The sequence below is a fragment of the Dufourea novaeangliae genome, unplaced genomic scaffold (genome assembly GCF_001272555.1).
Source record: "Dufourea novaeangliae isolate 0120121106 unplaced genomic scaffold, ASM127255v1 scaffold48, whole genome shotgun sequence".
NCBI lineage: Eukaryota > Metazoa > Arthropoda > Insecta > Hymenoptera > Halictidae > Dufourea > Dufourea novaeangliae.
In genome coordinates this window covers 277,313-557,971 of record NW_015373938.1, presented here as the reverse complement: position 1 = coordinate 557,971, position 280,659 = coordinate 277,313, and the positions used below count along the sequence as shown (strand labels likewise).

The 280,659-nt window shown below is 35.4% G+C and overlaps 27 protein-coding genes and 1 non-coding gene across 41 annotated transcripts in view; 14 read left to right on the top strand and 14 right to left on the bottom strand.

Moving 5' to 3' along the window:
- Nucleotides 1–23,376: 23,376 nt before the first annotated feature.
- LOC107185499 (rhomboid-related protein 3-like) lies at nt 23,377–25,053 on the bottom strand. The gene is made up of 4 exons (XM_015573192.1): nt 24,871–25,053; nt 23,902–23,925; nt 23,671–23,835; nt 23,377–23,427 (listed from the first exon to the last, which is right to left on the bottom strand). The coding sequence occupies exons 1-4, from the start codon at nt 25,051–25,053 to the stop codon at nt 23,377–23,379; spliced, it is 423 nt and encodes a 140-aa protein (XP_015428678.1).
- A 12,094-nt stretch (nt 25,054–37,147) lies between these two features.
- Nucleotides 37,148–41,165, top strand: LOC107185577. The gene is made up of 4 exons (XM_015573287.1): nt 37,148–37,634; nt 37,801–37,935; nt 38,124–39,079; nt 39,189–41,165. The coding sequence occupies exons 1-4, from the start codon at nt 37,301–37,303 to the stop codon at nt 40,953–40,955; spliced, it is 3,192 nt and encodes a 1,063-aa protein (XP_015428773.1). The 5' UTR covers nt 37,148–37,300; the 3' UTR covers nt 40,956–41,165.
- Nucleotides 41,166–42,708: 1,543 nt separating this feature from the next.
- Nucleotides 42,709–62,139, bottom strand: LOC107185536 (leukocyte elastase inhibitor-like). Of its 6 annotated transcripts, none has more exons than XM_015573234.1 (8): nt 59,018–59,066; nt 54,014–54,138; nt 53,724–53,906; nt 53,428–53,638; nt 52,994–53,208; nt 52,731–52,916; nt 52,521–52,656; nt 42,709–42,950 (listed from the first exon to the last, which is right to left on the bottom strand). In XM_015573234.1, exons 1-8 carry the CDS (start codon nt 59,025–59,027, stop codon nt 42,793–42,795), a joined length of 1,224 nt encoding a protein of 407 aa, XP_015428720.1. In that variant the 5' UTR covers nt 59,028–59,066; the 3' UTR covers nt 42,709–42,792. The 6 variants fall into 6 exon arrangements, with proteins under 6 accessions (XP_015428720.1, XP_015428719.1, XP_015428721.1 ...); XM_015573233.1 differs by lacking the exon at nt 42,709–42,950 and adding an exon at nt 45,057–45,419; XM_015573235.1 differs by lacking the exon at nt 42,709–42,950 and adding an exon at nt 46,174–46,419.
- Nucleotides 62,140–63,299: 1,160 nt separating this feature from the next.
- On the bottom strand, nt 63,300–64,697 carry LOC107185498. The gene is made up of 3 exons (XM_015573191.1): nt 64,646–64,697; nt 64,332–64,564; nt 63,300–63,497 (listed from the first exon to the last, which is right to left on the bottom strand). The coding sequence occupies exons 1-3, from the start codon at nt 64,695–64,697 to the stop codon at nt 63,300–63,302; spliced, it is 483 nt and encodes a 160-aa protein (XP_015428677.1).
- Nucleotides 64,698–65,287: 590 nt separating this feature from the next.
- LOC107185602 (EKC/KEOPS complex subunit TPRKB-like) lies at nt 65,288–66,007 on the top strand. The gene has a single exon (XM_015573321.1). It carries the CDS (start codon nt 65,465–65,467, stop codon nt 66,005–66,007), a length of 543 nt encoding a protein of 180 aa, XP_015428807.1. The 5' UTR covers nt 65,288–65,464.
- A 597-nt stretch (nt 66,008–66,604) lies between these two features.
- Nucleotides 66,605–78,426, bottom strand: LOC107185606 (nuclear protein localization protein 4 homolog). The gene is made up of 12 exons (XM_015573330.1): nt 78,353–78,426; nt 77,659–77,739; nt 77,380–77,584; nt 77,161–77,302; nt 76,854–76,991; nt 76,491–76,794; nt 76,149–76,286; nt 75,912–76,059; nt 75,679–75,839; nt 67,312–67,463; nt 67,096–67,234; nt 66,605–67,017 (listed from the first exon to the last, which is right to left on the bottom strand). The coding sequence occupies exons 1-12, from the start codon at nt 78,371–78,373 to the stop codon at nt 66,679–66,681; spliced, it is 1,968 nt and encodes a 655-aa protein (XP_015428816.1). The 5' UTR covers nt 78,374–78,426; the 3' UTR covers nt 66,605–66,678.
- LOC107185604 lies at nt 67,798–72,689 on the top strand. The gene is made up of 4 exons (XM_015573323.1): nt 67,798–68,539; nt 70,111–70,428; nt 70,713–70,862; nt 71,135–72,689. Exons 2-4 carry the CDS (start codon nt 70,111–70,113, stop codon nt 72,464–72,466), a joined length of 1,800 nt encoding a protein of 599 aa, XP_015428809.1. The 5' UTR covers nt 67,798–68,539; the 3' UTR covers nt 72,467–72,689.
- A 248-nt stretch (nt 78,427–78,674) lies between the features above and the next one.
- On the top strand, nt 78,675–107,893 carry LOC107185605. Of its 5 annotated transcripts, none has more exons than XM_015573325.1 (12): nt 78,675–78,747; nt 86,101–86,203; nt 93,263–93,354; nt 100,145–100,254; nt 101,962–102,084; nt 102,345–102,503; nt 102,626–102,804; nt 103,017–103,259; nt 103,354–103,544; nt 105,242–105,430; nt 106,355–106,411; nt 107,546–107,893. In XM_015573325.1, the coding sequence occupies exons 2-12, from the start codon at nt 86,110–86,112 to the stop codon at nt 107,777–107,779; spliced, it is 1,671 nt and encodes a 556-aa protein (XP_015428811.1). In that variant the 5' UTR covers nt 78,675–78,747; nt 86,101–86,109; the 3' UTR covers nt 107,780–107,893. The 5 variants fall into 5 exon arrangements, with proteins under 5 accessions (XP_015428811.1, XP_015428815.1, XP_015428814.1 ...); XM_015573327.1 differs by lacking the exon at nt 78,675–78,747 and adding an exon at nt 82,207–82,222; XM_015573326.1 differs by lacking the exon at nt 78,675–78,747 and adding an exon at nt 84,915–85,026.
- A 3,055-nt stretch (nt 107,894–110,948) lies between these two features.
- Nucleotides 110,949–117,768, top strand: LOC107185497 (sodium-independent sulfate anion transporter-like). The gene is made up of 11 exons (XM_015573190.1): nt 110,949–111,167; nt 111,791–111,986; nt 112,560–112,780; nt 113,228–113,408; nt 113,927–114,091; nt 114,205–114,366; nt 115,100–115,240; nt 115,837–115,982; nt 116,250–116,423; nt 116,697–116,853; nt 117,581–117,768. Exons 1-11 carry the CDS (start codon nt 110,949–110,951, stop codon nt 117,766–117,768), a joined length of 1,950 nt encoding a protein of 649 aa, XP_015428676.1.
- Nucleotides 117,769–126,040: 8,272 nt separating this feature from the next.
- Nucleotides 126,041–153,368, bottom strand: LOC107185563 (caskin-1). The gene is made up of 7 exons (XM_015573269.1): nt 153,037–153,368; nt 130,983–131,261; nt 129,754–130,077; nt 128,087–128,424; nt 127,226–127,612; nt 126,647–127,093; nt 126,041–126,437 (listed from the first exon to the last, which is right to left on the bottom strand). The coding sequence occupies exons 1-7, from the start codon at nt 153,050–153,052 to the stop codon at nt 126,180–126,182; spliced, it is 2,049 nt and encodes a 682-aa protein (XP_015428755.1). The 5' UTR covers nt 153,053–153,368; the 3' UTR covers nt 126,041–126,179.
- A 5,894-nt stretch (nt 153,369–159,262) lies between these two features.
- LOC107185572 (NAD-dependent protein deacetylase sirtuin-7) lies at nt 159,263–161,395 on the bottom strand. Its single transcript, XM_015573281.1, has 4 exons — nt 161,297–161,395; nt 161,053–161,150; nt 160,624–160,839; nt 159,263–160,525 (listed from the first exon to the last, which is right to left on the bottom strand). Exons 1-4 carry the CDS (start codon nt 161,393–161,395, stop codon nt 159,364–159,366), a joined length of 1,575 nt encoding a protein of 524 aa, XP_015428767.1. The 3' UTR covers nt 159,263–159,363.
- Nucleotides 161,396–162,281: 886 nt separating this feature from the next.
- Nucleotides 162,282–163,406, top strand: LOC107185566 (methyltransferase-like protein 23). Its single transcript, XM_015573274.1, has 2 exons — nt 162,282–162,446; nt 162,749–163,406. Exons 1-2 carry the CDS (start codon nt 162,282–162,284, stop codon nt 163,331–163,333), a joined length of 750 nt encoding a protein of 249 aa, XP_015428760.1. The 3' UTR covers nt 163,334–163,406.
- A 140-nt stretch (nt 163,407–163,546) lies between these two features.
- On the top strand, nt 163,547–164,707 carry LOC107185567 (acyl-CoA-binding domain-containing protein 6-like). Its single transcript, XM_015573275.1, has one exon. The coding sequence runs from the start codon at nt 163,617–163,619 to the stop codon at nt 164,310–164,312; it is 696 nt and encodes a 231-aa protein (XP_015428761.1). The 5' UTR covers nt 163,547–163,616; the 3' UTR covers nt 164,313–164,707.
- A 2,514-nt stretch (nt 164,708–167,221) lies between these two features.
- LOC107185558 (rho GTPase-activating protein 44-like) lies at nt 167,222–172,451 on the bottom strand. Of its 3 annotated transcripts, XM_015573265.1 has the most exons (10): nt 172,382–172,451; nt 171,539–171,692; nt 170,994–171,279; nt 170,691–170,915; nt 170,308–170,605; nt 169,965–170,204; nt 168,327–169,126; nt 168,083–168,258; nt 167,673–167,720; nt 167,222–167,588 (listed from the first exon to the last, which is right to left on the bottom strand). In XM_015573265.1, exons 1-10 carry the CDS (start codon nt 172,432–172,434, stop codon nt 167,295–167,297), a joined length of 2,574 nt encoding a protein of 857 aa, XP_015428751.1. In that variant the 5' UTR covers nt 172,435–172,451; the 3' UTR covers nt 167,222–167,294. The 3 variants fall into 3 exon arrangements, with proteins under 3 accessions (XP_015428751.1, XP_015428749.1, XP_015428750.1); XM_015573263.1 differs by having other exon boundaries at nt 167,222–167,720; XM_015573264.1 differs by lacking the exon at nt 167,673–167,720 and having other exon boundaries at nt 167,222–167,672.
- Nucleotides 172,452–174,253: 1,802 nt separating this feature from the next.
- LOC107185496 (UNC93-like protein MFSD11) lies at nt 174,254–179,379 on the top strand. The gene is made up of 2 exons (XM_015573189.1): nt 174,254–174,346; nt 178,102–179,379. Exons 1-2 carry the CDS (start codon nt 174,254–174,256, stop codon nt 179,377–179,379), a joined length of 1,371 nt encoding a protein of 456 aa, XP_015428675.1.
- A 1,723-nt stretch (nt 179,380–181,102) lies between these two features.
- Nucleotides 181,103–200,556, bottom strand: LOC107185495 (dynein heavy chain 3, axonemal). The gene is made up of 12 exons (XM_015573187.1): nt 200,038–200,556; nt 196,754–196,980; nt 196,413–196,682; nt 194,866–195,228; nt 194,583–194,793; nt 193,967–194,194; nt 190,088–193,912; nt 188,801–189,106; nt 183,621–188,657; nt 182,879–183,036; nt 181,573–182,341; nt 181,103–181,399 (listed from the first exon to the last, which is right to left on the bottom strand). Exons 1-12 carry the CDS (start codon nt 200,554–200,556, stop codon nt 181,103–181,105), a joined length of 12,210 nt encoding a protein of 4,069 aa, XP_015428673.1.
- Nucleotides 198,856–198,927, top strand: Trnad-guc. The gene has a single exon. It is a non-coding gene; the product is annotated as a tRNA-Asp (tRNA).
- Nucleotides 200,557–203,054: 2,498 nt separating the features above from the next.
- Nucleotides 203,055–209,020, top strand: LOC107185494 (bipolar kinesin KRP-130-like). The gene is made up of 17 exons (XM_015573186.1): nt 203,055–203,235; nt 203,429–203,576; nt 203,655–203,804; nt 204,066–204,226; nt 204,500–204,649; nt 204,763–204,999; nt 205,080–205,455; nt 205,522–205,793; nt 206,181–206,320; nt 206,405–206,520; nt 206,603–206,944; nt 207,505–207,732; nt 207,825–208,004; nt 208,073–208,295; nt 208,379–208,500; nt 208,570–208,828; nt 208,917–209,020. Exons 1-17 carry the CDS (start codon nt 203,171–203,173, stop codon nt 209,012–209,014), a joined length of 3,267 nt encoding a protein of 1,088 aa, XP_015428672.1. The 5' UTR covers nt 203,055–203,170; the 3' UTR covers nt 209,015–209,020.
- Nucleotides 209,021–213,342: 4,322 nt separating this feature from the next.
- Nucleotides 213,343–227,419, top strand: LOC107185612 (E3 ubiquitin-protein ligase RBBP6-like). Its single transcript, XM_015573338.1, is given in 16 exon segments — nt 213,343–213,508; nt 213,596–213,830; nt 213,952–214,191; nt 214,274–214,440; nt 214,527–214,886; nt 215,781–216,042; nt 216,119–216,362; nt 216,511–216,820; nt 217,285–217,354; nt 217,491–217,778; nt 217,888–218,058; nt 218,644–218,937; nt 223,323–223,565; nt 224,211–224,444; nt 224,915–225,956; nt 225,958–227,419. Coding segments are annotated over 16 exon segments (5,628 nt in total). The 3' UTR covers nt 227,260–227,419.
- Nucleotides 227,420–228,039: 620 nt separating this feature from the next.
- Nucleotides 228,040–229,108, bottom strand: LOC107185574 (lisH domain-containing protein FOPNL-like). The gene is made up of 4 exons (XM_015573284.1): nt 229,085–229,108; nt 228,613–228,671; nt 228,265–228,474; nt 228,040–228,173 (listed from the first exon to the last, which is right to left on the bottom strand). The coding sequence occupies exons 1-4, from the start codon at nt 229,090–229,092 to the stop codon at nt 228,040–228,042; spliced, it is 411 nt and encodes a 136-aa protein (XP_015428770.1). The 5' UTR covers nt 229,093–229,108.
- Nucleotides 229,109–229,180: 72 nt separating this feature from the next.
- LOC107185573 (blood vessel epicardial substance-like) lies at nt 229,181–234,930 on the top strand. Of its 2 annotated transcripts, none has more exons than XM_015573283.1 (9): nt 229,181–229,241; nt 229,879–230,053; nt 230,437–230,698; nt 230,801–231,168; nt 232,057–232,214; nt 232,350–232,452; nt 232,527–232,667; nt 232,738–232,903; nt 234,601–234,930. In XM_015573283.1, exons 3-9 carry the CDS (start codon nt 230,476–230,478, stop codon nt 234,723–234,725), a joined length of 1,284 nt encoding a protein of 427 aa, XP_015428769.1. In that variant the 5' UTR covers nt 229,181–229,241; nt 229,879–230,053; nt 230,437–230,475; the 3' UTR covers nt 234,726–234,930. The 2 variants fall into 2 exon arrangements, with proteins under 2 accessions (XP_015428769.1, XP_015428768.1); XM_015573282.1 differs by lacking the exon at nt 229,181–229,241 and adding an exon at nt 229,292–229,547.
- A 3,547-nt stretch (nt 234,931–238,477) lies between these two features.
- LOC107185597 (WASH complex subunit 7) lies at nt 238,478–241,735 on the top strand. Its single transcript, XM_015573317.1, has one exon. The coding sequence runs from the start codon at nt 238,478–238,480 to the stop codon at nt 241,733–241,735; it is 3,258 nt and encodes a 1,085-aa protein (XP_015428803.1).
- A 1,196-nt stretch (nt 241,736–242,931) lies between these two features.
- Nucleotides 242,932–244,625, bottom strand: LOC107185589 (CUE domain-containing protein 1). 2 transcript variants are annotated; one of them, XM_015573307.1, is made up of 5 exons: nt 244,487–244,625; nt 244,255–244,404; nt 243,737–244,109; nt 243,490–243,585; nt 242,932–243,260 (listed from the first exon to the last, which is right to left on the bottom strand). In XM_015573307.1, exons 2-5 carry the CDS (start codon nt 244,372–244,374, stop codon nt 243,124–243,126), a joined length of 726 nt encoding a protein of 241 aa, XP_015428793.1. In that variant the 5' UTR covers nt 244,375–244,404; nt 244,487–244,625; the 3' UTR covers nt 242,932–243,123. The 2 variants fall into 2 exon arrangements, with proteins under 2 accessions (XP_015428793.1, XP_015428794.1); XM_015573308.1 differs by having other exon boundaries at nt 244,255–244,364.
- Nucleotides 244,626–245,630: 1,005 nt separating this feature from the next.
- LOC107185493 (protein-lysine N-methyltransferase EEF2KMT) lies at nt 245,631–246,965 on the top strand. The gene is made up of 5 exons (XM_015573185.1): nt 245,631–245,738; nt 245,810–245,947; nt 246,011–246,196; nt 246,279–246,780; nt 246,859–246,965. The coding sequence occupies exons 1-5, from the start codon at nt 245,631–245,633 to the stop codon at nt 246,963–246,965; spliced, it is 1,041 nt and encodes a 346-aa protein (XP_015428671.1).
- A 161-nt stretch (nt 246,966–247,126) lies between these two features.
- Nucleotides 247,127–249,217, bottom strand: LOC107185555 (geranylgeranyl transferase type-2 subunit beta). The gene is made up of 6 exons (XM_015573257.1): nt 249,137–249,217; nt 248,725–248,829; nt 248,061–248,417; nt 247,853–247,997; nt 247,599–247,774; nt 247,127–247,498 (listed from the first exon to the last, which is right to left on the bottom strand). The coding sequence occupies exons 1-6, from the start codon at nt 249,137–249,139 to the stop codon at nt 247,280–247,282; spliced, it is 1,005 nt and encodes a 334-aa protein (XP_015428743.1). The 5' UTR covers nt 249,140–249,217; the 3' UTR covers nt 247,127–247,279.
- Nucleotides 249,218–250,229: 1,012 nt separating this feature from the next.
- Nucleotides 250,230–253,618, bottom strand: LOC107185576 (WD repeat-containing protein 43). Its single transcript, XM_015573286.1, has 7 exons — nt 253,419–253,618; nt 252,275–252,769; nt 251,719–252,160; nt 251,277–251,583; nt 250,769–251,013; nt 250,464–250,651; nt 250,230–250,391 (listed from the first exon to the last, which is right to left on the bottom strand). Exons 1-6 carry the CDS (start codon nt 253,614–253,616, stop codon nt 250,476–250,478), a joined length of 1,863 nt encoding a protein of 620 aa, XP_015428772.1. The 5' UTR covers nt 253,617–253,618; the 3' UTR covers nt 250,230–250,391; nt 250,464–250,475.
- Nucleotides 253,619–255,599: 1,981 nt separating this feature from the next.
- Nucleotides 255,600–261,922, bottom strand: LOC107185540 (arylphorin subunit alpha). The gene is made up of 6 exons (XM_015573241.1): nt 261,707–261,922; nt 260,519–260,855; nt 258,980–259,389; nt 257,050–257,366; nt 256,354–256,706; nt 255,600–255,976 (listed from the first exon to the last, which is right to left on the bottom strand). Exons 1-6 carry the CDS (start codon nt 261,920–261,922, stop codon nt 255,657–255,659), a joined length of 1,953 nt encoding a protein of 650 aa, XP_015428727.1. The 3' UTR covers nt 255,600–255,656.
- A 4,346-nt stretch (nt 261,923–266,268) lies between these two features.
- The window catches only part of LOC107185492 (hexamerin-like), a 16,887-nt gene continuing 2,496 nt past the window's right edge, over nt 266,269–280,659 (bottom strand). Inside the window, 11 exon segments of the mRNA XM_015573184.1 lie at nt 266,269–266,678; nt 267,351–267,703; nt 268,379–268,695; nt 269,462–269,630; nt 270,437–270,680; nt 271,281–271,638; nt 272,164–272,428; nt 276,887–277,280; nt 278,310–278,665; nt 279,175–279,491; nt 280,551–280,659. The exon segment at nt 280,551–280,659 is cut by the window's right edge and continues 310 nt beyond it. Of these exon segments, the coding sequence (XP_015428670.1) occupies nt 266,269–266,678; nt 267,351–267,703; nt 268,379–268,695; nt 269,462–269,630; nt 270,437–270,680; nt 271,281–271,638; nt 272,164–272,428; nt 276,887–277,280; nt 278,310–278,665; nt 279,175–279,491; nt 280,551–280,659 (3,292 nt within the window).

Here is a 280,659-nt window from a genome sequence, read left to right as displayed (position 1 = left end):
GGAATTTCATCGTTTTTAGTTAGTTTCCCAGAGTGACGCGGGACGCTCTTGAATTTTGTATGGGGAACGCGAACACATGTGCCCCCCTCCCTCACCCTCTGAACGGCGGATATCGATTTTATATAGGGACCAGGGAAAATAGCGACGTTCAACGGGAACAATTACGCGTACGGAGATTAATAACGACAGTGTTGCGCGACGAGGGACGAATAATATTGGAAAACAGGTTAAAATTAATGTTTTCATATAGGGTAAATTCACTGGAGGGATGCTTAACTTTTATTTTTGATTTGTAATATTTCTTCGAACAATACAAACTGAACTTATCTGCCGAGAATTTTTCTTGTAAACGCTATAATTTTTCTATGTGTTCATACTTTTCGGTAAATATTGTAAACAAGGCAGCCACCTCTGATTTCGATGATTTTTCAATTTGTTGTCGAGGTCTACGCCCTGAGTAGTGTTGTGAAGGCTTTAGTTGGGGGTCGTTGTTGGAAAAAAATTATTATTAAAATAAGTTTAGTAGGTATCCTACTTTAGTAGTGTTGATAAGTAAAATAATCGATTATCGTGACCTTGACATATATTGTCAAGGTCATCCTACTGAGTGACCTTCAGAAAATTTCAGTTATCAAATGTTGTTTTGCTTAAATTATTCTACTATAGGTTGTCAAAGTCCTTCCCTGACCCCCTTACTTCATGTCAAATGACATTCCATTACATGTTGCTCAAATTATTCTACTATAGGTTCGACAAATCATTCTATTCTAGGTTGCTCAAATTATTCTACTCTAAATTGCTTGAATCATTCTACAATAGATTGTAAAAATCCTTCCTTTATCCCTTTATTTTGGGTCCAATGACATTCTACTATATGTTACTCAAATTATTCTACTGTAGATTATAACAATCATTCTACCCTAGGTTGCTGAAATCATTCTACTATAAATTGCTTGAATCATTCTACTATCGGTTATAAAAATCCTTTCTTTATCCCTTATTCATGTCGAATGACATTCTACTATATGTTACTGAAATTATTATACTGTAGGTTACACAAATCTCACAATACTCTAGTTTGATCAAATCATTCTACCATAAATTGCTCAAATTATTCTACTACAGTTTTCTCAAATCATTCTACTCTAGGTTGCTCAATTAATTCAACTATAAACTGCTCAAATGATTCTACTAGAGCGTAAAAATCCTTCACTTACCCCTTTATTTCATGTCAAATGACATTCAACTATAGCTCGCTCAAACATCCACTATCGCATCAAGGATCAAAATCGTACAGCATACCATTTAAAAGTAAAATCCCCTTGACACCACTCGACACTCGTCGAACCAAATATCTTGGTATTTACCTGCTGCAGAAATTTCAAACGCATTCCAGGTGGACAAAGCTATATCGCCCCGCCTTGTCCACCGTCCCGCGAAGGGTTAAAAGACGCGGTCTATGGCGGATTCATTCGCGAAACAGCTGCCCGGGACAGGAAACACGAGTGGTCGTCGCAGATCTAAAGCAGCGTCTACACGTTTATAACAAGTTCGTATAACATTTCGCGTCTCATTATTAATAATTGCGTCACACTAGGTGCATAACATGTAACTTGCTATCTAACACGAACAATATTATGTTTACATCACGTTATATAACATTTCTCTTTCTGTTTTTCTAACAAGTTTTATAACTTTGCTATATAACATGTTAATGTTATACAGGGTGAACCACGAATCGTGATCAGTAGAAATTACTCTGTTATTAGCAGTCCGATCGAAAATGTTTTTATCAGGTACAGCATGGTTTCAAGAGATCTTCAACGTGATTATAGCAAATTCTTCGTCAACTCTTTATTTTCATGATTTTTCAAGGTCACCTTCAATTTTTTGCAAATATACCTATAATCTTTTTACGCCTATCTGTTAGAGGATTTCAAGACGAATTCGGTAAGTATCATAACATAACATGTGTTACTTTTTTTTCACCTGGGTCGAGAAAAGATTAAAGAAATATTCGAACTGTAATATTACAAAGAGTATCGTATGCTACGCCATTGTACGCGTTCCGATGTTGAGCTCTTGCCTTGTAAACATTTCGTTCTGTACATTGGAATACAGCTAATTATATCTACTGATCACGATTCGTGGTTCACCCTGTATAGTGTAGACGCAGCTTAAGCGAAGCCGGAGTGGAGCCGTGAAACGAGGGAAAAATTTATTCTTCGAGCAGGGTTTTTGCGAGAACGGTGCGCGGCTGCTGGATCAAAGGGGACGCCCGGGACCAAAACCAAAAATCCTATCTGACCGTCTTGGCTTTTTGTTATTGAAATGGCGCTCGCAGCTGTTTACAGCGTCGCGCGTATGCAGCGTCGACAAAAGGGTTTTTCCGGCCCCGACGATTTCCACGAAAGAGAACGAAAGGGGATGAAAGGTGAACGGAGTTCTTTCCTTCCAAGCTTTCGAAACGCGATGAACTATTTCCCCAGGAAAAATCCAATAAATGCGGGGAACATATTCAAATTCTAAACGAATGCTTCTATGAAAAATTTCTCTAGACGTCAGAGAACATTTGAAAACTATTTTCTAATGGGAACAAATTATTTTCATCGACCTCGAAAATAGGAGAAGGTTGCCAGATTTGAACCATTGCCTAGGTTGAACAAATTACAGTAGTGGTCTAACCTAGGTGACAATCCCAATTCGGCAACCTTCCCGTAAATACTTGGGTTTGCGTACCCTAACTGTTAAGAAAAAGTGTTTATTATCGTGGATTTTAGTTTAAAATTTTTGTTGATTGGTTCGATAGAATGTTTCACTGGATAATTATTTTGTCGAATTTTCGACGTGTTTTTTTGGTATTTTTTACCCAGTGTGGGTACCACGTGAACGTCCCTACGATTTCATTGATTGAAAGGAACGCTTTGTTCGATGTTAGAGCATGGAAAATCTAGGTGGAGACGATATTTTTTTTTAATCTATTTATTCTTTTTAATACCACGTTGTTGCCAATACAAGAACGAATTAAACGACCTATAGCACGATGGTATTTAAAAAAAAGATGCATTGACCTTGAGAAGGCTCAAAAATTAGATGTAATGAAATCAAATTATATGCATCCTTATATAATTCATTAAAACGTTTTTTAGTACAATTAATAACTCAAATAGCACATGACGCCCAATGACGTCTTGAAGATGGCAGACACCTTAGACCTAGAATAGCCGTAAAATAGACGTCTTCAAGGCGTCATGTGCTATCTGGGAAGTAATGAGTTATTTTAGATAGTAGTTATTATTGACACACCCTATATATTTCTAGTCGAAAAGGTGTAAACATGTTTTTAGCAATTTCGACAAAATTGCCATAATCCATCGCCTTATAACTAGACTAGAGAATCATTCGAAATCGACTCGTTTTCCTTCTCCTTTTTATTATTATGTAGCACTGGTGAATAAAGAAAATACAATAAAAAATATATACTCTCGAGGTCTCTATGTGAAAACGGCGCGATTGGACCGAGAAACGAAAAAGAAGGATAACAAATGATTTTCATGGCAATGAAAGTTTTATCGCCGACCGATAATTACGGGTTAACGAGGCGGCAGTAAGTGCTCACTCGTTCCAACGATAATTGGTCGGTGATCGATTTGTACCGCGAAACAACCCGTAGACAGGTTCGCACAGAAACGCGACAATCTATCTACAGTGTTTCCAGTAACAATTTCAAACGTAGTCTCGTCTTTTGTCTTTATAATTATTCTCGAAATTGTAAAAGATTTTCTAAAAACTTTCTGAAAATGTTTATTATTGCTCATTAAGTTTTATTGTTGTCTGTAAGTTCCTGAAATTGAGATCTTAATTTATTGAACATATTTATGAAATATCGAAATTGTGATGCAATTGAGATATATTTGTTAAACATTAAAATAATACTCAATGATATTTAATAAATACTTAATATTTAATAAAAATATTACTAATCTATCAATATTAATATTGTAAACGCGGTATTTACGAAATATCGAAATTATGATTTTTATGAAATATTTAAATAATATTAGTTTTGTGGTCTTTAACATTTTGAAGTACTGAATTTGTGATTTAAAGTACTAAAAGTGTGATTTACATATTTGATGTATTTATGTATATTAAGGGAACATTAAGTTTGTCATCTATACCAAATATTTTTGTGAAATATCAAATTTGTAAACTATATAAAATATTTAAGGTATATGAACTCTGTGATCTGTATAAAATATAAGTTTCCGATCTGTGCAAGATATTCCAGAAATATGAATATTCTTGTCAAACATCAAAATTCTAATCTATAAAAATTAAAAATTCTTCCATATCAGGATTCTGATTCATACAAAACATTTCTCAATTATATAAAGACTATGTGACCATGATCTACATAAGCATGTCTTAACTTCTATTTATCGTAAATAAATATTCACTAGAAAATTCATCAACAAAAACAAGAAGATATCCTAACAATTAAGTGGCATTAATATTAATAAATATATTTCAAATAAGTATAATTGAAAAGTAAAAAAAAAAAAAGAGTATTTTTTTCGGTCCTAATAAATTCGTCCCTGAGGAGGTTAAACATTCATTTCACGATCTCCACAGTACACGTACACGCAATATTCAAATATCCCATTATCCCATACTCCGAAAACCGCCGCAAAATACGCCCCAGAAGACACCAAGAACCACCCCAAAGAAGATTTACTACCCTAACAAGCCTGACAATAGAGGCACCAGCAAGTCCCCATTCTATCACCTTTCGAGCTGCTTGTTGTTAAACCATCCCCTTGCACAAAAACCGTCCTACACCTGGAAAATCAGTTTAACTTATTTCCAATCACGTATCGGCCATTATACGTTTATAGTCTACCCCGAGAGCCAGCTGGGAGGACAATCGTATTTGCGGGGGTTAAGTTTGTAAATTTATGTTTTTACCCGATCCATTGAATGGAGGGCTAAGAAGAACCATAGAGGGCCTCCATTCATGGGGTCTCGTTTGACCCTGAAAGTACACCTCTACCTAGACTGGAACGTGCAAGACCAGTCGAAATGCACCTGAGCCCCCCAAGGTATATACAGGGTGGTCTAGTAAGAATTAGCACTCGAATATTTCCGTTGTTTATGGAGATATGAGAAAACATTAATAACAAAAGTTGTTCAGTATAAAGGGTGCTATAATGTGACAGTAATAATTTTTTTTCAGGTGTAGGAATTTCGAAGATTTCAAGGTCACCTTCATTTTTTTAAACGAAATCATATACTTTTTTATGGGGTAACTGATGCAGTTCGACATTCTCTATAAAAAAGTATTAACTCATGTACGTCGAGAAATGATTAGTTTAAGAGATAAGTTATGGAAATACGTATAGTCGTCTAGTAGATACTAATATTACAATGTTATTTTGTACACAATGACTTACTACGATTCTCATCATAATTCGAATAGTAAAGGCATTCAAGAGCAAATCAACATTCGCTATGCCCTTTGCGAATCTAACGTTCCAGATTAAACGCCCCACATCTTGACGTGCTTGCTCGCAAGTTCATAATATATAATCGCCTTTCTATGGCCTATCTCCTAAACTAATTATTTATCAACGTACATATGTTAATACTTTTTTATAAAGAATCTCGAGATGCATCAACCGATGCATAAAAAACATGCGATTTCATTTAAAAAAGTGAAGGTGACCTTGAAATCTCCGAAACTCCCATAGCTGCAAAAAAAATCATCACTGCTATATTATAGCCCCTTCTATATTGTGCAACTTTTGTTAACAAATTTTTTTCATAACTCCGAAAATAACGAAGATATTCGAGTGTTAATATTTTTTTTGGACTACCCTGTATACTGGGCGAACCACTATCCAGGCCTGCGGAATGGGGATAGGATCCATCCCCAAGAATGGAGAGCCCCAGGTCGACCGAATCGTGAGAATATCCACGGTAGAATGCGGTGCGTGCTCGTCGCCAGGTTTCAGGGATTACTCGGGATACGACACGCTGCGGGGTATCCCGCAATCTATGTACTCGAGGGGGTGGGGGGTAGGTGTATTGAGACGTCCCGGGTGGTTACCTGTTCCTCGGTGTGTCCTGGAGGACCTGGCCGTTTTTAAGGTGTTTGTGCCACGCCTCTGGGGGCTTTATCGTGCCGTTTGCTATCATCGCGATAACGACGAAGATTTCAGCACTGGAACTACCAAACCCGTCAAAATGACAGATTGCGGGTTTCTTATTTTGGGATTATTGACATTATAATAGTGTTTTAGGCGAAATTTAGATTGGCTTCCAATTTACTAGACCTTTTCTGTTACACTATATTACGTTAAATTGTACTATATATTTGGACCCCAGAGCCAGAGTGTATTAAGTCACTTCAAGGTCACATCAATAACATCTTCGAATAAGTTTTAACGTTAACTGGAATATGTAAAGGAAAACTTTTATATGCAAAATAACTATTGGCACGAAAATATTCTTTGTAGCGTATTCGTCCTTTGACGCACCATTCAAATTGCATGCAACATATTTCTTATACAGGGTGTACCACGAATTGTGATCAGTAGAGATTACTCTGTTATTAGCAGTACGATCGAAAATTTTTTTATCAGGTATAGCATGGTTTCAAGAGAGGTTCAACGTGATTATAACAAATACTTTGTCAACTCTTTTTTTTTCGTGATTTTTCAAGGTCACCTTCAATTTCTTTGCAAATACACCTATAATTTTTTTACGCCTATCTGTTAGAGAATTTCAAGACGAATTCGGTAAGTATCATAACATAACATGTGTTACTTTTTTTTTAATTGAATTTTTGAAAGAAAATTACAATAACTTTCAATCTGTAGTATATTTTCAAATGAAAAAAATTAAGCTTATCCTATTAGTGCATACGAATTCATAGAAAAAAAGTTTAACCCTCATCCGTCCTCCGTGTCAATTTGACCCATTTTCCCCTTAAGAAATGATATAATTCTGTCATGTATAGGTAAACTTAGCTGAAACTCCGTGACTTTTATTTTATAGAAATTGCAAATTTAATTGTTTATCTCTTCGTTACATTCAGTTCTTACCACTGTGTCAATTTAACACCGAGGGACAAATTAAATTGGGAACACCAAGGACGGATGGGGGTTAACATTGATATACTTTATAGTTTTTTCTAAAAAATTTCTTAAATTTCGCCTAATTTTTGACTCGTCACAGTGGGGAGGCCCCTTAATAAAGGGGGTTCTTACTGTACTTTCACTTGTTACTTCGTCCAGGCCAATTCCAAGCCTCGTCGAGGAGGTCGCCTCGTTCCGCGGTGGCAACAAAAGAGGCCAACGAGTAGCCGGGTGAAAGGGCGTAAATAGAGACACTAAATGAGGGTAGAATAGGAAAGTGGTAGCCCACGGGGACCCATCTCGTCGCGGGCCTTAACGACGTTGGGCGTGGACGGGCGCGGAGGGCCTGCCTTTGTCCTACGTGCCGCTCGAAATTATGTCCGACCGGGCCCAAAATCACTCCGTAATTGGCGAGCTGTTTGTTTTGTCGCGGGGCCGCCGACAACAGATGGCTGCGGTCTTGCCCGCCACGGGCCTTATTACGACGATTCCCTGTTACCAGTCGACCGGCTAAAATCGATTCGACCGTGTACACACCACCATACAAACTATTGGGTCGAACGGAAAGTTTTTGCATTTTTTTCTTGTTGTTTCTTTTTTTTTTTTCGTTAGAGTGTTTCAACAATATACAGGGTGTCCAACGTAACACTTGCTACGATTTTTCAAGCACTTCCGGTGTGATCGGACGAAAAAGTGTTTCAAACGAGAGTCGATCAATTTTTAATCGGATACATATGTTACAAAAAAAATTTCAGATTTGTTTTTTAAAGTTTATATGACGATTCTTTGAAATGGCATTGCGTATTTTGACTTGGTAGTATTGTGGCTCCTGGCAAGACGAGTGCAACCACCTAATACACTGTGACCTTGAAATGACATTGAATTAATAACCGTAACTTGGAAACTACAATAAAATGAAAATTTTTATGTGGAACAGTAATGTGGTCTAGTGTAAAATTGAAAATTCTGTCCCACTTTAATATTTAGATACTAGTATCAGAGATTTTGAATTTGCATCAAATTTCACAGTTTAATTATGAAGAGACTCATCGGATGGACGCAATTTAATTTTTTAATATCTTGTATTTTCTCAGATATCGAGGTAACTTTGAGTGTCTTCAAGATCAATGAACTATTTTTAATATTGCGTTGTAACCGATAGAGAGACGAAACCAACAATGTATTACAAGGTGACCTTAATGTGACCTTGAACCTCAAAATCAAACAAAATATAGGGTGTAATTTTATCACTTATTTGTTCATTCCTTTTTGGCTATGCAAAATGTAATATAGCATTGATAGAGTGAACAGCTCAACGTGATCACCTCAAAGTCACCTTCAATTTTCTATGAATATACCTATAATCTGTTTAAACAAATTATTCTGTTGCTAGTGGACTGATTGAAATTTCTTTTTCTGTCGCATAATATAGTTCAAAGAGACCCCTAAGATGATTATAGTACCTTTTTATCACTCTATTTCTTTTCGAAATATTCAAGGTCACCTTCAATTTTCCACGAATGTACCTGTAATTTTTTAAACAGATTATTCTGTTAGTGAACCGATTAAAATTTTGTTCGTGTTACATAATATAGTTTAAAGAAACCTTTACCATCACTATAATACATTTTTTATTAGTCCATTTTTTTGTCAAAGTATTCAAGGTCACCTTTAATATTCGATAAATAAACTCATAATATTTGTTACAACCTTTTCAAAGTCCCAGTTCGGAAAGCTGCATAAAATAATAGTTTTCTAAAAAAAAAAGTATCCTTTAGTAAGTTAAAATTCTTTAGTGAAGTGTAACGTCCTCGAAGAGACAATAATGGAACAGGACAACTGTTATGTTCGGCGGTGTACCTGTCCAGTGCGCTCCGAAAGGTGGAGAGGGCCCTCTTTGCTGCGGCTGCAGAATGTGTCGTAAGGAAACGGAATAGAAGCGTAACACGTTGAATGGAGACATTATTCGCTTACGAAATGCAGTGCCCTCTAATCTTGGAGGTTTGCGGCACCGTATTGGGAGTTGAAGATTTGGTTATGCGTAAATGAGGCAGAACACAATGGAATAACATTTGTAATTCTTCGACAACGGATGACTGAATAATCGTAGGACTGTCCCAGGGACAGTTCTGACCAGTAATAAAAATAGAATGGTCAGTTTATATGGACGCTTCGACTCAAATTTTTTTTGGCGTTCATCAATGACTCCAGTGGCGTTTGATAGATCGTCACTTACTGAACAGAAGAATTATTATAAACATAATAAATTATATTTATGTATTTATATAAATGTATATAAATTTATACAAACATAAAGAACCCTGATCTAATTTTCGATACGTAAGAAACTTCTAAGTACTTCTGCTGTGAATTATGTTAATTGTTGCATATTAAAATAAAAATAATTACACTTGTTTACTTTTACGTCGCCATGGTTTTGTTGATAATTCGTAATACATGTTTACAAAATTGTATGCTGCATGTTGAAAAGGGGAAAATGGGTTATATGTTAACAGCACGACAATAAGAGGTGCTTCAATCGACATTAGAAGATGGAGTGAAAAACTTTCAAATTTGTAGTTTTTAATTTTTGTGTTTTATTTGTTGGGGAACTGAAGAATTGGATAAGTTCGATTATTATAGGTGCTAGGGTCAGTATCTAATATGGAACCCAGACAATGGGGTAAAAACGTAAAAACAAATGAACATTAAATATGTAGTATTATTTAAAAAATAGTTTATTCCAATGAATCCTATTTGTGATTTCTTTTTTATGTTAATAATGTCAAAGCTATGCGATTTTATCCGTAGCGTCCCGATTTTCACCCGATATCCCCTATTAAGTTTGTAGAAATTCAGATGGCAATTAAAAAATATTTTTCAAATAAACGATACCTCAATATTAACAAAATTACAAAAAAAAACTATTATTATTAGTTAAACAAAATTTCATTAACAGACATAAATATACAGTTAAATTTGATAGATAAATTAAACAGGACTATATTGCAGAATACGATAAAACAAGTTTGCTTACTCTATGAATTTTAATAAACATTAGATGTGTTCAAGTGGGCAGTTTTATTACCAAGAAGTGTAACGACCGAACATCTGTGAAGGTTATAAAACAAACGATGGTAGGACTTAAGGTCGAGGGTAAGTAGAAACTAATGAGAAAAAATAAAGTGGTAGAGGCTCGTGAAGAAAGTTTCGTAACTTTCGTCAGCTGGCGACACGATGCAACAGCATTTCCCTGATGTTCTTTCGAGCAACCACCCGCGAGGTGGCAGCACCTACCGAAGCCCGTCACACGGGAAGAATATGGTGCGAATTTCAAATCGAAACTAGCACGCTGTTGAATTCGCGGGAGTTTTAAATTCAAATTACAGCACAGTTACAAATTTTAACTGAAAATAATAGTGCTGTTATGTTAGCACGTATTTTAAATTGGAACACGACAGTTGTTACATTGGCGTAAATTTTAATTTGAACCTAAAGCATTATTATGTTTCCGCGAATTTTAAATTGAAACTTGTGCAGTGTTGCATTCATGGGAATTTTGAATTCAAATTATAGCACAGCTACAAATTTTACTAAAAATAATAGTGTTATTATGTTCCCGCGAATGTTAGATTGAAATTTGCGCGCCGTTGAATTCGCGGGCATTTTAAGTTCAAAGTATAGCACAGGTTACGTTGATTCGAATTTTAATTGAAAACAATAGTGATATTATGTTTGCGTGAATTTTGAATTGAAATGTGAGTGCTGTTACGTTAGCACGAATTTTCAATTGAAACTGGCCCGCCATTACGTACGCGCGAATTTTAAATTGAAACTAATGCGTTATTAAACTCTGGCCAATGTTAAATTTAAGCTAGCGCGCCATTATGTTCGCACAGAGATTTTAATTGAAACTGGGTTTTTTTAAAAATTAATATAAATCAAGTATCAACTCACAAACATCACGGGTCACCACAGACCCAACCACCGGCATCGACGGCCTATGAAAAAAAAAACACCGAGTGTTAACGACCAACGTAATAAACGAGGAAGAAGTAAGACATCAAGGAATAGAGGGCGGCGCCTAATCATTCCATATTCCTAGAACTGTTATGCGCCAAGGATCGATGTCGCTCCCAGTTTCTCAAACGGTTCCCGAAATTGGACACGTCGTGTTTCGGCTGTCCCCTAATTAGAAGTCGGCCTGGCCCTCTTAGGGCCCTAAACGAGGCTTGACCGAAGCCGATCGAGCGAACGATAAGGTGACGGTCCCCGATGGCCAAGATACCGATTTCACGTTTCACGGTCCGTTTCGACCACTGGGACACCAACGAAACGTTTCAATCTTCACGCGGGGACCTAGGGGCCTGTCGAAGGTGTTTTGGTGCAGCAAAGGATCGGTCGATGGACATCGTACTTTCGATCCGACGAGATAATGTCGCGTATTTAAGAATGCTCTTAAGTGGACTACGAGAGTCAATTGTGCTTAATAGGGGAACCTTGTTCTTGTTGGAACGATGACAGTCGATTCCCCTAACTTGGCTTGTTTTTTTTTTTCTTTTGGTAACTTTAGGAATGACTCCTTGAGAGATGGGCTAGTGGAATCATTTTCATAAACTATGCTTCAGTGACATATACATATACCGAACTGTAGAAAATGAAATTAAAATTCTAGGATTCCATTTACATAGTTGCAAGTAAAATAAATATTTTATTAAACTGTATTTGACTTTTCACTATATTGAATTTTCTAGAACATAACCTATAATTAACCTAACTGTTAGTAGACTATGGGTGTTCTTGCAAATATAAATTCTTACATATCAATCTCTAAAAAATGGAGTCAAACGTCTGTTAGGTTTCAAATAAAATAAAAATCACATTGAACTTTTGAAGTCAAAGAATGAGAAATAAGAACATTAAGATAAGATTTTCCTTACTAGATTGTTCACTATAATAAATTAATACAAACAATTAAATTTAAATAATTTATGAACAATTATTTAACCTATTTATATACATTTTATCCAGTATTTCAAATTTGAGGCGATAATTAATTGCACAATTAATATTTCACTACAATGTTTTAATTTACAAATTAGAAAATTGTATTTTTTTTTACATTTTAAATATTTTCTAACTATAAATTTCGCGACTTTCCGTTCTCTCCACGGAAAATATCGTCGGAACTTTGTCCGTCCACTAAATAACTTCGGCGACATATTTAGTGGACCCGCTTTGATATTCGCTACGAAGTGGGAATTACGTACAATGAAAATTTTCACTTGCAAATTTCTTCACGAATTCACCAGACCAGCTTCCCTCCATAACAGCCACCAGATTTCCATTTCCGCCATTTCCCGGATAAAATACATTTTCGCCGAGCTTTACGGATTACTCAACCCTTTCGAACCGTATCTCCGAATAATGTAATTCGACCGCGTAATTTTTTCCAAAAAGTGATCGTAGCAAAAGTTCTTCTGGTTGTTGTGACCATTTCTTTTATTTTTTGAAAACCACGCGATTTAAGTATCTTTAATCACTATATTTTTACTACAGTGTATTTAACAGAACCAAACCTATATAATAAAACATAACCTAATTATATCAGTAGACTGTAGGTGTTTATGCAAATATGAATTTCTGTATACCAATTTATAGAGAATTAAGTAAAAAATCTAGGGTTTTATGTAATTGCAAGTAAAAGAAATCCTTCGTTAAACTGTATTTAAGTTTTGGCTATACTGAATTTACTAGAACCTAACCTATACATAACATAATTATTAGTATACTAGGGATAACCCTTGTCAGTATTTCGACGCTCAGTTTAGAAATTTTCAAGCATACAAAGTTGCAATTATATATAAATACTTATTGCAATGATTTTTCTCCAAATTCACGCAGGACTATTCATCCAACGCAAAATTACCCTTTGCAAATACTCTAATATTCAAAACAAGAAGTTTAGTATCACAAATATGATTGTTCTATTATCGGAACATCAATGTCTCCCTATTAATTCGGATATGAGAGGTTCTACTGACCTGAAATAGTAAAAGTACGCCATCGAACTAGTGAATAGGGTCCAAAGATTGTGATCTCTATCAAAATAAATGAAACCTAGTGACTGTTCTACTATCCGAACATCTATGTCTCCCTATTAGTTCGGATACAAGAGGTTCTCCTGGCCTAATACCATAAAAACTAGTAAGCACAGAACAAAGATCTTGATCTCTACTAAAATAAAGGAAGTTCAGTATCAAAAAACCGATCGATCTACTATCCGAACTCTAATGCCTCCCTACCAGTTCGGATACAAAAGGCCCTACAGAACTAAAACCGTAAGACTCCGTGATCAAGTTCCTAAGCAGGGGACAAAGATCTTGATATCTACCTGAATGAATCAAATCTAGTGACTGCTCCATTATCCGAACACCAATATCTCCCTATCACTTCGGATACGAGAAGCTCGTACCCACAAACTGACTAAAACTCTACCTATAACTATTCGATCCATCGCAGAATCCACCCCTCACTGCAACAATAACAATACAACAGCTCCGCAAGCGGAACCAGTCCCATTCCATACAACCGCAAACAAAGCTCCTCCCCCACCAGATCGACCGGTCCACGGAGATATTTCACGAAAAAGAAAAAAAAGAACGAAAAAAACCCAGCGATTCGTTAATAATGCACACGGTCCGTTCGTCCGGGCACGGCCCGGAACAGACAAAGGCTCATAAATGAGGCGAAAGCGTTCTCGCGGCTTAAATCACTGGTGGATAGAGAACGCGTGTCCGCGTGGACACACGCTTGGAGACGACGGTATCCTACGGGTCCACGACGAAAAGACAGAGAGAGAGAGAAGAGTCAAAGGGATCGAGGCGCGGCCGGGAATGGAGATTTAAGGGACCGACGTGGGTGTGGGTGGCTGCGGGGCTTTTCTGCCGATGGCGTCGTCTCCTCCCCCCTCCACGCCTCAAATCCCGTGTGTGCCCCGTATATACGACCCTTCTACGCGCGGCATTTACATTATTCGGCCCTGACTCGAATCTAATATTATGAATCACACAGGGCCCTGTCCAGGCCGTGCATAATGGGGTCGTAGGTCGGCACCGCCTCGCGCGGAATTCTTCTCCGCCGTTCTGTTCTTCCAACGGAGGAACAGGACAAAGGCATCCACGGTGTCCTTTTCAACACGGCGGATTCGCGTAATGGGTAATAACGGTTACTGGTAATTTATCGAGGTGGGTGGGAATTTTAGTGCACGATCTTGTGATGGTGGGTTAGTTGGGAATTTTTGGGACGTTTTTTAGAGGTTAGGTGTCGTATCGGTCATTGATGGTGTATAGTAATACCAACGGTATTTAGTATTATGTCTGACAAGAATCGATATTACAGTACCAAGGGTAATAGATTCCTGTATAACACGGATTTGTATACAGTAAATGCTCGATGAGTGTTCAACGGCTCCTCGGCACTGAACATTAAATATTGTACAAACTAATGGCCATATGCGGCTGAAACAAGTATCACTGGCTTTAGAATTCCAGGCTCTATAACTGTACTGAACCTGCATTAAGGGGACTTTCCCATTCAAAATTGAAAAAAAGACACTTTTTTAATATTTCTTTATAAAAAAAACTATTATATTTAGAAACATAATTCCTTTTGGACGCTATTATATATATTATTAAGAAAATAAAGAAATTTTTTCTAGCACTTTTAGTTCACCACGACCGCTGTAGAGGGCGTCTTCCAAAAAGCCACGTTTTAATCGGTGCGACACTTTACAGACGTCCTCTAAAAAATTAAGTAAAAATTCAAACGGGATTCTATTCGTGAGACTTGAAACTAGACAATAGACCTCTAAAATATTTTATTTTTTGTATTTTTTATCGTTTTATACGTATTTTTCCGAAAAATTCGAAAAATCACTCTTTTTTGGGGGCAATTCACCCCTGTATAAAAAAGGGGGGGGGGTAGTTTTATGAACTTTTAGAGGTTTATTGTCTAGTTTTAAGTCTCACGAATAGAATCCCGTTTGAATTTTTACTTAATTTTTTACAGGACGTCTGCAAAGTGTCGCACCGATTAAAACGTGGCTTTTTGGAAGACGCCCTCTACAGCGGTCGTGGTGAACTAAAAGTGCTAGAAAACATTTCTTTATGTTCTTAATAATATATATAATAGCGTCCAAAAGGAATTATGTTTCTAAATATAATAGTTTTTTTATAAAGAAATATTAAAAAAGTGTCTTTTTTCAATTTTGAATGGGAAAGTCCCCTTAAGAAGTCAGTGTTACACCTGGAGACTTCACCGTGTCTATGCCGAGGAGTCGAACACTCATCGAGTATTTACTGTAGCACGTATTTGTATAGCATGGATTCGTAGAACACCGATTTGTATACTATGGATTCGTATAGGACGGATTCGTACAACACGGATTCCTATAACAGGGCCTCATAGAACACGAATTCCTATAACACGGAATCGTAGGGCACGGATTCGTATAACAGGGCGGAATAATCGTGGCAATACTCATATAACACGGTATAATAGGCTCCTACAACACAACAGATAACTTTAAATCTCCCCATTCTAATAAACTATTATACGAAATACCCTTAATATTCATTAAAACATTTTCATAATAAATAATTTATAATAAATGTTGACTCCAAAAAAATCACCCTTTCCAAGGACTTAGTTTAGTTTACTTTAGCTTTTGGTCTCCCCTTTCCAAGGACTTACACCAATGTTGGGACACCCTGTATATTATCGCTCTGTGATAGGTAGGGGATGCCTGTGGGCCTTAGTAAGGGATCAATAACTAGAAATTCGGACTTTAGGAAAACTACAGATGACTAACTTATTTGGAACAGAGTTATTCACAGAGTGAATCAGAGTAAATAGGTTGATCATACAACACTAGTAACCAGAGTCCAAAAAAGTCCTGAACAACCCAACAAATCACCATTTTCCCAGGTAAATGCTTCCAACGTCCAAAGCAGCTGCCATTCTCGCAGTGTCCAAGAGGACCAGGTCCTCCGGTGAAGTGAACAGAGCAAAGAAAGAAGCGAAAAATTCAGGTGGAGCTTCGGGTAAATAAAGAGTCCTCGTGGAAGAGCGACAGTAGTACGATTTATTGTCGGATGCCTCACGAATAAGTGAAGGGCCACCACGCACCGTGGCGAAGGCAATAACGAGAGGAAACAGACGTGGCCAGGCCACCGAACGTCGAGGAGGCGAAACGACACGACGATGGGGGAGAGAAATTTTCTTAAATTGCACTTTGTAGCTCCTGGGAGACCTTACACAGGGATTTCGACGCCCACGGCGAGGGATAACGAGGCCCCTTGGTTTGGCCCCCATCGCGGAGGTGAGACACACATCTCAGTGGGTCTTTCGTGGCGACGCGCGCACAGCCCACTGGGACATAATTGATATCCGGAAAGAGGAAAGGAGAGAAGAATGAGTGGATAGGTTCTCTCGATGGAGAGAAAGAAGGGAAAAAATTACCTTATACGGGGAGGCCCTCGAAACGAAGAAAGACGGGGGTAGGACCACCGAGATCGTGTCCAGAAAATCGTCGAGTTGCTGGAACTCTGCCAAAGCTCACCTAAGCGAGACTATGGCCTTTCCTCTACTTCTTCTTGTCTTTTAGAGATACCACCAGCTCTACTACTTCTTTTAGTGACTATAAAAAGTGACTCTAAATAGTGACCATAAATGGTGACTCTAAATGGTGATTCTATATAGTGATTTTAAATGACTCTAAATGGTGATTCTACATAGTGATTCTAAATGACTCTGAATGACTCTAAATGGTGATTCTATTTAGAGATTCTAAATGACTCTAAATGGTGATTCTATATAGTGATTCTAAATGACTTTAAATGGTGATTCTATATAGTGATTCTAAATGACTCTAAATGACTCTAAATGACTCTAAATGACTCTAAATGACTCTAAATAGTGATTCTATTTAGAGATTTTAAATGACTCTAAATGGTGATTATCAAATAGTTACTATAAGTAGTTACTATAAAAAGTGACTCTAAATAGTGACCATAAATGGTTACTCTAAACGATGATTCTATATAGTGATTCTAAAAGACTCTATATTGTGACTATAAAATAGTGACTATAAATAATTACTATAAGTAGTTACTATAAGTAGTTACTTTAAAAAGTGACTCTAAATAGTGACCATAAATGGTTACTTTTAATGATGATTCCAAATTATGTTTTTATATGGTGATTCTAAATGACTCTAAATGGTAACATTAAATGGTGACTATAAAATAGTGACTATACGTAGTTACTATAAGTAGTTACTTGAAAAGGTTACTCTAAATAGTGTGTATAAGTAGTTACTATAAGTAGTTACTTGAAAAAGTTACTCTAAATAGTGACTATAAGTAGTGACTATAAAGTGAGAGAAGAATCAGTGGGTAGGTTCTTTCGATGGGGAGAAAGAAAGGAAAAAATCACCTTATAGGGGGGCCCTCGAAACGAAGAAGGACGGAGATTGGACCACCGAGATCGTGTCAAGAAAATCGCCGAGTCGCCGAAACTCTGGAAAAGGCCATTTAAGCAAGGCTATGACCTTTTCTCTACCTCTTCTTGTCTTTTACAGACACCATCAACCCTACTACTTTTCTTTAATAGCCGGGTCGGCAAACATCCGCTGACCATCTTCGAATGGGCTAATTGCTGATCTCGGGTCACCAAACGATTTCTCCCCATTTCACCCCTCTTGGCCCATGGCGCACTGTGGGACGAAACGAGTAAATCTCTGGACAACGAATTTTCTTCTAAACGACTAATCGTATCTGTATCGATTTTTTTTTTCAAATTGTGTGTTTTTGAATGAGGAATCCAACCATTTCGCGTGGAATGACCCTGAAGCATTATCTGTAGAGAAGCTTTATTATCATAGTTAGGAATTATGGCAATCAGGTCGAGATTGTCGTGATCAAAACTAATGAGAGACGAAGAAAACAGTGTGCATGGGAAGATAATAGAAGAGAAATTTTTCGTGAAATCTTGCGTTTTTCCGTTCGAACCGCCAAGAACGTGTCTTGCAGAGGTGAAATATACGCGGTCTCCGTTTCCACGGGCAAACAAGATTATCACGTTCATCCGCGGCCGGATGAAATAGTAAGTACGCTGAGAGGATATGTATGGTGCACCCAGGAAAAAGGAAGAGAAAGAGATAGAAAGTGTAGGGGAGAAGATAAACACAGGGAAGAGAAGAAGAAGATACATACACGTAAAGTGGGACAGAGAGGAGACATAGAAAGAGGATTAGAGAAATAGAGAAAGGATGAGAAAAATAGAGACAGGATTAGAAAAATAGAATGAGAAGAGAGAGAAATAGAAGAAGGGTAAGTAGGGATGAACCGATCTAAGTAGATACAAGTAAATAATCAATACTTTCGTCTCGATACCGAGTATTTTTGGTATCGATACTTCCAGTTGCGATGTGTACTCGGTATCGAAAAAAAGTACTGGTATCGAATGGAGCGAGTAATCGATATGAAAGCTGATGAATGTGAAAGTAGTTGTCGTCCAGTTATATTATTTTGTAAATAAGTGTTCGTTAATAAAATTATGTCTTCGTTACTATATGTTTATTAACAAAGTATATCTTCGTTAAAATCAGAGATGGGCGAATTCATTATCTAAACGGAGAGTTTCGAATAACGAATAAAAGATCAAAAAGTAATTCGTCATTTTTAATCGGTTAAACGTTTAAAATAATATTTCTTTCGGAATAAGTCGACATTTGGCAAACAATTATTCAATCTCGTTAAATGTTTAAAGTTCAAGATGACGCCTTTAGGTACTGCAGTCTTTTAATGTGTATTATTCGAATAAAAGTCTGCTCAACTCTGGTTAAAATACATCATATTAATAAAAAAGAACTTTCTATACGTTGTCCTTCGATACAAGTAGGTAACGATACTTTAGATCGAATACTAACTAGATATCGATACTTTTTTTCGACACAAGTTATGAGTAAAAGTATCGATATCTTGACGGTATCGGTTTATCCCTAAGTATCGATATCTAGTTAGTATTAGATCTAGAGTATCGATACTTAAGGATAAACCGATACCGTCAAGGTATCGATACTTTTACTCATAACTTGTATCGAAAAAAGTATCAATATCTAGTTAACATCGCATCAAAAGTATCGATACCTTGACGGTATCTGTTTATCCCTAAGTATCGATACTTTAGATCTAATACTAACTAGATATCGATACTTTTTTTTGACACAAGTTATGAGTAAAAGTATCGATACCTTGACAGTATCGGTTTATCCCTAAGGATGAGAAGAAGAAGAGAGAAATAGAAGGAGGATTAGAGGAAGAAGAGAGAAATAGAAACAGGATTAGAGGAAGAAGAGAGAAACAGAGAGAGGATTAGAGAAAGAAGAGAGAAATAGAAAGAGGATTAGAGGAAGAAGAGAGAAATAGAGAGAAGGTGAGGTAGAAAGGGAGCAAAATAAATAAAGAGATACAGGAAGGACATGGAGATCGAGAGGGATAGAGCAAAAGTGAATCAGAGAAGACAAAGAGCGAGTGAAATAGGGAGAGAAAACAAGACATAGGCGAAGGGAGAGGCAGAGACTGTGTGAGAAGAGGATGGTGGGGGATAGAGAGGCACATGCTACGGAAATCCTGGTTTCCGTCGTTCGATCCCCGTCGTCCATAAATCATACCACCGTAGTGAGAGAAAGAGAGAATGCTCTTGCGATTCCAGGCTCCTGAATAATTGCGTCTACCCTTTAACCACCTGCAGGTTTAATCCTAGCATCCTGTGTGTCGTCTCTCGTACGGAGAAAGAACTAAATTCCCGGTATTCGGATAACAAACCACGAAGGAAGTGGGAAAGGTGCTGGCCATGGGTTCACTTTTCATTCTGATCAGCGGTGGAACAGATAGCGATCGCTGAAGGATTTATCGTGCGAGTACCGTTCACATTGTTAGACTATTCTGTTCCACCATTGTAAATTCAATTAAAGGATAGGTGAATTAAATTTATTTTTTTTCTAGTTACAAGCTACAGTGAAGTAGGAATAAAAGGTTTTGTGTAGTGTTTAATGAAAATGGTTCAATAAGGAGTCTTTTAACAGTGACATTGGAATACAAATTTTGAAAAGGTGTTCTGTAAACTTTGTTTAACTACGTAAAAAAATGTGATATGGTTTATTGTTAAAAATTATAGACATGTACTCTTCAGTGCATCATTAATGACACTTTTAGACATTGTATTTTATTAGTACTTGTATATTATATGGGGTAAGTCAAAAGAACTACTATCTAAAATAAGTCGTTACCTATTGGTTGTATCGAAAAACGTTTTTGTGAATTATGTAGCATCGGATGGATACAATTTGATTTTTTAAATCTTATTTTTTTTTTTAGAGAGAGATATCTCGGCGACCTTTAGTCTTTTCAAGGTCAATGCATCTTTTTTTATAACATTTCTAACTATTTAATCAACCCATTCTACATTATAAAATTTTCTTATATTAATACTTGATAAAATACAAAATGAAAAGTCATCTAAACACATTTTATAATAGAATTAATTTAATTTTCGTGTACACATTGTTATTAGACACTTTATTGCCAAAACCCTCCTTGGTCAATTTTACTAAAATATTATTTATTTTATTCAGTGACAGTGGTCGACGAGTAATCCATTGAGATCACAGTAAAATAAACAAATCTTTTTACCTACAGAGAATACGCGGTTCAGATGAAAGGTCCCTGGTTAACTAGAGTGTCTGAAAAATCTTTCCATAAAGTGAAATCCGTTCGTAAAAGAGGGGCCACATTTATACGCGGAACAGTAGAAAATCTTCAAAAGGTTTTCTTTCCCTTTTATTGCACGCACTTGCAAATCCTCCAGATTTATCGGTAATCTTCGACTGAATTTTATCTCGGTTTACTAAGCACGTTCGTGAAAACCACACAGAAGCAGATTTCTCCCTTTGATATGGAGATAACTTCGCTCGGTACAACCAACGAATATACACTGAATAAATTTTCTTTACTACAATTTCGTAAAAAATAACATTACTATTAATTATTAACGTTTACAAAAGTGTAATATATAATATAAATATATTAATAGAAGCCAACTGACATTTTTATTCTAATTAATAATTTACGAGAGACTTTTTCTATCTTCTTTTAATATTCGTTGAATGTATCGATTATTCTTTACAGTAAAATACACTGAAACGAAAACTTTTATAAAATGCAACTGACGTTTTTATTCTAATTAACAATTTCCGAGAGACTTTTAGTATAATCTCCTAATATTTATTAGATGTATAAATAATTCTTTACAGTAAAATGCACTGAAATGGAAAATTTAATAAAATCCAGCTGAAATTTTTATTTTAATTAATAATTTACAAGAGACTTTTTACTTTGATAGAACCTTTGCATGGGAAAAAATATAAATGTTTTATTTAGGTCAGAGATTCTTCGTCGCGAGTACATTTTAAATGGAAGTAAATGAATTAATTCATTACACATATTTCAGAAATGACACCATTACACTACGTATTGAAATGTCTCCAGTCAAGAGCACACTAATTTAGTTTCATCACTCTATTTTATGCTTACAGTTTCTGACTCATTATTATATTCACTATTTTGCATCAAACATAATTTTGTAAAAGTTCATACCAAAATACTGAATATGGTAGGTTAAATAGTAATTATTACTCATTTAACATGAACAAATACCTCTATCAGACTGAAAACAACTTAATTAGCTGATTAAACACTTGAATGTTAAAGTGGTTACACCAAAATGATAAAAATATGTAGGTCTATGTAAAAACAACATCGAACCTCGAAACTTCGAAAAATATAACCTTGGGAAACTATTTTTGCTTGTCACAATATTTGCCCCTTTCAACCAAATGATATTTACTGTTTATATTTATTTCTATCATCAAGAAAAAGTGAGATATTTGAAGTGCTCAAGTCAGGTAGGACACCCTGTATATAGGGACAATTTTCCGCCACTCAAACGTCCTCGGAGAAAAAAAAGGGAGTCAAAACCGTCGAAAAAAAAAAGAAACATGTCAGCCGGTTTCGAAACGCATATTACACAAAAGACCAGCGTACAATCGGTGCCTTTAAACACCGAGATTATCATTGTCCCGATGTTTATCTACCAGAGTTTACCTCCTCTGGCTGTCGGTTTCCGTCGTTTCACGTGGAAAACGAAATTCCGGGGCGTAGCCGTTCGAGTTGCTTGACAAATAAAACGGACAATGAACACCAACCCCTCCCGAAGAACTCGGTCGTCGAGTGGAATAAGTCTATTTAGGCTGTCGCAAACCTTTTCTGCTCCGACGGGTCTCCCATTTCCACGATTTTAGTCGAGGACTAGCCGCCGCCATTCGGCAAGATCCGATTGAGACGAATGTCGTTAGCAAGCACGGTGACGGTCACTGGTAACCACCGTGGAAATTGACGTGTTAATGTTTATCGATTTAACGAATTTCATATTACACCGAGTGAACCATAACACGCGGAATCTACTTCAGTAAAGGTTGAAGGGAGCAAGGCCAATTGTATTGCACCTGTCCCTTATCTGGACTCCTTCGTCCGTTCAAATATTTCCTAACAGTGTTTTCTTTCGTTGCTTTCATTCCTTTCATAGTTTCTCACTTGTGTTTTTTCTTCTTCTAGGATACAGTATAAATATAGTGACTATAAATAGGTACTTTAAAATGTTACTCTACGTAATTACTATAAAAAGTGACTCTAAATAGTGACTATAATGATCACTCAATGATGATTCCAAATGGTGATTCTAAATGATAATTTTAAATGGTAACTCTAAATAGTGACTATAAATAGTGACTATAAGTAGTTACTTTAAAAAGTTAGTCTAAGTAGTTACTATAAAAAGTGACTCAATGATGATTCTAAATGGTAACTCTAAATGGTGACTATAAAATAGTGACTATAAGTAGTTGCTTTAAAAATTTACTCGAAATAGTGACCATAAATGGTGACTAAATGATGATTCCAAATAGTGATTCTAAATGCTGATTCTGTATGGTAATTCTAAATGATAACTCTAAATGGTAACTCTAAATGGTGACTATAAAATAGTGACTATAAGTAGTTACTATAAGTAGTTGCTTTAAAAGGCTACTCTAGATAGTGACTGTAAAATAGTAACCCTAAATTCCTTCGATAATTATCACTATAATTTTTCGCCTACTAAGAGCATACTAAAATTTAAGATTTAAAATTTTAAATCCAAGAACTAAAATTCGATTGTTATCAGACATGCACTTTTTTGTATATTAGCGTACCAGATTCAATGTAAAATTGAACTTAAATTGATATTGTTGCTGATAAGTACTTGGGTTTACAGACATTTCCTTTTGTCAACAGGGCGTCAAGAGACTATAAACAAATGTTTGAATAGCGTCGCCTCACACGATTCCGAATTGTAATATAGTTCTACTCACCACATTGACGAAATCCTGGAACGTCACCGCTTGAGCACGCGACTCCTTCGCCCTGGTTAAGAGGATATCCCGTTTATTCGGCGGTATCTCCGTTTTCCATTCGGCGCTCTTCAAAGCCGCCAAAAAATCTTCCACTGGTATCTCGCCGAAACCCTCCGGATCGAACTGAACAGGAAGAATCAGTTATGCACCAAATGGTCGTGCATTTTCCAAGTAAATTTCTTTACGTACCTTGTCGAACAGCATCCGCCATTTCTGCAAGCAAATAAAACGAGATTAATCATTGATTTTTATAATTTTAATTGACATTTAATCCAATGATATTTTAATTATTACGACCGACGCTTTTTTACGAAAATCCACCATTTAGTTTTTCTACTAAAGTGATTTTTATCATTCAAGGTCATCTGATGGTCATGGTGTTCTAGGTAGTTAAATTAAACAAATTAAGTTAAATTAAAACAATGACACATTATAAAAAGTAAATGTTAATGTACAAAAAATATCCATGACCTGGAAAACTCGAAAAACATGACCTTGAAAAAAAAATCATGAATCACAATATTCGTCGTTCTGAACCAAATAACTTTGTCCTGATACAATTTCTCATATCGATAAAAATAACGAAGATATTAAAGAATCCAAGATAAACACAATACCCTCTATATTTGCAAATAACTAAAACACTGATTCTTGCACACATTTTGATATACAGTAAAGTCCTCCAAAAGTCTCAGAACGGTCAAATACCTCAAAAATATCGACCTTGACGTAACCTTGACGCCTCCACTCAAGGTCCAACGGACAGGACTATTCAATATAACTCATAAACGTTTAAACCTTCTGTCTGAAACATTTTCTTTCAAAAATACTTTGTTTCCAAGATACAATAAATCCTCGATGAGTGTTCGAAGGCTCCTCGGCACTGAACATTAAATATTTCGTTTTCGACTTTCGATAATTAGTTTTAGAATTTTAAGCTCTATCACTGTGACTTCTTGTCAGTGCCGAGAAACCTTCGAACACTAATCGAGAATTTACTGTATTTGGTCGTTCCAGGACTTCTGGAGGACCCTGTATACAAACTTGAAATAATTAAAAGAAATTTTAGTGACGACAGCATATTTTTTATTTTCATCTGTGATGGAAAATGGGGGGGGGGGGTAACGATCTATGGAAGTTTCATCATCCATTACGTACGTCGTTGAGAAGCTCACGCCTATACTCGGACTCGTCGATGTCGATTTCGGACGCGAGATCGGTATGATCGGTGACGTAGCCATCGTAGTGGGCGCTGTTCGCCTCGCTGCGCGCGTACTCGTCCTCCTCCTCGACGGTACCGGCGATGGTCGGTATCGAAGCGCCCCCGCCCGCCAGTAGCATTACCGCGCGTGTGGCACGAGGTCACCGGACGAATCTCCTCATTCCACCCTCTCTCGTCAGTTTCCTGAAACACCAGACACAACCGTCGCATCGCTACCGATCCTAGGATACATCGCTGACCCATCGAACGCATACCCCCAATTGCGCTCCGAACGCGTCTTTAGGTCATCGAGAATTTGAACCTTTCGTTACGAATTCGATTCCCTTACTAGAAATTTGATTCCTTTGACAACAATCTAATTGTTTCGCTAGACATTTAATTCCTTTTTCATGGGCGTAGCCAGGTTTTAATTCCTTATCCATTTCCATCCCCCCCTGGATGGAAAAAATTGGATTTTGCCCCAATTTTTGCGTAATATTTAACACAATTTTTGCGTAATATTTAATATTGCAGTATAATTTGAAACGCGACCAGCAGCCTCTATTAACAAAACGCAGACGTTTTCAACGATTTATGACTTTAAAAACAAAATAAAGTGTGTCTGGCTACGTACAGCCTTTTTCACTGGGGCAGTTGATGTGTTAATATTTTTTCCCCCCTCCCCTGGACTAATAACCTGGCTACGCCCATGTTCTTTTTGGTACAATTTTGACGCTTCTGCTATGAATCTGAATTTTTGCTTGCAAATTTAATTCTTTAACTACAAATCCACTTTGGTAGGGATTTGAACCTTTAGTTTCAAATTTAACCCCTCCCCTATGAATTTGAACCTTTTCTTATGTATTTAATCTCATCGCCACACATGTGAACCATTTCATTCGAATTTGAACCTTTAGTTACAAATTTGACCCTTCCATTCTGAATTTGAACCTTTTCTTACAAATTCAATTCTTTCAGTATAAATTGCAACCCCTATGCTACGAATTTCATACTGTCGTTACCAATTCAATTTTTATTACGTCAATTTAATTCTTTCAATAAAACTTCCACCTTTCCACTACAAATGAAACCCCTTTGATACGAATTTGAACCTTTCGCTACGAATTTGATCCCGTCAATACCAATTTGATTCTTCCGTTGCCAATTTGTCCCTTTCGCTACAAATGTGTCCCGTCTGACATGAATTCGAAATTTTCGCTAGAAATCTGACCCTTCGCTATTGGCACTTTCGATCCAATTTGATACTTTTACTACTAGTCTGATCCTTCTTGCTGTAATTTCACCCTTTCCCTAAAAATGTGACCTAACCCAGATCCCTTTTTCCTATGAATTTGAACCTTTCCCTGTACAAAACCCTGTAAATTTAACTGTTTCCTAATGTGACCCCTGTATTACACGAATCTGAACCTTTCGTTTCAAACTTAAAGCCCTTCAGCTATGAATTCAAACCTTTTTTGCTAGAAATTTAATTCTTCAGCTATTAATATACGATCCCTTTGCTACGAATTTGACCACTTCGCTATGAATTTCAACCTTTCGCTACAGCTGGTAAAACAGTGCAAGTTGAAAATGGGCAGTTCAACGTTATTTTTAGACTTTGGAGAATTTATGACAGAGAGACTTCAGAATTTATGGCTGAGCTGCGGGAGGCCACAAAAGAGGGTGCACGCGACCTGTCGCCAGGTGATGACGAATGACCACGTTGGATGGCCAAGCTATCGGTAGCCGTAGGGTTGTTCGCTTTAAGGGGAGCCACGTGAATGTTTAAAAATTACAAGAGTTGCGTTGCCTAATACCGACAATCTTCCTAGAGAATCTGGCAGTTTACAATAAATTTGAGGATAACTTTTTGTAAGTGGACTTTGAAAAACAACACTCGTATGTAACCCAGAACCTTAACCCTCCAATTTCCATAGACACCTACAGGTTCTGCCTTTTATTTGGCCTAAAAATATTCAGAAAAAAAGAACCTGAAAGCTTATAGATACCGCAATTCACCCTACATAGTGAGGAATTTAGAATCCGTTTCAACATTTTAGTTCATAAAACCTATGTTTGATCCATCTATCACAGTAATAACTCTTGGAACAATTTGTTTATATCAATTGAATAGCAGAAAATAACAAAATTATCCATATTGTCACCAAATTATCACTATTTAGATCACTATTGTCCTAGAGGTGCTTTTACACATAATCTTGTATATTCTCAAGTGTAAAATTTCTATATGTTAAATTTTTTTTATATATTATAGTTATGCACAGTGTTCATAATTTAGTTATACAGTAATTAATGTACATTATAGTGTAGTGAAATTTATTATAATGATTTCAAAGATTTTATATAACGATATCGTTATTTTTTTGTGTGGTTTATCGTATTTTAGTTATAATAGTTGCATTAATGATATTTTTGTTGAAAAGAAATCGATATAAAAATAATCTTTTATATTTCTATAGGTACTTGTATATGTATATATTTTTGATTTATTTTTTTGTGGTGTTTATCATACTTTACTTATATTAGTTATATTAACTATATTTTTGTTGACAGAAACAGTCGATATGAAAGTGTTTTTCATTTTGGACACAAAAGTCGCATTCTAAACCACTGTTTGTTATTAGTAAACTGCGTATTTTATGCATTTATAGCCTCCAGGACTGCGAAATCCACTAAAAAGCCAAAATTTCGTCGGATCTAACGAGTTTTCTATTTTATTCTGAACCTAATGAGATACTTAAAAGGAAAAATAAGTTTCTACATTTACCCCTGTCTTCATGAATCATTTAAAAAAATATTATTTTGCATAAAAATCCGCAGTCTAGTTATCAGCGACCTCCAAAATCCTTGATTTCCAAAATTCGTAAAAATCCGGATGAAATTTTGGATTTTGGCCACTTAGAAAAAATTTTGCAAAATATCAATTTTTTTGTCATTCTGAACTTTGTACGTCAGCACGAGTCTGTCCTCCTTATTTTTGGACGTGCATTGTATAGTTTCGGTTTATGGAACTTCCCTCAGGATTATTCCGATACTTATTCCCGAACTGGCGATAGATCGATGGCCTTGAAAACGTGTGTATTTCACGTAATGTATGTACTCCGACGGACTACATATGCAGTGTAATACAGTGGTGCGATGGTGCCGTTTCCATGACGATGCGTCGTCGATAGGTCTGGCAGAAGCCAGTCATCCGCGTGTACGAGTAGCTATTGTGCTCGGGAAGCATATCCGAGGATTTTCCTTTCTGACAGACTTTGACCCTGTTTATACTACACCCCAAAAATTGTAATTTTTCAAATATTATACAGAATGTTCCTTGAACGTACATGGTGAGTCAAGAAGAACTACTATCTAAATTAATTCATTACCTAATCGGTTGTATCAAAGATACATTTTTTTAATACCACGTTGTTGTCGATGAAAGGACGAATTCAACGATCTATAGCATGATGGTATTACTGAAAATTTTGTTTATATAGCAAGGTGACTGAGTTTTTTTCAAGGTCAATGCGTTTTTTTTAATACCATATGGTATAGGTCCCCGAATTCGTCCTTCCATCGACAATAACGTGATTTTGAAAGATGCATTGACCTTAAAAAAACTCAAGGTCACCTTGATTTCTACAAAAAAATAAGGTAAAAAATCTAATTAATCAAAGTGCGTAAAAAAAAGTTGCATATAAAAATTATTTATGCATACGTCTATTATTTGTAAACATTGCAAAGTGATGTTCCTATTTCTGTTTTATTTTTCTAAGTAAAATTTCATATATTTTACGTCATAACCAAAGGCACAAGTTGAGAGACACTGTCACGTGGTTACGGAAGCCGGTCACGTGCTAATAAGCGCTACTGGAGAAGAGGGTAGTATTATCCTTGAACATACCTAAATCCATCCAATAATAATATTCAATTTTTTTTACATAGTGACACTTTCATTTATTTAAACAACATTTAATCCCTTCTTCTTCAGAATATAAGGAATCACTCGTTAACAAATCTAACAAATTTTTGTTAAATAATAAAATCCCTACTGTTACTAAACTTTTGTTTCATATCCAAACAATTTTCTCGGCACTATTTAAAAATGTGCATTTACTTAATATATTGTTAAGTCACTGGTGAAATCTGTATTTTTTCTTTTTAATTTATCCAATTACATTTTTGCGATTCTTTAAAATAAAATCTATACTTTATAAAGAGGTAGATATATTAAAAAATCTAATTTTCGCATGCCAAATATTTGTTAATATTATTATCATTTAAAATTCAATCTTAATAGTTACATCTCTCAAGTGTTCACTCATTCATGCGTTTACCCTACAATCAAATGTATTCTACTTCGATTTAAAAACCCTTTTTTCATGACAACACAAAAATCCTTCAAAGTCTGTGAATCCAAAAACACCATCCATTTAGCAACAACCTAACCGTCCCGATAAATTTTCGTCTAAAGATTTCGTTACGAGTCCTCGACCCAACTATACACGACACCCCAAAGTACAAAAAAAAACGCGCAAACCTATAACCGCGATGCAACCGAAGTCGTCCACGCCACCCCTATTGCAGTCACTTTCCCTTTCCCCCTCCCTGCTCCTTTACGTCCACACACCGTCATTCGTTACCCTCCGTTTCGGCGCAACGTCACCGAAACTCACCCCCACCAACCCCCCAACGAAGTCAGCACTCCCCCAAACCCTGACGCACTCCAGTCGCATCGCTTTTCCGTCCCCTTTACAAGCTGTCTGCGAGTACAATATATACAGTCTGTTATTTCCTAAACTATTTGAAACACGAGAAAATTATTTACATAAAATTAACACTAGAACTACCAACGATAAATGCATATCTTCTTCGATCGATCGATAAATATGGCAAACTTTTGAAAATTTACAAATTTATAAATTAACCAATTTCTTTATAGAAATTCTTTTATAGATTTTATATTTCTATGTAAAAGAAGTTTCTGTTTTTAATTCTGTTTTTTTTTTTTTGGAAATTACTTCGTAACATTTTATTTTGCACAAAAACCTGCAATTACTGATCAATATACACGTTTGATCTAGCTACTTAAGGTTAGTACAAGAATTCCGTTGGAACGATGGGATACAGCCCAGATAGCACATGATGCCTTAAAGACGCCTATTTTACGGCCATTTTAGGTCTAAGTCATCTTAGTCTAAGGCGTAAAAAAAGTACATGGAATGGAATAGAAGAAGAAATTTTCATCAGGTTTAACACTAGAACTACCAAGCAAGTCAAAATGACTTGCTGATACACACAACGATGATTAAAATGTTATTACAATACATTTTCTCAAATCTTTTGCGCCTTGTATTACGATATGAAACTAAAGAAATTAGTCAATTTTAAAATTTCTAAATTTTCAAAAGTTTCTCACGTTTATCGAAGCAAATATGCGTTTATTGTCGGTAGTTCTAGTGTTAATTAGCCCCCTCGTGCCGTTCAATTTCATGTAAACAATTTTCCCATATTTCAAATAGTTTACGAAATAACGGATTGTATATTATTCGCGGGGACACCCTGTATACCTGTCCTCCTCCCGCGCGCCATCTTCTAAGCACAATTACGTCTCGCCGGCAGCAGACCCCGTTTACACGCGAAGGGTCGACGACCTTGAAGAACGACACGTCGTCGCAGACGATGCCCACCTCCCACACGCAGACACACCGGTGTCTCCTTACCCCCGGGGACAGCCCCTACAGCCCTCAGGGGGTTGGATTACACCTCGAAGGCCCTTATCGTCCGAGCACGAAACTGCTCGCCACGAAACCGTTCCGTGACCCAACGAACGTTATCACGGCGAAAATTACAGAGTTAAATCACCGTGATGACCTTTAATCGAGGGCAGTTGGGTAGTGTTTTCACGAGCATTTATCGCGGGAGTTTTCGAAACATCGTCGGTTAGGGGATTGGCTGATATTAGGAACGCGAGCTTTTATCGGGTTGACCGAGTTCGGGGGTCTGGCTACCGCTGATCAATAGACAGCGGATTTTATGCATTTATGGCGTGAGAAAAAGTACGTGGAATGGAATGGAAAACGAAATTTTCAATGGGTTTAACACTAGAACTACCAAACAAGTCAAAATGACTTTCCAATACTTTCTTACAACGATGATTCAAATGTTATAATAATCCATTTTCTCAGATTTTTTATAACTTATATTACGATAGGACATTGAGGAAATTAATTAATTTATAAATTTGTAAATTTTCAAAAGTTTGCCATATTTATCGATCGACACAGATATGCGTTTATCGTCGGTAGTTCTGGTGTTAATGTATTTTTGATTTTATTCTGAACCCAATAAAAGAAGTTTCTGTTTTTAATTCTGTGTTTTTGGAAATTACTTCGTAACATTTTATTTTTCATAAAGATCCGCAACCAACTGATCAATACACATGTCTGATCTAGCTACTTAAGGTTAGTATAAGAATTGCGTTGGAACGATGGGATACAGCCCAGATAGCACATGACGCCTTAAAGACGCCTATTTTAGGTCTAAGTCGACTTTAAACCGTCTTCAAGACGTCATGTGCTATCTGAAAGAATGGTAATAATTAATTACTTGAAAATTAGGGTGAGAATATTATTGACACACTCTGTAGAATGGATCACAGGAAAATATAAGACAATTGAAGATTAATGATTTACCTTTTAGACTGTGAGTTCGGCGATGGCGGACCAGCTTTCCATAAATGACCATCCAGAAGACAGCAAATATCCGTAATCAACGATCGTAACACCATAATCTCACGAGAACGTCGGTTCGCAACGAGTACGCTTTAAAGAATCGAACGTGTGATATGTCAAACGAAGGCACCATACGCGTTGTATACACTAGAAATTTCTACACAAGACGGACTGGATTGATTTCACTTATAAACACACCGACAACAATCATTCGAAAAATAACAACCATTTCCGTATTCCACAGGCCCCTGTATATTCCACGATCCGATTCCACGTTCCCCTGTTTTCGCGCCACACCGTTCTATCGAGGGTAACATCGATAAAACAGTTCCACAATCGATTATAAATCGCGGAACGGACGTACCGATTGTAAACAATCGCTGCACCACATAACCTACGCGGGTGAAATTATATACGACAAAAAAGAAATAAAGAATTCACCAGCATTCCCAAGGGACGTGTATCCACGGTTTGTTATGTCAACAAATCGACGTGGATGGGGGTTTGTTATTCAAGCGATGCGCGGTGACGTGTGACGCATTTGAAATGGGAACATGGCGGTTGGACGGCGTTTTTGACAGGCAGCGTGCACACACGTTGAAACGTTTAAAGGACACATCGTTTCATCGGTATTAATTTTCAAGACACTGACTCGTCGAACACCACGCGGAAAACACGAATCGACCGGAATCTAGGCATGACGTTGTCACCACAAACGCCGTTTAACGTTTATATACAAGCGCGCGGTGTGTGCGTGTACGGCAGCTCCGGCGGCCACGAGTAACTGCGGCAACGTGCGCACAACGCGTTCGATCGATAATGCAGGTCGCCGCCGCGGTACGCGATGCCCAATGGCAATACAGAACGATCTCACCACTGTACAGACGACACACACGCGAGGAGTGAGCACGTGGGAAACGTGGAAACGCGACTGGACGATTTAATGTAATGTATCGGCGATATATGTGACCGATGTTGTCGGCGGGAAACGCGTTACACGACTGACGAGTACTTTGCCACCCTCATAGGCACCCCATCCTAACCTCCCTCACCCTCTCCCCCCACTTCCCCCTATTCCACCCCCTCGATTCGTTTCACCCCAGACACGTTCGTTCAACCCCAACGTTCAAGAATATGCAAGGCCGATGCTCCGTTATCGACAGAAGGATACAAATTGGGGAATGTACGAAATGTTTACGATAGGACATGACCCTTCTTAGGCGTGACATCAGAGTCGAGCTAAGCTCTGTCTTGTGTGTTTGGATTGACAGTGATGTTTTAATGATCGTTTGTAGCTTGAAATGACATTACGTAATGGTGACAGTGGGATCAGATGTTTTTGCTTTCTTGCTTTTAAGGGAAATGTGGGGTTAGGTCTACTTATACAGTGTGAAAGAAAAAAAGGGTTCGTAACTTCTTGGGTGTATATGTGGAATTGTAAGTATTCGGATGTTCGAACTATTCGAATTATTCGAAACAAATAATTATAACGGACAATGTGGAAAGAATTTCACAATAAAGTGTGACAAAATATATTATACATATATGTTTAGATTCCTATTCAGTACAATCCAAATTTTTAGTTGGACTTTTTTTCATTGTATAGTAGCTGCCCCAGACTTCAAAGTTATGAACAACCCTTTAGAATGAATGAAATGAAATTCATTGAAGCTTATGACAGTTAATTGTGTTAAAAAGTAAATAGTCTAATATTCCTTAGCCCATACAACTATTTAAATTGTGATTTTTCAATGATTTGTTAAGTTTTGTAATGGAAATTTTATGTCCTCTAAGCGTAGGGTTTCGAGTAAATTGATAACGAAAGTCGAGTAGAGTTCGTTATATTTTTAAAATCATCCCACGTTTGTCTGTGGAATTCTGCATGTTTCGTAGAATTGCTATTGCAGTGAGACCTTGGAAAATATTCCGTAACAATGTATAAATACTAATAAAGTAATAAATTCCAAAGTAAGTCTGAAACATTCAAGAAACGCGAGAAAACTGCAAAATTGAAAAATGTCCATTTTTATGGTAGCTGTCTGGTGAGAGCCTGCCGAACTATTTACAAAACTTTCGGAGAATGCGGGAAACGGCAAAATTTGCACTGTGGCGCCATCTGGCAACGTCTTCCACAACTATCTTATGCATTTCTATGTTTAATTCCATTTTCCGCCACTCGGTGATTACCATGAGAATTCACATTTCTCGATTTTGCCGTTTACCCGCGCTTTTCGAAAGTCAATTTTCCCGTCACATTTAACTTCGAGAGAATACATAAGATTTCAAGCAAATTTGTGTTTCGATTGCTTTTTTGTTAAATATTACTCACTTAAATTTTATACTTACTTAATATAAAGTGAGTAATATAAAAATAAATTTTATATTACTTACTTAAATAATACAAAATGGAAGTATGCTATTTATATTGGAAAACATATATGCGTTCACTGTCACTGCTAAACTGTTGTATTAACAATCAAAAAATGAAATATTTTACTCAAATTTGCATAATAATACATATACGTGTTCATAAAAACAATATTAAACGTGATTACTTTCTTATACTCGAAAAAAAAGTAATAAGGTCCTGCCGGGACACGAAGGCAAGATCTTCTTTTTACTACGTTTACTTCACAGTAGTTCACAGCGAAGAAGTTTAGCTAGCTGAGATCGAGTTGGAGTGCATGTGATTTTGGAATTCACCATTTTCATAATGTTGAGGACGTTAAAATCCCAGAGAAATTTTTGAGGTACCGACACTACAGATTCCTAGAACCACGAAGTCCTATCACCGACTAGGTATAGGCATCCGAGTAGGTATAGGATAGACCTATCATCTTATGGGACTTCGTGTCTCATGTTCTGAAATACCGATAGTGTAAAAAGTCAGGGCTTTTCTGCTGCCCTCTACGTTATGAGAACGGTGAATTTGTGAACTACGTTAAATCTAAGAAGGGACCATGGTCGAAAACGGATTCTCTTCCGTCCGTTCGCTATAAAGTAGACATATTAGAAAGGAGTCTTGGGTTCTAATCCCGACGGACCTATATTAGTTTTTCTTCGCGTACAAAAAAGTTATTGCGTTTAATATTGTTTTTATGGATATGTATATGTATTATTATGTACATTCGAGTAAATTATTTTATTATTCCATTGTTATTACAACAGTTTAACAGTGACAACGAACGCATGCATATTTTCAAATATCGGACTAATAGTATATTTTTATTCTATATTATTACATATAAGTGAGTAATACGTATCAAAAACGTAATCGAAACACAGATTTTTATTACACCACAAACATCGCATAAAAGATATTTCGTTATATTGACATTTGTAATAATTATGGATGTTGCAAGGAAATCAATATTATTGACATTATGGAACATATAACGAAATATCACTGTAACACTTAAAAAAGTTTTAAAGTTCCATTTATATCATTGTCCTGTGAAAATGTTCATACTTCCAACAGTATTCGTATTCCAATCAAAGAATTTACAGAATAAGGAAAAGGAATCTAAAGTAATTTTCAGTAGTTCCATACATCTTTATCTCGAATAATTTTCTAAAACATTCAAAGTACTAGACATTTTTACACTTTGAATCTCATATCGATTTCTAAAATAATCCTAATTTGATATAATATAGAACGTGGTTTTATGAGATAGATCCGAAGTTCGCAGCCATTAGCTCGATATTGTCATCAGTTTACAGTACTTTACCGATGATAATACCGATTGCCCAGGCCTCACCACGAGGAGGTTGCTGCGAGTCGAGGCCCAAGGCAGGTAGATGGAATCACAAGTTCCACATCTACCCACCTTTCACAATAAACCTTATAAATAACTTAAATCTTAACTATCTAATACTATCGGTACTAAAATCCCTCGGCGGATGACTTCTTTCTTGAACCTAAACCTATAAAAAACTAAGTTCCCTCGTCGGTTGTCTTCGTTCTTCAGCTTAGAACTAATATTATCTTAATATTCTAATTAATACGAATTAATGCTATTAATACAAAATAACTTAAACTAAACGCAACGTAGTCGCTAATACTCAAACGAAAGAGATAGACGGAATGGAAAAAGTTCCATCGATCATTTCGTTTGCGCACCTAATATTCTATATACCAAGCAGTTATTAAGTCTACGATGAACTACGCTACTAACTACGATACCGCAACTCGCTCTACCGCTCTCGTTTATTTATGATGTTCATATTCCCCAAATAAATATCATATTTAACTAATTTGTTTAAGCGACATGTTCCTTTTAAAGATTTAGCTCTCCAGTATAAATCCCTAAGACCCTTATTTATTATTCATTTCACAAAATAATTGCAAATATGAAACTTTTTTACCTCTTCTTGAACATTCTAATTTCATAGCCCTAAACTGGGTACCTGAAAGTATTTCATTGAATTTGTGTAAAAGATTTTACTACTTCCTAAAAGATTCCGTGTGATATTTGATAGCATAAAAAACAATGTGCCGATACAGGGTTTCGATTTATTTACGAAACTAATCTGACCAGTTGCTGCATTCTTTGACACTAATTTTCAAGAAAATAAAACTTCTGTATTTCACTTAATTTGAGAGACACGTAGCTGAATATTAACATACGTTCATTATTTAATTACTCGCAATAAATAAAATTTTTGTAAGTAAATAACGTGTAAGTAAATTCATATGTAAAAATTTACCAATTGCCAGACAGTAATTGTCCGTGCGTATTAAGATTCTTACAATAGGCAGTAAAACTATTCATACTCCCATATAAATTATAAATATGTAAATGTTAATAAAAGCGGTGTATATATTCTCCCACATGTAGATTTGATAAACTATTTATGAAACTACATCTATTCTGAATTTATCTGTTACAAATATACAAATGTAAGGCAATATATAAAAACGAATAAAACAAGAACATGTAAAAAGTAACATTAATAAAATCTCCATTAACGATGCATTTAGAATAAATTGTCTTGTAGTTAAGTGAAAAAATATATACTTTTCCGTTTCACGTTTCATGCTGTCATATTTATCCCTTAACCTTAAATCGAAGCATCGGATATTTTTATTTCCGTCAAATCATATATCATATAACGAATATATAACACTTCATTTGTGCTAATAATACTCAGGATTCATGCTTTATCGGTAACGTCGGGTATTAACACTAAAATGGAAGGGGGCTTCTGACGCCCTCGAAGCATGGGACAGAAAATTACATTGCATGTTAGGTCTATTCTTATATCTCGTCTGTGGTCCCATATAGCGACAGGGTCTATTCTTATATGCATCTCGTCTGTGACTCGACGTTACGTGAAGATGCACCAAGATGCACTCAAGTTTATCCCTGCCACTGTCGAGTGTCACTCAACGCCTCCTACGCATGCACTTTACCCCACCACCTGTTGCACAATGAAATTTGAATTGTCGGTCGGTTGGTGACGGTTGATCCGAGTTTATGCACCGTGTAAGCAAAGTTAAGGCGTCATCTTGCTGCATGATGGACCGAAGTCTATATTTTGTGGCAACCTGTTAATACGTGATAAAACAGTTGTTGGCGCATTATAATTCTAATTGTTACACTAGCTTGTACACGTTTCATGAGTCTCGAAAACTAACTCCTAAAAGATGAGCGATTCTGGAGATAATGTTAAATACAAGTGGACCCCTGATAGCACGTCGTTGTTAGTGTCGATTTGGTCAGATAGACAAGTGCAAAAGCAACTTGAGTACACGTCGAAACCGCAGCTAATATGGGAAAGTGTCGCGCGATATATGAAGAAGAAAGGATACAATGTTTCCGCGAAACAGTGTCGATCTCGGATGAAACAGGTTTTGGTGTGTTATCGCGAAGCTAAAAGAGCTGGCACTCGGGCGGGCGTTGAGCAGTATTACGAATCTATTGACAGAGTTCTTAAGAATAAACGTCTAGATGAAAATATTAATGGTATAGATACTGTAGGTAAGTTCATCCGAATGGTTTAATAGTTGGCATATTTTTTTTATTAATTTCTATCGTCTGTGTTTATGTTTGAACCACCACAGTTCGGAATATAAAGCTTAGATGATATTTGATGAGCACACTTCGTCGAAATAAAAGACTAACTATACACTTGATGTTTTTATAGATGCTGCAATAAATGTTAAGTCGCCTCCAAAAGACGTGAAAACAAATAGAAATTTACAAATGAGACACAAGTTTCAGGAGCCTGTACAGTCACTTCATCGTACAGAGGCATTGTCTCCAACATGGGGATTAGGACGTAAGAGTCACATTTTAAACATTAAAAACATATCGGATATAGAGTCTATATGATGGTATAAAAGCTTAAGGATAAATAATAGAATGAATGAATATTTTCTAAAAAATTTAAGTACATTCATTAGAATGTATTAAGTACATCAATTTTACAGCATTATTTTATAAAACAAATTGTAATATGTGTTGTAGGTGAGAATGAATATCCTGACTCTCCAGAATCGAATGAGACTATAATAGCTAGGCCGTATAGAGTCTTTTCTCCCACAAGGGATGTAGCTATTAATACTGGTGATCAATTGATACAAATAGCTGGTAAATCAACGCAGTGTAATGGAATTGGAATGGAAGAACCGTTGCTTGCGAGTTACAAACAAAATTTAAATTATCCTTATGGAGAAGTACCTTTTCAAAATACCGTGCAAAATGTGCAGAACCACATAATTCAAGAAAATATGCAACAGAATTGTATGAGTAATCAACAGCATATGTTGGTGAACAATTTAGGTTTCCAACCAAATATGCATAATCTGAATCAGAATTTTGCAATGCAATCTGTGAATGTCCCAGTAAAAATTAGTCCTTTGACAGGACAGAATCCTAGTTTGGAGCAGCTAATGCAGCAACAAAATCACTTGCAACAAATGACGCAAGTGAATAATCGTGCGATGCCGCAAGAACCACGAAAGGTTATGTTTGGACAGAATTTAGCTGCTACGTATAAACAGCAATATGGCAATATATTGACTCATATGCCTGCTGTGGTGGACACGAAGGAAGGTGGTTGTCTGTCTCCAAATTATTCACCAGATGTATCTCAAAACTTAAACGAAGCTTTTTGCCAGGCAAAAAACAGCGACAAAACACATAACTTGGGCGAAACTTACAATCAAGGTACACAAGTAGAGAATCCATTACTAAATCAAAATGTTTCTGTGATAACAAATAACGCAACCTGCAACGACGATACCCTGCTATTAGAATTTTTAATGGATTCCTTAAGTCAATCAGAAAATGACAATAGATCGAAGGACACTGCTGTTAATACAGATAATATTCCAAATGTGCCAATACGAAAGAAGAAAGCGCAAAAACTAGAACAACTTGTCTTAAGTGCCATCAGTTCTCAAAATGATGTTGTCAATAAGGTAAGATACAAGCAGAATAAGGAACAGAAGTTCTCGTCTAGAAAGATTATGAAATTAGAAGAAAATATATTCTGTATATAATTTTTTATATATTGTAAATTTCTTACAGATCCTTGCTGCACAAAATGATATGTTAACAAAATTCTTGGACTTAGATAGAGATCGTCAAAACAGACTTGAAAGTCGATTAGATGATTTAGTGAAGGTGGTACACACCACTGTGCTCACAAAACAATCATCGGACGCAGACATTGAAATACCTCCATCACCAGAACCCATCATAACTTCTCTGGTGCCTCCACCAAGGCCTGGAGCTCCGCCTCCTAAACTGGATCTAGTTCCTCCAAAACCATGTCGTGTTCCTTGTACAGTGCCAAATTCTAACATCGAATTAATCAATCAGAATACTGTGACAACAAGGCCAGGTGTTGTGTCGCCTATAACTAGTCCAGTCAAAAAGCCTGGCACGATATGGTCGAAACTTGGACCAGTATCGCAATCCCCTTTCGTTAAGGCTCAGCAACGGTTGGGCTTCCAAGTTGCCTCGACCACAGACACTCGTACCCAATCGTCTGCAGAGAGGCGTATAGCCAGGGAAGTGGATAAAATCCACATGGATACAGAAACATTGAAGTTCGAAACTAAACGGTTCTTGGACATGGAAAAGCAGTTGGAAGAGATGATGGAAAATGCTCGTCTCGAAGCAAGCATAAGTCAGACCCTGCACGCTCGCAGAAGATTATTTACACAGAGGGAACCTACTGCCGCGATGATACTGACGACAGCATTTTTGGAAAACGAGTGTCGCGCCGCGGAACAAGCTATGAGCTACTCCGATGTCGTCGACGTGAACAAAGGAAATTTAAGGAATATCGACGACGATTTATTGACTGGCCAAGGAGAAGGCTACGAACATTTACGTCACTTGAACATCCAGCCTGCGTGTGTACCTGGCGAACCCTGTGACACCTCTACACCAGCGAAATTCGGGACCGTTTCTGGTAATAACGAGAGGACATCTGTTGCAGCGCCAAAGCAAACGATTCAACAATTGGCTCAGCTTGTAATGAATACAGGCAGATGGAAGGATTTTAAAGTACAACATGAACAACAGAATCGTGTGCAACATATTCCAGCGAATGTACAGGGACAACAGAATCTGGGTCCAAGTGGCTACAGCGAGACAGTTACCACCGTACAACAGAATGTGTGCCCAACTGGTTACAGCGAGACAGTTCCCACTGTACAACCCACTGCGCCATCAAGAGAAAGTCAAATGAACGTTGGCAAAAGTTACGTTAGAGAGTGGATGCTAAATAAATGTGGAGATCCAGTGGCTGAACCTAAACCAGTTTACGGACCATCTTATAATACCATAAATAAGAAACCTAACCTACCTATTGGTTTCACGAGAACAATGTTGGACACAGAACATCCTAGAAGGAGAGAGACCAACGGTGGGGTACGTAAATCTATCGGTTTAAACGGTAACGCGATGCCGGATCGTAAACAACAGACTGTACGTTTCATGGACGAGGCGTTGGCCGAGCTGCAACGCATGTATATCGAAAGAATGTCCAAAGATCAACAAGAGAAGAATGACAGTTTACCGTATGTAGTTGGTAATGGTAACAACATTTCTACCCAAAACCGACAAATGATTGAGACGTATATGAATGATATAATGCCGAAAAGACAACTGAGGGATGGCAAAGACAGAAATACTGATTCTGATAATGATGATGAATTTTTGGACACTACCACTACTATGCCTATGATAGAGCCACGTCGAGGATCTCTTACGTCCACTGGTACCGGTTCAACGGAAACTGCGCATTCCATAAAATTGGCGAAGGATAATTGCGTGATCAGTTAATAATATTCGCATGGAAAGTGAAGTAATTCAGAAATAAGTATTTTTTATGAATATACAAGCCATATGATACACGCTATTATATTAGATTTTAGAGGGAAAAACCTTTTATTCTTTATTTTAATACATTTGATATCGATGACCCAGCATATGAGTCCTGTAATATCTCACTCGTTTTGCTGATATGGGTCACTTATAGCACGATACGTAAACATGGCCATTTTCTGGGTATAGTCTTGTAAGAATACGTCGGTCTCGAATGTGTTAATTGAACGGTTTATTACAAAGACGATCCTTGTTACAAAATTTGTATTATCAAGAGAAGAAACAAACTTTCTACCTTTGTTATGGATTTTGTGCATGTATTCGATTTTCTTATTTCGAATCATTGTGTTCATGTTACTAAGTTTGAAGTCCAAGAATCTCGTTAAATTAAGTTTTTAATTTTTAACTATATTGTACAAGATTTATTTTAGAAAGAGTAGTAGAAAACGTACGAGAAATTGAAGATTTGTTTGATTTCGCTACGCTGAATGAGGCTTTAACAGTACAATAAAATAAATAACAGTATTACCATAAATAGTTAGAAAGTGTTAGCTCACGTTTCAAATTTTTTCGACAAGGGTCCCTATTGTCATGAACTTCTCAATTTATAATTACTATACTTTAGAGTACTTGTTAATTAGACTTTTAAAAATTCGAGTTATAATTTGCATTTAAAAATTTATGTTAACATTAGATCTTCGTGCAATGGAGTTACATTTCTTAACGATTAACTGGTTAATTTTTTTAAAATAATCGAATTACATTTCTTTAACAAACAACAATTATATACAACGTCCATACATGTAAAAGTTTAATGGAAAAAAAAAATCACTAATATTACGTGCCTTTTAGATAGATCGTATTAGTGTTTATTATATATACATATATAGTTTATACAAGGATTATAAAAGTTTATATAGTTGACATACACAACATGATTACATTTTTAAATCTTTTTTTGTACTTTTGAATTTACGGTTCACTTACGTGTCCCGAGAATATTGATACATTCTCGGAAAATTCGGATGTTTTGTTATTTGTTGTTTTAACGATGCCATAGAAAAATGGTCGATCGATTAAGAATGACGGCACAACCGTGACCATTAATCTATTAAATATGTTCGCTGCAACAAAATTTTAATACATGAGAAATATTGTTTATTATGACTACAGTGTATTAGAAATAAAAAAAACAGTGTTAACGCGAAACAATAAAATAACAGCAGCATGAACTGTGTTACAAAATAAGTGAATAAATTTGTAGTTAAATAAATTCAGTACTATTCATTTTTTATTTTTATATACTCCCTTATGATTAACATTTATTCACATTCATCAAACACTTTATCTATGATAACTGCGGTTGTTATATCTTGTATGTACAATTTCTACAAAAAATTGGGGTGATTTTAAATCACTAACAAAGATCGTAACGATTTTTGCTATTAAAATTTCATTACTAACATTTTCCACTCATTCTTCAGGCGATACTATAGATGACTGAAAATAAATAATATACTTAAAATTTTATTTATAAGAAATGTGACATAACTGTCTTATGTACTCGTACAGAACAGCCAAAAATTTATGAGATCTCTGAAAATCCAACACACTATTTTGAGGGTTGAGGATGTTAAATGTGCAAAAAGTTAGTGCAGTTAATATTTATTCATCTTCGAGGATGTTATAACATAATTTTCAATGGAAAACACAAAAAGAAATATGTACTATTACAAGTTGCATAGTACTGACAAATATTTGATTATGTAGGTATATAATTACATATAAAAATGAATTAAACTGAAGGGTTGCTAACGCGTCCGCTGAATAAAATTGTAGCAGCGCCTTCGCCTTCTGGATTTTGAGGTCTGTGGAGAATACCGTAAAAAAATGGCCGATCGATTTGAATGGCCGGAGTAAACTGGAAAGCACTGGCATAAACAAATTGGATTGCTGAAACAAATTACACAGCACTTTTCAGTCAGTAAAGCCTTTCACTAAAAGAGATTAATAATATGATTACTTGAAGCTCCTGAAATGAATTTTTAAGTGTTAGTTGATCAAGAATTGCCTGTATAGATTTTTAAGTTAGAGGACGTTCTATCCGTATCAAGTATCAATTATTTATAAGTGAACCCAACATAGGAACAATATTACTTTACAAAAAATAACATTTATGTACTATCACTCGGGTAATTGCAGTAGTATTTTGTACATTATTTCTGTAGTGACTCTTTTTTAGTAATTTATTGATAAAAAACAATACATAATTCCGTATTCTAATAAATTAAATCGAAGGATTGACGACACGTCCGCTGAATAAAATTGTATCAGCATTTCGGAATTCCAAAGTTTTACTTTGGTAGAGAATACCATAAAAAAATGGTCGGTCAATATTCATCCTTATAATCCGTGGACCAGAGTTAAGGCTGGTTAAATTAAATACTATCGCTGAAACAAATTAAACGTAGGACTGTTCAATCGAAAAAAAAAAGACAATTTTTGTTTAACGTTAACAATTTGATTGTTTAATGACAATGACCCGATGGGAATGTTAACAATGATAAGTGCCCAATTGATGATGGTTGGTAAACACCATGTGTGAAAAAATATATTATACATGTATGTTTAGATTCCTATTCAGTACAATTCAAACTTCGATCACTTCGAATACTCGAAAACTCCCAAAAATCCGAATATTTCCAATACTTCAAATTTTTAGTAGGACGTTTTTTCATTGTATAGTATCTACCCCAGACTTCGAAGTTATGAACAACCCTTTAGAATGAATGAAATGAAATTCATTGAAGCTTATGACAGTTAATTGTGTTAAAAAGTAAATAGTCTAATATTCCTTAGCCTATACAACTATTTAAATTGTGATTTTTCTATAATTTGTTAAGTTTTGTAATGGAAATTTTATGTCCCCTAAGCATAGGGTTTCGAGTAAATTGATAACGAAAGTCGTGTAGAGTTCGTTATATTTTTAAAATTATCCCACGTTTATCTGTGGAATTCTGCATGTTTCGTAGAGTTGCTATTGCAGTGAGACCTTGGAAAATGTTCCATAATAATGTATAAATAATAAATACTAATAAAGTAATAAATTCCAAAGTAATTCTGAAACATTCAAGAAACGCGGGAAAACTGCAAAATTGAAAAAATTTCATTTTTATGGTAGCTGTCTGGTGGGAGCCTGCCGAACTATTTCCGAAACTTTCGAAGATCGCGGGAAACTGTAAAATTGAAAATAAGTGTGAACCGACTTCTTCATGGAAACATTTTAATTTTGCCTATTTTGGTCACCTTTTCATTAGTGTTTGTTTAATTGTTCGCAGTTTTTTTGTGGAATAGACAAACAACAGTTAACAGACGACTGATTCCTTCTTCAGGGTGAATTTATTAAGCATAGTAAAACAAAGAGAGAGAGTGGTATAAAAGAATGGCCAAAATAATAAATATCACTGAAAACAAAAAGCCATTAACAACATAGTTACTTAAAACTATTGAAGGAATGAACAGCCTGAAATGTTAATTGGTGTGGCATGAAATAAATACAGGTGCAAAGATATAGTTAAACCCAAAAAAGGATTAACATTGATAGCAAAAAATGAAGCAAAGTCTACTATTAGTTATTAATTCTCTGAAGTAAACCCAATATAGGAAAAATATTACTTTACAAGAAATAACATTTATGTACTATCACTCGGATAATTGCAGTAGTATTTTGTACATTATTTTTGTGGTGACTTTCTTTTTAGTAATTTATTGATAAAAACCAATACATGATTCGGTAATCTAATAAATTAAACCGAAGGATTGACGACACGTCCGCTGAATAAAATTGTATCAGCGTTTCGGAATTCCAAAGATTTACTTTTGTAGAGAATACCATACAAAAATGGTCGATCAATATTCATCCTTATAATCCGTGGACGAAAGCTGACATGGGTTAAACCAACTACTATCGCTGAAACAAATTAAACGTAGGACTGTTCAAACGAAAAAAAAGACAATTTTTGTTTAAGGTTAACAATTTGATTCTTTAATGACCTGATGAAAATGTTAACAATGATAAGTGCCCAATTGATGATTGTTGGTAAACACCATGTTTCTCCATCTCGATTCTTTTTTCAGCCCAACTTCAGCCATGCATACAACTTCCCATTTTTAGTTAATGCTTTTTTATATAATTTAAATATACCATAAACAATACATAAATAGCCATATTGTTAGTTGTAATAAGAATATTACTGTGCGCTCAGATTGAGGGATCAGTGACAAAACCACTGAAGAGTGATACGATGAAATTAGGTTTTTTCTTGTCTTCGTCTTTGATGTGTTGTATGATACTATAATAGAATGGACGGTTTACAGTGAAATCCTCAGGGAACACCAAAGACAGTTTCATCATTATGGTACCTGGAACAAATTTTATTATCATATATATATACATTTTTTATATACATATATATTTTTTTATCACAGTGTAGATACAAGGTGTACGATTACTGGTGTCAGAAACTCTAAAGGGTGATTCCACATGACAAAATAAGATAAAAATCAAGAATAACAAAATTGTGTTGGAGGCTTCGTTTTCTAGTTATTAATTGTTGAAAACACGCGACCGCAATAGTCTAAAGGTGAACGTTCCTGTAGGCGTCAGATGCACCCGCCTGACGCTTACAGGATATCCTCGCGTCAGGCGCCTTTCACCCGTGTTTTCAACAATTAATAACTCAGAAACGAAGCTTCTAACGTAATTTCGTCATTCTTGATTTTCGTCTTATTTTCGCATGTAGAATCAACCCTTAAAGTTTCTGAAACGAGTAACCGGACAACCTGTATACAGGATGTTCCAGATGTACGTTTCAATGTTTCAAGGGATGGTAGGGGAGCTCAAATGGAATGAAAACTTTCCTATTATACAGTGTCCCGATTTTCTTCCGTTATCATAATAATACCATTACCATTATTATTAAAAGAAAAAGAAATAGGAAAAATAAACAAAGTACTTGATATCGTAAGTGGTGTGCAAACAAGGCTCAGCCTAACCTAAAATATTGTTACTTTGATACCTTTACTGACATAATATATATTCTGTATTCACGAAATATTGAAATAAGTGAAAATAAATATGAAGTAGAAAAATAATAATAAAAAAACAAATGGCAATTAATCATACTGTTTTTCAGATATGTATACAGTGCATTGTTACAAAGCATTACAATAATTGGTAATAGTAAGATTACAGTCACTTCAATCGACACTGATATCAATTACAAACGAGGTTCTACTACGCTCCCACTGAATAATGGTAGAACTTTAGTGTCGTCGAAATTTTTGACAATCGCGTAGAAAAACGGGCGATCGAGGGTGAATTCTTGTGGATATTCCAACAAATCCTCCGCGATGATAATTTCTGGAACAAATTACGACCTAATGTTAATTTTCTGTCAAGACTATAAACGTGAATCTTAGTTTCACGTCAGGACATTGAGCCAATTAGAGGAATTTCAGGTTTCCATTGTCGCTTACGTGGATATCCTGTATAAAACTGTGAATCCAATAATTCAGAGTAAACTCTTTGCTCTGATAATTAAAATTTTAGTAAAAATTGAAAAATGTATTTTTTTTATTATTTTATTAGAACAAAGAAGTCAAATGGTTATACACTTCCAAAACAAAATTCCATTGTTAAAGGGTTAACACGTTAGAATACATGCACTAGAGACGTCCAAGTACAGTAAATTCTCGATAACTGCTCAGAAGGATCTCTACGTTGAATACCTCTACTTCATCCCCACTATTGGAGAGTTCCACAATGGAGGCTCGGCCCGAAATGCAGTTCATAAAGTGCAGAAACCGTGTACCTCCACGATAACTGCTCTAAAGGGGTCCTGAGTTTCGAGCGTTAATCGAAGATTTACTGTAGTTACTTTTTAACGGAGCGGGAGCAAGTTTAGCAAGAATGGGAGAACTTTTAGCAAGGATGTAACCGGTTATTCGAGAAATGTGAAATTGTTAAGAGATACATTATCGTTTCTTCAAAACGATTACGTTAAAAGTAAGGTATTGTAATCATTTTATTAAAATATGCTACATAATTTTTATACTAATAAGAAATATTGCTAAAGCTTCATCCAAAATGATTACACTAAGAATAGCATTTTTTTAAATTTGTCTATATAAATATTATGTAACAAATATTCATTATCATTCGATAAATTCCAGCTCGTATCACCCGACCAATTCGTATAATCCCTTCTGAAAAGACACATTGTACGAAACGATTATACGATCCCTGGAAGCATCTCCGGTTCTCCAATATGGCTGACAAAGTGATATGAAAAACCTCCAATATTCCGAGTCATCAACATACGTGACATTTTCCTTTCAAAAAACCTTGAACGTCTTAAATATTGTAAATTGAAAAGACAAAAAAACAAACAGAAATATTGAAAAAGCCTTCCAGCGTCCGCCATTTTGGAAAAGGAGAACCAAAGAACTGTTTCCACCAGCAGTATAACCATTCTACTCATTGTATCTCTTTAGAAAAAAAATCAGTTCGAAGTGTATATCATTGTATAACAATAATTTATTTCCACATTATAAGAAAGAATATAAAAGTAGCTTCGTAATTTCGTTCACAACCTTTGGCTAATGCAGACTAGACTTGAGGTTAATATGTTCTAGAATCTGTAGTTCAGGGCGTAGAAGACTTCGAGCTTATCTGATTTCGTTCGTGAAATTATACGGAACTCGGCTCAAGGACACAGCCGGTAAATATCGGAATAACATTTCGATCCTGGGTCGCTGAATCACTGTCCACGTTGACGATACTATAGAAAAAGGGACGGTCAATCCTCATTTTCAGTATCGGCCTGGGTAGCATGCAGCGCGATATAATTTGCATTCCTGGAACAAATTGACTTGTGCTAACTCTCACCGGTGAACTTTTGACGACCAAGTCCATCGTTTGTCAATTTTACACCGCACAATGGACGAGCATGCATCCGATGTTCGACAATGAAAAGGCGAAAATCAAAATTTTTGTAATACAATTTATGTAGTTAGTACGACCGAGGATTTGGCGATTCAACGTTTCAAAAATGAACGAAAACTGTGTAAAATCGACTTTCCTCGTACGAAGTTTTATTTTCGAGAAAGTCCAATTTGAAAATTCGTCTGGTGATTCTGCATTTGTACCGCTTATTAGCTTATGTATTTAGTAATTTGATATAATTTAAAAATTTTATGATAATTGGTTAGGTGGAACACGGATTGTACGATTATAAGTTATATGTGTACTAACTCTAGGAATACAAAACGCCAAGGAACCAGTGGCCGGGTCAATTGTGACCCATAATACATATCTCACATTTTTTGCGTCCTATAATCTTTGGTGATCCTGTTCATCGGTGGGTCCCTGGAGACCCAGCCATAGGAGTGCGATGGTTATCCTAACCTTCAAAATACTGACGTTTCTGGAAATCTCATGCGATGTCAGTATTCTGTCTGACCCATAACGTTTTTCAAATTGATTTTTTATCGTCCTTTATTTTTATTGTTTCGAATGTTAAATGGAAAATTGTACGTTAGTCTATGACTGGGTCCGAAGTGACCCATGTAATGTTTAATATAATGCAGGTAGATATAGTAACAGAGGACATATTGGTGATTCGTATCCAGAAGCACGTGCACTCGATCAATTTTCGAATTTGACTTCTTTTTTGAAAACTCTTTTTCGGAGCTTCGTATGAACAAATTTTTTCCGATTTATTTTTGTAGTATTCTCTCGCGCAATTCTACTACCAATTATGGGATACGCTGTACATTAAACAGAACGTACGAGGATTTACAAAAATTAATTTAATTAAGAAAAAGGTTAATTGAAAAATTTAAGAAATTAATTTGCATAACGGTCATTCTACGCTAAACCAATCATATTTTATAATTGAAAAATTATTTTGTGGCTGTAAAAATTAGCAAAACTTGTTGAAAAATTAATAAAAACGTTGTAAAATATAAGAAAAGGTTTATAGTTTCTGGAAACAAAGTGTTGAAAAATAATTTTATGGACTATTAGTAGAGAACAATGATGTGCTCGCGAGCCTTTTTACTATAAGGATACAGAAAAATAAATGGAATTTCCTGTTTAAAGTAGACAATTAATTTTGAATCTGAATTTTTAATAATCCAGAAGAAGATGTTCCAAATTTTTCTTTACACTCTATATATCCGAAAAAAGAAAAAACACGATATGTTTAGTGCTTACGTATATACAAATAAAAAATATACGTTCAATAGTTGAGTTATGATGCTGATAGTAAATGATATGTGGCAAATGTGAACTCTCAGTGATTAAATTTATTTAATAATACACAAATGTATTCCAAGAAGGTATAAATCTTAGTGTATTAACCAGTTCATTTTATCGTTGTAATTAGCAAGAATTTAATTATTCTTATAAAACATGATGAGAACCTAAAAATAAATATTAAATATGAACATCGATGAATTAAATTTATTTTTCTAGAAATATTCACCAAATTATCCTTTTAACGTGGTCTACATTATCTGTTTACTAATATTGTATCATGAAACACCACTTATATTAAAAAATTAATAAGGTGTTTTTATCTACTATTATCATGACTTATGGAACACTGTATAGATAGGACGGACGTTATAATATCGATGGGGTTCAGAACAATTAGAGAGACGACAGAACAATTTAACAGAATCAAAGAGAAGATTATTGCTACTGGACTAATAACAAATGGTAACCAATAATGATACCATTATTACAATTTAATCATCATATATATTCAGTATGAAGTGAATTCTTCTATAGAAAGTGAATTTGCAGTAATACTTTAATGAATAAATTAGAATTTGTATCGCAATAATAATTTTAGGAGTAGAATGGAAGAACTCTATTGTGGTATAAAACCAACCTGTTTAATTGAATACAGAAAAATATATCTTACAATATTTTAGTTACATTAAGATATAAATAACTATACTTTATATGCAATACTATGATATACAATTGAATCAAAATCAACTGATCATCCCAGGTCACTTAAGAACTTCTATTTGTGTGAAATATACAAATGATTTGTTGCTTGATTTTGTGTTTCAGGGATATACATAGCACATTCATCATTTATAATATTATATTTTAAATCAATTATCACATAAAACAAAATGACAGAAGAAAATAGTAGAGTTTCACAGTGACCCTAAGCGATCAATAGAGTTTTACCCAATTATAGTACTTTAGCTAAGATGTGAATTTGTATGATAGAAAAAAGTTTCGAACAACTGAACAACAAGCATATCATAATGATTAGTAAAAGCAAAAAGAGCGACATCAGCATAAGGCACGAGATGATACATATTAATAAGAAAGATGCGCAGTTTGGAAAAATTAAAAATTTGAAATTTGAAATAGATGCATAGTAATATTTACAGATTATAGTTTTGCAATGAAACATGAATTTTACGTTGTTACTATTAACTAATAGATAAAATTACTGTTGGTCCATTTTTTATTGCACACAGTTTATCTTACTTCAAGGATGAAAAATATTAAACTTTGTATACAGTAAGTAAAGTTATATGTATATTGTTTTAAAATTAATACAAAAAGTAACTTTCCTTTCAATAAATGTTGTGACTTATTAAAATCTTATTAAAATAATGAATGTAATATATGACATCGGATGAATTTTATCTTGCTCTATATTTATATGATGCATATCTCATTCGAACCCTCTCCAATTTAATTTTATAATAAAATATGAACGTAATTCTGTACTATAAGAGTGAATTAAAGTATTCAGTTCTAATGAATTGAATTACATGAAAATGGAATGTTATGTGAGAGTGTTTGCTTCTATTATTGTGTCCATAAATTCTTAATTACTGACACTTATATACTTATGCTAAAAAATAAATTAATTCTGCATTTTTATTCGAATTAGTCAAACCAGTCAAGTAACTTATATTACAATTGGTATAAATTGGCAAGATATTGCACACAAGGCACATTAATACCCCTAACTCGCTATCTATTTATATAGAAGTACAAGACCGAGATTCACAAAACCTTTTCACGAAAGGTATAGAAAGAAAAAGAACGACATGGTTTACATTTTGCTAATAAATAAGGTTATATTATGGTATTTAACGATCGACAGGAATGGTCGATTGATGCGGAACTCAATAGGCTTCGGCGGTGACCAAAAGCTCGAAAGAGGCCTTACACCGAGACCTGCCACAAGCAATTAACAATGAATTACTGGCCTGAGAAAAATTTTCTCACAAAACAATTAGACCTATTACGTACACGTTACGTTTTATTCCAACGTATCGTGTGTGATCACAGAAAAAGAGCGAAGAAATGAATACTGTATGTATATGTATACACTCCGCCCGTCCATAAGTATTAAGACGTTTCTCAAATGCGAAATAAATTCGTTAAGTCATTACAAAATTATTCAAGGTAGTCAGAATATATCTCTTAGGGTATGTTAATGGCTAAAAGATAATTGTTATGCTGACAGAAGATAATGAAAATAATGCAAAATGCATTTTTTGCCATCAGAACTGGTGTCCTAATACTTACGAACCGGAGTGTACCTCTGAAAACAGAAGTATCATAATCAGTACACTAACAAGTACAATCGCTCTTCTCCCATTTTCTCCTTTATAAACTCTGTTGGTTCTAAAGGTCTGGAATATGTAAAATTATTACACTAACTACGAGTATCTAATAATAATAATTGCATTATTCTGTTCATAGATCTTTTCCTTTACATACTACTGTAAGGTGAACCTAAATTAGATTAAAAATACACATTTCGATTGGTCTATTATATATAAATCTCATTGGTTTATAACATGTATATATTACTAGTTATTTAAGTGACTGATTAGTATGCTACAAGACATGACAGTTATCAAACAAAGACATGAAATGGAAAAACGGTTATGACATATTACACAATGAGCAAATCAAATATGACAAAGCATTTGCATATTATGAGTTATGTATGCATACAGACACTTTACAATTTCTCTTCCCATGTAATGGACTTGAATTTGCATGAGACAAACAGACATATACAAGTGTATGAATGTTCAGAGAAAATTTCAATTATAAAAATTACGCATAAATCAACTTCAAGGGGATATTAAGTGACTTGTTAAGTTTCTCCGAACATTCAGAAAGCAACATAGAATTATACATAAAGCGATGAATGAAATTAAGCAAAATATTATTTCAAATGTTATCGAGTGTGCAACACCAACTACTAAGATTTAAAAATGAACAGTAAATATCAATAATAAAAATTAACTTCTACTTCAGAAAGCATTTTGAATCGATCAACAATGAATATAATTTATAAATTCGGTTTATAGTATGTTACATATTTTAGATAATTACACTGTAAAACAATCTGTTGCTTAACTTCGACTAATTGTATGAAAGAAGACATTTCTTTGACTTACCGGTGGCAGCTGCAGCTTCACTGCCTTCCTCGTTCACTTCGATAAATGCTTTTTGCACAACTTTGCTAACAACTAATTGGGCGTTGGCGATTCCAGAGAAATTAGCATGTCTACTGAACATCTCGGATAAACCCATCTACAAATAACAAAAATCATGAGCATACGAAATAGCATTAGTTTCTATATAAATATAACAATGTGCCTACTTACTTTCTGTAAAGGACCGTTAAGATCCATTTTACTTTCAATCTTGAACTTCGGCAGAAATAGTTGGACTTCACAGCTGACTCCTTGACTAATGATATCGTTCATGTTTGTACTCTGCAGCTTCTGCTCCACCGCGGCCAAACCGTCAATTTCGTTTGGAAGTATGATTACCATACTCAATTCCTTTCCCTATAAAATCGATTTACAGTTTTTCTTTTCTATATCCCTCACTTCCTACTAGACATTCAGTGGACTCAAAAAATTACCTGGTATGGTATTTCAATACTTTTTGCATTCAAGTGTGGATGTTCGGCATATTTGAAATAACTTTGCTTATACATAGTAGGAACATTCTTTACTGTTGTTGCATTAATATGAAAAGGCATCTCCTTGGTGAACTCTGGATGGAATTTATCTTTCCACATACCTTTGAAATATACTGCATTAACCAGCACTAACGCTGTGTCTTGACTCAAAACTTCTATTAAAGAAAAATATAACGTGTAAATTCATACATACTGAATAAGGTTGACTTATCACTGTAAACTTTCTCAGTTTTGACATGTGAATTGAGTATGAATTAATAGAACATCTGATGAATTATTGGCTCTAAGTTAAAGTAACCCTAATATCTTGTCTCTGAATTCATCGCACTGTAAAATTCTCTTAGTTTTATATCTGATAGAACATTGTTACTGACCTGACTGTATGATTTCTTTGATACGATCATTTGTATTTTCGCTAACCCATGTATTAATAATGTTTGCAGCTTCTGTGGATTTGGCAAAGTCGACTAATTGAGTAACAGATCTAAAGTACTTTTCTGTTAAATCCTTGTAGCTTGGTTTTAGATTAACAGTGTTGGATGCAAAGACTTTATTTGCAAGAAGAAGTTTGTTCTCCTTGACATTCTAGAATAAAACGTATAAAAATAATATAAAATGATATAAATTGTTTGCATTTACATAAATTGAGATAAACTTTTCTTATAATTACATTCAGAGTGTCAATAAGTGATTGATAGCCGGTTAGACCAAGGGTTTCCAAAGCTGGTATATGAAGAACTTTTTTAAACTGGTTTTCTGTCTCTCCGCAAGAACCATAACCAGCCATAGCAAGAACAATAGCTGCACTAAGAGGAGACATTATAAGATTGCCAGGCTTCTCTTCCACTACAGCCTAAAAACAGATTTCCTTGTATAAATTTTCTTCAGTTTCACCAATTGTTAACGAAGGTACACAATTGTTTGAAATTTTTTAACTATGTAACCATTTCAATGTATTACCTGGAACAGTGAAGTAGAAAACTGATTTGTACCCTGTGAAACAGCATCGAGTGCTTCTTTATTAATAGCTGCTGGAGATGCCATTGTTATTGAAATAAGGCACACTATTAAAACACCTCCTTTTACTGAAACAGTTCATTAATAAATCTAAATTATCTTACAAAAAACTATGCACACATATGAATTTGACAAAGAGTATTTACACATTACTGTACAGTGTTTTCGGCGCGACTGTATCCCAGTCTGTACGTCACTTTACGAAATACTTTGAAAAGTACAAAACTACAGTCAAGTATTTCGCCGTTTCATTTATTATTTTAACCTTTGTGTAGGCAACCGGGTGCCCAGGTACCCATTTCTAAATTTACTTTCACATTTTTTTATGTTCTTGTTTAAAACAGCACTTGGTATATTACCCAGATAGCACATGATGCCTTAAAGACGCCTATTTTACGACTATTTTAGGTCCAAGGCGTCTTTAAGCCGTCTTCAAGGCGTCGTGTTTTATCTGGGTATAGGATGAGAAAATTAACTGTTTTAGTAAAATATAAAAGTAAAAGTATCTATGTTTATCTAATCTGTTAGAATAGGAGTATTCCGATTGCTGAATAACCGTGAATATTTTGGTTGCTCACAGAAGGGTTAAGCCGTATGGAAAGTAGGCGCTGAATTCAAAAATTTCGACGGTTATATCTTGTCTATTCATACAATATTCTCTAAAGCAATCCTACTAAACTTATGAATATGAATGACGTACACGTAGAAATACACGATATATCGATGTTTACACAAGATGCACGCACACAATTCAATTTGTATGCCCCTATAGTTTCAAAACTCAAGGCTCGAGGTTCGTTGTTCGCGGAAGGTCAAGACACCCCAAGGTCGATTACGTGAAGTGATTACGGAAAATCGAGACGGAAGATTATTTTCAACACACAAAGGCAACTATAAATAACAACAGAATTTTTTATTTTCTACAAATTCATTTTTAACGACTTTTTCGTAATTTCACTACATACTTTACGAAGTACATATTTTGCGACTAATAACGTCTTTTAAATAAATAATTCAATTCGAAGATACTTATTTTATTTAAATCATTTTTGTAATAATATTACAGAAACAAGTTCGTACGTGAGAATGAATTTTTTGATAAAAAGTATGAACTGGGTCAATCAGTGTATATAAGATAAACTATTGCATATCCTATATTTCATCTTAGGTAGATTAATTAACAAAATATGTATATAAACATCTCTATCTTAGATAATACCAAGTTAATTTGTCTGAGAAATTATTCACAGAATTACGAAGGTCTCTCCCATTAAAACTACTAGACATACATATAATATAAAAGAAAATAGTAAATATAAGAACATAATAATAAATTAATTTCTGATAACATTATCTATTGGAAAAAAATGAATTCTTAACAGAAAAGCATATAAATTTTTGCATTCCCAAACAATTAATTAAAAGATAAATAACCTTCACTCGAAGAATTTTCTTTTGTAATGTATACCATATAACGGATACTATAATCAATAAACTACAGACGTTCAATCAAATTCATATCAACTAGGATATCTCTGTTCGGCGACCAAATGTGAAAGAAAGAAATTCTACTGCTCAGGAGGTTAAATGTGATGATGGTACAAACAGGTTCTCCTTTGACGTCATTTTCAAAATGATACCATGATCGTCAGCATTCTTTTTTAAACGGCTGCATATGTGTTACTTCTATCTTCACGGTGTTGTAGCTGATATCAAGGGAAGACCTTCCGTATTTATACAAGGAACGCTCCTTTAATCTTGTTTGAGAATATCAAATAAGAAGGCAAGCATCTTATCATCGACATACTTTATGCGTACACTTTCTGTACAAATATTGAAATTCATCAATTATATGTCGTTGAACTGGTTTTAAAAGAATTTATATACAAAACCATGAGGTCAGAAATATAGGATCTACTATTTAATGCTCAAACGACGATGTATGGATTTATTCCTAGATAGAACATGACGCCTTGAAAATGCCTATTTTACAGCTATTTTAGGTCTAAGACGCCTTTAAGCCGTTTTCAAGGCGTCTCGCGACCTTATCCGGACGTCTTAAAGGCGTCTGGAAGAAGACGTTTAGAGGACGTTACAATTTCTTTAAAACACAACTTATGAATAATTCATTGTCAATTAGGTAATAATTTTAAATAGGGGCGACTTCACCGATTTCAATGACCCTGAAATGTGTTGTCAAGGTCAACATTCTGGGTATTTTTCCCCTATACATATAACCACCGTTTAGCCCTAGCTTCGAAGTATGCAAATTAACTCTGAAATACTTTTTTTTTGTTGAACTGTCTCTAAGAAATTCCAAAAAATAGGTATAATCATATTTATTATAATTATTCAAAATATTTATCAAACGCGCCATTCGAGAATAACATATTTATGAAATAAGATCTAAACTTTGTTTATCTTCATTTCCATAATTATTCATAACCTATAGTTATTAAAGAAAATATTTATCGAAAGCGCTATTCGAGAATAATACATTTATCGAATAGGACTTAAAAATTTTTTTATCTTGTTTATAACGTTGAGTAAGTATTCTTATTTTTTTTTTTAAAGTGACAAATATTGTTTGATTTCTACACAAAAAGAATATTAAATATTCATATGAAAAGATGTAAGTAGATACATATTATATACATAGTATCTTCGTTACGACCTCCGCAAACTGGCGGCGAACCGAGAGAGCCTGTCAGGGAATGCGTGTGACGCACACAGAAGAAACAAGTTCACGGCTAGGATTCGCGCGTATCTCTCCCCAAGCCTCATCGGGAAAACCCATTCAACAAGCGCCAGGGACAGAGTGTCCCACGTTGTTTTCAGCGCGGTTACAACATAAATGGTAAATATTCGCCAGATGAGTTAACTAATCTTATTAAGATAGCGCGGAAAAAACATATAAACGATGGATTTCCACTATGACAAACAGGATAATCAACGCGGAGGAAGTTTCTCGACTAAAGATTACTCATAATTGTCGAAACTGTCGTGATTATGCAGTTACCATAACGTACGAACGATTTAAATGTTTTTCGAATAAAAATGTGCACACTACTTTTTTAATAAATATTCATAACATTTTATCCATTAAATTAACTATAAATTGTTAATACACTATTGATTTTTCAGTTAGTAATTTTGTCGCATGAAAGAACCGTTACTTTATAATTATTACAAATGAAATTTGTTTCTCAATTTTGCAATGATATATGAGTTTTTAGTATTAATGAAAGTATTAGATTAGAAAATAGTAGAAATTAATAGATTTTTATTTGACTAAAACCAATTCAATAATATTATTTATAAAACAACACTGATTTATATTTTGCAAAAATTTTACCAACAAAATACTTTAAACACATTAATATTGTGAATATTACATTTGACGAATTTGTATTAAAATTCATAGTATTAAATTATACATAGTGAAACAAGTCGAAAAAAATGTATTATGAGTCAGAAATAATTCCAAATGTGATAAATTATTTCATCGAAGTTGTTATCGTTGGGTAATCAGCTTCGATGAAGATTTATCTCAAATTATACGAATAATGGCCAACATCGTTCCGCAAGTATAAAGGATCGATTCACTGCGAGGAAGCTATGACAATGACGTTAGGACGTGCTACATCCTTTTAACTTCTTTTGCGTCGCATGACGACCGTACGGGGAATAATAATAATATTCTTACATATACAGATTTGCTGTATTTTTTATACTTTTTTTAACGCTGTCTCCAAAAACTGCAATAATATATATTTTTGCACACTAAATATTTCTTCCGTTTATTAAAATTATGGCAAATACGATTTTGTTTTAAAATAATGATCAACTTTTGGCACTAAATCATTTATCCAAAATTGCAATTCCTGCAAAACCCAACTTCAACAAATTTTCTTAATCTAGATTCTTCGATCCATTAAAAATATTACGATGTAATATTTAATATAAAGAAGAATATTGATGACAAATACGAAAAAAATTTTCGAAAATATGTTGTATAGATTTGCTTCAGAGATTCAGTATAACATTTTGTCAATTACATTCGTCAATATACATATAGATTGTACTTTTAATATAATAGATAGACCCATTAATCGGTATATTTGACGCTTATTACAATATTTCTTGGAAACACCCTATCGCGTATTGATATTTTTAGCCTCGGTTTCCAATAATCATATAGTAATGAAATTTAAAGAAAAAAAAAATTAAAAATTGTTAATGGCCATTAACACTATCTCTACGGCTCCACTTCAATAAATCAATACTCCATTAGACCTATTGACATTCTGATGATTTAATACGTCCATATATGTTTCTATAGATAAGACGGGAGAAATAGCACAAAACAACGAAAACTTCTAAAAGACTATGAACATACAAATTTTATCTTGTCGAATAAACCAGTGAAACCAAAAAACTCGTATTGCAAAACTATGTGTAACAATTTGTTATTCTGTCAGTAGTCCGTTGAACTTTAAACACAGTTCCTATCCATTGGTTCTTAAAGGCAATATTTATGACCGCGACAAACTGTTCGAAAAGAACATACAATTCGCACAAAACCAAAGATGTAAATACTAAAAGATTTTCAACGTGTAAAGGGGTCCGAAATTACAATATAAATAAACGATTTTTTAACCATAACAATAATGACAGTTCTCACATAGCGACAGTGCTCGGGTCAATTTAAAACTAACCAAAAATTTCACTCAAACATTCGTAATTGAATTTCTATCGTTAATACGGCTCGTTACGACTGATATTCGGTCGTAGTTTCGACGATAATTCTATCGATGATCCCCAATGCCATTGAACTTGCAACACAGGTTAGGAGGAAAGGAACTTTTCGATTTATGGCAAGGATATCACCGATGATAACCTGCCCTTGCGGGCACGTACGGCGGGCGGTCACGCAAGTTTACTCACACGTACGCATGATTGCTCGCGTCCCCACAGCCCGTTCGACCAGTTTAATCCTCTTCGAAAGTTGAACGTAGACTGGAATCAAGAACCACCGACCGGACAGATATAAAGACGCGACAAGGAACGGACAGGAAAGTCCGTGTGGAAAGAAACACGGGCCTAACCAAAGATCGTGCGGTGACGTACGAACGACCAATCAGGAGCCGGGCACGCGACGACTAGCCCCGGCACGGATGGCCATGATGTACACGCGAATTTCAAATCGGAACGATCTACAAAAATATATTTATTACTTGACTAAAATAAAATAAACTAATAAATATTTTATAAAATAATAAAACTCGATACATTAGACGTAATCTATAACTAATAGTAAAAACTGTAGCATATTCGAATACAAAATGAAAATTACGCGCGTAATCCGCTGGACCCGAAATGCAACGTAAACAAAATGACCGATAGCGATCGTCGGTATTATCGGCATAATCTGAACGGTCTTCTTTTCCTAAATAGAACGTCCATAATTTATAGATGCATATACAGGGTGACCCACCTAACGTGAGCATATTAACACTAGAACTACCAACGATAAACGCATATTTTGCTTCGATCGGTGGATAAACGTGAAAAAAATTTGAAAATTTAGAAGTTTAGAATTTAACAAATTTCTTCACTTTCGTATCGTAATAAAAGGTGCAAAAGATCTGAGAACTTGCTTGGTAGTTCTAGTGTTAAATATCTCACTTGATTTTGATGATAGAGAAAAATGTGAGGGGAAAATATTATTTAATTGGAAGGGTCAAATACTGTGATCAATAACAAAAATTCTTAAGGTCATATTTTTCGAAATTTCCAGGTCATAGATGTTTTTATTCTAAATCTATAAAAGTATAGGAGTAGATTTAAATAATGAAATAACTACGACTGAAGGATTAGTTGCAGAAAATTTATTTTAACAAATGCTCATTATGTGATGTCTATCAACTTTGAGACAGTTTTGTACACGATAAATGATTTTTTGTATTTAATATTGAAATAATAATTGTAGATGATAATGGATTTTTCGTACTCAAGATGATATATGTGATCTTCCCCAGATAGCACATGACGCCCAATGACGCCTTGAAGACGAATTAAAGACGCCTTAGACCTGAAATAGCCGTAAAATCGGCGTCTTCAAGGCGTTATGTGCTATCTGGGTCATATGAAGGTCATACTGTTATAGATCATTGGATTGGTCGTGACCTCAACTATTACATGATTTTTTTCTATTGCATAGGGTAGGTCATAAAAAATACATTCAGATATGTACTACGATATGATCTTCAAATGACCTTGAATCCCAAAAGCGAAACATAGATGATGTTAAAAATTCGAGACAAAACCAACACCTGCAGGATATTGACCACATAATACCATTCAAATTACGTATAAAATATTTTTTGCGATTTCAGAATTAAAAACGATATTCTTGGGATCACACTTAAATGAGACACCCTGTATAAGTTACTTCAGAACACACAATTATGTGTGTAAATCATTTTTCATTATGCACATGTATGTTAGCTTCCCTGGTGTTCGAAGTGGAGATGTCGATTACTCAGAAATACAGATAAATGACGTTGATGTATTATATAATAATGCTATATCATTAAGGAAATATTGACACGTTATATATATTTTTATCATAATAACGTTTTTTCTTAGAATGTGTATATAATGTGGTTTCATGGAATTGCGATATTATTTTAAATGTATGCCAAAAGTAGGGTATTTGTGATAGTTGTTATATTTATTTTGTTCGTGATTATATTTATTTGTCGAGCAAAATGTGCTTGTACAGGCAACTACACGGGCACGTATACGTACTTGGATAAGCAAAAATAGTTTTGTTAACAAAAAAAGTAATGAAAAAAGGAATTACTGATTTTATTGTTTATAAAATTGTACTATTATTGTCTACATATATTATGTATTTTACTGATTGTATTTTTGTATAAAAATGTAATAGTTTTTGCGAATCTATTCTTAATGTGTTATTAATTAATAAATATATATTCTTGTACAATATTTATAACATTATGTTATATGAAAGTATATGTAGTCATTATTGATACATATTATGAATACATTATTAACAGCCATTGCTTTTTTTTAATAATGTTGAAAATAACATATATTATTTGTTTAATAATACATCGTATTATTTGCTGTATTTTAGTAATTGATGATTAGATGGTCTTGAAAATTCGTTTGTGACCGACAGAATTTCTATATTCCTATATTTATAATTATAGAAGGTTTGATACTGTATATATTTTGGATACATTATTTTACACTCGAAACTTTCATCGATGCTAAAATCATATTATCATGTCAACATGAGTCTTTCATATCCGATCGGTTTTTCAGTGGCTTACAGTTTTTAAAAAAATCTGGAAAAATTTACATATCTTCAAATATTCCAAATTAAAATACCAAGCCAACAACTTTTTTTAAGCGGGGTGGCCAAGGAGGAGGAGCTAAAGAATCCATACCTCTTGAATTAGCTCCGACACGAAAAACCCACATTTACATATTATCAATGAATAGGCATTTCAAGACAATCTTCAAATTTTAAAAATATAATCCGTATCAATTCACATACTTCATTGTGCACAGATAATCGTTTCGTAATAAGCTGTTACGTTCGCCGCAATATCAATCGGCGATAAAACCGCCCCAAGCAATATATCAATGAAAATAGACAACAAAAATGACCATATCATACTAATGTAAGAGTAAAAAAAATCCATTGATTTTTAATGGGAGAAATAATATTACATCTATGGGCGGTATTCATAGTCGCTGCTTATTCTTAAGTAAATGCTTTTGTCCCCAGTTATGAATGTGTAGTCCATACGTATAGATCATTCGTAACTGGAACTTAAACATTTGCTTAAGAATAAGTATAGTGACTATGAATACCGGCCTATATGATTTGCTCGCGACACGATATGCATACTTATACAAAACATGAGTCATACATTGCCGAAAATGTTGACTGAAGTCCTCGACAATAATGTAAATAGGTGTAATTTTGAATAAGCTATGTACTTACCGAATGAGAAATGATGTGCTGATAACGAATTTCCCGCGCACCACGTTATATCGCGAGAATACGTTTAGCCACCCTTTTCAAGGTGTATTTGCCTTTCCACTTATACACACCTGTCACGAGCACTCACTTCTACACGTAGGGATCTGCCCAGAATTCGATGAATCGAAACGTTCGACGAATCGATCACTTTAAGCCGCACTCGCTTGAAGCTACGTCGTGTGAAGTTGGGCTCGAATCGAAAAAATCCACAGGCGATGGATAAACAGAACCTAGTCGACAGAAATGAATCATAAGATACACAAGTTTCAATCATCGTGTCGTTTACGTTTTATCATTGTATACAAATGTAACAGAAAATGCAATTCGAAAGTATATTTGTGTTTGACTTTACAGTTACATATCGCAACAACTGAAATTGTGTTTAATGGGTTATATCGTTTCATCCTTTGGTAATTGTACAGTTTACATTAAAAATCAGAATTTCACCTTTACGTAAATGTATTAGTTAAAAAATCAGTTGCATTTAGAGTACTATATATTGGGTAATTTCTGGAAATGTACATGTAAAGAAAAAATGACTAATAGAATGAAAAATGATTAATAGTTCTGACCTCGGTTATGTCAACTATGGTCCATCTTATCGGATATACAGTTTGTCAAAAGGGTTAACTTGATGATATATTTAAATGAATACTTCACATTTTGGCTAATTGGAATATTGTTCGTAACAGTATTATTTAACAATTTACATGATCCAGAGTTTGTATAAATTAGAAAAGCATATTTTAAATATGTATATGGAATACGAGTAAACATGCAGGTGATACGAGGAAAATATGTGCAAAATTATAAGTACCTGTCCAAACGAAATCGTTGATCGTCCAAACTTGAATCGTACACCTCGGGCGCGGTTGTTCAAGAACTGATTGCTGACCAAGCTACACCTACGTTGAGGGAACTACGCGTCGATAAGATTATTTGTTCGATTCCTAACGGTTTAACGCATCGTCTAAGTTTGTTCTGGCTACGGTAAAGTGCCGTCATCCCGATCCTAAGTAATCGTTCGATTCCAAGAAAAGTATTTTACCATTAATTTTACTGGTGCAATTAATAATAAAATAACATGTACAATTTATTTAATAATTTATTTAGTAATTTTATATTTCTTTAAAAGTATTTTCATATTCATGCTTTCTCGAAGTATCTTGGATCGAGGCTTATACCGCGAAAACCTCTATTCCTGTCGCAACATCTGTCGTTGTCAGGATTTTTCTGGCAAAGATCACAACCGCATATCGGCCGACGTGGTTCTTGAGGACCATATTTGGGCGGACAAGGCGGCAGCTTCGGCTTCGTATCGCAGCAACAAGGTGCACAAGGATCCTGTAAATAATTCCCGTTTGGAATATTCTTGGGTTTACGAGAATCAGTTGGTTAATCTTCGACTACCCAGATAACACTTGACGCCTTGAAGACGCCTATTTTACGGCTATTTTAGGTCTATGGCGCCTTTAAATCGTCTTCAAGGCGTCTGGGCGCTATGTGCTATCTGGGTATGAATCATTAGATATCTACGAATTAATAATCCACTGTTTGTTTTAGTAATCTGGTGAGAACTGGAGAACTAAGAAAAATATTAGTGAAACAGTACAAACTTTTGACTTTCTCGGTAATACTGTTGAATTTATGAAAAAATAGTATTAATGAAAAATAGTTTGTATATAATATATTGGGTGTGATCTGGTATTTTTAAAATTATGCCAGCTTTTGAATAGATTATAAATAGAAAACTGTATGTAAACACCTACTGGATAAATATTCCCCTCCTCCCGCCATTATTTCGTACCTCCTGGTTTCCTGCAGTGTCTCTCAACTATTGTGTAGTAATTCGTACTTTTGTTGAGAAGCACTGAGCGTGGTGGTAAGTAAATGAGGATATATTTACCTTTCCTAAGAGAACATTGGTAATTCAAAAATTCCAATGTTTATAGAGATCGTCTAAAAACTTGTAAAGTTAAAAGAAAATACAAATTTTCAGATTATCCAAGTTCCCTCGCTTACTATATCTGCAACATTGATTGTTCGTATAAGAACAATCTTCGAGGTAGATATTTGCAATATATAAAAATATTTTTTGTCAAAATGAATATTATTATCACGAAATTATTTAGTGAATAATATCTTGATAATACAAAGAGACAAGACATTGCTATTTACCTGCATTTTAATGTAGCAACAAGATTTCACAGTTGGACACATTTTACTAGGAGGTGTGTATGGTAATTTGTCATCGTGAGAATCCTTCGATTTGTCCTCCGAAGATTGTGATTCTGATCCTTCTCCTTCTGCTAATCTTTGCCTTGCTCTATCTTCTTCTTCCAACTTTTTACGTTTCGAAGGACATGCTGACTGTTTATTTTGACTGACGTTCCAGGCATTACTTCCACTTACTAAATAAATAATAAATTATCCAAAAAATTTCGGAAAATACTTCGGTTCTCCTGTGTTACGAAAATAGGAACGATGTTTACCGTAGTCGAAAAGCTGACCCAACACAGACCGACACGAACCATCGTCGGACATAATTTTGAGATAACACTAAAATTTTTAGGTTGATATTTCTAAATTATGTTTACGATTTCTAAAATTTGATTGTCAATATTAACGATTACATTTTGAGTCACAGCAGAATTTAAGGTTGATATGCATATGTATGTATATAGATCTATTTGATGTTCAGTCGTTATTATTTCATTGCATGGTCCCGTTTTTAAAATTGTACAGTTAATTTTATATTGTATAGTTAATTAATTACGTTATTTTCAAAATGAGGGTAATGGTTTTAAGTAAAATAAAGCGTATTTAAGTAAAATAATTAAATTATGACACGAAGACTAGTGCAATTTTGAATTGTAAAATACGTTTCAACGTTGAACTAATTAGAGTTACATTTCACTTGTCGTCTAAAAATATAGATTGCACAATTTTAAATTTGAATTATAAAAATCATACACTGAATTACATTTTAAAAAAGTTATAAATTCTCAGATAAGAAAATTAAATAAGAGTCAATGAATAGTGTGTATTTGAATCTACTTATAGCCCCCTGGTGGTAGAGCTTTAAAGGGGGCGCCACATTGTTTTGTCTCTAGAATTGTACAGTGTGTCTGCAATTACAGTTTACCAGAGTTTACATTGGAACTGCAGGCGGTTATGTTGTTGATATGTTACATAAAAATATACATGTAGATATTTTAGTATGAATGTAACTGTGGAATTTGCTACATTGTATGTAAACAATATTTGGGATCAAGAGTAACAATTTATTTTTGTAAATCAACCGATAAAAAATGGATGCCTATACTGTGCCACTAGATGCAGCAACAGAAATGTTTTGTACATTATATTTATTTACGAATGTGCAAAATCCTGAAGAAGTACGAGCGAAAGTTATTAATGGTGAACTTTGTTGTTCTGCTATAAAGGCAGCACTAATAGTAGATCCTTTCCAAGTATTAGTTGCCGCCAATAAAGCTGTGGTCAATGAAAAGATGTGTCAACTTACTACAAAGAGTGTATACACAGAACTTTTATTTAATTTATCAATATCAAAGAACATATCACGTTCATTAGCGGAATTTGGTATTAATGATCATGATAAAAATATATTGATAGCACAGATACACAAAATGGATGATGAAAAATCATTATCAAAAGCACTTACGGATATTGTTAAAGGAGAACAAACACAGCTTTCAAGACTATATGAATTTTCAGATGTCGATTTAATTAAGAAGACATATAAAATTGATAAAGATGAACTGATTCTTTCTAGTTTAACTGATTCTATTGTATCTAGAATCAGTTGTAAAGAATTTATATTGTTAAAATAAGATTTAAATTATTAATGAAACTATGATGTTTCTGTAGAAAAGTTCAAAACATTGTATATCCAATTGAATTTGTCAGTAATGGCACTAAAATTTTGTTGGAAATTTGATACAACTTCTTAAAATAAACATTATACATTATGATTTAAACTTCTGCCAATTATTTTTTTTAATTACATAATACTATGGTGACATTATAATTTTCCAGATTAAACATAGTTTATTTATTTATTTATACGTTTTTATTTCATTTTCTCAAGATATAAGAATTATGATAGCTTACAAACTAAGATCCTTCGTTTTCTACAAGTATTTTATAATAAATTCCTTATTTTAAAGAATTGATGTTAATATGTGTCTAAACATAATAACTTACAGTATATTTATGATGTATTTGAAGAAAACCAGTTGTTATTGTTGGCATCTTTACAAGAATCACAAACGAATGTCTACTAAAGGATTGTAATATCGAGGAAAATTGGAGAACATACTTCTGTGAAAAATATTTTTTTTCTTTTTTTTTTTATTCACTCATAAATAAGGCCAAAGATACGTAGAAAACAATTGTTACATCCGCGAGGACAGAGTATGCATCACATCCTACGGAATTAAAGTAGCAACTTATGGATAACACCCTTAAATGCATACAGAAGCAATATAGTATTGACAGTTTGTTATATTGTATACCTTGGCAAACCACACATTTCGCACATTATAGTTTCTACTGCATTGAGATAAGTGCAATAAGAACAAGTCCAAAGCTCCTCGTCTGGAATTGGATTTGCGGCTGGCTGTGTACCAGTACCAATGCCAACCCCAGTACCTCCTGCAGCCACTGAAGAAGATGGCACTCTTGCGGTACTATTGAACGATGATGGTTCAGGTGAGTGTTCTGTAGGTGACATTGCCGAGAAAAGTTCTTCTACTTTTGCCCAATGCTCAGAACGAGCCCATTTTATTGCTTTTTCCTTGTCTTTATCACGAACTGCTTCTAACAGTGGTAACATATGATCCTAAAAAATCAGATGTATATTTTAGTACAATAACAAGCTTATCATTTAGTGAAATGAATTTTTGAAGAGTGGTTATACCTTTATTGGAAATATGTCCATTGTCGCAATGAAAAGTAACAAGTGAAAATCTGAAGTTGCCTCCAGAAATTGTTCTGGAGTAAATTGTTGCATATAAGAACAAAGGGAATGAAAATCTTGAACTTGTCCATCAATGTGCCTGAGATTAAACTTTGCATTAACTTAATCTGTACAAAGGAAGGTAATCAAAAGACTCCATCTATACAAAATACATACCTATTTTCAATTGGGAATGGAGTGATATTTTCGCTAACATAAAAAGTAAATTGTGGAGTGAGTGGCGTGGACGCAGGTATGTCTACCAATAAATATTCTACGGGCAAAGGTCTTGCTAGCCTCGACACTTCATTTCCATACGAGTCTTTTTCCTAATAAAAACAACAAGAAAATGAAACCAACCACATCGAATCATAATATCATTTTATTTCCAACATAACTATACTTCCTTAATAAATTCATTTCCGATACTCTCTTCGTATCATAACATAAATTATAAAGTCTCCGTGCGGCCTGTTTAAAAAAACAATTCCAATATCGCGCGCTTCTCTAGTAGCTGAAAATAGTTGAGCGGAAACGGCCCTGACACGTGCTGGCGTCGGAGGAGACCACCATATTCTGGCCGTTTGATTGGTTGGTTCCAGCAGGTATATAACGAGGTTTACAAGAAGGATTATGAAGGCCGGTCCATAATGTTCGTGTTCCCGACACAATCATTGGGGGGGGGGGAATATGCGCGCGCAGTGATAGAAGCCGCAGACGACGGCACCGGCACCCGTCGTTCTGCCACGAGTGGACCCGAAAGTGTCGAACGAAAGAGGGAGGAGAAAGGCAGAAAGAGAAAGAGACAGGGCGCTCGGGATTTCCGCGTGGAAGGGGTGAACTATACTGGGGACGAGAGGAGAGGAGAGAGAGCAACAGCGTAAGCGACTAGCGCGCGCTGTTGGTGTGTGTCGGTCGGTCGGTCGGTCGTCGCCGCCATGCTAGTGGTTAGTTTAGTGAACCAAACATCATGATGTGGCAAAACGTTCGCACGAGTTAAGACTGAAGTAACGCCGCGTTACCGGCGCGTCGTCCGTTATGTTATCCATAATAACTCACGACGTTCGATAACCGTAAACACGTAACGTGAAAAGTACAAAAGGGCTTCGGTTAAAAAGCTTTCACACACACGGCGGGGACAGCGGCGACACGAGAGAGAGAGGGAGAGAGAGAACACGAACGTCCCCGGGGGTGCTCGATATTCCCTGCGTACGGGAATACACACAACAATAGAACGCACCGTCTCGAAATTCCTCACCGATGTAAATTAAAACTCGAATCCGTAGATTCCGAGGGATACGTTACGGAATACAAGTTTCGTGTTCACGGTACACGTTGGGAGTGACGAGTGCCAACGATCAGCCTCCATCGCGCGGCAAGGAGACTATCACGATACGTATACACGGTACGGAAAGCATTTACGGTCCTCTACACTACACACCAGTCCGTACGGGAAAACAAGATGAAAAGAGAGAGAGAGAGTGAGTGAGTTCGTGAGAACGGGACAGAAAGAGAGAGAGAAAATGTATGTATGCGTCTCTTTTATGTATCAGCTCGCACGCGTTCCTTGTATGGGTGATAAGGAAAATTGTACGTACAGTCGATTGTGTCTCTGTGTAGTAGCCGCGCGTGTATGTATATATATAATATACATATATATGTGTGTGTAATATATATATATATATATACATGTGTGCGCGCGCGCATGTGAATCTGAAAAAAAGCAGTGTGCGTGTATATATATATATATCGTGTACGTAAAAGCGATAGAGAGAGAGTGAGAGAATGAAAGAAGAGTAAAGGACTGTGACAGACGGGGAGAGAAAGAAAAAGCAAGCGTGTGTCCGACGACGGGTAACGTTCGAGATGGTAGGAGCAAGAACGAACCACGATATTCCCGCGGATAGCTGCAAGAGAATCCATACATCATACGGACTCGAGGGCGTTTTGTCGGTTGCGCGTATATACCGTGGTGTGTGTTTTCCGAAAACTGTTTCGCAAAAAACAAAAAAGACATAAAAATGTGTCCAGTTCACACGTCCACCTTTGTTGCCCGTCTGCCGTCCCTCGCTTCGAACGGTTTTGCCCCGGAGAAAATGGTAAATCCCAACCACAACACAACATCGACTGTCCCCACGACCCGTTAGGTTTTGGCGGGATTTCGTACGCATGCGCGGTCCCGTATGAAATGTCACTTTTTTGCGTTCCCTTCTCTCGGTGCCCGGTTGAATTGTTGCATAATTATACCGTGATGCCGATATTTCGTCGGGGTAAAAAAGAAAAGAGGTTAACCTCTGTGCGAACGTGAGAATTCCGTGCGTGGAGAAAACAGTGGCCTCGCGATACGTATAACCTGAACACGGTGTTGTTATCGCGTTGTAGCTTTACAAACGACGTAAACGTAACATACGGGACACAAACGGAGAGTTGTATGGATTACGGTCATTGTTTTCCCGCCTTGTGTTTGGCCCTCTGCCCTCGGCGTCGTTCAATAGAAACGGGTTTTTGTTTATTTTTTAAGTATTTTTGTTTTGTACAATGCGAAGTGTTACGTATGAACGAGATTACTAGATAATTCGTATGTTTCGTTAATTAAACATAAATACACGGTATTAGGGGACACAAAACTCGGTATGTCGAAATTGTATAAACACAATGTTCGTGATACTTGAATTGAGATTCCTCGATTCTACAAAGTCGTGTTCGTGTGAAAAAGTGAGAGACTCGACAGAGGAAAGAAAGATGAAAAGAAAACACGGGTGTAACCGTCTTGTTATTACGCGTAGGGACGTTGAGCCACGACCCTTACAGTATTTGCTGTGTGTTAAGCAGAATTCAGTGAAAATATTCTCCCATTGCCAATGGGAACATCGACATAAATCCGTCGGCTGCGAAAAACAGACACGCGTAGAACGGTGGTAAAAATAGATTTTTCAATAAACAATTTTTTTTTTTTTTCTCTTGGCCACATTTCAGATGCTGGATCCGAGCGTACTGACGGATTTAGAGGAACTGACGCTTTGCAGTTACTGCAAGCAGAAGTACAACGACGCGGAACAATGCCCGAAATACCTTAGCTGCAAACATTACTTCTGCCTGCGGTGCATAGAGAACAATCTGTTGAAAGGACGGGAGCTGTTCTGCGCGCACTGTTGGAAGCGAACGGACCTCGGGGACCAAGGGCCCGACGCGTTGCCGACCCATTCGTCTCTCCTTGCCCTGGCGAACAATCTGTCCCATTTGAAGATCACGACGAACAACACGTCCGGGAAGACCAACGACAAGGAGAGAAAGGTACAATTAACGAGAAATTCCGGAAAATAAATTTATATCGAAATTCCTGGAGGTTTTTGAGTTCGTCGCCCCGGGTTATTCACATCGCATGCTCGTACGCAAATGGGTAAAGAACATACCATGCAACCGTGTGAAGCCGTATCGTGATCGGGGTACTGACAGTAACAGGATTATGTTATAAGGCCTGCCGATAGTTTTTCTTTCAAGATCAACAACGATCCCCGTCGATGTAGTCCGAAAAGGTGTATCGAATTAATAATGATTGTTTTTTTTTTTTTTTGCAGAGTGAGAATTGCCACACGCACGGAATGCCGTTGGCGTTATGGTGCGCGACGTGCTGCACGGCGCTGTGCAGGGCATGTGCGACACCACAGGAACATCCGGCCCATCAGATTAAATCGCAAACCGATGCCAAAGAACAACTCATATCCGACGTAAGTTTCACAGGATAGACCCTAGATTTTTGCTACTCCCATCCCCTAACAGTTAGTAGTGAGTTTCATAGAATAAAGCCTAGATTTTTGTTCCCCTATACCCCAACAGTTAGTAGTCAATTTCAGAGGATAGAGCTTAGATTTTTGTTCCCCCATCCCCTAGCAGTCAGTAGTGAGTTTCAGAGAATAGAGCCTAGATTTTTGTTCCCCTTATCCCCTAATATCTTGCGAACAAGCATTTTATGGTGGATTGTGGTTCTGTGCACGCGCAGGTTCAATTGGAGCTAGTTGCTATGGGGAAGCTGTCGACGGAAATCCAAAGACTGGCGATGCAGCAACGTGAATTCCTGATAAAAGTGCTGGAAGCTTGCGTGACGTTGAAAACGCACGTCGAGACGGATCTGCAGAACGGCTGGAGCCACTTTCCCGAGATAACGGACGCGCGTGAAACGCTCGGCAAAGCGAAGGCCAGCCTGCAGATGATCGAGAGCCCGAGCGACGTGTACAGTTTGCACTCGCAGCTGATCATCGAGAAACAGAGATTACAGTCGAAGTACCAAGAGATGATGCTACAGTGCCAGCTGGACGATCTGATCGGGAACTCAGGTGTGGTGTTCGATTTCGCGCTGCTGAAACAAGCTCTGGCCGGTATTCACACTGGCGAACCGATCGTCTCGCAAGGGGCTAGCAACGGGGGCCGTTTACCGAATCATTTGGCGGCCTCGCAAAACCCGATACTGTTCCTCGCGAATTATTGCATGTCGCAGCTGTACTCGAGGCACGTGGTCAGCAAGCAACACATGCAGAACGGCTCCATAGAGTATCATTCGAGCATGATGCAGCCCCAACAAGTGCCGCCGGGTTCCGTTCACGTGCACCAAGGCCCACCGCCGCCGGTGACGCAGCAGCAACTACTAATCCCGCCTGGCTCGCCGTCCGTTAAATCGGTTCCGCCCGCGCCACCGAACGCCATGCTGCATCAGCAACAACAATCGACCTTCATACCGGACGGAGTCGGCTCCGGCGGCGGCGGTCTGGTCACCGTCCATACGTCCACGCAACCACCGTCCAGCGGTATAGCCGGCTCGCTTCGCGGACCGGGGAACCCCTATCCCCTCTATTATTTCAACATCGAGGTGAACGGATCGCCGCACGGCCGTATTGTGATAGAAGTGAGGCCAGACGCAGCCCCGAAGATGGCCAAGAATTTCAGCGTACTGGCGACCGGCGAGGTCGGGGTCGGTTACAAAGGGTGCACGATCTTTCAGTGCTGGGAGGGCGAGTCCGTGATCACCGGTGACTTCGAGCTGAACAACGGCCGAGGCGGACGTAGCATATTCGAGGACGGTTACTTCATGCCGGACGACACCAAGTTCCCGGCGGTTCGCGGCGCGGTTGGGATGCGCCGTACGCAGAAACGACACGACAATCTGGGAATGGTCGGCTCGCAGTTTCGTATAATACTGCAAGAGATGCGCGGTTTCACCGGGATCTTCGGTCACGTGGTCGAGGGTCTGGAGCTGGTCGAGAAGATATCCACGTTCGGCGATCAGACCGGCAAGCCTACGAAGAATATTCTAATAACGAAATGCGGTAAATTGTAACGACAGCAACGCTATCGCGGTTAGTATACACCGACGGGCACGCGTCATCGAGCAGTGCCCCGTATACTTCACGTTTCACCCGTTCTAGATAACTGAAAAAAATTTTTGTCCGAGTCGCGAGATTATTGGGGGGGTGGGGGGCGGTGTCATCCTGATGAACCCTTACGTTCGAGATGGGGATCTAGGTACGTTTTAAGCGAAATGAAAAGAAAAATCATGTATACACACAGGGAGATATCTATCCGACGTAAACGACGCGACACCGATATTACACTATATATATATATATACATATATATATAACCTCACGGAAGGGCCACCGTTGTCGCGACCTACCGATACTCTCCAAATGAAATATCGCGAAAAACCACACGTTCCGGTTACGAGTCACACACAATTTAATTAACTATTAACCAATAGTAATTCTAAAGATGTTGAATCTATTTTTAAAACGTGGACGCATAAGAGAAGACAGAAGAAATAAAGATCCATATTTTGCTATTGATTGGGAATCAAATAAGATTCTGTATCTACAATAACGACGACGATCGATGATGATGATAAAAAAAAAAAATACGTACCTCAACACAGATCGATCGTGATATCGATACGACTTCTAGCTGTACGGACGACAATTTGTTTTTAGAAGAAGTTCGACGTTTATTTTTGGCTATCACAAGCAGCGTTATTGCTACTACGTATTAGTTGATAGAGATGATTGGGGGGGGGGGGTTATAAATATATATCGCGCGGGATTTAAAAAAGTGCCGTGCGCGAGAAAAAGTAAACTTGTGTGTCGCGCTCCCTCTGCGGTGGGCGCTCTGATAATCTTTTAGGGTCGTAGGTAGTGAAAAAGAAAGGAAAAAAAAATTACACACATACACACCATACACACAGAGAAGGACGCGTGTAGATGAGAAATATGTACGAGGGCAAACTTGTATGTGTATATATACACATGCATTCATATATTTGTAAAAAGGGATAAACACGTAACTGGCGGGAACTTTTTTTTTTTTTCGTTTTATAACCGAGAAAACGCGCGTGACTTCGTACAAGTCCAAAAAATCGTGATTCCATATATATATAAATATATATACACACGCAGGTCGTTTAGAAGTTTAACCGAACGATACGTAGGTGCGTAAAAATAAAAAAAAGGGCCAATTCCGTGGTGTCGTCCGATCAAAACGAGATCACGTATTGTTCCGTTCCAAATGGGGGGGTTGGGGAAATTGAAAAAAAAAAAAAAACAAGACACATAGGCCGAGATTCATAGTCACTACTTATTCCCAAAGAAATGCTTAAGTCCCCAGTTATGAATGTGTAGTCCATACGTATACATCTATACATTGATAACTGGGGACTTAAGCATCTGCTTAAGAATAAGTAGTGACTATGAATCCCGGTCATAAGGAGCTAAAAGGGAAACAACGGAGTCGATGACGCGCGACGAAGCGACACAACACGGCGAGTCGGGGAAACTTCGCGAAAAATAGTTCCTGTCGAACACGACTCGCGTGCAACCGAACGCTCCTTCTCCCTTTTCGTTCCATTTCGCGCCCCGGTGGTCACACGTAGGCCGTCGCGGAACCTATACCTTGTATTTAAGGATTAGATCTCAAACATACGAAAACGTGTACGCAAAAAAAAAGGCCTAACTACAAAACTACTATGTAGATCGTAAGCCTCGTCGTCTAATCAGAGAGAGAGAGAGAGAGAGAGAGATATGAAAGAAAAAAAGAAACGAACGGAAATGAGCGGATTATATATATATATATTTAAAAAAAAAACGAAATCATTCCTCGATGCTCTATATCGAAGTACCACGATATATACATATATATAATGTAACGCGTTATGTACTAATCGTGTCTGAAATCCTCGTAAGGTCCCCATTCCAGTCGGCTCGAACAGAGTGTCTGCTGTGTGTATGTGTGTGTAGTGTCGACTCGAAAAGAGTGCGTGCGCGTGTGTGTGTGCACTGTGAATCGGCCCGTCGCGTATGCAAAACAGTCGCGCACTCACACGTATTCCCGTAGGAAGAGAAAGGAAAAGAAAAGAAAAAAAAACAAAGCAAAGAAGATGAATTGCACGCCCTCGTCGCGGATATGCCTTTTTCGAAGAAAGCCTCATTCGATGTTGAACTTGAAAGTTTTAACACTTGTTAATTAGCTGATAATCACGCGTTCTGCGGGCGAGCCACCGCATTACCGGATATAAACATAACAATCGCCGTTTAGAGTGTAATATTTGCGTAAAAAAAAGAAGAAAAAAAAACGACGTGTATATGACGATCGAAAGAGGGGGGGGGGATGGTGGTCGGAGCTCGAACGAATTTCTTACGTTTCCGATCGCGCGGAAACGAATTGAAAAGACCATTTTAATTGTCGGGGGGTTGGGGTGGGGGGAACTTTCGACATCTAGATTACGTAGTTGAAATTCTATGTTCATCGAGCGAGAACCCGAGCGAAGCTAGAAAGCCCACCTGTATACACACGATATACCCACGCGCGCGCGTATATACTACATATATTTTTATGAACGTGATGAGGTAACAAACACAACGCATAGCTTGTAATATCGATTCAAAAAGAAAGAAACAACCGACGGTTTACCTTGCTCCTCGCGTTCGAATTAAACGGTTGAGCGGCTAAAAGTTTCGATAACTTTTTTCTGTTTTTTTTCTCCTTGTTTTTTTCTTTCCATCTTTTTATTATTTTTTTTTTCTCTCTCCTTACTTTCGTCTTTCTCTCACTCATCCCTTTCCGCGTAAGTTTAAGGCGTAATCATCCAATTACAAAGTACGAAAAAAGTTTACGGATCATTTTGTTTGCAGCCTACGGAAACCGCATAGCCGTAGTGCACTCGCTTGAACAGTTTTATTATTTCCATTATACATGTACGAAACACGAAGTTCGTTGCCCAATTTCAATGTACTTTTAATCAATCGATATTCTTTTTTTTCTTTTGGGTTATAAATTGTTTCTCTTTCACTCGTGTACAAGTTAATATGCATCACCTTCACCTTCCCTTTTACGCTGGACGGCGTAACACGTTAACAATACGGTGTGTGCGACTATTAGAGTGACACGCGTGTATTCGGGGCACAGTATGCATTTACACGAGGTGTATCAGCACTGGATTGCCGTTTTGATTCGAAGCAGGGAAACTCGACAAATAGATTGAAATGAAATTCTTATTGTACTCACCTTGTAGAAGACATCTGGAACGTATTGTTTGTCACTGGATTCAATTACATAGCCCAATTCTGGAGCGTCTTTCGTAGGGACCAGGCAGCCATCCCGTACTAATGCCATGCATTGGTTTGATATTTGATAACCTTCCATGTGAACTTGATTCTTAGCATCCCCTGCAACCACCATCGGACAATTTACTTTTCAAGCAAATATTTTATTACAGTATTGTAGTGCAAACAACTTACCAGTCACGCATACGGTAACAAACTTTGAGCCGAAATAATTGCTCGGCGAAAAACGACAGGGATTTGGAAACTGATTTTGAAACTGTCCAGCCATAATGCACTCTTGAGCAGACATAAAATGACTTTCTACGTTTCGAGTGTGTTTCACCTGAATAAATGAAACTGATGCCATTAATTAAGGGAATGAGTTGATTTTTGTAAGAGAAAAGAAATGCAAATTATTGCGAGTCAATTTACCGTTCCTCTTTTGACATTATCAGCTAGCAGATCCGTAAAGATCCATCCAACTTTCTTTAAATTAAGTAATTGAGCCAGTTCGTCCACTAATGCTGCTTTCTCATCTGGTAAAAGTCGTATAGAATCTTTTGCACTTTCCTAAAATTATGTTCGTAATGCTACAGCCTCTGATTTCATCGTATACAGTCGACGCTTAGGAAACAGTGGAATCGTATATTACGCGAGTTACAAAAGAAATCACACGTCGTGCTTATTCTGTCAAGGGAAATTAGAAATTCACTATTTCTCTACCGTCGACTATAATCACCTTACCATCGCTTATTTTCTATTTCGTACACTTACTTGCGGCGGCTCGTAAATGGCCGCGACAACAGCTCTAATCCCTAACGGTACATCTGTGTGAATCTCATATCTTCCATACAGATATCCAATACGTTGGAGGCCAGTGTCACGCCAGTAATTGAGAAATCGTTCGACCAATGTTGGATTTTCAAACATAACATTGTCCACGTGACGATATGTTTGACGGTTCAAAGTTATAGAATTCGGTTGACATTTGCTACAAATGCCTCGCGGCCAAGGAGGATGATCTTTGCAACCAGTCTTTATACGGCAGCTTATGTCATCTAATTGTATAAACTTCCCTCTATAAAAGATGCACAGATTATACACGAAGCACAAAACCAGATGTAAACGATGACGTACCTATCGACACCTGCAGTGAGCTTCCTGAGATATGAATGGAAAGACAAGTGTTTTATATTTTGTTCCTTAAGGTAAACTTCATCGAAAGGTGCTAAAGGAGAACAATGAACACAACATCCGTTTCCACCGTGTCTACATCTGTTGAAAACAAATTCTCAGTTAGAATTTAATTCTATACAGGGCGTTTCATACCGAGAAGGCATAACTTTAGGGATGACAAAGCACAGTTTAATTCATCTTCAAAATTATGACCGCATGCTATGAATCACCCTCCACAAACGATTTCTTTACGTTTACATTTGCTTACAGTTTTTCGTCCCGTCTTCTTTGTATTTTACCATCAAGTTTCCATAATTGTTCGTCAACTTCATCTTCAACTATATTAGGTACAGATTTAGACCCATTGTTGTTTCGATTTGTTGGTCCAGCTACATCGGTTGGTCCTGGTTCTAAGACAAAGCAATCAGTTGTAAGATTGGTCGATTTAAAAGAAAAGGGGAATCGAATATGAAAACTTCACAAAAACCTTGAGGCTTATTAACAGAAGCACTGCTAGTCGATGGAATGCTCCATATCTGTGTACCATTAAGCGGAGCCAAGTATAACATGTCTCCATGGGAAAGACCAACTCCAGAAACTGTTCTACTAGGAGAAGATATAATTTCATCTTTATGATTTCGTTGCCTATAGAGTCCAAATCCAAAACTATTTAATTCAAAGGTATCAAAAACCTAAAAGCACAGGAGGTTAATAAATCTGTATGACAGGTAAACGAACACCATTTATTAATACTGTAAGTATGAACCTTTTCAAACAAACGAGAGACTGTATCAGATGGCTCGACATCTACTCGTTTTGTTCCCTCTGAAGACTGAACACGTAGTGTCTATAAAGAAGCATGAATGATATATGATGATTTTTATCTATTATGACTTTTAATATTTAAATGTTTATAATGGTCTCATTTCTACTTATCAAAATTCAAGGTCCAATTTATATTAATACTAATTAATATTTGTATTTACTTTCATTCATTTTTATAAAAATAAACATTAATAAGTATTTCATTTGTAACACAACTGTATAATAATTTAATTTTTATAACATAATGTTTAAAACATTCATAATAAGTTCATAAATGTTAACAATTACATACGAAATTAAATAATAAATAAAATACTAAATAAAAACAGAAATAGTATAATAAATGTAATGGCATTTATAACATTAAATGTTTAGTATTACTTTCATATTATTTAAAGCGTCGCTATATCAGTACTAGAACAGTTTTAAATTAAAAACAAAAAAGCGAGACTCAATACAACTCGTGTCTGGGAACTTTTAGTAAGTTACATGAATGTCACCGCGTAAAATGCAAAAATTTCGGTATTCCGTGACGTGAACGAGCAATTTTCTGAATGAAATATGATTCCTCTATAATTGAACAAAATATTCATAGTAATTGGTGATCACTGGTCATTTAGCGGCAGATAACTTACGATTTGCTTGGACTTTGACATTTCGCCGGTGTCGTCGAAGCATCAGCTGTTTAACTCGCTGGTCCGCTCGCCTGCTCGTAACGGAACGCAACCAAAGTTCCTAGTAAGCGTAAGAAAATTGTCGAGTCAACGTCTAGTATTCTAACCTCTTCGCTGTGATTTAACAAGCACCGAAAGATAACGTTTAGCAACGACGGCTGTTCCTCCTTTCCGTTTTGAAACCCGTCGATTTCTCCTGTAAACCTCACCGACGTTCACTCGCGAACGACATGCAGAAACTATTGTTACGATATTAACGAAGGAGCGCTTCGAGGTTGGACGTCATTCATCAACAAACTTGAACAGAACACGGTTGAACGCGCACCATTCTTTCGCTGCTGGGAAACAGCAAATTCGTAAGTAGACGTGCGATTGTAATTAGGATAAGTACGTGTTTACAACAGGGATGTTGTCACTTGTTTTCGATGTTTTACGTATGCACCCTTTTTCCCCCACGCGAATGTACGCGAGCAGCGCGATCGTCAGTTATTAATTTTTAATCCGTACAAAGACGTGTTCGCCAGCCTGTGGAATTTTCTGACTTTATTCCGTACGTTTGCTCGTTCCCTCGACTTTGTGCGTTTTTAGTTAAATCTTAGCACCATGTAAGTAGTAGCGTACCCTTCACACAACTACTTTGAATCAGCCCGTATTCGTTGAGTAATCTCTTCTCTCGTCACCCGTTTCGTGTTGTATTATTGGCCCTCTTGCGTTTATTTTTCAGCACTTTCGCTCACGCGAATTCCTTTCGAATGTCAAAGAACGGCACGCGATGTAACTGACGTTGACCGATGCATAATTTTCGACCATCTCACGCGGTTTCGTACGATTGCGAAATATCAGACAGATATCGTGGAACAGTGGCGGTTGCGAGTCGTTAAACTGATCGTAAATTCGTATCCGGTCATGGCCACGGTGGCGATGCCCACCAATTACTGTTGGGTGATCGTTTTTAGTTATAAATAAAACTGATAGTATTGCTATTATGAAGCAATTATGAACACTGAAACTCGGCGAAGTTGATTTGCAAGAATACGATAAGCCACATTTAAGATAATACCTGTGTTGTAAGCTTGACGGAAAATAGATTTTGTTATTTTGCTATTAACGTTACCTTTCCTGTGTATGTAAATGCAGGATTATTTTCAGTAAAAGGTATAATGCAACGTTACTTTAACTAATGTTTTCATAAAAATGGCGGATAAAAATCTACAGAATTTAAACACGCGGATATCGTAAGCTCCTTTAGACACTTTAAACAGTTGTTTCTATTTTTTATTTGTATGCCATTATTGATTTTGTTAAGAAATATGTAACACAATGCGTGTGAATTACTTATTTTCGTTCATAAGTCGTGTACTTTTAACTTTTAATTACCAGTGTTTGATCCCAGAGGTCACTGGGGGCATTATTGGCGGGAAAAGGAAACAAATGGCAGAAGTAATATGCCCATAAAGGATATAATACAATATTCGTTAAAAGATTTAACAAATAGCTTTTGCATACTCTATATTTCCAAAGTTAGATTTCAATTAACCGTTAGATTTAATCTAAACATTACACATTTATTGAGTTAAATACATTTGTACCTTTGGCTATTGTATTTATGTTTTATTTATTAATGACTAATATGTATTTGTTTTCTATGTTTTAAACTACAACTGGTCTATGTTAGATCAATCAGCAGTTCTGATAAATGTTAGATCAACACTTAAGGATGGTACTTAGTAATACTTCCTTTAAATTTTAAATAAATGTAGCTTATTAATTCTTTATTATGTGACTTTCAGTAGAACTAGAAGTTTCCTTCATTTCAATCATCCAATTTCATTTTCATTGATCACAAGGTTGTGCACTAATTCATCGGGATGACTGTGTTTATTCCCAAACATACATATTTTATACGAAGATCTTTGTACAACAGATTATCTTTAGCAGCTGATGTGGTTCTTAATGCTTTGTGTTTGAAGGTGTTGTATTATTTCAAGATTTCATTTTTTGGCACATTCCCAGAGTTGTATTCCATATGTCCAAATAGTTATCATCATTGCTTTATAGAGTAATAATTTATTCTTTCATGATAACTGTGATGTAACAAGATGATCTTTCCAAGCGATTCTTGTATATAGATGTATGAATAATAAGGGGAGCACATGATCCGGATGATTGTTCTTTTAACAGGACTGGATTTAAGGAGTAATAACTTACAGAATACTAGGGGTATCTAGCCAGTCATTTTTATAAAAAAATGTCTCTAAACCCTAAAATTTCTACTGTTATTTATATATTCATTATGACACAGAATTAAAAGCAAATGCTTCTTCAACAAAACATTTTTATCATTATTTGGAATACGTTTCTAGTAACTACTACATTTCTAATTTTCATTATTATTTTAGTAATTTTACAGAACTGTAAATGGTATTGTTGAGTTACTAAATGTTTTATGACATAAGTTAATGGCACCTGATGGTGGGCTGATGCTCACCATGACAGTTAATATATTATTACTGAAATAATAAAAAACAAGACTATTGAATAAATCAATTGACAGAAATAGGATAAGAATTTTGTTTGAATACAACTGAACGTTTTTGTATGTATCATAAAACGATTGGAAATAAAATAATTTTGTAAAATGAACATTTATTATATGGAAGATTGCATAATAATAGAAATGAATATTTGTACAGCACCTAGTGCATTTTCAGTTTCCCGCCATTCTTTCATTCACGGCATTCTTTTCTTCAAACAAAAATACATGAAATAATACAGCCTATCGATAATCGATATTTGGGATTCTCAGCATTTCTAATAATTTATCGATAATTGATATTTGGGATTATCAACGTTTCCAACAATCTATCGATAATCGATATTTGGTATTCTCAGTGTTTTCAATGATCTGCTGATAATCGATATTTGGAATTACCAGTGTTTCCAATAATCTATCGATAATCGATATTTGGAATGATCAGCGTTTGAATAATCTATTGATAATCGATATTTAGGATGCTCAGCGTTTCCAACGATCTATCGATTATCGATAGATTATCTTCTAGTACAATCAATTGTCGGTAGATTATCTTCTATTACGATCGATTATCAATAGATTATCGTTTATTACTATAAATTATTTTTCGTTACAAAACAACATCTTCTACCGTGATCCTTTCATCAAAATTTCGTCCCTCCATCGCCTCTACCCTGGAACCCCTGTTCATTAGTCCAATCGGAAGACCCGGATTCGCACGTAACCGGCGAACAATTTCCCTTCCGTGTTATACGGTGGTAAACAGCCGTTCAATACGCGAGTTACGTGTGTCCCCACATATCAAAAACTCGCTGTGTTATTGGCCGTGATGCCGGGTGGGTAGGCATGCGCTGCCTCCGCGCGATGACCCTTTTACCTCTTTACCGTTTCTTCCTGGCAAGAGACCGACTACCGCCGCCGTGTCTCCGCATTGGATCCCTGACTCCGCCGAGGATTCCCCCCGGTGAGATCAGTTGCACTCGCTAAGCCAGGGGCTCGTCAAACACGAGGTGTCCATTCTCTCTCGATATATTCACACCCCCCCACCACCACCCCCCTTTCACGAGATCCGACTTTCGCGCGGGGTTCTCCCACGAGGCCTAACCCAGTCGTGCGCCTTATCGTTCTCCACGGTCTCCAGTGTTTTGCGAGTTCTCCAAACCGTACGGTGTTCCAGGACGAATTGTTCGGTAAAAGTTACCCAGAAACGTTATAGAGTCGTCACGTCAACCTTTGACAACACCAAGTTTCATCTGGGTGTATAGTCTCTGTTATAACTTGAGTCTTGAGTATCCTGTGTAAGTTACAAGTCTAGTGCTGACACGGTTCTGTAGTATGATATTACAGTCAATCCTTGACAGTTCGACACTTATTGGGGATTTACTGTATTCGGTAGAGTAAGTTACAATGTAGTACTGAAACGTCCTTTATTGTGATATTAACACCGACGATGTATAGGAGTAGATTTTTCACCTTATTCTGGCGGCTCAGACTGTAGTACCGACACTTTAAAAAGCCTGTGACTTTAGTGACCTCTGCGTTATGAAAACGATGGTTAGTAATACTGAAATGGAAATGGGTCAACGTTGTCCCGGAAAAGTGGGGTAAAAAATACATTGAATGAAATTTCTACTCTTATACTTCGTCGGTGATATCATCTTCGTGTAGAGTAATAATGGAAGGTTGCTGAGTTTGGACTGTAACCTAGGTTGGACCTCTACTGTAACTTGCCGTGTGTAAGCAATTTGTGCTGTATGATAGAACAATATGTGTTGCTTATGTACTAAGTAAGTTAATACAATCACCACTGTCATACATATACAGTAAATGCTCGATAAGTGTTCGAAGGCTTCTGAACATGAAATATTTTATAAACTAATGGCCATATACGACTGAAACAGATCATTGGCTTCGGAATTTGAACTTCTATCAACTGTCATATAATTTCTCCTTGTCAGTGCTCCTTCGAACACTCATAGAGGATTTATTGTATTGTCTATCATACTGCACAATTTGCTTATACATGACAAGTTAACAGTAGTGGTCCAAATTCGAGAAAGTTCCCCTACGTTACCCTCAACTGGATCCAGATATTCCATTCGTTGGTGCTCTCACCCAGGCTAGATCAATAGCAATATTCCAGGTTAAATAGGTCATTCCACGCGAAATCAGACACTTTTCGGATTTTGTTGAGACTTGGATATATTGTTGTCTTTAGTGACGTATAAACGTATCTCGAAGGATTTTTGAAAATTTTTTTAATTGTTGATGTTAGAGCTGTTCACAATATAGTGTCAACGTTTTGCCAATAAATAATAATTGTTGCAGTAACTAACTGATCAAAATGAACGTTGCGGGTGCTTACAGTGCAGACGTAACAGTACCCAATAAGAATTATTTCAGTTAAAAAAAAGCATTTTTTAACCATTTATTTTGCAATTGTTTTAAAGAAATGCAATGTTATTATAGCGGGACACTATTAGAAAATTTAAAAGAAAATGAGGATATTGTCCTATTTGTCTTTTTTATGGACAAATTTGAAAAAAATATGGACACTTCAAAATTAGCCATATGAAAAGTAATTGAATTGACAAAACCTAATACAGACCGCACAGCTTGGCGGGTCAAACTGGTGTGCTTCCTCGCATTGTTAACTTCAATTAATTTTCATATGGCCAATTTGGAAGTGTCCATATTTTTTCAAATTTGTCCATAAAGAAGACAAACAGGACTATATCCTCATTTTTTTGCAAATATTAAAATAGTGCCCCGCTATTATAACATTGCATTTCTTTGGAACAATTGCAAAATAAATGGTTAAAAAATATTTTTCTTGAACTAAAACAATTTTTATTAGTTACTCTTATGTCACCACTGTAATCACCCACAAAGCTCATTTCGATTAGTTCCTTAGTTTAACAGTCACAATTTGTTGGAACAACCTTGACACTATATTCCAAACAACTTTCCGAATTTTCAAAAATCCTTCGAGATACGTTTACATATCACTAAAAACTACACCACATCCAACTATCAAGAAACTCCAAAACTTTGGACCAAAAAGTGTCCGATTTATTCCAGGATCGATAATTCACCCGCCACGTTCGAAACGCCCGCGAAAATTCGAATGATGCTGGTTGATCATAGTCGCTTCGTACCTGCTGATTCATTCACTTAGTGATATACAGGGTGAACCACGAATCGTGATCAGTAGATATCATTAGATGTGTTCCAATGTACAGAACGAAATGTTTACAAACAGTAGGCAAGAGCTTAACATCGGAACGCGTACAATGGCGTAGCATACGATACTCTTTGTAATATTACAATTCGAATATATCTTTAATCTTTTCTCGACCCAGATGAAAAAAAAAGTAACACATGTTATGTTATGATACTCACCGAATTCGTCTTGAAATCCTCTAACAGATAAGCGTACAAAAATTATAGGTGTATTTGCAAAACATTGAAGGCGATCTTGAAAAGTCATGAAAAAAGAAGAGTTGACAAAAAATTTGCTGTAATCACGTTAAAGCTTTCTTGAAACCATGCTATACCCGATAAAAACATTTTCGATCGGACTGCTAATAACAAACTAATCTCTACTGATCATGATTCGTGGTTCACCCTATATATCGCAAATGCAGTCTACAATCGGTCGCTCCATCTGATGCACAGCAGAGCAAAAACCGTCGTTCACAAACAGTACCTTCGAATCTTCGATCCAACGAGGATCGGTCTTTGTGTATCGTCCAAGTGTCTGTCCTTAGTGTGATCGGTTATTATCGTGGTGATCGAACGACCAAATACTACATTTACGGTATCCCCAGTGTTTTTTCTTCCTCCCCTCTCCCCACCCCTTCTTTTGTTGCTTTTATTCGCGTGGAGACTCTGTCACTGGGTTCGCCAGTCCCGTTTCGTACGCGGAGACGCGACCTGCTCGGTGTATTTACGTCCCCCGGAGTCGTTCCATCCATCAGTGGGGCCGACATAAACGGAGTTAGGCGACCACTCTGCCTGCGCACGCAAAATAGAAGCGAGCAATATTCGAGGAAGTTACGGAATTTCTGCCCGACCGACCGTACCGTGCGCGTGCACGCCCGTGAGTTTCGTTTTAACCGTGACGGGTGATCGGTCAAGTGGTGCGCTTGATTGGTCGGTTCTGTATTCCCCCCCCCCCTGCGCCAATCAGCGTGTTCGACGGCGGATATTGAATGTTTACGCGGGAAGTGTGCCTAGGAACGATCGTTTTCGTGGAATAACCGTTCGGTGGTTTTTGGGTCTTTGGGGACCCATCTGCATGAGTATTCGTGATATATCATTTCATATGGATCACGATCGATCCAACCCCTGTACAGTGGAGGGTTAAATCGTACCTGAATCGCGATTGGTTTCGTTTGAAAATTGAATATTGGATTTAGTTAGACTTTGGTTTATAATAATAATAACCATAAAAACGGTTTGTTATACTGGATGTAATATTGTTGTACGTAATTTGGTGTCGTTAGAAGAGAAACAATGGAAATTGTTAAAGTTTAAAATGGCGGCATATAGTGAAGCTGTTAAGTTCTGAACATAAATATGTTGGGTTGGGTCATATGAATAACCTTTTCTTGTAGATACTTAGAATATTATTGGATAGTAATTAGTGGTTGTAAGAATGGGTGAACTGAATGACTGTTGGTTATGTTTAATAGTGAAATTGAGGAACGTGTAAATTGCAAAGTTATGTTGAATATTTTGATTAACATTGGAATTGTCGATGATAAACGTATACTTATTTAACATGATAAACTTTTGAAAATTTACAGATTTGTTCATTTTCATATTGAAATAAAAGTTGAAAATGATCTGAGAAAATGTGTCGTAACGTTTTAATTATCGTTACAGGATGTGTACTAATTGTTTAGTCGTTCTAGTGTTAATAATATTTGAAAATTATAGATTGACATCTCAGTATTGTTTATCATTGGTAAATATAGGTAACTAATCGTGGATTTTAATATTATTTCATTATTAGTAATAATAGTAATATGAAAAAGTAATAATTTATTACATCGTGAATCGTCGTTATTGCCTATGGGGAATGTTATTTGTGACCCAACCCAAAATTACCTTTAATTTTGCCTTATTGTTTGGAAGTTTATTTGACTGTTTTGTGTTATTTGTGTTATAGTCAGACGAAATGGAAACCGCGGGGAATGCAAGTTCCACCGTGGAACTATACATTTATGATCTCTCGAGGGGCATGGCTGCTACGATGTCCAGAAGTGTTATTGGTGAGTCGAATTATCGTTATTAATTACTTTTATGGTAAAAAGAACATTTTTAGGTGTAGTGGTTTAATTGAAATTTTGGTCATTAGAAACTCAGTTTTTAATACGATAAATCTATTTGAAAGTTTACTATTTTATTTTTACTGTTATTATTTATTTGTAATCGCCATTATTCTCCAATGAAAATTTCAAAATAAAAATTACATTTTCTTTGTAGAGACTTTGTTTTATGCGATTAAGAAAACTTTAATTTTTCGTGTTCTTCTGCACTAGTTTGTTATTAACTTATGGCGAACAAAAAATACTTTGAATTGTTGGTAAAATTTATTTATTTATGTATTTATTTATTATATGGTTATAAGCCCAGAATGCATACATATCAATTAAGTAAAAATAAAAATAGAAACACCAAATTATTTATTGTTCGTTTTAAAAATTATATCATCGTATTTTTAGTTACTTTCTGTGATGCAAGATTTGAAGGCAACTCGGTATTTTCCTATATCAATCTTACAATAAATGTAAATAATTATTTCCATGAATTTTTCAATTCTTGTTTGAAATGTTTTCGTATTTTATAACTATACAATAGTTCTTTACAAGTTTATATCACCCAAAAATTGTTAAAATTAGTCAAATATGAACTTTAATAGAATTCAGTACCGCAGTATTTTAACCTACTATACCTATTAACAGTGGTAATAATATTTCTATTAAATTTTCCCATAAAAACGTACACTCTGAAAACCTTCAAAATTTCTTTACAAGATCGATAGATCACACGGGTAATAAATAAGAAGTGTTACACGGATCGAACAGTCCGAAAATTCTTAGTGGAATGTTCTAGTACACGGCGGCCATATTGGATACTTATTAGGACCCAGTGTCCAAATGAAAATAACAACTTTTCGATTGTATTTCAATGATAAATGATTAAGAGTTATGTTTATGAGGTTTTGTTCACAAATCGGAACCACAGAATGCAACTATGAAAATATTTTTTTATTAATTGATAACCACTACACTAGTGAAAACGATAAGTGCTCGGGTCAGAAGGTACACGAGCTAGGTTCGTTTCTTCTGTCTGAAATTCGTAGCACGCTATTTAAAGACACGTCGCCGCGTCTTCATTCGCTACACACGCACGAGGTAAACAGCAACAACAAGATATTTTTAAGCCGTGAATAACGGAATAGCAACATACACAAACTAAAGATGTGCGATATATAATGCTTATCGATATATATTTTTTCAATAAATATCGATACATGAAAAATATCGTTCAAAAAGCATCGATGGAGAATCCAATCAATTTTTCAATTAAAACATGTATATTCAAGAGTATATCACTTTGGATAAAAGTAAAAATAAAAGTTCTTCAAAATTATTTTATTTAAATTAATATTTGAAGTATGGAAAGGAAAACAAGTAATTTACTTTTCAGATAATATTTATTTATTATCAGAAAATATACATAAACATCTTATAAATTCGAACCTTCTAAAGACAAGCAGGTTAAAAATAATAATTGTTGAAGGTGTTGTATAGATAAACGGTTCCTCTTGTTTATTAAAATTAATACAGCGTGAGAAAACAATCTCTCAGATGGGCCGAACGTCCCAGTTAGTCATTGTATTTATACTTTTTTCTATTTCGTAAAAATTATCGATGTTTTGACAAAAATGATCGATACTTGTAATTATTAGTTTCTAAAATGTCGATAAAAATAGTGATATATCGATTGGCAAATATCGATATATGCAGTTATCGATAAGATCAGACTAGATTTCGAAAGGGGTGCTATCAGTAGCTGAGTCATCGATTGTTCGGAAACCAATTTTATTCGGTCATTGCTCACCGAACTATAATATTATTAAACTTAAAATAATATTATTATTATTTTGTATTTATTAATTTAAAAAAAATCTATTCAATCATTTATTATCCAGATCGAATTAAATCATATATTAATATTTCATTTATAATTTGTAATTTTTCGCAACGTCAAGGTCAACTAAATTTTTTTTCTGGAACTCAAATATTTTGACAGTATCGAAAAAAATTCTGTAATGTGACCTCTAATCGACCTTTGATTAGTTTATTGTATTGTATTCTATGTTTATTATTATTTAGTGGTTTTTGTTAATAATTGAGTTATCGATGGTTTGAAGTGACATTTTAATCGGTTTTGTAATTGCAATAGGTATTTTTATATTCTATATTTGTTCGAGTTCTATTCTGGGGATTTATTCCAACATTGTATGATCATTTATGCTCGCTGCACTTCACATACACCGATGTACTCACTCAGTTTTCTTCTCCCTTCGTGCCATTAACCTGTCAGTATTTTAATCTGTTGTCCGGATAAAAGACGATTTGAAACGTTTTGCCAAGTAATTGTACCACTATAATTATACAGAGTGAGTCAGAGAACTGGGTCGACTCGTGTTTTTTGCTTAATTGGAAACGTAATAATAAATTTCCGTGTAATTTTCATTTCGACAAAATTAATAAAGAAAATACAATTTCCTTCGTCGAAATCTCGAAATCGCGAGGCAATTTATAAAAATAGTAGAATTTAACTACAATTTTTGTTTGAAACCTTTTTTTATCATCGATCCGTTTTATTATATAATTTTCATATTTTTGTTTAATATTCAAATTATCGTGTTCAACACATTTTCTAATAAATTTTAGAGTAAACAACGAATTTCAGATCTTTCCATTTTTCTCGAACGTCTCGTACAACACGGTAGTGTTAACATAAGTTTACATTTCCACAATCAAAATGAAACTATCATATCAAAATATTTTTAATATTCATGTTACATTTTTTATAATAAAATTTATATAAACATTGTCTTACTGCACAACAAGCCCTTTGCTTTTTGTCGTTAAACGAAAATAGTTCGTAGGATAAGATTCGAAAACTAAACCAGCCCTCTAATTTTAGTTCGTACAACAGTTTTCGTTTCGCTAAGAGAAAGCTTTCAGGGCACAGTGGAATTTTTATGTCTCGGGCTGTCAGCTAGTTAAAACATTCTCAAATATCCACTTGAAACTCAAAGAACCGTGTTCTGTGTATTTTTCTCACTCTATAACTGAAGATCGTTCTGAAATAAGTGCGTATAAGCGTCTATCAACATACACCATTTCAATATTTATTGAACCGGAAGAGGAAGCAAATTAGTAAATAATCGAATCGACATGTCGAAAACAGATCCGAGGCGTGTGTTTGAAACATTACGAAAATAACTATTTTGAGATCGTTAGGAAAACAAGTGCGAAATATTTCATACAGTAAGCACACTTTTTAAACCATTAATTTCATTTTTAATTACATACGAAAGTGACACAGAATTTTATCAACAAATAAAAAAATTTTGTAATTTAAATTTTCACTTTTTTTCAACCTTACAAACGTCAATAGGTGTTTCTGACAGATATTTATGAGCTGAATACGAATCTGCAAACCGTTTTTCCCAGCACGTACAGTTTTTGAAGAAATCAATTTTCAAAAAAATGATAATTTTTCAAATCTGTGAATGTGTTGCATTTTTATAATAATACTTATTCAGTTGCTTTTAACACGAAATAATTCTCTGGACTCTCCTGAACAAAATTATGTAAATTGTTATTATATTATAGACATTTAAATGTTTAAATAATGATTAAAGTGAAAAGGACCCCGAAAACGCAACAATTTTTGCTGATATTCGTTAATTTATTTCAAAAGTTAAAAGTCTGGCCATATTCTAAAAATTCGTACATTTTGAAAAAATCAATTTTTTCAAAAATTGTATGTAACGAGAAGAAAATTTGCAGATTCGTATTCAACTCATAAAGATCTGCCAGAAACGCCTACTGAGGGTTACGAGTTCGAAAAAAAGTTAAAATTTCAATTTAAGAAATATTTTTATTTATTGAACAGTATATAATTGAAATTGTGTATTGTGTATTAATATCAACTTTCCTGTTTTATTAAGATTAGTATCAACTTACTTCCTCAAAACACTTTCATGTGGTCAGATTAAATGGAACGCTCTGTATATCCCCATCGTGAAAAAAAGTGAATTAATGAATAACATGTTCATGATTATAAACATAAAGTAGGCAAATTAAACCGAATAGTGTTAATGACTGTAACAATAATTTTAAATTAAATTTTCGAAACATTGAGGTTAGGTCGACAGTAAAATTTGCGCTCGAAACGGAGACTGTACGGCGAAAGTTTGAACTCGATAGAACGCGGAAGTAATAAAGGAAGAAAGGATCCATTTCAAACGAAGATTCACGGAAAACGGTGCATCGTGTAATACACACACAGAAGCGAAACACACACAGTCGTATCGCCACGAGGCATTTACGTCATGTTCATCCAAGGTTCGTTCGCCACTCGCGAGTCAGTCCCCGCGTCGAGCTTGCAGATCTATTTTCGAAAGGTACTACTTGTAATTGTTCAGGCGCTTCTGGTATTTCACGGTGCGTGCAATTCTCCTTGCAAAACAAAATAGGGTGGATACAGCAGTAAATGAACACGTACCAGTAAATAAACATTATATATAAAAACGAGTAAATCAAATTATTAAAATAAACAAATGATTAACTATTAATTTTCTTTTCAATTTCTTGTTTCATATTTAAACAATTTTCGCGCCACTGGTTAGAAATGTTCATTTAAGTAATATTGTTCATTTACTGGTAAAATCTATTTTTCTCTTTTTAATTTAATTAATTACGTTCTTCCAATTTTTCAAATTGAAATCTATACATTATAAACAGGTGTAGATATTAAAAAATACAATTTCCATGTGCCACATATTTAATAATATTATTATCATTTAAAATTCGAATTTAATAGTTACAAAATCTCTTACTACTTTAAAACGGACCAATGAATGAATACTTAAAGGTGCGTGTCCACTTGTTGCGTACCCTCGTATCGTATCACCGTTCTGTATCAATGTGGACGGGTAAGTGTTGCGTCGTTGCATATGGAAATGTATCGTATGGTGATCCGATCCGATGATACGCAACAAATGAATACGCACCTTTAAGTATTCATTCATTGGTGCGTTTACCTTACGGTAGAACCCTATTTATTCGAACCTATTGAGAAATGATAAAAACGGTCAATATAACCAAATCACATTTGAACAACTGGTGGGATTCAGCCGATTCGTACCAGTTCTTAAAAATTTTGTAGTTCCGACGAACCAATTGCTGAAATAATAAATGACACTTGTTAACGTATTTAATCGGGTATTTCATAAGATTTTCATTATAAACTTGTTGTTTAAATTTATATAGTTGACGTTTAGGTTGCGAACCGATTTGTTAGATTATCTGAATCCCACCACTGATTTGAACGTATATAATACGAAAGTGTGCGAAATTACAGTTGGTCTACTAGGTATATTTTGCACAGAATCATTCTTTATAATTTTCAAAGTGATAAACGCTACGTTCAAAATCCAATATTTAATTATTTATGTAGAAGAGTGATATTCATAAAAGGGACAGTGATGTTTTAACGCTCGAATAGTAAGGTAGGTTTAAGGGTCGTATTTGGTAAGATATAATAATTTATATCGTTTTGTTCGGAAGAGTCCAGAGAATTATTTCGTGTCAAAAGAAATTGCATAACTATTACTGTAAAAACACAATTCCAAAGTTGAAAATTTGCAATTTTGTTTAAAATTGATTTTTTTTAAAACTGGACGTGCGGGAAAGAAACGGTTTCCAGATTCGTATTCAGCTCACGAGGATCTGTCAGAAACGCTTATTAGAGGTTACAAAATCGAAAAAAAGTTCAAATTTGTTGAACAGTGTAATAAATGTAACTTTGGAAAAACGTTCGATGAACCGAAAAGTTGACTTGAAGTTGCATCAGTCAGAGAGAGAGAGAGAGAACGCTCTAAAGTGTTGCGCAAGCGCCGAAAGTGGTGAATCGTCGAGTTGGATGGCCCCGCGGCTATTTCTCGCGGTTATTTCGCCACGTCCTACCAGAAACGCGGTTGGCAATAAGAAAATCACGGATATGCCGGCCGGCTATTCCCGCGATTAGAAACTGGGTCGAAGGAAGACATAGGCCGACGACTCGCGAGTGCCCCGAAGCTGTTGAGTCTAAGCACAAAATTACGCTTTTACGGGGCGAAAAAGACGCGGTGAACACATGGGACAAGGACGGTCTGCGATATTATTGTCTCGAGGAATTTGTTTCGTTCGGGTCCTTGGGCAGGAGCATCTGTTGCCATTCTAGAGCATTTGGTTCAACTGTATATTTCGACGGGCGCAAGTTCATGCACTTGTTATTATGCAAATAGTTGGAGTGGGATGGAACTTCGTTTTTCGATTCTCGAAATTTGAATCCGAAACATTTCCAGATGAAACTCGCGAAATTCGAATCCGAAACTGTAAAATGTCGAAACTCTCGAACTTGAGATGCTTATTGTTTTGTTAATTGATTTGTTAATTTTTCTATTTTTCTTACTTCCAAAAAATAACTATGTACAAAAATATATTTTTTTTTTTGGTTTGAAAGAAATAATTCAGGTCTAAAAGGGTTAAATGTCTTCGGAGGTATCGCGAGAGAGAAATTTTCGGAACAGAAGTTGGCCTACAAAATAAAATTTATGACGAAGTGATGTTTTCTTTTATACTAAAGAATGTTTATTTGAAAAGTGATTTCCTTATTTTTATAGTTTCAGATACTTTCAGTGTGGTATTTTTTAACCACCCTGTATACAGTATACTGTATATCAGTCTATTAAACTATTAGTAATTGTCTGGTTTTCTAATCAAGTGTTACACTAGTACATATTTGTTTCCTTATACACCCATCCACCACTGTACATGATAAGATATTGGAGAACAATAGAAAAAAATTAAAGAATTATGAAATATCAAATAAAGAAAATATTTTTACATTTGTATGAAATATCAAATGGAAATATAGATGTATATGTAGAGTCTCATATATGTATAATTAAAATATATTATTTTTATTTTGTTACTACTGTAAATGGATTGTACAATAAAATGTTGTTTGTTTATGCACAGGTCGACACATAGAGGGAATATGGCATACAGCTATTGTGGCATTTGGAAGGGAATACTACTTTGGCCCAGCTGGGATCCAGACCTCCAGGCCTGTGAGTATAGTTCTTTATTTATTTAAATATTAATGTATTTCATATCAATTTATTGCATCCTGTATACTAAGTTTTTAAAATTATGATAAATATTATGCATTGCTGTTATGAATATTAATTTCAATATAATAAATACCCACTAATTAAATTGAAGTTAGGGAAAACTATTTTCCTATGTCTTCTATTCTCATTCTGTGCTATGAAAATTGACAAATGTTTGTTTAAAGTTATTATGCTTGATTAAATATAATATTATATTTTTAGGAATTTCGAAAGGATAGTTGTGATAATGTACTGACTCTGTCCAGGAAAGAAGTGACTGTACTGTGGCAATAGGTTTCACAGGTAATTTTGAGTGAAAAATTTTGGAGCAACGTGTGTCTAATTATTACTGGGTTTTACATTTGAATAACAATTTCATCTAGAACTTATATCAGATTGTTCTTAAATTATTTTCATTTATTAAGATAGTATATTGAAAACAGTAGGCATTATTTTGAAATACTTTTAAAAGTAATTACTTGTTATTTTAATTATATTAGTATTTAAGGGGTTTACCAAAGCTTTAATCTTTCTAGGTTAAGGACCAATCGAGTGTTCTAACGATTGGTCTCGTTAAGTGCTCGAAGTTTAATCTTTTCATTTTTTTAAATAAATTCCATTAAAGTGACTTCCCAGGCTATTCAATCTTTCTCTGGCCGTGACAATGGATCGTCATTTTGGTTTAAAAAAAATCAGATTTTATATTATTTTTATATCATTGTAATGATTACGTCGGTAATCGATTGACAAACCTTTGCTAATCGAAATTATTCTAAATCTATGTACAGAGATTTACTACTGTCACAAATACTCACTCTATTACAAAAAAAAACATTTAAACTAAATGATCCAATACATTTTCTGAATAAGTTGACAACAGAAATTTAAATTCGTAAACTTTTCCGCCAATTTGTTCGGTAAATACAGCGAATAGTGTTACGGAGATCATAACTGTTGCTACAGTAGTGTAGAGTTATCGTTTCATTAGAAATAAATTTAATTGTTCATTAATCCATTTGTCCGTAGACAATAATAATAATAATCTATTTTATCAAATAGTATCATTAGAATCATATTCGAACTGATTTTCTAAATACATTAAAAGGAAACAAAAATAAAACACTTCAAGTGATATGAAGCATGTTATTATGAAAATTTCACTCTTTTATTCATTCTCTGAGCCGTAGAGAATTTATTTTGATGCCTGGAAGCACTTAACAGAACCACACTGTCCTAGAGTAGAATGGCAAATATTCTAATATAAATAGTTATTTTTCTTTTAACATTTACTATGTTAATTTAAACTTATTAAATTATATTAATATAATTACATAATATTAATAATATCATTAAAGTAATTCGACACATGTTATCGAAGAATTTTTCACTGAGAATTATTCACAGAATTTATTGTCAAGTACACTACTGCCAAAAGAGTATTATCTCATTTCTGCGCTAGTGAAAATTTGTCGAAATTCAATGTTCCATAACTTTGTTAAAATTTATGAAAATTTGTTAAAATGCAAAAGCAAATGAAGTTTGAACCTTCTACTTTTTCTGATACTATTGGCTGGCGTGTCTGACCGTCGCTTGCCGTATCCACTGGCAATGAATACAGACCAGTGGTACATTATTATTTGTCTCGGACCCGTCTCTTATCTATCAATTGGGCCAAGTTATGCAGAAAGCTACCAACCCCCAATAATCTGACATGAAGTAAATTTAATTCGAAGATTTTTCTTTTTTTTTAAAGAAAGTAATTTTATTTCTATTGGGTATATTTTATTTCTTGTTGTTGTTTTACATTGTTTTTAAATGGCTTATTTAATAAGTGAGTTACTACTCACACATATATTTTTAGATAAAACAACTCTTAAATTATACAATTATTAAACTACCAAGTCATAAGAAATTAAAAATTACATTTAAATTAACTATGGAAAATTGTAAATAATGTTAATCATACTATTAAATTGAAAATAAAATTAAAACTAACTATGAAAAATTTTAAATAACATTAATTATACCATTAATATTATTTAAAATTTTTCATAGTTAATTGGAATTTTATTTTTAATTTTCTATAACTTGGTAGTTTAATCATTGTATAATGTAAGAGTGAATCTATGGCTTGGTAATCTTATGTAAAATAAGTATCATTAAATTATCGGATCCGTAAAGTGTTTAATTAATTTTTCGTTATTTTGAGGGTTGGTCAGTTTTCGTGTAACATTGGCCCAACTCGTACCAAATCATGGAATATAGGTCATAAAACCATTGTAATCATGAAGCAACTTGGGGTTAAAAAACCATACCAAGGATTTCAGATTTTTTATTTACAATTAATGAAATCCTAGAGGTACTTTCATCGGAATTTATGTTAATCTCTAATTTCTTATACATTTTACATTATAGTATACTAAGCTATATTGCATTATATGTATATTACAGATGTTAATATATTATACAATTTCACTTAGCATACATTAAATACTTGTAGTCCTAGTGTTAAATATCGATACATGAAAAATATCGTTCAAAAGGTATCGATATTCATAATATGAATACGAAAATCCTACCAATTTACCAATTAAAAAGTAATTTGCATATATCCAAGAGAATATCATTTTGGAGTCAAGAGAATTTTCTAAAATAACAGTTTTTGCATAGTATTAAAAAATTATTTTATTTATTTTTCAGTTTTTATTTTACTTTACTCGATGGAAACATTATTTTTATATTTCCATAAATAGAACAATTATAAAATTTATTTCAATCAACTAACAGCTGTACAAGCATTAAAACTAGGAGGGATGAAAATGGGAACACCTTTTTGGAATAGTACATTTCTAAGTTTTATTTTTGTTTGTATGAACTTTTATGGAAAATTGATAAGAAGGTTTCGTAATTAAGGTTTTAAAGTGACTATACAATTTTTGTCAGACTATAACGTAGATTAGTTTTCGTAACGAGAATCAAAAAGGTATCCGCTTAAAATCCTCGTGGCTCTTAAATCACAGTCGATGTTATGGTTCCCTACAGTTCAAGTTTCGTGTAAACAAACCTATTGCCAACCGATAGCCGGATGGGTCAACATAATCGCCAACTCCGATGACAGGTCTATTTAGTTTGACGCATCTGTTGGAAAGCTCGCGAGTGTTAGACGAATATACTCATGGGCGTAGCCAAAGAGGCAGGGGGGGGGGCAAGTGCCCCTTTCTAAACGGAAAAAAATGGCTTTTGCCCTACCCTAAAAGAAAAAAAATTGGATTTTGCCCTCCCCCCCTTTCCAACTGATGATTTAGCTGCGACCATGAATATACAGACTCCCTTCGATTATCGTCAGGCTTGTTCTACACGATTATTGTCCAGGCGTTATCCCCACTATTGGGGTGGGCGTGGATAGGGATAAACCGATACCGTCGAGGTATCGATACTTTTACTCATAACATGTATCGAAAAAAGGTATCGATATCTACTTAGTATCGAAGGAAAATGAATACAAAGTTCTTTTTTGTTTGTTAATATAATATATTTTAACCAGAGTTGAGCAGAATTTTTATTCGAATGATACACAGTGAAAAGCTGTAGTACCTAAGGTCGTTATCCTGAGCTTTGAACAGTTAATGACATCAAATAATTGTTTGCCAATTGTCGACTCATTCAGGATGAAGCATTATTTCGTTATAAATATTGGAATTTCCACGTTCGAACGATTAAAAATTACGAAGTACTATTTTTTTTATCTTTTATTTGTTATTTGAAACTGTATCTTGATAATGAATTTGTACATATCTGATTTTTATGGTGATGTACATCTTTTATTAAGGAACATTTATTAACGAACACTTATTAACAAAGTAATATAACTGGACGACAACCACCTTCACATTCATTACTCGCTCCATCCGTTCGATATGAGTACTTTGTTCCGATACCAAGTATACAGGGTGTCCCAAAATAGTCGTAAGTCCTTGCAAGGCGTGATTCCTGGGGTGATTTGAAACAACTTTTTTCTTAGCGAAAAACTTCTCCGAGGCTTTGTTAACGAGATATTAACGAAAAACCCCGACCAATCAGAGCGCGACTCTGTCGACTGAGCTCCGATTGGTCAGGGTTTTTCGTTAATATCTCCTTAACAAAGCCTCGGAGAACGTTTTCGCTAAGGAAAAAGTTGTTTCAAATCACCCCAGGAATCACCCCTTCAAAGGACATACACCAATCGTGGAACACTATATATCGCAATCAAAAGTATCGATACTAAAAATACTCGGTATCGAAACGAAAGTATCGATTATTTACGTGGATCGATTTATCCCTAGTAGAGTATTCCGAATATCCCCGTAAGAATGAATTACGAACGGCTGAAATTCTTCATTGCGTCGGGTGGAAGGGTGAAGAAATCGCTACCGGTGAAAAGGTTAGGTTAGGTTGGTTGGGTGCATCCCCACGGTATCGTGACCGATCGGTGCACGGCCAGCCTAGCGACGAGTCATTCTGGCCATACGATACGCTAGACACACGGCCCGGGTACTAAATTTGGTCCGGTGTTGCGGTTAAAAATATCATTCGGTTTTACTCTGCACTCTCTCTCTCTCTCTCCGTTCCACGGTCCGTGTCCAGATTCTACGAGGAGATACGAAAAGCTGTCGGTAAGTCTTGACGCGTGTGTGGCCCAACGTCCGATCCGGCCGAGAAGCTGCATGTATTGTGTCGCAACGAGGTACGCTAGAACCTCTTCTATCCGAACCGGTAGAGGGAGAGGAAGTTGTGATTGTGGGGAACAATAATAAACATTAATAAAATGTCTCAGTGATGGAATAACATAACATACATAAAGGTATTGAAAATTGTTAATTAAATTTTTAATGTAAAGAATAGTAGCGGCAGCAATTCATTGAAAAGAAAATGGAGATGCTTGGATCGACCAAAATTTCCAGCACATTTCTAACCGACACCTCCCGCATCCGAACGTTTATAGTAATGCATCTCTGTTACTCGAACCACGTTTTTAGGTTACAATTTGTAATGTATAAATGTTGCTGACACATAAGGTCGTCCAGTAACATTTTAATTATATTAAACATTTTAGTGCATTTAAATTTATAGCAGCGATTTATTTCGGTTAGCAATTTGTATTACACTTACCATGAAATGCACAAGATTAAATTCTTACTGTAACAAACTTCTTGCTTACGTTATGAATACTCTTACTACTGCAACAATGAACAATTGATATGCGAATAAGGTATGCGTGACAAGGATGGAAATACATTGACTGACCCAAACTTCCCACGACCCAAACCTACCCACTCTCCCTACACTTTTTTGAGAACCCGATTTTTGCATGCCTATGTTTTCTTTGAGTCTCGATTAAAAATCCGTAGGTTTCAACGGTTCTAATTAATGCCAACATCCCTAGCCCCTATTGGGGCTGGGACTATTCGAAGATTTTATAAGTACACGAATACTTTATAAGTAAACTTCGAATACTTACTTCAATATTCGAATGGTATTCTGATATTCGAATACTTACTTCAATATTGGAATAGTATTCTGATATTCGAATACTTACTTCAATATTTGAATAGTATTCTCATATTCGAGTACTTACTTCAATATTGGAATAATATTCTGATATTCGAATACTTACTTCAATATTTGAATCGTATTCTCATATTCGAATACTTCAATATTGAAATAGTATTCTGATATTCGAATACTTACTTCAATATTGAAATAGTATTCTGATATTCGAATACTTACTTCAATATTTGAATAGTATTCTCATATTCGAATACAGATAAAATTCGACAAGAAGTCCCACCGTGGTCCCTATCCCACTAATACGAACATCCATGGTCCCCATTGGAGATGGGACTATTCGATTAATTTAGTATTCGAATACTTACTTCAATATTGGTATAAATACTCGAGTATTCGAATACTATTCGAATTATATTCGTCAAGAATTGAACAACTGAAGTATTCAAATATTCGAATACACATAAAATTCGACAGGAAGTCCCACCCTGGTCCCTATCCCACCTAAATGGTCATCACTCTCCCTTTGTTTATAGTTACTGGATGACTATACTCATTGTATGAGATATAGGTATTAATAAATGTTAGTACTGTATAGAAAAGATATCGATTCAGCAAACCTACAGCCACTTGTTTGACCCTCGCTTATTATTTATATTGAACCTTACTGATTATTACAATTCTTCAGATCGAAAGCGTGTTTCTCTATAATTTCAACCATTACTACAAATTCATTGAAAACTCAGCCAAACCTACCACCACCCTCCCCTATCTTCACCCTATTCTTCGAATTCAGATAATCATTAGGTGGTAAAGCTGTTTATTTTCGAGTTTGTAGCTTGCACCTGTCCAGGTGACGTCACATTTCGTTAGGATTATTACTTCAGATCGTTTCTTTTTTCTTTTCCCCCGTTCAGTTTCGATGGTTTCTTTCCGGTACACGAGGAACGGGGCATGGGCGCCGATACACGCGGCGAGTTGCGGTTATTTTCAGCGTTTCTTACAGGGAAGCGCGCTACGTTTGTCACGGTTCTAAAATTACAGAAGCGGCGCGGGCGAGGATCGCCGCTCGCTTCACCGGTGAACGCATAAACTGAGAGAGAAAGAGAGAGGACGCCTTCGTAAAATTGACATTGGCGCGTTTCCGAATGGTACAATTTCACGCCGAACCGTCATCCCGGAAGAATCTGCTTTTCCGTTTCAGGGTGGAACGGTGCTAGGGAAGCCGGACAAGGTGGAGAAGCTCGGCGACACTTACCTGTCGTACTCTCTGTTCTTCGAGTACATCAACGGATTGGGAACGTTTAAGTTCGCGTGAGTCCAGAAAGTGTTTGATCTGTGTATGATTGCATGGAAGTGTTTCGATCTTGTTGGAGAGTGATTACGCGTGTGTGTGTTGGTTTCCTTTTTTTGGGGGGAGGAAAGTTTGTGATGTGGATTAGTTGATCTAACGTGGGATTACCAATTTGTACCGATGGTTTCCGTCATTTTTGGGCAGGGATAGTTGTTTGTGGTGTAGTATACGTCTGTGGAACCTTCGTAACTATTTTCAGTAATTACATATTTCTTAAATTCATAGTATTCTTGGAGTTCGTAATACCTATTCGCAATAATCGTAATATTTGAAATATTCATAATATTCGTAGGAGTACTAGTGGTCCTAATACCTATTCGTAATATTCCTAATATTCCTAGTATTCTTAGTCTTCCTAGAATTCCTAATACCTATTCGTAATATTTGTAATATCCCTAATACTCCTAGTATTCTCAGAGTTCCTAATACTTATTCGTAATGTTTGTAATATTTCTAATATTACTAATATTCCTAGTATTCTCAGAGTTTCTAACACCTGTTCGTAGTAATCCTAGAGTTCCTAATACCTATTCGTAATATTTCTAATATTCCTAGTATTCCTATGTAGTACTTCTAAGGTTCCTAATACCTATTAGTAATATTTGTAATGTTCCTAATATTCCTAGTATTCCTAGAGTTCCTAATACCTATTCGTAATATTTCTAATATTCCTAGTATTCCTAGAGTTCCTAATACCTATTCGTAATATTTTTAATATTCCTAGTATTCCTAGTATTCCTATGTAATACTTCTAAGGTTCCTAATACCTATTCGTAATATTTGTAATGTTCCTAATATCCCTAGTATTCCTAGAGTTCCTAATACCTATTCCTAATATTTGTAATATTCCTAATATTCCTAATATTCCTAATATTCCTAATATTCCTAATATTCCTAATATTCCTAGTATTCTCAGAGTTCCTAATACCTATTCGTAATATTTCTAACATTCCTAATATTCTGTTTTTTTTGCTAATCTTGGAAGATAGATCAGCTGGAACTACTATACATATTTCGCTTAGAACGTAATTGTGGTTTGTTCTGCTAATTTCCGCCATGTTTGTTCCAGATCCATGATTCTTAAAAAATAACAACGTAGTAGAAATGAATTTTGTATATTTTTGTGATAAATTGATTGATATCTTCTATTCTGCTTTTTTATTTTTATTAATTTTGTAACTTATGTCAGCTGAAGTTTTGCTAGTGTCCGCCATGTTTGTTCCGGGTTCCTCGACTCCCTTTTCATTCAACAAGATGATAGTTACAGGAATTTTTATATTGTTTTAAAATGAATTTATTGACTTCTAAGTAAACCGCATAATTGGCGAAACAAATTAAATAGTATAGGAATCACTTTACTTATTTATAAACAAGCTCAAGAGTTTTTATATTTGGATTTGATGATTTAGAAGAATTAGGAATATAAATTTCACGATATTTAATATTTTTAAACAAATTTCACAATCGCATACATCAGTTTGCGAATTTACAACTAAATATGATAGCTTCCAAATAAATTTCATAGTTTGCCCTCAGTATGAATGAAATTTCTTGTTTGTGTTTGTATTTTATTAATTAAACGAAGATCGTCTGTTAACGTAAAATACGTAAAATTAATTTCCATTCAAAATTACGTAAAATTGTAAAAAAAACTTCATTCTCTGCAGTCCAGGAACGTACAATCTTCTGAAGCACAACTGCAACTGCTTCTCGGAGGAAGTCAGTATCTTCTTGTCGGGCAAGGGTATCCCAAAGTACATCCTCGATTTACCAGAAGAAATATTTCAGACGTAAGATAGCAACAAAATCATATTTATTAGTTCTGTCGTTCTTTTCCCTTTAACTTACAACACATTTACTTTCTTCTTTAATTTACGATACAATCGCTGCCATTTTGGTATCCGCTAATGCATAACCTTTTTGGTAATTTATCAAAATTTCTTTGCAGAAAAATCTTCCTTTCAATATAAATATGTACAAAAAGCGACAGAGCCTTCTGACAGACCTAATGAAAAGGAAAGAACATTTTTTATTTTATTGTTGTTTGCAGGCCGATTGGACAAGAGTTAAAGCCGCTGATAGAGACTTTATTCAACAGTCCAGGTAGAGCAGTGCTGTTCACAGTTGGTCAAATATTCCTCGATTCAGGGAACCAGAGGGAAGTCTCGCCGGAATACGAGCTTTTAAATGAGGCCATCGAAGAAGCACGGTAAAAATATCATTTTAATTATTAAAAATATTATTTTCTTCTTTTTCTTACATTTTACCCCCCACTATGTGCCAGTGTGCTTTAAGTAACTCTGTTCTTTTTTTGTCGATATTTGATGGCAGATTAAATTCAATTGCGTTGGAAGAGAGAAGAAACGAGCTGAACGAAAAGCTAGCCAAAGAGGATAGGAAGAAGAAGAAAAAGAAGAAGAAGGAGAAGAAACAGAAAGGTAGCAAAGAGAGCACTAGTGATACGAATAGTACTGGTCCCAGCAATTGCACAGAGATGGCGGAAAGTGAAGGTACATTTATTGAATATTCGCTGTACTAAGTAATACTTGTAACTACATAGATTTTAGATGTCTATGCGTTTCAGCATCTTTTAACTTGCGAAGTGTGTTGAAATAAAGATAATATATGTATACATATATGTATATATAAAACTTCATCCAAATCTTTATTTCAACAAAGAAATAAATATAATAAAAATAACATTTTTTCCACTCTTTATCAGCTGCCCCACAGTTGACCGAAGCACAGTTGCTGAGTCTCGACGAGAACACAGAATCATTACCAGCAGAACCACCCATAGTTTTCAAAGACCTGGTGGACCTGAAAGCGGAATACGAGGCGTTATCTAATTTATTGCAAGGGAAATTGAACGAGGATGAGAAAGTCTGCCTGGAGGAACTTCAACAGTATGTTTTGGAAAACGAGGGTTCCTGGGCGCTTGGAGATACTTTCTTGAATTTCGTTGGTAAGTCAATAAATAATTATCATACATACACTTTAAGAAACTGTTTAAATACTTGTAATTATCATAACTGTACGATGATTTATTTTCTATTCAGGACGAATTTTGGAGGATCAGTCGGTACCAAGCGATGCAAGAGTGAAATTGTTCAATATACTTTCGGTTGCTGCGCTAAAGGACGACGTAATTCTTTTGCTGCACCAGGACAGGAGAGAACACATCATTATGAATTATGCCTACGATTTCGATCGTCATCCTCAGGAAGAACAACTTGCTCTTACACAATTTGTAAGTGACATTAAGTGAACAAAATTAATTCTTTTTAGTTATATTTTTAGCATGGATGTAGAGACTAACCTCACTCTGTTAGATTTGAGGAAAAATTCTAATATACTTATCCCTCTTATTCGATTGCCAATAAGATTATTATTTTTACATTCATTTTTCTAGAATGTCCACCCTTAACGCATTCTTTATTGAACCATTTCCACTCTTGGTTTTACAACATAGGTTGAAAAATAGCTGGGGGTAAATGTTTTCAACCTATGCTAAATAGCATAGGTTGAAAATATTGCTTTTTAGTTTACTAGGTTCGTGGGAAGTAAATAGGTTGTTGGATCATATCCAGGTTATTATTGTCCATGATATAATAACAAAAATGTTGCGTTATTCATTATTTTCGTATTGTAATACAGGATTAATATTTTCAGAATTGAAATGTACTACAATGGAATGCATTTTGGTTAAAGTGCGTAAAATATGGAAAATTGTAACAGTCAGGTATTAGTTGTGGTTTAGACACAAGTGTATTTTTATTTGATCACATCGACCATTTGGATTATTAGACAAACAAGGAGATTGAGATCATCACGGACCAGACAAAGAGTAGAAAGGTGCGCTTTTGGTCTGACTGTTTGTGTTACAGATCATTTCAAGTATAAACATACTGTAATTATCTGACCAATGATAGACGCACTTTCTACCTATCTTTCTATTATTTATTTATTTCCTTACGTTTTAGATTGTGATTTCTATTCTCTTAAGTTATCACTGTCAGACTTTATTTTCTACTTATCTATCCAGACATATGCACATAATAAAGCCTTAATATTTATGGGTAATAGTGTACAATTCGGTCGGTATTTCCGATTTTCTTTAAACTTAAATATGTTGAAAGGGGCTCTCTAAAAAGGCGAAGTATAATTTTTTTAAATATCGCAAACAATTTTGAAAATTATTTCTTATTTTATTAAACTAGCTCCAACCAACTCTGATCAGTATCGTGCTTTGAAAAAACATTAAACTTCTATTTTTACTGTTTACAGCTTATGTTCTTTCACTTAATCTGCATTTATGGTGATAATTGTTTGCGACATTTTTTAAAATGATATTTTGCCTTTTTAGACAGCCCCATTCAACATATTAAAGTTTGTAGAAAATCGGAGATACCAACCGAATTGTACACTATTACCTATTTATGTTATAGACACATAAAACAGCCTTATTATTGTAACATAACGTTATCTTATGTGACTAAAGAGAGACGTAACCTTTAATTTATCTGGCTAGGCAATACTCATTTCCTACTTCTCTAGCCAACATGTTTTCAGACGTAATTCTCTGTTTGTTTGATCAAGTCTCATACAACGAACAAACTCTGCTTCCGCTATTGGAAAAAGTGACGTAGGGGAAGGACCTTCTGCCATTTGGTTTCGGGAATGATTGAAATGTATATCAAATTAACATTCGATTTAACATTTATTTCACTACCTGGAATATATTTACCAAGTGGTAGACGACTTTTCTTCTACGCCGCTTTTTCCCCTAGTGGAAACTGAGTTTGCTCGTGGGTGTACTTATCTACTCTCATGTGTCAAGCTCTGATTCAAAAGCATTGATTCAAAAAGCACGCACAGTGGTCTCTTCTTTATAAGGTGTTGTGACATCAATGGAATAGTTATTTAACCTTCAATTATATGTTACAGATGACGAATTTGTTTGAAAATCTCAGTAGTTCAGAATGGCTGCTGTACATATCGTTATGGCAACACGAGAATCAGAGCATCAGTAACATCAGGGTGACTACCAAAGTGGCAATACACGCGCTACTCTCCAGTTCAACAGACCTGCAGACCCGTGGGGCAGCTCTTATTCACAATTTGGCCTGCAAGGAGGTAAAAACTGTGGTCTGTATCTATCCTGTACGATGAACAGTCACCTTCATCATGTTGCTTTTGTTCTCTACTCACACGCCTGCAGTTACTGTGTTGCGCATTGAAATTAAACAAAGGACAGAGATTCAAAGTAGAAGGTCACTCGACACATTGAGCTTACCAGTTACAGTATCACCATGTATTGAAATCATCAGAGCAAAGTCTGTATTAATTATGTTCATAATTCTATCGTAGAAATGTTGAATCATTTCTATGTTATTTTCTTGTACACAAAAGTATTGAAATATGTTTATCTTATTTATATTTATTTATTAATTCTGTAATTTTGTTTTCATTCTCTTGTGTCGGCTCAGTGTGTTAAGAAATGCTTATCGCCTCTTCTGAAGTAGAATTAATTAAGTAAAACGACAAAGGAAACCACGCTTTTACTGTTCTCGCGAATAGAAGTGCTGCCGTTATTAATAAATTAGCTGCACTTGTCAAATTTCAAAGGGACTCCTAACTCTTTATGGTATTCTGTAACCGAATCACAAACGAGCAACGAAATTCTTGAAAAATGGCTACAAAATCTGATAAGAATCTAGAAATTTTCTAATAACTTTAACTCTTCGTTAGTTTATTTTTCTCTCAAACTACTTAACTTTTGCTTTTAATGTTTTTTTTTATAAATTCAAAAGTAAAAGAGATGTCTAGATATAAATTTTTGGTTGTCTCAACGTGTATAATTTTAGATTTAACATATGTTTACTTATATATTTGTGAAGTTTGCCTATTTTTATTTATTAGATACACTAATGACTAATCTACTATTTTCTGAAATAAATATCATCTCGTTGCTCGTTTGTTTGTCTATGTATATGTACCATGCTGCGTTGCAGTGAAAAGAATGGATATCTTTCGAGAGATGGGATACTGTTTTTTCAGAAAATGCACAAAATCAAAAATCTACGGCGACTTTTACCGAAAGGCAGCATTTCTAAGGTATTTATACGAAACACACATAATTCGAACTGCGGGTTACGGTAAGTCGTCCACGGTTACACACAAGCGCTCATTTGTCTTAATTTAACAGAATCAGAAGAGGAAATTGTTACTTTTCTTGTAGAAGATTGAGTAGATCTGATTTTGGATTTCAATTGAAAACAATTGAAATTTATGTTAAAAATTTAATTCGATAATAATATCAGATTTTTGTAAGTACATATCAAATATTTTTCAGGGTTTGTTGGGGTGTAGCTATTATGCATATAATAATAGTAGTAGTAGGAATAATTTACAATTAATAAGGTTGTTTGGTAAAATAGAAGAATAAATTACTGACAGAATATTCGTGTCAATAATTGATGATATATCATTATATGTATGATAGATTGATCACATCTACTCGTCTGACCACGAACAAGTGTTATTCTACTTATGGATGAGAGTACATACTTTATTCTACTTGTCTGTGGAGAGAACTTCCAAACCTACTTAATTTACTGAAAGAGTGGCCATAAGTTTAAAATTGTAATTGTTCAATAATTACATATATTTAAATCACCACATTATTTCGCATAACCTCCATATTACAAAACTTAGTATACACATGTAAACAAATACTTCTGTTATGAAAATGCAAATTCAAGAATTTTTTTCTTTATTTCTTTTGGTATTAAACTTTCTTTCATTAATAAATGTTCACGAAAATAATTGTTATTTTATTGGTTTGACTACAAACATGGTATACCACTTATTTCATGTTGCGTGTCTGACAAATGATCTTCATCATCTACTTGTTCACCAACCACAGTCATTTTCTACTTGTCTTATTGGTCTGCTTTTCATTCTCCTTGCTCGATCACAAATATGTCTGTTCTATTGGATGTACCTTTACCTCTTATAGCCTTGAACGCAACACATCACGAAGCGACAAACATTGCAGAACACTTCAATGCCATAACCTCTAAATCATGACTGACTAATTCATTCTCATAAATATGATAATTTTAATATACATATATGTATAGTATAGCAAACATTTCACTTTGGCGTTGTGGCTGAAACAGATCGTTTTTTAGTTTCAACAAAATTGTTAACAACACAAATGTCATATTTTCGGAAATTCGCACACAGGTGTTTGACGATGTCGCCGCGGAGCTGACGATGGCGCTGTGCCAGTACTTCAATGGTAACCCGGAAGAGGAGCAGCTATACGTTTGTATGAAGTCGTTGGCACGACTCACGCAGGTCAGCACCCACTACGTGCCGATGATCATAAAAATGGTCGGTCTGAAGCCGAGCAAGTTCCAAGGAACGTCCGAGAGGGTCGACGAACAGATCGAGCAGGTCAACAAGAAGCTGACGTAAAGAAGCTCGACGAGACAATATGGCGGCACACAACAATCCCTACCCGTTATTGTGTTATAATTGAATTTTTACATAGAGATTTTATCGAAATAAATCGCATATAATGTATTATTATTACGATTATTAATTATTAATTACTGTTGTCATTTAAATAGTATTGTTATTATTATTATCATCATCATCGTCATTATTATTGTTATTATTGTCATCGTCATCAGAGCGTCACCATTATTACGATTATATTAGCATATTAAAAGTTGCAATATTGGTTTTCGTTTCAATTATTTAGTTACGTTTGGACATGTCTCCCATTTACGATTCACATCGATATCACCGAAATGGTATTGGGTTGTATGAGAAATTTTGTTACGTATCTGAGAGTTGAATTATAGTCTTGAAGTCTTCAGGTGGATCATGAAGGATATGTGCATAAATTCAGTAACACAAGGCCTAAATATTATTCAGACTTATAAAATATTATAATGTATCTATTGCAAATAATTCCCTCTTCTGTAACTTGTAAATCTTCCGTACGATCTTCAAAGCTTCATAATGGTTTCATAGGTTTGTCACCGAAATTTTCATTCCTGTGGCACATACGATGGATGTGAGTAATGAATTTCAGATTCCTCTACCAGAAAAAATAAAATATTAATTAACATTTTAAATCGAACAAGTTCGTCAGTGTAGGACGTGTCAGTTTCCGCCTAAATTTTTTGTTTCCAAAATTATTCTCAAGAATTTTAATTCACGTGAATATTCACAGGCTAATGGTCAGTCTTGCGTAGCTTGACTTCTTAGCTGTCTTTCAGGCATCGACACGCATCGGGTAGATCATGTGATTGCTTGTGTTTGCTAGAGATCAACGAGAGAAACTTCGCAACGATTCAAGGAACAACAATGATTGAGTACCAACGTTTTATTGCGCCGCTGTCGTGTATGATTACGTTCTATAGATTAAAATCGTACTATTTACCAACTACTATTTACGTGTAGATACTATAATAGCATGGAATCAGTTTCTAAAAAAAAGTTGAAAAAAAATAATGAAATCATTGCGAAACTGAACAATAAAAATTATATATATGACCCAAGCCAATTCTGTAATCATTGGTTAATTTGAATAATTTACTAAACACCTTCGTTCGTTGAATTTATTTCACATAGAAATGAATTCGAATGAAGCCTAAATTATTTATTGCAAACTATTATTTTTTTTTAAATAATTTTATTTTAATATTTTTTTTTTTTAATATTTCCCCTATTATAATTAAATTATTTTACTTACTAAAATATTACAAATCATTTTTCAATATAATGTCAACAGTATGTATGATCATATTGTAATCACTTCTTCCAATCTTGGTTTACTCCAAAGTTTCAATTCCGTGGTGTTTATCAAAATACCAATAGAAACCGTACGTAGAGCGTATCTACACTATTTGCATTATTGAATCGCTTTTAAACAAAACGAGATGGAATATTACGTGATTCGAACCGAAATTGAACATATTTTCACAAATGCAAAGGAACAGTATCCAAGAAGCGTTATTCTAACCTAAAATAAATACGATTAATCAGATCGAATAATTGTTTGAACACGTATCCGCTTATTCAAATATTATTTTACTCAACATATTAAAATTTTCAGATTCGATCAATGAAAAATAGCGAGATACATTCTTATCGTTTGTTGTTTATAACTCTTTGTCTAGATAAAGAATTCACCCATCTCTGATTCGAACTACGTTACCGTCGTGATGAGTGTCAGGGTCATAAACTTGTAATTTACAAGTGTAAACACGTTCACTGTGTCAAAATCCGTATGGCCTTTTACCAGATTACGTTGATTTAATATTTAAGTAGTCGATTAACACGATTTCGTTGACAGTAGTCCCGAGAATTAGATTAAAGTTTGGAATTGAGATAAATTGAATTGAAATCTTGTAGGAATCTAGCGACAGCCTACGAACCAATATGGCGGGCGTAAGTGAAGAAACGACTATGATACACATGTAGCGACAATAATTATGCAAGGAAATAATTTTAATTCGTCTTGTATTTATTAGTCATTTTTAGACGTAACTATCAGCGGACAAATGGGATAAATATATAAATTATAAATAGTTTCCGAGATATAAATTCATAAGTACAATCCATTTTCACGAAAATGGGCAAAAATCATAAAATTGGAAGGTCTGTATTTCTTAAATAAATTCGAAACTCGGAAAATGATGACTTAACCCCCCCCCCCTAATCCACGTAGACTACATCATAGCCCATTTTGAACAAAATTCCAGATGTCAAGGGAAAAAGGGATCAATTTATATTATAACCCCACCCCCCTAGCCACCACTTAATCCAGCGCTGCTTCGAACACGCAGCGAGGATTCACTGTATATATTTATTATAAATGATTACATTCGAGTGATTTTATTACAAAACAGTAACATTTCATTTCCGCAAATGAACCAGCAACGTGATTGACGTAATAGGCTATTGATGAGCAGCCACGATAAATATTTTGAATATCTAAAGCTGCGTCTACACTATATACCAAAACAATGTTATACAACAAATTGTTGTATAACCTTGCTATACATGTTTTCATAACTTGCTACAAGACAAGTCTGTAAAAAGTTTGTATAACATTTCGCATCTCATTATTAATAATGGCGTCATACTACATGGATAATATATAACTTGCTATATAACACGAAAAATGTTATGTAACATCACGTTGTATAGCATTTTTCTTTCTGTTTTCCTAACAAGTTTTATAACTTTACTATATAACATGTTATGTTAGGTAGTGCAGACGCAGCTTAAGTACGTTAGAAAACGTGCACGGCACTCTTGCAGGGTCGTTAATTCGGATATTTACCTTATCATATTATGAGACCAGTAGCATTCGGAGCTAAAACATCGCGGCGTTTCACGTTCTGACGCCAACCGTTTGCACGGAGCTTTGGGCAGAGACGATAACAATTTCGAATCCACCAGGGAGCACTCCGATAGGAGGCATAGAACCGCGTGTACGTTTGCGATGCAATGATACAGTGTAAAACAGTGAACAGTATAGATTCGTCAAATCCCTCTCGGTCCCATTGGCATCTTCAGTAAATCCAAAAGGCTCCCTGACAGCCTGCTAAAGTGGATCCTTCACGCGATGACGATGAAAAACGATGTTTCATCGGCGGAACGACCATCGTCGAAAAAAACGAATAAATCGAAGTGTTTCATAGTGAAATATATCACGGTGTTGAGTTGGTTACCGAAATATTCGCAGTTCGACGGTGTTTCGGATCTGGTTGCTGGTATCAGCCTGGGACTTACTGTCATCCCCCAGAGTATAGCGTACGCTGCCCTCGCGAGACTGACCGCTCAGGTATTTCGTCTGGGATTAACAGAGCTTGGACACTGTTCTGATGTCGATTTAAGTTCTCCAGAAACAGTTATGAAGAAACTTTATTCTGTATAACTGTTATGGTGATTCTTTATTCTGAGTAACTGTTATGAGGAACCTTTATTCTGAATAATTATTATGAAGAACCTTTTTTCTGAATAACTGTTATAAACGACATTTATTCTGAATAATTATTATGAAGAACTTTTATTCTGAATAACTGTTATGAAGAACCCTTATTCCGAATAACTGTTATAAAGAACCCTTATTCCGAATAACTATTATGAAGAACCTTTATTCTAAATAATTATTATGAAGAACCTTTATTCTGAGTGACTGTTATGAAGAAACATTATTCTGAGTAACTGTTGTGAAGAATCTTCATTCTGAATAACTGTTATCAGAGTTAGGCAAAATGTAATCTAATTACAAAATCCAAATCGCAATTATAATGTAAGTGCAATGTAATTGTAAGACAATTACGATTACCATTATTTCACCATAAATAACCATTTACCATTTTTCTACTGCAAACTTTTACAATTATGTTACCATAAATAATTTTTCACCATGTTCTACCATGAACCATAATGGAATTTTCGTAGTATGGTCTTTATTCGTGTTTCGTGGGCGCCTTCGTATACCCGATTCTCGGGACAATTAAAGAGGTGTCGATCGGACCTTCGTCCCTAATGTCGCTTCTGACACTGGAGTATACAAGAAACATGCCAGTGGACTTCATCGTGCTGTTCTGCTTCCTGGCCGGATGCGTGGAGTTACTGATGGGCTTGTTTCGTTTAGGTTCGTACTTATATCATTGTCGAAAATCAATTCTTCAAATAGATCAGTGGTTTTTCATGTGTAGAGGCTGACAAAAAATGTTAAATTGCTGATGCATAAAAGCAATAGAAATTTCGACAAATATTAACATAACTAAATTTAAAAAAACTCAACTTTAGTTGAAGGAAATATTTTTTGATGGTCATAGATGAGTAAATATAATCAATCTATGATTTATATAATATTTATAAAGTAATTATAAATAAATAATATGTTATTTAAGTAACATTTATTATTCCAATTCGCAATAAGTAATATGTAAAAAAGTACAAAATCCCTTTAAGACTGCCCACTGTCTGCCATGTTGTTCATCCCTTGACTGTCAGGTGGGGTCTGAGGAACCCCATGAATATTTGTAGAATATTTTATTGTTATTCGATAGTTACATAAACAGATGCTTGTTTTTTTCCAAAATGCAAAACAACTAGTTGTATAACGAGTAATAAGTAAATAATTAAGATATCCACCAATTTAGAGTTATATGCCCATAAGATTAGATTTCTGTTAAATAAGAATAATAATCTATTCCAACAGGTTTCCTGGTAGATTTTATATCAATACCAGTTACATCAGGTTTCACCTCAGCAACATCGATCATTATAATCGCGACCCAATTACAAGGACTGTTAGGACTTAAATTCAAAGCGGACAGCGTTGTCGATAACCTGGTGAAGATATCAAAAAATATTCAAAACGTTCGATTGCCCGACTTCGCTCTCGGACTGTCTAGCATAGCCTTCCTCCTGTTTTTCAGAGTAAGTCTGTGCTCGATTTATTTTTATGAAATCTTACAATTAAAACGAGTGTTAAATAAAATACATATAAAAAATTTTTTAAGTTACACTGTTTTAAATGCGTATATAAGAACACATTATCTTTTAGTGTTTTTTTTTAACATAATGAAACAAAGCGCTGACAACCTAATTATTACCGGTAATGGATAAGGTAGATTTCTTGCGTTCAGAAATTATAATTTTATTGACATAATGGATCGACTCAAAGTTCTAAAATATTGTATTGCCATCGCAAATGCATACGTGTGCAAAATTTCAAAAAAATCTATTCGGTAGAAGTGGGTCAAAAATTGATTTTATGATTTAATCGAGACAGAGGAACCAACCGAAAAATAATAATAAAAATAAAATCCGTGTAAAAACCGTGTAATATAATAATAATAATAATAATTGTAATATAATTTACAGAAACTGAAAGATTTCAACTGCTGCGTCGGTAAAGACGATTCCGGTCAGCAAGGTAGAACCGTGCTTATGAAAAAAGTCTTATGGTTCCTTTCCATTTGTCGCAATGCTCTGGTGATACTGATCGCATCGACAATAGCTTTCTGCTTAGAGAAGAGAGGTGGTTCCCCGTTCATTCTTTCAGGTACATATTTCGTGACTTTTTCAACGATTACTCTGCAACGTATAGACCAATTGAGACGAAACTTTTTGCGTCTTGTAGAGAATGTTCCCGCGGTGTTTCCTTTCCAAAAAATTTCCGATTTCTTTTGTTTATTACAAACTACCGTTTTCATTGACAAGTCATGTCCTTCCAAACAGTCCAAAGTAATTCCTTTTTCGTTTCTAATTGATTAAACATGAAAATTTCAATTTTTATAATAAAATAATACAGACTCCTCTCGATTATCGTCTGGCTTGTTCTACACGATTATTGTCCAAGCGCATATTTTGTTGCCCCTCCACTTTCGTTGCCGAGGCTCGAGCTTCGGGCAAAAAAAACGAATTTACAAGGGTCTGAAGCGTTTCTCCCTGTAAGATTATTGTCCTGGCGTGGACCCGAGTTCGGAACGATAATCCAGTGGAGTCTGTATTTCTGTTGTGATTCTTTTTTTTTTAAAAAACTATATCCTACGTATAGTAAACATTCGATTTCTTTTGAAGGGAAAATCGTGTCGGGACTTCCCACGATGGCCCTGCCGCCATTCTCATCCCAGGTGGGAAACCAAACGTACACTTTCGTCGACATGTGTTACCAATATGGGACTGGATTGATCGTGCTGCCACTTGTGTCGGTGCTCGCGAATGTATCCATTGCCAAAGCATACGGTAAAAAAACGCTCCATTTCCGAGATATTAGACTTTTCGATTTGTATTGGCATGAGGATTATGGTATCCCATTTTTTTGGGACACCCTATATAGCGTGTCGTTTTGTTTGTAGCGAGTGGCAGCACCGTAAATGCGACCCAAGAGATGCTGACGTTGGGTCTGTGCAACATAATTGGCAGCTTCTTCTCATCGATGCCAACTGCCGGAGCGTTCACCAGGAGCGCTGTGGTCAGTGCCAGCGGTGTACGAACGCCCCTGGCCGGTTTATATGTCGGTAATATTCTCATTTGAAACAATTAACAATGGATTCCATTTAACCTCCCTGTAATGACATGTATATAACTTTGAAATCACGTATTCATGAAATCTGTACAGTAAATTATCGATTAGTGTTCAAAGGCTCTATTGAATGTTCAGACGTCATTCCCCACCACTAGACGCTTGACTGGTTCCATGGGGAACCCCCTAAGCAGTGGCGTTAGCATCTGAGCAATGGAGCCTTCGAACATTCATCGAGAATTTACTGTATATTTAAAGCTTTTTATTTCATTTTTTGCTACTAAATGATAGTACCATCGTATTGTACCACTTTCATACTGAAAGAGTTTAATATATGTACAATAATAATAATTGAAGTAAAGAAAATAAAATGTTTTTAGAAATTGTAAATTAATTGTTAGTTCATATTCGAAAGGTTTGTGTTTGCTAATTTTATTATATGTTATATAATTTTTGTTTTTGACATAAAACAAAAGTGGGTCATAGAGAGTTAAGTGAAACTTATATTGTTCTTTTTGGAATACAATAAATTTTAATAATTCTAATAATTTCAGAAATACTTCTGAAATATCACTCATTTGTTGAATGAACTTCATAATTCTATTCATAAGTCACACATCAAAATTTGCCCCAATTAAACTGATGACCTGGTTACCCAAAATTTGCTGTGTCCGGTGCAAATATGGGGAAGGGAAACAGTTTTGGTTAATACGATCGAATTTTTACAGGAATTATGTCGCTGTTAGCGCTGAGCTTTTTAACGCCTTACTTTTATTACATTCCACGGGCGACGCTCGCGGCGGTGCTGATAAGCGCGGTGATATTTCTCATTGATTTGAGGATAATTAAGCTGCTTTGGAACGGATGCAGTAGGTGTAATCGTACTTTATATAATTAACACGACTAATCCCACCGGTTCACAGTTATTACCATGATTTTTCGAATTTTAAGATCCAACGAACTCGTGAAATTTTTCTAATCTATAAATAAAATCTGTGTGATGAATGTTTAAAAATTTTGCATTAAATATAAATAATTACCTTCAAGGGAATAATGATTTTTCTTTCGATTCAAAATGGACCAACAAAACTGAAGTATCATAGTACACAAATATTCATACATATATTTTAAATTGAAAAATTTGTATTCAAAATTTAACATGAATATTGATATATTTTTCATTGAAGAATTGTTATTCGAAATTTAACGTAAACTTCTATTTTTTCGATCGTCGATTGGATTAAGCTTTAATGTGAAATTATATGTCTATTTTAATCAATTAATATTTCCATTTTCAATTTTTTAATTAACATTTACTCGCTAATATTTTTATTTTAAATTCTCTTAAATGTATTTTTCATGTAAACTAAAAATCAAGTTATTCGCGATCAGCGTAAATTACAAAAAAAAACATTCCAATAACTAAATTTTTAATCAATTTCTCTAATTTCTTTTTTTCCTGTAGAAAGGGATGCTATTGCAGCGACAGTTACGTTCTTGGTTAGCGTAATTTTCGGTGTCGAAGTGGGACTTCTAATCGGCGCCATATTTAATTTAATTTACATTATTCGGCCGTCGGCGAGACCGCAGATTGAAATGATCGAATGCAAGGTAACAGGTAGTATATTCTAATACCGTGTGTTTATAATAATTATCGTATTTTACATACAAGTCCTCATTATTCCATATCTTTCTTTCCGTTGAAATGAAATATATATTTTAAATAGATCTGGATTTTCAATTGCGTACGAAAAATTGTATATACAGGGTGTCTCATTTAAATGTGATCAATTTATAAAATTACACCATCCTGGCCACCCTATATACTTTACAACCTCTATATGTTTTATGTAAAACATTTTCGTTTACCATTTTTAGACACAGCTTGGAAACAAATACATAATGCTCAAACCAGACAGCGGTCTCTTTTATCCAGCCGCGAACTACTTTTGCAATAAAATTGTTGGAATCGCTAACAAGTACGCTGAAAACAATATACCCATTATCGTTAACTGCGAACGAATACGAAACATCGATTACACCTCCATTAAGGTATGTTTTTCAATATTTGACTTTTAATAAATTATATAGACGCGATACAGGGTGATTCAATAAGAACTACTATCTAAAATAACTTGTTATCTATTGGTTATATCAGAAAACGTTTAAAAAAATTATGTTGCATTTTAAGGGATGGATCAGATGGTTACAATAATTTGATTTATTTATATCTTTTGTAGTTTAGATATCAACATTCCCTTACATAATTACGACGACTACAAGAATCTTTTTTTTTATTAACAAAAATTCTACTTTTCTGTTCAGAGCATCGAAGTGTTATCGAGAAACATGAACGCAGAAAAAAAGAGGCTGTGGTTCCTGAACGTTCATCCGGACACGTTCGAAAGTATTGGAAGCCTTGCGAATAGCAAAAACTTTTCTTTCATCCACGACGAGGACAACATTCCCGAGATCTTTTACGGTACTGATTGCCAAATCGATTTCGATTTTTCTCTACCATTCCATGACATGGAATAATAAATAAATTAATGATTATAAATTCTGATCCACAGGATGTCCCAAAAAGATGGGACAATCCTCAAGATGCATATTCCTCCTGAAAATACAAATAGAAAAGTCCTTTACCGTTTTGTAATCTGAAGCTCCGTTTCCGAGATATTAGCAGTTAAATGAACTCCAATCAGCAGAGCGGTGCGCATACGTATGGCCGACCGCTCGGCTGATTGGAGTTCGTTTAACTGCTAATATCTCGGAAACAGAGCTTCAAATTACAAAATGGTAAAGAACTTTTCGATTTGTATTTACATGAGGAATATGGATGTTGCCGATCGTCCCATCTTTTTAGAATATCTTGTATACTGTATAATTATAGCAAATCATTCTTTTATAATTTTTTTTTCTACTGATTTTTAAAAACAAATTGTAATGTAATTCATTTTCAAATCATATTGAATATGTTTTTTTTCAAGATCAAGAATTCAGATCATAGTGAATAAATTCACTCAAGATAGAAAAATCATGAATGAAGTAAAACAGGTCCGTGATCGTGATTCTGCGATCATTGTGATAAATCACAAAAAACTGTATTCCAACCTACGTTATAAATATATTGTTGAAATTTGTGGTTAAAGACCTCACTTTATTTCTGAACAACCTAATATGTATGTTTGAAACGTGTTCTTTTTTAGACGGGACATTCACGGGCAATGCAGAAGAAGGTAAAGAGAAACTTTTGGAAAATTCATTGGCAAATGCAACGTTCACAAGTGTTAAGGACAATGAAAAATCCACTGAAACGTTCGATAAAATTGTGACAAAGCTTGAAGATGGTGCTGAAGAAACCGCTTTCACATTATCACCGTCGTCGAAAACATAATTATAGTGTTGTCTATATTGTTGTTTACAATTATTTTGATAGGTATTTAAAACACATCAATAATAATAACGATACTGATTTACTTAGAGTGTTCCTTTTAACAAATTCGTATTCTAAAATCTGTCACCTGTATTCAGTCTTCTATTGGCTGCTTTCATGCCTTATGTTTCATGAATATTATTATATTTGTTTTTTAAACCGATACATCGCATATCCTTAAGTTCTGAAATCCTATACATATACATGTATACAAGGTGTTCGATCACTAGTGGGCAAAAATTGAAGGGGTGATTCTTGGAGACAAAATAAGACGAAAATCAAGAATAACGAAATTGCGACAAATGCTTGTTTTGTTAATTATAAGCGTTCCAAAGTATCTCTAAATGATGGCAATCCGCATGGCACGACTGTCAGCGGGGCAGGGCTGGTAAAGGGCGTACAGTCACTCCAAAGACGCAACCACGGTGCAGGAAAAATAGGTAGAATAGTTATCTACTTATCTGGTGTGTGGTTGTGACAGCGGTATTGGATTTGAATCCACTTGTATCGCATTAACCCTGACTACTCGATAAAATTCGCAGGGAATATAAATCCTTTTTTTGGGAATATTATCGAGTAGGGAAGGTTAATACCCCGTCTGGTTGTCACGTACAGCGATTATCCCGTCCACGATTATCCATGAAATTAATCCACGCATGCACGTATACCACAGAAGTCCGCGAAAAATGTCCACTCACACTGCGCGATTAATTAGACCCGCACTCGGTTTCTCCGTTGCATTTACCACAGTACACGTTACACAAAAAAAACACCTACAACAATTAATTTATAACTACTATTTATACTGATTTTTAACCTACAATGATTAATTTACACTATTTATAATAACCACGTACCCTAACTACTAAATAATTACTACGTAATCACTAAATAAAGTAAACAAAGTTCTCCGAACATGAACTCTATTTGCTCGAAGAACGCACAGGGCTCCGTTTCGAAAGGACAACTGAAAATATTGAACTGATCCTCCCTCGTTAGGATCGATGTGGCGTAGGAGGTCGATCCCCACTCTTCTATGGTCAATACTGTTTTGGAAGGAAAAGTTGCATGGGGAAAATGTTTTGGAGGTCGCATGTCTCTGCATTATTCTTAGAGTACATCGGTATTTTTTTTTTCGTACATCACTCGGGGCCACTCGGCCACGATGTCTTTCGCAAATGAATGAAATGAGATATTCGCAAATGAAAAGTAAAAATTTGTTGTTTGCAAAATAGATAGTGAATGGCCTTTTTACACAAATATTATGGCACCAAAAAATTGCTCCTGATCTGTTTTATAATAATCAATAGTCAGATATCTCAATAACAACTTATTAACGAGTAACAATTGAATTAATGTTGTTGCATACAGGTTAGGTATACGTCATACGGTAGGCACTCGTTTATTGCAGCTTTCGGGGCTGTCGAGGGTCTGAATTCCAGGAATATTGCAATATCTCATTAAATATAAACGTTGCGATGAGAGCAATTTTTTATTCCGAGGGAGCAAATCAGGAGCAATTTTTTAAGGTAAAAATTGTTAAGAAACACTAGCATTCGGCGCCAACTATTCTCTGGTATGTTGTGTGTAGAGATGGCGTGAACTGCTACTTGTGAATCACTCGTCATTCGATCACGTTCGTTCCCAATCACGGTGATTTTTCACAGTGATTCGTGATTTCTCGTGATAGTTTCTGATTGGTGGAGAAATCTAACAGTTCTTTAAACGTGACACATAATCTGTATATTTTATATTAACAACATCAAAACAAAAATTCGAGTTATATCGTATAAAGTGAAGGAATAATTAGAAACAATGAAGAATACTGAATAAGTTAATGATTATAAATTATAATCTACATGTTATAGGCGCCAGGCACTAGAGATGGCGTGCAAAATCACTAACGGTGATTTATCACAGTGATCGCTGAATCACGATCACGATCGTGATTTAACTTCGATCACGACCGTGATTGCGATTTTTTTATCTTGAGTGAATTTGATCACTGCAATCGTAAGTCATTAATCTTTAAACAGAAAAACGTATTCAATATGATTTTACGATGAATTACATTACTGTGATTGTAAAAATCAGTAGAAAAAACAAGAAATTCTAACAGAATGATTTGCTAGGTAACATGTAGATTATAATTTATAATCATTAATTTATTCATTATTCTTCATTGTTTCTAATTATTCTTTCACTTTATACGATATAACACGAATTTTTGTTTTGATGTCGTTAATATAAAATATAAAATATACAGATTATGTGTCGTGTGTAAAGAACTGTTAGGTTTCTCCACCAATCACGAGAAATCACGAATCACTGTGAAAAATTACCGTGATTGAGAACGAACGTGATCGAATCACGAGTAATTCACAAGTAGCGGTTCGCATCATCTCTAGTGAGAACGTGAGGTCACGGAGCCCCCGGTGGAGGCGCTATAGACCCTGCACGGCGGCCCCGGTGGAGGCGCCATTATCACGTGGGGTGAGAGCGGGGGTCACGGAGCCCCTGGTGGAGGCGCTATAGACCCTGCACGGAAGCCCCGGTGGAGGCGCCGTAGACCCTGCGCGGTGAGAGCTTGGGGTCACGGAGGCCCCGGTGGTGGCGCCATTGATCACGTGGGGTGAGTGCGTGGGGTCACGGAGCCCCCGGTGGAGGCGCTATAGACCCTGCACGGCGGCCCCGGTGGAGGCGCTATTGATAACGTGGGTGGAGCGGGGTCACGGAGCCCCAGGTGGAGGCGCTATAGACCCTGCACGACGGCCCCGGTGGAGGTGCTATAGACCCTTGCACGGAGGCCCCGGTGGTGGCGCCATTGATCACGTGGGGAGAGACCATGGGGTCGCGGAGCACCCGGTAGTGGCGCCATAGACCCTGCGCGGTGAGAGCGTGGGGTCACGAAGCCCCGGTGGAGGCGCCTTTGATCACGTGGGCTAAGAATCTGGGGTCACGGAGCCCCCGAAGCTATCTGAAGAGACCCCGTGTCTAATGTATTATAAATATTGCATTATCGAAAATATTTAATTTATTGTAAAATAATTTAAAAGCTGCACCAGTTATTATCAAGGACATAAACAATTAAACGTCGATCGAGGAATTCCCATTTTCGACAAATTTTTACGAATTTGTCGAATGAAACTCTACCACGACACATTTAAATGAAATAATATTTAGTTCACAAATCTACATAAATATTAAGATATAATCGTTGTTTAATAGTTTGCAATAAAGTCAAAGTAATTACATGTAACATTTCACTAAACAATCCTTACATCCTACCATATGTTACAAGGTTCTGTGTATCTCGATTCGTATTAGTTATAAACAATAACAATTTGCATTATAAAACAGCTGGCAGATTTTTTAACAATATCCCACAGAAAGGTGATTGTTATAACAATTACTTTGTTAGATATAATAAATTAATAGAGAAATCATTTTTGGTGCGCTCGATTTTCGCGCACCTGTCCGCGCAATTCGCGCACTTGTCGGCGCAGCTTGGCGCGAGCACATAAATAAGGGCACACAATGAACAATCCTCACTTCACTCGCGTCTACGGGGCGCGGACGTCGTCGGGGTCTTCCACGTCTTCATCTCCAATTGCTGACCATTGGTGGACACTGGTCAAGGAAATTCAAGGGGTCCTCTCTATTATCCGAACTCGACTAACAGATTCGATTTTTTTTTCTCTTTCTATTAGATTCTATACATTACAATTTTACGTATAAATGAAGCCAATTTGAGAATGTAGCTTCTATTACAGAAAATATACTTTCTGTAGTAGAATTATACCGAAATCATAACGTTACAGGTCACAGTTATACAATCTTTCCTAAATAAAAGTACTTGTCTGGAGTACAAGACTGTAAAAAATAGTCAGTGTATTATTTACTCATTCCTTTGTACAGACCAGTTATCTATCAGAAGGAGATTAGAAAAAAATTCTTTCTTTTCATGTTATATTTGTTAATATGTGACATAAGTTTGACATGTTTGTTGTAGAGTTTCTATTCAATAAAATATGATGATAAAACCATTTCCAGGTAAATATCGAAACAACATTAAAACCTATGTTTATTAATATGTTTTATTTCAAGAACTATGATGAAGGCATCATAATCGATATAAATCAAATGATATATTTAAACAAACATGGAAAGTAGGAAGGGCATCAGGGAATTATAAAATGCAGTTAGGCGAGTACTGATTTCGCTGAACAAAACTGCAGCGACGCATACGTTTGTACAAAAACTATGACTAATTTTAATACAAATATGAATATAAATATATATTTATATCTATATTTATATAATATTTATGTATATATAATATGTATACACCACGTAGAAGCAATGCCTTTAGGAATTTTTAATTAGCTGCCTAAAAAACCAGCCGGTAATTAAATAGTTTTCACTTCATATGTTCATTATTTTTGACTGCTTGTACAGAAAAGGTTACAACTGAATTAAAAACAGTAGAAAGTACATGTTTCTCTAGTTGGGGAAAACCGTGATACAAAACAGCTTCAAAAGTCTAATGTAACATATTTTTTATTAACCAATCGAACGTACTATTTTAAGTTAATAAATTGGTACATATTGGATAAATTCTATAAATCCACTTCATTTGTATATATCTCTCCTATGGGAAAATAATTCTGATTTAAAAAAAAAATCTTTAGTAAATACTTCTCATTTTATAAAGTGTTTGTAGAATCACAAATTACTAGACTGGCATATTTTAACATGGTTTACTTAAAACAATAGCTTCGAACTATTAATAAAATTATCCTCCACATTTCCAGTGCACACTTTATGATCAAAATGCTTCCAAATCGGTATCAGCTATATCAGTCGTAATTATGCGCTTAATGCTTTAAGTGTTTTTTTATATAGACATATTTTGTAAAGTATTCAGAATTTCAGATATTTATGCTAATTCCTTCATATTGGGATAACATGAGATTACTGTATAAAAATTGACAGTGTGCGTCACCTTGTCTTGTGTTTGTCAGCTGTGAAAACAAATGTTGTTCAATCGTATGGTGTTTGTATAAAATGTTTCTTTTCCTGTTACTATTTGTTAATAATTGTCTACTTCTCCGTAAGTGATCACATTAATACTATTTCAGTGTATGCGTCATCGTGTCCTTTCGCTTTTTACTGTTAATTATTTTTGTATAAAATACATATTATTCCAAACGTGAATGAATAATTTGCACACTTTCATTTCGAATGGTTATTTTTTCAAAATACTTGCGTTTTTGCACCCAATTCATAACCTTAACATTAACAACACTCTTACTCCTCTGTATATATAATTGTTCGTTGAAAGTATGAAAAAGATTTTTGCTCTTACAAATTTTCTAGAGGATTCAATGATTCAAGTGTATAAAGTAACACAAATTAATATTCATACGTTTTTATAATTAACTAGGTGCAAAAGCTTTTAATTAATGAATCTTTTTTTTGTGTTTTCATTCGTTAAGAACAAGTCGAACGTTATAAAGCTTCTGTATACGTGTCAAAAGTTTGCACTGCTCTTCATGTAATGTAACAATATACAATAATAATCAAAATTAAAGAAGGTAGTAGAAAAATTCATAAACTTGCAGCACCGCAGAACATTTTCCCTAAGTACACTGCTTAAACTGATATATATAATATATATATGTACCCGCTAGGTATACATATACCTACTATATACCTATAATAGTTAACAAGTCTGCAGGCCGCAGTAATGCAGCCCTGATGTTTAATTGATTAACCTAAGTTTTTTTTTTTAAGTTTATTTCAAAATCTTGTATATATTCTACCACATGTTCCTTTCTCATTATAATATAGCATAATTGGATTCGAATATAATTAACGATCCATGATTTAAGATTAAAAATAAAAACATTGGAGGAATGATAATAATGATCGCTGTTCACTTGCAAATTCATTTGCAGAAGTTTCTAACTATGAAACTGATTCGTACAGAGACAATTAACAAGTTCGTACTACTTAAAGGATGCGGAAACATCTAATTACTATTAATGTCTCTCTGAAAATCTATATACATTTATATAGGATTATTCTATGATGAATATATAAAATAAAATATTTTAACATTATTTCAAAAAGCTTTTACGTGCCGTATTATAAATACCATCGATATACGGACAACAGAACACAATACAATTAGACTGTGGATGTATACCAATATAATAGTCAATGGAATAAAACACTGTGAAGTAAAAACATCGGATAATTTTGTGTGACAATAAAGTTTCGAGAATAATTTTGTTCCCGTCAAAATGGCAACAAAGTAAACAGTTACGTCCACTTTAAAGAAAACAAAATTATTCTAGAAATTTTATTGTCACACTTCATAATGTAACAAGAAAATTATTAAAAACAAATACCAGAAATATGACGATCAATGGATCCAACGCTGGAATGCGTGTCTGCAGCCTCAGAGGGACTACTTTGAAGACGATAGCATCACATCGATTTAATGTTCAAAATAAAATTTTTTCATGAATTAATCTCGAAACTTTATTGTCACACCTCGCAAGTTTAGTTTTTAAACCGTAAATCCATAAATGTGTGGATTTTTGCGTAAACGTCCACAGTCTAAACATAACCAAAAGCAATTTTACGAGACATAAATAAATACTGTATAAATTAAAAAATTTTTGGAAAGTCAAAATTGCTTTATATTCATTTTCCATTTGGAACTGTCATATATAAATGTATATATATATATATATATGTTTATACGCAGGACATGCGTATGAATGCGCGTACATATACACAAACTGTTACAATAGTTTGTACGCATAAAATTTTATGCACGAGTCTCGGTACATATCAGCATCATACTTGGATTTCGGGGCACCTGAACACTTTGTATCGACAACATTCCACTACTATGATTACTTTGATTTCGCGCACGTGGTATAACACTCTGGCGTGTATTTCCACATGGTTCACTGTGCACCATATAACAATAGTGAGTTTACATACATCACTATATTAGTACGGATAATAAATATAAAATGTTAATTGGCATACAGCGCATATGATTCTGTATTAAAAAACTGTATTATCTTAAAATTCAATTGGCAGTCAAACGTCTATGTTGCTTCGTTCTCAGTCTTATTGAGAACCTTTTTGTAGTTCAAATAATGGAAGATGTCAATTTTCTTGTATAAACTATCCATACGCTCTTATAGAAATTGTACCACAATATAGGCGAAGTTACAATTATTCTTCATTGTCAAAACAACTCGACTCAGTAGTATTCTTCATTGACAGTACTGGAAGAATTACGTTATTTTGGAAAGAAAAAAACGGATACAGAATTTTACTCCTTTTGTATCGTACTAATCTCAAAATATCTAACAGTCCAACAGTTATTGAAGGTCCCGATCTAACATGCTATCGTTTTAGCAAAGGACGGAAGTGGAAAAGGAAATATACTAGCTGGAATGTATATATGCTTGATAGTAATGAAATTTCCAGAGAAGTATCAGTCTTTGTGCTGTGTAAGTGTAAAGTGTAACCCTTAGTATATGGAACTAAACTACATTTATGTTTCTCATAGTTATTTTTTCATAAGGCATAAGTATTACTCATACTTACTTCTTAAACGTTATTTTATCTAAATGTGTTTTCATCCATGCAATTACTCGCTGTTGAAATCATGAATACCTGTTTGCCAAAGTCTGATGTAAAAGTCTTGTCGAACAATCAGAATTTTGATAGTGTTTAGTGTTCACGAGAAAAATTAAAAGTAACATAGAAAGAATTTATAGCGATACAATATAATAAGTACTTTAAGCAAATAAATCACAAAGATTTTACAACATTTAAGTCTCTGGAAACTTCATGAAAACTTCGTAATAATGCTGGTAGAAAAATAAGAAGCTTCATTCTATATAAAATAAAAGTTAAAGAAAGAGAAAGAAAAAGAAGAAACTGATAAAAATCGATATTATAACGGCGTGGAAGAACAGAATCCACTACATTAACTCATACAATTATAACAGGATTATTAGTTTCTGTGTAGTATAACGTGTGTTGTAGGTTAATGCAATGAAAAGTAGTGTAATATTTGTCCAGCCGCGAGCATATTCTTTTCAGAACTTGATCGTTGCAAAGTGTAAAGAGTTCCAAACTCGAGTTCATATATGAATTCTTTCTATTTTATGTTGCAAACGATGCTTACTCATGACCCTACTTGTATGCGCCATACTGGTGGAGAAATCTATGTTTCTATTAACTGCGTCTTGCAGCTAGAAGCTATGTCCTTCGTAGTAACGTTGATTAACGTAATCAAAAGAAGACAACGGCGAATAGAACGAAGACAATGATGATTACGAATTCAGGCCCTGACGTTTTTCTTCTTCGAGCATGGCATCGAGTTCGTCGGTGAGGTTAGCAAGCATATTGCCGATATCGTTCAACACATCGGCTGGTTCGGTGCTGCTGGAATGATGGCTTATTATGTGACTCTGAATATTGTTGCTAGAATTATTACTTGCGTACTCCTGGGCGCGAGCAGATCTCTGTTTTATTGTTCCAGCATTTTCATTTGCGAACGGAAGTGAATCGGATTCTGTACTGGAGCTTGACTGTAAAGAACATAATATTTACGAATAATTACAAGTACACAATATAAGTTTAGAAATCTCACAGAGCGAATTAAAATCAGAAACAATTTTTCGGTGTGTACTAAATAATACTGTACACAGTGTACAAAGAATATGGTACTACCGCTAAGGCGTCTAGGACGGCATTCTAAATCTATAGTAGGATAGTATATTTTATAAAGATTAAGTACCTTAAAGCTGGCGTCAGAGCCATTACGGTGTTGCAAAGCCAACGAAGCAATTAATTCATGTTCCTCGTTCACATTAGCACTGACACTTCCCCAAGAACGTGACATGGAAGAAGGCGGTCGATTCATTTGCGGCGGGGTCGACGGTGCTGCTGCAGGCGCTGGTGGCGGGGGTGATGGATGATGTAGCAAGTGATGATGCTGATGATGATGCATATGATGATCCTCGCACGAAGCAGTTGGTACTGGTCCGCTGCAGTCAATCACAACGTCGCCAACACCCGATCCCCCGACGACGGAGGAGCTATTTTCTCTGGAACTTTGACGTCTTGGGGGGGACGGGGGACAACGTTTCGGAAGATGTGGGCTACTCTCGAGTCCGTATGTTAGTTGATACTTGTTGTCGAAGTCTCTTGGCAACGACTTGAACTGTCCCGGTGTTGCAGTGACCTGCAAGCAGAGAGTGAAATTATGAAGCAGTAGAATAGAACTGGGTGTCGATTGACAGACTTTGGTGGAAGTTGTGACACTTTATATATGCACGTGTTGCTTTCGAAAATATACATTTGTGTTCACTTGTACCTTGGCTATGGGTCGTGGACGAACAAGGCAATGTCTTGGACGTGGAAGCGTTCCACCACCAGCTTCGACGATCGAAGTGTCGTTTGTAGGAGTAAGATCACCATCCTCGAAACTACGTGGACGCCATTCGATTGGCTGTGGATGCGCAGATGGCGCTGGCGACGGAGGATACCCGAGGGGTGCATCCTCTAAGCTTTCCAAGGACTTTCCTCGCGAACCGGTTCGTCCAACCATATTATAATCGGTTGGCAAAGCTGCGTACATACTTCTCCATGCAGTACCAGACGTTGTGTCACTTCCTCCTCGCTGGAAAGACCTCAAGACCGGTGACGAGCAATCTTCATCCGGTGATGGCAGGTCAGGACCTCCCCGTTGAATAACTACGTCCTAAAAGTGTAATTGAATATATCTAAACCTGAACAAAGAAATGTAACTTTGATAACATATTATAAACTATGTGATCGTTTCGAAGTAGTAATGGGCGATACAGTATGGATATTTCGAATATCGATACTTTTCCACTCAAATATTGATATTTAATGTGACAATATATCCCAATATCGACACTTAACCTATAAATATTAAAATTCTGATACAATCGTTACATTTTATTCCCGATATACATGTGTATCAATACCATATATCGATACAATTTAAATGTATCGCCATCACTATTGCAAAGAATTGTCTGAAAACGATAAATTACCCATAATACCATGCTTGTAATAAAATATAAAGCATTCAGTGACGAATTTTTAAGAGCACGCAGGAATTCGTACTTTTAGAAAATAATAGCTAAACGGGCAGTGACGTTTTGGATTAATAATTGTCTAGAATTTATTATAAGCAAGATTTGCACACCTGTGTCTGTCCAGGATGTGGCGGTAACCGGGCAAGATCGAGCGGCTGTATGCGTTTACCGGCACGAATATCTTTGACTCTCTTAATGGCCAACAATAACTTCTTCTGGTGGCCCAGTCGGACAATACCAATGTCCTCGAGGTCCTCCCAGGTGAGAATCGTCACATCCTCGACTGAACGCATACCCTGTTGATGAAGAGCACCAAGATATTCCTCGAGTCGTAGAAGCCTGAGCCACTCCTCCAAAGAACCAGGAATGTGCTCTGGCAAGCCATCTCCGATGTTTAAATTGTCTATTTCTGCCTTCAACCGTTTTCTGTGATTGGGCTTTTTAATTCCTACGAACATATACAATGGAAATTAGCATTATTAAGGAAGCTTGGATAATGAATATGGATAATAAGAGAGATGGAGTTTCATAAGCTGTTGCGAAACAGCAAGAATGTAGTATCTGTATTCATTGTTCAATTTCTGTCTCATTTTAAATATTATTCTTTGAACAACTGTGACTACCAATTACTGATACAATGATAGAGTGTCATATAAGTTATGAAATCCTGACAAAGCCATCAGCAACGCTGGCAAAACTTTGAAACCATATTCCAAAAAGTATGGCTTACATCCAAAAGCCCCTAACTATTGTTATCACCAGCCTGAAATATCTCACATCTGTTCTGTATGTCTAATAACTTTTGTCGTTTCAAACGTGTTCTGTTCGTCTACGAGCGACAAGAGGCACAGGAGTGCTGCGTGTAATCAATGACACGAAAATCTGCCGCCTGAGGGGAGCATGTCTCGTCCTTCTCACACCTACGTCGTTAGCTACAGACACCATCAAGCCTTCCAGTCAAGAGACATTCAGAGAAGCGTTGAGATGAAGAAAGGAGAGTCATACACCCTTCAAGTGGCAGACTTTCGCTGTTTGTAGCTTCGTTTCAGAAAAAAATTGTCTACATCGCACGTGAAACGTGCACACTGCTGTGGTTTTAGTAACATAAATATGGGTACAAAAGTCGATCAGTATCTCCGATTTTCTCCAAATTTTAATATGTTGACATGGGCTGTCTAAACTGGCAAAATATGTCAAATTTGTAACCGAAACCTAAACTAAACGTCACTATAAATGCAGATTAAGTGAAAGAACATAAGCTGTAAACAGTAAAAAAAGAGGTTTAATTGCTTATTTTCAAAGCATTATACTGATCAGAGTTGGTTAGAGCTAGTTCAATAAAGAAAAAATAATTTTTTAAATTGTTTGTGAAATTTTTTAAAATGATATTTTGCCTTTTTAGAGAGCCCCTTTCCTTATATTAAAGTTTGAAGAAAATCGGAGATACCGACAGAATTGTACACTATTACCTAAATATGACTTTGACAAGCATCTGTTCAAATAACTAAAGAGCACAGAGAATTAACATAATTAGCAAAACTACACATATATTTTTCTAAGATACTCCATAATAGAATTAACTAAAGAATAGGCTGAACTCTAATGATTCATTAGTAATGAATCTTCAGTTCTGTGCATTTATGAAACGAATTTAAGATACTAAATCTAGAAACAAAGTATTATGTACCATTTCATAGTTTTAATTTCTACCTATATGAAGTATAATGGTTCTTTCGTTAACGCTACTATGAACCCTAGAAATTCAATATTTCTCTACCTATGGCTGTTAAATCCTCCGGCGTCATACGTGTGATAGTAGCAAGATCATAGCCAGCTGAAGCAAACAAAGGAAAGTATTCCTCGAATTGAAGCTCGGTCAACCAAACATGAACGACGTCTAGATCAGCCGGTCTGTCAGGATGACTGCCAAGCGAACTTATAGAACATCTCGGTGACGAGGCAAGAGCACCAGGTCCTCTAGGACCCAGATGATATCCAGAGGCTCTGCCAGAGTCTAATGAAGCGGTGGAATGCCTGGAACCAGAACCTGATCCTGAACTGCCTGGACTGTCTCTACCGGGACTCTGTGTCATGTCGATTCCTGAAACAAAATTGAACTGTTAGTCGAAAATTGAAACTTTCAGTATTTGAAAACTGAAAGGTAATAGCCAGAGATCATCTTTCTGACTGGAAGCTTACAACAATTTTGGATTGGGAAGATTTGAGGTTGGGGAGAATACTGGGATAGTTAATAAATTATCTGGCAAAACTGCATCCTTACCTGACACACACACATGTACAATTATTGTAAATAAATGTTGAAATGAACAAGATATCTTCAAGGAATAGTATTTAATTTTCTAAATTCTAGATAAGTAAGTGAACAAAGCAGGCATAAGCCAGAATCTTGTACACCACCATTTATGATCCCCTAGTCATTCTCAGATGTTGCAACTGTAGGGAATCAACAGTCCATGTACTCTATTCAGGCTGTACCAATACTAGTAGTTCAACCTACAAGTAGGTTATTTTTCGTGAAAAGAATGTAATGGGAGGGGACAAGACTGGGACAAGCTACCAACCATTGAAATATCCATAGAATCGTGTCTACCACCTTCTACGATTCCCTAAGCAGTCCCAGAGAGTGCGCCTGTAGGAAGGCAATAGTGCGTGTACTACATTCAGGCTGTACCATTACTAATGGCTCAATACATGATATAAAGGAATGATGTAGGAAGGCAATAGTGCATGTAGTCTATTTAGGCTGTAGTTCAACCTACAACTAGGTTACTTTTGATGAAAAAAAATATAATGGCAGGAAACAAAACAGTCACAAGCTTCCAGCCAATTAACTATTCTACAAATGGGTGATTTCTAATGACAGAAACATGATGTGGGTAGCAAAGGCCAGAGAATCCTGTTCATAAGACTGTAATTCCCTTTAAAAGGCCTAAACAGTGTAATTATAGGAGGGCAATAGTGTATGTGGTGTGGTCAGCATCGCACCTTGATCCTCAGCATGAGCGTATTTCCCGACGACCGGCGGAAAAGCGAATCCAGGGTGGGTGAAGATCGGTCCGGGGCTCTTTCCGGACGGCATCCCGTACGAACCATCGTCAGTGGTCCCGCCAGATCCGTTCCCGGGCAGGAAGCAGCTGTCTTCGCTGCTTGCATATCCAGCGGAGCCAAAAGAGGAGCCGGAGTGCCGGAACACGTCTGGTACAGCCGGCGGTGCAACCTTCTTCGCCTGGGTTACTGCTTTGGACGGCCGGTTCATGCCGCCAACTGCAAACAAAATAATATGTCCCTTTATTATTCAATCGTGAACGACCGAGAACATTAAATTATTATTATTGCCGCGTTTGCTACCGCACCCCAGGTTCGACACGAATTGCGGTGGACGGCCGTAACACGATAAATAATACAGCAGTGTGATAAGTGACGGTAATAACATTGACTGCTCTATACAGAGTGTCTTTAAAATAAGTATTGTATTTTTCTGGAGAAAAATCGCTTCTTCGGGATCTCTATGACAGAAATGAATAGGTTGTTAAACGATTCTATTGTTGGTAGGAAAATTTTCGGAAATTTTTTGAAATGTTAGCAAAATCACGTGCTGTCGGATGGGAAGCAGAAGACCGTTTAACTGGCAAGATAGTGGGAGTCGCTTGGTCGTTGCGCACCCTGTTGAATTGCTTCCTACTTTAACTGCATTAATGGAACTAGCTTACCGCTTAAGTTACCGTAACGGATTATTTATTTATTAACTTAGTACTTATTCAATATTAAGTCGTCGCCGTTTTAATATTAGATATATGCAAAATAGTCATCGGTGATGATTTGTCATTGTATTTAAGGTGGGCACCAATGGTTTTGGTATTACAAAATTCATAGATAATCAATAGAATAATAGTACACATTTTCGACGAAAAACCACCATTACTTTAGCTTATACCAAATACATACAAAAATTTTTAAAATTTAATAGCAACTAAGAAATTACTGAAACAAAATTGTGTAAGAATTAAAAAATGCTAATACAAAGCAACTAAAGAATTAATAAAATCAACTGTTTCGTCAGATTTTAGGGAATTTGGATTAGAGCTTTTTTAAAGTAAATTTTGTAAATTTGATTACTTTTATCAGCCCCTCCTGTTTCGCGCCATACGTTTTGTTTATCGAGTGATTTGTTGCACTTAACGTGTCGTCTTAATGTATACGCAGCTTAACGGCTGTGATCCGTTTCACCATACCTGCTAACTTTGGTGCACTTGTCTTCGGTACATATCTAACAGTTCGTACGATCGCTCGCATATGGTATGGCTCTATTTATGGAGGACAGACGTTTCCGGTTTTGAAGAAGTGCAATCCTAAGTGCACCTATTTTGGGATCGTGGACGTGTAGGAAGTTTATGCAAATATTAATTTTTATCGATTCATTTATAGAAACTCGAGTCGAATAGAAATTTGTTTACCCTGTTAAGTGTGGGAGAGAGAAAGTCGGTTTTGATCTCTAAGGTTGCCAACGGAAACCAAGATGGCTGCCGCGCTCCAGTGATACCATAAGAAATCTATGGCTCTTCAAATACCAAAAATTTCTCATTAAAGTTCATTGTACAATTAAATATAGTCTTGCATACTATAACTGCATAAAATTAAAAATTTCGTTGCAACGGTAATTTGAAGTCTATAATCCTAAATCATACAACGCAAAACCAAGATGGCTACCGCACTTTACTGGTAACGTATAATTTCTGTGAATCTTCAAACGACAATTAAAAATTATTGGACAATAAAATATACTAACTTTTAGACAATATTGAATGCTATGAATGTATAAAATCCATAGTTCAGATATAACAATAGTTTTAAGTACTACAATCAGAATTCAAACGTAAACCAAGATGGCTGCCGGGCATATAAGAGTTCCATAAGACTTCAAATACCACAAAAACTTTTTTAACTCTTCAGTTTCCATAAACACCCACAGATCCATTTTTTATTTGACCTGCGACATAAAAGAACGTTGCAGGATCTACTACCCTCTAATAAGCAAGTCAGTATCTATTTAAACATTTTAGTTTAGGAAACAACCGCTAAGAGGGCGCATTTCGATCCAAAGATGTGACCATAAGTCTGAACGTAAAATTTTCTGTTCTTCTCATTTCTGGAAACAAAAATCGCCATTTAAAAAAATCGAATTGACCTCAGAATGACCTCTAAATTTGACCCCAACGTCACGATCAATATCACCATCAGATGCCTAGTCTTAAACCCTAAAACTTTTAAATCAAACATTTTTTGCTTAAACTTCACCGTTCCCAGATAATCTGGGGTACTCATCTTGTTGGTACACCCTGTATATATAGAGACAGAAGTTAAAAAAATTGTCACAATTCAACCTATGGGAATAAAAGGATAAAGAAAAACATATCTCGAAAAAAAAAACAGAAATATTTTTAAAAAATTTAAATATACAGCAAATCTTCAATGAGTGTTCGAAGGCTCCTCGGCGTTGACAAACAGAGGTTCCCAGGTGTAACGTCGACTTTTTAATGAGGTTTAGAAAAGTGATACAGCTTGGAATTCCGAAGGAATTATTTGTTTCAGTCGTATATGGTCATTAGTTTATGAAATATTTAATGTCCAGTACCGAGGAAACTTCGAACACTCATCGAGGATTTATTATACCAGATTTTAGGCAATTACGCATATTAGTCGCAAAGATAATAATTTAAATACTACAATCCTACGACCTTGCCTGAAAAAAAATCCTCCATGACGCTATACGAGGCGTGACGCAACAGATGAACTTACAATTTCCCTTTGCAACACAACCACAGCGCGGCAACTCTTACAACAAAGGGCACCGGTTTCATTAACCGAGGTCGACCGGCCAACAGAAACGCGCACGCGCTCCCCTTATTAATCAGGCCATTAGCGCGACGTCGATTAGCGAGCGTGCTCGCGTTCGAGTGGACGGACGGTTTCTTCTACCGTGACAATAGAATCATAAAGCCGACGACGGATGTTGCCATTCTTCGTTCAGCAATACGAAATTTCTTTCACGGCAATAAACAGCGAGCAATTAGACGAGCAATTTAGCAGCTTTGAACCCCAAGCACCGGTTAAGTAGGGTCGTCCGAGACCCGAGAGATTAACCCTCGTCTAGTGGTCGGCGAAAATTGGACCTCAGAAATGTCCTATCATTATTCTGGATAGACAGATAGGTAGAATGTTCATTAGGCGGGATGATTTGAATGCTACCAAAAACAACTGACAAAAGATGATCGCCGATTTTTCTGTAACTTTGCTCAATTGTTTATGGGACCAACTTAAGAATCTTGCCGTGTTTGTTTAATGGATCTTCGAGACTTTAAGGAAAAAAGTACCTTTTCTATTCGAAACGTGGATTTTACTTATTCGCTTCTAACTCGTAAACTACAAAGGATATCGAAAAAAAGTTCAGACAAATTTTATACCGTTTTTAGGTCTCTATATATCGACAAGAAAATTTTCAAAAAAATGTAAATTTCAAAAAAAAAATGTAGAAAAAATATATGAACAACAAAAAAATGATTCAAAATTTATCTAAACTTTATTTCGATATCTTTTGTAGTTCACGAGTTAGACACAAATAAGTAAAAGGCACGTTTCGGACTAAAGGTAGCACCAACCAAGCACGGTAAGATTCTTACGTCGGCCCCATAAACAACCGAGCAAAGTTGCAGAAAAATCGACGTGTATCACTTCATGAACATCCTTTGTTAGTCTGGGCCAGTTCAGACCCTAGTGAGTCTGGGTCAGTCTGAACCCTAGTGCATAATTTCTTGTCGTTAGTGATACTCTTGAACACTCGAGTCAAAATGGACCCTGGCATCGTCCTCTCCTAATGTTTATACGATTTTGTCATTTTCGATTAATGGCTTGACTCCAATCAGAATTGTTTTACTGTTAAACTTTCTCCACTGAATCCTCCAAATTATAGACCACGGTTGGGTCAATCCTGACCCATAACAAGATACCACAGAGTGGTGATCCAGCTATAGAACCATGAGAACTAACAGTGAAGAATCAGAGATAATGCGAAAAGACTATTGATCCTACCCAGACCCCGGCCCGTATGAATCGATAGTGGTTGGCACGTCTTATGCAGGAATGGGGGTTCTATTCGTGTCTTTTTGCGTTTCTTGGGATCTCTCCGGTCCACCGAGAAAGTTTTGAAACGTTCAAGTATTTATTGGTACTTTAGACTCGTTAGACGAACAGAACGAGAATTCGACGGAGCGACTGTACCGGGGGCCCTAACCGTTCGATGATGCGATTATATTATACGAGCACTGTTAATGGTGATTGGCAGAGCCCAGGCTGAATGGTGCTGCTGCGCGCCAACCGATCGTATGGATCGTTCCCCGCCCGCGTACGTAACGGTGTCACGCCAAGACGATGATACAGTGTCTTCCGCTGTCCTGGCTGTGGTCTAGGTGCACGGATACGTTCCAAGTCTACTGCGATAAAAACTCGAATGTTTCAGCTTGGAAATTGTACTGATACCAATTTTCGGGATACTTCTGAACTTCATTTGCCCACGTACTGTAGGAGAAGACGTTAACTGATTGAACCAGGACTCGAACGTGAATCTTTTAGGGCTATTGCTTTGATCAATTTGGCTACTGGAGCCTTCTTTGAATAATTGTATGAATTGGTATGAAGTAGAAGAAAAATGTTCTACAATTAGGAGAAGGATTTGATAATTTTTCAGTCCAAGTATGGCTACAGGACCAAGAGGCAAAACTTCGTTTTTTGGGGATATTGCTTTGATCAATTTAGCTACTGGAGCCTTCTTTTCCTAATTAAATAAAGTTTTATTGAATAAACCGTATGAATCTAAAGCATTTTCTACGATTATAAGAGAAGGGTTTGATAATCTTACAATCCAAGTAAAGGTGACTGCAGGAATAAGAGTCAAAGATGAATTTTTTTAGGGCTATTGTTTTGACCAATTTAGGTGCCAGGACCTATTTTTCCTACTTGTGCACATCAGCACGGTATAAGTATTATTACCCTGAAGAATTTTATACAGTTAGAAGAAATTAATAATTTTACAATCCAAGTAAAGGTGGCTGCAGGATCAGGAGTCAAACCTAGGTTTTTCAGGACTATTGCTTTGACTAACTTAGTTACCCAGTACATTAGCGATTTTTCCTCTGGTAATTTATACAATTAGGAGAATAATGTTGCAATCAAGAAGCAGAATGATATATATTTCGGAGAAGAAATTAATAATCCTACATTACAAACAAAGATGGCTTTTGTTCTCTATCGCCAACAGTGCAAATTCCAAGTCCAGTGTGGAATGAGTCAACTGTTGAGAAAATCAAAAAATTGCGCAATATCTTAAACAATTACACCGTTCTGCATATTCTTCAATAAATTGTGCCAGAGCAAATAGAGAATTTCTATTCTAATAATGTAAGTTATATATCAGCATCCTTTTACATAATTACCTCTATAAACCACTAAAAATTACGATTCTATAATGTTCCCAGTATTACGCAATTCACATTAGAAATCATCTCAAAATGTTTACGTTATTACGCAATTTCTATTCACTTCAGTTCCTAGTACACGAACGTCCAAATACCTTTGTATGTCCACACCATTAGCCTACCCTATTTGCCTTCCCATCAAAGGTCTGACATTCCATTTCAAATAAATGATCGTGAATTATTTCCCTTACACTATGGCCCTTATTGGAAACTAGTTTCTTTTCAAATTTGGCATATTTTTTTCCAAAACTGAACCTGCTATTTATAATTACACTGCAGATTTTTATGCAAAATAAAAATTTCTAAAGTAATTTATAAAGAAAGAAGCAATTGTAAGAATTGATTTTCCCTCTTAATGAGTTATGCCTACAAATAAATTTTGAAAGAAATCGATTTTTGGGTTTTAATATTTTTTTACAGTACATCATTTTAGAAATATTGTGTGAAAGTTTAAAGTTGATCCGACCGAAATTGGCGGAGTTACGCCCACTTAAAGTATACGGCCTTGGAAATTTCTGAGCAGATATAAAGTGGTAGAATCCCTTTCTAGGGGTGCGTGAGTCATGAATACTGTGCCCCAATGCAATTTATGGTTGTTAGAAAATACTCAAAGCTATATGAAGCCGTAATACTAAGAATAACTTTATATAGAACATTTGCATTGCTTTGGTTGTAAACCTGACTTGAAACTTTAAACGTGTTTTTTTCAAAATCGGTGACCAAAATATCTCGAGAACCGCTGCACCGAACTGATTCAGCTTTGGTGGACTCATTCTATACATAAAAATCTAGTGTCTGATCGTGGTTTTTTGTATTTCATTGCGTAGTTTTTATTTTATAGATCAAAAATGAACAATTTTTTTGGCGAAAATCGATACTTCGATTTTAAACAGACGCCATTTTGTCGTAAATTAATTTTTCAAGATAATGAACGATCGGGCACTAGATAATTTAATATATTAACTGAATTTGCTCGAATTTTTTATTTTTGATAAACGAACTCGAAGTTACAGTGGTCACCGCAAAAGTCCTAAAATAAAAACGCTGCCGGGAAATCGCTGATATTTCCCCTATTTATTCATATTTTGCATGGAAGAAATTACTATAAGCACTTTAAAATGTACACTTTCGAATACAATGACGTATGTTGAAAAAAGTCTTCAAGTTTTTTTAAAACAAATTCCGAGAGTACATGTCTTCTTTCGAGCTCGCAGGTAGGCATAACCCCTTAACCCTCTATGGGCCCGTGTAACTTTCAAGTCACATACTAATATATCGATATTTTATTAAATAATTTAACTCTTCTCATAAGGTGGCATATACATTTTGTTATATAATATCTTCTTACTAACCAATAACGTTATAAAACCAAAAATTGCTGAAAAAAGCATGTTGGGTTCATTATTAATCTGTATTTTAAATATGTAGTCCTGAAAAAAATTCGGCCCATAGAGGGTTAAGTATCTTACTGGAATAAAATAGGAAACTCGTTGGATCTGATTAAAGTTTTGTTTTCCATCGTATTTCACAGAGCCCTATTGGCTATAAATGCATAAAATCCGCAGTCTACTTATGAGCCATATTAGACGATGATTGTGGGCAGTTAAAGCCATAAAGATGGCGCGTAAAGAGGAACGACGGGAGGCTTGGTCGGTTGATGGAAGATTGAAACTCGAATAGCCCAGTTCCTCCTACAATTACACTCGAATCAGCAGTTTGATTTCACACGACCCGTTGCTTCGAGCGGGCATTTTTAATCGTATGTATCGTTTACGAGAGACGATATCGTGGGCCCCGCGTACACGGCCGTACCGCGCACGGCCGACACTTGAGGCAACACGCCTCTAGTGAAAGTTCTAATAATATCTCGATAAGTAATAATTTCAGGCCGCCTTGTATCTTCGTACTTTCTTGCCCAGGCTGCCACGGAGCTCGCTCGACGCCCCGTGGAAAACCGTGTTACGAGCGGATAATTTAAATACTCTTCCTCCCCTCACCTCCCCTCTATAGAGAAAATCGATTTTCGCTTCTTCAACCGGCGGCGCCATATTGCCGGATATACTTTTATGTTGGTCATCTTGATACGGTCCCGATAGCAGATTTATGGAATAAATTTCGATAACTGTAGCGAATAGAAGAAGTCGTGCGCAGACACGGCTTTTTTAAATAATAAATATATTCTGTTATGAATTTTAATGGTAATCGGTTCATTAGTTCGTAACTTTGTAGTTACGAGGTTATTTCAGATAGAGCAAAGCAATTAATATTTTTATGAATTATTAGTTTATGTTACCTTATTTGTAACATACATGTTACTGATTTTAATTTTTATAACAGCATGTGTGAAATTATTCTTATAAATAGGTCCGGTATAAGTACTTTTTTACTGTATACTGCGAGTGTTCATATACAGGTCCCTTCATTTCCTTAGTCTAGTAAGGAGAATGGTCATAATTTATGACCATAATTATGACTGACGATACATCCTGATCACATTTCTGATGAAATGTCATGATAATTCAAATATTCCGTACATTTTCGACTTGATTTTACACCAGGAACTGATTTTCTTACAGAGTGTACTGCGATCCTGACACACCCTGTATAACGCTCATTCTCGAGACACCCTATATAACGCTCATTCTCAAGACATACTGTATAACGATTATTCTCGAGGTACCCTGTATAACGCATATTCCGTGACGCCCTGTGTAACACTGGGACACCCTCATTCTCGAGACACCCTTATAACGATAATTCTAGAGACATCCTGTATAACGATCATTCTCAAGACACCCTGTGCAACGATTATTCTGGAAACATTCTGTATACCGATTATTCTCGAGTCACCCTGTATAACACACTGGTTCTGGAACACCCTTGTATTAAGTTACTTCTGAAACACCCTCCTGTATAAAGCTAGTTCTGGAACACCCTGTATAAAGCTAGTTCTGGAACACCCTGTATAAAGCTAATTCTGGAACACCCTGTATAAACTTAATTCTGAAACGCCACCTATAATGCTATTTCTGGGGAAACCTGCATAACCCTCATTCTAGGACACCCTGTATAAAGCTCAATGTGAGACAACCTATATAAAGCTCATTCTGGGACACCCTGTATAACATTCACTATGGGACACTCTGTATAACACTATTTCTGCATAAACCTGTACAATGTTGATTTTGGAAAAACCTGTAGAACGTTCATTCTGGGGCACCGTGTATAACGCCAAGTGTGTGGAATCCCATGAAAGGACTCGGACAGCCACTCAGGTATAGACGGACTACCTCGGGCAGATCCGTGGCTACGACAGATACACCTGTTGGGTCAACGAGTTTACGGGAGGCAGCGTGACGACTTGTCAGACAGAAGCTGGGACAAGTGTGTCAGAGGTTCGATGACGTGAGATCCGACGAAAATCGTCCAATTAACAACGGAAACAAGGAGACCCTGCACGCTGGATGAGTGCTTTTTACCTCTTGGAAAGGATATATCCTTACTTATGTATCTTGAGATGTGTTTTGGAATGAATTTCTACAAAATATACTGGGTCTTTTTTTTATAAAATGCTAATAGAAACATTTTGTATACTTCAGTTAGTTCTTGTGAGTTGGAATAGTAAGAGAAGGTTCTGATAATCCTGGGGAAAAATGGACCTGAGCACTGTAGTCCAAATAAGTGTCTACTCATCTATTTTGGGGATGTATTTTGGGGTGAATTTTTACAAAGTATAACTGGATTTTTTTTTACAAAATGTTAATACAAACAGCTTGTATACTTCAATTAGTGTCTGTGAGTTGGAATGGTATGAAAGGTTTCTAAAATCATGAGTCAAAATGGACCCAGACACATAGGGCTCGGAATACGGATGATGATGGAACGACGATCAGAAAACCAAATTGGGCTATTAATGTCAACGTTTTCGGAAACTAACATATCAGTTCTAGAAATTATTTGAATAAAATTGTTTTCGTGTCATTATTGCACTACTGACATTTATGCAAATATGAATTTTTGTTCAGTAATTTACAGAAACTTGAATCGAAGGAATATTGGGTTAATGCAACTTGTGTTATAAATATTCAGAAGTTGCTAAACGTTAATTAAATAATAATGCGAAAATTTCCTTTCTTAATCAATTCTTTTACGTCATTAATTTAGAAATCTTTTCTTCTACCGTGAAAAAGTTCTACAATTCATCAGCGTAAACGTGTTTTCCAAGTTTTCCGTACATTCCAATCCTAAGACCACGCAGACTTCGCAAGACAAGATTAAGTAACTTCCAGTTAATTTGAATAATAATTCTTCTTCAAGACACATATATCACTGCTGTCCTAGAATCCTTCAAGGTTTCGCATATTTTCAATAATAAATTGTTTAAAATAACATCGAACCGATGAAAACGAAGGATTTCACTATTCTACGAGAAATAATACATCGAAAATGTAAAATAAATTTTTCCTGTACGTCGCTTTCGTTTTGAAAAAACTGAATCTGAAAATTTATTCGGTAGTGTGTCTTAAAATATGCCAGACTAATGTGTCAGGCCAATATTCGCTATAACTACTCGTAATAATTAGAGATAATTATTGGACATCTTCATGCAAATTCTGACACTTTAAAAAATTGATTTACATAAGTGAACCGAAACAAGGTTAAAATGATGCAGTAAGTACTATTACGCAACAATGTTTAGCACACGAATGTAAATATTTCAGTAAATACAATATACTGTTTTTTTTTACTGTGAACAAATCGAAGGATGAGCATTTACTGAAAAATTAGGAAACAAATTAAATTCTAACTTTAACAAATTTTACCTCTTGAATCATTCACAGCTAGGCAAATATAACTAAAGCACCACTTGGTTACAAATTTCCAGCAAAATAAACCTTAGATAAACCAAAATACACTGGATTACTCATCAGTTATATCCAATATCACTATTCCTTTCAGCGAGTATCCCCCAAACCCCACAGCATCCCCTAATCCCAAAGCATCTCCTAACCCTAGAACATCCTCTAACCCCAAAGCATCCCAAAGCACCACCAAAACCGGTCACGAAGATCGAAGAACGCATTGAACACGTTAAATTTACCTATTACTTCATCTGATTCAGTTAAAAACCCAGGCCAGGTCGCTCCACAACGACGGCAATAGCCACAATCCGATAACCCAGTTTAAATTCAAAACTCCTTCCCGCCCTTTTCTTCTTGAAACCTGACAACTAGGTAAATATAACTAAAGCACTTGGTTTCAAATTTCCAGCAAAATAAACCTTAAATCTAACAAAATACAGTAGCTAGCTCATCGATACACCAAATATCGCTGTTCCCACTAATATCGAGTATCCCCTAACACCGTAGCACCCCAGAGAACTACAAAGACCGGTTACAGAGATCCAAGAACTCATTGAACACGTTAAATTTACCTATTACTTCATCTGATTCAGTTAAAAACCCAGGTCAGGTCGCGCCGCGACGACAGCCAGTCGCGTCTAATTTATTCGGCCTATATTCAGGCCCATTAGATCGCAAGGCGTCACACGCAGAGACACACTTACGGTGCATAAGATTCTTCCAACTGCCGTAAATCGCCTGGATGCACTTATCGAGGGACGTGGAGGATAGACTGGCCGTTTTTCGTCCGGTCAGATTGCCCTCGGAGCAGCTCCTGAACAGATTGTTCCCCGTCTCGCGTGGACATAGCCTGGACCGTGACATGTCGAGGATCCCGGCCGGGATCCAGGCCTCCACAGCTGGATCACGAAAGCTTTTGTACGTCGAGGACAATTTCTTCGAGGACTTCTGTAGAAAGCGCTTGCCGGGCGGCAGGGGCGGGGGGCCCAGGCAGCTCGCGACAGCAGTGATCGCCATTTATGGGTAGAGCTTATTCTCGCGAGCGAGCGCGACTACGGATCCTCTATCTGGGACTGTCGACTCGGGTCTTTGCGAAATCTCTAACTCTCTTGAAACTTCTCAGCCACTTTGATTTACACTGGTTTAATTGTAGGTACGTATGATTGGACCTGTCTTCAGAAGCTGTTCTGGTCAAATGGTACTTTTAGGATTGTAGACCATCCCCTAAGTTGGTTAGCTTTTCTGAGAGTTGAATTTAAATTGGTTTATGATTTAACACTGGTTTAATTGTAGGTACGGATGATTGGACCTGTCTTCAGAACCTGTTCTGGTCAAATGGTACTTTTAGGATTGTAGACCATCCCCTAAGTTGGTTAGCTTTTCTGAGAGTTGAATGTAGATTGATGTAAAGCTTCCTCTCACTTGTGAAATACCACTCTCACTGATTTACACTGGTTCAATGGTAGACGGAGACGTACTGGAGAAATTTTCTGAAGCGATTTTGACCGTCAGTACTTTTGGGCTGTTAGGCTATCCCCTAAGTTAGACAGCTTTTCTGAGAGTTGCATTTTGATTGGGCTAAACCTTCTCGGCACTTTGGGGACACCTTTCAGATTGATTTACACAGTTTCAATGACACTTTTGGGCTTGTAGGTCATCCCCTAAATTGAGTGGCTCTTCTGAAAGTTGGATTCAGTAGTTACCACTGGTCTGCTTGATGTATGTAGTGTCTTATCTTCTGACAATATTGCAGCAAAAGTTCACAAGTGTAGAGCAAATGATACTGTTATTAGAAAAGTTTAATGGACGTGATGGAGGAACATATGTTCTATCAGTTTAACAGAGAAACTGATACGAGTACAGCGTTGGAAGATGCATTCCAGGTGTAAGGAGACGGTTTCAGAAATTTCGAACAAGGATCAATTATGAATTTGGTCTCAGAAGCCTTCAGACCTAATGATGACACTTTAGGGATTGCTATTAAACAAGATTAGTCAGTAACTAGTGAAGTACTGACATGTAGTTGAAAAATCCAACACTAAATTGTCTATTATTCGTAAAAGATCGCACAACATATAGGGTGACCTAATCCACTACCCCGAAGATTCCTGCCTTCGCCCAACATCAGAAAATAAGTCCCAGTTAAATAATATTTACTCAAACAGATGCATTATCCACGTTAAACCGTCAAAATTCATTTCCTACAGTAATATCCCCTAACAAAATGAAACCAGCATCCCCCAAATAGAATCCCAAATGATCCAATTTTCAGGGGATTCCCACAACAGCAGAACGCACTGTACTCCCAAATATGTAGCCATAGAACGTTCATAACATGAAAATTCGTTCACTGAATCGAGTGCACTTGGAGATGTATGCTTCACTCCGAGACGATCATGCCCAGCCTCGACTGGTCACTGAATAGGGGAATCCGTGTAATGTCACTGCTGGGTGTCCAACACGGTCCTGGTATGGCGGACAACCACGGATTTCTGCGTGAAACTCGAGGATTTCTATGAGGATCGTTCCGATGGGGATAGCCGGACGAGACTGTCAAAAAGGTGGCGCGCGTTGGCTACGGGTTGGCGACACCGTTGTTGTGGCGAATGCAAAGAGGCGAGGTCGAAGGTGGGTGGACGAGTTTCCGGAGAACGGCGTAGGTCGCCCCCGGTAATGCCAGACCGCGTAGGTATCCGAAAGCCGCGACACGTGAAACAACTTTCCACGTGGAAACGCTAAAAGGACTGCCCAACCGACGTGGATTTACAAGCGCCGCTGAATCTCTGGGTATACAGTATACAGGGTGGACCACGAAACCATGATCGGTTAATACTAGAACTACTACGCAAATCGAAATGACTGGTCAATGCACTCTTACAACGACGATTAAAATGTTATGACAATACATTTTCTCACAAGGGAAGGCACGGAAGTGTCACTCTCCGATTCGACGAAATTTCGTATGTCTGTTAAGGAGTCAAAAATAAGAGATACTTATTTTTTTTATCGGCAGAGACGCGACTGTAAGGGGTGAAACCACCCCTCAAAGTTTCGACTCGGAAGTACTATCTCGAAAACCAGAGGAAATACATGAAAATTTCTAATTTGCGGTTTTTTATATAGAATAATATGGTGCTAACAAATTGTACAAAATATAATTTGTTTGTTACAAAAGAATTTCTTTTAGCGGATATTGAGACGAATTCGGTAAGCGTAATAACAAATATTTGTTCTTCTTGTAAACCAAAGAAACGTTAAGAAAATATCATTAATCTTAATGAAAAAGGTGTTCAAAATGGTGTTGTTCATCAGGTGCAGTACACTCGATAAACGGTTAAGAAACGACTGCTTAGTTCTATTTATAACGCCTGCACTGATGGTAAAGCTTGCAAAAAAAATTTCAATCGAAAATCTAGAAGCAGAATAATCTAATCACATTTTGTGATCCACCTTGTATAGTATACTAGGTACGTACAATTACATGTATTTTTTTCGTTTTCATGTAAACTAGAGTCCCAATTTAATAATAAAATGTTTTGTACACAATTCTTTATACATTACGTTTTCATTAAGTAAAATAGATAAAATGGCAGTACGTAAGGCAAGGACTATATCTAATAAATAAAATAAAGTCGCAGTATTAGAGACACCCGCAATTGGAATATTTATCCTATGTGAATTGTGCTTGCAATTTTAAATTATTATTAAAAAAAACTGTTTTAACCATTTTAAATTGTAGAAGTAATCATTCTTCGGGTATGCTAGTAATTGTGGATCACCCTGTAGCGAATTTGTAGATAAATCTGATTCCCGTAACTTCCGCGATTTATTTACAACGTGTGAAATGGTAGCTTTTTTCCCAGGCTCTATCTTATCTTGTACGATTTCCTCGTGTGATATATCTTATCGATTCGTACTTGAAATTTTCTCTGGCAGTGATCTTCAGTAGCCAAGTTTGTTGTACAAATAACATCATTTTTCGATGAGTGTCACTGAAATATGTACGGTCTTGTATTACGAATAACTTCCATACATTTTTTCAATTAATTGTTGACAAGTTATTGTTATGTAGGTACTGCATATGCTCCATTATTGTTAAATATTACAATTATTGTTACGATTCGAACTTTTTATCAATTTTTTATCCATTTCTATACGATTTCTCGATTTTGCTTTTCCCGAAAAACGTACTGGGTGAGTGAAAAATAATCCATTACCTTTAAATATAACAATTATTGTTAAACATAGAATTTTACTGATTACTGATTATTTATTGTCAAACACAGAAATTGTATTCGTTTCTGATTATTTATTGTTAAACATAGAAATTTTACAGATTCCTGATTATTTATCGTTAATCATAGGAATTTTACTCATAGAAATTTTTCTATTTGCTTATTAATAAATATACTAGGTGAGTCATAAATAATTTCAATGTTTTTCTTTAAAGACTATCCTGAATTAAAAATTGATTCTGATATATTGCATATGCTTCGTTATCATTAAATATAACAATTAATATTAAACTTACGATTTTTTATTATTATTACTATAACGTGCATATTGTATAAATACATTACTGCATGAATGTTGTACATTTTAGAAGGATCTCTTGGAAAAGTGTACGTGCATCATCAATGTTTCAGTAATCGAATTACTCATGCTTCCAGATGGAAGTTTCATCGATAAAATGTCACGTGGTAGAACACGATCGACATTCCTACCGATCCACGTATCATCTGTGATGCAAACCGTCCAAGGCTACAACGAGATCTGCTCCTATCACAAATCAACCGCTAACTCTACCCATTTACAGAAATTTATTCGTTATAGCTAAATAAAATATATTAAAAAAATTAATTTTTTAACGTAATTCAATGTAACATTACTTTTATCCCAATAAAAACGTTATTAACCCTCGAACATCTGATAATAATGTGGATAGTTGACATCAGGTATAGATTAGGTTAGGTGGATCAGTGGTGACCCATATCAAGATTTTTATTCAAAATATTCTGACCCCTGATCTGTATAATTCTGAGATAAAATTTGTTTAATAAACATATGTATTCAATTTATTTTATTATTAACCCTTAACAGACCATTTGAGTCAAAAGACGAATTTGAATTTTTCTTTCACCATGGCCACCGAGTGGAGAATTTTCGAAGTTGTAGACGTACTAGTAACTTCAATTGACAATAACCAAAAGTAACATTCAGTGGGTTATTAAAAGTGTTACAAGTTATCGGATTATTCATCTCGGAGACGAGTCGTTAAGTCGGTTCTTAATTTTTTCACAGTTCATTCCAGCGAGTCTGAAATAAATTAGAAGGTATCAGTTACAGTTAACGAACGTCGACAGCATTGTCTGGCGTGTTTTTCGACGAGGAATACGATGCTTCAGACAGAAAACAGATCCAAGCATTGGAGGGAAAATATTTCACATTATATGGATATGGAGCATAGGACTAAAGCTGCGTCTACACTATATAGCAAAATAGTGTTATATAACAAATTGTATAATGGTGTGTCACACTTGATAGCTTGCTACATATAACACGAAAAATGTTATGTAACATCATGTTATATAACATTTCTTTCTGTTTTTCTAACAAGTTTTATAACTTTGCAATATAACGTGTTTTATTATATAGTGTAGACACAGCTTAATAAGAAACATCACTCAAGTGTAAAATGCCGATTTTTATACAACTTGGTACAGACGTAATACAGTGAATTTTCCATTAATGCTCGAAAGTCTTTTAAAAGTACTTGGATCGTACTTTGAAGCAGTAGTGGGGATGAAGCATAAACATTTAACGTGGAGGTCTTTCCGAGCATTTATCAAGAATTTACTATATTTACAGAAATATTTGATATATATTTTTTCCAACTGCTAACATTCGTATCCAGGGTGTGAAAACAGATTTCAATGTCGGGGGTAAAGAATATTTTCTTGATGCAGTAAATCATTGATGAATGTTCGAAGGCTCCTCGACACGGTGTTCAAACTTCATCCCCACAACTGAGGGGTCCCCTGTGGAATCAATCAAACGTCCAGTGGTGGGGATGACGTCTGAATACTCAGTACCGAGGAGGCTTCGAACACTCATCGACGATTTACTGTACCTCGCAAACTATTAGGCTTACAAAAAATATTTGTTAACAAAAGCTTGTGTTGTTTTAATAATAAAAATAACTACTTGAGTAGTTTTTCAAAATTCTAATTTGTTTAAACAATATATTAAGGAAAATGTAATTTTCACCCCCAATGTTGACGACCATCTTTTCACTCCCTAGATATGAATGTCAGTAGCTTAAAAAAAACATCAAATATTTTTCAAAATACTACCTCCGTACCAAATTATATCAAAATCTGCATGTTACAGTTCATACCCCTTGTAAGCTCAGTTACGAGGCCTAACAACAAACGTCGAATTTGCATAAACTTCTTCAATCTATTCGTCACAGTCATAAACAAATATAAATATATTATCACAATACAATCATAAAGTATCGTCCTTTATTTCAAGGAACTCCTCGTACAAACGAATAAAATTACAAAAGCCTCGGGAGGTAAATTACTGCACGTTCGGAGCCTTGAACGGCCTTGAACCGAGCGTGCATTTTACTCATTTCAATTCATTCAATTAGGGGGTATGCAAAGAGATACACCATTATTCCACGGGGAATAAAAACTGGATCTTCGGGTGGATCGTCTCCAGTTGACCTTGAAACGTTCCCCGACCCCCCTGCCCCTACCATTGGCGGATCGACGACAACCAAAACAATTGTCAACGGCGGATGTTCTCCCCATTGATCCTGAACTCCGATTTTTTCTCCCCCCCCCCCTTCCTGGTAGTTTTTCTCCCAGGTGAAAGTAAAATGATCCAGGTGATCGGCCTGAAATGGCTCTCCTCGTGTGACCAGGAGGAGTTCGCGTGATCTCGCCTCCCTGCTGAATGATCCGTTTCCTCCCTGTTGGTTTGCACGACAATGTACCGGGGGTCACTTACGAAAAACATGACGTATATACACGGTGTGTCACAAACAGTAATCGAACACCATTGACACCTTAGGAGCTTGGTAGCCTATTGGCAGGGCCTTTTTTTTTTAAGACAATATTATTTTTTATGAACTTCGAGCGATAATCTAAATGAGAAAAAGATGCTCAGGATGTTTAACCCCGATTCGGAAAAAAGGGTCTCGACTCTTCTAGGTCACACGTCATTGCTGAAACTTTCCTTCAAATTTGTATTTTTAACCAAAAAAGGTTTTAAACATTCGAAACACTATAATAACCACTTCGATAAGTATCCAAGAATTTTTACAGATTTTTCGAAAGCTTAAAAAAGTGAGAAAAAACCATTAGAATTGGACATAAATGACCCAGTTTGCCTACCAATAGTTAAAGACGTCCCACCTTCCGAGGGTCAGCAAAATTATTTTTCGTGAGTAATCAAATAGTTACAACAGCGTTCGTTCTTCGAAAAACAAGAAGAGAATTTTCGTGGTATCGTGTGAAACATCAATGGAAGCTCCACGAAGTATATACCGGAAGTATCAGCACGTTCCATTGAATCCAGAAAGAAACGGTCGGTTTATTCGACGCACGCCCTCGTTCTTTATCGCCCTTACATAAGCACTGTCTTAAAGTACAGCAAGGTCTCTCTCGGTTGACGCTCGCCGTACGCTCGTGGAATTTCAAACGTTCTAGGCGGCGTTCAGACGGCGCGTAGCTTGGCGAGTCAGTACCCTCAACAGTGACCAACGAAAAATTTACATCAACACGACACAATGGTTGGAAGTTTGAAAAATTGCCATAAACACAACAAAAATTTTTTGTAGCCTACATACAACGAAAATTTGTACATGGGTCAAAAATGACCCGCCATCCGGTAATCGCGTGGATCGTCCGATTATTTGTGGCAGGAAGGTTAAAAATTAATGAAAAACAATTCGATGTTATTTATATACCGACTAAATTATCAACGAAAATTTTTCCATGGGTCAAAAATAACCCGACATCCGGAACCACATAGATTATATGATTGTTCGTTGCAGAAACATGAGAAATTAATTAAAAAAACAATTCGATGCTTGTCTGCAACTTGTGTACAAGTTAAATTGTTAACAAAGGAGCTGGGACTGACGGAACGGTGCAAATTGGAATTTTGAGGTTACTGAGGCTCCCTCCTGGATTGGTTCCGTTACAGGGGAACATTCCAACCCCGTGCTCACGCATCATTAAGTGCTTCATCAGCACACACCGTGAGAATAGGAGGCATACCAAAAGGAAGAAGCCATATTTCCCTCGAACGTTCCATTCAGCCGGATGTACCCTCGATGGGATGAAATTTTGCCCACGTTACACACGACGGGGTGCGTTCAGACGACGCGTAGCGGGGCTCGACGAGTCTGTATGGATGGGCGATGCTGTATCGATATTTCGAATATCGTTAGTTTTCAATTCAAATATCGATAGTTCTCAATTCAAATACTGATAGTTCTCAATTCAAATATCGATAGTTTTCAATTCAAATATCGATAGTTTTCAATTCAAGTATCGATAGTTCTCAATTCAAATATCGATATTTCTAATATCGACAGTTTTTAATTCAAATATCAAAATTTAATGTGACAATATATATTCCAGTATCAATACTCTTAACGCCCACAAATATCGAGATTTTAATACAATCACTGCAATCACCCTAACGGTACCAGGTCGTAAGGAAAATGGACCAATCGCGAGCTTCCCCGCGAATTTTGCGATTGGTCGATTTCTTTTCCACACTGTTACCTGAGAATATGCTTAAATAAATGATTCATTTTCATTTATAGATTGTATTACTTCTAATTTAATTGCGAGTATCAATACCGATAAAATCGAAATTTTTTTTATGGATAACAGAAAATTTATTTAAAAAAATTAATATTTTCATTAAAAAGGAAGTGTAACTTTTGTTACAAGTCACATTACACAGCGTGGACCAAAGGGGAAAGTTAAACCACGCAACTTCTTCCATCACCATTTTCTTTTAACTGCAATGAAGAAAGAAGATATGACTTCTTCCAGTTGTGTGGACACCTCCTTATATATCCATCGGCAACGGGGGGAGGGGGGGCATTTAGGTGTTCCCGTTTAAATGGTCCCGCCCTTGTATAAACAAACGCGTCGGAGGTGAAACGAGCCACCGTGCGCGCACGCGGGTATTATAAGTAGGTTACGGGAAAAAAATAAATCTTCTTTATCCGGAAGCACTTCAGGCATATAACACAATTTTTTTTTGTTCACGTTTCATCGCGCGCCAACGTACACCACACGTCCCCCTGTGTATTTATAATGTCACTGCATACAAAATGTGGAATCGTCCATTAGGGAGGATTCTATTTATGATCCTCTAAGAAAGAACAAAAAAAAAATGGAAACATGAATAATATGTATACGCTGGTGTCGCTCGGAGACACGAAAGAAACACCTGTGGAATATCATTTGAATGGTTTATGTAACCGTGATGTTTCTTTTTTTTCAGACGTGTACGATCATTTTTCATTGGTGCCCAAGGTGATTTTCATTGAGATCTTTTTTGAACAAGACTCTACGATTTAACTATTTTCATATTGTAGCTGATTTTGAATTACATTCAATATTGTATTGCGACCTTGAACTGACCTTGAGCAAGGAAATAAAGTAATAAATATTTTCAACAAATGATGATGTGTAAAATATTGAAAATATTAAATTGCTTAGAGATATTATTATGGGTCATGAATGACCCAGACGTCAGCTTTGACGATCCGTACTCCGAAAATTAATTACGGTCTAAAGTCTGTTCATCTCAATGAGACTTGATGCTTAGAATTTCAGTCAATTTTTTGCCAAACACCATATGACCATAAACTTAGCAGTAATTAATTGATCACCAAATTTTATTTAATTAATGTACATTTGCACATGTTAGTTGACATAACCTTACTTGTAACTATCATGCACGATTAATCAATTAGAAGCACGTTTTTTAGATTAACACACACCAGATAAAAGTGAATCCAAAAGTATATTTTACTGTAATATAATGGCTCCAAAAAAACTGATAAAAACATGCAGATATGATAGTTCATTGCATGATAAATGAATATACTAAGAAAACAATATTATTTAAAAATATATCCAATAACTTTATTCTAGTAAATTCTGTGTATCTCTTAAATACTAGATAGAAACATATATTGGTAAATATGTATATGTAAGGTAACATATCTAAAAATATGTACTCATAAACAGTAGTTATGTAACCCAAGGAAAGACACCGGAGACTAAGAAAAATTGATTTATAAACTGTAAAAAATGAAACTGAGTAATCTATAAAACCGTGTTATGCTACTGAGATAATTCAGAAACATTACTCACACATTATTATAGATACCACTTGAATCACTATCACATGAACATGCACATTGTTGAAGACAGAACTAAGAAGCAAACATTCCGACCAAGGAAAGAAACGTTGATATGGTTTCAACTTACAATGAAGGCTAATAGTCTTTCCATAAAGTAATATAATTAATGACACAACAGAAGAACAAATACAATGTAACCAACATGTATGTAAAAGAAAATAATATACTATGAATATTTTCCAGAAGACAGACTTGAATATGAATATATTCTGACTGTGATATATTAATAAATTAATAAAAATACAGTGTCAATGAATCATCTATGACCCATGTCACCAATAATTTCACTTCAAAAATATAACTATTCAGCTTCTATCAGAATTTTTCCACCTTTTCCTACAACATTCATATAGATTCATATTTACATGGCCCAATTTATGAAAGCAGAATTGAAAAAGAAACAAAGATTCTATTATATAACAAAGCAAATGAAGTCTACTTTAAGTATTTATGTAGTTTTCACACTGTATTTTACTTATTTGCATCTGTGGCAAAAATACACAAACATATACAGACCAATTATTATACATTAGCAAACTCTCAAAGCATTAACATGTTAATTGGATAATCTTCTTGAACTTCAATGTTCATGTAAGCACAGCTAAACAGAAATCAACAATTTTTTATACATTTTGCCATATGAAAAGGTAAATAGGATGTAACTTGTACCGATACGAGTATCTTGATACCATCGAATACGTGAATCTTCAGACAAATTAACAAAAGATCCATTCAAGTATAAATGACAAATGAGTGTACAGATTCAAAATTCTCTACGAAAAATAAACTAGCGGATCCAAGTGTACAAATTTGAACAAAGAACTTGGAAGTTCTTCATGGTTTAACACTCCAAAAAAAATTTCTGAAAATTTAACCAAAAAAAAATCATTCACAAACTCCGTTCACGATAACTCATCGATATTAACCCTCGACAAGCAAGGCCTGGGTCCGAACAGACCCAGCTATTTGTGAATAGAGGTTCGGTAGGACTTGATGACGTTAAGGATCATCCTACTGGCAGAACTACCATTACGAACAAAAGAAGTTAATCGAATTTCGTCGCCCAAATGATCGAAAGCCTGACGCGAAAAATTGTTACGTTCGTCTGCGCGAAACGTAGCTATCGCGAGGGGTTACACGAACTGTCGATAAATATACGGTTAGAATAAATGCATTTCGCTCACCGCTAATGCGCCTCATGGCGGCTCGCTACACGGCTCGTATCCGAAAACCGTCGGGGCTGGTCGATCCAGCGGGGTATTCGAGTCTTCCTGTATCACTATAAACACCATGCCACATGTACGCGACGGGAGCACCGATCATCACCTACGCCGTGCACACATCGATTCCAGAACGCGAGATTCCCGCGCCATTGTACACTGACGGAAATCGTTTTTTTTTTCGCTCGGGGAACAAGGAAGATAACCTGGCCGCTCCGACACGCACCGTGTCTCTCTGCGTACTACGCGAACACCTCGAGATCGGAAGTCCCGTCGATCGGGTGCGACATGCTGAATTCCGTTCGGATCGTAAACAATGAGAATTCCACTTGGAAAAACAGGGCACATATAATTTCGACCGTATACGCGATCGAGGAACAACGACCGTACGAACCACTCTCCGTCGCGACTTCTCACGTAGCACTGTCTCGCGCTCGTAGTATCGAATGCCACCGTTAGAGCGCCCCCCGACCGATCGGTAACGATAAATCTCCTCCTTGTATGGATTTAGGTCTTCATGGCCGTGCGAATGTGCTTGTATTTTTGTTTTTTTTTTCAAAATCTACTTCACTGTAAATTTAATCAAGTAACATTTATTTAACATGTTTATTTACTTTGGTCGCTGTCCTGGTTGGTGCCCTGTAAATTCGACTGCGACGCTTTTGAGGTGTAACCCCAATGGTATGGCAGGTAATTGTTGTACCCTATGTTTATAAAACTTTTAGGCTGAATTGTACGTTCACGGTTTCTTGTTTCATTTGTGTTAGAATTTTTGTTAATAAATAAAAGGTGACCAGAATGGTAGTAGAATAATAATAGGATGTATATATAATTTCAAGACACCTCGTTATCTTGAAAAATATTAATTTTGTTTGTTTTATTGGAAATACTTTATTTCAAGAAATTAACTTTCAATATTGTTTATGCACGTTTGTTGCTCGTAATCAAGCTTGAAAAGTAAATTAGTTTGATTTGAATTTACAGCATAACAATGTTTATCTTATCAGTATACACGTAATAGTGAGAATTCTCTTATGATTATTTGATAAATGGAAAAATGTCATTGCATGGTTGTCATGTAAATTGTATATTTGTTAATGTTGGTTTAAGCCTTAAGGGAATTCGCAAGATTAGGATAAAGGGGTCTCTGTATTTGTGATGAACTTATTTAATCGAGACTACATATGAATGAGAAGGACTGTGTCTGAAGGTTCTATTAAAAATTATTCCTGATGTCATTGGGCACACAATCGTCACGTACGCACGTGCCACACACGCACTCGTTGTGTTGCATCGTTGAACGGTTAAAGTCAGATGGGTGTATTTAAACGGAGATAGGGAAAGTAAATGTACAGACTGATTAGATAAGAACACTTCCTAAAAAATCACAGAGAATAATAATGTTTCTTTCCACGGTACGACTGTTGCGAATATATTTTTCTTGGTTAGGAAATGTCTTATTGCTGTTAACCACATCCTAATCATATTACAGAAATTTTGTTTGGAAACAATAAAAAATGTACACGAATGTGGACAGTTAAAAATAAGTATTTATGGAATGGTTTATTTGAAAAACTCCACTTTTACAGGAACAATTTTGTTTATGTAATGAATTCAACTTCCACGAATTTATTTCAAGAAATAAATTAATAAATGATGTGAAACAATTTGTAGTAGTTGATAAGACACTTCGAAGTAAGTAATTAATTATGTTGTTCCGCGTAAGCGCTGATAGGAACAACAGAACAATAGAACGAATTATCGTCAATTACGTTAGATCATCTGCTTGGGTTTTATTTGCACGCGCATGTGCAAGGTGATTTACTTTGCTCCTGTGTCAGAACCATTTGCAACAGTAGAAAGCTGAATATCGTAATCAATAATATTTTTTTCAGGACTATCTTTTTTATATTTTAGCATGAACAAAATATTTTTAGTTGTACAAATGTAGTGTTTATTATTTAGATTATTGATGACAAATCTGAAAATTCAATTATACATACTGGGACGACCTTCCCGAGATGAGTAATAAAAGAATAATTTAAAATGTAAGTATTATTGACAAATTCTTTGGTCAAATTGTATAAAAATTACAAATATTGTATATTAATATTCATAAAAAAATAACTGTCAGCACGTACAAGTTATTTTCACATAAATTCTTAGAAGTATCAAAAAAGACACCCTGTATATCACATTCTGATGTACCAGGTGTAAGAGAAGTATTTATCACGGCTTTCGCAGGCAGACAAATAAACGCATCTGAATCGGTTTTAGATAAAATATAGTCAGCCGTTCGTTTCCACATTCCCCCCCTCCCCGCCCCCTTAAAATAGATAAAATGCTTAAGAAAACATATGTCCCACCAACTAATTAAATATTGTTAAAGTTTTTATCAATTAGATCGCTGATGTATATTTTACTATACAAAGTGTTCCAAGAAAGATTAAATCGAGTTTTTTTCATACGTGTAGCTTTCAAAAAAATTGTTTTTAAAAATTTATCAAATATTCGTGTCGAAATATAATATGAGGCTAACATATCTACCCGTTACTTATTGTTTAAACTAGTTGTAAAATTTAAAAATTGTACGGTATTATTTGTATATTATTGTCAGTTTACATGAAATTAGTGATTAAGATACATAGCACGCAAGTAGAAAATTAAATTAAATGTAATGTACATATGTATTTTGAATAAAATCAATCTTTGTTAGAATTGGGATTGTGTATAGTTTTTAACCTGTAAAATAAAAATTTTAATTTAATTTTAATTTTAATTTTAATTTTAATTTTAATGAATAAGAACGAGAACGAGAATGAGAATGAGAATGAGAACGAGAACGAGATCGAGATCGAGAATAAGAACGAGAACGAGATTGAGAACGAGAACGATTAAAAAAAAAAAGGACAAATGTATTCTTCTTTTACGATTTCGTTGTTCGTAATATTGTTAGTGGTTTTATTAATTTTATTCACAATATACGTAACAGATTTCAATATATATATCAGTTTCCTCAAAATTACATAAATTTTGCATTTAATTGTCCATAAAATTTTAACGCGATTCATACTCTCGTCGTTTGGTCCCTATCCAAGAAATTGACATTTTAAACATGATATTTCAAAAGAACTTAATGTTCATTCTCATTTCCAAAAATTGCAATCAAATAAATGCAGTTACTGTAAAAATGCTTGTATGCTTCATTATCATAAATAACGGAACATTTTCAATAAACGGGTGCTCGAAACACAAAACTATTATAAGTATCATAAAATTGCGTAAATTCGTCCAATTTCATGCACGTGCAACTTTAAATAACGTTTTTCCTGTCACGTTTAAACGAATTTTCTTCCAGTCTCTTTATATTAGTTGTTATAAAAATAGTGCATATAATAGTATCACGTGATCTTGAACGAGGGCAACTCGTACAGAATCAGGAAGTTAATAAGCGTTGGTCGTAAACTATTGTAATATCGGCAAAGTACTACAGTGAGCCATACAATAACCACTGTTCAAGCTTGTATGATAGGGTGACGCTATAGAAGGTAACCATAGCAACAGACTGTAGGCTTTTCCAATGTCTCTCCCTTTCTAGCAGGCAATAGCCCTTGTAGCATTCCCCCGCCTTCCTTCTGTTCCCATCATCGTTTTCGTTTCTCCCCCTTCACCCGCCCCCCTTCTACCACAGGCTGCTGCGACTCAATCTATGTATCTTTCATGGTCCACGACAATGTTCACTCACCGCTGTGCAAGTTCCCGCTGATTTCTCCTGAAAGACTCGATTCTTGGATATGTATATACCGCACTCATCCGAATACGTCTTTCACAGGCAGGATGGAATCATATCCCTCGTGATACAACCGTACGGATCCATGTTCCCCGATGGTGTCCCTTTCCTCCTTCATTTACTTTCACGTCTAAAGCTCGACTTGGCACTTTCGTAACGAGCCCGCACAAACCGTAAAATCGCGTCGCCATGCGAAACCGGCCCTTAACAACGCTCTGCCCCCAGATCCGCTGTTTTCAAGGAAACCACCCGACGGCGATTCGAGAGTAATGTAAAATTATTTACAGCAAACTAGTTTCTGTACGCAGGAAAGGGGAGAGAGGGAGAGGGAGAGAGAGAGAGAGAGAGAGAGAGAGAGAGAGAGAGAGAGAAGAAAAAAAAGGAACTGAGAGGTCTCGCCTACGCCAATACGTAATATACACGGGAGTTCGCGACTCACCTTTCCTTCCTTTTCTTCCATTTATTTAACCCTCTGTCACTTCAAAAGCTCTGAATGATAATCCCCAATTTTGCTATTTCTTTTTCTTTTTTATCGAACGCACAGTTTTGCCGACGTGTCTGTTGTATTCCTCCCCACATGCATATTTTACGTCCATGCTCCCTTTGTTTTTATTCTGTTATATGTGCTTGGCATTCGAAGTGAACAATTTGTTCTTTTTTATGGATTAGAACGTTAGAAAGACGAACGATTTAGTTTCTCGCGACTCGAATGTCGTTTGTCCATTGTAAACTGTTGTATGAAACTACGACTGTATTATTGTCACAGACTAATGCCGTCACCATTTTGACATGGCATTTCGATCTGTACAGCGATCATATTTTATTCAGTTTTTCTATGTATTCGCTAATTAAATCGACTATGCATTAAATTTATACAATTGTCATACTGAATAATGTCTATTTATTTGTTTTACCTTGCATTTGGTTAAAATGTCAAACGGAGGATTTAGATTTAGAACATTTTCTGTAATTTTAAATGTGACTTAATGAATCGCGATCGTAAAAAAATTGAGACGTAACATATACACATATACATTTTGATTACATGTCAGAAAACAATTGCCTTTTGGATGTATTGCCAGTACCTATGTCCATTTCTTAAATACGAACGATTTACAGGTAAGAATAAAATTAGGCATTTGATCATTAAGCAAGCTTATACTAACAATCGTACGGTTGTTAAAAGTAAACGTAAACGCTCGTAATTATTACTGAAAAACAGAAAATAATCATTATAATGTTCGAATGTCTTATTAGAGTACAAATTTATTGATTCGTATAAATAAACATATAAATAAAAATAACAATGTAAGAATACTAATATAATACCCAGTGTGTTAATACTTTTCGAATTTAGCATTCTATGTTCAAAAATTTTGATAATTTTCACGCGGAATGTAATCAAATTTATATGTTCTGTTTAAACATTTCTTTATACAACTAAAACAGTTATAAGAAATGCTTCATTAGTTGAATAGTATGTTTTAAAACAGTCTTAAATTAATTATATTTTGAATAATTATTAAAATCAATGAGTTATACTACCTTTGATCTTAATAAGCTAACTTGTAATATGAGCAGATCAACTGATATGTTTAATAAAACTTGAATGGAAGAGCTCATGAAAGATATATCTATCGCTATAAAGTCATGCCAATGTTCTGAAGTGGTAATTTTTGCAATACCAAAGAACAGAAATTAATTATTGTATGAAACTCGTCCCTTTTAGTCTATCTATAGACCAACAGAATATAACGACTAATATAATGTTGATTCGAGATCTGTTATAAACAGTTTAGTAATATTCATAGCATTTGTGTTCTGTGATTGCTTACTTCGTATTTACAGAAGTGGAATGATGAATGAATATAATGGAAAATGCAAAACGTTTCACACATGCAACACTTACGAATCCAATTTTCTTTAAAAAAAAAGTACGTTATAATACATTTAACTATACAAATATAAAAGTAACAGTAAACAAAAAAAAACACAAAATGTAATTGAAAGTTATCACTTTGGTCACTAGGAATTTACCGTGATCTGCACAACACTCATTTGCTTAAATAAAATCTTATAATTAAAAATCACAACTTAAATGACTTACACAATAGTAATGACTGCGAATCAAGCATAGTTAACATGACATTCATAACGGTAAAATTTACAAATGAACAATTTCCAAGTCAGACTTACCGGACATAAATATCCGTTTTGGATTAACCTATCATAAAATTTTACTTACGGAAGTTTCATTGATAAAAGACAAAACTGCCTACACGTTAAACATTACGAACTATTGTCACAATTTTAATTTGATTATTAAAATTTTCGATACTGGAAGTTAAATCGCTACACATTTGTTAATCCTGTTTCACAGAATTCGTCATGATATGGGGAGGCGTCGAACATTTACGTACATTATTATATACCGTATGTCGTACATTTCGCATAATAACAGATGAAGGGAAAGTCATGTACCATGTTAACGAGAGTAAATGCTACCGCTTCCTCTTCATGCCTTTGCGATATCCTTTGCCGAACCATCCAGGATTTTTAGGAGGTGCTATCGGCGAATCAGTCTCGATTACCAGTGTTTTTGTATCTTCTATCTGTATACTTTCCGATTCTATTAACGGATTGTCCGCATCTCGTTGATAATAAAGGCATGTAATCGAACCCTCGTTATCCATGCAAAATATACAAGCTGGCTTGGGCTTCGGTGTGTTCATTGCCATATCTGGTATTTGTATAAATGGATAATAAAAAAGTGGGGTTAATTGAGGACACATGTACATAGGTGGAAATGGTAAGCCCATGGATAAGAATGGTAATGCGGTAAAAAAAGGTGCTGAATAAGAAGACATGGTTTCGGTTAGTTTTCTAGTTGTGATGCAATCTTCTTTTTCTTTGGTCTCCGGTTTAATATCTTCCTGAAAGGTGTCACTAATTTCCGTTAGCTCCTTGGGAGCAATGCTAGGCGGTTCTTCCAGAACTGTCTGACTTGTTGTACACTGTTCGTTACCCCTGAGCCGAACAGCATGAAAAAATATCGGATCCTTAGCACGATTGTATCGTGGTATTTCCAACCCTAGATGAGTCATAACTCTTTTCATAACTTCGTCGCATTTGCCATTTATTTTCAGGACTGCATTTTCATCCTTTGGTGTCCACTGCAAATTTACAATATACAGGGAAGGACGTTTGTGAATTGGTCTGTCCATCTGCCATAGCCATGGATATTTTTTCAGAACCTTTAAACTAGAACCCAAGCATAATATAACATCCGCTTGCTTCGCCGCTCTTGTCGCACCGTTCCAATTAATTGGCCACGGGAGATTGCCTCGTTCGCCGAAATGAACAATCGAATCTTGCAGGACAGAACTACACCTATGACACAATCTACCAGTACCATGAGAATATCGAGCAGTCCTCTCTGTAACATCAAACAATCTCCAATATTCTCTATACGGTTTGCACGCTCTACAAACTTCCACATACATATTCCCATGAACTTCGGACAATAGTGTACGAGGTATCCCACTGCGTAAATGAAGTCCGTCACAATTCTGAGACACTACGTGTTTCAAAACTCTTGCTTTGTATAAAGCATACAGAGCCATGTGTGTTAACGTTGGTTCTGCCTGACTTAAATCATGATTTCTGTAAATACATGATACATCAGTTTGTATTGTCCATGTAGCAATAACTAAACAAGCAACAAGATAATTGTCTATGAGCACAAATAATCCTGGCATTACCCAATATCTTTCCCTTGCTGTAAACGAGTCCAAACCCCGTTCGTCCCTCTGTAATCAGGGATAGAAGCTGCTGTACTGATGCCCGCACCAGTGTACACAGCCAATGATGTTGCTCTGCTAATTGCTGCTGCTAGTCGTATACACTTTTCCTCCAAGATTTCTGGTGCATCTTCCACTTCTTCCAGTCTTGCCTTTACCCTATGTCTTTTCTCCTGTCTAACAAATCAATTAATGAGACTTTACTCATGGTACAGTACGACTGTATCCTAACAACAGGTATCATTAAAATCGAAATAAAAATTGTATAATACTTAATAATTTCTCATGACCATACACTCATAATATTAATGCTTGACGTGACACCAATAGTGTAAAATAAATTGATGGACTCGTAAATATTAGATTCAATGATTTTCAAAATGGCTATACCTCAAATTAACCTCTTTTACTACGTCACTGCAGGAAAGAAGTATCCCCGTTTCCTCTGCAGTTCTGTCCGTTTCAGATTTCTGTAAGATCGCTGCAACCTGGAATAAACAGTCGATGCAGTGTTCTGTAGGAGCTGTTTACGAGACATCGGTTTTAACGCCGGGAAATGTATATGAAAATGTTGGTTGAAGATTGTTCTGAAGTGGTTACGATTAAGCAGCGTGTATTATAATTACGTATGTACTTTCTTAAACGTTGCCACTCGTTCATCTTTAACTTTGAAAGCTTTAAGTGCAGCAGAACGCCTTCTTGATAGGAACTTCTCGTTACCAGCCTCCTCCATGTTTAATCAAGACGGCTGTAACACAGTATCGTACGAGTGATGCTAAAATAGCACAAATCTCATAATAATATATTATAAGAGTAGTTATTCTCATATTTCATCGAATCATAAATTCAATTATACATGATACATGTGGATTGATTGATGTATCTTTTTAACCGAACATAATTATACTATTATTTATATCCATTATATTAAATGTTACATATTAAATATATAAGACTTCAATGTTACAACTAATTTCAATGTTAAACTTATTTCGCTCAATTTCGCACTTATATAATGTCTGTTAAAAAATTGAATTTTATTGCAAAATTAGACGTGTCAATATCACTTTGCCACTATAATAATCACTATACCGACGAATCAATCTTCATGAAATTATACGGAAAATTGTAAACAGTAGGTTTTATGATTTAAGTACAAATGTAACACTAAATGCTAAATAATTTTTGATAAATCATTTTAATAATTACATTATCTTTAATAATTTGTATTTTAAAAATAAAATTTCATGTATGTGCTACATATATTGTACCTTTCAACGTATAATCTTTAAACATGTTTTGCAATTATTAGTATTAACCGGAAAATTTTTTATTTGCAAATATAATAATAATGAAAGAAATATTTTAAATAGGAAATTAAGTATCTTTTTCTCGGAATGTCGTTCCCGCCAATTTCGGAATTTAAATATGGTCTAAATGTTGGGTTTTCTATTGTTTGATGTGTACCGATGACAACTCTGGACAAAATAGTGATTATATTTTCCATTCAGACTTGATTTGTAGACGATGAAAACTTTCAGTTTATAATTTCCATTTCAGACTTAATAATACCAGGTCAAAATGGAAAAGTATTAGTCCAAATGACTTGACAGTTAGTCATGCCAGGTTTAGAAGAAAGTATTTTACACGATAGCAGTTCACCCTCAGAAAGCCTAATGTCCGATGGAATTGTCTCTGAGCAAGTGAAAAAATTTTTATTCACCTCTCGTAAAACTCAGGATAACGTAGAGTGTAACGAGAGCTTAGAGATTTACATACCAGAGGTAAAAAAGTGTTATATATAGAAATCATGTATTAATGGACGAAACAACATTTAATTCTTATACTCGGGTTTGCTACCGGTATTACGTAATTTTTGGTTATGAATCATTTCTAAAATATTTTTGACATCTGTTGTGCGTATTCCTTTAACAGAAGAACATAAATTTAACGTCTTTCGATTGAATTTCCTTTCTATCGAGTTCTAATTTGTAATTTACATCAGGCAAAAAAATCTGAAATTATTGATGTATTAAGACTTGGATATTTCTTTTTTCTTATTTTGTGTACCATATTTTTGTTACAGTTACTTCAGGCCAGTTATAGTTTTTACACGTGGCCTTCTGCACCGATATTGGCTTGGTTTCTTTGGGAGCACAAGGAAGAGCTAATTGGTAAAAGAGTTTTAGAACTTGGATCTGGTACAGCACTTCCTGGAATTTTGGCTAGCAAGTGCGGTGCTATTGTAACTCTAAGCGATTCTGCTAGTCTTCCCAGAAGTCTTCAACACATAAAGAGAAGTTGTGAGCTAAACGGCATTTTATCCCAAGTTCAGATTGTTGGTATTACATGGGGGCTATTTCTATCTAGTTTATTTTCAATTGGACCATTGGATTTAATTCTTGGATCTGACTGTTTCTATGAACCGTCAGTATTTGAGGACATAGTTGTTACAATAGCTTTCTTATTAGAAAGGAATCCAAATGCAAAATTCCTTTGTACTTATCAAGAGCGAAGCGCAGACTGGTCTATAGAACATCTGTTGAACAAATGGAATCTCACTTGTTCTCACATATCATTGGACGGACTTGGTACAGATTCTGATATAAATATTTATGACTTAATGCAGGACCACACTATTCACTTGTTAAATATACAACGTGCAACTTAAGAAAGTTCTGTCATGAGTTATCGATATATCATAAGAGTATCTAATATTCCATGGAATATTGCACACTATGACTTAGCGGAATACTTTGCATCATTCGGTAATATAAAGAAAGCAAAAATTTTATTCAATGCGAATGGTATTAGCACTGGCAATGGTGTCGTTGAATTTTGCGATGAAATAACAATGAATAATGTACTTAGGCAATCTCATATTTTGGAGAAGACGAAAATAAGCGTGGAAGTTGTTCCACAGACAACATAACAAGATCAAAAACGCCTTCATAATGTGTCTCGAAGAAACATTCGATAAAGCTGCAAGTTATTTGCAAACATTAGCCTCTGAATTAGGTTCCGAAGAACTACTCAGATTCTATGCTTTGTATAAACAGGCAACGGTCGGATCCTGCAATGTACCAAAGCCTAATTGGTATCAAATGCAGGCCAGACAAAAATGGGAAGCGTGGAAAAATCTTAATGATATGAGCTGCAAAACTGCTATGATTAATTATGTAGAAGAGTTAACGAAGATATGTCCTACTTGGGAAGAAGATGTGAAATCTGAACCACAGAAATGGGTTGCAGTTAGTCGCCTGATAAATGAAGAAGAGCAAATAAGCGACACAGAAAAAACATTTTTGGATTGGATAAAAGAAGGCCATCAGCATAAAGTTCAAGAACTATTGGACAAGGAATCGAAACTTGTGAGTGTTATGGACACGGAAGGTTTGTTACCGATACATTGGGCTGCAGATCGTGGACATGTGGGGATCATAGAACTTCTAATCAAACATGGAGCAAATGTGAATTCACAGGACACAGATGGACAAACCCCTCTGCATTATGCAGCATTCTGTGGACATCTTGATGTTGTTAAATATTTACTTTCCATTGGCGCAGAGTCCATAGAAGATAAAGACGGTATGAAACCCAAAGATGTCGCTGATGTTAATACATTGTCATATTTACTAAGCATGAAATAGTACTAGCTAACTATATTAATAAAAATCATGGTATTCTGTACCAAACATCATTGTCTTCATAAATTCTTTATTTATGTACAAATAGATTCTGTAACAGTTTTCATTACATTCACAGCCTAAGCACTCCTTAGGTAAATGCACAACTTGTCACAAGTGGTAATTTAAAAAATTTTCTTTACATATCATTGCGTTGTTTATCATGAAACATAAATACTATCTGTTAAACATAATCGAATTGTTGCTGTTTCGTTTACAAATAAACTGACATACGCAGAATATACAAAATTCGTAACCTTCCTCGTAACAGCAAAAAACTTTCACGGATGTATTTAGAACATTTGTAAAAATAAAACCTAAAGAGAATAAACAAGTATTTTTTGGATTATTTAATTGATTATTACAAGAAACCACTAATATGTGTTATGTATGGCTCAAAGGTAATTCATAAGAGGATTCTCTGGAAACGTCTTTTTTTGTTTGCGCAGCTGATACTTGGTGATACAAATATTAACCAACTTATTCCGTTATTTTCTTAATACAACTGATAAAACTTGTAATCATAAAATAAACTAATTGCAATTTTCATTTCTTTTTATTAAAACTACCAACAACTGTTAATATAATTTTCGTTTAATTAAATTGCAACTATAACTACTTTTAGTTAAACATAACAGATTAATTATACTTTGAACAGTTAACTGACATGTAGAAATAGATATCAAATTTTTTTTTAAATGTTACATTGCACAATTTATCGAAATGACGAAAATTCATTCAATAAATAAACCGTTTCAATTTTCATCACCAAGCAAGCAGCTTAATATTTATGTTACGTTTACATAAGTGTTTAGAATTTATTTGAACTGTTTACATGAACCGTTTTATATTAGCTGCCAAAAGAAGTTAAAGGGAATTTGTAACTTAGATAAGAATAAAAATCTTTACACAAAACATTGATTACAGAAAATTAATCATTTTCATTTTAATACATTATTTACCATCTTGTAAAGATCCATTTGAAAAGTTGAGTTACTAAAGATTACTTTTTAAAAAATTTCTGCAGTTATAATTATTTCGTATTTATCATATCGAAAAATTATACGATCAATTAATAATATGTACATCGTTTTCATAAACAGTTACTTTTTTTTATCATTATCGTTCATAGTTTAATTTTCTCATACTTTAAAGAATATTAAAATTTTCTCAGATGGTGAATAATGTTTTAAACAAAACTACGAAATTTCTGTATTTGGTGTACTGTTTTTCAAGTTAAATGTATTCTTTATGTTGTTAAATATTGACAACTGTTTAGTGTAAAATGAATCGGACGTATTTTTACATCTTTTTAAAATGGAAGGATATTATGATACTTGACAAGACTTACCTATACTATCTTGGTGAAAATTATCCGTCATAAAATAAATTTTCTTTAATTGCATTATGGTATCCGCTGTATCATAGAACAAACGTTTAGGTGATTCCATTTTGAAAAAAGTTATTGCCTCTCAAGAAATTTTATCTGTCATATGTTATCATTTATAGTGCCGATTGCACGCACCTTCTATCACATAATGCGCTGCTCTAATTACAAGTTGAGCGTACTGTCATTAACTCTACAGATTTCATTGACATAAAAAAGTATTAAATTACATACATTCCTATACTTCGATCTGACTCTATTAGAATTTCTACCTACAAAATTATTATATTCAAATGTTTACAGCCGTACATTTATAAAATAAAATACATTTTAATCAGTTACAACAAAGACTCATTTTCACTTATAGACACAAAGTACGGAAAATATGTTAAAAGAAATTAATTCAATTTCACAAATTCATCGATAAATATATTAATATATTTATAAAAAATAAAAATTTTAAATCATTCACAATATTTTGTGTTATAACTAGACTATGGACATTTATGCAATGATTATACGAAGCTGAAACAAAATAATGAATCACCTATTCGTTAGTTCCAATAAAATTTAGCAAAAATTTGTTATGTATGCATAAGTTTGTATCATACATAGATATGAATACAATAAAATTCCTATCAAATGAATTATTTTCTGTTGTATATTACACTATGAGCAGGGGCACCCTTAAAAGTTTAGGGCTCAAGACAAATACTTTCTTTCAGGTTTCCTAAACATGCCTCGAAACAGTAGAATAAAATTTTCAAAAATAAATTTACATTATAGTAAATTAGAGACTCGACCACATAATTTTTGAAGGCACTAAGTAATACAGCAGCAAATTTTCAATTCAGCTGAAAACCTCACACTACAGTTTTATTGGCCGTTATTGCTTTTGCAGTTATTAAAACGAAATATCATGCTCGCAAGGGGTCCATTACTCAACAAATGCATCAATTTGCTAATGCGTAGAGCCTTTGTTGGAGCATATCTAAGGGCGGCTCTGATCATAAGAATATTAAGAATTTGTAAACATAAAGTGTACATCAAGCTAGAGATCAAATGCCAAACTACTGGTCTCATCGTACAATACTTGTTCCATCGTTACTGTACTAGGTACAAACGTTGATAAAATGCAAAAATTGTAGCATTAACGTATGAAAATTAGACGCAACATTCTATGTTATTTGAAATTCATACTTACAAACGCTTAAACATTTTAAATATCAATACTTGAAGTCAAGTTTTTCATTTTGCGATCTGTTCTCCATCACTTCGGAAACATAAGAAAGAAACATATTTTCCCTGTAAAGTAGTGAAAACATTGTTTCACAGCAATACTGATCCGAAATCGTCAAACACGTCCACACTGCAACGCGCATCGAAACGAGAAAATTTACAAAAACCCACGTTGCAGATATTCTCCCATAAATGCCGTATCGTCTCGCGAAAGAAATAAAGAGCCCATTGCTGTTGTTTTCTCTTGTTTCAAAGTAATTAGTGATTCTTTGAGAGTTCACTTACGAATATAGCAATCACATTTTTAATACAAGTTGATCTTAGAGGTTAGTACTTTCTTGTTCTAATTTAGGCCGCATGGTGGGCGGTGGCGGCGGCGGCGGCTGCGGCCTTGGTGGTCTCTGATGAAACCTCGGTGACGCCGGGACAGGTTGTTGCGGTGATTTATGAACTACCACTGTGTCAGTCTGTGTTTGAACATCGATAATGTTCCCTTCTGATCTGGTTCGTACGTGGGCTTTCGTTTGTTCCGGCGCACTTAGTTTCGCCGGCTTTTCCGGTCGTTCGCCATACAAGGACATTGACGACGGTCGACTACCTACACTGGGGCTTCTCTGCAAGTTCGAAGCCATGTTGCCATTGTTGTCGCCGGTTGTGCCGAGCACATTGCCATTTCCACGGACTTGTATTATACTGACCTGCTGTTTGTCCACCGAATACACATGAGCTCTTTCCAAAGTTAAAGGCTACAGATGTTTAAGAAAAGAAAAATATATTAACAGCCCTGAAATCGATCGCTTCGAACGGTTCAAGTTTAACATTTGTCGAGCAAAATTAACTACAGTCGACTCTAACTATATTGCCACGCGAGGCACTTCCCCTTCACACGTACTTTCCATGGCAATATAGTTAGAGTCAGAGTCCACTGTATTAACACAATGATCGTCTTTCCACACGTTATTTCATAGCTTACGTAAATTGTATTTCAAAATGTAATATCCAGGCAATGATATCTGTCGAGTCCACTGGCGGTAACTACATTTATTAAGAATTATCTTACATGTAAAACGGAAGTAGAATTTCGTGTTCGGGAAGGATTAACACTCACCCCTGTTTCGGTGTCTAAATTTTCGTTACTGTGGCGTGGATGCTGCCTGATGAGACTCGAGGGTCGTACTAGTATAGCCGGTCGTTCTGGTATAGCTGGTTTACTGCTTCTGTCGAGTGTGCTTGTATTTGTAGAATTATTAGTCTCCGGTTTTCTACGTAATTCGACCGTTTCTTCTACGAATTTAAACGATATTAATATTCTAATATTAGACGAACAAAGAAAAAGCTGTCATAATATTTACCTGTGCTATGTATCACGTTGGTTATGGTCCTCGGAGCGGCCATTGGTCTTCGTCTTTCTAAGGTAGAAGGATGTGGTTTCTCTGTAATTACAGGTTTTAACCTGTGTACCAAAGCTTCAGAATTTTCAGTCTCTGGTTTGTTGTTCGATAAATTTTCCACAGTAATCTTCTCGACAGTCATGATCGTGTTTAATTTCCTCTCGGGCTTTTGTATTTCCTGACTTCTTTTCTCTACCTCGACCTCTACATTATGTAATTCACCTTGTACTTCATTTGTGTGTTCAGAGCAACCCATAGATGGGGTGTCTACAACTGCGTTTACATCGTAGCTTTGTTGTTTAGCTTCTACATCTACGTTTACGTCTTGTTTCTCTATGCTATTTTCATGTTTGACTGGTAACTCTGTACTTATCACATCTTGTTTTTGAGCTTTATGCATCGTACGATTAAGAATCGCAGATGTTAATGGTCTAGGTGGTTTATCAGGTGTGGGTGGTGGCTTGTCGTCAGGTTTTCTGTCGTGTTTATCTGGCGTGGTACTGTTCGGTGGTGTTGGTGCTGGTTTATTTTTTCTACGAGCTGCTGGTTTAGGACTGCCTTGCGGCGGGCTTTCACCGTGATCGCTGAGACTACTGTTTGAAACGCAACGACGCATACCTGTGCTTTGGTTTTCTACACCGTTTACAATACCAACATCCAAATCACGATCAAAATCTATTTCACCAGGAAAAAACCAATTTGCGTATGTAATCAACTGATCCACTATAAGACTAGAATTATTAGCTGTGCTCATGTTCATTCTGAAATGTATAATAAAATTTGTACAGACAGAAAATAATCGTACAAGTCGTTTCGTTACAAGCAACTCAGAAAGTGCTAGACACGTAACGATATCAGAATGTTGGTAATAGTGTACAATTCGGTTGGTATCTCCGATTTTCTTCAAACTTTAATGTGTTGAAAGGGGCTCCCTAAAGGAAGGAAATATAATTTTTTAAAATGTCGCAAACAATTACACATACCTTTAATTTCAAGTTAAGTTTGTAACCGAAACCTAATCTAAATGCACTATAAATGCAGATTAAGTGGATGCAGATAAGTAGTAAACAGTAAAAAAGAGGTTTAATTGTTTATTTTCAAGGTATTATACGGGTCAGAGTTGGTTAGAGCTAGTTTCATAAAAAAGAAACAGATACTAAAAATCATCTATGTCACTGTCACTGCTTAGTTCATTATTGCTATTTAATAATTACTCAACCTTAGTTTCACCATTGTATATCTCACTAATAGCTTTAAATATGTGATGAATTCTTGTTTAGTGACTCTGATATCTTCGTGGAAAAAGCTATCTCTAGAGTCTCAATTCTGATCAGTACAATGCTTTGGCAATAAACAATTGAACCTCCTTTTTTACTGTTTACAGCTTATGTTCTTTCACTTCATCTGCATTTATAGCGACGTTTATTAAAGGTACTTATAATTGTTTGCGGCATTTTTAAAAATGATATTTTGTACTTTTAAAGAGCCTCTTTCAACATATTAAAGTTTGAAGAAAATCGGAGATACCGACCGAATTGGACACTATTACCTCGGAATGTTTTATAAGTATAACGATTTTTAAAAAAAGAGCATTCTTACACCATTGTATTTGCATCCTCCGTTGGACTCCATATTAAATTAGGTGCAATAACAATTGCAATGTTTTGCGGTGACATCTTGTTTATGTCCTGATTTTTGGTGAGCACAGCCAAAAATTTAATTAGGAACCGTAAATTCTCTAAATTTGCAGGTGGCAATTTATGCAAGACTTCCCAGAGAGCTCTTAACCTTGTTTCATTGTTTGTTATCTTTGCAGCTGCCATCCATTCTGGATACAATCTTTAAAATACAACAATATATATATATATATATATATACACATATATACGTAATTTCATTTCACTTCATTCCCTTAACAATGAAAGACAAAAGTTTAACTTACTTGTAGGTTAACAGAGGCTCTGGAAGTTCTCTTAAATAAGATTTTAACGCGCCAGCAATTACATGCGGATCTTTATATTCCAGAGCAGTTGGTAACGTAAGGCAACAAGCGTCTAAACTTAACTTAATTCGTCTTGATTTTGATGCAGCACCAGCTATTCTGAAAAGTCCTTCTTCTTCCATACCTAATCGTAATAAAGCGGACACGCATAATTGGATAGGTAACGCAATTTTTCTATTGGTCACCCTAAGATGCTCTTCAAGTGGATAACCGTAAACCGGTTTCATTTCATTATCATCTGAAATTAGAACAAAGAATTCAGTAAAGTACATATACTTTTCACAATGGAACTAAATCTGGTACACATAGAAAATTCATATTACTTATATAACTTTCCAGGCCTGGAATAAATTCTTCCAGACAATGCAGTGCACTTTCATGATAGGCTCTTTGAAGTTTTACGTATTGAATAATGGTGTGTGCTAAATGTGTTTCTTTAGACATTAGTTGAAACATTTCAGCAGCAAACTGATCTCTGCATTGCTCAACTTTTGCTTCAGCTTCTTCTAATTCTTCTCTTAAATTGTCTACCTTCGATGCAGCCATACCTTTTAAATTGAAATATTACTTAGAAATTGAAAAAACAAATCTTCGAGCATATAACTATTTCGAAAATTTCTTATTACCGGCACTATGCTTGGTGGCTTGCTGATATCTTGTCCTGGCGCTATCCATATCCAAAATTAACCGATTTAAATTTCTTTTATGCTTTAATATATTTGGCACATCTGTATCTAAAATGTGTTGCAGTGGATTCGTTACGTAATGCTCGACTTTTGCTTCATGCTCAATCATTTCATTCGCTAAAGACATTTGTACGCGGCAACATTCTATAAGCGTGAAGCCCATCAGACCATCGTCGGGCGCATTTTCTAGCATAGTACGCCCCAAAACATATTCCGGACATTTTTTCTGAAAAGGAAATATGTATTTAAGGAGAGACGCAACGAAAAAGTGTAATTTTTATTCTTATTAAGAGAGACTTCAATTTAAAATACAGCAAAAATATTTAAAAACTGATTAAAAACTCTTTCCATGTTGACTGATTACAAAGTACTTTAATACAATTTCAGATAAAGAAGATATCAGTATTCCAATTTAATATCGATAAATTATAACTAGCATCATAAAGAGTTATTTTTAACAAGAAAATTTTCTAATTGTAAATTACCAGCCGTTTTTCTTTGATCACATCCTGTGCTACCGTTTGATTTGGAGGATTGGTAACAAGTCTTTTGCTCAATCCAACAAGAGCCAACCTAATTTGCTCAACATGTTTGTCTACAGCTTGTAAATCATCCGTGAGCACTTCTGTTTTACCAGCTCTATAAAAAAAAATAATAACATTTAGAAAAGATTCATACATCGATTAATCAAAATCAGTGGTTCCCATATTTCTGAACTTTTAATGTCTACTTGTACAGTTGTAGCTACATGTATTTGTGTTTGGTTCAGATTACATTTTGCTTAATATTACATACATAGAATATACTATTAGAAGATAAGTGTCAATGTATATTAAACCTTGATATAAATTAACACTTCAGTGTTAACAAAGTCCTATGTATACCACTTGTACATACTTTTTGAAAACGATTGTAATTTTCATAATTTTGGAAATAAAGTGAACTTTACATATTAACGAATATAAATACATGAACTACATATTTATATATTCCAACGGCAAAGTGCTGAGAGGAAATTCAAAGTTGTATAAAGTCAATCCATTTTAAGATTGTCTGATTCATGAACTATTTTGGTATACCATGCTTGATACTACTGGTTACGCATCGTTGAAAACTTATACATTCAAGTGTGTAAGAAACCATAATAACTGCCAGCCTGTGTGTCACTTTATTATCAAACGTTCAGAGACTGAATAAATAATGCAATTTCTTTATTCTCTGTAAATGGTATCATTGTTTTCACGAACGCAATCGTTTATACTTAACGTAGCAGTAAACAAAGACTACGATTCCCGTGGATTACTTGATAAAATTCCCAAAGTAATTACCTAGAAAACGTTTGATCGGCGAGCTGTTTAACTCTGAAGAACTGTTTCTTCATGATTGATAAGCATCTAACACTTCTCGAACAAATGAAATAATGTTTTACTCTGTCAAATCGCTTACACGCGAACAGTTGTCACTTGTTGACTTTAGTGTTCACAGATATGCATTTTTAATTGGACCGTATAGCATTAAAAATACAGAGGACCTGACAGGAAAAAGAAAAGTGATTCCTCTGCATTGCTCCGACGACGACAATTCGTCATAGTGTTTGCACAGTGATCTCACACCCTCTGTGAACGAGTACTACGTTCTGTACCGCGTCTATCTCATTGCACCGTCAATGAGTTTCCACTCTCGATGAGCGTTCCGAAATTCAGCACCAAAATCTTCAGTTTGTAAACGTGTCAACACTTCCACAGAACTTTAGTCACGGCATCTTACACCCTTATTTACAGTCGACCGTATCAACACGCAGAAGGAACAGCATAAATCTTTTGCGTTTCACATTCTTTCCCACGATTCCAATTTCCTGTCGCTTTGCGATATTTTTTTTTTTCTACTGCTTTTCGAGAATTTCTAGCGACGCATCTGATAACGGGACAATCAACGAGTTTTTACTGGCCACGATCGGCCATTTTCGTTTCTCTATCAGATTCATTTCAGAACGAGTACATAATCGTTTTAACAGCGGGTAATTCAACTTGATAATTAAATTGTGAAATGCTGCCGATACCATTAATGTTTCACGATCTGTTTGAATAGTATGTAAATCAGGTGAAATTATTTTCGTTTAGTAGTATATAAGATATTCTTTTTCGAAAAGCATAATATGCAAGTATTTTAACTGTTTGAGTAACTATATAAACAAAAACAGAAAAACTGACATTAATTGCAATTAAATATTTTGTCCAGGGGTTTTAGATTATTTATTGAATTCTGTTGAATTAATATTGTTCGTTAAGAGTTGTCGGTGAAGCGTTTTAATTAATATTTATTTGGTTCATAATGCAGATAAAAAGATTCGTAGCGCCATCTACTAGCCAATAGTGTCACGTTCTACTTCTAGATGGGAACACTGTGCATTTTAGATGGACATCTCGTTCAGAAACTAAATATTACAATACGTTATTAAATATGTATTAGTTATTCTTCAAAGGATTCAAATTCTTTAGGAAAGATTCAAAGCATAAATTTGTATAACAATTAAATTTCCGGTACAGCAAGACAAAATGGCGCCATCTATCGACGAGGACAAGATACTAATTAGCTAGTAACTTAGATGCTTTGTTGTAGATGACATTATTGGTCAGTTTCAATTACTTTAAACAAAAACAATAAAATCGATACCTTTTACTGCAAAATATCGATTCATCAGAAATCAATAAACCATCTTACACCATTAGAGAAACTATTTGATTGCAGTCTTAGAAGGTTTTTGTATATTTCGTTGTAGTACAAATAGAATACATTACTATTCAGGATGAGACACACCAATGAAAGTCTAATCACGTAAGAAACAAAATGTTATAAATTTGCATCCTCGGTATCTTAAAAATGAATAAACAATTGCAAGTTATAGTTACTACGAAATATCGCATAAATATGCTGATATTCACAGTATCGTAGTGTGTCACGTAATTGAAGCGGGTTTTCCAGTTTCGTGGCTGACTTCAAATCATGCAGGGGGGGGGGTAAGAAGTCTGTGCACCGTTGGCAATCATCAATCGCAATTTTCTCTTCTATCTGTGCGGCCACCATTTGTTGACTGAAAACGTACGATTTTGATTAGTGAAACTTGAATGTGCGCGCCAAAAACGGTTCAGCGAAATCGAATTTTTCTTTAAACACAAGTTATTTTATTTAACGTGTTCATCATGACGATCAATAGGAATTTTTTAAACGTGATGGTACTCAGTTGGGGTTTCATGCTGGTATTTACTGCGTTTCAAACGATGGGCAACATCGAGGTGAGTGTGAAGGCAAACATTGACATGTACTTTTGACAAGTGAATCACGTGTCACAAGTCACTGTACCGATTTCGAGAATTTCAGCGATCGGTATAATATGGAACAAATTACGTCCATTTTTGGCCATTTATGTAAACAATGAGTACTTCCAGGAAATGCATACACAGACACACGACAAATTGTCTATTTATCCGCATAGTGCCATTATCGTTTCACTACACTGGCTCTGTAGTAACGTACACATACCATTTGTAACTGTATTTGTTCGTTCATCCCATGTATCATTTTATAATGTATACTAATGTCAAAATAACAATTGAGATAAATTGTGTAGAAAATTTTTAATACATTACGAATAATAATTTAATGATTTAAACGAAATAAAAATTTGAAAAAATACCAAGGTGCTTTGAACAATATGGACCTTCCGTTTTTTTTTTTCCTGTGGAATTGTTAATATGTAAATTTTCCTCAATGACTATTATGTAGATTACAATGAACCATTGCTGCAATTAATTTTGTACAAAAAACTTATTGTATATCTTATTAAATATAGTGTATATTTATTTTCCATTAATGTAGACTCTACATTAATAACTATTTTAATAATGGAAGTTCAGTTAAACATTTCAAATAACGATTTTTCAAACGATGTTTTGTAATTATTTGTACTAGTATATACTGTAATATTTTTTATTTTATAATAAAATATAAAAATGATCATTACACAGTATTGACTTAAATAATTTTTAAAGTTGCAGCTTAGCAATTTGTGATTCACGTAGGCTTAATAAAATTCCAAAGCACACTTTCACTTATCCGGTACAAAGATAATGGTTTTAGTACAGTCTATCAGAACACTTTACACAGAAATTCAATTGATACCAAAACAAAATTTTGTATTCTATGTTATACACATAAAAATATATTTTTTCTTTTAAAAATGCATAAAGTATGCCTTTCTTAAATTTATTGCTTTTTTTATTTATTCATTTTTTATTTTGTACTGAAAAAAATTTAGACAAATTATTGCCATTATGGTGTTATTTTGTACATTTTAACTAAAACAGAGTTACTAAATTATTGTTTTGTATTAATTAACTTTCACCAAACATGTTTATAAACGAAACGCCGGATTCTCGAGCAGCCGGCGAATGTGGGTCATTTTGACTCATAGTAAATGTTTCGATATATTTGCTATAGACTAATTTTTTTATTCAGTTAAAATGTATTATGTATTTAAAATGCTTTACAAATTATTTTAAGGAATTTAAAGTGATTATTTATATGAATGTGATAAGATCCGATTTCCCGACAGTCGACTATGGCAACAGGTGGGAAAACTGATCTAACTTTCACTGGGCAAGGGATAACCACCTTCACAGATGTAGTAGAGTTTTAAAAAACAACTATCTAAATATCATAACCGAATTTTTGATACATTCGAAATAGATTCATTACTAAAAGATCCATCACTACTAAATGTTTTCATATCCTTATCTACCAATGTAGGTCAATAAAAGCACTTTATATAAAACGAAAATATGAAAATTTATATAACACATTCTTTGTGAATGTTTTTCTTGAAAATAAAGAATTTATGCTTGAGTAATTGTTATATCTCTGCAATTAATTTTAAAGCAAATAATTGGAACATGTTCTTCAGTTGGTAAATTTTTAGCATTAATTATCTGTGTACATGTTGCAGGTGTCTTTTGATATGTATCATCTTGTTTGTGCTCTAGATTCAGTACAAATTAGTAGATTAAAATCAATATACTAGTTTCTATGACCTTATGTTATCAGCATTAAAATAAAATATTTAATCCTTTTGTGAGCATTTCATTGGATACATACATATGCACAATAATACTGATTATGATGTTAATTGATTGACATTCATGAAGATAATCGTTTATATAATTGATAATGATTATTTTAAGGAATAGGTTTATCATTATGATAAACTTTTTACAAAAATTACAAAGTCACATGAATGGTGCATTTATGTTATTATAAGATCTATTGCAAACCAGATAAACTTTATAAATGATTGTCACATATACCTTAAATTGTGCATCTAGAGAAAACAAACAGAAATAGTCAATTTATTTTAAACATTTTTCGTTGTAATTTGTTATACAATTACTTTTTTATAAATCTTGTGTATAACCTTTTTGTTCAAACTGAGGAATGAAATTCAATATTAATTATTGAAAGATTTCTATGACTCTCATTGATAGGTTATAGGTTTCCCGTAAAAAATCTAATTACTGCAGAAAAGAACAGAAGCAAACTGTTTACTATGTTATAAGACACTTTTTGTTCGATTCGAATTCTCCTACCACCCCTATAACAACCTTGAACACTGATTCCTATTTTATTAAAAATTCAGGTTTGATTCTAGTTGAATGCAATCCTAGACATTTGAATGGTAGTGTAGTTTCAATTGTTGGAGTACGTATATCATTATATCATTCTACTAATCATAAGTCAGATCTTGGTTAAGCTATCTTTATACATGTATGACTATATGTACAGGATACAAATGAAATGACTGTACCCTAATAATAACCGACAATTTTCTTTGCATGCTTGACATCGTCTTATTCTCAATTTCAGTGAAAACTATAAATTTGTCCAATAGTAATTGGTGATTAGGAAAGTCGAGGCAAAACTTTTAGGAATACTGAAATTTTTACAAAGCAATCTACATTGTCTATCCCTACTACTTATTGGTCCTAACATAAGTTTCAAGAATACCGAATTGAAACTTCGCGTTAACGCCGCAAGTCCTCCTAGATGGAGCCAGTAGCGTGCTTTGCTCTTTTAAGCCCTGAACCATAACCTCCTTTGAATCCTTTTTTGATCAAAAAAATTATCATCGAATATTGCGCATTATTTTCAAATTATTCCATACTTCTAAAGGGCACTCTCGTCCTTCACAACGAAATGCTTAAAGACACAATTTTAACAATGTACCCTCAGTAGCAAATTCGGCTTCCGCTAAGGGAAAAAGTGGCACAGTAGAAGGGTCTTCTATCACTTGGTATCGGGAATTACTGAAATTTATATCAAATTACCATTCGATTTAACATTTATTTCAGTAACTGAAACAAATTTACCAAGTGGTAGGAGGCTCTTCTACGCCACTTTTTCCCCTAGCAGAAACCGAGTTTCCTCGTGAGGGTACTTGTTGGCATGAACCTGAAGGACGGTGCATAATAGTTCTGCGGGGGCAGGCCAAAAGATCGAAGGGGGATCGGCTTTCGGCCCCCATGAGAGGGACTACTAGTGGTGTCCTCTACAGCCGAGTATAATTATTAAAAGTGCGTCCTTTGTAATTATCCTGGTAACGCTATTGAGTGAAAGCATTGGAGAGCAACTCACATGTATAGCAGAGTATATTATAGTAGTTCTGAGTAAAATAGTAAAAATATTATATTTGAAGGTGAAAAATTGTTATAAAAATGTAAATTATTAGTAGCCGATAATCGAAAATGCCGAAATGCATCGTGCAACGTATTAAACACGAATGATCAAATTTAAACTATGTTCCGCGAGAAATTGGTACGGCATAGATGGCATTATTAGTCGTCCCTCTACTGGCGGCTGAACGGTTCCCCTCAGTTCTTCCCACCCCCCCTCCATACATGCACTTCATGCACCGTCCTTCAGGTCCATGACTTGTTGTCACCACCGATATATATATATATATATATATATATTACATTTAGGCTTATTTTCTGTGCAGAAAACCGTGCTGCAAAGTATTAGGAAGGAAAATCCAAGTTTCACCGGCGAGGCTTACACTAGCTTTGCAATTATTTACGCGGTATTTGCCAGTTGCAACTGGCTAGCTCCGTCGTACATCTCCATGACAGGTCCAAGGGTCGCTATATTAACCGGGGCCTGCTGCTACGTACTTTTCATAGGATCCTTTCTATATCCGCACAACGCCTTGCTCTATGGCGCCTCCTGTATCTTAGGTCTTGGTGCCGCATTGATATGGACGGGACACGGGCAATACTTGACCGAGAACAGCGATTCTGAGACAATGTCCAGAAACGCGGGAATATTCTGGGCGATCTTTCAAACCTCTATGTTCATCGGGAATTTCTTTGTCTACTTCATGTTCACCGATCCGGAGATCAATGCCTCGACAAGAACGATTGTTTTCAGTGTGCTCACCGCGTTGGCAATCATCGGCATGTGTGTTCTGGCGACGTTACGGCGAACATCAACGGGATTGGTGTTGACCGAGGCTGAAGGTGTTTCTAGTGCCGACAGGGAACTTCAGATACCTGCACGTTCGCGGGAAAAACCATTGTTGGCCGCTTGGAACGCGCTCACAGACGCGTTCGGTTTATTCGTGACACCGAAGATGCTTCTGTTGTCTTTGACGTTCGTTTATACCGGCCTGGTGTTGACGTTTTACTCGGGCGTGTATTCGTCGTGTATCGGTTTCACGAAAGCGTTGGGCGAACCACGTAAGAGGTTGGTCGGTCTTTCTGGTATTTTCATTGGGATCGGTGAGGTTGTTGGCGGCGCGATATTCGGTATATTCGCGTCGAAAGTATCACGTGTTTGCGGCACGTGGACAGTGGTCCTCACCGGGTTCTGCGTGCATTTGTTCGCGTTCATTAGTATTTTCGTGAATCTGCCGAACGATTCGCCGTTCAAGGACACCGACAACGTAGGATTTATCTCGCCCTCGCAGACTCTCGCCATGGCCGGAAGCCTCGCGTTAGGCTTCGGTGACGCATGTTTCAACACCCAAGTGTACTCGTTATTGGGTGTGCTGTTCGTCGAACAAAGCGCGCCAGCATTCGCGCTGTTCAAATTCTGCCAATCGGTCGCCGCCGCCGTTAGTTTCGCATACAGCAGCAGCGTGAAGCTTCACATACAGCTTCTAATACTGACGATAACGATCGTCATCGGCACCGTTGCGTTCTGTTACGTTGTACGCGTTACGAAAAAGGAACAGGATAATGCAACATCTGAAAATGATCCTACTCTCGTCACGGAGTAACCAGTCCGACGACGGGATGGAGAAATATGAAAAATGCTCATTAATATAATCTGTTTTATACCTGAAAGCAGAGGTGATAGTCATAATATTTTAAACAATGAAACTGTTGTTATTATACATAATGTTGACCATAAAAAAAAAAAACGAAAAGATCATTTATATATTCATATGGATGATCGAGAGATTCGTGTATTCCAGGTTATCCGTAGTGCCTAAGAAAAGACTGCGTCTGCATGAGAATATTTTAATAGTCGAGGAATGAGAAATTGTTGATTAATTGTGTTGAGTGTGAATAGAGAATTGTATGGAAGTCACGGAGTGAGTTCAGGTTGTTATACAAGAAACTTTTTTTTGTTGTTTCTATGAGGAGGCGTGATATATACAACGATTAATGTGTAACAAATGACTGTTATATAATTTTATTAATGATTAAAAACGAACAAAAATATTAATGTTATTTTGTACTATATTACAGTATCATAAATCACTGATGTGATGGTATTGAGCGTCTTTTCTTATGTAAATTTTCATGAAATAAACGACTTTTTCATTTGTATGGGTATAGAATTATGTTTGAAAAAAAATTAGAAAAAATTGTCATCTTTTTAGACGCTACAGTAACAAATTGTTTTAAACGATAATTTACTAACTGGAATGCCAAGTGAACTGACCATTCAAGAACACTTTTCTCACTGTGATCGACGTATAATATATAGCGTGGGCCAGAAGTTTATGATCGTTTTTTGACACTACGAGTAACATTATATGTTTGTTACTTTCAATAATGAACACAAAACATTAAAAACAAACGTTTTTATATTATTTATAATTAATCTTCTAAAACTTCTGGTCCACATCATTTAGAGAATATTGATAGTGCAACGTACCTGTGATGAAATTAGATGAGCCTGTCTTCCTATTACGTTCACTCTAGGAATCTGCTAGACGTCTACACTTTGAGGTCACATGATAGCCACTATTCCAATATCATTACACATTCGATTGTTTCTTTCGTGTCAGGAGAGATTGTTGTGGTACCTGGTAGGTTAAAAACGGACACAAATGTAATATCGCCGTATTTTTTGAATACATTAATTCCGCTGTTTCTTGTATTCGCCACTTACCGCTGGGGTAATGCTATAGACAACACACGAAGGCAAACTACTTTTACGTTAAGGGTTCCTACATTCCGTTGTCTCCTGGCGTGGAGCAGGCACTGGGGAATACATGATAATGTTTGGTCTTGTCAGTCATCCATAAGGGTAATACTAGACTTGATGTTCCCGGAGTATTACAGAAAACCACTTGGAGTTGATGCATCTTAGTATCTGATGCATCCACTTATCAAGTGGGTTTGCAAGACCCTTGGGCTTCACCGGTTGATCGCGTGATTTCCTGCGCATGCACGACGTGCTTTCAATTTCGGTCGACAAATGCCCCTTTTAGGTTAAAATCCGAAATTTCATCAATCATTAAGCATTTAATATAACTTTCTTCTTAATTAGTACATAATTTTGCACTCAGATGATTTGATAATAATTTGTTTACTACGAATTCGTTGTACCTATAGTGAAAAAACTAACATCTCTGAGACCAAATACCATACTTGAAAGAATTGCACTGTGCATTTTGAATTTCATGTGAAGATTTAAGTCATATTCTTTCATGGCTTTGGGTAGCTACTTTAATTTGCATTTCCTCTACTTCTTTGTATCTTCAGAGATCAGGCATCAAGCTGGCACAAAGATGCAGCGCCTCTCTTAATCCAGTGAGCTTCACTGTCATGTGTCGTGAGTAATATGTATAATACAAAATTGGAGGAATGACCAGTAGTAGCCAAAACGCCACGCCTTTCACTTGTTTTGTACACTGGGCAATGATATACAGGTTTAGTGGCGAATTCGGTCTTTATACCCGGCTGTAGCCATATTACCGGTAAAACGTCAAACATTATTTTAGGTTTCGATTCGTCCATTGCTCTCTTTTCTCTATTCCATCTAGCACCTTCTAAAAATAAGCCCTGAAATATGAAAGAATCTATACAGTAAATATTTGTGTAATACGTTAGAAATTCCTACGAATAAAATTCGCCATTTTGGAAAAGAGTACCAACTGTTTTCAGAGTTTCTATGACCATTACATTTAGCGTAGTTTGAAGATGTAACATTACGTGAAACAGAACAGAAAAATTACCTTTATATATACTCCGTAAGGTGGTTTACTGTCAACACTACTTTCGTATTTAGTCACCTCAAATTCAAAATCTAGTCTGTCGATAGGAATCCTATGCTTACGGGCGAAGTTTTGCAAAACACCGGTAAGAAATGACTGAGTAAAAAAAAAACCAGATATCCAGAACACAATCGGTGCATCCTTGTCTATCCAATCTTGGAAGAAGTCTAGTCTGTCTATTAAGTCGTTAATATAGCTGCCAAGTGGTTTCAACGAGGGATATGACTTTTTGTACCAAGCTCCAGGCACTTTGCCAATGCTCATGCTCGTGAAAACCTCTTCCAATTCGGCAGACATTAGAACCAGACCCTTTATGGCCTTCTGAACGTTGATCAAAGTATAGTCAATTACATCCAGCAGATCATTGAATCTAATTAGTTCTTGGCGAAGAACTGTGTTCATACTGTTCATATAAAGCACTGGATATTTCTTGGCGACCTCTATCACATCGAATGCTTTCCTTATTTTGGACAATATATCGTCGCATAAACTGAAGACCATCTCGTCAACATCTCGTTCGACTCCGACTCCAGTGATATGCGGCTGTGTCAGTAGAGCGCCATCGAGCAACTGCATCGATTCCTGATTATCTTTCGTTATATCTGCGTTTTCATGCAAACCGTAAACCTCCGGTTGCTGATCTATTGGCAGGCTACGAATGTATTTTACACATCCGTCATGGTCTGTACTTGGCGGCATGCGATACAAACAGCTTGGTGAGAAACAGTATCTGTATTGAAAAATATAGAAAAATTTAATATCTGTTGGTTGTATTGAATTATCACTTAGTACAATAAAAATGTTGTTGCATGAAAGGGATGTTTCTTTTTACACGTATGTAACGATTCTTTATCTATGAAAAACCGTAAAAATTTATTTGAAGTATTTTGTTCAATTGTGTCAAATTGTATGTTGAATTCCCGTAAACTTTTGATGATAGTTGTGGCGCTTTTAATTAATATTAAATTTTTCGATTCATAACGGTCGTATGGTTAAAAAGATTTGTGTTGCTGTCTAGTGAGAAGTATATGGTACTAATTGCTTAATAGCTTGGACCTTTCGCCGTAGATAGAGCCACGTGTTTTCTGAAAATCGATTTTCTGTTACATTTAAAAAAATATATATAATATTTAAAAATGACACAACGGATATAATTAATCATAATACGTGTAGTTCTTCATTACTTTTCCTCGCGGATAAATCAAAGGTCAAAATTCATTCTACCGTTGTATAATGCTGTATAATTAAAATTATGATTATGGCTTACTCTCGTTCCTTAATAACTTTGTGATTGTAAAATCCTTGAAGCAACGAATTTAACAAACGCCTATCTTTATCGTCTGTTACACGTCCACCATAATTGCACTCGCCCGTTAGATAGAGAAGTGCGTCCAAAGGTATTGTATCGTAGTCGTTTAAAAAGAGCTTAAAAGAAATGCATTGATAAATAAAATAACAGATTATCTTATTAAATTTGTCTTATACAACCTAAATCAAATTAATTTCACTATATCCATCAGAATTGTGTAAACATTACTTTCTGCTTTAAATGGCACCAATATTTTCAAAATGGTTACTATTTCAAATTGCTATGCCTAAAATTTCATTAGTTAATATCTACTTGTTCTCATAAAATACCCTATTTCCTAAGATAATTCTGGTCCTACAATCTTTTCAGTGAAGTAAGTGAGTGTAAGAAAAGTGTTGCAGGTCCCTGAAATGGGTCATTCGTAATGTGATTTGGAACAAGTATTTCCTTAGGAAAAATCTTATAGAAGCCTTTGTTAACAAGATATTAACGAAAAACACCGACCAATCAGAGCTCAGCCGGCAGCCTCGCGCTCTGATTGGTCGGGATTTTTCGTTAATATCTCGTTAACAAAGCCTCGGATAAGATTTTTCCTAAGGAAAAACTTGTTCCAGATCACCTCAAGCGTGATCCATTTCAGGAACTTACAACACTTTTGTTACACCCTGTATAATTTACAATACATTCTAAACAACTTTACCTGTAATTGCAAAATACTAATTCGAAGGTCCGATTCGTTAAATTCGTACGGAATGTTCCAACCCAACGGCCCGAAGTTCCGTCTCTCTTGAATGACAGCATGGAAGAAGCACAAAGCGAACAGAAGATGCCTCCATTCCACAATCTGTCTGCAATTACTATAGAACATCGGGTCCGATAACGGGTCGTTCAGATAGCTTCTCAATAAATTATTTTTCAGGCCCTTCGGCGGCTCGTTGGTCATCTTCACCCCATTCTGTAGAATCGAGATCGGAAAGTCTTTGGACGGATAACTGGTCAACCATAACCTAAATTTGGGATGCGTGTTCTCGGGCGTGATAATCTCGTCGCAAATTCGATCCAGATCTTTCATCCAGGAGACCGCCAGATGGCAGTTCTGCAGCACCACCCATTCCCCAGTTTTCAGGCCTGAATCAATCATACCGGCTGCTATGGGACCCTGGCCTTGGCCCAGCGATATGGTCATCAGATTCTTCTTGGATATCCCGTAATTCTCCGCGAATCTGATTAATCCAGCCATCGGATCGGATCCAGGCGACAGAATGAAAAGTAGCGGGGTCACTTTACTGGAATCGTTGTAGGACGCCTGCAGGTCGAACGGCGGTGGTTCCACAAAAGACTGTCCCATATGGTGGATGATGAAGGTCCGTACAGCAGCAACAATTTTATCCGGTCTTATACACCTAAGGATCACCAGCTTCGTCATGCCATCCGTTTGATCAAACGGCTGCGGAAAAGGATTCTCTTGAGGATTGGACAAGTCGTAGTAAGCCTTCCATTTGGACGTGTCCCTCTGGAACGACACCTTCAAATCTGTAAGCCCACTCAAGGCTGTAGCCCTAACCACTTCGGACCACGACCTGTCCGTCAACCAGGACGGGTCAGGATTCGGAAACGGATTGTCCAGGGCCACTCCTCCGGTCAGCAGAAACGTCCAGAGATCCTCGTCCAATTCTCCAGCAGCGCGTAGCAGACCGACGCAAAGGACAAAGGAAAATATCAACTTGTCTTTCTCGAACAGGGACCGACACACGTTCCTGTAGATACTCCCAGTGAAATATTTATTAAGACTTTTTATCCGTTGCTGCAGGTCCTTGGACTGTTCGCTGTTTGCTATCGCCATCACGTAAAGATGAATGAACCACACCAATGAGTACTGGTACATTGGGTCGATGTTGGTCAGTTCAGAGATACAGAAGAACAGAACTGACCCGTGCTCCGACACAGGTGTGTACCCGTTACGAGCGTTGTCGATCTCGATGGCCGTTTTGGCAGCGATCTTCTGTTTCGCTTGAATATCCTCGGACAACACCTTCGAGGTGGATAGTATCGTGATCGCTGTTTCGTCCTCCAATATGTTACCCTCCGACAACGACAACACCTCTAATATCTTATCCTCGATTTCCTCCAGGATCTTCCTGTTGTTCGCTCCTTCCACTATCAACTGGTTCTTGCGTTCCTCGAGTACAGGAAGATCTTTCGCGACAACGATACCCAAAAGCTGATCCTCCAAGCCTTGTGGAGTGATCATAAAGTTCAACAGGGTCACCTTGACGACCACTTCTGGTAAATAATGAGGATTCCTCAGGCAAGTGGTGATGTAGAAACGAAAATCGCTGTTGTACTCGATCACATTCTCCCCAAACTTCATATACAGTACCCCACGTTCTTTGTAGATGTTCTTCAACAGCACCGGCTCCAGTATGGCGTCTATCTCCTCTAGAATATTCTCCAACAAGACTGGCGTTCCAAGCTGTATGCAAGTATCCACGACTTTCACGTAATTCGGGTCGGAGAGCTTGATCACCATCAGTTTATTCTCCTTCTCCATATTCTTCACCCACTTGTTCGCCTGGTTCTGGGGATCGATCATCAACGGCCAGCGATCGGCGTTCTTCACGATAATACCGTTCTCCACGGAATAATTGTCCGCTGGTAGGCCGAATATCGTCCACGCTCTGATCTCCACCTGTTTCCCTAGAACATCAATCAGACTGAATTTCAAGCCACATGGGATTGCAGACTTTCGACAGGATGAGTGCCATTGGGCGATCAGGCTGGTCCTGTAGTCTATCGTGAAGGCCCCTAGGTAGGCTATCACCCCAGAGCATAGTAAAACGTCACCAATCACGTTATGGAGACTCTCGCCACACGCAATGGCTGTTTCATTCCATCTGTTCTTCTCGCCGCTCAGACCACCCAGCAGCTTCTCAGCCCTATCTAGCTTCTGCATGCAGAAGTTGATCTGATCCTCCAGCTTCTTTTTCTCCCTCATGCACTCCGCGAACTCGTCGTTCAACGCCTGCAGCTTCTGGCTGACTTCCTGCAGGAGAGCCCGTTTCGCATTCAAAGCCTCCATCTGCGAGGCCAGGGCCGCCTCCGCCTCGGCTAGCATCTCCTGCTTCGGTTTGACCACCTTGATCACACGGTCGTAGACTTCCATTGCTCTGACCCATTTGCAGAGACCCTCGCAGGCAGTGGAGACTTTCTTGATCGCCTCCGGCTGAAAGCTTCTGTCGTTTATGAATTTCTCACGGATCCGTTTCATGTACGCCGGCGGTATGTTGTCCTTGTCGAAGTTCCTAAGACTCTCGAGGAACCTCATGTCGCCCAGCACCTTTATCGAGGCTGGCCAATAGTCCTCCGTGGACTGACCGGTCGCCGTGTCCGTGACTTTTTCAGGTTTGACGCCTTTCAGAACGCAGATAGCCTCCATTACCAGTCTGACGCCAGCCGGTGGACTCTTCATGGACCGTACGATGGTGATGTCCGCGGGTTTCAGTGTGTCCAGCGCGTTTAGGGCAGCCTCCAGGGCAGGTGTGGCCTCGGCCAGGTCGCTCTCGCAATCGTCTTTGATCGCCTGAGCAGCAGCTGCGGCCTCGTTCGCCAAGGCTTCCTCAGCAGCAACCACTTCCTTCCTTGCTTCTATGTTGATAGTGTCCTGCTCTATCTTGATCATAAGTTTATTGCTCAACTCCGACTGCGCCAACAGCTTCGGCTGCAGCGCTTGCAGCTCCTCTTTCATCACAGCTATCTCCCCAGCAGCGAAGTCCAGTTTCTCCAGTCCAGTCACATAACGATTCTGCCGCAACGTGATCTCCTGGATCTTCTTGTCGTACAATGTACAGAGCAGCTTGATCAGCTGCAGGAAGCTCGTGGGCGTTGTATAATACCTTCTACCTTGCGTTTTGAAGTAGTCTTCGCTTGCCTGTGTGATACTCGTGTGAAATCCCTTCGAGATCTGCACGCACTTCTCCTTTAGGTGCTCGCTGATGTCCAAGGTCTGCAGGGACATACGGGCCACCTTCTCCAGAGCGTCCTCCGGCCAGATGGTGTACCAGTCGATGGTACAACAGTTTATAAGGGACGGAAACATTCTCAGACGGTTTCGAAACGCGTTTCCTATCGGTGACATAGCCAGAATCAGGTGTAGATTCTTCACGACTCTTTCCAGGAACATACTGTAAAGGGTCATCGGTGTAGTCTCTGTTTTCTTGCCACCCGTGTCACGGGCCAAACCCGACATTTTATCTAGAATCTCAGCCTTCTCCTCGGTATTGTATAAATTTGGTATATCCGCGGTGTTCAAGATCATATTTATATCCTCGACAAAGGTTTCTTTTTTTATCTGATGATCGCCGAAGAGGAAGCTTGTTGACTTCCCGTCGCAACCTACACGCAACAGCAGGTTCTTCATATCCTCCCGCCACTCACTGAATCCGTACAACCTGGTCATCTCGATTTGGAATATCACGTATTCGCACATGCTAGTCGCTAGCTTGGCGCAAGAGCTTCTGCCGGATCCACCTATTCCCACCAAAAGGGCGTGGCCATTTTCCTGCAAGAGTATGCGTGAGATACGGGAAACATGATCGATGGCGTATCGGAACAGGACCAAAGACATCTGCGTTTTTGAGAGCATGTTGTATTCCATCAAATAATAATCCATTTTACTTTGCAGATCCACTAAATCGACCACCTCGTCGTACACTTTGGGGTCAGCGTCCGGCTCGATGTAATTACCAAAGAAGAGATCACTGATGTGAGACCTCGTAATATCCTTTTCCCCTTCGTTCAAAAGTCTGGCAAGAACTTTCTCCAACGGCTGACGCAACTGGTCGTAACAAGTGTACTGAACCATCTTGAATAAAATGTCCTGATCGTTCTGGTCCACTAATCTATCATTGAACACCCTGTACAGCTCGTGAATCCAGAGTCTGATCAATTTATCTGGGTCCTGCATCCTGGCAGCCGGGACCAATAGTATACCCTTGATGACACGACTGAAATCGCGCAGATTGAATGTATAGTGACTCTTCGCCGGGGTGGGCAAGAAATTCCGAATGGCCGCGAAGTATATGTCCATGGTGGCGTTCACGACCATTTTCCCTAACCTCGAAACCTCCGATGGAAATCCTTTTCCGAAATGAGTCTCCAGGATCGTGGAGAAAATCTTCGACATAGTCTCTTCCTCGAACACGTCGATCCCGATTATTTGCGTGTGTCGTGTTAACCTAGGCGTGACCATGTTCGAGCTGCCGCCAGGTGGCAGCATCGCAGCGATCAAGAACATGTCCACCAAGTACAGCATCGTTGTGTCCTTCACGTCGAACCAGTGCCCGTGATCTATCCACTGTCGAATCAATTCAATCGGCGGCTGAGCACCGTACACCTCCTTCTGCGGAACGCTTAAATCATCCACGAATAGTATACATTTCTTTCCCATCGGTGGGCCATAGACACCTTTCCTTCTACGATCCAGCTTGGACATGACCATTTCTTGCGTCTGGTTAGCAGTAGTGCAGGCACTGAAGTTTACCACATTTTCTAGATATTTGTCTCTATTCAGAGATACCAGGTAATCTAACGTGACAGCTGATTTGCCGGTACCAGTTGGGCCCACGAATAAAAGAGGTACTGATCGGTGGAGCAAATTGCTTAGAAAGAAATTTTGGATTATTACTTCAGACGTTGGCACGATCAATTGATTGGACTTCGATTCTGGTATTAATGATATCTGGAAAAGATAGTCGTTTGTTGAAATTAGAATGCTACCATTTTTATGGGAATGTTTTCATGTAGCATGAGGAACGAATATTATACTACAGGGTATGTAGTGTACAGGATGTTAGTTGAATGTGAATTAGATATTTTTAGTACCACTAATGTCGGGTCCATCCAAGATATCCAGCAGCCATTATTTCTTTTGTCATATATCCAATCATAAATTGTGCCTTTATCAGGAAATAGCTGTTGTTTCGACAATTTAAATGATTTCGGTCTGGGACAATCGTCATCGTTACCAAGTAACAATTTTCTTAAATAAACATCAATGGCCTTTCTGCTGTCGCTGACTAAAGTTGAACACATACCCCAAACCACATTGAACAAAAATATACACTGCAGCCAGACGGTACTGACTTGTGTTTCCTCACTCAACATTGCAGTGAGAAGTCTTGTAAAGGACTGAAATAACGAATTAGAGTAATTATTTACTAAATTATGTGTCTACCATACGCGCCAGACATTCCTGACCTAACGCATTGCCGAATACATGACAGTAAGAATCCAGTAGGCTGGTATCAGTAGTCAAAGGCGAAATTTTCATACAATTGTACATGTATATTACACATAGGGTAAATAACAAATTTACTTAAAAAAAAAAAACGTAATGTATAAAGAATTGTGTACCAAAAATTATATTATTAAATTGGGACTCTGAAAAATTAATATTGCAAAATGAAAATGCAATTTGAGAAGAAAGAGCTGTAATTATATTACTCAAGCTATGTCTATTGTTCAAAATTAATTGCTAAAATATATCAGAATTACATTAATCATTGAGGTGACAGTTATAGGGAAACTGGCAATTGCTCACAGATTTTAATTAAGTATCAAGCAGTGCTTCATATTCAACGGATAAAACTATTTCTTTTAATGAAAGAAATGTTTTTCGGTTAAACACGTAAAACTGATCAAAAGAAAGTACGCTATAATCTTAATGGAGACATCAACCTATAAATATGTCGTACATGTACCTCCATCCATTTTCTGACCTAGTCAGGCCAGGAATTCTAATACGCATTTACACCATACATTTGTGACAATACCCTGATAACCAGTTGTGTACAAGTTTCGAGCAAATTGACAGCAATAAATGTCAAAATTTGTCTAAAAAAACCATAGCCATCTGTTTCCGCATTTGACTTGGGTTTTGCAAGCAACGCCAGCTGACAAAATGGTAAAGCAAATTGGCAGAAAGTCCTGCAACATAACCTATGTAAAATTGAGGGTAAAACTGGAACAAGGTTTGCATAAGCCAATTTTCTGCATATGTTGCTACCAATTTGCTGCCATATAGCAAATCTTGCATCAAACTTGTAGCCATAACTTTATAAGGCATTGCACAAAATTTGGCCTTGTAGGTTAAGCTGACTGGGTACTCACCAGGAACATGTGAAGTTCAGACACTTCTACGAACGTTTTACAGCGAGTTTTCACGAAAATAAGAATTGACTCTGTCAACCATTCCACCAATTCCACAACCAATTCAAATTGTTCGAACAGCAGCTTATCTCTAAGATACACCTTATACGATTCAAACAGCGCGCTCCAACCGAGCTGAGACGGTTCCATATAAATCATTCCGCATCTGCTAACGGTAGCTGGCGACGCATGCTCCAGGTCCGCCGGTTCGAACATCATATTCATCTTGTGCGACATGGTGATAATCTCCCCAGACATCAAGCAAAGCTTCTTATTGTCATCTAGTACAGTGTTCATGCTTTCTATCCATACAGCATCGACGGGGCCATCGAAGACGATCCACTTGCGGTCCAGTGATAAAGACTGGGCGAATTCTCTGAACATATTCGCCAGAACACCATCGCTCCATTCGTGTGACACCGGATCAAAGCTTCCATACAATTGATCCAGGGTGATAGCCTTAGGATTGATGATTTTATAAACAGTTGGGAACTCTCTCATAGCAGCGCGTCGTCTGCCAGCTAAATCACCAAGAGCATCGGCTAAACATTGATATGCCTTCGTCTTCCCGCTAAGTGTCCGTCCAACAATCATCAGTCCGTGTCGCACCAGTATCATCTCATAGATCTGAACGATTTTCTCCATGTACCAGTCCGTGGCTTGCAGATTTCGCTTCTCTAGGATCACTTTCAGTAAATCTATCAGCTCGTCGCGATCCGGCTTAGGTAGCTCAACGCCTGGGAATAGATCGGTGTATATACCATGGAACAGAGGAACATCCTGGGACAAGAATTTCGGGAGATTCACGTCGATGATCGCTCGAAGAACTAACGTGGACTCGTTCTGGTTCGGATACTTCAGCTTCAGGTTCCCAGCGGCGATCAGTACGGTCTTCACCGCTCGCATACCGTAATCATAATGATTCTGCGAGCTGAGCTGCTCGGAGCACAGTTTGTACGTGTGGACAATCTTCTCAGCGAGATTCTTGGCGTCTATGAAACCAAAGGAGTACAACGTGATCTCTCCTATCATGCCATAGTCGGGTACCATCATCGCTACCGAGCGAAACAGGACCTTCAAATTATCAGGAAGCTCCTGGCGTCCGGCGTAACCAGGATTCATCGTTATTATGATGTAGCATGTGGGGTTCAGTTTCAGTTCTGTTCCCTCGAACAGGAATTTCTCCAGCTTCATGCTTATCGCCATCTGTATGGACAAGATCTGCTGGGCGATTACAGAGAGCACCTCCAGGTCGATTCTGTTGAACTCATCGAAGCAGGCCCAAGCACCGGACTGGGCGAGCCCTTTGAAAAACTTGCCCATTGCTTTGTAGTCCAGACCGTCTGAACAATTGAACACAACGCACTGCTTGGCGACAGCTTTCGCGAGATCCTTCGCTGTCTCTGTTTTACCAGTACCAGCCGGCCCCTCTGGAGAACCGCCAAAGTTTAATTTCAAGGCGCCCATTAGAGTTCTGTAGCAACGATCTGTTAAGGGAGTTATCACCAGTCTGGCGGTGTTGCCAAGATACTCGAAGGCGTACGCCAAGCTGGTCGTGATCATCGAGACCGTGATGCTGTTGTCCAACCAGTAATACCTCAACTGCGATATCCAATCGAAGTCCATAACGTCGGTCACTTGTCTGTCGACCAGTAACCTGACTACGTCTCGGGCGTGCACGTCTATCACGATCAGAGCGTTGATCGTTGTCCTAGCTCCTGGGTCTAGTTTACCTCTGACTAAGCTAACGGTCTCTTCTATTTGAGTGTTACAGGTCTCCAAGTATTGCCTGGTGGTATGACTCTCGATCGACTCGCATACCTCACTGGTCCAGTGGACCTGACTGCCGCAAATAACGATCTGACCGGGCCACGAGAACATCCACTCCTCCCTGGCAGCGGTGAAGTACGATATTATACTTTCCTCCGCGATATCACGAAGAGAACTGACCATAAGATCCTCAACCTGGCTTAGCCACTTTTCAACCATACCTTTGGCATCGGCCGGATATATCTTTCCGCTCAGCGGCACGTATTCTTCTTGGTCGGACAACATGCCGATGATTTCTTCCTCTTGGGTAAACCGTAGCTTGCTGATGCCTTCGAAACACTTCTTCAAGTGTGGCTGCACTCTTTGTGGATCCTTGGTCTCGGATAGTATCTCCAGGAGCTCGTCGTTCGACAAGAAGAAGAACCTCGGGAAATACAACCGTTTCTTCTCGAGATAATCGTTCAAGCCCTTCTGTATTTCATCAAGTAACGTGTTGCACAGCTTGAACTCGTTCAACATGTTCAGCATATTTGTTGCGTCCAATACACGTTTGTTCTCGACGACGTACCTCATGATACCGCGCCAGATCTTGTCCATACGTCGGAAGTTCTTCGCTTCGGTTGGCATCTGACGCATGATGTCCTCGCTGCTGAAAATCGGTTCCAAGTACATCCACGTTGCCTGACAGAGCAGCCACTGATCGATGATGTCCTGCATGAGGAGTAATTTGTCCTCCCAAGCTTGCATTTCATACTCGAACGCCTTCACAAATGGAGAGCTCCGCATGGTCTGAGCCTTCAAGATGTGATCGTCTAGCTGCATTTGGATATCGTCCACAGCCGTCAAGATATGCACGCCTGTCTCTCGATAAGCCGTCAACTCGAACTCCACGGTTGTCCATTCGTCTTTCATCTTCTGCAAACTCTGTTGAAGCCCGTGCTCCTTAACTGCAGCGGACGCTATCTCCTCCAGCTTGCTTATATGGACCAGCAACCCGAACTCTATCATGTCTGACAGGCTGCTGGTGTCCGTAGGCACCACCTGCACGTTTGCTACCGAACTGATCTGATCCCAGTGTCGTTTCTGCAATCCAGGCGTGCATATGATCTGCATCACCGGGATTAGCTGTTTGAACTTCTCCACCTTAGCTCTGACGGTCTCCACGATTCGCCTAGCGCCAGGAACGTCGGTAAGAACACGCGATAATCTGTATAACGTTCGCCAGGTACTTTCTGTAATTTCGCTGATCTCCTCGGCGTCAAGGCCTGCGAACGGTCCGTAGTACCATTTATCAAAGTTCACGTTGAAATTCAACGCGGTATGCCAAACAGTGTCCAACGTGTTCACTATGCTGGCCATCGTGGGCAACGCCAAATAAGGACTTAATTCCATGTCCAACAGAGATTCTTCTTCGTTGATCTCCTCCGCTTCTTTCTTGATCGCCTCCATTCCATCGGAAAGCTGCTCGACCTCTCTCACCGCCTCTTCCATTTCCGTCATCGACAATATCGGCGGGTCCTTCCGTTTGAACTGCTCGATCGCCGATTGCATATTCTGGATGGTCTCCTCGAACGTGTCCTTTCTCATGTACAGAACTTCCTCGAGGAATTCCTTTCGCATGTTCAATCTGGCGTTCGCCAGTTCCATAACCGTGTCCATTTCCTTCGGCCACGTGATCGCACGGGAATTCAACTGGATGTCGTCGTTTGTCGGCGGTTGGTAATCAAATAGGAACAATATCAATTCTATGGAACGGGTCAATTGTCGTTTCATGTTGAACATGGTCGAATCACGACTCTCGCATAAATAATTGTACAGCTCGACCACGTCCCGCGTCTTCTCCGGCATCTTCGAGATGTTCTCCGCTATTGTGTCGAAATTGGAGCACAGGTCACGATTGTTGGCACGTAATTCGTCGGCGAAATGGTCACAGATCTGACTTCGAAGCTCGTATAGAATTTGTCTTATACTGTCATTTACAAACGAACAGTCGATTTCGATCATATTCAGAGGAATCTGGAAAGTTATATTGTTTTTAGTATATTGCAACAATAAATCAGAACAAGTTACCTTATTGCGAAATGTCAGAATTTCTTTTCTGAGACTGTCATAACCACGTATTCTTTGCTCAAACTCACGTAAAAATGGGAACGGATCGGTCGTGAAGAATTTATCTAGATTTCGTTTCGCCTCGCCGTTTAAAATGTACAATAAATCTTCGTAACATTTTAAATAAATTTCTGGACCCATGATGTGCACATTAACAATATCCATTACATAATTGGTTATCTCTGATATCTGCAGCATGTAATAACAAATACATAATGTATTAATCATTTTCTCCGTAATTAATTTAATGGTTCCGAAAAGTGCTAGGCGCGGAGAACTAATTTTATAGGTTAGGAACGTTCAACATTAAATGAAACTGATTTGTAAACCGCAGATTTTATGCCTTTATAGCACACACGATTCTTTAGAATTCACTACACTTTGATAAATTTTAATTTATTTATTCTTTTTGAAACCTGGTAGAATAATAATTAAAGTAAGCAGATCTTGGTTTCAATCCAGTTCCTGTGAATTAACCCCTAAAAATCTATATTTGCATAAACATCCGCAGTCTGCTTATTTGATACAAAAACGAAAAGACAATAGTGCAAATAACTGATTGTTTATTTGTTTTTACCTCTTCCTCATCTGGCAACACGGGAAACAAATACTCCTGCGTTTCCAGTTCAGGGAATAAAAGCATTTCAATTCTAGGAATTGATCCTGCAACTTGAATGATCCTATGGATACACAGTGAAATTATTGACCGTATCTCCTGGATGCTTGGTTTACAATGCAAATAAGAAGTGCCGAGTTCCGGTTCAATTGATACCGTTAGAAAAGATTTTCTGAAATACGTATGAGGTAAATATTGCCCATAAAAAAGTATAAATATAATCTAAAGACAAGAGATCCCGTACTTGTAAAACATTAGGTCTTCGTAATCACCCTCGAAGTAGTTTCCGTCACTGTATTCCATAAAAAATTCTCTGACACTAACCAACGATTTCATTGCCATCCTTCGTAATTGTTTAGACAATAGAGAGTTCACGCTTAAAAAATATCGTTCGATCATCGCTCTAGATGCGTTACGATCCTCCTCGATCAAACAGGACCAAACGTCCTTTTTTTCCAGAAAAATTTCAGCAATATTAGCCAGCCACCCTTGTATAAGGTCATTCGTCTTTTCGTTGCACACTGCAGTCACTCTGGACTCTAGTAGGAAAGCTGATACGGGGAGTTCACCTATTTCTTCGATCTTGATTATCATCATGTCTTCGTACCTGAAGAAATGAATTGCTGTGGGGTACACTTGCTAGTTTAGGTGGTATAGTATGCTGTATCTTGATATCTAGAAGAGACTAGACATCCAATTGGCAAAAGGAAACTACCACCGCGGTAACGGTGGCGCTCGTGTTGCGTAACGCATACAGTAAATCTTCGATCAGTGCTCGATGGCACCTCGGCACTGACAAGAGAAGGTCCCCAAATCTAACCCCGACTTTTTAATGAGGTTCAGCACAGTGATAGAACTTGAAATTCTGAAGCAAATGAAATTTGTTTCAGCTGCGCAGGTATACATTTTACTACATGTTTATATGGAACCAGTAACATAATAGTTTATTTGAAAGTTAATTTTTGTAGTAAAAATGTTCACAGTACGTTTCGATACAATTTGTGAATATACAAAAGCAACGCAGTCATCCAGAAATTTGGTCGAAGCCGAAAATATTGCAAATTGTGGAATGATCATTACATGTGGCATAAGCGAGCAAAGAACAATTACAGGCAGCTTTAAAATTAATACTGTAATAACGTTTTTGTTAGCCGCCTTCAAGCAAGTCTTTCTCTTTTTAATTTTGACATGTATCTCTGTTTGGGAACAGTTACAGATACTGGAATTGCATTTTTTCTTGAAACTCGTTGTATCCAACTCTGGAAACCAGTAATCATTTCCACGAAAATGTCTTGAGAAAACTACTAAATCTTTCTTATTGTCGGGAATATTCAATTTTCTCAGCCATTCTGCTCGTTTATCCACCATTTCTCTATTTCCAAATACATTTTTTCTTGCAATTTTACTTGCATCCACTTTTCAGCATTTTATTAAAACTTAACGTTACGTTATTGTTCACTGTAGCGTTACACTCTGTTACACAACCTTTTTTTTATACAGTTCTTCAATGCTGTTGAAATTCCATTTTTTCGTAGCTTTAAAGTTTTTTGAACTTTTATTTTTAATAACTACTCCAACTTTTAACTACTATGCATATGTAGACAGTACTAAATTGTATACCTGCGTCGTCCATTAAAATTAGTTCGTATACCAACCGCTAGTGTCGCGGATAATTTTAAACCATAGACATATGTCTATGTTTTAAACACCCAAATAAAAAGTTCAAATTCTCTATTAGAATCCGAGGATAGACAAACTGTATAATCACACAAGCTGCAGTGGATGTCTTACTTGGAAGAGGTTAGGTCCCAAATATCTTTCAATATCTCATTTCCAGTGAACAAATTATACTGCATGTAATGCTCGGCGATGAGTTTAGGCTGATGCCAAGGAACAGGTGCCCGTATAGTCAGAAGCTGATATTCCGCAGGCGACGTATCTATGCGCAATCGTCTTCTTTCGTCGAGATCCACAAGAATGCAATCTAGTATAGTGTATTGAAGATGTTGTTTGTAACAATCAATGATTTCAGACTTCAATTTATCCAACAGTTCATCGAAGCTGGAATAATACATATTAACTGGCGAAAGAAATAAAACATAAAAAAAAAATACAGAATCTAATGAACTTACTCTTCTCGTCTTTGTAGTTTATCAGCAATATAGCGCTTTGCTTCTTCAAGATTGTTGAAGTCGTAACTGTCTAATTCATTGCTTGTGATTTTAGGGTCGTTCCAATAAATTATTTCATTGTCCTCTATCTCTGTGTAACGCTTCTCTTTGTCGCTAATTTCTTTCAAGAAATTGTCCCTCTGCTCCTCTATCGACTTCGGCAATTCAGCCTCATGCTGCTGGAGATTCTGTAATTTATACGGAAATCAGGTAATTTTTTTTGGTAAGACACTGATGATATTTATTATCCAGAACCAAAAGTAATATTAAAGGAACTCCGAGAGAATAAACTAAAAAATATAGAATTCTTATCTGTTAAAACATTCATAACATATAGATCAATCAAAGAAGACTTTCTTATATATTTAGCACAATTATCGCCGGCAGTCGCTATGAAAACACAAACCATTTCTAAATAATAATCTAATTATAATATAGACACGGCGATATAAAATTAAGTTATACATATAAATATGTATATATAAAAGACGAGAATATATATACATATTGTCGTGTCTTTTCGCTCGTTTACAGTAATTACAATAAGAAGTTACGTATATAACTATATGATCGTTATAACAAAATAATAACGGTAACGAAACCAAAGTTCACCAAATAAAATTTGTACCTGCATTTGTTAACTTACAAACATGTCCTCCTCGGTAGTATAGTAATAAGTATCCCAACCGTATGGCTAGATTGATTGTTTTTCAAGCTATTGAAGAAAGATTTCCCCAAGCATTTCATTAAAATGCTTTGGAATATGCCACGAGAAGCGCTTTTTTGTCACGGAAGGTAATAGTAAATCCCCTAGAGACTTTGTAATTGCAAATGGATTGCAACAAGGTACAGTAAATTCCCCTATCCTGTTCAACATCTACATCAGCGACTTGCTCCAAATATATGGCCTGAACAATACAGACGAAAAAAACAACAAATCTGCAATAGCTTTCGCCGACGACCTACTAATCTACATAAAAAAACAGCAAACCATCGATCATAAAAACACAATTACAGGATTTATTTGAAAAAGTACAGGACTATTTCCAAACCTGGAAATTAAAAATTAACACACAAAAGTGTGAAACAATATTGTTCAGGCCATACATTTCGATCATTTCGGGTGCAAACAACGACGTTAGGGTAAATTCGAAAAAATTCTCTTTACACGCAGCACACGATATAAATGAAAAAATCCCTCAAAGATACAGTAAGGTATCTCGGCGTATTCCTCGATTTCAAGTTAAACCACAATAATCATGTCAACATACAAATTCAAAAAGCCAGCAGAGCATTTATAGCAAATAGAAGACTATTTTACTCAAAAGAATTACACAAATCCGTAAAGATCGTCTGTTATAAAACCTTAATAAGACCAATCCTAACGTACGGCTGTCAAATATGGTTCAATATTTGCGCCGGTACAATGGAAAAACTACGAGTTTTCGAAAGAAAATGTATTAGGGCCTGTCTGGGCAAGTATAGATCGCCAGAGTCGAACTATACTCAACTGATCAGTGATTATAAGTTATATGAAGAGGCTAAGCTGGTTCGCATTGACTTTTTCATGTTAAAACTAATCAGGGATTATTGGTCCAAGGTACGGAATATCTCATCTAACTCTTTCACCTCACTCCTCCGGAATCCTTTGTCTATCTGGACGGCGAAGAGTATATTCAAAATAGCGACAATATACCGTTAATTTACCACTACAACCGAAGGACTTTTGATAAAAAAATCCCATACGAAAAAAATTTACAAGCGGACGACATTAATTTAAGATTTATGTATAAATTATCAGCGATAGATTTAAGTGACAAGACCAGGAAAAATACTGACAAATACTGGTGGCTTTAACATATAATTAGGTAACTCTCGTAGATTAAGATTTGACACAGCTACAGTTTCATCGCCAAGTTTGTATATATCTAGATAGTACTTAGATGTTAAGTTTAGCTTTAAAAATATGTGAACACTTAGGTTAATTGCGCTAAATAATAAGACACCAAAGAATATAGTATGTAAAAATGTGTACCTTAGAATACTACAGTACAAACGTTCCCTCCTCGATAGTATAGCGGTCAGTATCCCCGCCTGTCACGCGGGAGACCGGGGTTCGACTCCCCGTCGGGGAGTAATAATTTTTTTTGCTTTTTTCTTTTTTTTGTATTCAATTATTTTGCTATACGAATTGTTACTTTTACATTGTTATATGTTTATACGTATAATTTAGTTTTTTATCTTTATTTTTCTTCTCACCTCTCCTTTCCCCTTAAATCCCTAATTGTATAGTATAGTTTTTTCTGCCGGTTTCTATACTAAGTTTTAAGCCATAGATTAAGTTTCAAACACTTTTGTACCTCATTAACCTTAACCGCAATAAGTGCAATAAAATAAGACGCACCAGACTACGCGTACTCGATATTGAGTTTGTAGTCTGTACACCCTTAGATTAAGCCACGTTCTCCTGTTTTGTACGTTTGAGGAAATTCTTTTTGTTTATTGTTACCATTGTTAAGTTTGTTATATTTTATATGATTTTTTTTGGCTGAATAAACGTATGTTAAAAAACAAAAGTGGTAGATCTATTTTTACCTTTTGCAAACGCTCTTTTGATATTTTTTATGATCATTATATGTACGAAATTATACATACATATACACATGGCCTTAAACTTTGATACTTTAGTTATTGTGTATACAGGGTGTCTCAGCTAACTTGATCACCTCGAATAATGACTTAACAGTATACTTTATGGAAATTTTGAGGGGTGGTACTTGAATGGCATCAAGAGGCACATCTTATAAGGTACGTGCTTTTTTTTGTGGGTGGAGACATTTCAAAGATTTCAAGGTCACCTTGATTTTTTTTTAACAAAATGACCTATTTTTTGTATCATAGGTCGATAGAGCATGCAATTCTGAGTAAAAATGTGTTGACCTTCATACGTCCTAAAACCTAATAGTTAACGAGATATTTACAAAATAATAAGATGTTTTCAAAATTTTCATAAAATGTACCATTAAGTCATTATTCGAGGTGATCAAATTACCTGAGACACCCTGTATATCCCACAATTCTGCCTTCATTTTGTAAGAATGCTGAATTTTATGCACTGTTGTGTTCACTTAAAAATTAGTATTACAAAATATTTTGTAATTTACTATTTCTCTTACTAATTTAGATATTTTAAATAGAACATTTTTTCAGTTTTCTATTTATGCGAATAATAAAAAATATCTTACCTTCCATTGTGATGGGAGATCTTGTTTAGCGTTCTTCAACTTTTTAATCTTCCCAACCCTCTTAAACTTATTAGTAACTTCTCTTCGAAGATTATTAGATAGCCATGTACCATCAGCTAAATCTTTCAAACTAACAATATTACTTGGTAGAAAATGCACATGTTCTTTTCCTTGTCGAACCTCACCTTTATACTGTTTGTGGTACTCCAAAGGCGGAGATGTAAGTATTTGATCGGAAGCAGGATGACTTGTTTTCAAAGGTATCCTTTCTTTCATTAACTTCCTGTTATGAATTTGATATGCTGTTGTCGTAAACGCAGCGCCAAAATCGTCTGGCAATTTCTCATATTTATTTAAATGTTGCTTAAATGTGATTTTCTTCCAAGAGGGTTTTCTATGTAACTTCTGTCTTCTTATTAATTCCTGATGCAATGAGAATTCTGTCAATTCCTGGGCTGATTCGACTGCTGGTATCCATGGTACTTGAGTAAAATCTTTATCGTACTTCTTTCTGCTCATTGTTCTACAATTTCATCATGTGATAGAAGAGACGAATAAAATATTATAAAATTCAATAAAATACAAAATTTAAGTATGAATTGGTTTTAAATTGATATTTGTAATACCAAAAGATCCAATATATATTGAAATCAAATAGCTAACAAACTGACCAAAATAGTCTTTCCATTATTGTAGTTGGTATTGTAACAAAATGAAAAACTCAACACCATTATTGGAAACATGCATTTAAATGAAAACCAAATGTTATTGTCCAATTAAACAATTTTATTTTAATAAAATAATCCATTAAAGAAATTATAAAATAATTTTATACTTATATGTATAAAGAAAAAGCATTAACATACATAAATAGGAAGAAAAAAGCTATACTCTCATAAAAAATGATCTTGATTTTTTTGTATATAACACCTCTGAATATGATAAACTTTTCCTACACTATTACACCTATGTTATAAAAGCAATGTAAGTATAAGCTAACTAGAAATACTCAAAATTAATCATAATATTGTTTACAAATGTATAAAAAATAAATTTTCAAAAACTAACTGGTGGCTACAATTTGTTTGCATTTGCCTCCTTTGAATAATCAAGCAAGTTTTGAAAAAGGATTATAACTTTGAATCCATTCTTTGTTAAAATCTATTGTTTTACCATTCCTCCATGGGAAATAATTTTACACTATTTGTGGTTCAGTGGATCAAGAACTTTGAAAACTTTGCGAGAAATGGGAACTGATATATGATATAATAGATTATGTAAAGCATTCTTTTTCCAAAATACATTACCTTCATTTGAAGAAAGTTGCGTCAAATCAACAATGTCTTCGGATAACGAAACGTTGCGACCGTAAACAAGTACATCACCATGGCGATATGTAATACATAGTATGTAGAAAGATATCATGAAAGTGCGGTTTCAATCACATTTCTTCTATGAATTTAGAACGAAAATTAGTAAAACACTTAATCAAATATTCTTGTTACTATATTTTATTCATTCGGATATTTAATGTTAATTTTATCAAACTAAACTAAAATTCGTTACCTTAAGTACGAGATGCGCTGCCATTTTCCAAGCTTGAAAATTACCTTTGTTCTGTAAGCTTTGAAAGTATCATTCATTTATTACCTTCCTTTATTTACAACAAAAAAAGTTACTTATAACACACAATATTACGTGACATTCTTATGCAAAATAATTACACTTTTTCATATCTTAGCCTTTCTTTTTCAACATTAATGGAAAGCATCGATGAAGAGATGTTGAATGGAACAGAATGAAACAAAGAAGAATATGGAAGAATATCGACTCTGATCGAACCTGTGGAACAAACGAGATGAGAAGGTAATTATCGCGGCACAGATTTGTGTTGGTCTCATATTTAACGGGTGATCTGGAATTCTCTACGGTTTCCAGAGAATAGAATCAAAATAGGGTATTCCCACTTATAGTATAGTATAAAACTTGGTAGCACTGACTTTGCGTATAAAACACCAATTTGTACAGATAAGAAGTTTGAATTAACTTCAAATATTTGACAAGAACAAACCAATATAAACTATTTCATAAATCTATAATAATGTTACTTTTTCCAACAATAAAATTGCATTTTTTTAATTGTATGCAGTACTGCCAACCTTGTAATTTGACACAGCTGAAATGAGAATTCATTTTTATGCCTGATACTCAATGTAATATACAATGCATTTTGAAAGACACAGAAAACATAAGCAAATTGTGATTAAATATTTTTTTAATGGTATCGGATTATTAAATTTACTTTAATTAATTGATATTTAATTTTGTAATCTGATTATGGTGAAAGAGACCTATAATGCCATCTACGAAAAAACGTCCAAGCTACTAATTAATTACTACCATCTTCTTCACCTTAGATAGCGCCACTATATAACATTCAACTGCCTGTTTCATTAAAAAATTAAAAATGCTACAGGCAACAATTGTTAATGCATAATATCGAATCAGTTAGCTGAAATAAATAATTTAACGGAAAAAAATACAAAAGATTTTATATATACCGTTCAATACCGTCGAACAAGATAGCATAAAACCGTGCTCATTTTAGCTAGTATTCTTGATTTTTCGAAATAGAGTAGACACTTACTTTAGCCGTCGATATATTAATTTTATTGTATTAAATAATGACGACACTAAAATGTCTTTTTTTATCAGACATGAAGCAACAATGTTAGCTGAAGTATCGACAAGAATTTTCGCAATGATCTCCAACATGTACCCAATAAAGACAATTTTTATCCACTTTTGTCTGTGTAATTAGACCTTTAAAAGAACGTAAACTGTAATTTGTACTAAAATATTTAAAAAAATATATGTATTTACTTACTTGATCCACAATTTCGTCAAAGTGAGCATTCTTTGTGGAAAAGAAGCCACATTTGAATATGTATAATATAGCGCCTCTATCGATTGCTTGGAGTACTATGCACTTTAAACTCTTTTCCGTTTAAATCGTAACGGATGCTTGTGTAGCGTTTAGGGAAGTGTAATAATTTGAGTACCGAGTCAAATATACATGAATATACAGCTGTATCAACGTAACAAAAATCAGTGAAACATAAATAAAGGGAACATGAACAATACACGAGTTGCAAAGAAGGATAAATCGCAGAACATACAAGTTTCTGTTCGCGTTAGGTGAGAAACTACCTATTTACATTTGTCCTTTTATTTTTGTTTTGACTTTATGCATTTCAAGAATATGTATCTCTGAAGGTGTCGGAGCGATTGACTTGACTTGATTTGACAATATCTGAATGACAAGAAATGTTTATGGATTTCAATGGATTTGATTAAATTTTTATGTACAATTTTGAATTTCTTTTGACAGGCCCCTAGTTGCTGCAGAGCAAAACAATAGATCTACAAATATAATAGAAGTTCCAAATAATAAAGAACTGATTGTACACGAATTTCCAAAAGATAAATTTACAAAAAAATTTAAGTTCGATAATGTATTTGGACCTTCATCAAAGCAGGTATATAATGGTTTGTTACAGACAAGTAATGTATATGTTAAACGAGTTAATCTTCTATGTACTTATATTCGTTTATAGATTGATGTATATAATGCAGTTGTTAGTCCTTTATTGGAACAAGTTTTGGCTGGATATAATTGTACAGTATTCGCGTACGGACAGACTGGTACAGGAAAGACTTTTACAATGGAAGGAACTAACATTGATCCAACTTTACATTGGCAGAGTGTAAGATATTTATTCAGTAAATTTAAGTAGCGAATACAGAATCATTATATTACAGAAAGATATTGTATAAAATATTATATATACAAATTGTTTGTAGCTAGTGCTTCATATCATCATATATCATTATTTTCTTTTGTTATTACACTAAGCAAATAACATAATGAGTAAACAATGTCTACAATTTGTGACTTGTATTTAATCTGAAATATTTACATAATAAAAAGTATTATCAGAATTTATGTAAACCTATTTAATGTGTAGGATTCATCTGCTGGCATGATTCCACGTTGTTTAAGCCACTTGTTCGATGAGTTACAATTATTAGAAGCACAGGAATATACAATCAGAGTTAGTTTTCTAGAACTTTATAACGAGGAATTATTAGATCTTCTATCAGCTAATGACGATGGGTCTAAAATAAGGTATATAGTGATAAATCATGGGAACTAAATATGTTGGTAATTATATGGAATAGTGTTTTATTGTCATAATTTCCAGGAACAGCTTAATCTTTGTTTATTTTTTGTATTTTGTGATAATTATTTAATACGAGCATAAAAAAAGGAATGGTCACTTTGTATTTCTATTTCAGGAGTAGCCAATTCTATATGATTATCAATATGATTTTAATCTTATTATATATTCAAACAAATTCATGCAAACTATATGTATTAAAAGAAACTTTTTCTCTGTAGATTGTACGAAGACACATCAAAGAAAGGTGCAGTGATTATTCACGGATTAGAAGAACTGACAGTAAGTAGTAAAAGTGAAGTTTACAGAATTCTTCAACAGGGATTAGAAAGAAGACAAACTGCAGCGACATTAATGAACGCTCAGTCTAGGTAAGCATCTTGTTTTGTTAGCGTTGAATTTAATTCTTATGCATACATCGTAGAGTTACATTGTTTCACGAATTTCATCACAAATACAAATAAGTTTATAAAAATGATTGTAGCCGATCTCATACAGTATTTTCGATTACTGTACACATGAAAGAATTTACCATCGATGGAGAAGAAGTTTTAAAGACGGGTAAACTGAATCTGGTGGATCTAGCAGGCAGTGAAAATGTTGGGCGGTCTGGTGCTGTTGATAGAAGAGCAAGAGAAGCTGGTAATGTTAACCAATCTTTGTTGACCCTTGGAAGAGTTATTACAGCTCTCGTTGAAAGAGCACCTCACATACCTTACAGGTAATAGAAATAGTACGTCTCACTCTTCTATCGAAGAGAGAATAATTTATAATCATCTTTATCTGTTGTTCACCGTACAGAGAGTCCAAGCTTACGAGATTACTGCAAGAATCACTAGGTGGTCGTACGAAGACATCGATCATCGCAACTATATCACCTGCTAACATCAATCACGAGGAAACATTGTCGACATTGGATTACGCACGCCGCGCAAAGAACATTACTAACCGTCCTGAAGTCAATCAAAAGCTTTCAAAGAAAGAATTCCTGAAGCAATACACCGTGGAAATAGAAAGATTAAGGCGCGACTTGTTAGCCACACGCGAACGGAATGGCGTTTACCTTGCGGACGACAATTATAACCAAATGACAGCGTTAATTTCGCAGCAGAGTAAAGAAATCGAGGAAAAAATAAATCATATAAAAGCTTTGGAGAAGACCATGCAAGATCAAGAGGTAACCATTTTACTAATGCTTCTTTGTGCACTCGAAAACATCTAATTTCGTTTCGTTGTTCTCCAGAAAATCTATAATGAATTTCATTTGCAAAATATTGCTCAAATGAAAGAATTGCATAAAGCAAAAACCATATTAGGTAATACCACGGAAGTTTTGGAAGCAACGAAACATCGGTTAAAAATCATAACACAAGAGAGAGACGAGCAAAAATACCTGGTAAAAAAGCATGTTAACACGGAACAAACTTTACTTTCTGAAGCACAGTCTCTAGTAAATGTTGCAGACACAGCAACTGCGGATTCTCAAAAATTGCATGACAAAATTAATCGCAAAACGTAAGTTAACTGTGACTAGTACATAAGTAATTTATATAATATATAATAAGTAATTTAATTTTTTTCCCCTTCGTCACATATTATATTTTACTACAGTTAATCATCGATAATACAGACTCCTCTCGATTATTGTCCCGAACTCTGGTCCGCGCCGGGACAATAATCGTATAGGAAGAAATGCTTCAGACCCTCGTAAATTCGTTTTTTGCCCGAAGCCCGAGCCTTGGGAACAAAGTATGCGCTGATAGGTTCCCCCCCCCCCCCCCATAGTAGTGGACAATAATCGTGTAAAAAAAACCAGACGATAATCAAGAGGAGTCTGTAATACTAACATACCATATGTCTTATATTTCGTGAATATAAAGCCTGAAAATTGTTTTTTTGTAGGGATGCAGAAAGAAAGTTTGAAGAACTTGGGAAACAATTTAAAACTGATGTTTGTGACTCTTTACAAGGTATTGAAAAATATATCTATGAATATGGTGAAAACGTAAAGCAGTTTTGTACGTCATTGAGAAACGATATCGGTAAAGCATAAATGTTTTATTATTCCTGACTCGAATGTTATTCATTATGTACGCCTTGATTAAAGTTTCGATCATTCGTGTTAGGTACTCAAACGGTTACTAAGTATGAAGCCACTAATTCAGAGATGCATAAAAGTACGACAGATCTAACCGAACAGCACTTGGTAGTGAACAATTTACGAGAAAAAACAGATAATTCCGTATGTATTTAATGATTTCTGGAAGGTTGCTACTTTTGTTCCTGTATTGTTTTGTCTGTTTATAGTATTCTTGAAATTTCAGTATCTAAGTTATCAAACTTGGATGACAAACGATATCAAAAATCAAGTCGATACTATAAAAAATAAAGACGAACTCTTGAATACGATTTCGTTAGAATCGATAGAAAATATTAATGAGTTAATTGAAAATGAAGTTGCTATGATATTGCAACAATTGAAGAGTAATTTACTAGGAAAGTTAAAGGATACCGCGACTCAAATGAATGAAATGATCGAGTCTGTTTGTAACGATGAAATGACTGCTTCTAACAGCATAAAGAAAAATATTGAAATTATTAAAAGAGATATAGAAGAAGTTTGTAAAACGCAGGAGCTTACGGAAAAGCGACGATCGTTCACAAAGGTACAAGCAAGCATGATATATAAATTTACCGTTTTTCGTTAATATAGTTTAAAGAATAAGGTCAATTGCCCTATTTCTAATCACGTCCCGATTTCTGCTCAGTACGTATATATTTTATTTAACGTAAAAAGTTAAATAATAAATCAGTTATACAAAGAGTTATTTAAATTAGGCTTTTAATTATGGCAGCATTTTAATACAAATAAAATTTAATAAATTACGTTGCGATCGTGAGTTACAACATGATGCTGCGTTTTTACTAAAAAAAACTTACGGAATCTTTAATATTGTTCGCCAAAGTTTCGTTTTGGCACTTCCATTTTCGTTGAGCAGAAATGGGGACATTTTATACTTTGTATTAAATTAATTATTATTACGTTAAAATGTTTTTAAACATACTTTTACTCAAATTTAATTATAAAGGGAGGATTAAATTTTATACCTAATTAGTTCTTTTGTCAATTGTTGCATAAATAAATAATAAAAATCAATTTCTGCGATAGCAGAACTCTTACATGATTAGAAATAAGGACAATATTATTAAGGATAATATTTTTTAGATGATGGAGGATGTATCTGTCGAATTTAATCTTTTAAGTAAGAGCGAAAAAGAACATTGTTCCATGATAGCTAACACATGTAATAATGTTAGTGATGTTTGTAATAATGTTAATGATCAGGTGACGTATATGCGTAACAATAGCGTAAAAATGGAAAACGAATTGAGAGAACATATACAAACTCATTTGAAAAGAATCGAAAGTGATGTCGTTACAGGAATAGACAAGGTAATTTCATGTTGGATAAAGACATTAATTTTTTACAATATATTCTAAGTAATATTTAGAATGTTTATATGTTCTTTTTTTTTCATCGGTAGAATGAACAAGTAGCAAACAGAACCGTTACAGAAGGGAAGAAACTGCTGCACGAATTGAAATCAAATGTAAATGCAGGTTCTAATGTGCTAAAACGATATAAGAATCTTGTTGAACACACTACAGAAGAATTACAGCAGAAAATGGATTTGGATAAAAATGAAGCCCTCCTCCTTATAAATGTAACTCTTTTCGAACAATGTGAACAAAGTAGATAGACCAAACGTCTCATATTTATTTAACATTACAGGATACCTATAAGATACTCGACAATGCAAATGAAAATTATACGAAGGCCATGACAGACGAGGAAATTAAACTTACCGATACTTCGAAAGATATATCCAGTAAATTGGAAAATTTAATCACAGAATCCACCGAAAATTGTAACAGAAATGTCGAACATTTACGTTCAGCAGTGAATGAAATTAATAGATTCTTCGAAGACGAGATACAACATGATGTTCCAACAGGTATTACATCACGTACGAACCAGAAAATAAAAAAAGGAACAAAATTATATAGTTTTTCTCTCTCTTTTTTGCTTGATTTACAGGCACAACTCCCGCCAGGAGAGAATTTCATTATCCTCGTGAATTTACTGCAACCTCACCACATGAACGGATTCTTCAAAGATTTCGAGAAGCTAGGAAATTAGTCGAAACATCAGAGGATGACGTAAGTATTCGTAATATAATCATTAAATGTATCTGAATGGTTTGTTATGTGTTTTATATATATGCGTAGGATGACACAGATTTAGGTGGTGATCTAACAATAAAACAAATCGCAAACTCTACTGCTATATCTGATGTTACTGTGATATCGTCCCCGCTTAATAGTACAGAATATATAACACCTTCTATGAACAGTGAATTATTAACGAACCATTTGATGTCATGCAATCCTATAAATTTAAATATTGAGAACTTCACATCGACTCTGGATATATCTCCAGTATATCTTCAATCTTTCGTTGGATCTGAATCTACGAATTCACAGGATTGTAAGTATCCAATTATTTGTGGGTATTTATTTCCTATATTTCTTTTCTGTAAGTATTAACACTTTTATTTGTATTCATAACCAATTAGCCTTGCGGAGCGAAGATAAGGAAAATAATAGTTGTAATTCTGTTACGTACGAAAAAACAAGACATACACAACAATCACGATTTCGGAAACTGAAGTGAGAACACTCCCCAATAATACAACTCATATTCGACGATGACTGTACATTCAGAAGGCAGTGGGTTTCTTTGGTAGCTGCAGGGACAGCGTTTTTCTTTAATAGCTGCAGAATCAGCGGTGCCCGAGTTCCTTTGGACTGGTATACATCCTGCTGTTCTAAATATATCTTAGAACGTGTTTCTTCATTAAATGCGTGTCTTTTTTTATCGAATCTAATATAAACAATTGTTCGCTTAATTAGTTATTATAAGTTAGTTAGCTAAATGAAGATCTTGAAAAGTCGGGTTAAAATAGATCCCAGATATTGCTGTACGAAGGTTAATCTGTTAAAATTTGTGCAGATTTAAGGAGAACAACATCCAATGCCCCGCATTTGTTCCCTGTTCCATCAACAGCTCGTTTCATTCCATCTTTTAGTCAATCATGACAATCTGGTTACTGAGATATTTTAAACAGAAAGACTAACGTAAAAAAATTAAATAATTCAGGAAATTGAAATTTTTGACTATTTATGTATCGTCCGATTATATTTGTTGAACTTGGATTACACCTTCGAATTAGTAGTTTCCTGTTCTATAACCATTTCAGTACCTAACAAGAAATTAGAGGGACTGGAAATTTAAATCGGTATTTGTAAAAAAAAAAATAGAACATTTAATCCAGGAATAACTATACTCTATCTATATCGTTTTTTTTATTGATGTACAAAGCATGTAAATAATAAATATTGTCAATGCGTTTCGTAATTAATTGTAATAAAAAACGTGTACATTTAAGTGACGTATATGTAATGTATAAAGAGTCTATTACAATCTTAATACGTACTAAATACTGCTATATGCAAATGATCGAAATAATTGTTAATCCCGTTTTAAGAAAACGTGAATTAACAGATGAAATAAAGTTTTTCTTCTGTAGCATTCGACCATGTATGACGTCCCCTGTATATTTTATTTTGTTAATTATAATCTTATTCAGCAACAATTGTTACGTGTTATTAAAAAATAATCACACTTGTGTTGTAGATCGAATTATTCGTAATACGGAAATACACATGCAGATGTGTCATCGTTACATACCCTCGCGGGCAATCTCGGTTTCCGCTAAGGGAAAAAGTGTAATGTAAGGGAAAGACCTCCTACTACTTGGTTTCGGAGTTACTGAAATTTACGCCAAATTAACATTCGGTTTAACATTGACTCCAGTACTTGAAATGAATTTACCAAATGGTAGGAGGCCCTTCCTCTAGGTCACTTTTTCCCCTAGTGGAAGCCGACTTTGCTCATTAGGGATCGACGATACATTCACAAATTAAATCTGATTAAATCCCAGTACCACAGTCACAGTTGACCATTGTCAAAAAATCTTCGTTATCCCAACCCACACGCAATCTCTAAAAAACGCTAATTTATGACACCCCATGTACTTATCGCTTTCCTTTACGAGTCCTATATTCATTACAACTAAGTGACCATTGGTAAACGTTTGAGGAAACGATAAAATCTCACGTTTCTCATAAATTCTATAGACGATCTGACACTAATGGAAAAATGTTTAATCATAAAGTGTGCAATTTTCTACACCGTTCAAAAAATATTGAATATCATTGAAAATCACAAAATAAGAGAAAACTCCCATTTTAATTTGTGATGTTCGATGCATCGTGGGGTAAATAATGTAATTATTTTAACGTCGGTGTACCCCCACCCACGAGCAAACTCGGCTTCCACTAGGAAAAAAAGTGGCGTAGAAGAACAGTCTCCCAGCACTTAATAAATTTATTTCAAGTACAGAAATAAATGTTAAATCGAATATTAATTTGGCATTACTTTCAGTAACTCCCAAAACTAAATGTTAGGAGGCCTTTCGCCAACTTCACATTTTCCCCTAGCGGAAACCGAGTTTGCTCAGAATACCCCCACGAGCAAAGTCAGCTTCCACTGGGGGAAAAAGCGGCGTAGAATAAAATTCTCCTACCACTTGGACAATTTATTCTAGGTACTGAAATTAATGTTAAATCGAATGTTAATTTGGCATAAATTTCAGTAATTCCAAATATCAACAGGTAGGAGCATGGCAGGAGGCCCTTCTCCTACGTCAACTTTTTCCCCTAGCGGAAGCCGAGTTTGCTCGCGAGGGCACGTTCAAATGTTAAACGTTCACAATGTTAAACACAAAGTGCACTTCGGTCGAAAGAGTGAACATATGTACCTGTTAGTTGTAAAAGACCGTTTATAGAATGAATGAATACAAATTCGCGGCAAAAAAAGAAATTGATTGCCGGCAATGCCAAGCGATTCTTCACACGATCATCATGGCGACACAAACCGATCATAGAATATCAGACACAAGAAGGAGTTCTCGTTTTGGTTAGACGGTTGGAAGCAGGAAGGCCGAAATTAAGCGGGCAACTGTTTCGTTCGGTTTTCTATACTCTATTGATTGTGCCATCTATAAACCCATCGGATTTATAAACTCAATGTCTCTGTTTGTCTCTACGCCGCTACACACACGATTAAATTATATAGTCACTTGGTGTTTTTCAGTTTTATGATCGCAGTGTTTTGTTCGTAATGTCTCGATTTTATCGGAATCGGTACATGCGTGTGTCTACAGGTTAGATTATCCGATGATTCTGAGATCTCTGAAAGATATTGTTGAAAACTTATCACATCTCGCAACATGTCAGAAGTTTGGAATCGTGTTTGTATGTTCTCCATGAAAATACGTTTGTCGCTTGTGCTATTTGAATATACTCATTTCGTAGTGAGTACCTGTTAATAGGTAATGATTTCATTTTTACCCAAACTTTCATTTATTTGATACCGTTTCGCCTCGATCACTCCAATATTTTTAATGTATTCTTAATTAGCTGATGTCGAATACCTTATAGCATTGTATATCTACTTCTACTAACCTATTGTGACAAAAGAGGACTAAATACTTTTCTGCATTTTTTTTATATCCTCGGTGTGTTCAATTTCTATATCTATTTAACCGGGTCCGATACTGTATACTCTTCTGAATATTACGATACTTTTTGTACAAACATTCGAAATCTTATGAAAATATTCCAAGTGAATAAATTCAGTCATGTATCTGCATACATGTATGTGTATTGTGTGAAATCTAAGGTAGATCCAATCAGTTCTTTTAATCAAGTACACAAATGCTATAGTGGAATGTTATCTATTCTAATTTCTTGTTTAATTTCTCTTTACGAAAAATTCTCGAATTATTATTGCTTATCCTTGTTGCAATAATTTTTAGTTCCATCAAAGTTGCATTACATGTATTATAATAATAATAGTAAAATTATTACTGGAAGATTGTGCGTATTAATTTCCAAAAATCTTTAACTTTAATCGCAATGTAATTAATTATTACATTTATTTTTATTGATTATCTAGTATCAAACTTTTTGTTATAATATTTGGAGTAAGGATGCCACTGATGTTAAATAAAATGACTCGTTTACACACGTTAGTTATTTTGATATATTTAACAAACTTTGACAGTAAATATATTTTGTCAGTTCTAAATAAAATCATACGCGACAAAAATACTGTGATGAATGACCAACAATGTGACTTGAAAACAACCAACATTAAAAACTTAGAAAGAAAAACATTTTTGTCTGAATACATTTGCCCAATATTCTGTACTTTGTATTTTTGTATCATAGTTATTAAGTAAAATGATTGATATAATACATATATGCTTGAATTACATAGTTTTTTTTTTGTAAAAGTGTATTGTTATCGTGATTTATCAAATGATTGTTATAATTAAATGGTATATCATTCATCTGAATGTTATATCGAGCAATTTTTTATCCAGAACCATGACATTTATTAGTTTATAAATTATACATAAAGTATAGTTATAGTTTTTATATCAATTTGATAGTATGAGTTCTCAATATTTTATGTGAAAAAAGGGACAAATCTTACATATTAGGTTGTTGCGAAAGTTCTGATCTTTTGGAGATACATTAGACAGTAATTCAGTTTTATTAAAAATAATTGATATTATGCATTACATTGTAATGTAATTAAAACTATAGTTGTCAATTATACTTTATACTCTGAAAATAATAATAGACTTTTCCTTTTTATCCTTTGAAAAGCTAGTGAACAAAATTTACACAGCAGCCTAATATATTGGAGAATCTTATTATTGGCTTGCAAAAAATACCAAAACACGTTCAATTTTTTAAAACATACAGTTGTATATGGAGTTTAAAATGTTACTTTGTACATGTTTATTATAATAGTGCACATGTAATGTTTTTTATTGTCTGTTTATAGGCTATATATAAATAACAAAGATGTCAGTACACTATAAATTTAAGTCCACATTGGACTATGACACTGTATCCTTTGATGGATTGCACATTTCAGTGGCAGACTTAAAAAAAGCCATTTTCCATCAGAAGCGTATAGGAAAGAATACAGATTTTGATTTGCAAATAACAAATGCGCAAACTAAAGAAGGCAAATGCATTATATTTCTCAAAAATTTTTTCACGACTGAAGAATAATGTTCAAGTTAATCCATGATATTAAAAATTGACGTTTCAGATTATACGGATGATAATGCTTTGATCGCAAAGAACACTAGCCTGATCGTCGCTAGAGTTCCGTTAACAGTGCAACAGAAGCGATCTTGGGATAGGAATGAAACCCCTTCGTTTAGTAACTTAAAGGATGAATCGAATCTAGGCCGAGGTGTAGATCTTACACGGCTCGATGGTTCTGAAGAAGATAAGATTCGAGCAATGATGACTCAGTCGACACAAGACTATGATCCATCAAAGTATTTAAATTTTCTATTTAAATTTCTATTACTTACATAGTTCAATTATGTACATTTTCTATGCGTTTTAAAAAAAAGATTCATATCGAAATTATTGTCATATAATATATATCTTCAACAGTTACATGAAAATACGCGGAGCTAATCAAACTGGTGATGTGCCTGCGAATTATCGTTGTTATAAGTGCCACCAACCAGGGCATTGGATAAAGAATTGTCCACTGGGAACGAACCAAGAGCCTATAGAAATTAAGAAAAGCACAGGTATTCCCAGAAGTTTCATGGTTCCGGTAGAGGGACCGAGAGTTCCTGGTGCTATGATGACACCCACAGGCCAATATGCTGTTCCAGCCATTGATCAGTAAGTTATAATATCGAATCAGTGAAATTTACTTCCTATTTTATCTTGTCAATACACTGTACAAGACTCGATATATTTGTAGCCAAGCTTATAAAGAAGGTAAAAAGGAACGGCCACCGTTTTCACAAGATCCAGAGCCTGTTGTGGAAAAGCCTGAAATTCCGGAAGACTTATTGTGCAACATTTGCAAAGATCTTCTAGCCGACGCAGTAATGATACCATGTTGCGGGAATTCATTTTGCGATGAATGTAAATTTTCGTTTATTAACCGATGATTATAATTTAATATATTTTGCCAGTTCGTTCTTATCGATTCTCTGTGCATTGTGCAATAGGTATCCGTACATTCTTATTAGAATCTGAAGAACACGAATGTCCTGATTGCAACGAAAAGGATGTGTCGCCGGAAACTCTCATACCGAATCGTTTCTTACGGAATGCTGTGATGAATTTTAAGAATGAGACTGGATATGCAAAAAGACAAACATATAGGCCATCTGTGCAGATGAATAGACAACCAGATAAACCGAAGGCTGAACAACCGACGAGTCAAACATTGAACCAAAGCAAACCTGCTCAAGCCCCAGCCGGCACAGCTGCACCTTCTCAGGAGAATGCGGAATCGCAGCCAGCAAATTTTGAGCCTGCTCCCCAGCAGTTTCCAGCTAACACTGCGCAACAACCACAAGCAGCAAGTAAGCTATTTTTTTTAATAAGCATTTACTTCACCGTAAATAACAGTATTATAATATGTCTTGAAATTGGTATGTTCCTGTTTTGCAGAGAATCTGAAATCTCTTTATAATATAATCTTTGTTAAACTTTCATTTCTTTAGCATAAAGTAAGATGAACCTTTTGAATTAATTTACACTTCTTAATCGGTAATTGTAAACATTATTTGTGTTATTGAAAGTAAGTTATTTTCGAGTAAAGTATTGATCAGAATTTTAACAATTAGAAAATTTAACAATAATATGTAAACCTTTGATGTAATTATGTTTAATATTAAGAATAGAGAAAAAAGAATATAATTTTATAGTAAAACAGGATTTCAAGTATTTGTAATGCTATAAATGCTAAAAAGGGTTACCAGTTTTATTTATAGGACGATATAATTTTCGCGTTTCGTCTATCTAAATAATCAAAAGTAGTTAATTTGATTTATTTGTTTGCCTTTGGAAAAAAATATTTCGTTACAGGTAAAATAGAAGTGATTATTTTTGTAATGTGAATTCTCGATATAAAATTATTTTCTCTTTTTCGAAGTTGCCGGGTAGAGACGGCCATTAAAGAACATATACGATATTCGGTTAAAATGTTTTCCCTCTAAATAGCGATATATACCACGATTATTCTATATCATTCGAATTACTTTAATAACTACATAAACTTACTGTGTAATGTAGTGTTTAAGTTACATGCAGGTTTATAAAACCAATTGATATAGTCCGTACTTAACCTCAAACATAAAGACAAAACATTGAATTGTACAACTTGGTGGCTATAAACTGTTGAAAGTGTTATAGTATCGAATACTATGGAACAAGAAATTCGATTGATTGTGTTAAATATTATTTATATTTAATAGCACTTCCTGAATCAACAACAGAAGCAGATTTGCAAAGTGATTCTGTGACAAAGTTGGCTGCAGACGAAGAAACAGACGTACCACCACCTCCAGGAACAGAGCCCTTACTTCCAATTCCTGCTATCGGTAGTTCACCAGAAAGAGACAGAGAAAGAAGTGATCCCCCAAGCCGTGAAAAGAAAGATCGTGACAATGAGTACTTGGGCGAAAGGCAACCAAGAGAGCGTAGAAGAAGTTTCAGCAGAGATGGCCATCGTGACAGGTAAAGATCATAAATCGACAGAAAATTAAATACTGTCAGTTTCAACAAATCAATAATTTTAAATTTCATTCGTTAGAAGTGGGGAACGTGGTCGTAGAATGGAAAATTTGCGACCATTGAGCAGAAGACGATCGTTGTCACCTAGGCATTCTCAGCACACCGACTATAGTAATCAAGGTGCACCGTTACCACATTTAATGAATCCACCTCCATCGAAAGGTTATCAAGGATTGCCACCCGATGATGGACATTATCCTCCTAGTATGCATTATGATAATTCCATGCGTAGATCAACTGAAGATCGTCCAGGCACTCCAACAGTAAGTACAGAATATTTTACATTAAGCTTCGCAAGTTTTAAACGGAGCCAGAGTTTTCGGGTTACCAAAGTTTCTTTATCAATTATTTAGTTTGTTATTTTAGTCAAAAATTATTCCATGATTGATAGTATGCTCGTAAATATTTCAGGTTGATGAGCCACACTTACACGTACCTTCGTCTGGCAACCAACCACCTCTTCTACCATTTCCGCCCGGAGAAGATCGTATACCACAACCAAGTTACAATCAACCTCCGCCTAACGTACAGCCACACAATGCACCTTTATTGCCGGATCCATACATGAGTCATCGGATACCTATGTACCCTCATCAACAAGGATCTCATTATGGACCCCCGCGATACGAAAGGCCTCCTTATCAACAACAAGGATATAGACCATCGCAACCACCTAGGAACTATAATGGACCACCGCGGCCACTTAGGGGAATGCACCATAGTAAGTAATAATTAAATAAATACTTAAATTTTCCTTAAATAAAATGCATATTCAATAAGAAACAGAAGATTCATAACGAAATGAATACATCTATACCTCGTGATACGGCCGCTCTTTATACGGCATTTCGCTATAACGGCCTTTTTTAATTATGGCACTCTTTCGAGTTACGGTGCACAATGTTTCGTTATACGGCAAAAAAAAATGCATTTTTAGTAGGAAATAAAAAGAATACAATACTTTATGAACTAAAAACTATATTATTCTATAAAAAATTGGAACAGGTCCAATTGAATTTGTATGGGTTTGTATCAAAATAATGGATTCGTTATACGGCTTTTCGCTTCACGGCCAACTTTTCCGGAACGTATTTAGGCCGTAAAGCGAGGTATGGGTGTATGAATAAAAAGATTTATGAGACAATGGAACATTGAACTGTGCGTAAGACAAATGTTCCTTTTCAGTTGGTTATCGAGGATTACAGCCGCCACCGCCAGGATTAAGTAGAAATATACATAATGGCAATCCACCTGGGTAAGTTAATATTTTTCAGAAAGAAATAACTACACGAAACTAACACGAAAGGTTGTAGTAGATGTATGATTATAAATGCTTTCTTCAAAGATACTATTAAAAATATTGTGCACATGATAATAATATGATTTTTTAGTATAATTGACGATCCTCTAGAAGCTTTCGAGCGAATGCTTCGTGAAAAAGATGAACGGGACAGGAGGCTGGGAAAGCATAGACGACGAAGTAGAACACGATCAAGATCTCGTTCTTATACTAGATCTAGATCACGTTCGTTTGGTCGCAGATCACCGTTCACAACACGCTTGAGTCGATCCAGAAGTCCTCCTTCGAAAAGAAGGTCCTCGAGATCACCTTTACCTTTGCGAGCGCGAAGTCGTACCCCAAAGCGTAGATCAAGGAGTGGAAGTTTCTCGATCAGCAGGTAAAGTAAATCTCTGATATAAATGTACTTAAAATTATACTTAAAATATACTTTAAATTAATGTCAATCGATTCGTTCATCGTGTAAAATATTCAATATCCTTTTACAGATCTAGATCGTATTCCCGGAGTCGAGAACGGGATCGAGAACGTGATCGTGATAGAGATCGAGACCGTGATCGAGACCGTGATCGTGATCGCGACCGAGATCGTGACCGTGACCGTGATCGAGACAGAGAAGTACTTTCTAGATACCGATCACCGGCCAGATCACCTCCGAGGTATGTACATATAACCAAATCATTTTCATTTTTACAAACAGTTTCTTGAATTATAATTAATCCTGACATTTCATAACGTAAACTTCACTTTGAGGTTTTGTAGACCTTGGGTTTTTTTTTTACTGGCAACAGTAAATATTAATGTTTCCTGTCTTCAGTAAAATGTTTAGTAAATTGCACAAAGGACAAGATGAAACGAAAGCAACGTTTTTTTTTTATATAATGTACAAAAAAACAAAATTCCTCAAACAACAGACACTTCTTGATTTAAAAGATGCACTAGATTTCTGAAACACAACTGTGTAATTTCAGGATTAATACGTTTGCTACTATCATATTATTTCGAAAACGTCTTCATCGCAGACTATGCGAAGTGTCTTATCATTCTATTCACTTCTTACCTTTTTGATCAGGTGTAAAGGTGTATAATATAAATATTGAAAAACATACTCTGCTGTTATCTAATAAGGTGCGCTAACCTAGAAAATGGAGTGTCGCACGTATGTGATGCCGGCAGCAAACGTGTTAGAAAATATTTTCGAAGTTTGTATAGTTGCAAATTGTAATTGAACACTATACTTTCAGATTTCAAAGAGAGAGGGATCGTGACAGAGAACGACCGAGATCACGCGAGCCCAGAGAAGGCTATAATAGTTATTACAATGATTCGCCGGCGCACGATTATCAATTCCGAGATCGGGAGCGTGATTTACCTCCTAGAGAGAGGCCAATACCGAGATATCCGATAAGGAACCAACCGACGCAACATAATATACCGCCTTTGCTGCCGCATCTAGTCACTGGAGGTCACCCACCGCCGCTTATGTCTTTGGGACCTCCGCCTACGGACAGGAAAGACTATTATGATTCCTACAACAGGTATTTCCGCCTCAATAGTACTTTAATTCATGTACACGCTAAGCAGACAGTCTACCGTACCTTATGCCGCTGTCCCGGTTAAGAACACCAGTACCGCTCCGGAATCATGATTGAATGTAATATGAGCGAGACGATAGATTTTATACCTTAAGGAGATATGTGTGTATGCAAATAAGTTTTCTTATATAACGCACGTATATTTTATATGTATACAGAGTGTAATAAAAATGTTGCAGGTCCCTGAAATTGGACACTCGCGAGGTGATTTGGGACAAGTTTTTCCTTAGGAAAAATGTTATCCGAGGCTTTATTAACCCATTTGCATCATTTGGAAAAAAGGAAAATTGGCTCATATCACCAAAATTTTTTTTTATTGTATAAAGATAGAAATGTTGCAAAATGCATAAAAAAGGAAAACAGAAATGGCGTATACAAAGAATTCATTATTTTATTTAGTTCAATAAAGCGCGCATATCTGCGCTTCGGTGATAATGGCCAGGAAAATTCCGCGCATATATGAGCTTATGATGCAAATGGGTTAATGAGATATTAACGAAAAACTCAGGCCAATCAGAACGCTAGTCTGTCGGCCAAGTTCCCGCGCAAGACTTGCGCTCTGAGAGACTGGAGCTTTTCGTTAATATCCCGTTAACCAAGCCTCGGATAATATTTTTGCTAAGAAGAAACTTGTCCCAAATTCCCCCACGAGTGACCCATTTCAGGGAACTGTAACAGTTTTTGTTACACCCTGTATATGTACGAGCATACATATACATATATATATATGTTTATAAAATATGCAGACCACATACACATGCACGCACAGTGATAGTTGTATGGATTTAATAATTTAGTACCGTTATATTACGCACATGTACATACGAGCGATTTAACATTTTAATTCGAATAAAACAATGAAAATTTAAGAGATACTAAATTGTAAATTGTTATTGAAATTAAAGGTGGATAGTTGCTTTATAAAATATATTTTACAGAGCTTTTGAAGACACAGTACGAAATTATAGATTTATACAACTATTTGTATAACGGCAAACTTTTTTTGCCATCGTCGAAGTAATATGTTAATAGTAGTGTGTGGTGAGATTTCTTCTTATGGATTAGCAAGATAATATTTATAGAATGTAAATGATTTTTTTTTTAAACTTTCTTCCGTGAACATTCGATTTCATGATTTTCACGAATTATTTCGTTCTTCATTGATGATAATACTAAAGGCAGATATCATTATGCCTTATGTCTAAGGAGCTGTGATAGAAGAATAATTATGATTATAATGGATTTACTAAGATACAAATGAATAATTTAAACATCAATAATTAGATTGTAAATAATTTAACGACTGTTTCGTAGATATATATTATTAGTTTGAAAGCAGTCATTACTTTGTTTGCAACCTAATTCATAAAATACATTCTTTATACACGTATTGAAAGTACATAATTTACTTATGTACCTTACAATGGTCCTACTGATACATAGTATTAAACGGCGTACATTATTATTTTTCTACGTATTTATACATAGATATCAAATACATACTCGGTGCAAGTTACTACATGAGTGTGCGAACGGGTGTGTGTATACCTTATACATATAGTACATGTATTTTGTGTTGTATTCTTTTGCTGTATCATTATTCAGAGGCTCTGCGTATATTACGGGAGAAAAAAAATATCGCGAAAGTGCTTGGATAATTTTTGGAAGCATTTGATTTCTTTGGACAAATCGTATTCTACAACCTTATTCGTAATTTACGTGAAATTTAAACGAACAATCTTGATTATCCAAAATACACTTTGGGTAATGCATATAGAAAAGTAATCAGAACTATAAAAATAAATGCACTTTTTTTTTTCAAACAAATAAACATCTTTTTGTAAGATTTACAAAAGCATACTATAATGCAGATGAAATCTTGGATAATCCAGGTTCTAACAATATAAATATTACTATACGTCAATTATAAAGAGAGATGTATTTGTTTTTTTATTAATAGCTTCCATTTTTTTTTTTTTCTGAATCATTCTACATCAATAATTATTCTGCTTCTGTAGAATTTCTTTAAACATTGCTGTTAGGTAATTGCTTTGCAGGCAATTTTCACGAAATATTTTGATCCATACATTAGAAAGAAAGATTAATGACAGTATTATAAAGAATTACAGAAAAAGTTTGATTAGTTAGCATATCGATGAGATTGCAATTAACGCTGACAAGGCTAGTGATACTCATTTTAAAGTGATACATGTTGTTTTAATAACAACTCGGGTTTTACATGTAAATTGAGGAACATTTAACCAAAAGGATCTAATAGATACGCACTATTAAGATTTTTAAATAAATGATTTATACACAGTACAAAATAACAAATTAATAAAGTCTTTATCTTTAATGATCCTTTCTAGTTGTATGTTCTTCAATGTAAATACTCCAACTGTGATTAAATTATGCTATGTTGAATGTATTGGTTTGCATTGAGGTAATTTTGGAAACTGATACAATCTAGAATTAAACTAAACATTGTACTGCCTGTGATAATTTATCAATCCTTACTTACATAAGTGAACAGTTAATCTAAATATTTACATACAATACAAATTGTATGAAGTTGGTGATTGTTTATAATTCGTCAATACCGATTCATACGGTGATATCAGTGAACACATTGGCATTAAAATAATATTTACGAATTCTATTATACTGAACGTGATGAGCTTATGTAAGCAGCACATTAAATTAAAAAGAAAATTGGAGTTTTTTTTTTACAAAATTACTGAGAAAAAGCTTATTACTTGACATTGTTTTGATAGCAATGGAGCAAATGCGAATAGGCAATTATGTCTCGCATTGCTAAAAAAAATGCTGTAATATTTCATATATTTATTATCGAATACTTGCTGTGATATTAATATCTAGTTTTTTATCAAAGAAATTAAGTAACGTTTTATGAAAAACAACTAGTCATCATATATGTTAAACGTACCGTTCGAAGCTATAAACTTGAACCGTTGTGTTTTGTGGTAAATAACAGTCTTATCAAAATAAGTTTACAATATCAAAAACATAGATTACACTTTTAATCGTATACATACATGTAAACAATGAGTTTTATATATACTTGTAGCAGCATAAGTATTTTTAATACTGTATTTCTTAATATTACGTTTTCTTTTAATATCTTTATAGCGGTATGTGTTGTATTGCTCACAAAGAATGTAATTTTGTGTACGCGAGGCAAGGAAATATTTTTATGAAAATAACACGGATATCTTTGTTCACTTTCATTTTTTTTTTTTTCAATATGTTTTATTACTATATCGTTGAGTAAATAATTTTATCATTTGCATGCATATAAGATTATTATTTGTATGTACATAATGATATTACGTTATGAAATATACAAATAACCAAAAAAGTGAAAGAAGAAGAGAGAAGCACGGAAAAGTGTATACAACAAGGAGCTGCTTGGAGATTCTGGAAGCTACCCAGCTGATTGACAGATCCGCATGGTTTCTGAATCAGGTGAATTCAGGGCCAAATCAACATTTGTAACAGAAAAAAAAAGTACATTTCCTTTTGTCTGTTTTTCAGTGCTTGAAGTACAAAGTGTCACAGACTACTAATTCCTGTCGCAAAGTATCTATCAAAGTGACACAGATAAAAATTTCGAAATACATTGTACACTATATTCATTAACTTAGTAGTATTTGTATGGTTCGGTTTACGTTTTTGGTGAGTAACTTTATGTACTTTTCATATTCGAAAACGAATACAATCGGTGCAATTATACATTCTCATTGTATTCAAAATGTAATTGAAGTTATAAATGTTGATTTATTTATTTTTCGTTTTTATGATATTATAGACAGTATATTTAATCCTATTTGGTACTAAGTAATTTTATCTGTTCGTCTTTTCAGCTTTAGTGTAATTGTCACACAAAGGTCTCAATTTCCATGGGCCGTGTTTTAGTAAGAGAAAAGACATAGTTAAAGTTTATTTAACAACCATTCAATTGAACAGAACAAAGAAACTACGCTTTGGTCCAGAATCAAAGTATACATAATTAAACATCAGTAACATATGTTACTTTTGTTAAGTAACTTACTTAACTACTTACAAATACTTTTATTCAAGAAAAACAAAAAAAGAATATAATTCTGCATCAGAAAATTGTAATAAATTTTAATTAATCGAATACAAACTATACAGGGTGTACTGTTATTTTTATTTAAAATTTTTATATTCCGTAAATTAACAAACTGACATCGTATTCATTTTTATAGTGCAAAACTACCCGTAATGCTTTTTTGATAGTGGTACAGCAATAATGTAAACATTTTCTATAAACTTTGTGTCAACAGGTATCCCGGACCGTCTACTCAACGTTTCACCAGTCCTGTGCGAGATGCTCCCCATAAAAGATTCGACGATGTCGCTCCTCCTGGAACAGAAGGTTACTACGATCTTTCGCCACCAGGTGTTGAACACTCTGATAGACCCTCGCGTGACGACCGAGATCGACGTTCACTGAGAGATCAAGAAGATCGTGAGCACTCTCTGAAAGACCATGACGTTGAAGAAAGAGATAGATTAAGGGACGACAGGTACCCAAACAACTTTAACTATTAAAATTCCAGAACGTTATCTAGTATCGTATGCAAATAGTAGATTGTGTTTAACAGAGCCAGGAACATTAGTTCCATATGTCATTTAGAATTATTGGAATACAAAGTAATACTAAGTAGCCGTAATCTAGGAACAAGATCAAATAGGATACATGTGTACGTGAACCTCTTTCTTTACTTTTACTTCTCCCATGCACTGTTGGAGTGGGTCCCACATATTATGAAACACCCTACATAATTAACGTAAACACTGTACGATGTTTGATATCATTAGAAAAATTTCTAATTTAACCCTTGTGTAGGCAATCGGGTACCCAGGTACCCATTTCTTAATTTTCTCTCACGATTCTTTACGTTCTTGTCTAAAACAGTACTTGGTATATTATAGGAAGGGAAACTCTATCTACGTTTATCTAATCTATCAGAATAGGGGTATTCTGATTGCTCAATAACCGTGAATATTTTGGTTGCCAACACAAGGGTTAAAGGTGTTCCTAATGTGTGCAAGATTGGATATGTTTTCTAATATAGTCATAAAGACGGGTTTATGTCGCTCTACAATAAACAATTTTTCTGGCGTGCTTTTTAGTGTGGTTTAAAATTAAATGTAATTGCTTTTTACAGAGGACGTGAACGGGATGATCGTTTACGTGAGAGAGATGATAGGGATCGTAGAGTGTTGAATCGGGATCGGGAGGATCGCGACAGACAAGTATTACCCAGGGATCATGACGACAGGCCACGAGAGAAGGACGAACGTGACAGGAGAGAAAAGGAAAAGGAACGAGACGACAGACATACACGTGATCGTCGGGATGACGATAGACATATTGAAAAGAAAGATTATGAAAAAGATCGGTGCGTAGTTCCGTTGAAGAATGTTCCATGTGTAGGGTAAATGTCCCAATTACTGCCACTTAATTCTATTTTACTTTATATTTTATTCAATATACTTATGATAGTTATACTTGTTCTACACGTTGAAAGACATAATATGTATTATGATTATTTATTTATATTTTGTATTGCAGAGAAAGTGTAACAGAAAATTCATTCTAGAAATATTGATAATTACTATTTAACATTTGACGATTAGATGAGGTTATGAAAACTGGCTTCACATTTTATTCAATATATTCATGATACTTATACTTTTTCTATACGTTGAAAGACATAATATGTATTATGATCATTTTTTTTTGTACAGTAGAGAAAGTGTAACAGCAAATTCATTTTAGAAATATTGATAATTCTTATTTAACGTTAGACGATTAGATGAGGTTAGGAAGACTAGCTGAAAAATGTCAATGATTATTTTGTTGCTACAGTTACAGAGACGACAGGGATCGTCACAGACAAGACGACAAAAATCGTAGTCGCGAGAAAGACAGACGTGAGCGAGAATATGAACCCGAGAAGGATCGAGATCGACATGAACGTTACGAAAGACGTTCTGTGGAGAGGAAGAAGCCACGGAAAAGTCCAACGCCCTATTTACAAAAGTCCAGGACAGATGCCAAGGACGTGTCGCCTGAACGCATAAAGAAGAAGGACAAGGATCACGAGGAGAAGAGCGAGGAGAAGAAGAAGGAGAAGAAGATTAAAGAGAAAAAGAAGAAGAAGGACGAAGAAAAGGAGAAGAAGAAGAAAAAGAAGAAGGAGAAGAAATCTGGTCAGAAAGAGGCGACGAAAGACGAACAAACTAAGTCATCCGAGCAAGAGGACTCGATTATAGAGACTAAACAGGAAGTTATGTCGCCTGTGAAACTCGATCCAATGAAGCCTGTGAGCGAAGATGAAAATATGGACAGCAGGATAGAATGCATTCCCACGGAGGCTATCATAGAGGAGTCAATTAAAGAGGAATTCGAGGATAAATCCTTAGCTATGAATCCGGAACCACCGGAGTTCAACGAAACCAGTCCAGAACGAATCGACCATACGGAATTCGGAACGAATCCTCCTAATCCTAATTTTAAGCCGATCCCAGAGTTAAAATCCGAAGCCAAGCCTATCGATAGTCTCTATAGTGGGTTGGACGATGCGGAAATAAATACCGTGATTACAGAGAAATATTCTTTACTTTCGGAGAACGAAACAGAGGAGAAAATCACTTTACTGGAGGAGAAATCGCCGAAGAAAGACGAATTCTTGGCTCCACTACCTGAACTCTCCAAGTGGGAGAGAGATGATACTATTGAAAAGTCCGATGAAGTATGCGTGTCTCCCACAGAAAAGATACAACTGGACGAGCCCAAGTCAACGAAGGTAGTCACGTCGGAGGTGTTAAAACGAGCGGAGAACGCGATTTTCCAGAAAGCCATTAACGCCATTCGACCCATCGAGATAAAAAAGATCAGCGAGAGCAGATGAAAGGAACGTCGAGATCACCGAGCCGGTAAAAAAAGCGAAGTTGGACCGAACGAAGTTCAAGCCAGTACCGGAGACTTATTCGCCGACGAGACTTTCCGCGAAAGAGAGGTTAGGTGAGAAAGTGGAGGAGAATAAGGAACGTAAAATCAGCCCGATTAAGAGTTTCTTAGAGAGACGCGAGACGAAGAGTGAAACGCAGTCGAGAAGTCGTTCTCCTAGAGGCAACAGAGAGAAGAGAATCTCCCCACTTCTGGATAGACGCGTGGACACGTCGTTACCTCTGCCAGGGAACGAGCGTAAGGTGTTCCTCGATGACAGGAAACGCGATAATAAAGACAGGACGGATCGTTCGAAGGATCGAAATGATTTCAGAAGCGAACGACACGACATGAGATCCGAGAGGGATCCACGAATGGACGCCAGGGGTGACTTCAGGTCCATTCGGAACGATTCGAAAGGGGACAGAATGGAGAAGGACAGGGAGAAGGAACGGGACAGGGAAAGAAGAGGAAGGACGCCCACGTGCGCCTTCAAAAGGAACGAGATTCCAAAGGTGAGCCTTCTGAAGGGCAAGGAAGACGATGAGGACAGGAGGCGGGAGAAGAAGTCAAAGGAGGAGAAGAAGAGAAAGAAGGAGCATCGAAGTAGGAGTAAGTCTAAAGAGCACAAGAAACGAAAAGAGAAGAAACACAAGAAGGACAAAGAGAAGAATTCGGAAAAGAAACAGAAGCATAAGGAAAACTTGGCCATGAAGGAGAAGCCCGAGGCTAGCGAAACGAAAATCAGTTACGAGAACCCCGAGCCTCCTGTCACGGAGATTGTGAAGAAACAACGGAAGAATCCGAGACTTGTTTCGGATCGTAAACGTAGTATACTCGACGAAGCTAGTTTCGAGCCTGACTATAGCGCTTCGGATTCCGAATCAGACGGCGATGACGGAAAAATGATGCCGTTGCCAGCGAAGAAACTGAAGCTCGATGAGCCAGACATAGAGAAGGAAGTGGAGCTAAAGTCTCTTAAAAAGAGGTCAAAGTCGACGAGCAGCGAGGATTCATCCAGTAGCTCGGATACTACGAGTACAGATTCCGACAGTTCGGACGAGTCACACAAGAAGAAGAAAAAGAAACACAAGAAGCATAAGAAGAAGAAGTCCAGTAAAAGGGATACTAGCTCGGATTCGGATACGTATTCGGATTCGTCGGACACAAGTAGCGACGAGGAGAAACACAAAAAGAAGTCGAAGAAATCAAAGAGCAGAAGCAAACAGTCGAAGAAGAAGAAAAAGTCGAAGCACAAATGATATCGATAGATGTCTTTACTATTTAACGAAAAAAAAAAAATGTAATTCTGACGGGAACTTTCTTTCTTTGTGAATGCTTTTTAATATAAGATTCTCTAACCAGAATTATTTAGAATTCTGTGCACCGAATACAAGATCGTTGTCTGATGCAAAACGAGGTAGAACTTATTCTCTATTTATAATACTATAACAGTGTTCAAACTTAATTTTGAAACAGTCACTATCGATTTACTACTTATTATGGGAGGAGTTCATGATTTTGGGATTGATATATTCGATGAAATAACAAGTGGGAAAAAGATAGGTACGACATTTGATTTTTGTTTATATTTAATTTTGAAATGTTATTAAGGCCTTTACAATATTATTGTCCACATTTCAATTTCAACAATAAAATGATGTAAGTAAATTCATTACAGTAAGTGATGTATATTATAGCATTCAGTAGATAATGGTATCATTAAGAAATCTGGTACAATATTTTAGAAAGTAACAGCAATTATGTTTAAGATCTCCAATATCTCAGCATTATATTGTACTTTCGTAATGTACTGTCAATATGTAAAAGATGTCATAAAATAAAAAGACAAAATTCTTTTAACTTATATATTGTTGAATAAAATATTGTGCACCCACAAACAATGGAAATTTAAGTACATTAAAAAAAAATCGTAGTTTATCGTGTTTAAATTAACATATTCTTTATTCGTGAATGAATTCAATTATATTACCTAAATTGCTGTACATTTTAATTTTGTTTATTTCATCAAACAAAATAATTTAATTTCTCATGTTCTTTACTGTTTCCAAAATATTACAGAGTAGTGGTAGCTCTCTTTCGTCATCATTTTCTGTTACTCCCAAACTTTGAGCAAGTAAAAATCTATCTAGAGGTTGCTTTGATAAGTTACACTCTAAAATATACCATGTTTTTTTTTTAGACATGTTAATTAATAATTATTCATTCCTAATGTATATTACGTATTAAATACATGTTTGTAATACCTGACATAAATACAGTAGAACTATATTTGTATCCCATGCTGTCTAAATATTCTCGAATAAGTTCATTTAAAAGCGCAATGTCGTGCGGCGGCTTCGGTAGTTTCTGTTTGTTACCATTGTTCGAATTTCCCAATAACTCTATGACTTTTGTACGCATTTCAGCCTTTATATTATTTAGTTCACCACTAGCTTTAAGTGAATCCCTTACAGCTGTATAAAGAAATATTGTTAATAAGTTCTAAGAAGCTCTTATAATATATGAAATCGAAAACATAAACGAAGCATTTTATTCAACGAATTAACATTCTACAACTAGGAATACATATCGTGTAATTACTAAACAGATACCATTGAGTAAATCCTTTTCCATTGCCATTTTTGCTAAATTGATCCACAGCAGAAAACAACTAAAAAAAAGGTAATTTCAGATGAGTAAAATGTTGCTACTATCGAGTTTGTTTAAAGTGGCATCGTGTATACAAGACAGTTTCAAAGCTATTTTCAAGTTTACAACGATCGAATGCACGCGAGACGCAATTCAGATCGAAATGTTTCCAAAAATCATGAAACAAAATATGTAAAATACCGCATCTCCGAATAATATGTAACTAAATGAACATCAAATTGATCGAAATAATCCGACATTTTATAAAATGATAAATAGACAGCAGGTGTTTATGCAAATTGCCATTCTCAGGGACGACGCACGCATTTCGCTACGATTATCAAAAGAAAAGTTAGCTCAATAATTCACGAAGTTAATTAAATTAAAAACCGGGCAAACATCCCGGTGATTTTCATTTCATCTCCAGTTACGCACATTTGCATACGCCAAAAATGCAAACCGATCCGGCCCGTTCATATTCGTAAAAACTTTGAATTTCAAACTGAATGGCGTCGGGTCCCCCAATAGATTCGATTCGCCACCTTGTATATTCCGGTCTATAGCTAATTTGCCGCAACATAATAGCGATGTGGTTCGTATGTTTGTTTTTTTTCTCGCGTGTCACGTTAGTTTTTCGCTAATCGGTTTTCGAACAAACCTTAAATTAGGGGCCGAGTGGCCTATTTTATCCCCTTTCGGATTCCCAATTCTCTAGACCGTCGTCTCTACTTGCCCCTGCTAGAGTGACGTCTTTCTGCTAGTTTGACGTACATTAGATAGCAAGTTTGTTTCGCGTACGAAGCTTGGTTTATTTCAACTATCGGATCGCTCGACGTCACTGTTGATTTTTTCATCTGTATGCCTTGCGTACGATCACATCTATTCAAATTTTCCATGAGTAAGTAAGTTATATTTATTGATTTCGATACGATACTTTGTAACGTGCTTCGATGTACCCGTTCGCTAATGCGCGGAAAACGAATATAATCGTAGTGTCCGGTCCCGAATGCTGTTTGTCAGAGAATTCGACGAATTCGTGAATTCGTATCGTTACAGATGACCGTGAAAATTTGTATTCTATTGTTTGATCGTATCTTGACATTTTCACCTTATTTAGCTATTCTATCGTGTCAGCGTAAAATGTCAGTTGATACTTTTCATTAATTTATTGACAACAAACATGAGTGGAGACCATGCATATCATATACATACATGTGTGTTTGTTACAGACGTTTCCATAGTCTTCCCACAGCTGTTGGTAATGCAAATACCCTTCCTTAACTTGAAATCCACGAGATGGTATTTGTCTTCGAGCTCTAATTTTAGCTGAGAGTAGAAATGTGAACGATGACAGGACATTCACGAGTGGCATATAGCATTCAAATTAATATCTTCTATGAATAAGTATGAAGCGACCAGTTAATACATGTACATATATACTTAATTCTGTTCTTACATAGATTTCTTTTACACAATCTGCCTACAAAAATTGAGTTCTTTTCTTGTTTTGATCTAACACAAACTAAGAAGTATGCCCTTCTAGAAATCTTCGTTTAATCTCAATTTTAAGTGAAAATATTCCTTCCTCTTTTTGAAGAGAAATGCTTTTAATTAATATAATTCTTAATCGGTTTATTTGTCCTTTTTGACTGTGTTTTATGGTGTGGAAACAATTCTCAATTTCACACAGACTATTTGGGAACATTAAGAATTATGTGTATTTTGTCCGTGTCTATCCAGCATCTTATGTCTTTAGAACTAAGTAGTGTTTGTCGTTGATGTTCCAGAGTAAGACGAAATTGATTCAGCTTGATGGTGATGCTGGGATGTGGATCTGTTTTGATCCTATAGGTAGCCGAGAAGGCTGGCGTGCTTCTATTTTATTTCTTGTAATTCTCTCTTTGACGTCTTTCGGTATCGATGCCAGCTTAACGAATGCAGCTGCATCTAATGTTCCTCATAATACTGTCACGTCGGAAGTGTCACTACCGATCTCAACGCACCATGAAGACGACGAATGTAGGAATGTGACCACTGATAATAGAGCAGGTATGTATATACGTTCTTTTACGCGTAAAAAAAAAAACTTATAAGATAATCAGCAATGCTACTGCCTGGAATAGCTCTAAAATATACGGAAATGTTTTCCAGCTACTGGTTTGTCAGTGGTCAGTCACGAATCTGGTTCTCCACATTCGCCGATAGTGCCTCCAACCTTTCTGTACGGAGTTCTTACCTGCCAGCCGTATCAAGGAATTTCTGTGAACCACATCTACTTTCAACTAGCGAATGCCTTCTTTCTATTGTCACACCTTGCACCAAGTGGCATACACGGTGTACTCTATTTAAGGTGCACTCTACTCGTGGGCTGTGCCTTTCTTGCTTTGTGGGGCTGGACAATAGCTTGCTGGCTGGACGCTGCTCTCTGGAATGCTCTGTTTGTTGCCATCAACTTCGTCCATGTATGCACGCTTCTTTACAAGCTCAGGCCTATCAAGTTTTCAAGGGAAGTTGAAGAGGTAAGCCAAGTGGAGAACAGGAGAAAGATTCTCTGACTCGGTGTCGCAGAACAATCTTATTTTAACACACTGTACATGTGTAATTGTCCAGTTTGATTTTTACACTAGTGAGAATTGTGTTGAATATTATAAGCATTAGATGAAGTATTCGATTATTCCATGTGCAATACTATATATACATTATTAGATATGTTTCTTTTTTTTCTACAAAACACATAGTCAAACCAGAATTTTGTTTTTTTTATGAATAATTAGAATAAAAAGTACTCCGAGGGCTAGAAACGTTTTAAATAGACACTGTTCTAGTTGATGTAACGAATGCCATTACAAAATAGAAAATGAGTAATTCCAGGTATTAAGTTGGCTGTTCATTTTTAAGTCAATATTTGATATATATGTATCTTTGGGAAAAATTGTACTGTATTATCACTTTCTTGAATATTACTTGTAGTGTAACATTGTGTACATTAGTTAGTATAATATTACTGTTCTAGACCTTATAGATAGATATATTAGAATTAGTGATTACTGTAAATCGCTTGTACGTTTGGCTATTGCATCTGCATTCTGCTGTAATTTTTTTATATACTATCTTTCGTTTGCATCTTCGTACGTGTAACACGAGCAATTTCTTTACAGTATAATATGCTTTCTGTATGAAAAAGTATTATCTTTTTAATTAGTAAATGATTGATCATCCAATTATTAAAAAGTACCGTAAAAGATGTGGTTTTACTTTAACATGAGTTGTTTACAAATGATACTTTCGGCAGAAGTAATACGCAAAACATTCAGGAAAAGTATTTTTTCTTTTTTTTTGTTTATTAATTCTTCGTACGAAATAATATTGTATATATTTTATACTTCATTTCATTGTTTTTCGTACAGGTGTATATTGCAGTGTTCCAGCCGCTGAGAGTATCACGTCATCAATTTAAAAAAGTATTAAATTGTATGAAGGTTATACGACAGTTGAAATATCAAGAAGTTTATGCCCAAGAAAAAGTGACCAAAGTAGATTCTTTATCTTTGGTACTTTCTGGAAAGTAAGCATACAATATATATACAAATAACGCGAATTATACTCACAAAACGTCTTTGAATATTTTTTATATTTTTTTGTACGTAACAAACATATATCTCTGTATTCAAATTATGTGTTTTCTACAACCTTCTTTTAGATTAGTAGTATCACAAAATGGAAGAGCATTGCACATTGTCTTCCCACATCAGTTCCTGGATTCTCCAGAATGGTTTGGTGTCTCCACGGATGAGTACTTTCAGGTTTGTAGAACTCCTCCATAATTTGTATACTTGGCGCAAAAACGTGTGGTTAAGGTAACAATATTTTCGTATAGGTATCAATAACAGCTATGGAGGAATCAAGAATATTATTATGGCATAGAGACAAGTTAAAATTAAGCATAATTAGTGATCAATTTCTGCAGGCAGTGTTTGATCACATTTTGGGAAGGGATGTAGTAAAAAAATTGATGCAGGTATGTTCGACACATTTAAATTACAAATAGCAACACTGTTACCAATACTATTACATTACAATAACAATAGGTCAGCGAGACAATGGCTGCTAGTAGTCATCAGCAACAAAATGGTCAAGTAATTGGTTTGGGTGGTATTGGAGCCTTAGAAAATGATCCCGACACCAAACTTTTCGTTGTGAAAAAGACTGGTGACAGTCAAGGTATTACCGCTCTCATCAGTCGTCAACTTCAAGGTAAGTAACTTTTAACTTTTTAGAATGTGAAAGCACATTATGTTTCTGTTTCAAATATTTTTATCTAAACATTTCTTTATCGTGTCATAAATGTTAAGTGCCTGTATTTATCGTGATATAAACTTTTTAAACATTGCTGTACGTGGAAACTTGTGTATTATTTTCTGCCTTTTTTATTTGTATATTTATGTACATGTCCTGATACCTTTCATAGTTGGTCACTGATATTTGACAAAGTAACTTTGTAATATACGTACAAGGATTTATACTAAAGATTTCACGGTACTAATCAATTTTTAAGTTATTCGTATTATTTTAAATATGTATGCTCCAGTGCCCATACATATAATTCATATACAACTATTTACAATACATATTTAAGTATATGACAAATTATTTATAATTAACGTTCTCTTGCAGTTTAATGTATTTTAGTGTATATATAATGATATTTTTAAAAATGTGAAACATGCTTGGTGAATCGAGTTTATATATGAAACTAATAGAAAAAGAAATTGCTGTATACATACAACTATCCAATAAGGCTTAATTTTACAATTATAAGCTGTTTTATTGGTTGGCATCATTTTCTCAAAGGCGAAATTTTCGCTCGTAAATAATAATAATAAAAATTCAAAGTTTCCTCTTTCAAATTTGATAGATACTCAACTATCACGTATGAAATATGAAGAAGGGAGTTAGATTTTAAATTTTATTTATGAGAGTTATATAAAGACAAACTTTGAATTTTCTGCAGATTTTTATCGGGGGATTATGTATTTTAAACTTATGCATGTGCATGTAATCTATCTATTTTATTGAACCCTAAAAGTTTATATTTTCACAAAATTTTCTTGTCAATATATTCAGCTGGTTAAAATAATTAAAACTTCAGAGTGACAACAGGCGAAAACAATTCATAGTTTTTTAATCTTTTGTAACTGTTAAGATTTTAAGTTCCATTTCAATTCCTTAAATAGTAAAATAGTTTTCTTCCTGTACAGTTATATTTGCACATGCTCCTTTTTTTGCACAAAGAGCAAGATGTTCTTGGGTTTTTGTTTCGATCGACTATATTCAATATCAACTTGAATCAATTTTTTTGTACAGATTGCAATCTGTTGAATGTTAACAAAAATTTTTTTTCATGTGCTATTCAAATTTTGCAGTTAAATTATTAACGATCATTAAAATGTGTTCATACTTTTACTCTGTAGAAAGATAATAATTGCGAATCAGCATTCATGATAATAAACCATAATATACAAGACATATCAATAATGGAAAACCTGAGAGCAGTTATGTAGAAAGTGTGTTTAAAAATTGTTATTCGCACGATAAATAGTGCATGCGTTTACAAATTAGCAATAACACTAATAACATAACGTGACCTTAATAATAAACCTCATAATTCCACTTTTGGGCTAATTTTGCATTTTAGTGTCCCTCAAAACCCTAAAAAATAAATACATTTTTCTAAATAATTCCGCAACTCCTATAAATTTAATAAAGTTCAAAAAACTTACTTATTTTCTGTAATTTATTAAGTTCAATTAATTCTGAACTGTTTTATTGTTCTACTGTAAAGTTCCGTCAAATGGAGTTACCAGTTTTACTTATTAAGGTCACGATAAGTTTATGTATCTGTTACAACACTTTTTATAATTGTGCATCAATTTTGATTTTGCTTTGGATAGAAGAGAGAATGCCGCTGCTGTACACGACTCAGGAAGTGCTGAACAACACTTTGCATCATATCAATCACCTACGTACACCTCCCTTAGATCCTGTGCAACAAAACAAAGTTCAGACTTCCTTATAATATCCCTGTGACACAGGCTGTGCAATTACCCTAGCACAAAATTTGTACGTGATGTATATGTATTATGTTTCTACAATGGATACCCGTATGTTACACAAATACCGCCGGGTAAACTCATTTGTTTTTTTCTTCTGGTTATTGTATTCAGGTGAGTTGTCTCTGTGCTTATGTAACATTGTTTTACATGTTGTTCGTATTAACGATACCCAGGAAGCAATTTGACCGGTATTGTCAGATTTTGTACAGTAAAATCGTGATTCGTTTTATAAGACTCAGTGACAGTAAATCGAAATACAAGTTCTGGTAGCAAGATATTCTTTATTGTACAGTTATGGTTATTTTCCTCTATCTCCTTATTGCTATATCAAAAGGTTTTAGGTGATATATTCAATAAAGTTATATTACGAAGAATTTTATTACAGTTGTACATAAACACAGTTCGCATAGTACAAATATATCGTTGTTTTAAATACGATAACCGGTTTTGTTAGATGAAAATATGTGAAGAATCTCGTTTCCATTGTTCCGTTGCAGCAGCTGGAGATCCAAATGCATGGCGATTGGGAAGAATTGAAGAGACTGATCACGAAACACCTGTTTAATGAAACGATTGTTAGATGAGTGTCATCCTCGACAGTCAATATAAAAGCGACATCGGTCTTTTTACATAAATAACGATGAAATGTATTCGACATCATAGGAGAAACATGGCATGGTAATACTATGCGTATGGAACAATTAAAAAGGTTCTCTTGCCAATTAATAATTTCTCCCACAACTAGTCAAGTATTATTATTAATGGGATAAAGAGAGCATTTCATCGTTTAATAGCATAATGGTTCCATCCTAGTTTATAAAAAAAAGAAAAAATAAACGAAACAACGTTACGACTAAAATATTACTTTATGCTTCCAATGTATTATTGAATACCACCGAACTGGTTTAAGGGTGGCCGTTTCTAATTTACAATGATTTTCCTCTTAACATGCATATATGTTTAGTACCAACCGAAACAAAGACTTTTACGTGTGTAATAGAATATGGAAGTTGTTCGATCGCAACGGCGTAACTTCTTCACTGAGAGATCTGTGATTTACTGGAAGTATATGGTATATAAACAAACAAACAAACAAAAAATGTTAGGGAGGCCTAAATACCTGATTGTTTCCCATACCCAGATATAGTGCCTTTTTACTTGCATTTCATTTATTCGTTTTTTAAGAAAACGATATATACAATATTAATGTGTACTAATTTACATGTTCATTCGATATCGTTTAAGGGAGGTTGCCGTCGGAAACCTATGTGTACCGTAAGCCAAGTGATGATTTCCTATGATTACGTTGAATGGGACCATTTAAATTGGTCTTTATTTCAGGTGGCGGTGGAGGGAATGTTAATGATCCGTTTTAGTATCCTTCGAACATAGTTTCTAGTGTTAGATACAGTCTGATATTATTGAAACTTGTTTTGATATTCAACTTCATTAAAATCACTCTATTTCTACGTTTCTACACGTGGGGAACTCACTTTGGTGCACGATACCTCTAATTTACAAGCAGTTTCTGCCGGCAGCTGGCCGTTTCCGCCGTCAAAACTATTCGAGAATAGTTTTTGAAAGGATTATCGCGCGAATCATAATGATATTTCATAACGTCATCAGACAATGGGCGTTCGGAATGGAGAATGAAACAGGAAGTTACGCCAAAAAGCGCTGAATGATAATAAAATTGCGACGTAAGCCACATTGATGGGATATTTATATTGATATACATCACAGATAGAGAGATAAAAATGCATATAACTTTTAACGGTTAATATTGTAAAATTATCGGAAATCGTTACAATAATATTAAAGACACGATTATCATTCCTTTCGTTTGGGAAAACGATGTTAGTGTTTCCTCTAATTTTACTTGTCAGTGGTAATTATGGTTAGAATCGATTATTGTAATATTAAGCGAGATACGAGCTAAAACAGAAAAAAAAAAAGAAACGGAATCGATACGCACAGAGAAATGAATGTTTCATTACTTAATGTGCAAAGTTTCTAGGAAAGTTTTTCATTTGCTTTAGAAAAGAGAAGAAAAAAAACATAGAACATAATTTTCACTTTACTTTCAATGGAAATAGTGAAAGTATTACGTACTGAAATTTAAAATAACAATCTCAGGTTTTGATGATTGGATACAGTTTTAGGAAAACAAATTCAGAAGGAATAAAGAAACTCTTTGAAGACAGTTTTGTCTAGTCTTTAGCGAAATGCATTAAAAAAAAATTTAAACTGTTGCTAATTAATTCATGCCCAGTTAAGGTTGTAATACATATTATTAAGAAGACTTTTTATATGTAAAATTATAGTTCTGAGCATACTATATTTCAAATATTATAACTAGTTTAACAGTTGGATAATAATTATTCTACCATATGTGTAAAGTGTAGTTCTTACAATTACTTTTTCTTTTTTTAATTGTAAAATATGTTGATTTGTTTGCTTCGTTGGATAATCAGACTGTTTTAGTATGTATTTTCTAAATTCAAGGAAAAAAAATGTAAATCATGTGATTTTTTATTTTACTCTGATTTATTCATGTATGTATGAGAAGTGTAAATGGTTTGTTCAATGAATGTAAATTATTCGTTACTAATCTTTGTTGTTTATTGTTTCTTATTGTTACAATCATATGTGGTGTCTTTTTAGTATATAGTTAGATAACACAAAGAGATATGGATGAAGTGAAAGAAATTTAAATCACATTGAATACAATAATGAAAAATTTAACGATGAAAGAAATAAAGAAAGTTAGTTTTAGAAAAAAAAATATACAAAAATTATTCTTTGTATCTGCACTCATATCTTCCCCCCTCCACGTGTAATTAAAATCATTCTGTTTGATTAGAAACATGTAGGTACGAGGATATAAATGTATTCGGTAATCTCAAGATTTATTTAATTTTATCTTTTTTTTAGCTATTGATATATTGTTATATTAAATGGGGACATGAAAGTAAAGAAATTGTGATTTTATTTAATCTTTTTAATAAACAGAAATTCATGAAGAAAGATTTGAATCCTTTTGTTTTATTATACAGAGGGCGCAAGTTCGCGCTGTTTTTAAATTCTGCATACGTACATGAGTCATGTAGATATTATATTCACTATTTTTCGCAATTGTGTTACATTTACTAAGAAATATATGCATTTATCATGTGTATAATGTGATTAATGATACGCAAAATTATCGATGTACAAAAATTCATGAATATCGGCGGATTATTTGAAGTAATTGTTAGTTTCTTATGGGAGGCAGCAGTGCACTCATGTGGAGGACAAGTATTTTTATTTCTGCAGTGTATAAAGATTGTTATTCTTGTAAGTATTCGAGAAAACACTTTGTAATTGAATCGCAAAAATGTTATTCAATTCGATGGAGAAACAGTACAAAATAATACCAGGAGCTATGTACATAGATTATTAAACCGTTGCGATAAAAAAATCTTAACATTTCGAGCGTTGTTTTAATTATTGTCAAAATTTTTATTTTGAAGCAGCTTAATTTACCGATGAGGTTAATAGCTGTCTGTTCGGATTGTTAGACTCTTTTTGGTTTTCGATCAGTGGAGTATCTGTCATTGTTGCGTTATCCTAATTACAAATCAGAACACAGTTACGCGCCGAGCGTGTAATCGTAGTGGGGCCGGATAATCACTGTGTTGGTCGGTTTACGTTAAAAAAATAATATAACGTAGCAATGATAGAATCAACAGCATGGAATTCGAAAAAGGACGAAACCATATACAAAGCGGCTGGCTCGATACATCTGCGAAAGTATGGTCAGTTTTTTGATCATTTGGCAGTGAAAACTTGGAAGGCCGATTCCACATTGGAGTATTTCATGGAAGGTCCTTTGCGGCTGGTATATAAACCCGTCGAAGATGTTAGTCTTATACATTTAATAGAGATAAAGAATAAATTCTTATCAAAATTACTTGCCACTGTAGCTGGCACTTGCAGAGAAATCAGACTTCTCGAAATAGAAGCCAAGTCCTTCTACAAAAAATTATTTACACATGGCGAAAGGGACGTGGAAAATAATCAAAAGAACATTACGTCCCTCCTTTCCGACTTGCAAGATCTATACGTGTTTGTGAATAGAGTATCGGTTGTTGCGCATCTAACAACGGAACAACTATCCAGCTTAGCTGGTAACTCTAATGAAGTCTATCTACCGGTACTGATAGAGCATTTTATTGATCTGTTTGTAATTGTGCTAACATTGGATGAAATCATTGAATCTCAGCCATCGCTGTTGGAACAATGGAAAAAGTACAGAATGCATGTACGTTCTATCATGCATAGTCCATCGCAGTTTGGTATAGTGGAATCAAAGCTTCACACGTTTGATAAATTATTGAAGGACTTGCAAGAAAATTTGTTAAAAAAGGTCATATTTTCCAAAGTAATAGAACGAGTGATGGAGGTGGGTAAAGGTCCTCTGATGAGCGAGCAGATTACTAGTTACCTGAAAAATCTGATGGCAGACATAGAAAACAAATCTGACAGCAGAGCAACATTGAACAAGAATTGGATCAGAGTAAATATTGGTATTGCTGTACTGATGAAACTGTTTGGTACATGCGATAAGAGATTACTTAAACGAATACTAGAGAATAACAAGAAGATTTATGCTGTTACTCTGATTGGAAATGTAATATGGACACCCAATAAATTTTTAAGCGATTTCCTGCCAAAGGAAGCTGGCAATGCTATCGGTTCGCAAATAGGAGAAAAGTTATTGTCCTCTAGAACTCAGAAATTGTCTCAAACAGTGAACAATTTAATTCACAGAGCCGTAACGTGGTCCTCTGAACTACAGACTATTTCAATGAAGACTAGTCTGCAAGTTTCAGACATTGGGCATAAACAATTTCTGTTGGTAGAGTTAGTTATTTTGCTGTCTCAAATTAAAGAAACTGTATCCTTTGTAATGAACATGCATGCTGCGCTTATTAAACCAATGAATCGTAATACTGTTCAGTTGATCTGCAGGCTGATAGAAGTGCAGAAGTGTTTGCAGAATACATTTTATATGTTTGGACCAGTTATAGTGCAATCACAGAGCCAGGTATTACAATACCAGAGTTATTACATTTTAGCTACGTTAGAGAACGCACGGAAAAGTTTAATACAAAAGGATAAAGGCTACAGTAAAGAAAGATTGGACAGTTTGTCCCTCATAAGTTTGAGTATGAAGCTATTAAACGGACCGGCGAGTGCGGATAGAAGATTGCTAACCAGATGTGCGTTAGCATGCTCTAGTCAATTAACAGATACGTTCAAAGAAGAGGACGTGCTGAAATTACGATATTTGTTAGACAATTACGATACTGTTGCTGATATGCATAATATTATCAATGAAATCTGCGATTATTCCATATTGTTGCATCATCAGAACATAATTCCTGCTTACTTCTCTTCCGTGACGGACAGTAATTTGAACATAAGTCATGTTGTTCATCTGTTCGGTGCATTTAACAGCACCATCAGTGAACAGGAAGGATTGGATTTAAAGGAGAAAAGGATCGCCCAGTTGAAGGAGATGTTAACCAAGAACGTATTGGAACCTGTCTGCCAAGAAATTGAAATAAACTTAAGACTTCACGTTCATGCGCATTTAAAGATGGATTCTACTAATCCATTTAATATCGGAGCAAAGGATGGTGGAAGAGTGGTGGAATCGTTGCCGTTACCTCTAGCCAACAGTATGATATATGCGAAAAGGTTTATCGAGCATTACCTCGACAATATGTTTTATAATCTCACTACGGTGGCTCTGCATGATTGGAGAACCTACAGAATGATGCATGCCCTCGCTCATTACAAGCTGAACCTTGACACTGTACAAAATCACCTGCCTACGCAGACCTTGGAGCAAGGTCTCGACGCCTTAGAGATTATGAGAAACATTCATGTGTTTGTCTCAAAGTATTTGTACAATCTGAATACGCAAACGTTCATCGAACATACCAGCAGCAATAAACATCTGAACACCATTGGAATTCGACACATAGCAAATTCTATTAGGACGCATGGGACTGGTATCATGAGTACAACAGTGAATTTTGTGTATCAATTTCTTCGAGTGAAGCTGCACACTTTCTCACAGTTCCTTTTCGATGAACACATAAAGTCAAGACTGATGCGTAACATAAGGTACATCAAGGTCCAAAGAGAGAATGGTGCAACACCTTACGCCTATGAAAGGGCAGAAAAATTCCAGAAAGAGATCAGAAAGCTGGGTATGACGCCGGATAGTCTGAGTTATTTGGATCAGTTTCGACAGTTAATTACTCAGATTGGAAATGCATTGGGGTACGTACGATTAATCAGATCAGGTGGATTACATGCTAGTTCGAATGCCATTTCTTTCTTGCCAGACATCAACTCCTCTGTGTCGTTTGTATCGATATGCAAGAACTTGAATTACAGCACCATAACACAAGCTGCTGCGAAGTGCTTAGAAGATGATATAGGAAATTTGGTGCGGAACTTTACAAATGGTATACAATATTTCAAACTGCTTGTTGATGTGTTCGCGTCTGCGTTTAGGGACACCGAGTCCCATCACTTGCAACAATTTTATGCCATTGTACCGCCGTTAACATTAAGCTTTGTGGACAACTCGATATCGAACAAGGAGAAAATGTTCAAAAAGAATCAAACCGGTGCAGGATTTACCGACGATGGTTTTGCAATGGGAATCGCTTACATAAATGCCCTTTTGAATCAGTCATCGGAATTGGACAGTTTGCACTGGTTCAAAACAGTCGAAGAGCATTTAAGTATGGAAAAACAAGCAGCGGGAAATAAAAATGATCATGGAGATGAAAAATTGCAACAGACAAGGGCGTTAACGTTAAAACGCCTGAAAGAGAGAAGTGCTGAGTTCCAGTTACTCTATTACAGCTTGTCCGGTGCAAGAGTATTCTTCAAACAATCTGACACGTAATAATCTAGATCAAATGGTGCTACAAAGTTAAAAAAAATGCATCATCAGACTGTTTGTCAATTTTAAATATAATTCTGTTGTACAGTGTACGTTACTACTGTTTGACGAAACATAAAATTGTAAAATATACAATACAATTGTATGGTTTACGAAGCAGCTTTGAAATATTTTATATGCTATATATTTTATTTTATTTTCATAATCGTTTTGTAATTTGTATTATATATTATGGTAAATAAAAAATACAGGTTGGTGAGTTAAAGGAGTCGAATTGTTATCAAAGGGTAATCGAAAACTATTGCGGTTTAGTTTTTATATCAGTATATATTTGAGCCCAGAATCTTTAAAGGTATTTTCGTGCCTGTGGCACACACACCATCGTATTTGTAAACATTATACCTATGCTCAATTAATGTGAATGTTTCCTAGACCAACAATATTGCAATGCTTGATACTTATTAATTAAGTAATGGCTAGACGAACGGACTAGAATACATTACGCTTATATAGTTACAGCTATGAATAACCAAGTATTTTAGAAAATATACATACAAACTTGAAATTATTATTATACTACGCGAAACAATGCAAAATGGAGTTTCTTTTTATACATTACAAATAAACTTTTATATCACCAACGTATCGAATATAAAAACGCAAACTTGTCGACTATCACGATTCAAATATTCGCATTCAATTTTCTTACTGTGTTCATTCAGTAGCTGCAAACGTTATCTTTTATCGTATTTCAACGTTTGCTAATGAGTACGAACAGTAATGCCTGCAATAAAACGAATTCACTTAAAACTTCTATAAAAAAAACAGTCTTAAATTTTCTCAAAACATTATCAACATTAAAATAATAAATTCCAAAAGGTAACACATGCAGTGCATGAACATACACGTAAAAGTTATAATTTTACGGTAAAACAAAGTCTTTTCGTAATAGTTTCACAGATCCTTATTTTAACAGTATAACGGCAGTAATTATTGTACTATTATTATGTAGTTGTAGACTGCGTACTTATCCTGTACTATGTTATTAAAATACGAAATATCTTGCTAATCTATAGATATTATATATCTATATTCTGCATTTTGATCTTTCTGAGCCTGTAACTGAAATCATATCCAAGCAGCACAACGAATATCGATGCATCAATATTACTGTACGCGTGATTACCAGTAAATCTGAATTCCTAACTGATTTCTAGATTACACAATTTTTATAAGCGAATCAATTTCCATTCGAATCTGTCCTGTAATTTCCCGTTTCAGTATGTTAATACGGATATGCTTCTTCCTCATTTTTGGACGACACATTACTGTAAGTATGAGTTGCTGAAGCTGACTTTCTTAAATAAAAACTGGGAATATCGGTAAAACTCCTAAGACTGAGATCTAGATGACTCCTCGGGATTCAGTAAATCGTCACAAGAAGCTGTCGGTGTCAGTAACTGCCTGCCTCCTCGCTTTTTACTTCGTGTAAACACTTTTGTAAGTTGCGCAAACTTGCGTCGAGATACTACAAGAAGAAAATCACATAAATAAGAAAGTAAAAAATACCATCAAGAAGATGGAATAGATTTCAAGCGATTTTTATACAGATTATTGTAAATTACAAAATTCATAAGTCCAATTTCTAAATATTCTAAATCTGGAAAACAAGATATAGTACAATTCTCTATTAAATTCTAAATTAGGGTTACATTCGGGAATAGTCTGTGTAGTAACTAAATAATGAACCTCCATACCTTTGCCCATGTGTTTTAATCTTTCTTTGAAAAGATCCTCATCATCGTTACCACCTTGGCCATATTTCTCAATATTTGTTCCTGGTATTTTTGTATCTAAAATTGAAGTAAAACGAGTGGTTGCAATTAAATTAATTAAAAAACTACTACCACAGCACTGATAGCTTCTTCAAAGAAAGCTCGCGCAAACTGTAGAGGATAGTCTAAATTTCTTCAATTACGAAGATTATAACAAAACATCATGTACCACTTTCTAAGGTTGATAAGAAGTCTTCGTTCCAACGTAATTCAGCCATGAATTCTTCATTCTGAAGAAACATGGCAATTCTTTCATCTTCCAACATAGCAGTCTCTTTTGAGTACAAATCAAGATTTTCTTCTGGAACTTGCTGTGTAAGTCTAAGAAAGGTATCTGGTAATGGTCCTAGTAAAGCGGGTTGCCATTTACGTATACTTCTCAGGGTCAGGTTTGAATCTGCTTTGGGTGGCTTAGAGGTACCTGGCGATTTCTCGTTTTGTTCTAATTCACTTCTAATCTTTTCGTTTTCATTGTCTGTACTCATAGTAAGTAACTGATCAATGGTGGTATCCACAGCTCCTTGGTTAGATCTTAATACAGCCTAGAAAATATATAAAAATTGCACAGTACTTTGAAAATCCATATCTCAACTACAACGTAGAACACTGTCCGACCATGATAGGTCTATAATAAGTTATTTGTAACTTTACATAACATTATGTAATACATTTGTCAATCAATTTTACCTCAATCACATCATCGTCCATTTGTGGAAACATGTTTTTAAAATCAGTCATCGCCTGGTAGAACTCCAGGGTGGTTTGCTGTTGCTGTTGCTGCTGTTGTTGCTCCATAGCTGAGGCCATTATGTGAATTATTATAAAAGCTCTAATAATCTGTATTAAGTAGTCCGATGTAATTACAAAGTCTTTAAGAAGCTATCGCAAAATTTCACGCTACGTTACTAATTGGTCCTACCTTAACGAATTAGCACATTTGAAATGCCTTACAAACAACGATCGAGTTTTCCATTACAATGTCGATTTTTCGTTATTAAATCACTGTAATCCCATTTCAAACGGTGAATTACACTTTTCGATGCATCTTCGGTTAATGAATTTTGTTATGATGCAGAGTAATTAATTAATATTATTATGTACCGGTAAGATGTACGAAAAACCCTTGTACGTAACTGATAGTAACATGCGACATTACCGAATCACCACCAATCACCACACATGCAATGCAATTGAATGCAATGGAAGACTTGTCAACTGTCAAAGTTCGTTCAGTCTCTTCTCATTTGAGTTCTAGAAAGCGAACTCGTTTATATCTTTATTTTAACGAACACGAAGATCTAGCGATCCATGCTGAATTTGCTCTTTAATTGGTTCGTTTTGGACAATTTATATCGAATTTCTTCTATTTACATTAATTCTGAAAAAGAGTAATAAATACTCATTATTCAAACGTTATTTATATTACTATTATTTATTAATATTTACTATTTTGTAACAAATTAATAACCATGCATTCTGAGTATGCAAAGTATCTTTACTTAAAAATGTGATCTATATACAGGGTGAGCCGAAAATTGTAATGTACGTGGATAGACTACGCAACAAAATAAAAAACTATTTAAAATACAATATTTTCCGTGAAAGACTTTATTGTTTAAAAAATTTTATTCGATACAAGTTTAGTTACATAGAAAAAAAAATAAATAAAAATGTTATTTTTCCGAAAAACGATAGTTTGTTTAAAAATGCGTTACATCATTTCTTATTTCTATATTGAGGCTATTAATCTGCGGGTTTTCGTGGGAAATCACATTTTCTTGGAATAATTTGGAGCAAGAGAGATAGAAATTTTGCTTCTTCTTTTATGATATATTATACATATGTATACACTGACACGTGGTTCTGACATCCAGAAGTAAATATTTGAAATTAAATAATTGCTTTTTCGATTAAATCTGTGTTATCAATAAACAGTTCATAATAGATAAAATGTTTGCATAAACAGAAAATTTATAAGTATGAAACAATTATAACGTATTATTGATTAGAATACATGTAAGAATAAATTGCACACATCATACATTGTTTATTTAAGCAATAAAATGGATGACAGTGACATTTTATTTGTCGATGACACTTTTTTATTTGATAAAGACAACTTAATGAAGCAATTTCTTTGTTGCACATCACTAAAAACAATGGATATATTTGTATGTAAATATCAATTTACAATTTTAAATAGTTCGTTAAATTTTTGAAATTATTTATGTATTAATTTTAGAATTCTGACAGAAATGTTGGTCTTGATCTTTATACACAAAAGGAGATTTTAGATAAGACAATCAATAATGATTTAATTAAAAAATATCCTGTAAAACGGTCGTATCAACGAGCATTCTTGAAGTTACTTATGAATAAGGTACAAAAAAAATTATGCAAAAAATATATATTGAATTTGGTATTGTTACTGTTCTTTGTTTAGATTGAAGAAGAAGGCAGTGAAATTCACGATGACTTGTATATTGCGTATTGTAACTTAATCTCTAATCCAATAAGTGAATTAATTCATCATCGACACTTTTTAATAGGTGATATATCAGACTGTATATCTATACAAGAAAGTACAAATATTATATCAGATGCTACAACAGGACTGTGTTGTTGGCAGGTATTTCAGTTACTAAACAAAGGAAATTTTTACTGTATTATAGTACTACTTATAGAATTTCTTTAATATATGTAATTTATAGGGAGCAATAGAACTAAGTAAATGGTGTATAGAAAACAAGAGTGCATTTCATGATAAAGTCGTTTTAGAACTTGGTTGCGGTGTTGGATTAACAGGAGTATGCATTATTAAGAACTGTTCTCCAAATCAATATATTTTCACAGATTTTCATAAGTCCGTTTTAGAAATGGTCTGTGAAAATGTGAAGCTTAATTTGCTAAATATGGAACAGACTGTAGAAGTTAAACAACTATCAGAAAGTAATAGGTTAAAATTTCAAACGAAATATAATAATACAGATGTTCAAGTAGTAAAATTAAATTGGGAAGATATAAATAAATATTTGGATGAATACTGGACTGTACCAGATATTATAATTGGAGCTGATATTTTATATGATACATATTCTTTTAATGCATTAGCATTGGGATTAAAGGCTTTTCTATCCTTTAACGGTAGATATGCCGTTATTGCAGCAGCAATTCGTAATGTGGATACATTTTCGAAGTTCTTGCATTTTCTAAGTATTTTACTATATTCAATATAAATTCCACATTACGATAATACTTGACAATAGTAGCATTTCTATATTTTTTTTTTAGAATCTCACGGTCTATCTTACGAAGAATGCAGTACACCAACACAAACGGTACTTTTGCAAGAGATACACATACCTGTTAAGATAATAAAAATTTGTCGAAAGACGTGATGACGACTATTGCGTGATATGTTAACGCAATAAGATTAAGAAAAAAGTAATTATTTTTACATTTTTTATATCATTTCATCGAATTCATTAGCTTGGTACTGATGTATCTTATAATTATATTTGCAGTAATTTGCATTGAGCATATATTTTCGTAGTCATATATTACACATACGCGGTATACACACAGTAAAATGAACAATAATTTTAAGTGTTCAAAATAAACAAGTACAAAATGATTCGTGCAAAAACTTCATGTTGTACTTCCGCTTTTTTTATTAATTCATAAAAATTTATTCGTTTGGAATCATCAAGTATCAGTTGCTTTGGTCTAGTCTGGAGGGTTGTACTTGTAACCTTTGAATAACATATTCTGGCATGCAAAACGTTGGGTTGATCCTCTTCAAAGGATAATCCGTGTTTAAAAGGGAAAGTGCTGTTAACCCGAATAGGGTGTGGAAAGGATCAGCAACATCTCCTGGACGATCACTAAATCCTCCCGATTCCGTGTCTTGACACGACAGTACAAACTTCACCTGTGAATTAGCAGTAATTAACCGTTAATCCGTGTATCAATACACAACAACTAGTAACAAAGAAATATATGAAACGTAGTTCTTTTTAAAGAATACCTACCAGTTGTTCTTTATTAACCCAATGAAGTCGTCCAAGAATCGTAAGCGAAGACAGAACCCACCAGGAATAGCACACATCGGGTAATTTTTCTGGCCTGCCATTTAAACCTCCAGATGGAAGCTGTCTCTCGCACAGCCACCAACCGAGTTGGTCTGCATCTACTAAATTAAGGCAACCTGTAAAAATGGTTCGACTTTAGTATAATACTTAGAAGACTGTTATCAGTACAACTCGTAAAAAGGAAAAATTATTACCAGTTATTGACAGAAGACCCACGCTGCAGTAAATCATTCCAGCATGACTTTCGCCACCTGGTTTCGAGCCAAAGCCACCATCGAAATTCATACATTTCATTACATATTCAACAGCCTTATTGACGTCTATGGCATCTAACTGGTTCTGAAATAATAATTTCGTAAATTGTTAAATAGAAGTATCCTTCTTTTTCAATGTAATACCAACCATAAGTGCTAAAGTTGCCACGGCACAGAAAGAAAATCTTATGTCAACTTCACCCCAGATGTCACCGGTAAAACTTCCATCGGACTGTTGTCTTTCTTTGACGTACTTTACAACTTTCTCTACATCGATAATGTCAAGAGCATCATAGATACAGAGTATTTGTACTGCACTCAAGGTGTGGAGAATGTGCGGATCGTGCTGCAAACTTGCTGCTATGCCTCCACTTTCTGTTTGACATTGCGCTATGAATTCTAGAATCTCGTCTCGATTGGTTTGCTCAAGTTTACCCATAATATCCAATGCCGTTAGACCCCAGTACATACCAGACATTCGCAGGTGTTCCATTATACAGTACATCTGGAATAGTATCATGTTGTTTAGTATTTACTATTTATAGAAATACTTTTTTAGTTTTATTTCAAGTCACTGAAAAGTTTTTCTTAGTTTTTGGAAAATAAAAGACTGGCTTCAGAGTGAAAAAATTGACAACAATAGCAATCAGTTAATGCGATTATACGGAGTTTTTATTTCATAAATTTATAAAGACGTACAAAATGAATTAATATTTATAAATTATATAATCTTCTATTTCTATTTTCTATCGTTTACATGTATAAATATAACTTCTCTTATAATTACTTAAATTCTAAGTGTCTATACTTACGTATTCATCTTTATCTTTTCCATATGAAAGTAAAAAATTTGCATGTTTATCCAACAGCAAATCAGGAATCGATATTGGGAGTTCAATATCATGTTTTAACATTGGCTGAAAAATGAATTGTATGTATTTGAATTTTACTGACACTATAATACATTAGTATTATGGCAAGGTAAAGTAATTCTGTTCTTCTTTTGTTATTGTATATAGAGTATTCATAAAGATCAACAGTCTAATAATTATATATTATATGAGAATTAAAATTCAATACAAACTATAGAACAAAAAGGTATTTGAAAAAAAAACATTGAAAAGTATTTATATTTATGTTATACTTAAAAACAACGAGTTTACAAGATCTACTAAATAGTATCTTATACAAAAAAAATTATTCTAAAAACATTCTTTTACTTACCATATTACAAAGATTTTAAAAAACGCTCGGTTATTACGTTTCACCAAGTGTGATACATTTATAAAACTCACGTAATTGTTTACACCCTTTGAGTGTCAATTTTCAACCAACGTGTAATTTATCAATGTTATCTAACCTTAAAACTTTAATCATTTCCTAAGTCACGTAGGTTAACACCCTACAGATAGGTAGGTGGCAAAAAGCGCAAGCGTTCAAAAGTGACAGATTAATCACTTATAGGGCTTAGGGTTTAGGGGATCTTCTAACTACTGAGAATTGACAATTCGATTGTTATTATTGTAAGTATTGTTATTGATGAATATAACATATTTTAATAAAATATATACTGCTTATATAGAAATACAATATATGGATAAAGGATGTGTCAACTTTGACAATATACGACCACGAATTGTATTCCTTATGTATCCTGTTGGTATTTTATTTAAAAAAATTCGTTTCTGTCTGTAGTATATTTGACAGTTACATTTTTTAAAAGTATTGAACACGTAGATTATATCAGTAAAATTTGATCAAATAATTCCAAAAATTGATAAAATTATAACATTTCGATCGATCATCTATATCGAGTCTATACAGAGGAAGGAAGTCAGGTTGTTTGGAGAATCGAGAAAAGTATTTATAATGCTACACATGCATATTCACGAGTTTAAAAAATTCTTTTTTAGTTTAATTAAGTAAAAAGACAGGAAGTAAATGCAAGTTTATACAGTAATATACAGTATAATACAGTAATATTTACTATGGCAGAAAGTATGAGCATTAGATTCGTTTTTTCCGTCAAGTTTTCAATAAAATCATTTTATTTGAAAGTAGAAATTCTACTGTTCATTCTGGATTATAAGTATTTCCATACATTTTACATAATCTTGATCGCACTTTTGATATGAAAATTGAATTTTAGTTAACGAAATGAACGTAACGACTAGACTGCGAATTTATGCAACCATTGCAAGTGCAACTGCGCAGAACACAGTAGAGTAAAAGTGCTTTTATTGAAATTTAACATAGGACTTTATTTTCTTTTATAATGAGCAAAACTATTCATCGAGGTATTAAGTTCTTATGTGGTTCTTGCATCCGTAAGTCAGTGCGTAAGAATGCAAATTCGCATTAATATCCGTAGTCTAGTAACGACAATAAACATAAGTAGTCTGAGTAGAAAAACGTCATTTATTTAACAATTTATAATCTCCTTTCCCACATTCGTTATATCCAGGAACTTGAATATTTACTGAAACAAAATAAACATTGTCAGGTTGGGTTTGTTTTTAACAACTTTACGGTGAATGTACAAAAGTTGTACCTAAATTAATATTTAGCTGGATATAGACTCATCGTCGTCATCTGCATCTGAATTCGTACTTCTGACATCCTTATCATTTTGTTCTTCTTGATCGTCTTGATCTTCTTGATTCGACATTTCTTCCCAATTTTCGTCGGATTCGCTTTCTAAATCTTCGTCCTCGATTCCACCATCTTCTTCCGAGGAATCTATTTTTCAATAATTTTCATATTGTAAGTACCTAATTCTATTCAATATTATAACCAAAAAAGAACGGTAGCATACGATTTGAAATTCGATTTTCAAATAAAATGTTTGTTACAAACCTGAATCTTGATAAACGAGACAATTTTCTGTGACGTCTTTATGTTGTTCTTCGACTGTCTGAGAGATTTGACCAGTGACAAGAGAAACACGACCTTTAAGTTTCGAGATTTCCGGCAGTAGAGCTAATTTAGCATCAATTAAACTCAAAATCGGACCAAACGATTGCATAAGGTCTGCTTGCGACAATAAATGACCGGCATGTGCCATCAACAATGCTTCCAACCATCTAACAGCCAGTTTACTCCTACAATAAATCAATAAAGAAAACGTTACATACTTAATTTACTTATATTTAATGGGAGAGTACAGTCTTAAATAATATTTTTAACAAAACTGTTTAAATGAAACTATAAACGTTTGGAGTAATATCAAAATGTAGATTATTTATTACAGACGATGTTAGGAAATAATACCAAAGAACTTCAGATGAAAGTTTAGTTAGTTATGTAAGATAATTTAACAATTAATTAAGTCTAATAATAACTAATAAACGTTTGGAAATCTTACGTGAAAGTTTTACCCTGGAGCAAGATGGTCAGTTCTTTGATCAGTGGATCAATCGCTTGTGTTGGTAGTTTAGCTATAGTGTTCCTAACAATAGATTCGTTTCTCGTGACGAATATACTGCTCAAAATTGCCTTATCTTTACTATTCAAGCCTTGAAGCAGAAGTTGCGCTCTGTTACTACCTACACTTGTACTTTTTCCCGCAGGACTAGTTTCCGCATTTAGACTTAGGTTTTCCAATCTGTCTTTTAATAATAATTGTGATCCCGAGCTGTTTCTATTTCTTTTCGGCGCAGTTTCTATTAAACCTACGTAAAAGAAATTATATGACAACCGCATTTATTAGATAGAAGAATTATAGGTACAAAAGTAAGTGCGCAATAGATCTTAGGAAAATGAAACCATTTGAAAAAATTATAAAACAAAAAACAAAAGACAAGTACCTGGTGCAAGATACTCAACATTATCCTCAATTATTGTATTCTTCACCTTCGAAATTTCGTCCTTTTTCTCTTTATTTTTTCTATTTTCTGAGCGCACTAAGCACTGTACTTTGTTCGAGTAATCTGGAGTCATCCTTTCAAATGTCGGACTAAGATATGCACCATATGCTAAAAGTAATTTTTGGTCTTCCGTCAGTTTGGCGTCTAAAATAGGAATTTGTTGGACTCCCTCTTTTTGGCTTATATCAGAAGCTACTGCGATATTCAAGCTAGGCTTCAGTGGTTTCGAACGACCATTTTGTTGGTAGTGAAACAGGTGTGCCTGGCCAGACCTTGTTATTACCAGTACGATCACCTGAGACTCTTTAGAGATGTTTACAGAAACACTTATCGCATCATCTTGTAGAGCCAAGCTTGCCACAGGTGTTCTATCAGGTTTTTGCTGTAAATATTTTTGTAGTTGTTACATATAAATGATTTCATTCGAGGGATTAACAGACTTTTAATTATTGTTAATAGCATTCAATAATATAAAACACTCTTTTGCATAACTTACATCATCTAAAGCCCAAACACTAAGGCAGCCATCGCCACAAGCTCCACTAATTACATAGTTACTTCCATATGGCATTTTTATGGTACAAAGACATGTCACTTGATTAGCGTGACCCGTAAATGTTTTAATTAATTGTTTAGTAGATAGATCCCACCACTTGACAACTCTCTCTCCTGACAATAAGCTTTTCCCATCTTCTGAAACTGCCAGTGATGTTGTCTTCCCTTTCCCAGATTTCCATTTGCATTTAACTCCATTCTCTTTAAGATTCCAATGAATAATATGATAATCATCTGATGCACTGAATAAACCAACATTTTCCGACCAAGTCACAGCAGTGACTGTACCACTGTGACCGTCCAATTGACCAGTCACTGAAGACGTTGTTGTGTCGTAAAGTGTAATTTTCCCATTTGTGGAACCCATGGCAACAATGCCCTTGGGAGTTGATTCCTCTGAAATTGACTTCCTTCTGCGTTTCTTCCATGGTGAAGGCTGAGAAATTACATAAAAATGTCTACATAAATATTTAAGGCTCTCATGGCTCAATTTCATATAATTATTACTATGTCCTTTTGGAAAAATAATTCCAATGATTGGCTAGTATTGCAGTTAGTTTTGTCAGGGGTTAAATGAAATACTGTACATATATGTATATTCTTATTGACAAAGAGAATATTTATAAGACGTTACAATAGCTTCAACAATAATAATTTTATAAAAATAATAATATACAGATCTATTTGCACAGAAATTTATGAAAATCGAATAGTATACGGAATATATAACCTAGATAAAAACATTTAATGAATGATTACAATTTCATTAAAAAGAACTTAATGATCTACGAAGGTTCGATACATAATAAACATATTCATGATTTTCCGTAAAATCGTTACGGAAAACTACTTCCAAATGTCATTTTTGTAGGAATTTACGGAAGATTATAAACCGCGTTGGAAAGATAACCTAAGAATTCGTTTCGTAAAGAATCTTTAATTGAAAAACTGATAAGACCATGTAAGTCTTCATCACTGAAATCGTTAGGTATTTTAATTTATATACAGCGGTACGGCGAACAACTTTAAAATATACTAAAATGACATTCTTATTTAGATGTAAAATAAAAAAGCACATGGCTTACCGCGGCATTTGTTGACGAAGAGTTGACATAAAGCCAGGTCAATACACAACATGGGGACGAGAGATGAAAATTAGAAACATATTCCTGTTTTAAGCGACCAGTGGAAGTGTCCCAGATTTTTAACTTCCCATCGATTCCACAATGAGCGAAATATTCTCCGTCGGAAGAAAAAACGGAACAACTAACGGCGGTCGCCATACTTGAACTATGGGCCAGTCTGAGGTGAAGTTGCAAGCAACAAATTTATTTCTGAGCGTAACTTCAATTCATATTCAAAACCACGTGCGGTTCACGAAACGGAGTTCATAGTCTTAAGATAATATGACTTATATCAGTTAATATAAATTTCAAAATAGGTCAGTAAATAACTGTAAAAGCATATATAGTTTGAAGGGACTGAAAATTTGTCAAGGCTTTACAGGATTTCCTCGTTATGTGTTCCGTATCACATACACGCTGAGAGCTCACTGTAATTATCCATTATTTCTTTATTTTATTTTATACAGTGGAATGACTTAGTTTTTGTAAATTCATTGCAAATTTTATACATCACTACAAATTGTAATGAAAAACTTATTTCAATGGTTTCAGATTGATTCTTGCCAGTTCTCTGAAAAGTATTGTGCAGTAATTGCACCGACTAGATATAGAATAGACTTATCATCTACTGCTTTTTTTTGTCCCGGGGTCTGGGGGCTATGTAGCCCCCTTATCATTTAGCGTCAATACCCGACGTTACCGACGAAGCATGAATTTTGAGTATTAGCACAAATGGAGCATTATATATTCTATTCATATTACGCATATCAAATATGATTTATGAATATGATACTAATAAAATATGACGCGTGAAAGTACATATTTTTTCACTTATCTATAATTTATTCTAAATGCATCGTCAATGGACAATTATTTTAATTTTATTTATTGCGAGTAATTAAATGATTAACTACGACCCAACTAGAGTTCAGTTAGCCAAACTTTTACATTATTTACAGATCAGCGTTTTCTTCATTTTCTCCATAAAAAAAATTTTGTATCTACTATTTATGCAGTATTTGATAATTATCTGTCATATTGTATTTCATAAACTTTGGCGCCACTGTCAAATTGACGCGACGTATTTGTCACAGATGGCGTTCAGGAAAGCATCGCATGTTTCAAAACTTCGAGAAAAAGGTAGTACAAATCCCTCGAGGCATCGTACATCAATGCTGTCCATGTAAAACAAATTGAAATAATAAATTTTCGAGGATAGACTGTGGTATGTACACGGCTTAATTCTTTTATTAATCGTAGAATAAATTGGAATACGAGTTTTCGAAAATTGGGCAATCTGATGTACAAAACATGTGGTTTACAACCAAGGGACTGCTCCGAAATGAAATTTCTGGGAAATCGTCTTTGTGAGTCTGGTTTTCTGTTTTATGAGGGTCACAGTTCGTTGAGCTATTCGCAGGTATATGTAAAAAAAGGTCGTACGGAAGTGTAATATGGTGCTGAATATTCTATTCCGTTAAAATAGAAATTGGAGTGGGTCAAGGGAGGGAGCTACCCTAGCCCACCGATCCACCAATCACGATCCCCGCAAAAATTCAATCTTCTGGGGTGTGGAAAAGGTCACTTTTTCCCTCTAGAGGGAGGCAAGTGAACATCTCTGCCTTTTAAGGTGTCAGGGTGTGGGAAACTTTGGTTTAACAATCTGGAACAATGGGAATACAGTAAATCATCGATGCGTGTTGGAAGGCTCCTCGAGACTGACAAGGGATTGAAATGAAACTTTGTAAGCTTACAGAGTGATTCAAAACAAGAATAACTATATTTCATTCGTGCCCAATCGCCCTTTAAAGGTGTGAAAACTAACCTCGAAGTGAAACAGGCACTGTTACTTTTTCGCATATAACTCTTAAACTACATGAGATAGAAAAAAATGTTCCAAACAAAAGTTTAATGGTACTATAAGCGTTATAAACTTGCGTTAATAAAATTTTGAAAAAAACTGCTTAAAAATTTGTTTCTAAGGAAAAAATCTTTTTTTCCCCACTGAATGGGATCAGTGGAGAGTGGTGGGGATGACGTCAGAACACTCAGGAGCGATTAAATACTCATCGATGATTCACTGTTCTCGATAGATCCACTAGAAAAATAATCCAGCAAAATTTTTGGTACAGTTAAGTTTATTAAAAAAAAGTCTAGTTATTCCAAAAAATAAAAGTAAGACGGACAGAAAGTGACCGATTAGTAACTGATGTCCATGTCCATGTCGTCCTTGTGGTAGATAAGAATGTCCTTGAAGACCATGTTAGGCCCGTCGTAATTGTAGTTTAGGATTGGTCTGTCCAGGGGGAAACCGAACGAGTTGTTGTCGAATTTGTAGTCTCCCTTGGGCAACAACAGCCTCTCGGGGAATCCTGCGATCCTTTCGTTGTACACTAGTGACTCTGAACCGTCGATGGACTTGAGGAGTTTCTTGTAGAACACTTCGCTGGGCTCTGGGTCTGAGCTCAGGAAGAACAGGTCCTTGCTGTTGCGCGTGATCTTGTTCAAGCCAGCGTTCACTGTTTTCGGTAGAAAATCAAAGATTAGACGTGTATCTGAATCCGTAATTGGTGGAAATTATTTGTAACTTTGAGGCAGAAAGGACTCTGTATACTCTATTTTTGAGGTTAGAAACGCGAGGACCTAACTTAAAATTTCGTATATTTCATTTTTGAGGTTAGATACGCGAGGACCTAACCTAGAATCGCCTAGAGGAATCTTGTGTCGCTTTTAAAAATCTGATTTTGCACATTTCTTGGAAGAAATTATACAGAGTTTAATGAGCCGACTAGGCCTACTGGATCTTTTGGGCCTACTGTCTTTTTCATAAATTTTTGTGACGACTAAAGGACTAAAATTTGATAAAAAAGATTGGTTTATGAAAGTGAAGGCTTACGTTCGAGGATCCAGTTGTCGATTTCGTAGAAGTATCTGAAGTTCTCCGGGAGCTCGATCAGTTTATGACGAGAGTCGTATTTCGGGCCAAGGAAGATCCTAGCGGCCACCTTCATTGGTTTGTCAGCGTTCACTGCGATGTGGAAGCTGAATGGTTTGTGGTTCAGACGGTATTGCCTGAGTTTAACCAGGATTGAGTCTGCTTCCTTTTCATTTTCGACTAACAGACCGTTGCTGATCGATGAATCGAATTGATCGAAGTACGTGATGAGTTTGTCGACGACGAACGATTGAATCTTCAGGTTCGGGAAGACGATTTGGTCTATGCTGTAGGGTTTCTGGTGTTGCTTGTATCTGGAATCATTTATTAATAGTTGATTCAGACTTAATAGAAGTCTAAATGTGAATCCAATACAGAGTTAAGATATATCAAACATAGACTCAACTTAGTTCCAACCTAGGTTTAAACTAGGCAGAATTCAGACTATTAGTAGACGTAATACAGACTTAAAAGATTCACACCAAGTTCACACAAAGTTCAGACAAGATCTAAAGTAGATTTAGGTTTAACTCAGGTCTAACTCAAACAATCTAGACCTAACTGAGACCAAGTTGATCAATGAATTAGAGGTTCGAGCAAGGAACGACAATGCCAGACTTAGCCCAGACCCGTTAATTAACACAGAAGGTCAGTTACCTGTAATAATAGGAGATTATCCTCTTGTAAAGTCTGTAGAAGGCAGGGTCCCTCATAGACGTGGCGAATGTTTCCAATGCGCTGGGCACGATTTGGTAGCTGCTTGTTGGCTCTAAGTTGAAGCCCAAGATCTTTCTGCTGAGGACATCGACGTTTCCGTAGAAGTCGATGTTGGAAGAGTCCGCGTTACCCTCGATCAGGTTACCAAGAATGTTCAGACCCTCTGGCGTGTAAATGTTGATCCATTTTCCCTCGTTGTTGATTATGTAGCCGGAATCAATAGCGGCAGTTATTCTCGACTCGATGTTTCTGATGTCCTGCAACGGGATAGAATATTGTTAAAACTTCAATCATCCGTTTCCATTTTCTACTCGTCGTCTTAAGGTGCGTATACACTTATTGTGTATCCTCGTATCGTATCACCGTTGCGTATCAACGTGGACGGGCAAGTGTTGCATCGTTGCGTATGCAAATGTTTGTTATGGTGATACGATACGAAGATACGCAACAAGTGGATACGCACCTTTACAAGAAATTCTCCATCTAATTGTAAAATCTACGATTTTCCTTTTTTACAGTTGCATGGCTAATTTAGTTGTAGCTATACTTTTTTCTCAAAACGAGTATACTGTATTTAATCCTCCTCTAATGATGTTTGGGTTCATTTTGACCCAAGATTTCAAAGAACTTCATCGTTACAGTTTTACAGAAACTAATAAAGGTTCCAATATTTCATAAAAAGGCCGGAATGTTGTAAAGAGATTCGTTTCAAAACACAACCAGAGATAGATGAGGTAGGGTCTATCTGGACCCAAGTATCTCCATCTGTTCGATTACCGAAAAAGTCTGTTTGCCGAGGGTTAATAACACGAAATATGTTTTTATAGTCTGATAGCATAAGTAATAGGACTTTATTTAATATAATTCGCCAGGGTCCATTTTGACCCAGATTTTCAACCGCTGTACCTAATTTCTTAGTTTTCAATGACTGTCTTAACCGTACAGTGGTTTATTGTTAGAGGTTATTATAGAAGAAGTATGTTCCAAGATATGTCTAGAAAATTCGGTTACGGGTTTAAAGGGACCCAGCTAGCAATTGCACGATTTCCAAATTCGAAAATTTCCATAAGTTGGTGAACAGAACTTCTCGATAAACATAATTACTTATAACACTGTTCAACACATTTTAGCCTTCGAGCATTCATGAATGATTTACTGTACTTTACTTCTCTATTGAAAACACAACAGATTTTGTAACTTTCCTTGACACCTTCCTTAGCAAAAAGGTCTGCTCTATCGCATGCTGTGGTTAAATTTCCTCCTCGACCCTTGAAACAACTTGAAGAATACCATCAAAAACAGGTGCATTTTCGGTGTTCATTTCACTTTGATCATCATTCAAACATATTTAAAAATCCACAATATAATAACAATTTACACCATTTTGTTCGGAAAAGTCCAAAGAATTATTTCGTGTCAAAAACACCCGAATAACCATTACTATAAAAGCAGAATACATCTCTAAAATTGAAAACTTGCAATTTTTCTTTAAAATTGTTTTCTTGTAAAAACTGTATAAGCTAGGAAATAACGGTTTGTAGATTCCTATTCAGCTCATAAAGATCTATCAGAAACGCCTATTAATGGTTCCGAGGTAGGAAAAAAGTTCAAACTTGTTTAACACTAGGTTTACGGGCACTTATCGTGTAGGTATCTCCACGGCACGCATCAACGAACACGCAGATTTTCTTTAAAAAACAACTTGGTTTATATAATACACAATTTATGATCTCTGAAATTAATGAATAGCTATAGAGATAGGTATACCACATAGAGAATTTCGAGGTTAGAAAGCATTCGAAATGCGTCAAAATGACGCGTCCCGTAAACCTAGTGTTAACAGTGTAATAAGGGTGTAGACGTCACTTACGTTGATTTCGTCAAATTTGAAAACAGGGAAATTGCTCCAGTGCTGTCTCTGAGGCATCGGCAGTCCATTGTGGAAGGACATTGTCGGGTAGTAACCGGCGTAGAACGGTCTGCTCCAGTCGAAGTCCGCAATCACTGGTAGATCGTTTGAAAGTCTCTCCAGGTTGTATCTGTTCAACAGTTGCTGATGTCCGTACAGGTATTCCTGGCCACGGTATTCGGGGAAGCTGAATTCCTTGCTCTCCAGCCAGAACGGGTACTGTTGGCGGAACAGGAAGTAGTAGGAGCTCAGACCGACGTCCTCGACGAAGTAGTTCAGCTTGTTCTCCAGATCGTACTCGCGGTTCATGTACCAGCCGGAATAGTTGGCCGGGATTACGTAGGTCTCGTATCCACTGGACTTGTCTGTGTCTGAAATGTAGATTTTTTTTCTTTATATTAACTTTCTGAGGTGTAATTGTGAACTTGTATGGACTTTAAGTTAGTCCAACATGTGTAATTGAAAATTACAAGAGTTCTCTTAACAGAAGACTATTGGGACATTTAGCGTCATCTCTTATTGGTAGATCAGTATCAGGATTAGATAAATGCTAGTGAACCAATTTACCTATTGCTTTGCAATTGGTGTCACAACCAGAAAGTGGATGATTTCATTTAAAGAAGATAGGGCAGTATGAGGATTAGGTAAAGGCTAATCACCCAATTTACCTATTCCTTTAGCTACCCAATTAGTATCACAACCAGAAAGTCGATGTGTTCATATGAAAAAGATAAATCAGTATGAGGATTAGATAAATGCTAGTGACCGAATTTACCTATTGCTTTGCAATTGGTGTCACAACCAGAAAGTGGATGATTTCATTTAAAGAAGATAGCGCAGTATGAGGATTAGGTAAAGGCTAATCACCCAATTTACCTATTCTTTTAGCTACCCAATTAGTATCACAACCAGAAAGTCGATGTCTTCATATGAAAAAGATAAATCAATTTGAGGATTAGATAAATGCTAGTGACCCAATTTACCTATTGCTTTGCGATTGGTGTCACAACCAGAAAGTGGATGATTTCATTTAAAGAAGATAGCGCAGTATGAGGATTAGGTAAAGGCTAATCACCCAATTTACCTATTCTTTTAGCTACGCAATTAGTATCACAACCAGAAAGTGGATGATTTCATTTAAAGAAGATAGCGCAGTATGAGGATTAGGTAAAGGCTAATCACCCAATTTACCTATTCTTTTAGCTACGCAATTAGTATCACAACCAGAAAGTCGATGTCTTCATATGAAAAAGATAAATCAGTATGAGGATTAGATAAATGCTGGTCATCCAAATTACTTATTGCTTTGCAACTGGTATCACAATCAGAAAGTGGATGATTCTATTTGAAGAAGATAGGTCAGTATGAGGATTAGGTAAAGGTTAGTCACCGAATTTATCTATTCCTTAGATACCCAGTTGCCCTTATATCCAGATAGTGGATGATTTAAACTGAAGAAGTTAGATCAGCAGAACTAGGGTACATAAACAAGATAATCACCTAATTTTCCGAAAATCTTGGCATGGTGGGCCTTCTGGAGTACTTCCATGTTGAAGAAACTGTACGGGTACAGTTCGTACAACGGGGGCAGCTGAATGTACATTGTGTCGGGCCTCCTGATCACCGCGTTGTAAAGGGCGCAGGCGAATTGTCCCTCGTTTATGTAGATCCTCGCCCAAAGGGCTGTCTTGTAGAATGTGTCGAAATCGTTCGCGTAATAGAACAGCTTGAACAGAGCGTCCATTTCGTTGAGCAGTTTCGGGTAGTAGACCGAGAACAGCTGCTTCCGTCCAAGTAATCCATTTCTGTAGAGGGACAGGAAATTCCTCACTACTTCCTGCAAGTAATCGTTAACAGACACTCGTTTATCGTAAGTTGGAGTAACTTTGACTCAGTTGGGGCAACTCTGACTCAATTGGGGCAACTTTGACTCAGTTGGGACAATTTCGACTAAATTAGGCTAACTATGTCTCAATTGGGATAACTTTGACTCAATTGGGACAACTTTGACTCAATTGGGATAATTTTGACTAAATTGGGATAATTTCGACTAAGTTAGGGTAACTGTGTTACAATTAGAGTAACTTTGACTTACAAATATTTCTATAACTTTTTAGTTATTAATATTTATATTTAGTTTTATTTTTAATTTATTATGTTTTTTATATAAAATATCATTAAAGTCTAGTGCTTGACCAATTTTAATTGAATTATTTTTAAGGTGCATACAATAAACATTTTAAAAAATTCGTTTCTTTGTATTTACATTATTTTCATGAATGTCAATTAAAACTAAATTTACAAATGAATAAGTATATAATCAAGAAAATCTTTTTCTGAGTTAAATGTAAATGAAGGTAATTCTATTTTATATTTTCATTAATTAGAGGAGAAAGATATAAAATTAAATATAAACGGCCTTTTATATATATATTTTTTTAAATTGAAGCCATTCTTTTCTGTTGATAGACATATAGCTCAATTTTTCCTCTTATTTAACAGCTCACAATTAGAGGCATATAACCCCTTAATAATAGGACATAGATAGCATTAAACTTTATTGAAACCTTTATTTCATTCATTTTTAATTTTTCAATTTTTCAATTTTTCGATTTTTCAATTTTTCAATTTTCTAATTTTCTAATTGTTTAATTACTTAATTATTTAATTACGGAATTATGTACTGACCGGTTTACTGTAGTAATTGATGTTTGCCTCGATGTCCCAGGCACGACCCTCGTTGTATAATTGAACGTTCACCACATCGGGCTGAGAGATGTGGTAGAGGAGATTGTAGACTTTCTTTTGTTTCAGCAAAAATTCACCGTCCGCGGTTTTCGTGTTGTAATATTGTGCCCCTACGAAGGAGACGGCCAACAGGCCCAGTAGACACACCCGTAACATTCTTTTGTTATTAAGTTAATAATCCAAAAGCGCGGACGGTTGATCACGCGGCCGTTTTTATACTCCGTCATCCCCTCCTTCTGAGCATTTATTGTTTAACAGGGGGAAGATTTCAGTTTTTTTTTCATTGCACCATCTCGATCGTACGATGTAATCGCACGGTGGGAACCTCTCCTTGTTTAATCGTCGTCTCAAATTTAATTGCATGAAATGTCGGTTTTTATTGGTTTTTATATATTTTATTAGACTTTTATATAAGAAAATAATTGTGGTTGGTCTATACCATTCACAGGACACTATTTGTTTTAATATTAAAATTGTTTATAAATATTCGTGTTGAATTAAAATGGATGATCGATTGAATCAATTTTGAAATTCTAATTGAATTAATTTTAAGTCCTCTTGAAATTTTTATTTTCAAGTCGTTTTAAAATTTTTATTTTTAATATACTTAATTTTTAGTATACTTAATACAAAATTTGATTAATGTTAAAGTAATTTGTCAAAGATAGGAATATATTTTGAGGTGAATATTGGTGGTAATGAGCAACACTTAATTAACGACGCTTAATTTATTTTAACAAATAACGAAATAATTGTTTCGTAATTAAAGATGACAAGAGTATATTTTTTTCAATATAGTACGATACGGTGTTTTTGATTTTAAATAAAATTTTATCTAATTTCAGCCTTCCTATATAAATTTTTTGAATAATTACAATCGGTGGACGTTTTGAAACATTTAGGTTTACAATATACAAAATAAGACACAATTTTTATATTTTATAAAATTTCAATTGATTCGATTTTTATCGAATTGTAATTGAAATAAATATTCTAACATTAATAATTGCAAAAAATTAGAAAAGTAATTAATTCTGGTAATGAATTTAATATAATCTAGTTATTCAGTAAATTTATGAGAAAACCTGACGAAATTGTGTTTCTGCAATACACGATCGCGGTTCCTATTGTATTTTGAACGACTCCTTACGCAACAACGATTTTTCATATCAATATTTTGCGTGTTCAACTGCGTGCTAACTGAAATTTTGTAAATAAGCCAGCTATCGAAATCCGTTTGACATTTTGACATGAGGCTTCAATGAAATAAGATTCACGTCTTCTTGATTAAACAAGACGAGTCTAACAAGTGGACATAGGTACTAAAATATATCGAATATGTACGTGTAATTATAGAATATTTACAATTTATAATTATACAGTTATTTAGTTTACTTGTATTTTTATCTATAATTTATAGTCTATAATTAAACCTACCAGTATAAATATAAACATAATGACTCTTTTATTTCACTAGGAAACGAAACTTATCTTTAGGATAATAAACAAATGAAATAATTTTCAAGAATAGGGTAAGTTTTATCTAGAAAGAATTGTAAACAATCCCTAAATCTTCGTTAAGAAATTACAAATTAATATGATGTACTGAAGGTAAAGTAAATGTAAGGTAACTTTTATGAAGAAATTATATTGACAAACCAAGGAACCTCCATTAAGAAATCCAGAAGAAATGAAATGTTTACATTATTTCGAATATTCAACGACAGAAATAGTTTTCGAGGATAGAGTTTCCTTATTCCAAAGAACAGCTTAAATCGATCAAGGAACTTCCATTAAGAATTTTTGAAAAATAAGTATTTACAATATTTTAGGATAACAAATAAAGGAAATAATGTGCAAGAATACAATTGTCAATTAATTTCATTTATTCAAATATTTCGAATAATTTTAAATTATTTAAATAACTAGAGCAATTTTCAATTGTTCGAATAACTCTAGCAATTTTCAATTATTCAAATAGCCAGAATAATTTTCAATTATTCAAATAGCCAGAATAATTTTCAATTATTCGAATAACCCCGGTAGTTTTCGATTATTCCAAAATTCGAACAATTTTCAATTATTCAAACAATTCTAATAATTTTCAATTATCCAATAAAACATGCCCAAAAGTCGTGGAATCATTTCGGTGAAAGTATTGCACAATTGCATGTTGATATTCAATTTTAATCGTGCGCAATTAATATCAAGACGATTACACGCCGATTAAAGAGCTACACACACGCATCGTTTACGATTATCCTACACGGTATCGTAATTGTAAACATCGGGATTTATTTATGCTTGGGACACAAGAGACGTAAATATATGATATAAAAAAGAAAAAAGAACACTATCAAGTACAGTAGATAGCTATTATCAACGTCGGGAACACTTGCTCTTACATTGAGGTCCGAGCTTTCCTTTGGCTTGTTACACCACGGTTCGTTTAATAATTCGCGATTTTTTCGTCTGCATGATAATTCCATGATTTATGCCGGAAATGTAGCTAACGTCCGTCTGAACAGCTGCTTTTATCGCTCAAAAAAGTCTGTCGACTGGACAGTCTATTGCAGTTGATAATTTTGATGATGATTAACGACGTCTCGATCCATTGTATTGATCAACAGTCAGAATAACTAGAAAAATTGTTTCGTAACTGAAACTTACAGAAACGTAGTAACCAGACAAAAAAAATGACCATTTTCTCCATTTTTTAATATTTTTATACTATTAAAAATTTTAATAGTACGAGTTTAATATATACTCATAGTACCTGAATAATAATAATAATAGGTATAGGGTGATTCTACGTGACAAAGTAAGTTAAAAATATAAAATAAAATAAAATTTCTTTTCGCAAAATTGTTTCATAAGTACAAATTGCAGGAATGTAGTAGCCAGACAAAAAAGTTACCATTTTTTCGATTTATTTTATTTTTATTAGTTTTTAACGTGAACTTGAAATTTTAATACGAGTTTAATATACGCGTAGTACCTTTATAATAATAATAAGTAAGGGGTGATTCTACGTGAAAAAGTAAGTCGAAAATATAAAATACAACTTTTTCACTTGAGACTTCATTTTCGAGAAAATCGACTATGAAGGCAACTGGATACATGTGCAATTGAATAAGACTTGGCTAGCGCGTCTGATCATTGCATTCCGTTTCCACTTACTACCATGGAAGTACACGCATTTCAGATTAATTTTCAAAGTCCATTTTTTCGAAAACAGTCTCAAATGAAAAAATTGTATCTTAAATTTTCGACTTATTTTTTCACGTAGAATCACCCCTATTCGGTTGTACCACCAGTTATATGAGTAAGATATTAAATTCTCGTTTGAAACATTTCGTGTAATTTCTTTAAACAGTAACTGTTTATAACAATGGTTACTTAACAATAACAATATTTCGAAAGTAATTAAAAACTTTGTATCATAATTGTAAACTTATTTTGAAATGCAATTGGTACAATATAAATGCGTACATTGTAAATTATGTTATGAAATTACTGAGAAATTTGTTAATTACGTATTCTGTTGTTCTTCTGTTCGTTGAACGTGTAAATTAATAATAATTGATAATACAGACATTCATTTCAAACAGTTTTCTTTATTAAAAATTATTGATATTACAAGAACAGTATTATTTCTAGGTAGTTAAATTTCAATCATAAATCAGTTACAATAATAATTCAAATTGGAGAGAAGTTTTATATTGATGAGAGAGGAAGATTACTTTGATTTCTTTTAAATATAACAGCACTCTTTCTTTCGGTGTTAAAAAATAATACAATATATCAATGTATGTAAAATTGTAACAAGAGGAATTTAATAATTATTTTAAAAGAATCCAAGAACATCTTCGTTACAATTCTGGACGCCATTTTTACGAAGCCAAAAGTTGGGAAGATAATGTTGATTAGGATCAATTATGTTACTGACGCCAATAGCAACAATCTTTGGTACGGTCCATACAGCAACAAATAACAACAATTCGTTATTATTTCTCTATTTACTACCTACCAGATGTGGAATAATTATGCTCAATACTCCACGTTTCTACTATTGATCGGATGTGTAGCCAACGTTACCGCAGGAGCTCAGCAGGCAGACTCGCGCTCTGATTGGTCGTTGGTTTTTTTCGTTAATATGTCGTTAACGAAGCTTCCGATAACATCTTTGCTAAGGGAAAAGTTGTTTCAAACCACTCCAGGAATAACCCCAACTATTTTCGGACACCTCGTATACTTCCTAACGTTGTAAAGTAATAGTTCATAAGTTCTTATGCCGAGCTAAATTCGACACAGAACCAAGTGGAATGAAAGAAAAGTCGGCTTAGACAGGACACAGGTGAAAACAGCGAACAAAATACATGGTAATTTTTTATTAAAATTTATTCTGTCTTTTTACACATCTCTCCCCCCCCCCCATTTCTTCACCTAAGGAAGAATTCCCGAATGATTCAGAAGCATATAAATAAAAGGAAAGTCCCCGTTTAAGCGGTGACGTTCAATTGTTCCAGCTCCTTGTGATAGACGAGCACATCTGTGAGCATCATGTTTGGCACGTGGAAGTGTAACGGGTCGATCGGTCGGTCCAATGGGTATCCCATGGGGTGTCCATCCATGGTCAATTGGCCGAAGATCGGAGACTCTTCGGTGATCAGTTTCGAGCTGTCCACAGGGGTCACAGCGACGAACAGTTTGAACGGCATACCCTCAGATTTACCCTTGGGCAGGATCAGTCTGTCGGGGAAACCGTACGGGTGGGTCCTGTAGCTGAATGTCGACGATCCGTCGATGCTGTTCACGACGTTCTTGTAGAACACGTGGCTGGGAATCTCGTCTGGGACCACGTAGATCGATTGGTGGCTGCTTCTCTCGATGTTGTTTGTGCCAACTTTCACTGGAATCGAAGGGACACATTAGTCATTAGCCTAGGTAGCTAAACTCTGGGCCTTTGGTCCTGTCTATAAGTCTAATTTTTATCTTCTGTTTGAGTCCGTTTGTGATTGTAAACCTAAATTTCTACTTGGGACTATCTATAATTGCGATATAATATAGTTTAAACATTGTTTGTTAACCCTCAAGTATAGACGACTTCTGGAAGGGATGAATAATCCAAGGACCACTTTGTGACACTTTTCAATTGAGGGTTAGGACCGAACTAGCATAGGACTCAATCTTCTGAAGCTTACAAAGTTCTCCGCCAGGTGGCGATAGTGAAAAAGAAGTTCAAATTCTGTGGTTAAGGATTAACACGGCGAATCTTTTTGGGGACTATAGTATACACTGATGGGTTTAGTTTGACCCCTATTGATATCCCAGAATTTTAGACTTAACAAGTCATCTGAGTGCTTTGGTCAGTCAAGAGTGATGATTATGACTAGTCAAGAAACTAGGGGAGGCTTTAGAGCGCTTGGGTCCATATAGACCCAGGTACCGGTTTTGAACGAACTAATTTAAATAACTCCATACGGTTGAATTCGTTTGAGTAACTTAAGGATTGAGAGTTTTTCATACAATTTTTCAGAAAATTTGTGAATTTCTAGGTTATCATGTAAGCGTGTATACTTACGGTTGACCATGAATTGGTCCAACTCCAGGAAGTTCATGTAGTTGTTCTCAAGCTCGAGCACATTTCCATGAACGTCGAATTTGGGTCCCATGAAGATACGAACGGTTGCCTGTGTGGTGATCTTGCTGTTGAGGACGATGTTGTAGGTGAATGGTTTGTGGTTCAGACGATGCTGACGGGCCATGATCAGCATGCCCTCGGCTTCCTTCTGGTTGCGGATCGAGAGACCGTTGTTCAACATGGTTTCGAAGGTGTCGAAGTATGTCATCATCTTGTCCACGGACACCGATTGGATTTCAACTCCGGTGAACAACAGTTTCTCCCTTGTGTATTTGGGAAGGTTTTCCTTGTATCTAAACAAACCCACATAATCCTCATCTAATCACTTCTTCTTTTGAATCCTAATGAATATCTTTTTGTGGTTTCAAGTTAGCAAAAAAGGTGACAATTGACGTGGAAATAGCTGTATTCCCCCTACAAGATCGCAATTTGTCGTCCGCCATATTGTCGAATTGCTAGGCCTGCCACCTAGTGGCGCCGTATTTTGGAAGTTTCTCTATGTTCTATCTATTTAGACCTACAAAGCCTTCATCTAAACTCTTCTTTTGAAATTTTATTAATGTTCTCTTGTGATTTCAGTGTGGTTAGTTAAGAAAGGTGAAAATTAACGTGGCAATATTATCTGCCATCTGGTGGCGTTAGGCAGCAGTATGAAAGTGACTCTAAATTCGTGTCAACTGCCCTACAAGATCGTCTTTTGGTATAGTTTGGCCAAGCACAGTTGATGGATCTATTGCTATCTATCGACTCACCTATATTGCTAGCTTCTGCTAAGGCAGTAAAATAGATAATAAATAGATCTAAATACTCCTTTCTGATCATACTCTCCAATTTCAGCAATAGAAATTCATTTCTTGCCATCTTATTCTTCATTTACCAGCTATACGTGGCCTATAACCCAGCAACCCAAATTTCGCTAGAACCCAAAGCTTGTTTCGAAAGATAAGACTGAGAAATCTGCCACGAACCTGTGGAAGTACGTGAGGATGTTCTGGTAAATTCCGTAGAACACGGGGTCCCTAAGGCTGGTGCTCAGATAATCGAGGACACTTGGTACCACTTCGTATTTCATGTTGCTTTCCACGCCGAATCCGAAGATCTTCCTGGCCAGCATGTCGATGGAACCATAGAGTCGTGGGTTAATGCTGTCAGCGTTACCTTGAACGATGTTACCAAGGATGTTTAATCCATCTGGAGTGTAGATGTTGATGCGGTTGCCCTTGGTGTCGAGAACGTAGCCGACGTCGATAGCGACCGAGATTCTGTTGTGCATTTCCTGCAGATGCTGTAAGAAATTTAAAAAGTTTTTTTTTAAAAATTAAAATTTGAACGTCCATTATTATCGACATGAAACCATTAGGATTCTTTCAAATTTCGCGAATAAACTTATTTGATCTGGGCAAAAGTGATTGAAACTTTTGGTAAAGTCATGAGGACATTGGACGAAATATTATTTTATTATTAATAACTGGACTTTGTTTAACTAGGCTGTGTATGTGTATTATGCTATGGTCCAGTAGTTAAGGCTTTTACTGATGCAACGTACCATTCACAGAGTGGTCTAAGCACGGGCTAGCACTTTTACTTTGGGACTTATTGCCAAACCTATCAACTAGGACATATTTAGACCATAGCCTGTATTTGGAGTTACAGAACCTTCATTTAAGCTCTTCTTTTAATAAGAAAAGGTGAAAATGGGCATGATAATAGATGTATTCCCCCTATAACATTTCTATTTATCAACGCCATATTGTCGAACTGCTAGGCCTGCCATCTAGTGGCGCCATATTTGGAAAGTCTCTCTATCGTTTTTCTGTCTAGACCTACAAACCTTTCATCTGAACTCTTTTTTTGAATCTTTATGAATATCTTTTTGTGGTTTCAAGGTAGCGAAGAAATATATAAATACATAACCTGTATTTCGACCACCTTCTTAATTTTCTAACTTTGACGTTGATTGATGGTATGAACTATGTTATATATGTAGGTGGGACACTTATGTGAGTAACTGTATATTGCACATTGTTTTTTAAGTAACTCGAATGACTTACCTGAAGGTGTTTCTGCATGTTGCGGGGGACAACGGCGTCAACGTCTCTGTGGGCCAAGGGAAGGCCGTTGGGCAAGTGCATGATGGGGTTGTATCCGGTGACAATAGGTTGGTGCATGCTTATGTACTCGATTTCGTTCAGTCCGTTGGTCAGTCTCTCCAACAAGTATCTGAAATAAATATTCACGATCGTCTAGAATTCGGTATAGTTAATAGTTTGATGAAGTTTAGTGGAATTTTTATTTTAACTCTTAATCACTCGTCTTAGGGGTGAATTTGAATTTTTTCTCTCGCTAACATCATCTAACGGAGAATTTTTGAAATTCTAGGCGTTTGAGTACCTTTAATTGACAGTACGATAAAATACTAATCAGAAGAAATTTTTTCGAGTAATAGATACAGTAGCAATTGTTTAAAAATGTTCAAGTAATAGACACATGGACATTCATTGGGTAATTTAGGGCTAAATCAGGTATTGTTTTTAAAATAACCGAACTTGAAAGTTCGCTGAGAACTTCTGTTTCTGTATGTCTGACTATTGTTGGCTGTTTCTACTTGTATCGAATGTTCATTATGATACAGTATTATCTCTGTTCCATTGATCTTATTGTCTTCTTTTTTATCAGTTTTTACTAAATTATTACAGAAATTAAATAGTATTGTATTATTGAGAAACCTTCTAAACATTACTATGAGTAGTGACAATCAGCATTAGACTTACGTGAATAACGGTTTAAATAAACCTTTAAACGAAAATGTAAATAATGAAATGAGTCAAGGTTTAAACAAGAACTTACATAGAAGTGTAAATAAAAATTGCGATAAAAGTGTACATAAACATTTGATTGCAGATTTAGTAGAGATGCAAATGACAGTTTAAATGAAGATTTAAATATAGATTTAGACAAAAGTGGGAATGAAAGTGTAAATAAATATTTTAATAAAAATTCAAATAAAAAGGTAGGATATGTGGTACCTGTTCAACAATTGTTTGTGAACGAAGAAGTAGAATTCACCACGAGATCCAAAAAGCTTCGACTGCGGCATCATTTCAGAGGACACCTGGGTCGGGAATTCGTTGTTGACCAGGAAGTAGAACGCATTCAGACCGATATCTTCGGTCAAGTAGCTCAGTTCGTGTTCTTTGTTCTGGTACCAGGTGCTGTAGTTGGTCGGGAGGATAAAGTAGTCGACGCCACCGGATGTCCTTGTCACATCAGCTGCGAATTCAAACGAATTATTTAGCCCTGCTTTCGATAGAAAAAATTTCATCAATACAGAAATTTCAATCGATGCAAACTATACACGCAGATAAAGCAAAATCGAAAATATCGACATTAAACTGACCTGTTTTTATTTATTTTTGATGGGAATACTTGAATTTGTCAATCAAAAATTTTTTCAATCAAAATACAGTAAAGTCGTGTTAACTGCGCGAAAGGCTTCTACATTAACTATCCACGCGTCATTCCCACTACTAGGAGATCCCCCTTGGAACCAGTCAAGCGAGTAAAACAAGACTAAATGCTCGCGTATCGGTGAAACAACACTAATACAATAATGAAACCTTTTTATTTCTGGTTCTTTGTTAATGAAACCTCTATTAGTGACATTTTTTTGATTAAAATTAAGAATTGTCGAGGTTCAATTAAAAATATACCAGGGATTGAAATGGTGACAGTCCACGCTTACAGCGCGCACGCGGTTCCGAGTTTCGTGTAGTTAACGAGACTTTTCGATACTTGAATTTCTCAAACGTATTTTTATCATTTAACAACACTGGGGAGTGAAAGGGTTTAAAAACCCGTGTTTTAAACGACCTATGGACATATTCTGATACTAACCTACGTCACCCATGGCGATGCTGTATGCCTTCTGCATGGTCTCGGAGGTGAAGTACAGGTGTGGCATCACCTCGTACAGTGGCGGCATTTTCATGTATCTGGTGTCGGGACGTAGGAGAACGGCGGTGCTCAAAGAGAGGATGTACATCATCTCGTTCACGTTGAATCGGGCCCATATCGCGGTGCTGTAGAATATGTCGAAGGTGGTGGCGCTGTACAGGACACGGAACAGTATGTTCGCCTGATGACGCATAGTCGGGTTCAGTTGCGTGAAGATCTCACCGCGGGGGAGCATACCGGTCTTCAGGAGCTCCAAGAATTCGGTGATGGCTTCCTGTAATAAATCGAAACATCATGTGCTAACGATATTAACATCATTGGGATAGTATTATTGTTGTTACTCTGTTCAGACAAATTCAAATTTTTATTAAAAATTTGCTTCGTTTCCAAGGTAGTGACAAGAAGTAGAAACAGAGTGCAACGAATAGACGCGCTAACCAAGTCCTATTCGATAACTGCATGCGTACGAATGTAACGAAAATTTTCAATAAAAATATTTGTACTATTATACGTAATATAATAATTAATAATAATGGCTTTTCGTCAATATTATACATACATAGTAGTATTGTTATTTCGACTTTTTTAGTTAAATAGTTCACGCGCTAGCCAAGTCCTATTCGATAACTGCTCGCCTATCCAGCCGATCTTCGAACTCGAATTTTTCGAGAACGAAGCGTTGTACGAAGAAACATTATACCATATTTTCGACTTATTATTCCACGTAAAATCAGACCATGTCATTTTGGAAACACTCTGTATTGTTGTTTTCGAATTAAAGACGCAAGATTTCACGTACCTGGTCTGCGTAATTTTTCACATTCTCGGCGATGTTGAAGCCTCGTGCCTTGTGGATCAGTTTCGGGAAGTAAACGTTCGGTTGGTCCACATGCCAGAAGAGTTCGTAGATGTTCTTCTGTTTGGTCAGGAAGACATTGTCGGCGGTTTGTGTGGGCAGGTGAGCCGACTGTGCAAAAACGCACAGACTGGCCAAAACGCAGAGGATAATTGACTTCATCTCGACCGTGTTGGGACCAGATGTGACCTGGACCGTTCGTTTCGGGCTTATATACCCGAATCGAAACGGTTCCCGGATCATGATAATTGCTCGATAAATCTATCCGGGGTCGATTTAGCGTAAGGTCGTCGAGGATGGCTAATCGCCTTTATCGGCTGTTTCTTTCGTATAGATCGAAGTACAATTCGGTCGATTCGATCGATAAGTGAAATTCGTGGATTTTTTAACGTTTCAAAAGTGTAATACACGGACTCACAGATTTTTAGTACTGTTTGAAAAAATTACGTACCGAACTGCGAATTTCATTCCAAAATCAAGAAAAAGTTATCTTTAAAGTATTATAGAAGTAAATATAATGGAGATACGTGAACAGAAATTTCGTATAAATTTTTACATTTAATTGTTGTTTAGGTTGTATGTGAAGAAATATGTGAGTCACCGTATATAACGTTAGTTGTGTTCTGATATATATGTCACAGTAAATGTGTACACTTACTAGTCAATATGTGCATTTAGGTACGATTGTTGCAGAAGTATGAACCGAATATAAGAATGTATATTAATTCTAGTAAATGCATTCATTTACTAGATAATGCATACATTTCCTACATGTCGAATGTATAACTTTTTACGATATAGGTATATTTGAAGAACAAAAATGAAAACTGAAAACTTAACACTTTATTTGATAATTTAGGGATCTTTTTTAAGAAAGTTGGTTGTTTCTATTTAATAAATATAAGAACACAGGTTAGGTTAGGTTATATTTTTATTTTATACACGGAGAAAGAAAAAAGTATAATGTAAAGTAAATACTTCAGTTTCATAAATTAACAGAAAATTGGTTGTTTATCGGTGACATGAGAATTTTATTCTTCTAAATTATGTATTCTTATTAAATAATTAAAAATAATAAAAGATCAATATTAACAGTAGAATACCAAATGTGTAATAATAAAATCTTTTAAATACAAAATGACGTATGGGACAGGTGAATAATGTAAATGAATAATTAATTAAAAATTAGTTTTAATTTATTTTAATTGATTTTAAATAAATAATTTTATTATCAAATACAAATTAGAACGCTTTGAGCCTTCGATTTCAATGCATATCAGAATTATCGGGTGTTAATCGCAATTTTTTCTTGGCGTCTCGATTGCATTCTGTTACCTAACGTTATTACAAAACTGTCGCCGAAAATATATATCTCCTTGATTGCATTATCTGCGCGTTGGCGGTGGACCGATGGAGCTATTTAACATAAGAAAGTGCTAATCGATTAAAGTTGCGTTGCTGTTTACCAGACGAGAGTTAATTATGTCATTGTAATATCACAGAAGAGAACGAATTAAACGTGTTAAGGTTACGGGTCGATAAGATGCGTTCACTGTTACAAAAAAGAAAATTGTAAGCAGTATTAATAACTATCTCATTCTTTTTTTCTCACTCAGTTCGTTCGATTTTTCAATTCGTTAAACAATTTTCAGTTCATTAACAGAATCCTTTTCTTCTTTTGAGATTTTCTGTTTAAACATAAAAGCTGTTAATTGTGTTAATTAAATTTCATCCAAGAGAAAAGTTCATTAAATAGGGGTTCGTTTGAAAGGTATCTTTGTTAAATAAAAGAATATATACGTGTAGAAAGATTTTTATTAACTTAATATAAAATTGTGTGGTAGCACTAGAACTACCAGCATTAAATGTATATAAAATTAAATTGTATATTACAATAATATACAGAATATATAAGACAATCTAGCATAATATATGTACCATAAAGCAAAATCTGTAGTAAATTAAAAGTAGCCCTAAATTCCGTCAAAAGCAGCATTATAATTTCAGTAATGGAAAAATAGTAAATTTGTAACCAGTCATTTTGACAGGATTGGTAGTTCTAGTGTTAACAAATACATATATTTAATATTTATAGTTCAATATAAGTACAATAAATATTAAGACACAGACAGAATTGAGATATCAATAATAATAATCTTTCCTTGTAGTAACAAATTTTATTTATTGGTTAGTTCATTTATACATTTCTAATTACATTATAATTTACATAGTTTTCTTTTATGGTAGACAGGATTAGAAGTAATATTTAAATAGTACCTAACTAATTTCTATTAATGTAATATTGTTCCATATTTCACTATTTTTGTTATTAGCAGAAAATAAATAAAATTACATTTCTTTATACATATGAGTGAGAAAGCAAAAGAATTATTTCCATTTCTTGTATCTGCTACGAAAGCACGTATTTATTTATCGCGAAAAAAAATAAAAAGATGGCCAGATAACAACAGTGCGAAAAAAAATTAATCAAAACATCGATACTATTAGCTACATGTATATCAATATCATAGATCAATAAATTGCTACATTAGTAGATATGTATCTACAAAGTATGCTATGACATGTAGCAAGTAGAAAGTACTGATAACTCTTCAATTTCCGCTACTTAATATCGTGTTATTCCTTGACCAGTGAAATCTTCAATACGATTGTCGCTTCACCTTTGACATCGAAATCTCGTAGAAAGTTTCGCTTTATCTCATTATTTTGTGCAAATATTTTAGAATTTTTTGTAATCCGGGTTGGTCCGATCCATGGCAGTCCAGATAAACCGTGAATCGATAAATAATCGAAATCTGAAGTGAAATGGTCGATGTAATGGTCTTTAAATAGAACATATTGTTGCGTGGACAATATAATGTTAATAACAATATAAACAGTTTTGATAGTTTCCATGGCTATTCGTACGAAAAAGATATGAGATATATTTAGTTTAAGAATAATTTTTAAGTATTAGCTGTATAGATGAATATTCCACTATTTTTTGTTAGTGAAATGATAAAATAATTGAAATATGGAGTTTTTCCCGCCAATTGACCCCGTACAAAAGGCATGTATACAAAATCATAAATATTGTTAAATTAGTGCAAAGTATTGATTTTAAGTAAAACAAATTTAACAAAATATAACAAATTACTTATTGGTACAGATAATATGTATAATTAAAATTCTTAATATTTAATCTTATTATAAATTGATAGTGCAAATATAAGATGTAGTTGACAATTCTATACCAATGTTTCAAGCATATTGCCGTGGTTTATGTTAACAAAATTTTGAAATTATATACTTTTTGGAAAAATTAGAAGAAAATTTTGGTATAAGAAAATATTCAGTTTAGTTACGTTGATTTTTTATATTTCGAATAACTATGTACATAGTGCTGAAGAATAATCTTATTATATTTTAAATAATTTAGAATGACACAAAATGGCTTAAATGTTTCAAAGATTTTCAATAAAAATATTTTTATTGTTATATTATACATAATATAACAATCATAGCTTCTTGCCAACATTATACATACTATATCGTTATTTCGACTACCTACTTTTTAACTTAAATGTTTACAAATTTTTATTCTTAAAATATATTTATTGTTCTGGAACTTTTTTATTTTACCCCCAGATATACATATGTATATTGATAGAGTAACAATTAATTTCTACACAAAACATTTTTTCTTTCCCGAGAATCAAATATTTATAAAATTCGAAATACAATAGCAACTATAGGAATCATTGTGTAGTAATCAGTACAACCATACAATTTTCATAATATTCAATATTCTATTTGAAATATTTTAGGCAACTTTCATACGTTAGAAAATACAAAAACCATACATTTGCTGAATCAAAATAAGTAATTATTATAAAAACGCAGTAAATCTAAGTATTGTTTTCAATAAAAAGGGGAATTAGGGAATATTTAAATTTCAAATTAGTTTATTTACTTAGTGTTATGTACAATAATTTTTTGAAGCATACAGTCATAAAACGGGTCATGGAATAATAAATTTATCCATTAAAAAATCAATCAACAGTTAAAACAATTTTTTTTACAAATAATAAGATTAGGTATAGAACACACATTTCAATTAAACGCATAAAATATATATTTTTCATTCATATTATGTTGAAAAGTATGCAATAAACAATATACACTGTCATCAAATCGGACATAGACAATATGTACACAAACTCAATAATTACACAAATTCAATTATCCCAAAAACCAAACGAATTACGACAAAATTATATTCCATATTTTTATCTCATTTCTTTTACATAAAATCGCCATCTTTTCATTTTTACCTCCAAATATGGAACATCCTATACATTTAGTGCTCGAATCAAATTTAGTCAAAATTCAGATTCAATAGTCGCAACGAAGCGAAACAAACGTCAAAAAATCTTATTCCACACTTTCATCTCCGCGTAGAGTCGCAATCTTTGCGCTTCAGTCTCCTACTTACAGGACACCCCGTATACAAGCATTGAAAATCACTCAGTAACAAAGGTACCAGGAAAAAAAAATTGGATAACAACGATCTATCTGTCATTCAAAGTTCTTTATTAAATGTATTCCTCGTCACAACGTAGAGCTGAAAAATAGGAAGTAACAATCGGTCCTCGAGCGAATTTACATCTCCTTCTCGTTTAGGTTGTAGATCAGCACGTCCTTCAAGTACATGTTGGGAATGGTGTAGTTCCAGGCGTACATCGGTCTGTCCAATGGGAAACCGGCCGGTCGGTTGTCGGTCAATATCTTGCCGAACATCGGCATCTCGTATGTTTGCGCGCTGCCCTCGTCGAACGGGCTCAGGAAGAAGAACATTTTGTACTTCATGCCCTCTGGCCTTCCCTTCGGCAATGTGAGACGTTCGCTGAAGCCTAACATACTCTCGGAGTACATGAACGGCTCGCTTCCGCTGATCGCCTTGTTCAGCTTGTCCATGAATATGTCACTGGGTATCATCTCCGGTTGCGTCATCGTCGAGTCCGAGCTCTGACGCTCAATGTTGTTCATTCCTTGGCGGACTGAACAGAAATTTTTAGACGTTAACAATTAATGTAATAGTACATTTAGTAAAATTTTATTACGAGTTTATAGATAAGTTAAGGAAAGCATTGCGTCCCTGTAGTCCGTCATTTTGGTCTGATGACGTCCCTAGAAGGAGCCCTGACGCTCAATGGTGTTCATTCCTTAGTCAATTAAATGAATATTTTGACTACATTAATGGTTAAAGTAATGGTAGATTTAGTAAAAGTTTGCAATAGAAATGAATTGATGGAAGTGTTGCGTCCCTATAGTGCACCATTTGGGTATGACGGCGTCACTATAGGGAACCCTGACGCACCATTTCAAGGCGGACTGAACGGAAACTTTTAGATATTAATGGTTCATGTAATAGTAGGTCCAGTGAAATTCTATTATCTAGATGAGTTAATGAAAGTGTGTGTAGCAATATTATTATAAAGTTTGATGGCTTAATCATACACAATTAAATAATTCTGCATTAACTTGTTTTTCTGACTTGCCATGTTAGTCATGACTTAAAAGAAAAAATGTTATATTGTATGTTCCTATGTATCTTCTAACTGTTTTCCTTACTTTGTGACTTCAAACGACAAAGAATGTGTGAATAATTCCAAAAACAGTCACCAAACACTAAGTATTCCGTCTAAAATGTCCCATAAAATGTTTCCAAAGGAAAATAAATAATAAATATTCCGTGGGAACGGTTGTCAGTCAAATATGACGCGACGACAAGATGGCGGACTGTTATGGACCGAGTGAAGACGTGCATTAAAGTAGAACGTTTGAAGGTGCGTATCCACTTGTTCGTATCTTCGTATCGTATCATTGTATCCTGTCACCATACGATACATTTTCATATGCAACGATGCAACGCTTGCCTGTCTACATTGATTCACAATAGTGATACGTTACGAGGATACGCAACAAGTGGATACGCACTTTAAGAGTAATAATCGTTTAAGGTTAGGTAACGTTAGGTTAAGATCAGTCTGTTATAAGCAAAGGTAATACAAAATTCGGTTACTTACGTTCCACGACGAATTTGTCCATTTCGACGAAGTTGTAGTAGTAGTTCTTTAAGTAGATGAAGTCTTGTTTGATTTCGTCGAAGGACGGTCCAAGGAAGATCCTAAGCATACCCTTCATTTCTTTGTCGGAGTTGATGTTGAATTTGTACGAGAACGGTTTGTAGTTCAGGCATCGTCGACGAGCCTTCAAACGCAGCGATTGTCCAGTTTTTAAGTTCTCCACTGCGACGGCATTGCTGATCAGTGTGTCGCACTGGTCGAAGTAGGTGCTCAGCTTGTCGATGTTGACGGACTCGATCTTAACTCCAGGGAATTGCAGTTCGGACTGGGTGTACGATGGCAGGTATTTCTTGTATCTGTAAAGGTTACACGAATTTTGGTGTTTGTCGTTTGAGAAGTTCAAATATAGACCATTAGGAATTTTTGGAATTTGTTACTTGAACTATGGGAAATGTGCAGGTTTGAATATTACGTATTTGTAGATCCGAGAGTCAAAAAATTTCTAGATTTGTGAATTTAAAAATTTTTTAAATATGAAATTATGAACAATTAAAATGTATGAATGTATGAAGATTTGAAAATTAGAAAAGTTTAGAGTTTTCGAGCATTTGAGCATTTGAAAATATAAGAACTTGGAAATTTGAGAATTTGAGATTTTGAGTATTTGAAAATTTGAAAAGTTGAAAAGCTGAGAATTTGTAAATTTGAGTATTTTAATATTAAAAGATTTAAAAATCTAGAAATTCAAAGTTTGGAATCACAGTTTAAAAATTTGGAAATTTGAGGTGTAAAAATTTGGAGGTTTTAAAATTTCAATATTTTGGAATTCCACGATGAATTCCGGGTACATTATTAGATTCTGTACCTGAGGAAGTAGCTCATGATTCTCTTGTAAAGCATGTAGAAAGCAGGGTCTCTCATGTTGACGGGGTAGCATTGAAGGGCGCTTGGGATCATCTTGCTCTTGTCCTTGTATTCGAAGCTGTATCCAAGAATGTCGCGGGCGAGGGCATCGTACATTCCGTAGAATTTTATGTTGCAGGAGTCGATGTTTCCTTCGATTACGTTGGAGAGTAAAGTAAGACCCTCTGGTGTGTAGATGTTCACCTTGTTTCCTTCGGTGTCGTACAGGTAGCCGGAGTCGATGGCTTCCATTATGCGTGTTTCCAGAACATTTACTTCCTGGAACATTCACAATTACCTTATCATCATGTTGGCAACTGAAAAATCTCGAAATTTTATATAAATAAAAATGTAAGTTAACATAGGAATTATATATTTGGGTACGAACTTTCTAACGTAAATGCAATTTGATCCGCCATTTTGGACGCCATTTTGGTCGCCACTTTGGACGCCATTTTTGCCGATATTTCAGTTACAATTTAAATCTATTGATCCTACTGATATATTGATTTTTTCTGATAATTTCACACTCATTACTTCATATTCCTTTGAGATTTCAATATTTACATATTTATATTCATTTATCGAATGAATAAATCATTACACTATTAACCTTCTCTAAATACTTTGAGGGCAATAGTCTTCCTACCAAAAAAAGATCACAAGTACTGACCCATAAAATGAAATGATTCTTATACTTAATTCTTAAATTAACAATCGAACAAGTATTCCAACATTTTAAAGAAAACAAAAATGTTGCACTGATTAAAAAGTTTACAAAAAAGTCGTTCAACCCTGCTACAGGATTCAGTTCAACCACACATTGAAAGTATACACAATAGCGGCAATGCTTTTATTTGCCTTAAATTAAAGAAATTCAAATTCAAAATCAGAATCAAACTGGATGGAATTGGAGGATGAAACTAGATGTAATTACGGGATCAAACTGGATGAAATTATAGGATGAAACTAGATGGAATCAGAGGATCAAATTGGATGGAATCAGAGGATCAAACTGGATGGAATTGGTGGATGAAACTAGATGGAATTAGGGTATCAAACTGGATGGAATTATAGGATCAAACTGGATGGAATTAGAGGATGGAAGTGGATGAAATTAGGGGATGGAAGTGGATGGAATTGGAGGATAAAAGTGAATGGAATTAGAGGATGAAAGTGGATGGAATTGGAGGGTGAATCTAGATGAAATTATAGGATAAAGCTGGATGGAATTGGAAAATGGAAAACTGGAGACAGAGCTCTAAAGATGGAAACACTGTTAGGTCAAAGAAGATGTAATCAAGATGAAAATATACAATACCAAAGTCTTTTACGTACCTTAAGATATTTGTTCTTGTAGAAGGGGATGTTCGAGTACCTGTTCCTGTGTGGGATCGGTATACCGTTCGAGTACGTCAGGCCAGAGAAGAATCCAGGATAGATGGGC

Excerpts from the sequence above, each read along its gene's own strand:
- LOC107185567 (XM_015573275.1), top strand. The coding sequence starts at position 163,617 with ATGTGTCTCGAAGAAACATTCGATAAAGCTGCAAGTTATTTGCAAACA.
- LOC107185495 (XM_015573187.1), bottom strand. The coding sequence starts at position 200,556 with ATGAGCAGAAAGAAGTACGATAAAGATTTTACTCAAGTACCATGGATA. Across the intron at positions 189,107-190,087 it reads CTGAACTTCACATGTTCCTG|TCCTTTACAAGACTTCTCAC; the intron begins GTGAGTACCCAG and ends TCGTTATTTCAG. Across the intron at positions 183,037-183,620 it reads TTAGTATTTTGCAATTACAG|CTCTTTTTAAACGACTACGA; the intron begins GTAAAGTTGTTT and ends ATTTCTTTTAAG.
- LOC107185602 (XM_015573321.1), top strand. The coding sequence starts at position 65,465 with ATGGATGCCTATACTGTGCCACTAGATGCAGCAACAGAAATGTTTTGT.
- LOC107185589 (XM_015573307.1), bottom strand. The coding sequence starts at position 244,374 with ATGGCCTCAGCTATGGAGCAACAACAGCAGCAACAGCAACAGCAAACC. Across the intron at positions 244,110-244,254 it reads TGGACGATGATGTGATTGAG|GCTGTATTAAGATCTAACCA; the intron begins GTAAAATTGATT and ends TATATTTTCTAG. Across the intron at positions 243,261-243,489 it reads ATTAAAACACATGGGCAAAG|TATCTCGACGCAAGTTTGCG; the intron begins GTATGGAGGTTC and ends TTCTTCTTGTAG.
- LOC107185494 (XM_015573186.1), top strand. The coding sequence starts at position 203,171 with ATGAACAATACACGAGTTGCAAAGAAGGATAAATCGCAGAACATACAA. Across the intron at positions 203,577-203,654 it reads TTGGACCTTCATCAAAGCAG|ATTGATGTATATAATGCAGT; the intron begins GTATATAATGGT and ends ATTCGTTTATAG. Across the intron at positions 208,501-208,569 it reads TCGAAACATCAGAGGATGAC|GATGACACAGATTTAGGTGG; the intron begins GTAAGTATTCGT and ends ATATATGCGTAG.
- LOC107185497 (XM_015573190.1), top strand. The coding sequence starts at position 110,949 with ATGACGATGAAAAACGATGTTTCATCGGCGGAACGACCATCGTCGAAA. Across the intron at positions 111,987-112,559 it reads GATGGGCTTGTTTCGTTTAG|GTTTCCTGGTAGATTTTATA; the intron begins GTTCGTACTTAT and ends CTATTCCAACAG. Across the intron at positions 112,781-113,227 it reads CCTTCCTCCTGTTTTTCAGA|AAACTGAAAGATTTCAACTG; the intron begins GTAAGTCTGTGC and ends TATAATTTACAG.
- LOC107185572 (XM_015573281.1), bottom strand. The coding sequence starts at position 161,395 with ATGGAGGAGGCTGGTAACGAGAAGTTCCTATCAAGAAGGCGTTCTGCT. Across the intron at positions 161,151-161,296 it reads GAGTGGCAACGTTTAAGAAA|GTTGCAGCGATCTTACAGAA; the intron begins GTACATACGTAA and ends TGTTTATTCCAG. Across the intron at positions 160,526-160,623 it reads CAGCAAGGGAAAGATATTGG|AAATCATGATTTAAGTCAGG; the intron begins GTAATGCCAGGA and ends ATGTATTTACAG.
- LOC107185576 (XM_015573286.1), bottom strand. The coding sequence starts at position 253,616 with ATGGCGACCGCCGTTAGTTGTTCCGTTTTTTCTTCCGACGGAGAATAT. Across the intron at positions 252,770-253,418 it reads CTTCGTCAACAAATGCCGCG|CCTTCACCATGGAAGAAACG; the intron begins GTAAGCCATGTG and ends GTAATTTCTCAG. Across the intron at positions 252,161-252,274 it reads GTGTTTGGGCTTTAGATGAT|CAAAAACCTGATAGAACACC; the intron begins GTAAGTTATGCA and ends AAATATTTACAG.
- LOC107185577 (XM_015573287.1), top strand. The coding sequence starts at position 37,301 with ATGAGCGATTCTGGAGATAATGTTAAATACAAGTGGACCCCTGATAGC. Across the intron at positions 37,635-37,800 it reads TAATGGTATAGATACTGTAG|ATGCTGCAATAAATGTTAAG; the intron begins GTAAGTTCATCC and ends ATGTTTTTATAG. Across the intron at positions 39,080-39,188 it reads AAAATGATGTTGTCAATAAG|ATCCTTGCTGCACAAAATGA; the intron begins GTAAGATACAAG and ends AATTTCTTACAG.
- LOC107185606 (XM_015573330.1), bottom strand. The coding sequence starts at position 78,373 with ATGTCAAAGTCCAAGCAAATC. Across the intron at positions 76,992-77,160 it reads AGAAGACGGGACGAAAAACT|ATGTAGACACGGTGGAAACG; the intron begins GTAAGCAAATGT and ends TGTTTTCAACAG. Across the intron at positions 75,840-75,911 it reads TGTTACCGTATGCGTGACTG|GGGATGCTAAGAATCAAGTT; the intron begins GTAAGTTGTTTG and ends TGGTGGTTGCAG.
- LOC107185558 (XM_015573263.1), bottom strand. The coding sequence starts at position 172,434 with ATGAAGAAACAGTTCTTCAGAGTTAAACAGCTCGCCGATCAAACGTTT. Across the intron at positions 171,693-172,381 it reads GCCGATCAAACGTTTTCTAG|AGCTGGTAAAACAGAAGTGC; the intron begins GTAATTACTTTG and ends TTTTTTTTATAG. Across the intron at positions 170,916-170,993 it reads AGCCACCAAGCATAGTGCCG|GTATGGCTGCATCGAAGGTA; the intron begins GTAATAAGAAAT and ends TCAATTTAAAAG.
- LOC107185493 (XM_015573185.1), top strand. The coding sequence starts at position 245,631 with ATGGATGACAGTGACATTTTATTTGTCGATGACACTTTTTTATTTGAT. Across the intron at positions 246,197-246,278 it reads CAGGACTGTGTTGTTGGCAG|GGAGCAATAGAACTAAGTAA; the intron begins GTATTTCAGTTA and ends TGTAATTTATAG. Across the intron at positions 246,781-246,858 it reads GAAGTTCTTGCATTTTCTAA|AATCTCACGGTCTATCTTAC; the intron begins GTATTTTACTAT and ends TTTTTTTTTTAG.
- LOC107185536 (XM_015573232.1), bottom strand. Across the intron at positions 53,907-54,013 it reads TTTCTACTTCACTGTTCCAG|GCTGTAGTGGAAGAGAAGCC; the intron begins GTAATACATTGA and ends ATCTGTTTTTAG. Across the intron at positions 53,209-53,427 it reads CAAAGAAATCATACAGTCAG|AAGTTTTGAGTCAAGACACA; the intron begins GTCAGTAACAAT and ends TTTCTTTAATAG.
- LOC107185597 (XM_015573317.1), top strand. The coding sequence starts at position 238,478 with ATGATAGAATCAACAGCATGGAATTCGAAAAAGGACGAAACCATATAC.
- LOC107185563 (XM_015573269.1), bottom strand. Across the intron at positions 130,078-130,982 it reads CGCTCATGCTGAGGATCAAG|GAATCGACATGACACAGAGT; the intron begins GTGCGATGCTGA and ends ATTTTGTTTCAG. Across the intron at positions 127,613-128,086 it reads CACATCCTGGACAGACACAG|GACGTAGTTATTCAACGGGG; the intron begins GTGTGCAAATCT and ends TTACACTTTTAG.
- LOC107185604 (XM_015573323.1), top strand. The coding sequence starts at position 70,111 with ATGCTGGATCCGAGCGTACTGACGGATTTAGAGGAACTGACGCTTTGC. Across the intron at positions 70,429-70,712 it reads CCAACGACAAGGAGAGAAAG|AGTGAGAATTGCCACACGCA; the intron begins GTACAATTAACG and ends TTTTTTTTGCAG. Across the intron at positions 70,863-71,134 it reads AAGAACAACTCATATCCGAC|GTTCAATTGGAGCTAGTTGC; the intron begins GTAAGTTTCACA and ends GTGCACGCGCAG.
- LOC107185566 (XM_015573274.1), top strand. The coding sequence starts at position 162,282 with ATGCCAGGTTTAGAAGAAAGTATTTTACACGATAGCAGTTCACCCTCA. Across the intron at positions 162,447-162,748 it reads TAGAGATTTACATACCAGAG|TTACTTCAGGCCAGTTATAG; the intron begins GTAAAAAAGTGT and ends TTTTTGTTACAG.
- LOC107185540 (XM_015573241.1), bottom strand. The coding sequence starts at position 261,922 with ATGTTACGGGTGTGTCTACTGGGCCTGTTGGCCGTCTCCTTCGTAGGG. Across the intron at positions 259,390-260,518 it reads CAAGATTTTCGGAAAATTAG|ACACAGACAAGTCCAGTGGA; the intron begins GTGATTATCTTG and ends TCTACATTTCAG. Across the intron at positions 256,707-257,049 it reads ATAATCTCCTATTATTACAG|ATACAAGCAACACCAGAAAC; the intron begins GTAACTGACCTT and ends AAATGATTCCAG.
- LOC107185499 (XM_015573192.1), bottom strand. The coding sequence starts at position 25,053 with ATGCTACTGGCGGGCGGGGGCGCTTCGATACCGACCATCGCCGGTACC. Across the intron at positions 23,836-23,901 it reads GGCGGATGCTGTTCGACAAG|TTCGATCCGGAGGGTTTCGG; the intron begins GTACGTAAAGAA and ends CTTCCTGTTCAG. Across the intron at positions 23,428-23,670 it reads TCCAGGATTTCGTCAATGTG|TATGCTCTTAGTAGGCGAAA; the intron begins GTGAGTAGAACT and ends CTTAAATTTTAG.
- LOC107185605 (XM_015573325.1), top strand. The coding sequence starts at position 86,110 with ATGGAAACCGCGGGGAATGCAAGTTCCACCGTGGAACTATACATTTAT. Across the intron at positions 86,204-93,262 it reads GATGTCCAGAAGTGTTATTG|GTCGACACATAGAGGGAATA; the intron begins GTGAGTCGAATT and ends GTTTATGCACAG. Across the intron at positions 102,805-103,016 it reads AGAGATGGCGGAAAGTGAAG|CTGCCCCACAGTTGACCGAA; the intron begins GTACATTTATTG and ends ACTCTTTATCAG.
- LOC107185498 (XM_015573191.1), bottom strand. The coding sequence starts at position 64,697 with ATGTCCGACGATGGTTCGTGTCGGTCTGTGTTGGGTCAGCTTTTCGAC. Across the intron at positions 64,565-64,645 it reads GGGTCAGCTTTTCGACTACG|TAAGTGGAAGTAATGCCTGG; the intron begins GTAAACATCGTT and ends TTATTTATTTAG. Across the intron at positions 63,498-64,331 it reads GTTGCTACATTAAAATGCAG|GATCCTTGTGCACCTTGTTG; the intron begins GTAAATAGCAAT and ends AATTATTTACAG.
- LOC107185574 (XM_015573284.1), bottom strand. Across the intron at positions 228,475-228,612 it reads GGAAAAGGATTTACTCAATG|CTGTAAGGGATTCACTTAAA; the intron begins GTATCTGTTTAG and ends TTCTTTATACAG. Across the intron at positions 228,174-228,264 it reads TTCTACTGTATTTATGTCAG|AGTGTAACTTATCAAAGCAA; the intron begins GTATTACAAACA and ends GGTATATTTTAG.
- LOC107185496 (XM_015573189.1), top strand. The coding sequence starts at position 174,254 with ATGACGATCAATAGGAATTTTTTAAACGTGATGGTACTCAGTTGGGGT. Across the intron at positions 174,347-178,101 it reads AAACGATGGGCAACATCGAG|AAAACCGTGCTGCAAAGTAT; the intron begins GTGAGTGTGAAG and ends TTTTCTGTGCAG.
- LOC107185555 (XM_015573257.1), bottom strand. Across the intron at positions 247,998-248,060 it reads TGGCAACTTTAGCACTTATG|AACCAGTTAGATGCCATAGA; the intron begins GTTGGTATTACA and ends TTATTATTTCAG. Across the intron at positions 247,499-247,598 it reads GGGTTAATAAAGAACAACTG|GTGAAGTTTGTACTGTCGTG; the intron begins GTAGGTATTCTT and ends GCTAATTCACAG.
- LOC107185573 (XM_015573283.1), top strand. The coding sequence starts at position 230,476 with ATGTGGATCTGTTTTGATCCTATAGGTAGCCGAGAAGGCTGGCGTGCT. Across the intron at positions 231,169-232,056 it reads TTTCAAGGGAAGTTGAAGAG|GTGTATATTGCAGTGTTCCA; the intron begins GTAAGCCAAGTG and ends TTTTTCGTACAG. Across the intron at positions 232,668-232,737 it reads TAGTAAAAAAATTGATGCAG|GTCAGCGAGACAATGGCTGC; the intron begins GTATGTTCGACA and ends CAATAACAATAG.